General features: G+C 50.0%; 1 protein-coding gene across 3 annotated transcripts; it reads left to right on the top strand.

Annotated features, from left to right (window-relative positions):
- The first annotated feature begins 87350 nt into the window (after nucleotides 1-87350).
- Nucleotides 87351-210771, top strand: rassf6 (Ras association domain family member 6). Of its 3 annotated transcripts, none has more exons than XM_072516971.1 (11): nucleotides 87351-87526; nucleotides 145297-145387; nucleotides 147500-147578; nucleotides 162882-163021; nucleotides 176798-176901; nucleotides 177574-177752; nucleotides 196117-196218; nucleotides 200645-200696; nucleotides 207146-207264; nucleotides 207370-207467; nucleotides 209298-210771. In XM_072516971.1, exons 2-11 carry the CDS (start codon nucleotides 145329-145331, stop codon nucleotides 209371-209373), a joined length of 1008 nt encoding a protein of 335 aa, XP_072373072.1. In that variant the 5' UTR covers nucleotides 87351-87526; nucleotides 145297-145328; the 3' UTR covers nucleotides 209374-210771. The 3 variants fall into 3 exon arrangements, with proteins under 3 accessions (XP_072373072.1, XP_072373074.1, XP_072373073.1); XM_072516973.1 differs by lacking the exon at nucleotides 87351-87526 and adding an exon at nucleotides 115469-115488; XM_072516972.1 differs by lacking the exon at nucleotides 87351-87526 and adding an exon at nucleotides 132608-132732.
- The last annotated feature ends 546 nt before the right edge of the window (nucleotides 210772-211317 follow it).

The following is a 211317-nucleotide window of genomic DNA, read 5'->3' as shown; positions in this document are numbered from 1 at the left end:
CCCACCCCCCCCACCCCCCCACCCCCCCCACCACCCCCCCCCCCCCCACCCCCCCCCCCCCACCCACCCCCCCCCCCACACCCCCCACCCCCCCCCCACCCACCCCCCCCACCCCCCCCCCCCCCCACCCCCCCCCCCCCCCCCCCACCCCCCCCCCCCACCCCACCCCCCCCCCCCACCCCCCCCCCCCCCCCCCCCCCCCCACCCCCCCCCACACCCCCACCACCACCCCCACACCCCACCCCCCAACCCCCCCACACCCCCCCCCACCCCCACCACCCCCCCACCCCCACCCCCCCCCCCCCCCACCCCCCCCCACCCCCCCCCCCCACCCCCCCCACCCACCCCCCACCCCCCCCCCCCCCCCCCCACCCCCCCCACCCCACCCCCCCCCCACCCCCACCCCACCCCCCCCCCCCCCACCCCACCCACCCCCCCCCCCACCCCCCACCACCCCCACCCCCCACCCCCCCCCCCCCCCCCACCCCCCCACCCCCCCCCCCCCACCCCCCCCCCCACCCCCCCCCCCCACCCCCCACCCCCCCCACCCCCCACCCACCCCCCCCCCCACCCCCCCCCCCACCCCCCCCCCCACCCCCCCACCCCCCACCACCCCCCCCACCCCCACCCACCCACCCCCCACCACCCCCCCACCACCCACCCCCACCACCCCCCCCACCCACCCCCCCACCACCCCCCCCCACCACCCCCCCCCCACCACCCCCCCCCACCACCCCCCCCCCCACCCCCCCCCACCCCCCCCACCACCCCCCCCACCCCCCACCCCCCCCCCACCCACCCCCCCCCCACCACCCCCCCCACCACCACCCCCCCACCCACCCCACCCCCCCCCACACACCCCCCCCACCCCCCCCCCCACCCCCCCCCACCCCACCCCACCCCCCCCCCCCCCCACCCCACCCCCACCCCCCCCCACCCACCCCCACCCCACCCCACCCCCCCCCCCACCCACCCCCCACCCCCCCCCACCCCACCCCACCCCACCCCCCCCACCCCCCCCCACCCACCCCCCCCACCCCCCCACCCCCCCACCCCCCCCACCACCCCCCCCACCCACCCCACCCCCCACCCCCCCCCACCCCCACCCCCCCCCCACCCACCCACCCCCCCCCCCCACCCCACCCCCCCCCCCCCCCACCCACCACCCCCCCCCCCCCCCCCCCCCCACCCCCCCCCCCCCCACCCCACCCCCCCCCCCCCCCCCCCACCCCCCCCCCCCACCCCCCCCACCCCACCGGGAGGTTGCTGATGCAGAGGTCGGGGGCGTACTAGCGAGTGAGCCACCGACAGCCCGTCCCCATATCCCCCCTCCCCTATATCCCCCTCCCCGTATCACCTGATCACTGCCTGATGTCTAACCATGCATGCTTCATTCTGTATCGCAGGACCAAACGTCCAGGCACCCATCCCCGCAGATGCAGACCGCCCGCAGGATGCCCCTCGGAGACCACAGGAGACGGAGAGATCCGGACCCTCCAGCATGCGACGCACGCAGGATGCCCCTCGGAGACCACGGGAGACGGAGAGACCCGGACCCTCCAGCATGCGACGCCCGCAGGATGCCCCTCGGAGACCACGGGAGACGGAGAGACCCGGACCCTCCAGCATGCGACGCCCGCAGGATGCCCCTCGCACACCACGGGAGACGGAGAGACCTGGAGCAACAGGGGGACGACACCCCCGTCACGTGCGGGAGCGACCACCCAGCGACGAGGGGAGCAGCCACAGGCCCCCGTCACATCCGAGCCAGGACACCAGTACCCAGGACACCACTACCCGGGACACCACTACCCGGGACACCACTACCCGGGACACCACTACCCGGGACACCAGTACCCGGGACAGCACTGCCCAGGACACCACTACCCGGGACACCACTACCCGGGACACCACTACCCGGGACACCAGTACCCGGGACAGCACTGCCCAGGACACCCCTACCCGGGACAGCACTACCCAGGAAGACGAAATACCGGACAGTGACTCAGAGTGGATGGGTGGAGACGAACCCCCACCCCAAAGTGCCATGGACTCAGAGTGGGACGAAGAGCACGACACAACGCCACTGCTGTCACCAACACCCTCCACCATCACAGAAACACTCACCTCGGTTGGGCACTTTAGTGATGAGGCGTCTGGTACACTCACTGGTGCGCACAACACAGCCGTCCCGGTACAGCAGGTGGAGGTAGGAGCAGCAGAGGGGCCGGGCGGTCGGAGGGCAGCCCAGCCCAAGCGAACATCTGCCGCCCAGATAAATCCCGGGTTTCTGGAGTTACCACACCCACACATAGATCCGATGCAACCACCGACCCGGAGACGAGCGAAGAGGGTGACGGGCGGCTTGCGGCGGCTGCAGTCGCAGGTGGAGGAGTCCACCCGCGTCCAGGAGCTGGGAGTGGTGCCGGTCATGCGTGCCACCCAGGCTGACACCGCACGGGTGGCGTCCGCGGTGGAGGCAATGGGTGCGACGGTGTCAGACATGGGGAACGGTTTGCGAGGCCTGGGGCTTTCCGTGCAGGCGGCGTCTGTGGCCCAGGACATGGCTGCCCTCTCACAGGAGGCCATGAACCAGTGCCAGATGGCAGAGGCGCTCAACGCCATAGCCCAGTCTCTGCAGGCCGTGGCCCAGTCTCAGCAGGCCATGGCCCAGTCTCTGCAGGCCATCGCTGAGGGCATCGGCGCCAGTGGCCATGTGCGAGCCGGCATCGCACTGTCACAGACAGGGTTTGCCAACCCCCTGGGCTCCATGGCTGCAAACCTGCAGACTCCTGTCGATACCAGCATGGGCCTCCAGGACTGGCAGCGCCAGATGTCGGGGGGGGCGTCTGATGGCCAGTCCGTTCGCATCCCCCACCCATGTAGAGGCCTGGGGGCCATCGGGCACCCCGAGGGAGGAGGAGCTGGTGTGGTCCGTCCCGGCTCCCCCTGTAGGGGAGGTCCCGGTACACCGCGACACCTCGGACTCCCCCCCTTCCGTCCCAGGTGCATCGGGTGGGCAACGGGCAGGACAGGCTGGCAGCTCGCATTCAGACTGCGGCCACGCCATCGCCTGCCCAGAGCCAACCCCCCAGGCCGTCACTCACCTCCACACTGGTCGGCGTGAACCTGGAGCACAGGGTCACGCCGATGAAAAGGAGGTTTAATTTACGTCGAAGTGAACGGTCATCACGTCGACGGGACTTCGGCCCATCCGGAAGGGAGAATATCGGCAGGCCGAAAATCGGCTGCCTTGCGCAGACCCGTGCCATTCTCCGACGGCAGCGGCGACATTAACGCCCCGCCGACTTTTCTCCCTTCGGAGGCTTCGGCAACCGGCGGGGGAGGGATTCACGGCGGCCAACGGCCATTCTCCGACCCGCTGGGGGGTCGGAGAATGACGCCCCAGTTATCTCAGCAGGGTGCTCTGTTTAAATTTTTATTTTCAGTTTTAAAATGGTATTAAATGGTCATCAGTCTTTGCTGATCTAAATGGATAGCTGTTTGTTTTTTCAATATATTGATTAGTTGAAGGGATTTGCATTTTTTGAATAAAACCTAAAACGTTCCCTTCTGCATCATCTTTCCAACCATGCATTCATTACCTACTCTGAGATGCTCCAGCTCATGGAGCTTGGCCAAGAGGCAGAGAATACTATTGATGTTTCCATTTGTGTTCAGCATTACTGATTTATACTTAATAATCACACCAAGGTTTCCTATAGGTCATCATTGATTTCAACATGAGACAAGTCAAATAAACCTTTCATTGCCTACTGAGGATATCATATGGGCAGTACGGTAGCATTGTGGTTATCACTATGGATTCACAGCTCCAGGGTCCCAGGTTCGATTCCTGCTTGGGTCACTGGCTGTGCCTTGCCATAAATGCTTCTAACCAGAACCTTTTCCTTTAATATCCCTTCTGGACATCAAATATCTTTAACCCACAACATTAGGGATTGATTTACTCCTGTATCTCTTAAATTTCTAATATCTTCCATTCCATTTTGCAAACATGAAAAAAAACTTCCCCATCACATATAAATTCCTTAAACACATCTGCCTCTGTACAAGTTGTGCACACATTTTCACCCCTTCATTCACTCCTGTTGTTTGTTCTTCTGTATATAAACCCTGTCAGCTTCTCTTGTTCTTGAGTCTCTGATTTAATGTTTCCTTACTTAAGACTTATAACTGCAACTAGCTTGCCATTGAACCTCCAGCATGATTTAGTATGGCCCAATTTATTACCTTGAAAACATCTAACGTTCCTCATATCTCTCATTCCCTCACCATCTTCTTTTTTACTTTGAGGTAACGTCTTCCTGGAATTTTCAACAACTCCCTCTCTTGTTTGGCTGTCTTTTCTCGCACATTCCCATTTTCTATCTTTCTCAGATTCAAAAGTGTGTCAAATCAATGTTTTGCCTCAGTTTTCATGATGGAGAACACTCGTACCATCCCAATAGTAACAGTTAATTCAGAGGTAATAGAAAGGGAGGAACTTAGCACAATCAACATCAATAGGAACCCACCTGCGAGCGATCAATCAGGCGAAGGCTAAGACATCTGCCCCCGCACCTGTCTGGAACTCCGGCAGGTCTGACACCCCAAATGTGGCCGCTAGGAGACTGGGCTCCAAATCCATCTGTAAAATCTCCGACACGGTGCTGAAGAAGGAGACCCAAAACCTCACCAGCTCAGGACACGCGCAGTACATATGCACATGGTTTGCCCGACCCCTCCCACAGCGTTCACATGAATCTCCCACCTCCTCAAACAACGGACTCAATCTAGCCCTAATTAAGTGTGCCCGGTGTACCTCCTTCATCTGTTTCAACCCCAGTTGCATGCACGATGAAGTGCCGTTCACCCTACACAAGGCCTCACACTGTGTCCCCTCCTCTAATGCCACTCTCAACTCCTCCTCCCACTTGGCCTTAATCCCCACCAGGGACACATTATCCATTGCCATTATCCTCATGTAAATTCCCAAGGTACTCCCTTATTCCAGCCCAAAGAACGTCAGGACTAAATTCCGTCTGATGCTCCATCTACAGAACACCTACTGAATCCCCTCCACATGTCCAATCAGTCACTTCGTCAAAAAAGAAGACTCTCAATTAATCAAAATGGCCTTTAACAAATCGGCAGACAATACAATATATGACTTAAACATAAAAGTCATCCCTTGAAATCAGGTGCATCAAAAAGGTATGTAATGTGCCAAAAGGAATGAGAACTGATGTGAAAAGTCTGCCTGGACGGGGCGGCCCGACACCAGAGTGGTTCACGCCTTTGCGTCAGAGACTCCGCCGGTTTTTGAAGAATGTGGTTCTGGCACCCATGAGGGTGGGTGACAGTGTAAATTTGGTTATGACATTTCAACTTTCTACTGAAACTTTGTGAGCATCAGATTCCCACAGTGTGTGCCAATATTATGCAAATCAGGACACATGACTACGAAACGGCCTACTTTGAGAGCGCTGCCTCTCCCAATCCCAATCAGGATTACTAAAGCTTATTGCCTAATGCCCAGTTACTCTTGTGTGTTGTCTGCAGCATCTTACAGGTGGAGCAGTGGCTTTGCCAAAAGTGGCTGGCCCATATCCTGCCGTCAGCTCGAAGAACCAAAAGAATCCGTTTAGGAAGACCTCCACTCGCTTCATGTTCGAACACAAATAGCTGTCTGTACTTGCCATCAACGCATTTAGAAATGTCACAAAGTTTCTTGAAGTGATGAGTAAATTAACCAGTTGTGTTGAATAGTTAGCAAACATTTTTTCAATGTTTTTATTGGAGTTTTTCATTTATGACAGGTAAGTCTAAACATCGTACAGTTCAATCGTACAGTTGCATTGCTCTTAACAGAGATAAATAATTTACACTCTTTTTCTATATGTGGTCAAAATTTACATTAGTATTACCAAACAAAAACAGAGAGCAAAAAAGAAGAAAATATGACAAAAGAGGTAAGTGGTCTACTTACATTGCAGTGATCAGCATAGTATGGATATGGTCCCAGCTTCTCCTTTGTGGCCTGAGGCGGTGGATACCCAGCAACTACCGCATCCTAGGATGGAGCGAGACCAGAGATGAGCTCTGGCATGGCGGTTAAGCACTTTGTATGGCAGTGTTGTTGTGCTGCCGCGCATGGGCCCCCGCCCTCCTTGGTGTGTTGTGCAGCTTTCTCCTTCTCCGCGCTGTGGTGTGGGTGTTTCCCACTCACCACCCCTCCCCTCCCACCCCTCCCCCCCCCCCCCGCCCCCGCTGCCCGCCCCCACCCCACCCCCCCAGCTGCTGGTCACAAACAGCTCTTCAAAGAGGCTGGTGAATTGTTTTATCGCTTCATATATTTGGTGGAACCCTTCCTCTGATCCCCTGATGCCAAATTTTATTCTTTCTGATTTTAGAAACTCCACTTGGTTGAATAGCCAGTCTGAGGCCTTGGGTGGCGCTGCCGACCTCCATCCAAGCAGGAATCTCTGTCATGCAATCAGGGAGGTGAATGCCAGGGAGCTGGCCCCCTTCCCCACAAAGAGCTCTGCATGCTCCGATACCCTGAAGACCGCCACTAACGGTCATGCCTCTATCTTTACCCCAATCACTCTGGACATGGCCTCGAAGGAGGCGGTCCAGACTTGATGAGTTTGGGGCAGGACCAGAACATGTAGGTGTAGTTGGCTGGACCTCCTTGACACCACTCGCACTTGTCCTCCACCTCCGGGAAGAACCCGCTCAACTGTGTCCTGGTTAGGTGCGCCCTGTGCACCACCTTTAGCACATGAGTTGGAGTTTACCCTGTGCTTTGATCCAGAGTCCTCCCACCACCTCCACGTCCAGTTCCTCCCCCCATCTCTCTTGCATCTCTAGTGGGGCCCTAACCTCTTCGAACCTCGTCCATATATGTCACCGATTTACTTCCCTCTAGCAAGTCCAATGCTAGTGGTCTGTCCAGTAGAGTATGTCTGAGTATCTGGGGGAAGGTTGTGGTCTCTTTGCGGAGGAAGTCCCACACCTACAGGTACTAGAGCTCATTCCCTTTCGGGAGCTGGAGCTTCTCTGTTAGCTCTCCTAGACTTGCTACTCTGCCATCCATGTACAGATCTCTCACCGTCAGTACCCCGCCATCCTCTCTCCATCTTTTGAAGGTGGCGTCTATTTTGGCCAGGATACATTTGTGGTTCCTGCAGATGGGGGCCACAACAGACATGTCACCCAGTTTAAAGTGATGTCTGAGCTGGTCCCAGGTCCATAATATGGCTACTACTACTGGCTCCTCAAGGACTTGGCTGGGGGGAATAGGAGTGAGGTGGTGGTCAGTGCCTGGAGAGATGTCCCAGTCTAGGAGGCCTCCTCTATCTGCTCCCATTCCGCTTCCAGTTCTCTCAACCATCCCCGCACCCTCTTTCTGTGCTCGCTGCCCAGTGATAGAATAGGAGGTTCAGCAGAGCCAAGCCCCCCCATATGTTGCCCTCTTTGTAGGACGTTTTTTTGTATCCCGCCCAGACAAAGGCCATGATCAGTTTATTCACCCTGGTGAAGAAGGTTTTGGGGTTGAAGATCGGGAGAGATCTGAATAGGAAGAGGAACCGTGACAGCACATTCATTTTTACCATCTGCGCTCTTCCTGCCAGGGAGCGTGGCAGCGAGACCAATCTCCATAGTTACCCCTTCACCTCCTCCACCAACTGGACAAGTTCCACTTATGGAGCCGTATCCAGTCGTAGGCTAATTGTATCCACAGGTACCTAAACTTGGTTTGGGCCAGTTTGAACGGCAGTGTCTCCCGTGCTGCTCCTCCTCTAAACCGTTCAAGCACCTCCATGAGGCACCTCCATTCTACTCGATCAAAGGGCGTTCTCAGAGTCTAAGGAAATGATCACACCTGGTGTCCCGTCCCCTGGTGGGGTCATAGTCACATTCAACAGATGTCTGATGTTCACTGTTAGCTGTCTGCCCTTCACAAACCCCATCTGATCTTCCGCGATCACCTCTAGCAAACGGTTCTCCAGTCACCTCGCCGAAGCTTTCGCCAGGACTTGGTGTCAGTATTCAGGAGTGAAATGGGCCTGTACGGTCCGCAGTGCATCGGGTCTTTGACTTTTTGGGGGATCAGTGAGATTGAAGTCTGTGCCAGCATGGGAAGCAGGACCCATTTTGAGAGCGAGTCATTGAACATCCCATGCAAGGGCAGCACGGTAGCACAAGTGGATAGCACTGTGGCTTCACAGTGCCAGGGTACCAGGTTCAATTCCCTGCTGGGTCACTGTCTGTGCGGAGTCTGCACATTCTCCCCGTATGTGCGTGGGTTTTGTTCGGGTGCTCTGGTTTCCTCCCACAGCCCAAAGACGTGCAGGTTAGGTGGACTGGCAATGAAAAATTGCCCTTAGTGACCAAAAAGGTTAGGAGGGGTTATTGGGTTACGGGGATAGGGTGGAAATGAGGGATTAAGTGGGTCGGTGCAGACTCGATGGGCCGAATGGTCTCCTTCTGTACTGTATATTCTATGTCAATGTCTATCTACCACAGATGTGGAGATGCCAGCGTTGGACTGGGGTGGGCACAGTACAAAGTCTTACAACACCAGGTTAAAGTCCAACAGGCTTGTTTCAAACACTAGTTTTCGGAGCACTGCTCCTTCCTCAGGTGAATGAAGAGGTAACCCCTTTCATCCATAAAGGTGGTTAATTTTCGTGCCATTCTGATTTGGCTCCTGGTCTGGGGCTGGATCTGCCATATCCGTCTCTGTGAAAGCCACTTTTTTGTTAAACAGTATGACCATCCCTCCGCGCCCTTGAGTCAAAGCATGCCTAGATGTCTGTCCCACCCAGCTTTCTCTTACCCTCAGTCTATCCTTCTCTCGTAGGTGCGTCTCCTGTAAAAAGACTACGTCGACCCTCAGGCTCTTAACATAGGCGAAGACTCTAGATCTTTTCACTGATCCATTGAGTCCCCTCACGCTCCAGGTGACTATTCTGAGGGGGGTCTCTGTTTCCCACCCCCCTCCTATTGGGTCAGCCATACCTATCTTGTGGACATGCCCCTGCACCCAAAGGGTTTCCCTTTGTTTGTGGGCCATACACCATGGCCACTATCGCCTTCCTCTTTCCAGCTATCTCTACATGTGCCCTGTTGTCTCCAGAATTCTACCCTCTCCCCGTCCCTCCACCCCCCAGCCCCCCCACCTGGGCCCTTCTGCCCAAGTTGTCCCCTTTCCCCGCTCCCCCAATATTTCCCTCCCCTTGCCTTCTCCCGCCCTTCCCTTGCCTCTCGCCCCCTGTCCACCCTGAATTGTTGCGTAACCCCTACCCCTCCTGCATGGCACTCCCTCCCTCCTGGAAGGTGCGTCAAGGCTCCTCCCCTTCACTCCCGTGCACCAGCTTGCTCGCCAGTGTGATGGCTCCCCCTGGAAATGGTATATTTTGTATCCATTCCATCTGATTCCACCCCCCCCCCCACCCCCCAAACACAGTTACACCTTTCCCCCCTGGATTGTGAAAGTCCGCATTTAGATTGTTGTCCTTACTTCTTCTTCCTGAGCCCGTTCTGATGGATGAACATGTTTGCCTCCTCCGACGTGTCGAAGTAGTGTTCTTTGCCCCGGTATGTGACCCATAGTCTTGCCGGCTACAGCATGCCAAACTGCACCTTGCTTTTGCCCGGTTAAATTCTGCCCAGCGCTTGTCCAGGTTTGTTCCAATGTCCTGGTACAAGCGGATGGCGTGTCCTTCCCACTTGCATGACCGCGTGTTCTTTGCCCACTTCAGGATCGGTTCTTTGTCTTAGAATCTATGGAGCCTCACCATCATTGCCCATGGTGGTTCTCCTGACTTGGGTCTCTGTCGGAGTGACCTGTGTGCCCGTTCCACGTCTAGGGCCTTGGTGAAGCCCTCCTCCCTGACCAGCTTTCCGAGCATTGCTGCCACAAATTCTGTTAGGTTCCTCTCCACTATGCCCACTGGTAGACCAACTGGTAGGTTCTGCCAGCGGGACCTCTATTCCTGGTTGCCTATCTTTCCTTTCAATGTCTTCTGCATCACCACCAACCTTGCCACTTTGGCTATGAGCGAGGCAATCCAGTCCCCCAGTCTGTGGCTGTCTTTTCCAGGTCCTGCACCGTGCCTCTTGGGCCCCCAGTCTCCTCTCCACTCTGTCCATTGCCTCCTTTATGGGGCCAACGCGGCCTCTACTGATGACCTCACTGCCACCAGAAGGTCTTCTTTCAACCTTCTTTGTGCTTCTGGAGTTCCATTGTGATGAACACCATCAGCGTCTCCATCATTGGCCGGGCTGGCGTTGGCGAATCTGTTGGGTCCGGCATGCTTGGTTTGGGTCGTCCCGTGGGACTCCCTGCTCTGGGGTCGTGGTTTTCCTCTCCCTACTTTTGCTGTTTTTCGGCCTGTTTCTGGCTCGTCGGAGTCCTGGTTAGTTTCGTAGTAGACGGGGGTTAAGCTGGGAAACTTTTTGCACTTTTGGTGCCCGTTTGGAGGGATTTAAAGGTCTAAACCAAAGTTTCTAGAAGAGAGCCATCTTTCAAACAACCACCGAGCTCTTGGCTGCCACCAGGAGTCAGTTAGCAAATTAACAGGCGATAGTTATACAACATTAGCAACATGTTCACAGATCACAATCCTTTCACATGTCAAGCAGAATAAAATTCCATGGGTATGACATTACCTTTGTGTGCACTTAACCCACGACATTACCCCCAACCCCAAACAACTGATCCAGGGAGTAATGCAGAAGGACATAGTCCTCTTCTGTGACCCATGCACCTTACGAGTCTGCATCCATCACCAGTGGGACCCATATGTTGGCCCCTGCACACTGCACTCAGGAAATGAACCCCCATCAGCATGTTAGGTCCCCAATTCGAGCCAGGAGTAGGAATCACCAAATTAGGGTGTTCCTAGTTGTCTTTCCGGAAGTGCAGAATATTTTAGTTTAGATGGGCAGCATGGTCAGCGCAGGCTTGGAGGGCCGAAGGGCCTGTTCCTGTGCTGTACTTCTCTCTGTTCTTTGTCTTTGTTCTTTGTCCTGTTAGCTCTGCTCTAAGAGGCTGGCATAAATAACAGAAACCCAACATTTTCCAAATGTAAGCTCCCAAAATAGAAATGTACCTGCACTGGGCAGATTTGGGCAAATTGTTGACATACTATGTATGATTAAATTGTAATGAGTTAATATTGCATTCCCAACTGACAAGACTCCACCTGGGAAAATGCATTCAGAAGGTTAGCTGTACAGTCTTGGTGGATAATTCAATGTATTCCGAGAAGGAGCTGACCATAGCAGGTTGAGTTGCTGATAGGAATAGTTTTTTTAAAATCACTGGTTTGGTTGGCTGTTCCTTTAAATGAGTCACATGACATAAGGGCCCCAAATATCCATGGAGTCATTTACTCCACTACTGTGTTCCTGAGCTGTGACTGCTGCCACTACTGTGTTCCTGACTGCTGCCAATAGTCATCTACAGCATAGATCTCTCCATAGACCATTACAATGGGAAGATCTTTGCAAGGTTTTATTAGCCAGAAACGAACTGGACTAGCCATATAAACACTGTGGCTTGAAGAACTGTTCAGAGACTGGGAATTCTGCAGGGAGCAACTGATCTCCTGACTCCCCAAAATGTGTCCCCCATCCAAAGACTCAAGTCAGGAATGTGATGGAATACTCTCCACTTGCCTGGGTAAATGCAGCTCCAACAATATTCAAGAAGCTCAACATCATCCAGGACAAAGCAGCCCACTTGATTGGCAAACATCCACCAAATTAAACATTCAATCTGATGCACATTAGCAGCAGTGTGTACGATATACAAGATGCCCTACATCAAGTCCCCAAGGCTCCTTCGACAGCATCTTCCAAACCCGTCACCTCTACCACCTAGAAGGACAAATGTGAACACCACCACCTGCAGGTTCCCTCCAAGCCACAAGCCATCCTGGCTGGAACTATATTTTTCCTTTATTGTCACTGGGTCAACATCCAGGAACTCTCTTCTTAATAGCACTGTGGGTGTACTCGCTCCACACAGACTGCAGTGAATCATAGAATTAACAGTGCAGAAAGTGGCCATTCGGCCCGTCAGGTCTGCACTGGCTCTTGGAATGGGCACCCTACTTAAGCCCACACCTCCACCTATCCCCGTAACCCAGTAACCCCAGCTAACCTTTTTTGGACACTAAGGGCAAATTATCGTGGCCAATCCACCTAACCTACACATCTTTGGACTGTGGGTGGAAACCGGAGGAAACCCACGCAGACACGGGGAGAACATGCAGACTCCACACAGTGACCCAAGCCGGGAATCGAACCTGGGACCCTGGGAGCTGTGAAGCAATTGTGCTAACCACTGTGCTACTGCGCTAGTTCAACAAGGCAGCTCACCACCACTTTCTCAAGGGCAATTAGGGATGGGCAACAAATTTTGACCTTGCCAGTGATGCCCACATCACTAGAAAGAATTTTTTAAAATTGCAGCAGCAACTTTAAAAGATCCCGAATGGCTGACAATTGCAGCAGTGGGCTTGACTTTTTGGAGATCTTACAAAAGTTAACTTTTGTTGACAGTCGGGTAGCCGCACTGGGTGACTCATGTGAGGTCTATTAAAACTCTAAAAGAATGTTTGGCACTGAAGGAATGAGCAGAGGTCGACTGGGCAGAGCACTGGAGTAGAGTCAGAGAATAAAATGTTAATGAGGTCAACTGTCTGTGGTAGTCACCACTGTTGTATTATATTGTATATACTGCACTGCATACGAGGGTATTACGGTAAGACCCCTGTACAACAGGTACGGGGGTAGATCCCTGCCTGCTGGCTCCGCCCAGTAGGCGGAGTATAAACGTGTGTGCTCTCCGAACTGCAGCCATTTCAGCAGCAGCTGTAGGAGGCCACACAACTCTGTGTAATAAAGCCTCAATTACTCTCTACTCTCGTCTCGTCGTAATTGATAGTGCATCAATTTATTACACAGAGATTTTACAAAGATGGATCTCCTCATCAAGCCGGATCGCCTACAGCTGCATCCTCAAGAAGACAACGCCAAAAAGGACTTCGCACATTGGCTAGCTTGCTTTGAAGCATACATCGGATCTGCGACAGACCCAATCCCAGAAGCACAGAAGCTCCAGATTCTGTACACGCGGCTGAGCTCCGATGTCTTCCCCCTCATCCAGGACGCGCCTACCTACGCAGAGGCCATGGTGCTACTGAAGGAGAACTACGCTCAGCAGACCAACAAGATCTACGCCAGGCACCTCCTGTCCATGCGGCACCAACTTCCCGGTGAGTCGGTGGCAAATTTCTGGCGTGCCCTGCTTGCCCTGGTGAGAGACTGTGATTGCCAGGCCATTTTGGCCGCTGAACATTCTAACCTGCTAATGAGATACGCGTTCATTACAGGCATAGGGTCGGCCTACATCCGCCAGCGCCTCTTAGCAACCAAGGAACTCGCGCTCTCTCTCACGGTCACCTCACGCAACGTACAGGCTTATGCCCCCGACCGCACGGCCCACCCCTCCTGGGCGTCGTGGACCCCGCCAGCAGCCACCACATCGTGGACCCCATCATCGACCGCCCCCAGCCAACCCCACACCTGCGCCGCGCGGCAGCCAACCAACCCCGGGGTACCCAAGTGCTACTTCTGCGGACAGACAAAACACCCCCGGCAGCGCTGCCCGGCACGGAGCGCGCTCTGCAAGGCCTGTGGCAAGAAAGGACATTTCGCTGCAGTCTGCCAGGCCCGCTCAATCGCTGCTACTGTCCCTGCACCCACCGCATCGGCCAGTGGGCGCCACCATCTTCCTCGCCTCAGACCACGTGCGGCCCATGGGCGCCGCCATCTTGCTCCCCTCACAACACGTGCGGCCCGCGGGCGCTGCCATCTTGCTTGCCTCACAACCAATGGGCGGAGCCATCTTGCCTGCCCCAGGTCACGTGCGGACTGAGGGCGCCGCCTCTTCCCCGCCTCAGGACCCCTGCCCGTCAGGCACCTCATTGGGCCGCACATCGCCTGCAACCGCCGACGACCAGCCACGTCTCGCCTCCGTCATGATCAACCAGTCCCGCCCGCACAACCTCGCGACCGCGTCGCCAAAGGTTGTAGGTCGACGGACATGAGATATCCTGCTTTCTGGACTCTGGGAGCACGGAGTACTTCATCCACCCCGATACGGTAAGGCGCTGCTCCCTCGCGGTACACCCCATTAACCAACGAATCTCCCTGGCCTCCCGGAACCCACTCCGTGGTAATCCGGGGGTACTGCATCGCCACCCTCACCATCCAAGGCGCAGAGTTCAGCGGCTTCCGGCTCTACGAGTCCCCAACCTCCGCGCTGCCTTGCTACTCGGCCTGGACTTCCAATGCAACCTCCAGAGCCTAACCCTGAAATTCGGCGGGCCCCTACCGCCCCTTACTGTCTGCGGCCTCACGATCCTGAAGGTCGACCCGCCTTCTCTGTTTGTAAACCTCACCCCGGATTGCAAATCCATTGCCACCAGGAGCAGACGGTACAGCGCCCAGGACAGGACCTTCATCAGGTCTGAGGTCCAGCGGCTGCTGCGGGAAGGTATCATCGAGGCCAGCAACAGCCCCTGGAGAGCCCAAGTGGTAGTGGTGAAAACAGGGGAGAAAAACAGGATGGTCGTTGACTACAGTCAGACCATCAATCGGTACACGCAGCTCGACGCGTACCCACTCCCACGCATATCTGATATGGTCAATCAGATTGCACAGTACCGGGTCTTCTCGACAGTGGACCTGAAATCTGCCTACCACCAGCTCCCCATTCGCAAGGCGGACCGCCAGTACACCGCGTTTGAAGTGGGCGGCCGCCTTTACCATTTCCTTAGGGTTCCTTTTGGCGTCACTAACGGGGTCTCGGTCTTCCAACGGGAGATGGACCAAATGGTTGACTGGTACGGACTGCGGGCCACTTTCCCGTACCTGGATAACGTCACCATCTGCGGCCACGATCAACAGGACCACGACGCTAACCTTTCCAAATTTCTCCACACCGCCAAACTCCTCAACCTAACCTACAACAAGGAGAAGTGTGTGTTCACCACAAACTGATTAGCCATCCTCGGCTATGTGGTTCAGAGCTGCGTTCTAGGGCCCAACCCCGATCGCATGCGCCCCCTCATGGATCTCCCCCTTCACCACTGCCCCAAGGACCTCAAACGATGCCTGGGGTTCTTTTCGTACTACGCCCAGTGGGTCCCTAACTATGCGGACAAAACCCGCCCACTCATCCACTCCACAGGTTTCCCACTGACGGCCGAGGCTCACCAGGCCTTCAACCATAATCAAGGCCGACATCGCCAAGGCCACGATGCACGCGGTCGACGAGACGCTCCCCTTCCAAGTCGAGAGCGATGCATCAGACGTCGCTCTGGCCGCCACCCTCAACCAGGCAGGCAGGCCCGTGGCATACTTTTCCCGCACCCTCCATGTCTCTGAAATTCGGCACTCCTGTCAAAAAGGAGGCCCAAGCTATCGTGAAGCTCTGCGGCACTGGAGGCATTACTTGGCCGGCAGGAGATTCACTCTCCTCACAGACCAACGGTCGGTTGCCTTCATGTTTAACAACACACAGTGGGGTAAGATCAAAAATGATAAGATCTTGCGGTGGAGGATCGAGCTCTCCACCTTTAATTACGAGATTTTGTATCACCCCCAGTAAGCTCAACGAGCCCCCCGATGCCCTGTCCCGAGGTACATGTGCGAGCGCACAAGTGGACCGACTCCGGACCCTGCACGACGATCTCTGTCACCCGGGAGTCACCCGCTTTTATCACATCATTAAGGCCTGTAATCTGCCCTACTCCATCGAGGACGTCAGGGCTATCGCCAGAGACTGCCAGGTCTGCGCGGAGTGTAAACCGCACTTCTACTGGCCAGACTGTGCGCACCCGGTAAAGGACTCCCGCCCCTTTGAACGCCTCAGCATGGACTTAAAAAGGGCCCCCCCCCCTCCACCGACCGCAACATGTATTTTCTCAATGTGGTCGACGAATATTCTAGATTCCCCTTCGCCATCCCATGCCCCGATATGACGTCTGCCACCGTCATCAAAGCCCTCAACACCATATTCGCTCCGTTCGGTTTCCCCGCCTATGAGCGACCGGGGATCCTCATTTATGAGCGATGAGCTGCACCAGTACCTGCTCAACAGGGGCATTGCCTCGAGCAGGACGACCAGCTACAACTCCCGGGGAAACGGGCAGGTGGAGCGGGAGAATGGGGCGGTCTGGAAAGCCGTCCAGCTGGCCCTACGGTCCAGAAATCTCCTGGCCTCCTGCTGGCAGGAGGTCCTCCCCGACGCACTTCACTCCATTTGGTCGCTCCTGTGCACTGCGACTAACGTAACCCCCAATGAACACCTCTTTGCCTTCCCCAGGAAGTCCACCTCCGGGGCTTCGCTCCCAACGTCGCTGGCAGCTCCAGGACGCGTTCTCCTCCGCAAGTAAGTGCGGCTCCACAAGGCAGACTCGTTGGTTGAGATGGTACAGCTACTCCACGCAAACCCGCAGTACACCTATGTAGCGTGCCCCGACGGCCGCCAAGGCACAGTCTCCCTCAGGGACCTGGCACCAATTGGGTCCCACCCCCTCTGCCCCGCGCCACCCTTCCTTCCCCCAGCACACCCCACCACAGCCCCCGCTCCAGGACAATCCAACCTCCCCTTGGTCCCACCCGGGGATGAAGAGGATGTCGACACGCTCCCGGAGTCACCGACGACCGAGCCGACGCCTGACTCGCCACCAGCACTGCGGCGCTCTCAACGTCGGATCAAGGCACCCGACCGTCTAAATTTGTAACCTTCTCTGAAATTTTAATGGCAACCTGTATGTAAATAGATTTCCACCACCCCCGCTGGACTCATTTTTAACAGGGGGTGAATGTGGTAGTCACCACTGTTGTATTATATTGCATATACTGCACCGCATACGAGGGTATTACGGTAAGGCCCCTGTACTACAGGTACAGGGGTATATTCCTGCCTGCTGGCTCCAGCCAGTAGGCGGAGTACAAATGTATGTGCTCTCCGAACTGCAGCCATTTCAGCAGCAGCTTTAGGAGGCCACACATCTCTGTGTAACAAAGCCTCGATTACGCTCTACCCTCGTCTGGTCGTAATTGATAGTGCATTACTGTCTGACATGCATGGATGAAATACAACAGAGAAAGCAAAAGAGAAACAGAGACACAGACAGAGAGAGAAACAAAGGGAAAGAGAGACATTGAGAGCAACACGCACACGTAGATGAGATTGGGGGAGAGGGGGACACAGCAACACAGGGAGAAAGGTGATAGAGGGAGAGTGAGACAGAGACAGAAAGAGAGAAAGACACAGAGGGGGCAATCAAGACAGATATGAAGAGAAATTTAAGAGAGAGAGAGAGAGAGAGTCGCTGTGTAAGACCTTTCAGCCATAGTGAACTGAAGGGAGTGGAACTGTATAGAATCTCTGCGGTTTTGTGACTCACATTGAATGTGTACAGTGAATATTACATGTACCACATCTATCACAATTGTACTGAAGCACTTCAGTGCAACCTGATCTATGAGCCAATTTAAATATCTTTGAACCATTTTTTACGATCATTTTGAAATGTCTGTCATGTCTCTTTGACTGTATTGAACTACCTCAGAGAGCAACATGATGCCGGAAGTCTGCGGAGGGATTTGGATAGGTTAAGTGAATGGGCTAGGGTCTGGTAGATGGAATACAATGTTGACAAATGTGAGGTTATCCATTTTGGTAGGAATAACAGCAAAAGGGATTATTATTTAAATGATAAAATATTAAAACATGCTGCTGTGCAGAGAGACCTGGGTGTGCTAGTGCATGAGTCGCAAAAAGTTGGTTTACAGGTGCAACAGGTGATTAAGAAGGCAAATGGAATTTTGTCCTTCATTGCTAGAGGGATGGAGTTTAAGACTAGGGAGGTTATGCTGCAATTGTGTAAGGTGTTAGTGAGGCCACACCTGGAGTATTGTGTTCAATTTTGGTCTCCTTACCTGAGAAAGGACGTACTGGCGCTGGAGGGTGGGCAGAGGAGATTCACTAGGTTAATCCCAGATCTGAAGGGGTTGGATTATGAGGAGAGGTTGAGTAGACTGGGACTGTACTCGTTGGAATTTAGAAGGATGCGGGGGGGGGATCTTATTGAAACATATAAAATGATGAAGGGAATAGATAGGATAGATGCGGGCAGGTTGTTTCCACTGGCGGGTGAAAGCAGAACTAGGGGGCATATCCTCAAAATAAGGGGAAGTAGATTTAGGACTGAGGTTAGGAGGAACTTCTTCACCCAAAGGGTTGTGAATCTATGGAATTCCTTGCCCAGTGAAGCAGTTGGGGCTCCTTCATTAAATGTTTTTAAGATAAAGATAGATAGTTTTTTGAAGAATAAAGGGATTAAGGGTTATGGTGTTCGGGCCGGAAAGTGGAGCTGAGTCCACAAAAGATCAGCCATGATCTCATTGAATGGTGGAGCAGGCTCGAGGGGCCAGATGGCCTACTCCTGCTCCTAGTTCATATCTTCTTATGTTCTTATATAGCAAACCTGAATATTATTGCACTTTGTGTGATGCCATTTTGAAATGTTTGTAACGTTCTTTCAGATATTTTCTGAATAAAGTATATTTTTGCAAAAAAAAGAGACAGCAAGAGATAGAAAGAGAGAGACAGGCTGCAAGGATGGTTTCAGATAGCCAAGGCAGAAGCGCTTGTTGCCCTGAGGGACTGAGCCTGTCACTGTGATGGTACACGGGAGCCGGAAGCCTGACACCCATGAGGTGTTCCTGAAGGATGGCAGAAGGAGGCCACAGCATCATGCAGCAGGGGTATCTTACTCATCGTCAAACCCTTCTGCCTCCAACTCCTGCTATTCTCTTACATCCTGCTCCTCTCCTGATGAACTGTCCCCATCCAGAGCATCACCTTCCTCAAGGCCCACACCTCTCTATAGGGCCAGGTTACAAAGATCACCACAAAGGCTGAGATCCTTGCAGGATGGCATTGCAGGGCACCAGTCTGCCACTCCAGGCACTGGACCAGGTGCTCAGAGTTCATGATGCCCCATCAATTGTGATTCTGATTTGTTGTCCAGCATCACTAAAGAGGGCACCTGCCACCTGGGTGATGCACTGGTGTGTAGCTGTCCGCCTATCAAATGAGGCAGAGACCCACACAGGTCTGCCTAGATAATCAGATAATTCCTGATCCCAGGAATGGTAGGCCTAACATACGATGAACGTCTGAGGATCCTGGGATTATATTCATTGGAGTTTAGGAGGTTGAGGGGAGATCTAATAGAAACTTACAAGATAATGAATGGCTTAGATAGGGTGGATGTAGGGAAGTTGTTTCCATTAGCAGGGGAGACTAGGACCCGGGGGCACAGCCTTCGAATAAAAGGGAGTCACTTTAGAACAGAGATGAGGAGAAATTTCTTCAGCCAGAGAGTGGTGGGTCTGTGGAATTCATTGCCACAGAGGACGGTGGAGGCCGGGACGTTGAGTGTCTTTAAGACAGAAGTTGATAAATTCTTGATTTCTCAAGGAATTAAGGGCTATGGAGAGAGAGCGGGTAAATGGAGTTGAAATCAGCCATGATTGAATGGTGGAGTGGACTCGATGGGCCGAATGGCCTTACTTCCACTCCTATGTCTTATGGTCTTATAGTTCTCAGTCACCTATCTGTTTTTTTTACCTCTGCTTGCAAATATTGTGCTACGAAAGGTTCTCCTTCTTCATCATGCCCTTCATCCCTCTCCTCTCGTCTCTCGATGCCCACTGCCTTGCTCTTCCTGTGTAAGCTGCTGTTCCACTTCTCCAGTGTCCTTGATTTCGGAGGGTGCAGCACCCATTTCCAGCTGCACCCTTCCTTGTGCTCAGGTAGAGTCCAAATAAGCTTGCCAACTGCTCCAAGGGCCACGTCCTGCAAGGAGGGTGATGACAACGCTCTTAATGCTGGCTCCTCCCCTAACCCGGATGGACTGCTGCACCTTTAACTTCCAAGGGTTCAGCCGGTTAACCTTTCAAAAGCATTTTCACTCACCTTTTCGAACTCTTCTCACCTCTGCAACTTTCTCCAGGCATGGTTCAGCAGCTGCTGAATGGCAGCTTCCTCCAGGAATATACCAAAACTTGTCAGAGGTGGGCCTTTAATCAGCCCTTAGCAAGCATAATTGGCCTCATAATCAGAGGTCAAATTTGGGTCCTCAGCACCGCAGTCGCAGTGCTAACCACTGCGCTACCGTGCTGCCCTTCAATTGGTCAAATGTGAGGCCAGTGTTCTCCCCACCCTCGAGAAGACTGATGAAGCCGGAAACGGAGGTGAGGATCTTTCACCTGAACGGCTGTGCAGCTGTTCTTTCACCCTGACTGGACTCGGACTAGGAAATTCCAGCCTCAAGTGTCAACGTTTAAATTGGGGAAAGGCCCAATTTTACTAAGCTGAGGTGCAATTTGGCAAAAAATGACTGGAAACAGTTACTTCAAGGTAAATCAATGTCAGATCAGTTGGAGACACTGAAGGAGGAGATAGACTGGGCTCCCACTGAGCACAATCCAGAACCTACTGGATGCCAAGAAACCTCCAGAGCTGGAAAAGAGTGAGGAGAAACATATGTCATTCACCAAGAGCTCAACACTGCAGAAAGCCTTTAGGAGGATAAACGCACAGGGTTTGAATTAAAAAGGAAATTAGGAAAGCAAAAAGAAGGCATGTAAAAATATTGGCAAAGAAAACCAAGGAAAACCCAAAGAATATTTACAATTACATAATCAGCAAGAGGCCAATTAGAGTCCGAGGAGGTAACTTGCAGATGGAGCGAGAATTCAGCAGTATAGCTCTTAGTGAATATATTTGTGTTTGTCCTCACAAAAGAGGGACATAGCAGACATTATAGACAAGAAGGAGGAGTATGAAATATTGAGTAGGAAAAACATAGAAAGGGAGGAAATATTAAGGTGTTCAGCATCCTTGAAAGTAGATAAATTACCAGACAGACCCAGAAGAAATGTATTCCTGATGGCTAAGAGAAGCAAAGAACAAGATAACAGAGGGCCGTTTCCCCGGTCGTGCACGCCCAAGACCGGAAATTCCCATTCCAGGTCAATGGGTAACTTAAAATTTTTTATTTTTTTATTTTTTTAGAGTACCCAATTATTTTTTTTCCCAATTAAGGGGCAATTTAGCGTGGCCAATCCACCTAACCTGCACATCTTTGGGTTGTGGGGGTGAAACCCACGCAGACACGGGGAGAATGTGCAAACTCCACACGGACAGTGACCCAGGGCCGGGATTCGAATCCGGGTCCTCAGCACCGCAGTCGCAGTGCTAACCACTGCGCTACCGTGCTGCCCTTCAATGAGTCCCTTTAAGTGGTCCGTCCCTCCCACAACAATTCCCATAGCGGGCAAGACTGGAAAATCGACCCCCGAGTCTCCGATCATCATTTTCCCAATTCACCCTCTTGCAGGTGTGGTGCTAGAGGACCTGCTAACACTGTGTTGCCATTTAAAAAGGCAGACAGGGATAGATTGAATAACTACAGGTCAGTCACATCTAACCATGGTGCAAAATTACTGGAAAGAATTCATAGAAACTATGTCTGACGGAAGAGCAAACCGCCCCCAAATACATTTAATTTACTTTTTGCAATCCTTATCTGACCTTAATATCTCAAATAGCATCTTCAGGGATTCTGACTGAATTACCCATTTACTGTGGTGCAAAACATTATGGAGGGAAGCAAGTTCCAAAACAAACATGATGAAATTCCACTGAAGTACAGCTTTTTGTACCTGAATCTCAGTCCTTGGGCGAAATTCTCCCCAACGGCGCGATGTCCGCCGACTGGCGCCAAAAACGGCGCCAATCAGACGGGCATCGCGCCGGCCCAAAGGTGCGGAATGCTCCGCATCTTTGGGGGCCGAGCCCCAACATTGAGGGGCTAGGCCGACGCCGGAGGGATTTGCGCCCCGCCAGCTGGCGGAAATGGCGTTTGGTGCCCCGCCAGCTGGCGCGGAAATGCGGCGCATGCGCGGGAGCGTCAGCGGCCGCCGACAGTTTCCCGCGCATGCGCAATGGGGAGAGTCACTTCCTCCTCCACCATGGTGGAGACCGTGGCGGAGGCGGAAGGGAAAGAGTGCCCCCACGGCACAGGCCCGCCCGCGGATCGGTGGGCCCTGATCGCGGGCCAGGCCACCGTGGGGGCACCCCCCGGGGTCAGATCACCCCGCGACCCCCCCCCCAGGACCCCGGAGCCCGCCCACGCCGCCTGGTCCAGCCGGTAAATACCAGCTTTGATTTACGCCGGCGGGACAGGCAATTTCTGGGCGGGACTTCGGCCCATCCGGGCCGGAGAATTGAGCGGGGGGTCCCGCCAACCGGCGCGGCCCGATTCCCGCCCCTGCCCAATCTCCGGTACCTGAGATTTCGGCGGGGGCGGGATTCACGGCGGCCAACGGCCATTCTCCGACCCGGCGGGGGTTCGGAGAATGACGCCTAATGTCTTCCCAACTCTCAATAACAAAGTGGAATCAGAAAACTTTGGGTCCATGAGGCACGAGGCACGATTTGCACCTGTAGCATTCCAGTTCAGAAGCAATAAGGTCATCATCAGCCAAGCTGAAATGTATTAGCCATGGCTCACTGGGTAGTACTCCCACCTCTGAACCAGGTGCGTGTTGCTTCAAGATCCACACCAAAGATTTGAGTGCCCTATTCAAACTGACATTTTGGTACATTTTGCTGAAGGATCTCTGCAACATTGGAGATATATCATTTGAGACATAAAACCAAATATCTTCGGCGGAATTCTCCATTCCTGAGTCTAAGTGTTGACGCCGGGGAAAGTTCGTCAACTTCTACGACAGCAAAATGGGCACCGCACTGGACTGATTCTGCAAATGTTAAGGGGCTACCACCGGCGCCATGTGGAACACAATCGATTCCAATGGGAAACGGTGCGGAATTTGCCGGATTCGCGATTAAAACTCAGGAAGCTGACAAACTGCAGCGGTAAAAACACACTTCACTCCCCACACACACCATCCCAGCCAACAAGATGGCAGCAAGACGAGCAGCCCCACGATTCGCAGACGCCGGGTTTGAGACTCTCCTGGACCTCATGGAGGAGCTCCTGGACCCCCCTGTACCCCGTCCCGGGAAAGAGGCTGTCAGCCACGGCCGTTCACCATACCAGGGCGCAGGTGGCAGAGGCAGTCAGCACCACCAGCAACACCGTCCAGAACGGCCTGCAGTGCCGTAAAAGCTGTATGACTTCCTCAGGACGGCCAGGATGAGTCGGGAGCAGTGTGCCCCTGACATCAACCCCCGTCCCACACACTCATAATCCCAACCCCCTGCCCACACCAAGAGGGCGGCCAAGCCCCCACCCTGCACCACATGACAGCACCCATACCGGCCGCCATGGTCGGGTACTCTGGCCACTGAAGCTACCAGCTACCCACCCCCTGGGCTGCAGGCGTCGGACTGTCTAACACTGATTTCTGTTTCTTCCCCCACCCCACCCCGGGAAAAGGCTGCCCATAACCGCAGGGAGCAGGAGAAGATTGGAGGAGGCCGCCGGACCTGCGGCCCTCACGTAGCAGAGCAGCGGGCCCTGGACACGGTCGGCAGGCCTGAGTAATGGGCAGTCACCGGGGTAGAGATTGGCCTCGGCGAGGAAGTGAGACCCCGCTGAGTTGCAGTTCCCTGTGCCCCGAGGGTCAACTCCCCCCAAACAACATCCTCACCCCACACCAACCTCGCCCCCACACAAACTTCACCCTCACACCACCCTCACACCAGCCTCACCCCACCCCCCCCACCCCCACACAACCCTCACACCAGCCTCACCCCCACACCACGCTCACACCATCCTCACCCCGCACCACCCTCACTACCCTCACACCACCCTCACCCCACACCATGCACACACCATCCTCACCCCCACACCACCCTCACCCCCACACCATCCTCACCCCCACACAACCCTCACCCCCACACCACCCTCACCCCGCACCACCTTCACCCTCACGCCACCCTCACCCCCACACCACCCTCACCCCCACACCACCCTCACCCCGCATCACCTTCACCCTCACGCCACCCTCACCCCCACACCACCCTCACCCCCACACCACCCTCACCACCCTCACACCAGCCTCACCTCACACCCCCTCACCCCCACACCAGCCTCACCCCCACACCACCCTCACACCAGCCTCACCCCCACACCAGCCTCACCCCCACACCACCCTCACACCAGCCTCACCCCCACACCACCCCCACACCATCCTCACCCCCACACAACCCTCACCCCCACACAACCCTCACCCCCACACAACCCTCACCCCCACACAACCCTCACCCCCACACAACCCTCGCCCCCACACCACCCTCGCCCCCACACCACCCTCGCCCCCACACCACCCTTGCCCCCACACCACCCTTGCCCCCACACCACCCTTGCCCCCACACCACCCTTGCCCCCACACCACCCTTGCCCCCACACCACCCTCGCTCCACACCACCCTCGCTCCACACCACCCTCACCCCCACATCACCCTCACCCCCACATCACCCTCACCCCCACATCACCCTCACCCCCACATCGCCCTCACCCCCACATCGCCCTCACCCCCACACCACCCTTCAGGTGTCCTTCTGGTTTCCCCCACCCCCAGCCAGAACCCCAGGGGCCGAGCAGCGACAATGACATCAACACAGAGGGGACCCATATATCCAAAACCCTGGACACCCCAGAGCTCGAGTCTAATGTTGACACCAATTTCCCGTCACAGCTGTCTCCAACACCCTCACCATCCCAGTGACTCTCACTTGGGCACTTCAGTGAAGAGTCGTCGGGGGCACTATCTGGTGCGCACCACATACATGCACTGATACATCAGCTGGAGGTAGGAACTCCCGAGGGACGGACGGTCGAAGAGCGGGCTGACCCCAGGGACTAGCTGCCATCCAGATGAGTTTCAGGGTCTGGAACGGACAATCCCATCGATCGTAGAGATGCAGTCAGAGACCTAAGGACTACATGAGGGATTGTCGGCGAGCATCCAGCACCAGCAGGTGCAGGTGGAGGAGTCCAACCGCATGCAGGAGCAGGAGGTGGTGCCGGTATAGGACACTGGTGACGCCACACCTGGGGTATTACATGTAGTTTTGGTGTCCTTATCTGAGGAAGGATGTTCTTGCTATGGAGGGAGTGCAGCGAAGTCGGTTAGGATTATATTAGTTGGAGTTTAGAAGAGTGAGAGGGGATCTCATAGAAACGTACAAAAGTCTAACAGGAATAGACAGGGCAGATTCAGAAAGAATGTTCCCGATGGTGGGGGAGTCCTGAACTAGGGGTCATAGTTTGAGGATAAGGGGTAAAACTTTTAGGACTGAGGTGAGGAGAAGCTTCTTCACCCAGAGAGGGGTGACTCTGTGGAATTCACTACCACAGAAAGTAGTTGAGGCCAAAACGTTATGTCATTTCAAGAAGAAATTAGATATAACTCTTGGGGCTAAAGGGATCGAGGGATATGGGGGAAAGGTGGGATCAGGGTATTGAACTTGATGTTCAGCCATGATCACAATGAATGTCAGAGTAGGCTCGAAGGGCCGAATGGCCTCCTCCTGCTTCTATTTTCTATGTTTCTATGTATGTGGTCAGAGCCTAACGATTGGCATGATTGGGGATGACAGGGGAAGAGAAAATTCAGTTACATTGGCCCAAGCACTGCTAGTAGAGCATCTCACGTTGACTATCACATTTGAAATGTTTTTCCTTGCCGGTTAAATCATATTTTTGTGCTGCAAATTGACTCACAGATCACCGGATAACGGCAACTTTAACGGGGCATTCGGGACCTCATGAACGTGAGCTCCAGTGGTCTACCGGCTTAATCAAGGAGATTTACAGATACAGAAGGCACAGCGTGAATGAAAAAGCAGGAAATGGGATGAATTAAAGTTAAATAAGATAAAGAAAGAAAAATAAAGGGAAAAGGAGTGGATTAAAAGTGAGAAAAAAATAAATAGGGAAAAAAAATAAGTGAGGCATATTACAATTTAAATTTTAAAGAAGATACCACATTTTTATTTGTTCCCATTCTGTGCGTCTGAGATTGAGTTTGATGTCAGGACCATTTATCACATAATTTCCAAGGTTGCAACATGAATTACCGGCCTTAAATGCCTGTAGCAAGAGTCATTCATATTTACAGAGCAGACCTAACAATTCCTTAGCCATCATGCAAAGATGGGGATTTGTATGGAAACCGGAGCACCCGGAGGAAACCCACGCAGACACAGGGAGAACGTGAAGACTCCGCACAGACAGAGACCCAAGTGGGAATCAAACCTGGGATCCTGGCGCTGTGAAGCAACAGTGCTAACCACTGTGCTACCGTGCCGGCCATGTATAACATCCTGCATATTGGGCAGAATTATCCATTCTTTTGGCTAAGTGTGGCTTTGAGCGAGGAAAGCGGAGAGTAGTTCGCCAGCGGCATCAGAAAAATATCCAGCCTTATTATTAGGCACTTTGAATAAAACATTTTGTACGGGTTTCACCCACATCCGGGCTGACTCGGATTCACCCCCCCTCCCAGTATCAACTGAGCTTTTCAATCAGGTGGGTGCTCCATTTAAACACCTCCCCAGCACTTGTTCTAAGTCCATTTAGGAGGATGTCTGCTAGGAAGGCCGATCCGAGGTTTTCAGAGGGAGCATTCACCAGAATGCTGGATGGCGTGCAGCAGAGGCGGGACATCTTGTATCCTCAAGCAGGCAGAAGACCAACCAGCAAGGTCACCAACCCCACATGGGAGGTAGTGGCAGCATTGGTAAACACAAGCTCCATGCACAAGAGGATGACATCCAGTGCAGGAAAATGATGAATGACCTCCTCCATGCAGCCAGGGTAAGTTACTCTTTTCATTTCTCAACACTCACCCACTTGCACGCCCATCACACATCCACTGGGAACTCACTCACTGCCACCTCATGGGGCCCCACCACTCACCCTCCCACAGGCCTTCTCATCTCCCCTGCAGCTCCTCTCCTCATCACATCCCACCACCCAATCACCAACCACAATGCCATGCATCCTGACATTCTGACTGCGGTAGTACCAGGTATTGCGGTACCTAAGAGGCTGATGACCATTGGTTAGGCCCAGGTGTCTACCATTGGCTGTATTACGTAGCTCCGCCCTGAAGGCGGAGTATAAGAGATGGTGCCATCCCAGCAGCCTTCACTTTCTGTACCGAAGCTGCTGGGGAACAAGTTCTAGTAGATTAAAGCCTTCAGTTATGAAATCACTTTGTCTTCAGTGTAATTGATCGCGCATCACTGACCCAGCGCGCGTCCTGTTGAAACTCTCCCCGCGTGTCTCATTGCAGGACAACCTGGCCCACAATAAAAAGGAGAGAGAGCACAGCCAGGCAGAGAAATGCCCAAACTCAAAATCCTCACTCCATTCAAGGAGAGAGTCCTGTACATGTGTATCCAGCTCCTGGTCAGTACTTGCACAAAAGCTCCAAGGCCCGTCGGAAGTTGAAGTTCCCGACGTTTGCATTCCCCAACAAGATAAATTTGGATACCTTGGCCGAAATTCTCCACTTTGTAGACCGTGGGCAGGATTCTCCGTCGGCCGAGCTAGAATTGGGAAACGCGATTGAGCAGACAATCGGTTTTGACACCAAAGTCGTGGCAGCTGCCAGTTTCACACCAAATTGCAATTCTCCGGTGTCTCGACACTGGTGTCGATACATTCCATTCCACACGTACAGTAAACACCGTTGGCTTGTTACTCGCAGGCCCGACCTGCTATTCTCCGGGGCCTCCGCAATGCTCCATCTGCACTGGGGCGAATTCCCGACGGCAAGGTTTACTCGTGCTTTTTTTTGATAAACAATTTTATTAAGACATTTTGGCATAATAAACAACAACAATAAGGAACAGTGTGCTAAAAACCATCAATATAGTGCAAGAAAACCAGCTCCCCTCCTACAAGGACCAGCCTAACTACCCCCCTAATCTACGTTACCCAAACCCCCCCTCCCAAACCACCCCCCCTCCCTGCTGACGATTAATTTCCCATGAAGAAGTCGATAAATGGTTGCCACCTCCGGGCGAACCCTGCCAACGACCCTCTCAAAGCAAACTTAATTTTCTCCAGACCGAGAAAGCTCGCCATATCCGATAGCCAGGCCTCCGACTTTGGGCGTTTTGAGTCCCTCCATGCCAACAGAATTCGTCGCCGGGCTACCAGGGAAGCAAATGCCAAAATGTTGGCCTCTCTCTCCTCCTAGACTCCCGGATCCTCCGAAACCCCAAAAATAGCCACTTCTGGACTCATCAACACCCCTGTTTTCAGTACCCGGGACATAACGGGCGAGATTCTCCACTCCCGCGCCAGTTGGGAAAATCGCCTGGGCCGCCAAAATTTCCCGGGACGCCGGTCCGATGCCCTCCCGCGATCCTCCCAAGCGGCGGGAACGGCCCCGCCGAGTTCCGCGGGCCGCAGGCCGGAGAATCGCCGGAGACACCCAAAATGGGATTCTCCGGCACCCCCGCTATTCTGAGGGCCGAATGGGCTGAGCGGCCAGGCCAAAATGGCGGGTTCCCCCCGGCGCCGTCCACGCCTCGTCGCTGCCGTCGTGAACGGTGCGTGAACGCTGGGGGGGCGGCCTGCGGGGGGGCGAGGGGGGATCCTGCACCAGGGGCTACCTCAAATGTGGCATGGCCCACGATCGATGCCCACCGATCGTCGGGCTGTCCTCTCTGAAGGAGGACCTCCTTCCTTCCACGGGCCCGCAAGATCCGTCCGCCATCTTCTTGCGGGGCGGACTTAGAGAGGACGGCAACCACGCATGCGCAGGTTGGCCGCTTCGGCGCGGGAGTGGAGAATTCTGCCCAACATCTGCTTCTGCCAGGGCCAGGGGGAGTAGCGGGGATGGCCAGGAGGTGGGCTGTGGAGTCGGGATGGACAGGTACGGAGCACCATTGCCGCGGCCTGCAAGGCAGCCATGCAGCTGTGCTTGCCGCTTACTACCCACAGTGAACTTAGTGCCACCGGCCATATGTGTGCTGTCCCAGGGCACCCCCCTTTGTGCCCTCTGGCCCCAGCTGACTCAGCATCTGTACGGGCGCACTCCAACACAACCTGTGCCATCGTGTTGGCTGGGATGAGTGTGTGTGGGGAGTGTAGTGTGTATATGCAGCTTGTCAGCTTCCCGAGTGTCAATCATGGACCCGGCGAATCCCGCACCGTTTCTCATTGGAATCGGTTGTGTTCCACGTGGTACACGGTACTAGCCCCTCATAGGTTGCTGAATCGATCCAGTATTGCTGTCGTGGAGGTCCACAAATCCTGCCCCGGCGTCAACACTTAGTTACAGGAATGGGGAATCCCACCATCGATGAATCGGCTCTAATTTATGCACAGTGGGGATTGCGAGGGATTCTGTCACGAAGCCCGCTTTTGAGATACCTGCTCAAACTCCGCCTTGACCCTCCCCCCCCTATAAGAGAGACCCCTGATTGCAACCCCCCCGTCCCCCGTCCCCCGTCCCAATACAGAGACCCCTGCCTGGAAGCTGACCCCTTGCCTGGAAGCCCCCCTATTCCATAGACCCCTGCCTGGAAGACCCCACCCCCCTTACAGAATATCCTGTCTGGAAGCTAGAGAGCAGTCCAGGGGTTAGAGTGGGCAGGATTTGCATTGTCGGGGGAAAGGAGACTCTGATGAACTTTGGGGGCAACTTCCTAAAAGAGTTAATCACTTGGCCAACTGAGAGGTCCACCATGCCAGGGCAATATTGGGAAATACCTGCACCAATTCTCGCCCATGTGAATCTGGCCCAGAGGACTGGAGCTTCATGTGGGCTTGGAGAATCTGCAGCCGCAGCCTTTTACTCGGATACAAATGGTACAATTTGACCCACTGGCAAGGGTCACGAATCTTGATGCTGCTGCTAGTAGGGGACTAAATCATAAGAACGGTACTGATCCCATTTTTTGGCCGACTTGAATTCTCCGCTGCATCGGAACTCCGCTACTGGCGGCAGAGAATCCAATCTCATGACAGAAACAAAATCCAAACAGGAAATATGAGTCAACCGTGACTAACAAAAGAACTTAAAGGTTGCATTTGATCAAAGGAAGTGGTTTGTTATGTTTCCAGAAAAGCAATAAATCCAAAGACTCACCTTTAGAATCCAGTAAATATTGACAAAGAAAGTGAGAAAGAAAGGGGAAAGAGAATATGAATGCAAGCTAGCAAGAAACATAAAGACAGACAGTAAAATCTTCTTCTGTCTGTGAAAAAGGAAAAGATTAGCACAGACAGATGTGGGTTCATTACAGGCAGAGACATGAGGATGAATAACAGAGAACAAGAAAATGGTGTAGAAGTTGAACAATTACTGTGTCTATCTTTATGGTGGAAGATACAGAAAATGCCCCAGAAATACTAGTGAACCAATGGGCTTCTGAAGATGAGGGACTGAAAGAAATTAGTAATCATTGTTGCTCTATTTATTTATCTTGGTGAACCACAAGCCTTTCCCTTATATCAATCAAATGACCACACAACCAGTTAGTTAGTTCAGAAGATGGTTTATTTACATACACAAGAGTTATCTCAACATGCAAACAATATCTACTACGAGTTAAACTACACCTATCAGCTACAATAACCTATACTTAACTTCAGGGCGACCGGCACTGTGCAAATGGATAAAGGCCTTTATCTGGATTTCACTCGGCTGGTTCGAAGAAAGTGGCTCTGTCTCTGCTGGGCTCATACGCCAGGTAGCGATCGTTGGTCTTGAACTTAGCTGGCTGTTCCTGCAGCAATTGGGTGGCACAGGCCGGATCCAAGAGAGACAGAACACATGGCTGTGCTCTCTTATATCCCTCTGGGATTTCGTGCTCTTTGGGGCGGTCCTCAACCTTGGACCCAATAGTTCGACAGGGCTCTGATCACTCTCTTCGATTTCGGCCAATAAAGGGGCGGGTGCCTTGGTGGCTGGGTGGGTCCTTAGCGGTCATTGACCTTGGCAGTTGTGCTTTCTGAGTAAGGGGAGTGGCGCCGATCAGTCTGTGGCTGTACCGGTTGCTTGATTGGAGTTCTATTGTCCTGGGAAAATGGGCCATTAAAATGTAAACGAGCGGGGATTTCGGTCAGGGCTGGTTACCTGTGTTTTAGATACACATATACTGTGTATCTGGCTGAGTCCAGGGTTGGCCATAATTCCCATGATCCTTTGCAGGTGGCCATCTTAGAACATAGAACATTACAGTACAGGCCCTTCGGCTCTCGATGTTGTGCCGACCTGTGAAACTACTCTAAAGCCCATCTACACTATGGCTACATCATAATGTGGTCGCACTCAAAAAATTAATTGGAAGGTTGATAAATCCCCAGATGTAGGTGAGCTACATCCCAGAGTGTGGAAGGAGTTGGGGGATAGTGGACGCATTGCTGGTTATTTTTCCAAATTCTATAGATTCTGGAAAGGTTCCTGCAGACTGGCAAGTACCAAATGTAACGACACTATTTAAGAAGGGAGGGAGAGGAAATACGGACAACTGCAGAACTGTTGGTTTGACATCTGTAATAGCGTGCGGTATCACTGAGGCGGCTTCTTGTATAATCAGGAAGTTTATTGGAAACAACAAAAGGGTTTAACTATATACAGGCACAGCGGTATATCATATAGGTCTTTACTCCTTGACGCCTGGGTCCACGTTACACCGGCCCCTGCTCCCAGGGCCCCGCACGATTTATGATTGGCCAGGGCTTGCACGCTCCCACGTGATAGGCCGAGTGGATCACGTGGCCAGTGAAGGATCGCTCCATAGAGCGACCACCCTACCACAACTTCAATATCTGGGGAGGTGTTAGAATCTGTTATAAAGGATGGGCCAACTGAACAGTTAGAAAATAATTATTGGGCAAAGTCAACTTGGATTTATGAAGGGAAGTCATGTTTGACAAACCTATTGGAGTTCTTTTCAGAATGTAACTAGCCAAATAGATAAAGGTAAACCAATCAATGTGGTGGTATTCGGATTTTCAGAAGACTTTTGTTAAGGTCCCACACAGGGGGTTAGTAAACAACATGAGAGCACATGGGAGTGGGGAGAATATACTGGTATGGATTGAGAATTGCTTAACATACAGGAGCAGAGGGTAGGAATAAATGGGTCATTCCCAGGATGATAGGTTGTTATGAGTGGGTACAGACTCACAATCCTCCTACATCCCCCCCCCCGCTCACAGTCCCCTACTCCACCCACTCACAGTCCCCTTCCCCACCCCCCACTCACAGTCCCCTTCCCCACCCCCCCCCCCACTCACAGTCCCCTACTCCACCCACTCACAGCCCCTTCCCCTCGCCCCCTCAATCACAGTCCCCTTCCCCACCACCCAGTCACAGTTCCCTTCCCCACCCCCCTGTGGTGTTGGGTGCTCTGGTGCACAGATGAGCCAACACAGTTGTATGTGGTACAACTCTATTTTATTTTAACTCTTATAATACAGTTCGTTCTGGATACTCTGCACGTGCTGTCTCCCTGAGTGTGTTTGGCAATAGATGTGTCCTGGTCCTCCTCTCCAGCTAATACTGACCACCGGGGGTCGTGTCTGTGCTTTTATATCTTTCTGTCATTGGTTGTGGTGTTGTGTGTTCTGATTTGTCTGTTGGTGTGTCTATCATGATGTGTGTGTTTGAATATCATGACACCCCCCACGCACTGTCCCCTTCCCCACCCCCCACTCACAGTCCCCTTCTCCACCCCCCACTCACAGTCCCCTTCTCCACCCCCCTCACAGTCCCCTTCCCCACCCCCCACTCACAGTCCCCTTCCCCACCCCCCACTCACAGTCCCCTTCCCCATCCCCCACTCACAGTCCCCTTCCCCACCCCCCACTCACAGTCCCCTTCTCCACCCCCCACTCACAGTCCCCTTCCCCACCCCCCACTCACAGTCCCCTTCCCCACCCCCCACTCACAGTCCCCTTCTCCACCCCCCACTCACAGTCCCCTTCTCCACCCCCCACTCACAGTCCCCTTCTCCACCCCCCTCACAGTCCCCTTCCCCACCCCCCACTCACAGTCCCCTTCCCCTCACAAGTCCCCTTCCCCTCGCCTCCCCTCACAGTCCCCTTCCCCTCGCCCCCCCTCACAGTCCCCTTCCCCACACCCTTCATAGACCCCATCCCAACCCCCCCCACTCACAGTCCCTTCTCCACGCCCCCACTCACAGCCCCCTTCCCCTCCCCCTCCCCACTCACAGTCCCTTCTCCACCCCCCCCACTCACAGTCCCCTTCCCCTCACCCCCCCAATCACAGTCCCTTCTCCACCCCCCACTCACAGTCCCCTTCCCCACCACCACCCCCCCGCTCACAGTCCACTTTTTTCATCCCCCCCCCACTCACAGTCCCTTCCCCAACCCCCCACGCACAGTCCCCTTCCACCACCTCCCTTCACAGTTCCCTATTCTCCACCCCCCACTCACATGTGTTGTGTTCTGTGGCCTTGCCGTTGCAATGACATACACAGAATATGTGCTGACTTAACTAAAATGATGCTTTATTGATATACACGTGGGAAGATAATAAACAGAATACTGTACAGACTACATTACTATTTGTGTTCCGTGAACTCTCCTGGAACTACCCTATGTGCGACTGTCCTGTTGTACGTCTTACTGCCAACCAGAGAGTTTCTCACATTACGTGACCGATATCTGACACCACCAACTGGTTGGAGGTCGCATTGCTAACTTCTTTGTCCAATTTTTATTCACAGGCATACCAGCACAACATTCACCTTCTCCAATGCCCCCACTCACATTCCCCTTCTCGGCCCCCTCCACTCACATTCCCCTTTTCCAACCCCCTCGCTCACAGACCCTCTTCTCCAACCCCCCCCCCCCCACTCACTGTCCCCCTTCTCCAATCCTCCTCCACTCAGTCCCCTCCTCTAACCGCCCCCCACTCACAATTGCTCTCTGCCCCTACAGCCCTTGCTACGCTCCACGCTCCATTTTGCCATGGCACCTAACCAAGACCCCAGCGATATTTCATTCTTTCCCCCCACTCCGTTTTGACCTCCTCAGCCCCGTCCCATTGCTTTGTGCCTCTCCTCCCCTCCATGCACTCCATGTTCCCCACCCCACCACATCATTTACCCCAAACCGGTCACCACACATCATCCACCTGCTCAAGATATCCACCCCAGTAAGCCACAGCATCTGGAAGTCAGATTTGTCCAGTCGCGTTCTGGACCTGCGCGAATTCCCACTGTCAGGGTGGTCGCTTGGACAGAGGGGGACAATTCCAGCTGGGTGTTCATTTGAATTCCGACAATGAGATGCAAAGCAGCTTCCCAACGACCTTTGACAGGAATGACGACCCACCAAATGAACCTGCCATCAACACTGACTTTTACATGTGAAAGGAATTTCCACACGGGTCAAGGCTCTTCTGAATTATCTGATGCTATGTTGCCACCTGCTGGAAAGCTAAATAATCACACCCTGATTTATTAATGCCGCAACTTTTTAAAATTCTTTCACAACATGTGGAAGCCGCTGGCCAGGTCGCCATTTATCGCCCATCCCGAATTGCCTTGAGAAGGTAGTGGTGAGCTGCCTTCTTGAATCGCTGGAGCTCATGTGGTGTAGGTACACCCAAAGTGCTGGTAGGGATTCCAGGGTTTTAACCCAGCGATACCGAAGTAACTGTTGAAATATGTCGGACATTTTCACGGTGAAAAATCCTTCGCCAATTTTCACAGTTGGTCAACCTCACAAAGTAAAGCAGATTGTCCCCAGTCTTCATTCACTATTTTGTTTCACATAGCTCTACATCTCAGGACGATATGAAAAACTGTCCCCCATTACACCAGCTCCCACATTACAACTAGTCCCACAACAATTTCTACATTTTTTTGCTGTAAAGTTTTTTTCGCAGGAAAATATTTTGATTGAGTGAAGATTCAAAGATGGACCAGGCAGGGAAATGTTTTCTCCCCAGATTTATTCAATTTGTATAGTGAAAATATTCTCAGTAGGATTGACGACCCCTTCCTGGATTATTAGTTGAAATAGAAGATATGCAGATTACATTGTTCTTATTGCCAACACTGAAGAGAAACCACAAAATATTTTCAACAGGGTGAATGTGAGAAGAAAGGACTGAGCATAAATTGTAAGAAACCAAAATGTCTAGTAATGACCAAATGAAAATATTACCAGAATGGACGATGACAGTGGTGAATGAAAAAGTCACACAGGTAAACAAATTTTGTTTCATAGATCATAGAAATTACAGTGCAGAAGGAGGCCATTCAGCCCGCAAGTCGGTACCAGCCATTGGGAAGAGCTCCTTACTTAAGCCCACACCTCCACCCGATCCCCATAACCCAGTAACCCCACCTAACCTTTTTTTTTGACACTAAGGGCAATTTAGCATGACCAATCCATCTAACCTGCACATCTTTGGACAGTGGGAGGAAACCGGAGAGCCCGGAGGAACCCACGCAGACATGGGGAGAACGTGCAAATTCCTCATAGACAGTGACCCAAGCCGGGAATCGAACCTTGGACCCTGGAGCTGTGAAGCAACAGTTCTAACCACTGTGCTACCGTGCCACCCAAGGAAGGAAGCATTTTAACATCAGATGGTAAGAGCGACCAAGAAATAAAATGAAAGTTTGCAATGGCCAAAAATGTATTTCAAAAACTCAAAACAAATTGCAGTCAACTCAAAATTAGCCGTGAGGACAAAGCTGGGAATCCTGAAATACTACATCACGCCAGTTTTGACCTACAGAAACGAATGTTGGATGATCAGTGAAGCTATTCAGAGACAAATTGAAGCTGCAGAGTTGTGGGGCGGGATTCTCTGTTTGAGATACTAAGTGCTGGCGCAGGGACAGAATCGGTGGACTTCTACAACGGCAAAATTGGCGATGCTCTTGGAGCAATTCGGAAACCGTTAATAGGCTAGCATCGGCGCCACGTAGAACACAACCGATTCCACTGAGAAATGGCATTGGATTCGCCGGGTCGGCACTGGCACTCAAGAAGCTGACAATCTGCAGCCACATATTAGCACTCCACTCCCCATGCACACTCATCCCAGCCGATAGGATGGCATTGGTTGCACTGGAGCGCGTACATCCCATTGATCTGTTAGCTGGGACCAGAGGGTGCCTGGGGGCGGGGGGGGGGGGGGGAGGTGCATTCTGTTTCTCAGGTGTCCGAAGACTACACTGGCATAGGTGGTGTTTGATGAGGTGTCTGGGTTTTGCGCTCTCCTTCCACTGTTACGCTCAACCTCCGCATGTTCCACCCTACGATGCTCGAGGTGATTGGTGCCTCCGCGGATGCTTCTCCTTCAGTTCGAAGGCAAGCGATTCCCACGTGTCGATGGGTTTGTTGCATTTATTGCAGGAGGGTTTCAGAGTGTACTTGTAGCGTTTCCTCGCCCCCCCCCCCCCCGGGTGATCACTTGCTATTGCGGAGTAGAGCACTGTTTTGGGAGACTTGTGTCGGTCATGCGGGCAATGAGGCCTGCCCATTGAAGCTGGTTGAGTGTGACCAGTGCCTTGGTACTGGGGATATTGGCCTGGGAGAGGATGCTCATGTTGGTACATCTATCCTGCCAGTGGATTTGCAGGGTTTTGCAGAGGGAACTTTGGTGATATCTCTTCAGGGATGTGATACATTGCTGCACATTGTCCATGTTTCTGATGCATATAGGGGTGCGGGGTTCATAGCTGCTCTGTAAACCCCCCGCGGGGTCGGAAAATCCCTGGGTGGTGGCACGAATCCCGCCCCCCCCCCCCACCGACGCCGTCTGCCATATTCTCCGGCGCCGTTTTCCAGGAGGGGGCGGGATTCACACCACGCCGGTCGGGGGGGCGTTGGCAGCAGCCCCCCCCCTGGCAATTCTCCGGGCTACGATGGGCCAAGCGGCCATCCGTTTTTGGCCAGTCCCGCCGACGTGGGTTACGTATGGTCCCACACGGCGGGACCTGGCAGGTACGTCAGCAGGGGCGGTCCTTAGAGGGGCGCGGGGGGGATCCAACCCCGGGGAGGGCCCCCACGGTGGCCAGGCCCGCGATCGGGGCCCACCGATCTGCGGGCAGGCCTAATCCGAGGGGGCATTCCTTCCTTCCACGCCGGCCCCTGTCGGGCTCCGCCATGGCCAGTGCGGAGAAGAGAACACCCCGCGCATACGCCAAAAAAATGCCGGCCGGTCTGCGTATGCGTGAGATCACGCCGGCCCTTCAGCACCGGCTGGAGCGGTGCCAGCCACGTCGGCGTCCACCTGGCCCCCGAGACAGGTGAGATTTCCTCACCTTGGGGGCCCGTTGATGCCGGAGTCATTGGAGCCGGAATTCCCGCTGGTGTGGGGACTTAGTCCCGCTGCATGAGTTTGGTGCTGGATTTGGGATCTCGGTGTTCAAACATTCGGTTTCTCAGGTGTCCGAAGACGACACTGGCAGATAACTATGGTTAGGCTAAGGAGTTGTTAGGATTGGGCGGGGGAGTGGGCATAGGTGGAGTGCTGTGTCCGGTGGGCCAAATGGCCTCCTTCTGCAATGTAGGCATTCTATGATTCTATGATTCACTAATATACAGGATACAGTCTGACAGCAGGAGGTGGCTGGTTTGGGGGCGAGGAGCTGGTTAAAGGACTGGGGAGCATGCAGGCAGGGAAGGCCCCGGGACCGGATGGGTTCCCGGTGGAGTTCTATAGAAAGTATGTAGACCTGTTAGCCCCGTTGCTGGTAAGGATTTTCAATGAGGGAAGGGAGGGGGGACTCTGCCCCCGACAATGTCGGAGGCGACGATCTCTTTGATCTTGAAGCGGGATAAGGACCCACTGCAATGTGGGTCATATAGACCGATCTCGTTCCTCAACGTAGATGCTAAGTTGCTGGCAAAAGTGTTAGCTACGAGGATTGAGGACTGTGTCCCGGGGGTGATTCACGAGGACCAGACGGGATTTGTAAAGGGCAGGCAGCTAAATACAAATGTGCGGAGGCTCCTAAATGTGATAATGATGCCATCGGTGGAGGGAGAAGCGGAGATAGTGACAGCCATGGACGCGGAGAAAGCCTTTGATCGGGTAGAGTGGGAGTATCTCTGGGAAGTGTTGAGGAGGTTTGGGTTCGGGGGAGGGTTTATTAGTTGGGTTAAGCTCCTGTATAGAGCCCCGGTGGCGAGTGTGGTCACGAACCGGCGGAGGTCGGAGTATTTCCAGCTGTATCAAGGGACGAGGCAGGGGTGCCCCTGTCCCCTCTGCTGTTTGCATTAGCAATTGAACCTTTGGCCATGGCGTTAAGGGAGTCGGGGAAATGGAGGGGGGTGGTCAGAGGGGGAGAGGAGCATCGAGTGTCGCTGTATGCAGACGACCTGTTGCTGTATGTGGCGGATCCAGTGGAGGGGATGGTTGAGGTCATGCAGATCCTAAGGGAGTTTGGGGGCTTCTCGGGCTACAAGCTCAATGTGGGAAAGACTGAGCTCTTTGTGGTGCATCCGGGGGATCGGGAAAGAGGGATCGACGACCTACAATTGAGGAGGGCGGAAAGGAGCTTTCGATACTTGGTGATCCAGGTAGCTAGGAGCTGGGGGGCACTGCACAAACTTAATTTGACGCGGCTGGTGGAACAGATGGAGGAGGACTTTAAAAAGTGGGACATGTTGCCACTCTCACTAACGGGCAAGGTACAGTCGATTAAAATAGTGGCCCTCCCGAGGTTTCTTTTTGTATTCCAATGCCTCCCAATTGTGATTACCAAGGCCTTTTTAAGAGGGTAAGCAGGAGCATTATGGGATTTGTGTGGGCGAGCAAGACCCCGGGGGTAAGGAGGGGGTTCCTGGAGCGTAGTAGAGATAGAGGAGGGCTGGCGTTGCCGAATCTGGGTGGCTACTACTGGGCAGCCAATGTGGCGATGATCCGTAAGTGGGTGATGGAGGGAGAGGGGGCGGCATGGAAGAGGTTGGAGATGGCGTCCTGCAAAGGAACGAGCCTGGGGGCGCTGGTGACGGCACCGTTGCCACTCTCGCCGACAAGGTATGCCACGGGTCCGGTGGTGGACGGCAACGCTAAAGATCTGGGGGCAGTGGAGATGACATAGGGGCGCGATGGGAGTTGGTGTGGTCCCCGATCAGAGATAACCATCGGTTTGTTCCAGGAAGGATGGACGGGGGGTTTCAGAGCTGGTATCGGGCAGGGATTAGAAGAATGAGGGACCTGTTCATCGATGGGACGTTTGCGAGCTTAGGGGCGCTGGAGGTGAAATTTGGACTACCCCCGGGAAATGCCTTCAGGTACATGCCAGTGAGGGCGTTTGTGAGGCAGCAGGTGAGGGAATTCCCGCTGCTCCTGGCACAGGGGATTCAAGACAGGGTGATTTCGGGCATAGGGGTCGGAGAGGGGCAAGGTGTCGGCGATATACCAAGGCTTTGGTAGAGGAGCTGAAGGGTAAACGGGAAGAGGAGCTGGGGGAGGAGATTGAGGAGGGTCTATGGGCTGATGCCCTAAGTAGGGTTAATTCCTCTTCCTCGTGTGCCAGGCTTAGCCTGATACAATTTAAGGTTGTTCACAGAGCGCATATGACATGGGCGAGGCTGAGTAGGTTCTTTGGGGTGGAGGACAGATGTGGGAGATGCTCAGGAAGCCCGGCGAACCATGTCCATATGTTTTGGTCATGCCCGGCACTGGATGGGTTCTGGAGGGGAGTTGCGAGAACAGTATCTAAGGTGGTGAAAGTCCAGGTCAAGCCAAGCTGGGGGCTAGCACTATTTGGAGTAGCGGACGAGCCGGGAGCAGGAGGCGAAAGAGGCCGGCATTCTGGCCTTTGCGTCCCTGGTAGCCCGGCGAAGGATCTTGTTAGTGTGGAAAGATGCGAAGCCCCGCAGTGTGGAAGCCTGGATAAATGACATGGCAGGGTTTATCAGGTTGGAAAGGATAAAGTTTTCCATGAGAGGGTCTGTGCAGGGGTTCTCAGGCGGTGGCAACCATTCCTAGACTATCTCGCGGAGCGTTAGATGGAGTTCGGTCGACAGCAGCAGCAACCCGGGGTGGGGGGGGACACATCTCTTTCGGGGGGGGGGGGGGGGAAAGAGGGAGGGATAGGGAAGGGGGGGTTCTTCGGGGGGCATCTGAGCAAGAAAAACATAAACGATCCGGAAAACTGATATGTACGGGAGGAATCCAATGTACAAAGTTCTGTATCATATTGATTTGCCATGTTTATGTCTTGCTATGCGAGTTTTTTCTTCTTTTTGTTACGGGGGGGGGGGGGGGGGGGGGGGGTTGTTTATATGTTTGAAAATTCTGTAAGAATTCTTAATAAACATATATATATATATATATTTTTTTTTTTTTTAAAAAAGGTTACAGTCCTGACTCGGTGCCATCTTCATGCTGACTTCTACTAGACTTGCCACTAACGTCTACTACCCTGATGTGACAACATCATTTTTTTGGTAATAAATTTAGAGTACCCAATTTATTTTTTTCCAATTAAGGGGCAATTTAGCATGGCCAATCCACCTGCACATCTTTGGGTTGTGGGGGTGAAACCCACGCAGACATGGGAGAATGTGCAAACTCCACACGGACAGTGACCCAGAGCCGGGATCGAACCTGGGTCCTCAGCGCCATGAGGCAGCAGTGCTAGCCACTGTGCCACCGTGCTGCCCGACTCTACATCATGCTGTGGGCAGTACTGTTTCCCTAGTACCACAATAACCCTAACAGCCCAACACCTCATGCTACAGCTCCTCACAAGTCTGTACCCACATATATTTACAATAGTATTTATGTGTTACCCCTTCTTCCCCCAAGTCTCTGGTGTATGTCTCTTCCAAATCTCGTTCTTTTCAAGTTTGGAGGAGTGATTGTCTCAACTGCTTTGGCTGACTTGCTGGTCTGGTGTTGAAGTTTTAGTACTTTGTGTTTCTTGCGGTTGACCCCAAACCCAGGTGTGATTCTTCTTTAGCAGAAGGTGCAACGGGGCCAGTGTAGTTGCCAGATTGGGGAGGAACTTCCCGTAATAGTTTACGAGACCGAGAAAAGAATGAAGATGCGAAGAGTCAGTCGGGGCAGGGGCCTGTTGAATTGCGCGCACCTTCTCTGCGACGGCGTGCAAACCTTCGTGGTCCACCCGATAACCCAGGTGGACTACTTCCTTCGCCTGAAAGACGCACTTTGTGCGACGTAAACGGACTCCAGCCTCTGAAAAGCGTCTAAGGACAGCCTCCAAATTTTCCAAATGTTCATGCTCCGACGTCTCTGTAATTAAAACGTCGTCTAAGTAGACAGCGACACGCAGTAAACCTCTCAAAATGCCCTCCATGACGCGTTGAAAAATAGCGCAGGCAGAGGATACCCCATAGGGCAACCGTGTATATTCATACAGGTCCCGGTGTGTATTAATCTTTACATATGGCCGGAGGCAGGGTCCAGCTCCAACTGTAGGTAGGCGTGACCCATAATCTAATTTTGTGAACGAGAGTCCACCTGCAAGTTTCGCGTAGAGATCCTCTATGCGACGCATTGGATATCGGTCGAGCCGGGAAGCCATATTCACTGTAAGTTTATAGTCGCCGCACAAGCGAACTGTGGCACCTGGCTTCATTACAGGTACAATTGGTGCTGCCCAGTCAGCAAAACGGACGGGTCTGATAATACCCAAACTCTCCAAATGAGTGAGCTCCCCTTCTACCTTCTCGAGCAAGGCGTAAGGCACCGGCGCGCCCGGAAATAGCGCGGCGTGGCTCCTGGTTCCAACTGGATACGGGCTATTTTCCCCATCCGGGCTGGAATACATCTGGGTACCATCCTAGCACCTCAGCCAACCCGCCAGAAACTGTTTGGAGGATGTGCTGCCACTGCAGCCGCAAATGGTGCAACCAGTCCCGACTCAACAGGCTGGGCCCATGGCCGCTCACCACGATAAGTGGGAAACGCCGCTCCTGGCGTCCATAAATAACAGGGGTCATCGTAGTTCCTGCAATGTCCCTTGGTTCCCCCGTATAGGTGGCCCACCTGGCCTGTGAGTCGGTTAATGTAAGGGTCTATATACCCTGCTTGATGCGGTCGAATGTCCCCTGGGCGATCACGGAGACCGCTGCGCCAGTGTCCAACTCCATCTCAAGCGGGTGACCATTGACCCATACAGTCACCTTAATGGGGGCCACACGGGGAGCTGCCACACAATGCAGCTGCAGGCAGTCGTCCTCCATCTCCACGTCCTCGGGAGTAGTCGGCGCAGGTTCATCCAAATGGAAGGTACGGCCCCTGGGCTGGCCCCAGTTTTGGTCGGAACGGCGGCGCCTCTGGCGCCCCCAGGACCAGCATCCATGACGGGGTCAGCGCCTACAAGTCTGACACGGACATGGCTCCTCATCCATTGGTTCTGGAGAAGGCTCCCTTCGGGGAGAAATTCCGACAGACACTGGCGTCGATCCGGACGTCGCCTCGCCCAAGGTACTGCAGGGGGATGCTTTCGGAAGGAAGGGGTTGTGCCCCAAGGCATGCACTTCCATTCCCTGTAGCTCCTGCACTCCTCGTTCTGCGCTCTCTCGGGACAATACTATTTGAATGGCCTGTTGAAAAGTCAATGTTGGTTCAGCTAACAACTTTCTCTGGGTGGCCGCATTGTTAATACCGCAAACCAAACGGTCGCGTAACATTTCTGACATAGTCACAGTACTCCGCAATCCTGCATAGTCTGGACAGAAAATCGGCAAGGGATTCTCCTGGGGTCCTCTCAGCGGTATTAAACCGGTAACGCTGGACTATCGTGGATGGGGTTGGGTTAAAATGTTGCCCCACTAAGTTCACAAGTTCATCTAACGTTTTGGTGTCCGGCGCAGCTGGGTACGTAAGGCTCCTAATCACCCCAAACGAACGCGGGCCGCAGGCGGTGAGCAATATAACCACCTGGCGCTCGTTTTTGGTAATGTTGTTTGCCTGGAAATAGTAACGCATCCGTTGTGCGTACTGGTTCCAGCTTTCCAGCGCAGCATCAAAAACATCCAAACGTCCGTACAGAGGTATGGTATAATAGAAAACAACTTCCAACCTGTATCCAACAAAAGTCCAGGGAGGTGGCTTCAGCAGTGTAGACAGCTATTCACTTTAACCCTCTTTGCCAGTTTTGTGAGGGCCACAAAGAATCCAGCATGAGTTGAGGGATAGAAAGAAATAACATTTCTTTACAATAGTATATATATATATATATATATATATATATATACAACAGCAGCAGCAACTCCCTTGCTGCTCACTCTCCTCTAGCCACTTCCAAACTGGTCAGCTTTATTTCTGCAGGGAATCTGCTAATGATTTCTCTGCCCCCCTCATTGGGGAAGTTCATACTCCCAAAGGATTGTGGGATTGTCATTAGTCCCCAGCCAGTGGTAAGCAGGTAGGTTATAACACTGACTCCATGTTCAGTATGTCCCCAGAAGAAAAGTAAAAGGCAATTTTGTGGTTAATTGAGACTGCAGTTCACCTTGGCTTAGTTCAAATTTCAACAAATATTGGAATGATTCAAAAGTGCCTTTCTTCAGGACATTTGGTAATCGTTTGTGTGGTACCTCGAGACAAGACACTGGCGACTTACAGTAACAACAAAAGGGGGTTATTAACGAGAGGCAAAAGCAACTGTATAAAGGCACAGAGTAACAGTAGTCAGGTTTTAGCTCTCCGATTCCAGGGCCCACACTGCCTGAGCCCCAGCTCCCAGGGCTCTGCGTTTTCTCTGTATTGGCCAGAGTTCAAATGCTCCCGTGTGATTGGTCCCGAGCCGATCACGTGGACCGTCAAGCAGCCCCTTAAAGGGGCTGCGCTTTAACATCCCTCTCCTCTTAAGTCCCTTATTGCATTCACAAAGTCAGTTAGATGCAAGTGCGATATACAAGGCCAAGAGACAAGGGAAAAAGTTCATCAGAGAGTTAATCTGTCCAGGGATCTTCGAGTCCCCATGGACCTCCTCAGTCCCTCAGCTGGCTCCACCGCCTCTGAGGTAATCCTGTTGCTTGAAGAGGACAACCGTTCAGGAGATTCCACCTCCACTATAGGGCTGCTAACCATGCCGGCTTCCACCTGCCCTGCTGGCGGCTGACTCCAAATTTTCCGACTCCCTCTGTTCTGGGACAGCCAAGGGAGCACCAACGGTGATAGTTGGACTCGTCTGTTCTGGAATGGGGGCTGCCGACCCTCGACTCCTCAAGTGGTCTATGTGCTTCCGCACAGTCCTGCCATTTACATTTAATACGTACGAAACTGGTCCAAATTAGGATACAATCTGATTGGCTAACCAAAGTGGGCCAGAGGCAAAATTTCAAACAAGAAACAGGTCACCCAACTGGAATATCTATCACCCTTTTGTGAAGTTGAATTTTCTTATGCCCGCCCCCTACCTGCCAAATTTGTAAATATCATGTCCAAACAAGTTCTGAGGTGACGGCCCATCAGCAACTCGACCAGCCGGACCCCCATGTTGCCCTGGGGGGTTGTATTATAGGACAACAGAAAATTGGTGAGCCGATGAAGCAATGACCAGTCTGACTGCTTTCTCAAGGTGTTCTAAAGGCTTGGATGGCCCTTTCTGCCTGTCCGTTGGAAGCAGGGCGATATGGGACCATTGTGGTATGACATTTGCCATTTATCTGAACGAGGTGTTGGACGTCGTCCCCAGTAAAAGGGATTCCATTATAAGACACAATGGCCTCTAGTGGTCTGTGTATGGCGCCCACAGTAGCCACCAAGGTCGTGATCCCCATCTCCTGCATGGCCAAGAACATCCTGTCCAAAAAAGGGCCTGCATAGTTGATATGCACTCTGATCCATGGGCAGCCTAACCATTCCCAGGGGTAGCGATTGGCCGAAGAAGGTAACGGTTGCTGAGTCTGGCAGGGTTGCGTTACTGTACAACTTCTTCAATAACCTCATTGATTGCCAGCCACCAGATGTCACTGTGAACCAGCATCTTCATTTTTGGTTGCCTTGTGTGGGCACTGTGTAACTCTTGTAAGAGAAGTTCCCTCGCTGGTGGCAGAACAACAACTCTAAAGCCCCACAGGGTTACTCCACCCTCGCAGGCGAGTTTGTCCCTTCATATTAAATAGGGTCTTAGTTGCCAGCCCGCTGGATCCAATTTTGTATGTGGCCGGACAATATCGACAAAATATCCAAGAAGTTCAGTGCCAAGGCGATCTCTTGGGTATTGCCGATGATACCACATGCTTCGGCAAGGGGAGTTGATTCAAAGCGTCTGCATTGGAGATTTGGCTGCCTGCCTTTGGTGGAAAGTTTAGTTGTAGGCCGCTAGCAGCAAGTCCCAATGTTGCACCCTTGCGGAGGCAATTGGGGGTATTGCCTTATCCTCTCTCAGTAAGCCCAGAAGCAGCTTATGGTCTGTGATTATTATGAATTGCCGTCCATAGACGGATTGGTGAAACTCTTTCATGCCATAGATGACGGCAAGTCCCTCTTTTTCGATTTGAACGTAGTTTCGCTCAGCTTTTGAGAGAGTTCTTGAGGCAACGGCAATGGGCCGCTTGGATCCATCCTCCATCTTATGGGTTAGAACTGTCCCTATGTTCAAGAAGCCAACTCATCACCACCTTCTGAAGGGCAACTAATGATGGTCAATACATGCCGGCCTAACCAGCGATGCCCACAGCCCACAAAACAATGTTTTTTAAATGTTGTATGGTGACACATCAGATGTGAGGACAATCGACTTCCCTGGGTTGAAATGAACAGGAAGGTTCGAAGATTGCAGCGCTTGCTTTACCAAGTGGAAAGATTTTTCCTGTGGCTCCCTCCATTGCCAACGTTGGTGTTTCCTCAACAACTGCTGTAATAGTTCACATTCTCAGGAAGGATTTCCATTCAGTTATATTCCTGGGAGCTCTCGGTTGGCTTTGACTTTCCCTTCGACAGGATGAAGACCTGTTGCATCCACTTGGAACCTGTAATTGATAATATGGAAAGATGTGTCATTTGAAACATGGAAGTCTGGCAATATCTGGTCTGAGAGAAACATGATAGGATACAGGGAAAGATCCCACAAAGGGTTAACAGCAGCTGCCAGGGAAGGATTGTAAAATGCAGATATCCTTGGTCAAGCAGGCTTAGCAAACAAGACAAACAGGATTTTCAATGAAGCCAAAAACAATGGCTCACACCTTCATTGAAAGTAACTAACTTAGTAAGGATCTGGGAAAAAATGGATGAGGTTCTAGGTGTGAAAATTTGCTAATACCAGGTTTATCAGTCTAAGAGAAACTTAATTCAAAGCCAAAATCAAAGTCAAAATTGAGCTGAGGACACAATTGGAAAATAAAACTATAGAAATGACAGGAATTAAAAGTAACACCTATTGAAACCAAAGCATTTTGAACACCACAAAGGACACAATGTAATCAGATCTATGAGATGAAGTTATGTCAAAATGAATACTTCGTTGGATTAGACTGTTTTAGATCAAAGTTCCTTTTTACAATCAAAGAAAATAAGAGTTACTTTACAATAACATCAAAAACTTAATTGTTAGAAAGCAAATATAAACCTCGAGACCAGGGCAGGAACTATCAGAACCAGATCCACAACCAGAGCTCAGAGGGAGAGAGAGAGAAGCAGAGAAGGAACAAGCAGCTAGAGTCACAATCAGCTCGGCCATGGGAAATGGACAGGGCAGAGCAGCCGAGCTAAAATAGCGAATACATCTAAAGAAGACCAGATTTTAAAAAGAAGATTGATTGTCAAGTTGGGCCTGAAGGTCCCTTCAACCAACCAGAAGGATCCAGAAGCTTTTCTGTAAAGACAGTGATTGCATCTTTTAAAAAGAGAAAAAAATATTTAATAATAAAATAACTTAAAAATTTTAACCTGGAACAGTGGTTATTAGTCTACTTTACTTACTTAGCAATGCGGGACCCAGGATCGATGCTACTAAGTGGTAAGTAGATGAAATCTTCGGTGAAGGTATGGGTTATACCAGGGGATAACTTGAAAATATAGTTTGACCTGAATAGCACCCACTGAAGCTTGCATTGGAGTCGGGGAGTGAGAATCCCTGATCACCATTTAGAATGTCGGCCCTTTTTGGTATAGGGGGACTTCTAAGAATAGTGGTGAGTTTTCAAAAACAAACCCTAATACGTACCCTCTCAGGCCTGAAAACTACACTTTTCCAATTTAAGGCAGACTCCTGCAGCTCTGAACCTCTTTAGTACCTCTTCCAGGCTTGGCATGTGCTCTTGGTATATAGTCCCAGTGACTAAAACATAATCTAGGTAGACCATCACTTTTGGGATACCCTGATGCAGGTTTCTCATGGTATTTTGGAAAATAGCACAGGCCAAGGAAATGCAGAAAGACAACCTTGTGCACTTAAATAGCCCTTATGTGTATTGATTGTGGTGAACATTTGAGACTCTTCGTCTAACTCCAACTGCAGGTATGCGTGGCTAAGGTCAAACTTGGAGTAGGTAAGACCTCCCACCAACTTGGTGTCGAGGTTCTCGATCCATGGGATCTGGTACCTATCCATCTGAGCAGCTTGATTGCTGTTATAGTCCCGATATTCATATTGACCGGTCTGGGTTCAGGATTTAGACTGTGGCGGCAGCCCACTCGGAGAATTGTACTGGTATAATTATTTCCAATTCCTCAAATCGCTTTACCTCAGCTTCGACCTATTAATGTAAGCATAGGGCACTGGCCTGGCCCTAAAATGCATGGACATCGAGTCTGAATTTGCATAAACTTTGACCTTCACTCTTTGATCCAGCCCAACCCATTTTGCAACACATCCTTGTATCTTCACAGAGTGTCTTGGGGAAAGCTGTTTGAAATTTTAAAGATTTCCAACCAATTTAGTTTGTTTATCAGGCTTGGTCGGTGGCCTTCTGTAACAACCAAAGGCAGCTGCGTTTTTTGTTTTTTGTAAGCTACTGGCGTAAGGGTGGTCCTGAGGCACTTCAGGGTTTCCCCCATATAAGTAGAAAGCTTGGCCTTTGTGCTACTCAAATTCAGGGTCTGAGCCCTGTCGTGTTATTCACCCTGGGGTAACACGGACTGCAACGTGATGCAGTGAAATGATCAAGCATACACCAAACGTAGGCGTTGGTTCAATAAAATTTATTGAACTTCAGTAACGAAGCTCACAGCTGCCTGTGGGTTGACTCTTTACTACTCCAAGTAAACTAACATTAACTATCTAGACCAGGCTAGCTCTGATCCACGTGTAGAAGGTGTTGAATGATTGGTACACCCTGACTGTCACTACAGTTATCACCAGTGGAAAGAGGCAGAGTGCTGATGCCTTGTGTGTTTTATAGTTGGAAGCCCCCCTCTGGTGTTCTGTCTGGTGATTGGTCGTGTTCTGTTCTGTATGTTGATTGGCTCACCTGGGTGTCTGTCACTGCCTGCTTTTACCCCATGATGTGCATGGGTGCATATTATGACATCCCCCCTTTTTAAAAAAAAGTTGTTGGCTGCCTATAGCATATACAACATATTTACAAAAGTAACTATATTCAGCAATTGGTGAGTGAATGGATATGTACATGTAAGGTGTCTAGCGTGCAGAAACATAACAGTATATGTACAAAGGAACTATTTATAAGTCCAGTCGTTGGGGCTGTCGTCGGATTCTTGTGGACCGCCTGAGAGGTAGAGGCGGGAATGATGGTGTCTTGACAGGTTGGCATGAAGCCAGATTGGTGGCCTCGTGGAGCGAGGTTTGAGGATAAGGCATAACGACATCTGGGAACGTGAGATCCGGTGGTGGGCAGGCATGTTTGCGTAGTGCCCTTCTGTTGTGCTTGACAATAGATCCATCAGCCATGCGAACCACAAATGATCTGGGAGCAGCCTGTCGAACAACAACAGCTGGAGCTGACTAGCCTCCATCAGGCAACATGATGCGAACAGCGTCCTTCTGAAAGAGAGCAGGGGCAGGTCAGTAGCATGAGCATCATATGTTAGCTTTTGCCGGGTTCTGATCTGCTGCATCTTTTGCAGCACTGGAAGGTGATCCAGGTCAAGTACATGAATGGCCGGAACCATCGTCCGTAGGTTACGATTCATAAGGAGCTGTGCTGGAGACATACCATTGGACAGAGGAGTTGCCCTGTATACCAGAAGAGCAAGATTAAAGTCCGAAGCTGAGTCCGCAGCCTTACAGAGCATCTGCTTCACGATGTGGACCCCTTTTTCGACCTTCCCATTAGATTGCGGGTAATGTGGGCTCGAGGTGATGTGCTGGAAGTGGTATTGCTTTGAGAAGTTGGACCATTCTTGACTATAGAAACAGGGACCGTTGTCGCTCATAACCGTGAGCGGGATTCCATGCCTGGCAAATGCCTCTTTGCAAGCCTTTATGACAGTCCTGGATGTTATGTCAGACAGTTTCACTACCTTGGGGTAACTGGTGAAGTAATCAATTATCAGGACGTAGTCACGCCCGTTGGCGTGAAAAAGGTCCACTCCGACCTTAGACCACGGAGAGGTCACGATCTCATGCTGTTGGAGTGTTTCTTTGGGTTGAGCAGGCTGGAAGCACTGGCAGGTCGCGCAATTGAGGACCATGTTTGATATGTCCTCGTTCATGCTGGGCCAATAGACATCCTGCCGGGCCCTGCGCCTGCACTTCTCAATACCGAGGTGTCCCTTGTGTATCTGCGTGAGCACCAAGCTCTGGAGGTTGCGCGGAATGACGATGTGATCCAATTTCAGGAGGATCCCCTCGACAACAGTTAGGTCATCCTTTACATTACAGTATTGAGGGCATTGCCCTTTTTGCCAGCCATTTGTGAGGTGATGTATGACCTGCTGCAGAAGAGGGCCCTTGGCAGTCTCTTCTTGAATGATGATGAGGCATTCGTCTGATGTTGGGAGTGTGCTGGCACACAGTTGCACCTGTGCCTCAATGTCGTGTATGAAGTCTACCTGCTCACATGGCGAGGTGATGGCACGCGACAGGGCATCCGCAATGATTAGCTCCTTTCCAGGCGTATAAACCAGTTCAAAATCATACCTGCGGAGTCGAAGAAGAATGCGCTGGAGCCTGGGTGTCATGTCATTTAAGTCCTTGTGTATAATGTGCTCTAGGGGTCTGTGGTCCATCTCTACTGTAAAGGTCGGGAGACCATAGACATAATCATGGAATTTCACGATGCCAGTGAGAAGGCCCAGGCATTCTTTCTCTATTTGAGCATATCGTTGCTCAGTGGGGGTCATTGCCCTTGACGCGTAGGCCATTGGAGCCCAGGACGAGGTGTCATCCTTCTGGAGGAGCACCGCCCCAATGCCACCTTGGCTGGCGTCTGTGGAGATTTTAGTATCCCTCGCTGGGTCAAAAAAAGCTAGAACAGGAGCGGTGTTTAGCTTCGCTATCAACTCAAGCCACTCTGAAGGGTGCAGCGAGGACGGTGCCGAAGGTGGTAGGATCCAGGGTCAAACTGGGCTGGGGGCTCACAATATTTGGGGTTGCAGAGGAGCCGGGAGTGCAGGAGGTGAAAGAGGCCGGTATTCTGGCCTTTGCGCCCCCGGTAGCCCGGCGAAGGATGCGCAGCCCCCAAGCGTGGAATCCTGGATCAACGATATGGCGGGGTTTATTAAATTGGAGAGGGTGAAATTTGCCTTAAGGGGTTTGGTGCAAGGGTTCTTCAGGCGGTGGCAACCGTTTTTGGACTTCCTGGCAGAACAGTAGACAATGGTCAGCAGCAGCAGCAACCCGGGAAGGGGGGGGGAGGGGTTCTATTTTATTTGTGTTTGTCTATACTGGGGTATCTGAGGGGGTGTATATATTTGCTATGTTTGCTATGTGTTTCGGCGGGTGTTAATATATTATTTATGTATGGGGGGAGGGGGGCACTGGGTTGTTTTGTTTTGTTTTGTATTTAATTCTATTGGATACATTTTGTTGTTGATATTTTGTGAAAACTTTAATAAAAACATTTTTTTTAAACTCAAGCCACTCTGCTTGATGTGCGGGCAGCCACTGGAAAGTGGTGGACCTCTTCACCAGGTGCCTGAGGGCCGTGGTGTGTGACGCGAGGTTGGGAATGAACTTCCCCCAAAAATTTACCATCCCCAGGAAGCGGAGGACCGCCTTCTTGTCCTCTGGGGTCTTCATTGTGTTGATTGCCTGGACTTTGTCCGAGTCTGGTTGCATGCCCTGCTGGGAGAGCTGATCATCCAGAAACTTAATTGACGACATGCCAAAGGAGCATTTGGTTTTATTTAATTTCAGGCCATTGGCATGTATGCGCCTGAAGACTTGTTGCAGACGAGAAATATGTTCCTCCGGGGTCGTGGACCATATGATGACCTCGTCAACATAAACCCGCCCACGGTCAATGCCCTCTCGCATTTGCTCCATTATTCGATGAAAGATTTTGGAGGCCGAAACAATACCAAACGGCATGCGGTTGTAACAATATCTTCCGAAAGGTGTATTAAATGTGCAGAGCTTCCTGCTGGACTCGTCCAGTTGTATCTGCCAGAAGCCACAGATTTGTAAAGAATTTGGCATGTGCCATCTCACTCGTCAGCTCCTCCCGCTTCGGGATCGGGTAATTTTCCCTCATAATGTTGCGATTCAGATCCTTGGGATCGATACAAATGCCCGTTTCTCCAGAGGGCTTCTTGACACAGACCATCGAGCTGACCCAGCCAGTTGGTTCCGTCACCTTGGATATTATTCCCTGATCTTGGCGCTCCTGCAGCTGCGCCTTTAGATGGTCTTTTAGGGGCGCCGGCACCCGGCGTGGCGCATGGATGACAGGCGTGGCACAGGCCTGAGCAGAATTTTATAGTGGAAGGGCAGCGTACACATCGCACTGAACACATTTGGGTATTGCAATAGTAGCTCCTCAATGTCGGCCTGAAGAGTGCTGTTGGCAGAGGACATGGCATGTACACGCTGGACGAGATGGAGTAGCTTGCATGCATGGGCACCAAGCAGAGGAGCCTTGCCGGGCTTGACGATCTCAAACCGCAAAGTGGCCTTGATAGCCTTGTTGGATACATGCAGGTGACAGGACCCTAACGCAGTGATGGCATTTCCATTGTAGCCGAGCAACTGGCAGGCCGGCGGAAGAATTGTTGGCTGCCTTTGGATACGAGCAAGATCTGCTTGGGATATTAGATTGGCCGAAGCACCGGTGTCCAGCTTGAACCGGATGCTACAATCATTGACTTGTACTGCGGCACGCCATTCGTCCACAGAATCCACATTGAGGATGGGTGTGTGTGTTGCTGAATGCGAGGAGGCCTTGTCATGCATGGTGATGATGCCCACTCGATATGGGGACTCCGGGCAGTCGTCCTCTGGATCAGGTCCCAAATCCAGCAGCCCTTGCTGCACACTTCGAAGGCGTCTGTGTTGGAACTGGGATTGCTGGCCCTCTATCAGAGGTGCAGACCTGCATAAAGCTGCATAATGGCCAAGCTTCTTGCAGTTGAGACATCGCCTGCCTCTTGCAGGACATTGCCGCTTTAAATGGGCGCACCCCATTTGTGCATTGGTTCAATAAGATTTATTGAACTTCAGTAACGAAGCACACAGCTGCCTGTGGGTTGACTCTCTACTACTCTAAGTAAACTAGCATTAACTATCTAGACCAGGCTAGCTCTGATCCACGTGTAGAAGGTGTTGAATGATTGGTACACCCTGACTGTCACTACAGTTGTCACCAGTGGGAAGAGGCAGAGTGCTGATGCCTCGTGTGTTTTATAGTTGGAAGCCCCCCTCTGGTGTTCTGTCTGGTGATTGGTCGTGTTCTGTTCTGTATGTTGATTGACTCACCTGGGTGTCTGTCACTGCCTGCTTTTACCTCATGATGTGCATGGGTGCTTATTATGACAATCCCCTTCTTGAATGTAATCAAACGCCTGCTCTCCTATACTCGTAACCAAGGCCCCGTTGTCGACCTCCATTTTCAAGGGCCTTCCGTTCACTTGCAGAATTATTTCGATTGCGACTGTTTTTTTCACCTGGACAACACTTAGACGGTTCATTTCCTGCTCCTTCTCAGAGCTTAAAGTTTAAAACGATGCACAGATTTCACATGACTCGGGCTCGGATGAGTGGGTTCTTCCCTGTGATAGCGGATGTGGGCCAGGGCCTTGAATCATGTTCACATGTTTGAAGTCAGAGAGCTTCTGGGAAGCGATGTTTGGGACCTTATCGAGGTTAGTGGGAGCCGAGGTGAAGCTGAAACCCATGGTGGCGATCTTTGGGGTTTCGGGGACGCCGAAGCTGCTGGAGGGGAGGGGGGCCGATGTCATGGCCTTCGCCTCTCTGATTGCCCGGCGACGGATTCTTTTGAATTGGAGGTCAGATATGCCACCGGGGTTGCGGCCTGGCTGGGGAATGTGTACATGTTTCTCCAGCTGGAAAAGATTACATTTGCCTTAAGGGGTTCAGATGGGGGCTTTAAGGTACAGTGGAGGCTGTTCATTATGATATTTGAAGAGCTGATAGTCGTGGTGGGGGGACTAAAAGGGGAAATATGTACAAACTGTTAACTCTGCTTTGTTGAAGTATGTGTTATTGTTATTGTTTACATTTGGAAAAATATCTTTTTTTTAAATCTATGTCACACTGTGTCCATGTCTAACTGCTGATTTACTCTCAGATATGTACTCTCTGTTCTTCCTGTTCATCATTTCCCATATTAGCACCTTCCTCTCTTGCCTTGTCTTTATTTTTTGGTATACCACATCTTCCCAAATGTTATCCCTTGCCTCCAGTATTCAGTTTACAACTCTCTCTACGTCCCTAGTAATGCAGCTCACTAGAACATCAGCCCCAGGTTTCGGTGTAGATTGTCCCAAAGGTACATATCCCACTTCCCCCAGTTCTGGTATCAGTGCCTCATGAACTGAATCCCACTTCTCCCACACCAACCTTTGAGCCATGCATTCATTTCTACATTCCAATTTGTCCTATGTCAGTTTGCCTAACTCCCCATAATGACTGTGCAGGACCTTCTTCCTCACCCTGTCTATGTCGTTGGTACCCACATAGACCATAACCATTGGATCTTCCCCCTCCCACTGCAAGTTCCTCTTCAACCTGGAGCAGATGTCCAGAGCTCTGGCACTGGGTGGGTAATGCAGCCATCTGACTCTCGCTCCTTGCTACAGAGAACCGTATCAATTCCCCTCACTATAGTCTCCCCTACTACCACTGCATTCTTGTGTGCTCCCCGCACTTGAGTGGCTTCCTGTACCACTGCACCATTGTCAATCAGCTCACCCACTCTGCAACCCCACACTCATCCAAACAAGCTGAAAGAACCGCAAGCCTGTTGGACAGCAGCAGAGGCTGACACTCCTGCACTTCTGCCTTCTGGGTCCCCTTACCTGCATTGGCTGCAGTCAGACCCTCCTGATGCTGACCACTTTCCAAACCAGATGACCCTATCCTAAGAGGTGTTACCACTTCCTATAACAAAACCCCCAGGTAACTCTCACCTTCCCTGATATGTCGCAGTGTCTGCATATCAGCATCCAGCTCAAAGATTTTGAGCTGAAGCTTCTCAAGCCACAGACACTTACTGCAGTCATGCTTGCCCTGGATAACACTGGTATCCTTGAGGTCCCACATTCTGTAGCCTTGACACAGCACCTGCCGTGCCATAGATATGGGGTTGGATTCTCCATGGGCGGGTTCCTCCGTTTCGCCGGCAGCGCGCGCACGACTGTGGATTTCCCGACAGCGTGGGGGTGCCCACAATGGGATTGCTGGCCGGCTGCCAGCGGGGGCCGCACCAGAAAACATGTGCAGCGGGATGGAGAATCCCGCCCATGAGCTTTAATTAATTACTTTATTCAATTATTTATCTTCTTTTCAATATTTATTAATCTTATCACAAATTCTGGTACTATTTTAAACCTTAGGAAAATAGACCTTGACCACCTACTAGATACTCACCAACAGTCCGCTTCTGCCCCTGTAGTAGGGCAGAAACCAATTCCTGCAGGGTGAAAAGGTTAAAAAAGAGCAAAGGTGTACCTCCCTCCCATCCTCACCAAATCTCCTCAGCTCACCAAACTTCAACACTCTGTTTGAGGTCACACTCAGGCATGGAGGTATGGCAGCAAATGGGCCTTTTCATACTTAAATAGCTCAGTTGGTATTCTACCCTTTCCAGGTGCTTTCTTACTGCTACAGGGTCGATGACCTTTAAGACAACCTTAAATTTATTGTTAGCCAATCATCTAATCATACAAATGTGCAATGTGTTACATGCGTTTCGGTGCCAGTGTGATGTTAGGTACACCCGTCGTTTCATACAGTACGTCCCAGCGCTGTTCACAATGGGCAAAGTACGACAGTATATAACCAGCCCATGCTTGCAAAACTTAAAACACAGTGTGCAATGTTACATACATAGATACGTAGAAGATAGGAGCAGGAGGAGGCCTTTTGGCCCTTCGAGCCTGCTCCGCCATTCATCAGGATCATGGCTGATCATCCAACTCAATAGCCTAATCCTGCTTTCTCCCCATAGCCTTTGATCCCATTCTCCCCAAGTGCTATATCCAGCCGCCTCTTGAATATATTCAATGTTTTAGCCTCAACTACTTCCTGTGGTAATGAATTCCACAGGCTCACCACTCTTTGGGTGAAGAAATGTTTCCTCGTCTCTGTCCGAAATGGTTTACCCTGAATCCTCAGACTGTGACCCCTGGTTCTGGACACACCCATCATTGGGAACATCTTCCCTGCATCTACTCTGTCTAGTCCTGTTAGAATTTTATAAGTCTCTATGAGATCCTCCCTCATTCTTCTGAACTCCAGCGAGAGCAATCCTAACCTAGTCAATCTCTCCTCATATGACAGTCCCGCCATCACTGGAATCAGTCTGGTAAACCTTCATTGCACTCCCTCGAGAGCAAGAACATCCTTCCTCAGAAAAGGAGACCAAAACTGCACACAATATTCTAGGCGTGGCTGTCATAATATGCACTCATGCACATAATGAGGTAAAGACAAGCAATGACAGACACCCAGGTTAGCCAATCAACACACAGGACAGAACACAACCAATCACCAGAGAGAGTGTTTTGCGCAGGTCAAGGAGACACAGCCTGAGTGAGAGAGACACAGACCGAGTGAGAATTTGGTAATTTGGTGCAGTGAGGTAACCAGGAAAGCCGTTCGGAGGAGGAGGAGCAGTCTCTGTGAGTATAAAAACCTAACGGTAACTTCCTGTTTTCCAGTTTTCTTTCCAAAAGTGACGTCAGAGGGAAGCTGTGATCTGAGTGGTTGATAGCAAATCTGCCCCAAATTTTTTTAAAAAACGCAGCTAAACTCATAAACTTAAATTAAACGAATTAATTAATTAGTGATGGCTGGTCAGGTGATGTGCTGGAGCTGCTTGATGTGGGAGCTGGCAGATCCCATTGCGAGCTGCAGCGACCACATCGGCAGTAAGTGTTGGCTGCTCAAAGAGCTCCGGCTCAGAGTTGATGAGCTGGAGTCTGAGCTTCAAACACTGAGGCACATCCGGGAGGGGGAGACTTACCTGGACACTGTGTTCCAGGAGGCAGTCACACCTGTCAGAGTAAGTAGTTTAAATCCTGCCAGTGGCCAGGGACAGCAGGGTGTGACTGCAAGTCAGGCAGGTAAAGGGAACCAGCAGTCAGGAACTCAGGAGCCTCAGCCCTTGACTCTGTCCAACAGGTATGAGGCACTTGCTCCCTGTGTGGATGGCGAACAGGGCTGCAGGAAGGATGAGTCAGCTGACCAGGGCACCATGGTTCAGCAGGCCATTCAAGGGGAGGGAGTAAATAGGCAAGTTGTAGTTGTAGGGGATTCTATTATCAGGGGGATAGATAGTATCCTTTGTGAGCAGGATAAAGAGTCCCGCATGGTATGTTGCCTGCCCGATGCTAGGGTGCGGGACATCTCTGATCGGCTTGAAAGGATACTGGAGAGGGAGGGGGAGGATCCAGTTGTTGTGGTCCATGTCGGTACCAACAACATAGTCAAGTCTAGAAAAGAGGACCTGTTTAGTGATTATAAAGAGCTAGGATTCAAATTAAAAAACAGGTCCTCAAGGGTCATAATCTCCGGATTACTGCCCGAGCCACGTGCAAATTGGCATAGGGAGGCAAGAATCAGGGAAGTTAACACGTGGCTGAAAGAGTGGTGTGGGAAAGAGGGGTTCCTTTTCATGGGACACTGGCATCAGTTTTGGGACAGGGGGGACCTATACCGTTGGGATGGTCTCCACCTGAACCGAGCTGGGACCAGTGTTCTGGCGAAAAGAGTAAATAGGGTGGTCGATAGGACTTTAAACGAAAGATTGGGGGGGAAGGGAAAGTCAGGGAACCAAGAGATGAAGTAATCAGTGGGAAGCGTAGCTGCTTAGGAATACAATAAAGCACAAAAAGACAAAACTCAGGAGAGGTTACGATAGTCCCCATCCCACAAAATATGACACAGTGTATGGAAAGGCTCAGTAAACCAAGGTCCACCACACTAAGAAAACAAAAAGGGACGGTCAATAGAGAATTAAAGGTGCTATATTTAAATGCACGCAGTGTACGGAACAAGGTAGATGAGCTTGTGGCCCAGATTGTGACTGGCAGGTATGATGTGGTAGGCATCACAGAGACATGGTTGCCGGGGGTTCAGGACTGGCATTTAAACATCCAGGGATTCACAACCTATCGAAAAGACAGAGAGGTGGGCAGAGGGGGCGGGGTTGCCTTGTTAATTAGGAATGAAATTAAATCAATAGCACTAAACGACATAGGGTCAGATGATGTGGAGTCTGTGTGGGTAGAGTTGAGGAACCACAAAGGCAAAAAAACCATAATGGGAGTTGTGTACAGGCCTCCTAACAGTGGTCAGGACCGGGGGCACAAAATGCACTATGAAATAGAAAGTGCATGTCGGAAAGGCAAGGTCACAGTGATCATGGGGGACTTCAATATGCAGGTGGACTGGGTAAATAATGCTGCCAGTGGACCCAAGGAAAGGGAATTCATTGAATGTTTACAGGAGGGCTTTTTGGAACAGCTTGTGATGGAGCCCACGAGGGAACAGGCCATTCTGGACTTAGTGTTATGTAATGAGCCAGACTTGATTAAAGATCTTAAAGTAAGGGAGCACTTAGGAGGCAGTGATCATAATATGGTAGAATTCAATCTCCAATTTGAAAGAAAGAAGGTAGAATCAGATGTAAAGGTGTTACAGTTAAATAAAGGTAACTACAGGGGCATGAGGGAGGAACTGACAAAAATCGACTGGGAGCAGAGCCTAGTGGGAAAGACAGTAGAACAGCAATGGCAGGAGTTTCTGGGAGTAATTGAGGACACAGTACAGAGGTTCATCCCAAAGAAAAGAAAGGTTATCAGAGGGGGGATTAGGCAGCCATGGCTGACAAAGGAAGTTAGGGAATGCATCAAAGCAAAAGAGAAAGCCTATAATGTGGCAAAGAGTAGTGGGAAGTCAGAAGATTGGGAAGGCTACAAAAACAAACAGAGGATAACAATGAGAGAAATAAGGAAAGAGAGGATCAAATATGATGGTAGGCTAGCCAGTAACATTAGGAATGATAGTAAAAGTTTCTTTAAATACATTAAAAACAAACGGGAGGCAACAGTTGACATTGGGCCGCTCCAAAATGACGCTGGTAATTTTGTGATGGGAGACAAGGAAATAGCTGAGGAACTAAATAAGTACTTTGCGTCAGTCTTCACAGTAGAAGACATGAGTAATATCCCAACAATTCCGGAGAGTCAGGGGGCAGAGTTGAATATGGTAGCCATCACAAAGGAGCAGGTGCTTGAGAAACTATGAGGTCTAAAAATTGATAAATCTCCGGGCCCAGATGGGCTACATCCTAGAGTTCTAAAGGAGATAACTGAAGAAATAGTGGAGGCGTTAGTTATGATCTTTCAAAAGTCACTGGAGTCAGGGAAAGTCCCAGAGGATTGGAAAATCGCTGTTGTAACCCCCATGTTCAAGAAGGGAACAAGGAAAAAGATGGAAAATTATAGGCCAATTAGCCTAACCTCGGCTGTTGGCAAGATTCTAGAATCCATTGTTAAGGATGAGATTTCTAAATTCTTGGAAGTGCAGGGTCGGATTAGGACAAGTCAGCATGGATTTAGTAAGGGGAGTTTGTGCCTGACAAACCTGTTCGAGTTCTTTGAAGAGATAACAAATAGGTTAGAACAAGGAGAGCCAATGGATGTTATCTATCTTGACTTCCAAAAGGCCTTTGATAAGGTGCCTCACGGGAGACTGCTGAGTAAAATAAGGGCCCATGGTATTCAAGGCAAGGTACTAACATGGATTGACGATTGGCTGTCAGGCAGAAGGCAGAGAATTGGGATAAAAGGTTCTTTTTTGGAATGGCAACCGGTGACGAGTGGTGTCCCGCAGGGTTCAGTGTTGGGGCCACAGCTGTTCTCTTTATATATTAACAATCTAGATGACGGGACTGGGGGCATTCTGGCTAAGTTTGCCAATGATACAAAGATAGGTGGAGGGGCAGGTAGTATGGAGGAGGTGGGGAGGCTGCAGAAAGATTTAGACAGTTTAGGAGAGTGGTCCAAGAAATGGCTGATGAAATTCAACGTGGGCAAGTGCGAGGTCTTGCACTTTGGAAAAAAGAATAGAGGCATGGACTATTTTCTAAACGGTGACAAAATTCATAATGCTGAAGTGCAAAGGGACTTGGGAGTCCTAGTCCAGGATTCTCTAAAGGTAAACTTGCAGGTTGAGTCCGTAATTAAGAAAGCAAATGCAATGTTGTCATTCACCTCAAGAGGCTTGGAATATAAAAGCAGGGATGTACTTCTGAAGCTTTATAAAGCATTAGTTAGGCCCCATTTAGAATACTGTGAGCAATTTTGGGCCCCACACCTCAGGAAGGACAAACTGGCACTGGAGCGGGTCCAGCGGAGATTCACACGGATGATCCCAGGAATGGTAGGCCTAACATACGATGAACGTCTGAGAATCCTGGGATTATATTCATTGGAGTTTAGGAGGTTGAGGGGAGATCTAATAGAAACTTACAAGATAATGAATGGCTTAGATAGGGTGGATGTAGGGAAGTTGTTTCCATTAGCAGGGGAGATTAGGACCCGGGGGCACAGCCTTCGAATAAAAGGGAGTCACTTTAGAACAGAGATGAGAAATTTCTTCAGCCAGAGAGTGGCGGGTCTGTGGAATTCATTGCCACAGAGGGCGGTGGAGGCCGGGACGTTGAGTGTCTTTAAGACAGAAGTTGATAAATTCTTGATTTCTCAAGAATTAAGGGCTATGGAGGGAGAGCGGGTAAATGGAGTTGAAATCAGCCATGATTGAATGGTGGAGTGGACTCGATGGGCGGAATGGCCTTACTTCCACTCCTATGTCTTATGGTCTTATGGTCTAACACTAGAGGGGTGCTTCCTACTATAAAACATACGAGGCATCAGCACTTCGCCTTTTTTCCACTGGTGACAACTGTAGTGACAGTCAGGGTGTATATATCATTAAGCACCTTCTCCACATGGCTCAGAGCTAGTCTGGTATAGTTAGTTAGAGTTAGCACACTTAGGGCAGCACAGTGGCCTAGTGGTTATCCCACTAGATCCTAGGTTCGATCCCAGCTCTGGGTCACTGTCCGTGTGGAGTTTGCACATTCTCCCCATGTCTGCGTGGGTTTCGCCCCCACAACCCAAAAATGTGCAGAGTAGGTGGATTGGCCACACTAAATTGCCCCTTAATTGGAAAAAATAATTGGGTAATCTAAGTTTATTTAAAAAAAAGAAAAGAGTTAGCACACTTAGAGTAGTAGAGTGTCAACCCACAGAAAGCTCGTGTGTGCATTGTTACAGAAGTTCAATAAATTGTATTGAACCAACATCTACGTTTGGTGTCTGCTCTCCAGTACAACTGCATTCAGTTGCAGTCCGTGTTACCCCAGGGTGAATAACACGACAGTGGCCTCATCAAGGCCCTGTATAATTGCAGCAACACATCCCTGCTTCTGTACTCGAAACCTCTCGCAATGAAGGTCAAAATACCATTAGCCATTAGCCTTCTTACTGCCTGCTGCCCCTGCATGCTTACTTTCAGCGAATGGTGCACAAGAACACCCAGGTCCTGCTGCACACTCTCCTCTCCCAATTTACAACCATTCAGGAGTAATCTGCCTTACTGTCTTTGCTTCCGAAATGAATAACCTCACACTTATCCAAATTATACTGCATCTGCCATTGATTTGCCCACTCGCCCAACCTGTCCAGAGCATGCTGTAGAATCTCTGTATCTTCGTCACAGTTCACCCTCCCACCCAACTTGGCAACACCTGTAAACTTTGAGATGTTACATTTTGTTCCCTCACCCAAATCATTAATATATATTGTGAATAGCTGGAGTCCCAGCACTGATCCCTGTGGCACCCCACTCGTTACTGCCTGCCAATTTGAAAAGGACCCGTTAATTCATACTCTTTATTTCCTTGCTGTCAACCAGTTTTCTATCCACCTCAATACACTTCCCCCAATCCCATGCGCTTTAATTTTGCACAATACTCTCTTATGCGGGACTTTGTCAAATGCTTTCTGAAAGTCCAAATATACCACATCGACTGTCTCCCCCTTGTGAACTGTACTGGTTACATCTTCAAAGAATCCCAACAGATTTGTCAAGCGTGATTTCCCCTTCATAAATCCATGCTGACTCTGACTGATCCTGCCACTGCTTTCTAACTGTTCCGCTATAAAATCCTTGATCCGGATTTATGAATTTTCCCCACTACTGATGTTAGGCTTACTGGCCTATAATTCCCTGCTTTCTCTCTACCTCCCTTTTTGAATATTGGAGTGACATGAGCTACCCTCCAATCTGCAGGGACTGTTCCAGAGTCTATAGAATCCCGGAAGATGACCACCAATGTATCCACTATTTCTAGAGCCACCTCTGGGATGAAGATTCTCAGGCCCTGGGGATTTATCCATCTTCAATCCCACCAATTTTCCCAGCACCATTTCTCTACTAATGGTGATCTCCCTCAGTTCTTCCCTCTCACTAAACCTTTCATTCTCCAGCATTTCTGGGATCTGATTTGTGTCCACTTTTGTGAAGACATAACCAAAGAATGTATTCAATTGCTCAGCCATTTCTTTGTCCTTTATTATGCATTCCCCTGTTTCTGTCTGTAGGGGGCCTACATTTCTCTTTACCAATCTCTTTCTCTTCACATATCTATAGAAACTCTTAGTGTCAGTCTTTATGTTCCCTGCAAGCTTACTTTCGTACTGTTCTTTCTCCTTCTTAATCAATCCCTTTGTCCTTCTTTGCTGAATTCTAAAGTGCTCCCAATCCTCAGACCTATTATTTTTCTTGGCCAATCTGTATGCTTCTTTCTTGGCTCAGATACTATTTCCAATTATTTTGTAAGCCATGGATTGGCCCTCTTACCCATTTTGCTTTTGTGCCAGACAGGAATGAACAATTGCTGCAGTTCCCCCATGCATTCCTTGAATGTTTGCCATTGCCTATCCACTGATATCCCTTTAAGTAACTCTCCCCAAACTATCAAGGCCAACTCACGCCTCATATCATCATAGTTTTTCTTTATTAAGATTCAGCACCCTAGTCTCCGAATCAACTACTTCACTCTCCACCTTGATAAAAAATACTATCATGTTATGGTCGCTCATCCCCAAAGGGTCTCGCACAGCCAGATTGGCAATGATTCCCTTTGCATTACACAGTACCCAGTCTAAGATGGCCTGCTCTCTTCTTGTTCCTCCACATATTGGTCAAGAAAACCAACCCATATACACTCCAAGAATTCCTCCTCTACGGCATTGTGGCTAATTTGATTTGCCCAATCTATGTGAAGATTAAAATCACCCATGATCACCGATATTCCCTCATTACATGCATCTCTAATTTTGTGTTTAATGCAATTCCCAACATCACCACTGCAGTTTGGGGGTCTAAACCCACTAATGTTTTTTGCCCCTTGGTATTTCTTAACTCTACCCACACAGACTCCACATTGTCAGAGCTAATATCCTTTCTCACTATCGTATTAATTTCCTTTTTAACCAGCAGTGCCACAAAACCACATTTTCTTTTATGCCTCTCCTTTCTAAATACTGAAAACCCTGGGACATTCAGTTCCCATCCCTGGTCACCCTGCAGCCATGTCTCCGTAATCCTAATTATATCATACCCATTTACATCTATTTGCGCGATTAGTTCATCCACTATATTACAAATGCTCCGTGCATTGAGGCACAGAGCCTTTAAGCTTATCTTTTTCACATTGTTTGTCTTGCTCCCAATATTTTTCTCTTTTGCCCTGTTTGAATTTTGCCCTTGGTTTCTCCATCTATCACTTTTCTTATTCACTTTTCTACCTTTTGTTTTTGTCCTTGCTCCCTCTTTCTCTGACTCCTTGCATAGGTTCCCATCCCCCTGGCATATTAGTTTAAACCCTCCTCAACTGCTCGAGCAAATAGCCCCCGAGGACATCAGTCCCAGTCCTGCCCAGGTGTAACCCGTCCAGTTTGTACAGGTCCCACCTCCCCCAGAACCGGTCTCAATGCCCCACGAATCTGAAACCCTCCCCCTGACACCATCTCTTCAGCCACGTATTCATCCAATATATCCTGTCATTTCTACTCTGACTGGCACGTGGCACCGGTAGTAATCCTGAGATCAGTTAGATAAGATTGGACACAATCCTCAGTGTGCTAAGAATTGCCTGACACCCAATTTAAGATTGTCAGTTGGGCTCACAGTGTGATGCATTTGTGTGGGCACAGGGCCCTATTCCTTGCAGACAGAAATAACATATAGACACATTGTGTCTGTTTCAGCTCCGTTAAATAAATGACAGCAATTCGCTGATTCATTCTTAAGTTGCGTGGTTTAAAATTCAAACAATGGGACTTCCGGTGGCAGCTATGAATGAGTAGGTCGCACATTTGGTGGCTCCCGCTCGGGTCGGACCTTTGGACCATTTTCCCCGATTTTTTGTTGGATTTGATTCAGAAAATTGATGGTGGATGCAATTGCGAAGAGGAATCCTACATCAGTGCATGGAGGTGGGGACCAGAAGTGCTCACAAAGGAAGAAATAGGCAAATAAAGCAGGCTTGGGCTGAGGCTGCAACGGAAGAAAGCATGGCGTAGGACCGGAGTTCTGGATCGACGACCCAGCGGTCGATGGAGCAGTTGATGCAGTTCATACAGGAGGGTTTCGCCAAGCAGAAAAAGGAATGCTTGGACCCGATTAAGGAATCGATAGCGCGGCTGGAACTTAGACTGGATGCTCAAGGTCGTGTGATTCAGAAAGTGGAGAAGGCATTGACTGAGCAGTAGGAACACCAAGCTGCAGTGGAGTTGCAGGTGGGGATGTTGAGAGACGAACAGAAAAGACAGAAGGTGGAAGACCTAAGAATAGGCCCCGCCGGCAGAACTTGAGAATTTTTGGTCTCCCAGAGGAATCCGAAGGAATGGATGCAGGGGCATACATAGCGGACATGTTCGAGAAGCTAATGGGGGATGGGACATTCTCCCGACCCTTGGAGGTGGACAGGGCTCAAAGAGCACTCACAAGGAAGCCGCGTGTGGGGGACCCCTCGAGGGCAATAGGGGTGAGATTCCACAGGTACCTGGACAAGGAGTGTATTTTACGGTGGACCAGGCAGACACGGAGCTGTAAATGGGAGAACAGCACCCTGCGTATATACCAGGATCTGAGTGCGGACGTGGCCAGGAGAAGAGCAGGGTTCAATCAGATAAAGTCAATCCTTTTCAAGAAGAAGGTCAAGTTTGGGCTGCTGTATCCGGCCCGTCTTTGGGTCACTTATGAGGAGCAACATTTTTACTTTGAGTCGCCCAAGGAAGCGATGGACTTCGCTAGAAGGGGGGGAGGGGGGGGGGGCGGGGGACGATGACGACAATAGGTAGTAAAATGTCTGGCGCCATGGGCGGGGGCCACCAAGCCAGCTGGGCGGGCTAGCTCACGGAAGCACAGTGGAGGGTGGGCAGGTTTTATGCCTGTTGAAGGGGGTGGTTTGCATAGTGCTGTTACTGGGGAGGGGGAGGGGGGGAAATGTTCTGATGACGGGGGAGGGACATTTGCTGTGGGACAAAAAGGAGGTCGGGGATGGAGGCTGCCTGGGGGGGGTGCGTCTGCGGATGCGTGGGACGCGAGCTGGAGACTGGCCCAAGAAAGGTGGTGGCTGATTGACGGAGTGGGGGGGGGCAAGAAGCCCCCCAACCAGGCAATTCACATGGAACGTAAGAGGGCTAAATGGGCCGGTTAAGAGGGCACACGTCTTCGCGCATTTGAGGGGACTGAAGGCAGATGCGGTAATGTTACAGGAGACGCACCTTAGAGTAGATTAAGGAAGGGATGGATCGGACAGGTTTTCCACTCAGGGCTGGACTCTAAGACTAGAGGAGTCGCGATCCTGATTAACAAGCGAGTGTCATTCGAGGCGGGAAGAACAGTTGCGGATCTGGGAGGCCATTGCATTATGGTTAGTGGGAAGCTGGAAGGGCTACCACTGGTGCTCGTGAATGTGTACGCGCCAAATTAGGATGATGTGGAGTTCATAAGGAGGATGTTGGGGAAGATCCCGGACCTGGATTTGCATAAGTTGGTCATGGGGGGGGCCAACAACATATTCATTGACCCAGGGCTAGACCGGTCGAGCTCAAGGACAAGCAGGGTGCCAGCAATGGCAAAGGAGCTAAAGGGATTTATGGAGCAGATGGGGGGGTGGACCCATGGAGATTTGGGTGGCCAAGAGTGAAGGAGTTCTCCTTCTACTCACGCGTGCATAAAGTGTACTCCTGGATTGACTTTTTTATCCTGAACAGGGATTTACCAATGGGGGTAGTGGACACTGAGTATTCAGCGATCACGATCTCGGATCATGCGCACTGGGTTGACCTACAGGTGAGCAAGGAGGGTAGCCAGCGCCCGCACTGGAGGCTGGACGTAGGACTTTTAGCTGATGAGGATGTGTGTGGGCGGCTGAGGAAATGTGTCCAGAACTACCTGGAAGTTAATTACACAGGGGAAGTCTCGGCTGCAATGGTCTGGGAGGTGCTGAAGGTGGTGGTTAGAGGGGAGATGATCTCGATACGGGCCCACTGGGAGAAGACAGAGACAGAGCTGAGACCGACCGACTGACAAGTGAAATACTACAGGTCAACAGGAGGTATGCGGAGACCCCAGAGGCAGGGCTTCTAAGGGAATGACAGAGGCTAGAGGCAGAGTTCGGCTTGTTAACTACAGGGAAGGCGGTTGAGCAGCTGAGGAAGGCGAGGGGGGCGATTTATGAATATGGAGAGAAGGCCAGCAGAATGCTTGCGCAGCAGCTTAGAAAGAGGGAGGCAGCCAGGGTGATTGGGAAAGTAAGGGACAGTGCTGGGAACCTGGTCAGAGATTCAGCAGGGGTTAATAAGGCGTTCAAGGAGTTTTACAGCAGGCTGTATGAGTTGGAACCCCCAGCTGTATTGGAGGGGATGAGGCAATTCTTAGGGGGGCTGAGGTTCCCGAAGGTGGACGAAGGGTTGGTATAAGGGCTGGGGACCCCGATCGGGTTGGAAGAAATAGCAGAAGGGCTGAAGGCCATGCAGTCGGGTAAAGCCCCGGGACCAGACGGGTACCCAGTGGAGTTTTATAAAAAGTTCTCTGGGATACTGGGGTCACTGCTGATGAGGACATTTAATGAGGCAAGGGAGAGAGAGGGGCTTCCCCGACGATGTCACAGGCCACTATCTCATTGATCCTGAAGCGGGATAAGGACACGGAGCTATGCGAGTCCTACAGACCTATCTGTTGGCCAAAATCTTGTCCTCTAGGATTGAAGACTGCGTCCCGGACGTGATTGGGGAGGACCAGACGGGATTCGTTAGGCGTAGGCAGATGGCGGCCAATGTAAGAAGGTTGCTGAATGTGATTATGATGCCCCCAGAGGGTAGGGACGTGGAGGTAGTGGTCGCAATGGACACAGAGAAGGCATTTGCCCGGGTGGAATGGGATTATCTGTGGGAGGTACTGGGGCGGTTTGGATTTGGTCGGGGCTTCATCGACTGGGTTAGGCTGCTGTATCAGGTTCCGTGGCGAGTGTTCGGACGAACAGGTTGACATCGGGCTATTTTAGGCTGCACCGATGGACGAGGCAGGGATGCCCCCTCTCCCCACTGCTGTTTGCGCTGGCCATAGAGCCGCTGGAAATTGCGTTGAGAGCCTCAAGGGTCTGGTCTGGGGGTGGGGGGTGGGGGGGAGGTGGAACACAGAGTCTCGCTGAATGCAGATGACCTGCTCCTATATGTTTTGGACCCACTAGAAGGGATGGAAGAAATTATGAGGATTCTGGGGGAATTTGGCCGGTTTTCGGGTTATAAATTGAACATGGGGAATAGCGAGATGTTCGCGATCCAGGCAAGGGGACAGGAGAGGCAATTGGGGGAGCTGCCGTTTAGAGTGGTAGGGGGAAGCTTTCGGTACCTAGGCATCCAGGTGGCACAGGAATGGGAACGGCTACACAAGTTAAATCTGGCCCGACTAGTAGACCAAATGAAGGAAGATTTCCGGAGGTGGTACGTGCTCCCGTTGTCACTGGCTGGGAGGGTACAGACAGTGAAAATGACGGTCCTCCCGAGATTCCTGTTTGTGTTTCAGTGTCTCCCCATCTTTATTCCACGGTCCTTTTTTAAACGGATCAATAAGGTGATCTCTGGCTTTGTATGGGCGGGCAAGACCCCGCGAGTAAAAAAGGGGGATGTTGGAGTGCAGCCGGGGGAGGGCGGGCTGGCACTGCCGAACTTTAGTCATTATTATTGGGAGTGGGTGGTGGGGGGGTCATAGAATTATCATAGAATTTACAGTGCAGAAGGAGGCTATTCGGCCCATCGAGTCTGCACCGGCTCTTGGAAAGAGCACCCTACCCAAGGTCAACACCGCCACCCTATCCCCATAACCCAGTAACCCCACCCAACACTAAGGGCAATTTTGGACACTAAGGGCAATTTAGCATGGCCAATCCACCTAACCTGCACATCTTTGGACTGTGGGAGGAAACCGGAGCACCCGGAGGAAACCCACGCACACACGGGGAGGATGTGCAGACTCCGCACAGACAGTGACCCAAGCCGGAATCGAACCTGGGACCCTGGAGCTGTGAAGCAATTGTGCTATCCACAAGGCTACCGTGCTGCCCTAGGCTACCGTGCTGCCCTGAGCATGTGGGAGCGAGTAGAGGCGGCATCATGCAAGGGCACTAGTTTGGGGGCAATGGTAACGGCGCCTCTGCCGTTCCTACCGGCACGATACACCACCAGCCCCGTGGTGGTCACGGCCCTGAGAGTCTGGGGGCAATGGAGGAGACATGTGGGAGCAGGGGGAGAATCGGTCTGGTCTCCAATCTGCAATAATCACCGGTTTGCCCCGGGGAGGCTAGATGGAGGGTTCCGGAAATGGTAGAGAGCAGGGATCGAGAGGATGGGGGATATGTTTATAGAGGGAGCTTTCGCAACCTGAGGGACTTGGAGGAGAAATTTGAATTGACGGGAGGGAATGAGTTTAGGTACCTGCAGGCGCGGGACTTCCTACGCAGGCAGGTCTCAACCTTCCCGCTCCTACCACCAAGAGAGATACAGGACAGGGTAGTTTCTAGAGTGTGGGTGGGAGAAGGGAGGGTTTCAGACATTTTAAAGGAACTCATGGGGTCAGAGGAATCGCAGACTGAGGAGCTGAAACACAACTGGGAAGAGGAGTTAGGAGGAGAGATAGAGGATGGTCTCTGGGCGGATGCGTTGAGTAGAGTCAAAGCATCCACAACATGTGCCAGGCTCAGCCTGATACAGTTCAAGGTCAGTCACCGGGCCCACATGACAGTGGCCCGGATGAGCAGGTTCTTTGAGGTTGAAGACAGGTGCGCAGGGTGTGCGGGAGAACCAGCCAACCATGTCCATGTGTTCTGGGCATGCCCGAAGCTTAGGGGATTTTGGCAGGGGTTTGCGGATGTCAAGTCCAAGGTTTTAAAAACAAGGGTGGCACCGAGCCCAGAGGTGGCGATTTTCGGAGAGTCGGAAGACCTGGGAATCCAGGAGGAGACAGAGGCAGACGTTCTGGCCTTTGCCTGCCTTGTAGCCCGGAGACGGATAGTATTAACTTAGAGGGACCCGAAGTCGGAGACCTGGCTAACTGACATGGCTAGCTTTCTCTGTCTGAAGAAAATCAAGTTCGCCCCGAGAGGGTCACTGTTAGGATTTGACTAGAGATGGCAGCCGTTCGTCGACTTCTTTGGGGAAAATTAACCGTCAGCAGAAGGGTGGGCGGGGGGGGGGGGGGTTAGTTTTAGCTTAGAGTAGGGTGTTAGAAAGGATGGGACCTGTGAAGGAGGAAGGCCATTGTGAGGCTTTTGCACTATGTTTATATATGTATGTACACTGTTTCTTCTGCACCTCAATAAAATGTTTATATAAAAAGAAATTCAAACAATGCTTGACAGTTATCCGGCAATTACCATTAACTGGTGCATTATCTAGGGCAATGCCTCAACCAATCAAAGTCCACTTGCCAACCAATCAGTATTCTTATCCCATAGTGTACAAAGTGTTGTTTTCTCCTTATACTGCTATTCTTGGGAAGTGTTCTGGTGAATGCAAGAAAAAGGCTTCAATATGTCTCTTTTTTCAGCAATATACTGGCTCTCAATTGCTGTTTTGCACAGCAAAAAACACGCATTGTTTATATTTCACTTGCTATCCACTGTGGGTAAAATCTGGGCGTGGCATAATTGCGTTGGAAGTCCATCCACTCCATGAAATTCTTCGTCTCCCCCCCCCACACCTCCCCCCCTCCACGCCCCCCCCCCCCCTCCCCCACCAACCCCCAGATCATTGCCAAAGGAACTGTAAAGTTCCAGTCATCATCACTGAAAGGATGATTCTTTTGTGCATGTACTATCCTGCATCTACAATATGTGAAGTATGTTAATGATGAAGAGATATTTACTTTCAAGCACGCCGGCTCTTGTATTTATGGGCAGGAATGCCTTAATCACCCGAAGGAATTGTTCATTCCAGAAATGAACCTTTGAAAAAAGGTAGTTCATTGAATATGCCACACGTACATTAGCCAAAATGGTTTTATGCAGTGCTGTCAAAGGTCGCACACATTCTGTGACAAATTCTAACATGGGTGAGCACATGGGCTTTGGGAGCAGGTGGGGGGGCTGAAATCTTGGGAAAATGTGAGCGAGTCGGAAAAGCTGCTGTAGCTTCAGCATTCCCCTCCAGCCGGTAGGCTGCTTGTGAGGCAGGTTGCCAGTTTAAACTCGTTATTCCTTCAATTTGAGCAGTTTAGATGTGGGTTTTCTAATTTAACTTTGGACCCAAGGGTTTCCCTGGGCTCCTTGGACCAGAACAGTGAAAGTAAGTCAAGAACGCAGCAGCAACTGGAGAGGGTGAAGATGTATTACGATTCCCGACAAGACCCCAATAGTGGCTCAGATTCTGGATAGAAATCTTAGTACTTTAGTTTATTTCGTAAGACTGCGGAAAGAATACTTCGCTCCAGGAGTGATTGAATGAGGAAATAGGGATTTGGTATTAAAACTAAACTTTATTATTAACACAATATTAAACTCTTTAGCATCACACCTGAAAATAGCTTGCAATTACCACTTAATTACTATCACAATTCCCAATTGACAACAAGAAAGAAAATTAATATACAGCTCATAATCCAACCTAGATCCCAATGGCACAGAGCAATGTTTCTTTTCCAGAACATATTTTGCTCCTGTTAGAAATCCCTGCAGATTCTGGCTGGAAGACTTCAAAAAGCTGTTTCAACGGGTTTGTTTCAGCTTATTCCTTGTCCTCAGACAAGTCTGCACAGTTTAAATACTATTAATCTTTTTTGTTTACCATCCTACGGTTAGAGTAAAAGACCTTCAGCGGAATACTCCGGCAACGGGAGCCTCCGGTCCACTGAGTGCACCCATGTCCGCGGGCTTCCTGACGGCATGAGGTGGCCACAATGGGAAACCCCATTGGCCGGCTGTGGGAATGGAGAATCCCGCTGCCAGTGGGAGCAAGCCGCGTCAGAAAACGCAGCTGGCGGACCGGAGAATGCCACCCCATGAGCGGGGTTGTCCAGTCCGCCAGCTGTGTTTTCCTGGGTGGTGTGCCCACGGGGCAACGGAATTCACCATTCCCACCACCTACCAATGGGACTTTCCATTGTGGCCACCCCATGCTGCCGCTGGGAAACCCAGGGGCGTAGGTGCGCCGCCGGTGCAACGGGCAATCCTGCCGACGGTGAATCCCACTGCTGACTTGTAGTCTAAATCGGAGCCACATCTGAACTCAACTCAAAAGCTTTTCAAAATGTCTGAATACCATAGCTCCACCCAGCAATGGCATCATCTCCCCAAACTGAAAACAAATTAACTCCTCAGGCTGAAAACGCATTAACACCCCAGGGACTGCATTAGCCCAAGTGTTTCACTCTGGTCAATTTCACCTCTGGTTCCAAAAGACTTTCTGGGCTTGCAAAACCAGATTATTTTAAAACTTGACTACTGCAGTCAGACACACTGGAACCCAGGCTTTTAACCATTGAATTGTCAAATGTTTCGAACACAATACATCTAAAATTCTGCTATCATCACAGATGTGACCGCTCAATGTGCCAATACGTACTCAATACTCACAGCTAGTTTTATACCATCTTGTGGGACAGGGCTTGCCTAAAATATTTGACGCTGAGAAGTTACTTTGCACACTTTGGAAGTGCTATTTACAACACAGGGCCCTCAGCAGAACTCTGATACTCACCAAGGGTAGGCGACAAGGTTTTTCAAGGGAGAGACAAGCCAAAAATAAGCGGTTGGTGCGACAGACAAATCAGAATTGGAGTCTGCATAAATGACAAGAGGCCATGCCAATCAAAGGAACCATCCAACGAGAGTGCAAATCAGAACTGGGTTTGGTTTTAATTATGGGAGGAGAAAAATATTGATCCATGCGCAAGCATTTACAGTGTGTACAGGGAGGGGGTTTGAGCATTTTCAGTGTGTACAGGGGAGGGGGTTTGAGCATTTACAGTGTGTACAGGGGAGGGGGTTTGAGCATTTAAAGGGTGTACAGGGGAGGGGGTTTGAGCATTCTCAGTGTGTACAGGGGAGGGGGTTTGTGCATTGTCTGTGTGTACAGGGGAGGGGGTTTGAGCATTTACAGTGTGTACAGGGGAGGGGGTTTGAGCATTTTCAGTGTGTACAGGGGAGGGGGCTTGTGCATTGTCAGTGTGTACAGGGGAGGGGATTTGAGCATTGTCAGTGTGTACAGGGGAGGGGTTTTGAGCATTTTCAGTGTGTACAGGGGAGGGGGTTTGAGCATTTTCAGTGTGCACAGGGGAGGGGGTTTGTGCATTGTCAGTGTGTACAGGGGAGGGGGTTTGAGCATTGTCAGTGTGTACAGGGGAGGGTTTGAGCATTGTCAGTGTGTACAGGGGAGGGGGTTTGTGCATTGTCAGTGTGTACAGGGGAGGAGGTTTGAGCATTGTCAGTGTGTACAGGGGAGGGGGTTTGAGCACTGTCAGTGTTTAGGGGAGGGGGTTTGAGCATTGTCAGTGTGTACAGAGGAGGGGGTTTCAGCATTGTCAGTGTGTACAGGGGAGGGGGATTGAGCATTGTCAGTGTGTATAGGGGAGGGGGTTTGAGCATTGTCAGTGTGTACAGGGGATGGGGTTTGAGCATTGTCAGTGTGTACAGGGGAGGGGGTTTGTGCATTGTCTGTGCGTACAGGGGAGGGGGTTTGAGCATTGTCAGTGTGTACAGGGGAGGGGTTTGTGCATTGTCAGTGTGTACAGGGGAGGGGGTTTGTGCGTTATCATTGTGTACAGGGGAGGGGCTTTGTGCATTGTCAGTGTGTACAGGGGAGAGGGTTTGTGCGTTATCATTGTGTACAGGGGGGAGGGTTTGTGCATTATCAGTGTGTACAGGGGAAGGGTTTGAGCATTGTCACTGTGTACAGGGGAGGAGGTTTGAGCATTGTCAGTGTGTACAGGGGAGGGGGTTTGAGCATTGTCAGTGTGTACAGGGGAAGGGTTTGAGCATTGTCACTGTGTACAGGGGAGGAGGTTTGAGCATTGTCAGTGTGTACAGGGGAGGGGGTTTGAGCATTGTCAGTGTGTAATGGGGAGGGGGTTTAAGCATTGTCAGTGTGTACAGGGGAGGGGGTTTGAGCATTCTCAGTGTGTACAGGGGAGGGGGTTTGAGCACTGTCAGTGTGTACAGGGGAGGGGGTTTGAGCATTGTCAGTGTGTACAGGGGAGGGGGTTTGTGCATTGTCAGTGTGTACAGGGGAAGGGTTTGAGCATTGTCAGTGTGTACAAGGGAAAGGGTTTGAGCATTGTCAGTGTGTACAGAGGAGGGGGTTTGTGCATTGTCAGTGTGTACAGGGGAGGGGGTTTGAGCACTGTCAGTGTGTACAGGGGAGGGGGTTTGAGCATTGTCAGTGTGTACAGGGGAGAGGGTTTGAGCATTGTCAGTGTGTACAGGGGAGGGGGTTTGAGCATTTTCAGTGTGTACAGGGGAGAGGGTTTGAGCATTGTCAGTGTGTACAGGGGAGGGGGTTTCAGCATTGTCAGTGTGTACAGGGGAGAGGGTTTGAGCATTATCAGTGTGTACAGGGGAGGGGGTTTCAGCATTGTCAGTGTGTACAGGGGAGGGGGTTTGTGCATTGTCAGTGTGTACAGGGGAGGGGGTTTGAGCATTGTCAGTGTGTACAGGGGAGGGGGTTTGTGCATTGTCAGTGTGTACAGGGGAGGGGGTTTGAGCATTGTCAGTGTGTACAGCGGAGGGGGTTTGTGCATTGTCAGTGTGTACAGGGGAGGGGGTTTAAGCATTGTCAGTGTGTACAGGGAAGGGGGTTTGAGCATTGTCAGTGTGTACAGGGGAGGGGGTTCCAGCATTGTCAGTGTGTACAGGGGAGAGGGTTTGAGCATTGTCAGTGTGTACAGGGGAGGGGGTTTGTGCATTGTCACTGTGTACAGGGGAGGGGGTTTCAGCATCGTCAGTGTGTATAGGGGAGAGGGTTTGAGCATTGTCAGTGTGTACAGGGGAGGGGGTTTGAGCATTGTCAGTGTGTACAGGGGAGAGGGTTTGAGCATTGTCAGTGTGTACAGGGGAGGGGGTTTGTGCATTGTCAGTGTGTACAGGGGAGGGGGTTTCAGCATCGTCAGTGTGTATAGGGGAGGGGGTTTGAGCATTGTCAGTGTCTAAAGGGGTTGGGGTTTGAGCATTGTCAGTGTGTACAGGGGAGGGGGTTTGAGCACTGTCAGTGTGTACAGGGGAGGGGGTTTGTGCATTGTCAGTGTGTACAGGGGAGGGGGTTTGAGCATTGTCAGTGTGTACAGGGGAGGGGGTTTGAGCATTGTCAGTGTGTACAGGGGAGGGGGTTTGAGCATTGTCAGTGTGTACAGGGGAGGGGGTTTGAGCACTGTCAGTGTGTACAGGGGAGGGGGTTTGTGCATTGTCAGTGTGTACAGGAGAGGGGGTTTGTGCATTGTCAGTGTGTACAGGGGAGGGGGTTTGAGCATTGTCAGTGTGTACAGGGGAGGGGGTTTGAGCATTGTCAGTGTGTACAGGGGAGGGGGTTTGAGCATTGTCAGTGTGTACAGGGGAGGGGGTTTGAGCATTGTCTGTGTGTACAGGGGAGGGGGTTTCAGCATTTTCAGTGTGTACAGGGGAGGGGGGTTCTGCATTGTCAGTGTGTACAGGGGAGGGGTTTGAGCAATGTCTGTGTGTACAGAAAGGGGTTTTGAGCATTGTCAGTGTGTACAGGGGAGGGAGTTTGAGCATTTTCAGTGTGTACAGGGGAGGCGGTTTGAGCATTGTCAGTGTGTACAGGGGAGGGGGTTTGAGCATTTAAAGGGTGTACAGGGGAGGGGGTTTGAGCATTCTCAGTGTGTACAGGGGAGGGGGTTTGAGCATTGTCAGTGTGTACAGGGGAGAGGGTTTGTGCATTGTCAGTGTGTACAGGGGAGGGGGTTTGTGCATTGTCTGTGTGTACAGAGGAGGGGGTTTGAGCATTTACAGTGTGTACAGGGGAGGGGGTTTGAGCATTTTCAGTGTGTACAGGGGAGGGGGCTTGTGCATTGTCAGTGTGTACAGGGGAGGGGATTTGAGCATTGTCAGTGTGTACAGGGGAGGGGTTTTGAGCATTTTCAGTGTGTACAGGGGAGGGGGTGTGAGCATTTTCAGTGTGTACAGGGGAGGGGGTTTGTGCATTGTCAGTGTGTACAGGGGAGGGGGTTTGAGCATTGTCAGTGTGTACAGGGGAGGGGGTTTGAGCACTGTCAGTGTGTATAGGGGAGGGGGTTTGAGCATTGTCAGTGTGTACAGGGGAGGGGGTTTCAGCATTGTCAGTGTGTACAGGGGAGGGGGTTTGAGCATTGTCAGTGTGTATAGGGGAGGGGGTTTGAGCATTGTCAGTGTGTACAGGGGAGGGGGTTTGAGCATTGTCAGTGTGTACAGGGGAGGGGGTTTGTGCATTGTCTGTGTGTACAGGGGAGGGGGTTTGAGCATTGTCAGTGTGTACAGGGGAGGGGTTTGTGCATTGTCAGTGTGTACAGGGGAGGGGGTTTGTGCGTTATCATTGTGTACAGGGGAGGGGCTTTGTGCATTGTCAGTGTGTACAGGGGAGGGGGTTTGTGCGTTATCATTGTGTACAGGGGGGAGGGTTTGTGCATTATCAGTGTGTACAGGGGAAGGGTTTGAGCATTGTCACTGTGTACAGGGGAGGAGGTTTGAGCATTGTCAGTGTGTACAGGGGAGGGGGTTTGAGCATTGTCAGTGTGTAATGGGGAGGGGGTTTAAGCATTGTCAGTGAATACAGGGGAGGGGGTTTGAGCATTGTCAGTGTGTACAGGGGAGGGGGTTTGAGCACTGTCAGTGTGTACAGGGGAGGGGGTTTGAGCATTGTCAGTGTGTACAAGGGAGAGGGTTTGAGCATTGTCAGTGTGTACAGGGGAGGGGGTTTGTACATTGTCAGTGTGTACAGGGGAGGGGGTTTGAGCACTGTCAGTGTGTACAGGGGAGGGGGTTTGAGCATTGCCAGTGTGTACAGGGGAGAGGGTTTGAGCATTGGCAGTGTGTACAGGGGAGGGGGTTTGAGCATTTTATAAGTACAGTTGGAAAGTCCAGTGAAGAGTGGTGAAGTGGTAGTAGGAGTAATAGAGAAACTGTATTCCTGGATAAGATAGTTTATCTTGGGTAATGATATAGCTGGATCACAGGTGGGAGTGATGCCTACTGTGGTTGATAAGCCAGTGAAAAATCAGACAACTGAAGTATTGAAGGACGAATATCCTGGGATTTTTCCGGATTGTGTAGTAACAAGGTCGCAAAGTCACACGTTAAGACAAGAGGACAAATCAAAGAGTGAAGATGAAGTTGAAGTGCAATTATGAGAAACGATTTTTGATCAGATGGTTGAAAAAGAATAAGAACAGGTGAAGGATGAGGCGGATATTTTTAGTTCAGGAAATTGGCCTGGACTAAATAAAGATGTAGTTAAATTTTGTCAATCATGTCACACATGTCAAGTGATAGGGAAACCTCAAGCAGTGATAAAAACAGCGCCCTTAATACCCATTCCAGCATTTCAGGAACCTTTTACAAGGGTCCTAATTGATTACGTAGGACCGCTTCCTAAAACAAAAAGTGGGAATCAATATCTTTTGACTTTCATAGAATTTCATAGAATTTACAGTGCAGAAGGAGGCCATTCAGCCCATTGAGTCTGCACCGGCTCTTGGAAAGAGCACCCTACCCAAGGTCAACACCTCCACCCTATCCCCATAACCCAGTAACCCCACCCAACACTAAGGGCAATTTTGGACACTAAGGGCAATTTATCATGGCCAATCCACCTAACCTGCACATCTTTGGACTGTGGGAGGAAACCGGAGCACCCGGAGGAAACCCACGCACACACGGGGAGGATGTGCAGACTCCGCCACAGACAGTGACTCAAGCCGGAATTGAACCTGGGACCCTGGAGCTGTGAAGCAATTGTGCTATCCACAATGCTACCGTGCTGCCCTACTTATAATGGATGTGTCTACTAGGTTTTCAGAGGCCATTCCAGTACGCAATATTACAGCTAAAAAGATTGTGACGGAGTTACTTAAATTCTTTACTAGATATGGACTACCCACAGAAATACAATCAGATCAAGGATCAAATTTTACCTCAAGGTTATTCAAAGAAGTTATGGATAGCTCAGGAATAAAACAATTTAAATCAACTGCGTACCATCCAGAATCGCAGGGTGCGTTAGAAAGGTGGCATCAGACATTAAAGACAATGTTGCGGGTTTATTGTCAAGATTATCCAGAGGATTGGGATAAAGGAATTCCATTCGTACTGTTTGCAATTAGGGATGCACCTAATGAGTGAACCAAATTCAGTCCTTTTGAACTAATTTTTGGTCATGAGGTACGAGGACCACTTAAATTGATTAAAGAAAAATTGGTGAGTGAGAAATCGGAAGTTACATTATTGGATTATGTGTCAAATTTTAGGGAATGATTAAATAGAGCAGGTGAATTGGCGAGACAACATTTGAAAGTTGCACAAAATTTGATGAAACGGGTTGCGGACAAGAAATCCAAAGTTCGCAATTTTACCAGTGGAGATAAAGTTTTAGTGTTGTTACCAGTGGTAGGTGAGCCTTTAAAAGCTAGGTTTTGTGGACCGTATCAGATTGAAAGGAAATTAAGTGAGGTGAATTATGTGGTTAAAAACACCAGATAGAAGGAAGACTCACCGAGTGTGTCATGTGAATATGCTTAAAAGGTACTTTGAAAGGGAGGAGAGAAAAAGGAGGAGGTGTTAATGATTCTAACTCAAAGTGACGAACCAAATCCAGATGACTGTGACTTTGACATATCTCAAATTAAATTGGAAAACGAGGATGTTCTTAAAAATTGGGATAAATTGTTGAGTTACGTTCCAGAGGAAAAATGGACTGACCATAAAGAGTTATTGATATCACGTGGGCAAGTTTGTAGAGATAAAATATGGAAGTACTAAAATGGCTATACATGATGTAGATGTGGGAAATGCTGTTCCAATCAAACAACATCCATATAGACTTAACCCTTTAAAATTGGCACAGGTTGACAAAGAGATTGAGAGCATACTTAAAAATGATATAGGGTATCAGCCAATGGAGCTCACCCATAGTGATGGCACCAAAACCAGACGGTACCCAATGGTTGTGCGTGGACTATAGAAAGGTTAATGCAGTTACAAGAACGGACTCTTATCCTATCCCACGTTTAGAGGATTGCATTGAGAAAGTGGGACAATCAGCTTTTATTTCCAAACTGGATTTACTTAAAGGTTACTGGCAGATACCTTTATCCGAAATGGCAAAGGAGATTTCAGCTTTTGTGACTCCAGATGGTATATACCAATTCAAAGTTATGCCATTTGGCATGAAAAACGCCCCAGCCACATTTCAACGGTTAACTAACAAAGTTGTTTCAGGATTACCTGTGTGGTATACATTGCCGATCTGGTAATTTTCAGTCAGACATGGAAAGAACATTTAAAACATCTGATGGAGTTATTCGATCGACTTCAGGAGGCGGGTTTGGTGATAAACCTAGCCGAAAGTGAATTTGGAAAAACCCAAGTCACTTTCCTTGAGGAGTTTCCGATACCCTCGAGACGAAGGGAAATAATGCGATTTCCTGGCATGAGTGGGTTTGATCGAACATTGGTGAAAAACTTTTGTAGCGTGGTTGCTCCACTGATGGACGTGCTGACGAAACGTCGAAAGTTTCAGTGGTCAGCGGACTTTCAACAGGCATTTGGCTGCCTGAAAGCTGTGATAACCAATGCTCGTATGACAAAGAACAAAGAAATGTACAGCACAGGAACAGGCCCTTCGGCCCTCCAAGCCCGTGCCGACCATGCTGCCCGACTAAACGACAATCTTCTACACTTCCTGGGTCCGTATCCCTCTATTCCCATCCTATTCATGTATTTGTCAAGATGCCCCTTAAATGTCACTATCGTCCCTGCTTCCACCACCTCCTCCGGTAGCGAGTTTCAGGCACCCACTACCCTCTGTGTAAAAAACTTGCCTCATACATCTACTCTAAACCTTGCCCCTCTCACCTTAAACATATGCCCCCTAGTAATATGTTGGAGAATTACAAGGGACTCTGTGATCAGATTGAACTAAAGTAACTGACTTTAAAGAGAAATGCCGAGGCGTAGAGCAATGGACAGATCGTGCAGAGACCTTCTTGTTCAAAAAGACTGTCAATCGAGAAGGATTCCAGTTGGAGGAAAAAACAAAAAATGGACTATATTGTTGTACGTGTTTGCGTGTGCTTGTTTTTGAAACAAAAAAGTATATTTACTGTGTGCACTTCAAAGGATAGTGAAAAGGTGAAAAATGAAACCACCTTGAAGTTGATGGGTTTTTTTTTTTCTTGGGGGGTGGTGTCATGTGAGAGTATCTTTAAGAAATGGGTGTGTATATAAATATCTGTAGTGAGAGTACTTTTAAGAAATGGATGTTTATTACCACAGTGGTGCCAGAGAGTGTGTGGAGCTGGGCTATCTGTCAGCTTTTTGCTTTCGTTTTAGGCCATTTGCTGCAGGGTGTGTTTTAGTTTTGTTTTCAGAGCTGGATAGCTGCAGAGGCAGCCAGAAGGTGTATGAGTCTCTCTCTCTGTAATCTAAAAACTGTAAATCGATCCTTTGGTGATTTTAAAACTAACAACTGCTCTCAGTAGTGACTTTAACCTGATGTGCTTCTGTTTGAAGTTTTTTTTTAAATCTATGGATGTTAAAAGGACAGCTTAAGGATTACTTAGTGTTGTATTCTTTGGGTTTTTTTTTTTTATTAATGATTGCTAAGATGTTAACTGTATGTTTTAAAAAGGTTAACTTGAGTTCATAGAATAAACATTGTTTTGCTTTAAAAAATACTTTTCCATTTCTGCTGCACCACACCTGTAGAGTGGGCCGTGTGCTCCCCATACCACAATCTAGTAAAGGATGTGGGTCAGGTGAACTTCCTGATACACTTTGGGGTTCTTTAAACCCTGGCCCATAACAGTGTGTACAGGGGAGGGGGTTTGTGCATTGTCAGTGTGTACAGGGGAGGGGTACCCTAATTGTTACAATTTTTGATTTTGATGATGAGAGAGTTTGCCTCTGCCATCTTCGATCCCACCGATCTCCACACCTTTCTCAGCTCCTCCGAAGGGCTTCTGCTCACAGCTTCTTCCCAATATTCTTTCTTGTTCCAATTGATATTCTCTCACAAAAGGATCTCAAATGGGATGAGTCTGTCCACCACTTACCCCCGGGAATCAGGTGAAATGGACCAGGTGAAATGGACCAAAAACCAAGAGCTCTTTTGGGAGCTACCTTACGTGTGATCTCCTTCTACATGTCCCCACCAGATGTCGTAAAGACGCTATTTCAATCGTCAGTATTGCTGAACTTGTCAAATGTTCCTGACTCATTGTTCTTCTGTTGCTAAATGCTGCTATATTTATTTGGCTCTATATATGGCGGTCAATATGGTCGCCTTCCTTAATTCTAATTACGTTTTCTCTAGAGTCGCCAGGTATCTTTCGATACTGCCACAAGGTTCAAACCGAATACTGATCAAAGACTCTATACACCAGTTAGTTAGTTCAAAGTCAATGCTTATTTATTTACACACACAGTTAAATATACTCATGCACAAAACTTTATAGACTAAACTATCACTACTGCTAAAGCCTATACTTGAAAGGGGCTGGTTTAGCACACTGGGCTAAATCGCTGGCTTTTAAAGCAGACCAAGGCAGGCCAGCAGCACGGTTCGATTCCCGTACCAGCCTCCCCGAACAGGAGCCAGGATGTGGTGACTAGGGGCTTTTCACAGTAACTTCATTGAAGCCTACTCGTGACAATAAGCGATTTTCATTTTTTTCACTTAGCTTCGGGCGCCCACTCAGTCAGAGGAACAATGGCAGTTGTTCAGTTCTGAGGCTGCTGGAGTGGAACTGGTACGGGATAACAGCTAAGGTCATCTGTCTGGTAGCGTGCATTGACTTTGGACTTACTTGTTTCTGGTGCAGCTGTTGGACAGGTCTCTCCTCGGTGAGAGCTGGATGCAAGAGAACGATTCTCTCTTGGGGGCTCCTTCTTATACCCAAAGGGGCTTCGCGCTCTTTTGGGCGGGCCTTGAACTTGGCCCCAATCAATTGGGCCGTTTCTCGATTGTTCCTATCGATTTCATCCAATAAAGGGGTGGGTGCCCTGATGACTGGGCGTGTCCAGGGTGGCCGTTGGCTTGCTTTGTTCTGGTCTCCTCTGGTGCTGGGGTGTCTGCCTTAGTATCGGTTACTCAAATGTTACTCTTTTGTTCCCAGAGATGGACCATTAGTGTGCTAATGGGCCTACAGTTTTGGTCTTGACTGGGAGCTGCGGCTCCAATCCACAGACAAACCCTGAACCTGCTTGTTTTGTCAGTATTGTCCATTTTCCCTGCAATCTTTGCAAAGTGTCCATTTTGTAATCGGGAAATGGCCATCCCAGATGGCTACATGCCCTCCTTGTGATCCTCAATGCGAAGCGTGAAGGATCACATTACCGCGTCGTCTTCGTTCTCTGACCAAGTGGGGCACCCATAAGCACTTTGCGGGCTCTACACTGCCCTATCCAATGAATCGCAATTTTTTACCTAAAATCATTTTACATACATACATCATTATAAAACTCTATGGGGCGCTATGACATTCAGGCCTGCATTACAAAATAAAAAACTGGAACCTCTAACTATCCTCAATAAACTATCCTCACTCAAACAATCAAACAATAATCTACAACACTTTGAACTGTACAAATAGCAGCAACACAAGTTTCTCTGGCTTGGCAGTCAAGCACAGAGGTTTACATTTCTTTATTGAATGAACAAAATACACACAAAGAAAAACGGATGCGCTTTAATTCACTTAAAGGGTTGGGGGGTTTGGTGAAGTCCAAAGATAGGGGACCTAAACATGAAAACCGGGGTGCGAGAGCGGGAGGCTCTCCTTCGCCATTTCCTGAGTCTAAGTGTCTGCACGACACTGCAGAGTATCACCAGTACTAATAGTGCTTCCACAATGTAAGATAGTAAATACCAGGTGATAAACTTGTCACACCAGGTCGGGGTGTCGGTAACTGTCCCGGGGTTATCTATCTCGGGGTTAGCTATCTCGGGGTACAGTGTATGGCAGGGGTGGGAATCATTCACGGCCTGTGTGGTAGGGGTCAGGTGGATAGCGTCTATGCGCAACTGAAGGGATCCCGCTAAGATCCAGGTGAAAAGCATGAAGGTTGTCTTCATCTTTCCTTTTGTCGGTCTTCTTCTTTTTCGTCCTCTGGGGTTCCTGAGGTTCCGAAGTTCTATAGACACAAGCATAATATCTGCCTTTATCTTGCTTAAGATCTCGTATGTCTGTCTGTCTGTCCTTTGTTGCCAATTACCCATTATAATTGGTCACCATCTGTGACTCCCTCATTTAAAAAAAATTTTTGGAGTGAGCCTCCTCCTACATTCTGTGGGTCGGGAAGGGCTGCCACGACTGAAGGGTCGAGGCTTAATACTGTGAGCTTCACTTGCTCCTTTTCAACCAGGCTGTACATGGTAGCCTGCTGTTTAACTCAAGCAAAAAACTGGTGGGGGTCTAATGTGGGAAGGATTGGTGTACTTTTTCCACACGCATCCCGTAATTGGGTCACGGTTAACGGGGTTGTATATAGGAAATCTGCGTTTCCTTCTGCTGCGGCCCTGTGGTGTGTGGTTACAGGGTTCATGGGGGTGTGTTCTGCCTGTTCAGTCGGGGGTTGGGGTGCTTTCCTTTTCTGGGGTTTTTCTTGTGTACATGTCCCATGTACGTATCTGTGGGCAGTTTCATTTAACTCCTGCCAATCGGGGCCATTTTCCTGGTCAAACTCGGGTTCAAACGTACTTTGAAACCCATTCTGGACCGAAAGCAGAGATTGCAATTCTGCGATTCTGCAATTTGCTTCCGGCACTTCGCATGATCTACTGAGCTGTGCCTTTGTTCCGTCATGGAAGTGTGGAAGGCTCATAGGGCTGCTTTTAAATCATTGCACTGTTTCTGCAATTGCTCTACCTGTTGCTCAGTTTCTGTCTTACCAAGACCGCGCGTTGCGTGTCCTGGTAGGCCTTATCGTACTGGGTCTGAAAACTACTCAAATGGGTGAGACAAGACTGGTGTACCCACTTGGCATCATCCACCTCTCTGTCCCTCGCTGCTAACTGTTCTCTTAACTCCTTGTTCTCCTTCTCAAATTCGCTCACATCTCCCTCACTATTTCTGTCTCTCTCCTCAATCTCTCTACGGAGCATCCTAACGGCCTCCTCTGTGCCTCATGTCATGTGAGAGTACCTTTAAGACATGGATGTTTAAGCAATGTACCTTTAAGAAAATAGTGATGTCAGAGAGTGGGTGGAGCTGGGCTTTCGATCAGCCATTTTGCAGTTCAGTTTTGCAGTTTATAAAAGCAGCTTGTGTGTGTCTGTGTGTTTCCAGAGAGCTGCAGTTTGGAGGAAAAAAGCTTGGGGAGTGTCTGTGTTTGCAGTGAGCTGGATCTCTGCCATGAAAGACTATCTCTGGATCATTTGGGTGATTTAAACTCATAATAGTAAAGTCTGTAACCTGATGTGATTCTGTTTAAAGGTGTTCAGTCTCTTGGAAGTTTGAAGGAACATTTTTAGGAATTATTTACTGTTGTAATATTTTCTGAGTTATCTTTGAAGTAAGGGGTGTTAAGAGATCCAGTGTTTATTTCAGATGTTAGGTTGAGTTCATCGAATAAACATTGTTTTGTGTTTAAAAACCCACGTGTCCATAATTGTAAACCCACACCTAGGGAACAAGCCGTGTGCTAGGAAAAGCAACAAATACATTAAAGGGGGAGGTTGGTTGAACTCTATGATATATTTTGGGGTTCTGAAAATGCCTCGCCCATAACACTCGCAATTGTGCCAAGCAGGACACGATTGACATCGGCTTGCGAGCTTTCCCCAAGCTCTTCTTATGAATCTCTGACAGGTTCTCCCACCAAGTATGTCCTATACTCCTGGGACCTGTTTCGTCATTGGCGCAGAATTCACTCCAAAGGGGCCATCCTTTCCCTTTGAGATATTTTCTGATCTCTTCTTCCCATACGGGACACTGTCCTACTCTACTGGTCACTGCAACCTTGAATTCTTGGGGGTTCTTAAGGCGTTCCATTGCCTTCATTGCCGTTTTCTCTCTATCTCTGGGTTCTCTGCTGAATTTGGAACGGGGTGATAAAGTGGTGATGTAAACACGGGTACGGCTTACGCTATTTTCCGGCCTACAAGGTTCCTGACAGTTTTGCGCAACAAAACCTCTCAGGTTTACATTATATCCCTGTTAGTATGCATGCATTAACACACTTCTGAATCTCGGAGCTTTGATCAGTATCGTTCTCACACTTGTGGTTTTTCTGTTTCCAATTGGATTCCAATTCAAATTTGGGTTCTCTCGGAGTGACTAGGCCACTTCTAGTTCGAGTCCCGTCAGAGGTCGCCAGTAAATTTTGCTAAATGTTGCTATATTTATTTGGCTCTGAATATGGCGGTCAATATGGTCGCCTTCCTTAATTCTAATTACATTTGCTCTAGAGTCGCCAGGTATCTTTCGATACCACCACAAGGTTCAAACCAAATACTGATCAAAGACTCTATACACCAGTTAGTTAGTTCAAAGTCAATGCTTATTTATTTACACACACAGTTAAATATACTCATGCACAAAACTCTACAGACTAAACTATCACTACTGCTAAAGCCTATACTTAGCTTCGGGCGTCCACTCAGTCAGAGGAACAATGGCCGTTGTTCGGTTCTGAGGCTGCTGGGGTGGAACTGGTACGGGATAACAGCTAAGGTCGTCTGTCTGGTAGCGTGCGTTGACCTTAGACTTACTTGTTTCTGGTGCAGCTGTTGGACAGGTCTCTCCTCGGTGAGAGCCGGATCCAAGAGAACGATTCTCTCTTGGGGACTCCTTCTTATACCCAAAGGGGCTTTTGGGCGGGACTTGAACTTGGCACCAATCAATTGGGCCTTTTCTCGATCGTTCCTATCGATTTCATCCAATAAAGGGGTGGGTGCCCTGATGGCTGGGCGTGTCCTAGTTGGCCGTTGGCCTGCTTTGTTCTGGTCTCCTCTGGCGCCGGAGTGTCTGCCTTAGTATCGGTTACTCAAATGTTACTCTTTTGTTCCCAGAGATGGGCTATTAGTATGCTAATGGGCCTACATTTTTGGTCTTGTCTGGGAGCTGCGGCCCCAATCAACAGACAAACCCTGAACCTGCTTGTTTTCTCAGTATTGTCCATTTTCCCTGCAATATTTGCAAAGTGTCCATTTTGTAATCGGGAAATGGCCATCCCAGGTGGCTACACTTCACAAATAATTTTTAACTCTTTTTAATGTTAAAACAGATCATTCACCGGAAACATTTGTGACAGGTATTGTTCAAAATATCTTCAGAATGGTTTCCATATTTGGAAACGTTGCCTGCAAACCATCACGTACAAGTCTATAAGAATCAGCTGGTGGTCTCAAAGCAAAGAACTCATCATTCTCAATGAAATTAATGAATTATTTCACTTCCTTTTCAAAAAGATTTGTGTCTAATATCGTCCAGGTAGAATTCACTTAATTTCTTACTGCAGTGGCTTCTAGCATTCTCATCCGCACTTCTGTCTAAAAGAATGCAAAATAAATCCACAGTTTTCTTCAGAGATTCACTTCTACTCTGCAATTGCACCATTATTGTCTCACAAATAACATTGACAGCTCTTCTCTTTCCCTTTTACAATGATTTCATTGGTCGAAATTCTCCGATCATTGCAATTCACTTTTCCTACCAGCAGCACATCCCACCCATAGATTTCCCAGTGGCATGGGGTAGTTACAATGGGAAATCCCATTGACAAGTGGCAGAAAGATAAAATCCTGCTGCCAGCGAATGGCACTCCGTCGAGAAACATACAGCTTGGGGAACTGGAAAATCCTGCCCATTGTCTCTAGTTTCACTGAAAAATAACTTCCTGTGTCTCGTATCCTTCTCACCGTCCGAGTGACCTGTATTGTTTGTTAATGTTAAAGTTAGTGCCTCTGCTTCCACCGAGCTATAGTCATTATGAAATTCCGTGACAAAACTTTGAACTGAAGCTAAGAATTGTGCAGCATTCAATAAAGTTGTATCAACATTTTCCAGCGATTTGCTGATGGCAATAATGCTTTGAAGTAAATGGTTCCACAAAAGAGTAAAAACAGCTGTAATATTGCATCCAGTTCCGGTCACCGAACTTTAGGAAAGGTGTGATACATTAGAGAGGGTTCAGCAGATGTTCATGAGAATGATTCCAGGAGCGAGGACCTTCAGTTATGAAGATAGATTGGAGAATTTGGGACTGTTTTCTTTCGAGAAAAGAAAGCTGAGAGGAAATTTGATAGAGGCATTCAAAATCATGAGGGGTCTGGACAGAGTAGAGAGAAACTGTTCCCATTATTGAAAGGATCGAGACCGAGAGGACACAAATTTAAAATAATTAACAAAAGAAGCAAAAGCAGTATGAGGACAAACGTTTTCATGCAGCAAGTGGTTAGGGTCTGGAGTGCACTGCCCAAAAATGTGCTGCGAGGCACGGTAACAAAGTGATTAGCACTATCGCTTTGCGCCAGGATCCCAGGTTCAATTCCCGACATGGGTCACTGTCTCCGTGGAGTCTGCACATTCTTCCGTGTCTGCGTGGGTTTCCTCCGGTGCTCTGGTTTCCTCCCACAAGTCCCAAAAGATGGTGCTGTTTGGGAATTGGACATTCTGAATTCTCCCTCAGTGTACCCAAACAGGCAGTGTGGCGACTAGGGGATTTTCATAATAACTTCATTGCAGTGTTAATGCAAGCCTACTTGTGAGAATAGTAAAGGTTATTATTTTAATCTGCAGCAGGAAGATCCTCTACAGAAGCAATATATTATTTTAACACAGGTATGGAGTTGTCTCTCTAATAGCATTGCCAGTGTGGGTGTGTTTGTGTCAGCTGCTTATTATAACAACAAAGTAAACACTCCCAAAATGCACAGGGCAGCTGGTGGTGGGTGTGTCAAATTTCAAGCCCGGCAGTTTACCTTCCTTAATAATTAGCTTTTTCTTGAGGCTCTTCCATATTTTAGAGGTGAGCTGACAGGTAGTTCTGACATGTGTGTGAATGGACAATGTGAAGGGATCTGTGAGAGAGTACGTCACACTGATTTACACTTCAGGTTTCCTCAGGTAAGTGAAATTTAAGGATTAAGAATGCATGTTTATCACAATTCTTTTGATCTTTGCCGTGTTAATTTGGTCCACGAACGGGAAGGCCAGAACTCAGAGACTTATCAGTCAGTTTTGTGATTTCAAGATCAGTTGTGCAAAATCATTTGGAACAAGTGTTTGCACTAACCCTGAAACTAGCCTGACTGCTACAACTTGACCACTTGATACAGCTACAATCGTGGCACAAGACTGAAAGCCACTGTGACTCATGTACATTTTACAACCTTCGCTATGCAAACTGATATGGCACCATGTTAGTGAAATGAGAGCCCAAAGTGCAAATGTTGTAATGACACTTGATTTTGTGTATTCATTTGCTGCATTCCAAGGGTCATCACCAGGATTAAGTTCCTGCTGTGTTGTTTCTCAATATAGTTTATAAATCTGCCACGTTTACCCACCAGTCCAAAGCTTATGAAGGAGCATAACGCGTTGTAACTTGTGAATGAAATAGCATTCCTACAACTTAATCGGCTGATTTTATTTTTTACTAGTGTCTGAAATACTTCCCTGCAGGCGTATCTTGTAGCTCACCTGATTGCACCCTGTCTGAAACGTGGAAAGTTAACAAATAGTAAAACAAAGCAATCTAATAGAATTAAACCTTTCATCTTTTGGATGAGGCATTAAACAAAGACACCAAATTTACATCCCGTGATACAATGGCGGTATTTTGATGAAGAGCGGGGCAGGGGGCTGGTGGAGGGGGGGGGGGGGGGGGGGCTGTCATTGTTCTGGCCATGGCCAATCCCTTGAGCAATATTATGAAAATAGATGATGCAGGAATACACATCATTACTTGTTTGGAGGATCAAGTTTTTCTTTTGTCCACTTTTTCTTAATAATCAAGACAGATTGGAAAACACAAATTGGCCAGAGCTGAACACCTTACTACTCAAAACAACCAGGGTATCAACTGGTGCTTGAGGTGAGCCTTTGTTCATCTCTCCATCTCGGGCCCTTTGTTGATTTTTATCCACACTCTCCTCCTGTGTCTAATTCTTCGGGATCTGTTCTCCAACTGGCTGCGTGACTCCCACCCCCTCAAATGTGTGTATTACTCAGGGATTCATTTATTTGGAGTAAAGTTCAACACATGGTGACAAGTGAATTTAAGCAGATTGGAACAAAGCGTTGCTCAGGCAGATTTTAAATAGTTACCTCAGCTGCTATAGGAATTTGGGAAAACACAGGATTGGAGCAGACCACTTCCGTCCCAAACTTTGAGAAACAAATTACTGAATACATCACCTTTGCCACACTTTTAAAATGATAAAATAATCATTTTAAGATTGCTTTGGTGGACACAACTGTCGAAAGTGAAAGTAGAAACAAAACAAGGAACTGAGATTATTTAAAGGGGTGACATCATGTCGCTGAAATCTAGGATAGGACTGCCCACATCTTCAGGGATTCAAGCTGTCAAAGAGTCAATGGGAGTGAAACTGGTCTCCAGCAATAATGCTGAATGCCCGTTTTAGACCATGCATGAATTTCTTGTCCATTGACTTCAGAATTTTCTACCCAACTCAGAGCTGCCAATCAAACAGTTCCTTGGATAAGATTCCCACACAGGAAGGATGGTTAGATTGGATGCAGTGGTGAAACCAATTGTTCTGTTCCTGGTCAGGCTGCAACTGTGGAAATAAACACTGTTTCAGTCAACCACTGGGGACAATAGGGAGAAAGCAGTGCACTAAGCAGGCAATAGTAGGTTTCACAACCCTTTGTTCCACAGAAGCAGCTTGTCTTCAGCTCCCCAAAACAGCTGTATGCTGGGACTGGCAGGAATCTAATAAATAATACATCATAAACATCTTGCCCAATGTGCGTGAGAGTGCCAGCTTCCTGCCTCTGTCCTGGTTAAGTGCAGGGTGGGAAAACCTGTAGACTGACTTCCCACCCGCCGCCAATTGAGGCCCTTAAATGGGCAATTAATGCTCACTTAAAGGCCTAATCCCACTGCCACTGGTATTCAAACAGCGGTGGGCTGGACAGGAAAGTCGCCCACAAGCCTGGCATGTTTCCTTGTGGGCTCCGGTTGTAATAGGATAAGGGTCACTTGTTGCAGGTACTCAGTGCTTGATCAAGGGATCTGGCCTCAGGAAGGCTCACCGAGAGCCACCATCTTGCTCTTGTCTCTAGTTCTTTTGCCCTCCCCAAAACCCCAGCCCGCAATCCCCACCCTGTCCTCGTTCACTTGTGACCTATGTCCCGAACTGAGTCTCTTTTGGGCGCATTGCTGGTGGCTACCACTGTTACCTCAATAGCTGCCTGCCATGAAGAGCTAGCTGCATACCAGCGTCCGATTGGCAGCTTTCAGGGAATGGAATTTCAGGCCCCAGGCTCCTTGATCCCAAAAAAAGCCCGTCACTGGCCATTTAGTGCTTGACTGGTACTTAATGTGGTGGACCTTCCCCAAAGGAAGCGATGTAGATCCAGACCCTGCATTAAATTCTACCCTGTTTCTGTGAAGAGGTCGGATACATAGTTTGTAAAAAGACCGACGATATTAACTATTTGGAGGAAAACATCAAGGAGAAACTAATGTTTGGGTCTAAAAACCGTTCCACTAAAAAGATTCCGAGTAAAGGAATATTCTTCCTGGAATATTTCAGCTTCCACCACAGAATAATTTCATTTTAACCCTGGGAAAATTCAACTTTAACCTTGTGTTAAAATGTCTGTAGAAACCGATAACGTTCCGGTGACTAATTGGAAGGATTACTTGACAAGACTTTATGTTTTAAAGCTTTTACTGTAACAGCCAAACTCAAAACAGCATTGGCTAAACACTAGTTTTGTAGGCAACCTAAACTCCAGACCACAGAAAATTTCCCCATTTAACTGAAAATACCCCTTCACAGTTTTACATTACTCTGTCCCTTAAGTGGACACTTCATTCTCCAATACATGAACTCAATGCATTCTATGCTCGGTTCGAGCAGGATACTAACGATCCACTGTCGAGTGCCCCAGCAGCCCATAACACACCCACACCCACCATCACAGCTTCCGAAGTCAGATCAGCCTTCCTGAAAGTGAACCCTTGGAAGGCGACGGGTCCGGATGGGATCCCTGGTCATGCACTCAGAGCCTGCGCGGACCAGCTGGCAGATATCTTCGCGGACGTCTTTAACCTGTCCCTACTCCACTCTGAGGTCCCCACCTGCTTCAAGAAGACCACCATCATACCGGTGCCAAAGAAGCACCAGGCAATGTGCTTCAATGACTACCGTACAGTGGTCCTGACTTCAATCATAATGAAGTGCTGCAAGAGGTTGGTCATGGAGCGCATCACCTCCATACTCCCGGAACGCCTTGAACCTGCAATCCCAATACCGCCGCAACCGGTCCACAGCAGACACCATCTCCCTGGCCCTACACTCATCCCTAGAGCATCTCGACATCAAGGATTCCGACATCAGACTCCTATTTATTGACTACAACTCCGCCTTCAACACCATAATCCCAACCAAACACATATCAAAGCTCCAAAACCTAGGACTTGGCTCCCCACTCTGCAACTGGACCCTCGACTTTCTGACCCACAGACCACAATCAGTAAGAATAAACAACAACACCTCCTCCACAATAGTCCTTAATACTGGGGCCCCGCAAGTCCCTTTCTATACTCCCTGTACACACACGACTGCGTGGCAAAATTTGGTTCCAACTCCATCTACAAGTTTGCTGACGATACGACCATAGTGGGCCAGATATCGAATAACGATGAGTCATAATACAGGAGGGAGATAGAGAACCTAGTGGAGTGGTGCAGCGACAACAATCTATCCCTCAATGCCAGCAAAACTAAAGAGCTGGCCATTGACTTCAGGAAGCAAAGTACTGTACACACCCCTGTCAGCATCAACGGGGCCAAGGTGGGGGTGGTTCAAATTCCTAGGGGTACACATCTCCAAAAATCAGTCCTGGTCCACCCACGTCGATGCTACCACCAAGAAAGCACAACAGCGCCTATACTTCCTCACGAAACTAAGGAAATTCGGCATGTCCACATTAACTCTTACTAACTTTTACAGCTGCACCATAGAAAGCTTCCTATCTGGCTGCATCACAGCCTGGTATGGCAACTGCTCGGCCCAAGACCGCAAGAAACTTCAGAGAGTCGTGAACATAGCCCAGTCCATCACACAAACCTGCCTCCCATCCATTGACTCCATCTACACCTTGGCTGCCTGTGGAAAGCGGACAGCATAATCAAAGATCCCTCCCACCCAGCTTACTCACTCTTCCAGCTTCTTCCATTGGGCAGGAGATACAAAAGTCTGAGAACACACATGAACAGACTCTAAAACAGCTTTTTCCCGCTGTTACCAGACTCCTAAATGACCCTCTTATGGACTGATCTCATCAACATTGTACCTAGTTACATTGTGTACCTTGTGTTGCCCTATTATGTATTTTATTTTATTTTCATTTACTCAATGATCTGTTGAGCTTCTTGCAGAAAAATACTTTTCACTGTACCTCGGTACATATGACAATAAACAAATCCAATCCAGGAGCCAATCCAAAGCTATTCTCAGTTCCTGTTGGCTTGCTTCCTTTTCCCTTTCACAGCCTGATACCATCTAATCCACGAACTGGCATTCACAGTGAGATTCCCTCTGCTAGCCAAAGCTAGGTGACACTTGGTCACTTCACTTGGAGTGCCAGTGCCCACTGCATTGTGCGTGTTGAACAATAAATACTGACTGCGTCTATCTTTCTGCCTGTTCTCTCTCTCAGATTCTTACAGATTGTTTGTGTCTATGAGGTTCAAGTCTATCTTAGGAATGCCTGCAACCAGATCATAAATGGCTTCCATGAACTTTTCCTTGCCAAACCCCATCCCTGTGGCAACGTGAATCACATGGGCCTTGTATCCAGAGAGCAATGCTAATTATCTCATCTTTAGATCGCCAACTTCACTCTATCTTGAAATTAAATAGACAGTTAAAAATATAACCACTTGTTGAGCATTTTATTCTTCATACCTCTCTATGAGACTGAGGGCTTAATATTCTATTCACGAGGGGGGGGGGATATTCTATTTACCATCACAGATGCCCTTGCCATTGTCCACTTATGTGAACATCTTTCACTTTCATCCTAGTAAACCAATCTGGGCCTCACTGCGTCCATAGCAAACAAACCGCCCAGGTTAACTGTTGTCAAATAGGATTCGGAACAGGACACAAGGCCCCACTAATTACCCTATTTTATCTTAAATTAAACAGTGTCCCAAAACTTAACAATCTTCCAAACCTTTTAAGTGCAACACCTGTGATAATTCTACTTTAACCCTGGGACAATTCATCTTGACCTAGGGATATTTCAACTTTCACTATGTCCAAATGCCAGTTGCAAATTTAATACAGGCACAGCCAGCATTCTCTGATTTGCATATTTGTTTAACCACAATGCAAAATATCCGATCCCTGAAGTTCAGTCTTGCTCTGGGCCAGGCTTCACCGTGAGTCTAAGCTGGAGAAAGGATCATTTCCACACACTACTGATCAGAAGTAGCTGCCTGAGAGAGGAATCTAAGCTGCATGCAGAGAGCTTTGGATTTTAAAAAGGCACCGGTTGATGGACATTTAATTTGTTGGTGTTGTTTGCTCGTTTCCCTAGTGATTTCCCAACCTCCTCATGACATTGCTGAAATTATAAATAGTCTTCTTTTGATCTGACTTTGCAAGAGTATTCAACCTTTTGATCAACTTCCCGCTGAAGGTTCCCGTTTACGGAGCTCATGAACACAGACTCCGAGACAGCAGCACTGCTGAAACACAAGGCCTGTTTTGAATGTTGTGGTGTATTTTTACAGTTGCTAGACAGGTTCAGAAACAAAGGAATGAGCCCTTATCTCAGGTGCTTACATAGTCCAGTGTTCCTCATTGTTAATATACGAGTTGGCATAACAACGTGTAACTGGAGACAACTTTCAGAAGAACAGCTGTCTCAACACTGCCAGCAGTGCCACGGGACCAGTGAAGGTTCACCTGACTGGTCAAAAGGTGGTGAACACCCAGTTTATGTTGCACTAATTGTAGGTTATTTGTGGACAGGCTGATATTCTCATGAAAAAACTACTGGAATTAATCCTTTAATTGCAGCAGAAAGGTTAATTCCTCCAAACCTAGATAGCCAAATATATTAAAAATAAAAAATTGCTGGAAATAAAGGTAGCATAGTGGTTAGCACTATGGCTTCAATGTGCCAGGGTCCCAGGTTCGATTCCCGGCTTGGGTAACTGTCTTTGTGGAGTCTACACATTCTCACCGTGTCCCGGTTTCCTCCCACAAGGGGCTTTCTACAGTAACGTCATTGCAGTGTTAATGTAAACCTACTTGTGACAATAAAGATTATTATTGTATTAAATATTCAACAAGAGAATGAAAAATGAAAATGAAAATTGCTTATTGTCACAAGTAGGCTTCAAATGAAGTTACTGTCAAAAGCCCCTAGTCGCCACATTCCGGCGCCTGTTCGGGGAGGCTGGTACGGGAATTGAACCGTGCTGCTGGCCTGCCTTGGTCTGCTTTCAAAGCCAGCGATTTAGCACTGTGCTAACCCAGCCCCAAGTCAGGCAGAACCTGTGGAGAGAAACTGTGGCCTGAATTTTCAGGCTGGCAAGCACTAGCGCTATTGCAGGAATCGGAGCATTACCCAGCCTCGCCGACTCTGACAGGCCCACTGCCATTTCACACTCACTTGATCCGAATGGCCTTCTTCTGCACTGTAAATTCTATGATTCTAAATTCTATGATTTTGCAGTTCCCTCCTGGTTCTGACCAGTGCCCACCAGCCTACAAATTGAGGTTGAGTGGGAACAGGCCCTTAACTAGCCATAAAGTGGCTACTTCAGGGCCTTAATAGAGGAAACAGGGAGGTTTCCACCCGAGGCCTTGTCCACCTCACTGTGAAATTGTGTCTGATCAGAGTGAGTGGGATCCCAGAGCAAATCCTGTATTTTTAGACTCCCCCACCCTGCCTCAGAACCCACCTGGGGAGAACGTAAAATTCTGGCCTGTGTTGACGTTTCAGGTTGATAATCCTTCATTAGCTCTGACCTGAAATATTTGGATGGAATTAATGCAGCCTGTTGTCACGCGAAACCAGGCTGCCGGGTCCAGTCTCCCAGCAGCAGGAGAGCCGCATACAATGAATGGAGGTGGGAATGGGCCCACGGTAGAAACTCATCCACTTTCAGCGGGTTGTCAGTTCGGCTGATTATTGAGTTAATTGGCACCAATTATCCCTGAGCCCACTTTAGTGGAATTTAGTGGTGGCACAGGGATTGCATGCAAGTGGAAAGGCTTTCCCGTGCCTCCAGAAACCAGGAGAATCCCACAAATGCATATTTAAATTAACCTAATGAATCATTTAAATATCCTGATCCGGGTCACGCCCTATGAGGGCGAGATCGAGATCACAACATTTCGCAAAACTCCATTGAATCTCGTGAGGCATTTTTAAAAAACTTAAACAAAGCTCTAAATTTATTATCACTACTAATTTGGATTTGACATGTACTCCTAAATAATACACAGTTGATAATTAACAGATATTCTGTACTCATCTATAACTAATCTCTACACTGTACTTGATGCACGATCAATTGCACAAAGACTAAAGTTGGGTACAACTGTGGCTTTATTACAGTCAGATGCGTGGCCTCCTGCTGCAGCTGACGAAATGGCAGGGCACTGGAGGTCATGCATATTTATACAGTTCTCCCTGGGCGGAGTCAGCCGGTAGGAGCTACCGGCGAACCTGTAGTGCTGGTCCTACCTTACATCTCCTATTATAGTGGATCACCACATTCACCCCCTGTTAAAAATGAGTCAGGCAGGGTGACGTGAAACTATATACAATTAGTGCAATTATGTACAGTGGTAGGGAAAAAAAGTCCATGTTGACGTTCCGGAGTCCGTCAAAGGTTCAGCCTGTCCGGTGCTTTGGTGCTTCGTTGGGAGCGGCGTAACGGTGGCGGTGAAGTTGGTGCTGGCGGTGGTGGAGGTGGCAGCAATGGCGGTGCTGATGCTGGCCAGTCATCGGGGAACTCCGGGAGCGTGCAGAAGTCCTCTTCGTCCTCTTGTGCGGAAAAGGGGAGGGGGGGTGGTCTGGTGGAGTCAATATTGGCAGAGAGGTGGGGGGGGGGCACATTGGTGGGGGGGGGGGGGGGGGGGGGGAGGGGTGGAACCTGACGGTGCCAGGTCCCTGAGTGAGACAGTATCTTGGCGGCCATCGGGGAACTCAACGTAGGCATCTTGAGGGTTGGTGTGGAGCAGGTGAACCCTGTCCACCAAGGGGTCCGCCTTGTGGAGTCGGACGTGCCTACGGAGAAGGACCAGTCCTGCAGCAGCGAGCCAAGCCGGGAGCAACACCCCAGATGTGGACTTCCTGGGGAAGGTGAAAACATGTTCATAGGGTGTATTATTAGTGGCGGTGCACAATAGTGACCGGATGGAGTGTAGAGCGTCAGGGAGGATCTCTTGCCAGCGAGAGGCTGGGAGGTTCCTGGACCGTAGGGCCAGCTGGACGGCCCTCCAAACCGTCCCATTACCCCGTTCAACTTGCCCGTTTCCCCGGGGGTTGTAGCTGGTCGTCCTGCTGGAGGCTATACCCCTGCTGAGCAGGAACTGACGGAGATCATCGCTCATGAATGAGGATCCCCTGTCACTGTGGATGTAGGCGGGGAAACCGAACAGGGTGAAGGTGGTGCTGAGGGCCTTGATGACGGTGGCAGACGTCATATCGGGGTATGGGATGGCGAAGGGGAATCTGGAGTACTCGTCGACCACACTGGGAATGTACGTGTTACGGTCGGTGGAGGGGAGGGCCCTTTGAAATCCACGCTGAGGCGTTCAAAGGGGTGGGAAGCCTTCACCAGGCGCGCACGGTCTGGCCGGTAGAAGTGCAGCTTGCACTCCGCACAGACCTGGCAGTCCCTGGTGACTGTCCTTACTTCCTCGACGGAGTAGGGCAGATTGCGAGCTTTGACCAGATGGTTCAATCGAGTGACCCCTGGGTGACAAAGGCGGTCGTGTAGGGCCCGGCGTTGGTCCACTTGTGCGCTGGCACATGTACCTCGGGAGAGGGCGTCTGGGGGCTCGTTGAGTTTACCGTGCGATACAAGATCTCATAATTATAGGTGGAGAACTCGAAACCGCAAGGTTTTATCATTTTTGACCTTGCCCCGCTGTGTGTTATTGAACATGAAGGCTGCCGACCGTTGGTCCGAAAGGAGAGTGAATCTCTTACTGGCCAGGTAATGCCTCCAATGCCGCACAGCTTCAACGATAGCTTGGGCCTCCTTTCCGACAGATGAGTGTTGAATTTCAGAGGCACGAAGGGTGCGGGAAAAAAATGCCGCGGGTCTGCCTGCCTGGTTTAGAGTGGCGGCAAAGGTGACGTCTGAAGCGTCACTTTCTACTTGGAAAAACAGTGACTCGTCCACTGCGCGCATCCCAGCCTTGGCGATGTCTGCTCTGATGCGGGCGAAAGCATGTTGTGCCTCGGCCGCGAGGGTGACTGTACAAAAGCCTCAGATCAAGACGGAGTGGGATCTGGAGGCTAGAGAGATCCTTTGATTGGCAGGGTGGACCGTGAGGGAGCAGCGCCTTACCGTATCTGGGTGAACAAAGCTTTCGGTGCTCCCGGAGTCCAGCAGGCACGAGGTCGCATGGCTGTTGATTTTAACCGTCGTCGAAGCGGTGGCCAGGTTGTGCAGGTGAGATTGGTCCAGCGTCATCGAAGGGAGCTGCGGGTAGCCATTGGATGCTTCGGGTGGTGAGCATGTGCGGTTCCTATGTCGGGATGTCCGGGGACCCTGTGGGGAACAAGATGGCGGCTCCCATGGTGCGCACATTTTGGGGTCGGGACAAGATGGCGACGTCCATGGTGCGCACATTGCGAGGTCGGGACAAGATGGCGGCGCCCATGGGCCGCACGTGGCCGAAGGAGGACAAGATGGCGGCGCCCATTGGTCACACATCGACCCGGGAGGAGAAGATGGCGGCTCCCATTGTGCGTCTGGCATGGGGGAGGGGGCGATAGCAGGCGCGATCGTAGCGACTGCGTGGGCCTGGCACACAGCCGCGAAGTGGCCCGTTTTACTGCAGGCTTTACAAACTGCAGTGCGGGCCGGGCAGTGTTGGTGGGGATGCTTCTGCTGACCGCAGAAGTAGCAGCGGGGACCCCCGGGGTGCGCGGATCGGTGTGCGGCGCAGGCATATTGCGAAGGCAGGGCCCCGGCTGAGGAGGTCGTCGGCAGCGGGGTCCAAGAGGGGTAGGAAGGGGTAGAAGGGTGGGCAGCGCGGCAGGAGAGGTACGATTATATGTTCCGGGATGCGACCGTCATGGAGAGGGCCAAGGTTTTCGTCTCCGCCAGTTCGAGCGTGGCCCCTTCCAGCAATCGTTCTCGGATGCGGTCCGACGCAATCCCCGTCACAAAGGCATCGCGCATGAGGAGATTGCCGTGTTCGGCGGCCGTGACGGCCTGACAGTCACAGTCCCGGACAAGTGGAATTAGGGCCCGCCAGAATTCTTCGATGGACTCACCAGGTAGTTGCAAGCGGGTGGCAAGTACATGCCTGGCAAAGAGCATGTTCGCCTTCTGTGGATAGTGTTCTTTGAGGGGTTCCATTGCTTTTGTGTAAGTCGTGGGGTCTTGGATCAACGGGAACACGCTGGAGCTCAGTCTGGAGTACAGGACGTTTATCTTCTGAGCCTCCGTTGGCGTGGGGTCCGCCGCATTGATGTAGGCCTCGAAACATGCTAGCCAGTGAGTAAAGTCTTTCCTTGCGTCGGGCGAGTGAGGATCCAGCTGCAGGCGATCGGGCTTAATTCGGATATCCATTCTGTGGAAAATCTGACTGTAATAAATTGATGCACGATCAATTGCACAAAGACTAAAGTTGGGTACAACTGTGGCTTTATTACAGTCAGATGCGTGGCCTCCTGCTGCAGCTGGCGAAATGGCAGGGCACTGGAGGTCATGCATATTTATACAGTTCTCCCTGGGCGGAGCCAGCCGGCAGGAGCTACCGGCGAACCTGTAGTGCTGGTTCTACCTTACGTCACCTATTACAATGGATCATCACAGTACTAAACTAAGATCTGCTCTTACTTACACTATCTTTCCTTTGGCCTCCACCCTAGCTAACACCTTCACTTCTCTCTCCCCCGCAAGGCTTAGCATCAATATCTTATATACTTGTAACTCTAGCTCCCTCTAATGGCTGATCTAGACATTTCATTAACCCTTGCAGTTCTTATATTTATGATAATAACATATATGGGATGTGGACGTCGCTGGAAAAGCCAGAATTTTTTTTTTTTTTGAAAATCTTTTAATTGTCTTTTCTCATTTTTATAAACAGTTGTTGGGTTGCACAGTCCTTTGGTTCTTCATCTTTTTCTTTTCCCCGGCTTACTCGCCTTCCTCTGACCCTCGGATGGCGTACTTAATCTTCTCCAGTTGGAGAAATTCCAAGAGGTCAGCGAGCCAGTCTGCAGCTTTGGGTGGTGCTGCCGATCGGCAGCGAAGCAGGATTCTCCGGTACGCGCGATTAGGGAAGCAAAAGCGAGGGCGTTGGCCCCCTTCCCCATGTGTAACTCTGGCTGCTCCGATACCCCGAAGATTGTCACTATTGGGCATGGCTTCACCCTCACCCCCCACAACCTTGGACGTTGCCTCGGAGAAGGCTGTCCAGAACCCAGCAAGCTTGGGGCAAGCTCAAAACATGTGGGTGTGTCGTGAGACATTTTGAGCGTCGCAAATCTCACGCGAGGCCACTCACGAGATTCAATGGCCTTGTCCTGACACCAAGTTGAGCACGACGGAGCCGTTAAATCATGCCTTTGGTCTCAATTCAGTGTTAGCATGAGGAATTGAACTGCAGAACGTGCATCATCTCGCTCATGGTGAGCTGGTGGTGCACTCCTGTACACCACATCTTATTGCAATGGTGATTGCCCCATGACCACTTCCAGTAGCCAACTGCAGCACAATGCCAGGTGGCACCTCCCTGAGTGGAAGCTGCGGTCAATATAGGCTCACTCCTGAAGGAGCCTGGATGCAAGCTGGTCTACCACACATACACACTCTCTCACTCTCCCGCAATCTGCATTTTCCAACTAGTGGGAATGGAGAATGTGAGGGAGGGGCGGATGAAGTAGAGGGGGTTAAATGACTGTGACCCTGGTTCCCGCCACCTGTGGGTGGGATACACAGATGCGCACCTCTAATTCCAGTCCTGCCCACATGACAGCTGCTAGCGCTTGGGCTTTCTCAGATTCGAACTCCGATTACTGAGTTCCAACCGCTGCTGCACGTGGAAGAACTACAACTCCCATCAGGCACCATGGTTACGGGTTTCCCCAGATTCCACACTGACGCTCCTCAGGTGCTTGGCCACATGCAGCATGGGTAATGTAGTTCTGAACGTGTGCCTGTCTCCACAGCGCTGGCGTAGAGTCCAGAGTTGCAAAGGATCAGATAAGCCCTGGCCCCTTATCTGTGCCTAGTTGGGAATTGTGATTGACTTTTCAATTGTAAGCAGGGTTGCGATGCATGCCTCTACCTTATTGGTTGTGAAAAACATCAGTCGGCGATCCTGCATGTGTTTCATTGGAAATCTGATCTTTGATCAGCAATGATCCTATTGAATTGTGGAATAGGCCCGAGGGGTTGAATGGCCTACTCCTACTCCTATTTCTTTTATTTTTATTACCTTAGGTGTTTCAGGGGACCGTTGAAAACTCACTCACCCTCCTGAAAATCCAGTTTCAGCAATCAGCACAATGGTGCACCACCATTTAAAATGACCCACTCCCTTTCCCACACTGCGAAAATGGCCAGTGCCAGTGTGGGCGCAGAACCTCCAGCCACCATTTTCTTTTCCCATCCCACTCCACTCATTCCCATTTCAGGATCGCAAAATATGGCCCAAACTCTGCCAATTTTAAATTTTCTTAAAGTGTATTTCAGCGTTTATTCTGGTATGTTTGCTTGAATAAAGTTATTCCTGATGATTAATGTTAGGATTCCTTTCAGGGTGACAAGCATGACTGAAAGCAAACATTATTGGTTGGGTCTGGAAAAGCTCCCTGGAATGTAACCAATCCAAGATTTTAGAAAGAAAATTAAGAACATGAACTTGTATTCATGTGAATTTGGTGGCCTTGAACTAGCACTCATGAGCACTAACCCGACCATAATCTGCGGAGTCAGCCCATTTGAATATCTATTGGTGTCTCTGCAGCGCAAGTTCTGGGTGGAGTTTTCTCCCCCAAAATGGGGAAGTGTTAGTGAGGTACCCTCAATAATGATGCTTAGAGATTAAACTGTAAAGAAGGCTTTATTAGGCTAATAACTATGCTACAGATTTGGACGAGAGCTGACTGCTATACAGACCATGAGGCAGGCCTTTATGTATGGCTCCCAGATGGGCGGAGCCAGAGGCGGAGTCCCCAGGGTTCCAAGCCTGGTCTTAAAGGGGACATCACCTTACATGATGATAAGGCAGTAACCGTTCATCACATTCACCCCCTGTTTAAAAAGGAGTCCGGCGGGGGTGAAGTGCCATCATAGGTCCATCCGTCTCGGCGGCCGGATCGTCCTCCTCGATCTCCTCAGTTCGGGCGGTGGTGCGGCGGGCACGGACGTCCCGGTTGAGGGCAACTCCGGGAGCACAGCGGTCGGAGCTTCGGTCCAGGTCGGGGCAGAGGAACTAGGCAGGGCCGGGGGTAGCGGAGCCGGCGCCGGCGGGGTGTGTAAAGGGGGGGCGCACGGTAGGAGCTCACCAACGGGTGGTAGGGTCGGAAGGGGGTGTGTTGTAGGGGGCGACGGGTCCTGCAGGGGAGCGGCGCGGGAAGGGGCGTCTGTGGTAGAGGATCCAGCGGGCGCCAGATCCCGGAGGGAAACCGTATCTTGCCTGCCGTCGGAGTACTCCACGTAGGCGTAACTGGGGTTGGCGTGGAGCAGTCGGACCTTTTCAACTAGGGGGTCCGTTTTATGGCTCCTCGCGTGCCTTCGGAGAAGAATAGGTCCCGGAGCCGTCAGCCAAGGTGGAAGCGAGACCCCGGAGGTAGACTTCCTGGGGAAGAGAAACAATCGCTCATGAGGGGTCTCATTTGTGGCCGTGCAGAGGAGTGACCTAATGGAGTGTAGGGCATTGGGTAGGACCTCCTGCCAGCGGGTGGTTGGGAGATTTCTCGACCGCAGGGCCAGAAGGACAGCCTTCCACACGGTCGCGTTCTCCCTCTCCACCTGCCCGTTTCCCCGTGGGTTATAGCTGGTCGTTCTGCTCGAGGCAATGCCTTTGCTGAGCAGATACTGACGCAGTTCATCGCTCATGAACAATGTACCCCGGTCGCTGTGGATATAAGCAGGGAAACCGAACAGGGTGAAGATGCTGTGCAGTGCCTTAATCATCGTGGCTGAGGTCATGTCGGTGCAGGGAATGGCGAATGGGAAACGGGAGAACTCATCGATCATGGTGAGGAAATAGGCATAATGGTTGGTGGACGGGAGGGGCCCCTTGAAGTCCACGCTCAGTCGCTCAAAGGGGCCCGAGGCCTTCACGAGCCGAACCTTGTCTGGCCGATAGAAGTGCGGTTTGCACTCCGCACAGACCTGGCAGGCCCTGACCATGGCCTTGACCTCCTTGGTTGAGTAAGGTAGGTTGCGGGACTTGATGAAATGGACGAGCCGGGTAACCCCCGGGTGGCAGAGGTCATTGTGGATGGCTTGCAGGCGGTCCTCCTGCGCGTTGGCGCATGTGCCGCGGGACAGGGCATCTGGGGGCTCGTTGAGCTCCCCTGGACGATACTTGATATCGTACGAGTAGGTGGAGAGTTCGATCCTCCACCTCAAAATTTTATCGTTTTTTATTTTGCCCCATTGCGTGTTATCGAACATATAGGCGACCGACCGTTGGTCGGTGACGAGGGTAAACCTCCTACCGGCGAGGTAGTGTCTCCAGCACCGCACAGCCTCCACAATGGCTTGTGCCTCCTTTTCGACTGCAGAGTGTCGAATCTCGGAGGCGGTGAGGGTTCGGGAGAAGAACGCTACTGGTCTGCCTCCTTGATTGAGGGTAGCAGCCAGGGCGATGTCTGATGCATCGCTCTCTACCTGGAAAGGGATGGTTTCGTCCACCGTGTGCATGGCGGCCTTGATGATGTCGGCCTTGATGCGGTTGAAGGCCAATTGAGCCTCAGCCGAGAGGGGAAAAGTGGTGGTCTTTAGGAGTGGGCGGGCTTTGTCCGCATACTTGGGGACCCACTGGGCGTAATAGGAGAAAAGCCCCAAGCACCGTTTGAGGGCCTTGAGGCTGCGGGGGAGAGGGAGTTCCTTAAGGGGGCGCACGCGGTCGGGGTCGGGACCTAGGACCCCGCCTTCCACGACATAGCCGAGGATGGCCAGCCGGGTGGTGTGGAAAACGCATTTGCCCTCGTTATAGGTCAGGTTAAGGGCTCGGGCGGTCTGGAGGAACTTTTTGAGGTTAGCGTCATGGTCCTGCTGATCATGGCCGCAGATGGTGACCTTGTCCAAGTATGGGTATGTTGCCCGCAAACCGTACTGGTCCACCATTTGGTCCATCGCCCTTTGAAAGACGGAGACCCCATTTGTGACACCAAAGGGGACCCTGAGGAAGTGGAAGAGCTGGCCGGCTGCTTTGAAGGCAGTATAGGGGCGGTCTTTTGGTCGGATGGGGAGCTGGTGGTAGGCAGATTTGAGGTCGACCGTGGAAAAGACTCGGTATTGGGCGATCCGATTTACCATTTCCGCGATGCGAGGAAGGGGGTACGCATCAAGCTGCGTGAATCGGTTTATGGTCTGGCTATAATCCACGACCATCCGTTTCTTCTCCCCGGACCGGACTACCACCACTTGGGCTCTCCAAGGGCTGTTGCTAGCCTCGATGACCCCCTCTCCCAGTAAACGCTGGACCTCTGACTTGATAAAAGCCATATCTTGGGCACTGTAGCGCCGGCTCCTGGTGGCGACGGGCTTACAGTCGGGAGTGAGGTTAGCGAATAGCGAGGGGGGTGCGACTTTCAGTGTCGCAAGGCAGCACACCGTGAGGGGGGGGCAAGGGTCCGCCGAACTTCAGTGTCAGGCTTCGGTGGCTGCACTGGAAATCCAGTCCGAGCAGCAGGGGGGCACAGAGGTGAGGGAGGATATAAAATTTGAAACGGGTGTATTTGGCACCCTGGATCGAGAGATCCGCAATACAGTACCCCGTGATTTGTACCGAGTGGGACCCAGATGCGAGGGCTATGGTTTGGGATGTGGGATGGGTGCGTAGGGAGCAGCGCCTTACCGTTTCAGGGTGGATAAAGCTCTCCGTGCTCCCGGAGTCGAAGAGGCATGCAGTGTCGTGCCCGTTGACCTGGACCTCATGGAGTTCTGCAGGTGTTTTGGCCGAGTTTGATCGAGAGTGATCGCACCCAGTCGCGGGTAGTCGGAGTCGTAAAATGGCCGCTGCCGTTGGTCGCACGTGTCGGGTCGAGAAGATGGCCGCCGACCAGATGGCCGCTCCCATGATTCGCACGAGGCTGATGACGCGTCAGAAGAGGACGTGTCGGGTCGGTGCGCAGCAGCATTGCGAGGCCTGCGGGCCTGAGAGCCTGATTTTTGGGCCGGCTGTTCTTTGTTTTTCTGGCTCCTGGGTCTGGCCAGGCAGACCCTCGCAAAGTGCCCTTTCTTCCCGCAGTCGCTGCAGATCGCGGCGCGGGCTGGGCAGCGTGGGCGTGGGTGCTGGCCCTGCCCGCAGAAGTAGCAAGGTGTGCCCCCATGGTGAGCGGGTCGCCGCGTGGCGCAGGCCTGTAATACGGGCGAGTCTGAGGAAGTCCGGGGGGGGCTGGCAGAGTCCGCGGGGTACATACCCAAGTTATGTCGGGCCACCTCCAGCGAGGAGGCAAGCGTTAGCGTCTCCTGGAGGTCTTTTGCCCCGTTTTCAAGCAGTCGCTGCCGGATGTAGGTCGAGCGGATGCCGGACACGAAAGAATCTCTGATGTGCAAGTTCATATGGACTTCCCCTGTCACATCCTGATGGTCACAGTCCCTGGTCAGCACGGTGAGTTTCTCAACAAACTCGTCGAGCGAATCCCCCGAGCGCTGCCGGCAGGTAGAGAGCAGATGCCGGACGTGCACCTCATTGACGGGTTTGACAAACCACTTGCGGAGCAACTCAATCGCTTCCTCATAACTCGTCGCCTTTTCGAGCGTGGCGGAGATTCTGTGACTCACCCGGGCGTGGAGTAGACGCAGCTTGCGTGGCCCCAGGATGGGAGTCAATGGGCCGTCCTATATGCCTTGCCCCCTGCAGGCCTGCCCATCCAGGCCCCGCACTCTGGCAGTACCAACCTGGCCGTGCCAAGGGGAAGTGTATATCATGACCACCCGGGGACTACAATGGCCTCCGAGCCCCGCCACCCAACATGGTCTCCAAGCACACATCCCCCGCCATGGTCATCAGATCTGTCTCCATTTGTCACGTCACGCCGATGGGTGGGAACATTGCACATTCCCGGAAGATTCGGCGTTAAGTTGATTTTGAATATTAAAACTCATTTAAATGAATGGTAATCGGGTTCACACTCTTGCTGGATGTGAACCTGATTACTTCTGCTGGGAGGGTCCGGGAACATCGCAAACTGTTTGGTGCCTGTCGCAAATCCCATTTTGGGCCTCTTCTGGAATTTTCCCGACACAGGCCACCCTAAACTGGGTATTGTGCAATGAGTGAGGATTAATTGGCGAAGTTGTGGTGCGAGTTCCTTGAGGAAAGAGTGACCATAATATAGTAGAATTCTTTATTAAGATGGAGAGTGACACAGTTAAGTCTGAGACTAGGCTCCTGAACTCAAAGAAAGCTAATTTTGATTGTATGAGACATGCATTTGCTAGGATAAGCAGGCAAAGGATACTTAAGGGGTTGTTGGTGGATAGGCAATGACAGACCTTTAAAAACACATGGATGAACTTCAACAATTGTACATCCCTGTCTAGCGCAAGAGTAAGATGGAGACGATGACTCAACCATGGCTAACAAGGGAAATCAGGGATAGTGTTAAAGCTGAAGAGGAGGCATAGAAATTGGCCAGAAAATGCAGCAAGCCTGAGTACTGGGAGAAATTTAAAATTCAGCAGAGGAGGACTAAAGGTTTAATTCGGAAGGGAAAAATAGAATACGAGAGTAAGCTTGCAGAAAATATAAACACTGGCTTTAAAAACTTCTACAGATATGTGAAGACAAAAATAGGTCCCTTACAGTTAGAAACAGGTGAATTCATAATGGGTAACAAAGAGATGGCAGACTAGTTGAACAAATCCTTTGGATCTGTCTTCACTAAGGAGGACACAAATAACCTTCCGGAAATACTAGGGGACAGAAGGCCTAGAATGAAGGAGGAACTGAAGGAAATCCCTATTAGTCAGGAAATTGTATTGGGAAAATTGATGGGATTGAAACCCGATGAGTCCCCAGGGCCTGATGCTCAGCATCCCAGAGTACTTGAGGAAGTGGCTCTAGAAATAGTCGACACATTGGTGATCATTTTCCAGTATTCTAGACTCTGGAAGAGTTCCAATGGATTGTAGGGTAGCTAATGTAACCCCACTTTTTAAAAAAGGTGAGAGAGAAAATGGGGAATTATAGACCGGTTAGCCTGACATTGGTGGTGGTGAAAATGCTGGAGTCAATTTAAAAGGATGAAATACCTGAGCATTTGGAAAGCAGGGACAGGATCTGGCCAAGTCAGTATGGATTCACTAAAGGGAAATCATGCTTAACAAATCTTCTGGAATTTGTTGAGGATGTGGCCAGTAAAGTGGACAAGGGTGAGCCAGTGGATGTTGTGTATCTGGACTTTCAAAAGGCTTTTGGTCCCACACAAGAGATTAGTGAGCAAAATTAAAGCTCATGGTATTGGGGGTAATGTTTTGACATGGATAGAGAACTGATTGACAGACAGGAAGCAGAGAGTGGGAATAAACTGGTCCTTTTCAGAGGGGCAGGCAGTGAATAGTGGGGTACAGCAGGATTCAATGCTGGGACCCCAGCTGTTCACAATATACATTAATAATTTGGACGAAGAAATTGCATGCAATATCTACAAATTTGCAGACGACACTAAGCTGGGTGGCAGTGTGTGCTGTGGGGAGGATGCAAAGAGGCTGCAGGGTGACTTGGACAGGTTGACTGAGTGGGCAAATACTTGGCAAATGCAATATAATGTGGGTAAATGTGAGGTTATCCACTTTTGTGGCAAAAACAGGAAGGCAGATTATTAACACAATGGTGGCAGTTTAGTAAAAGGGGAAGTGCAACCTGACCTGGGTGTGATGGTGGAACAGTCGCTGAAGGTTGCCATGCAGGTACAGCAGGCGGTGAGGAAAGCTAACGGTATGCTGGCCTTCATAGCGAGAGGATTTGAATATAGGAGTAGGGATGCCTTGCTGCAATTATACAGGGCCTTGGTGAGGCCACACCTTGAGTATTGTGTGCAGTTTTGGTCTCCTAGTTTGAGGACGGACATTCTTGCTATTAAGGGTGTCCAGCGAAGGTTCACCAGACTAATTCCAGGATGGCAGGACTGACATATGAAGAAAGACTGGATCGACTGGGCTTGTACTCACTGGAGTTTAGAAAAATGAGAGGGGATGTCATTGAAACATATAAAATCCTGATGGGACTGGACAAGCTAGATGTGGGAAGAATACTTCCACTGTTGGAGACTTCCAGAACTAGGGCTCACAGCCTAAGAATAAGGAGTAAGCCGTTCAGGACTGAGATGAGGAAGAACTTCTCTCAGGGAGTTGTGAACATGTGGAATTCTCTACCACAGAAAGCGGTTGGGGCCAGTGATGCAGGATCAACTGCACAAAGACTTGAGTTGGGTACAACTGAGGCTTTATTGCTCTAAGATGTGTGGCCTCCCACAGCAGCTGGCGAAATGGCTGCAGCATGGAGGACACACATATTTATACTCTGCCTACTGGGCAGAGCCAGCAGGCAGGGACTACTAACGAACCTGTAGTACAGGTCCTACCATACATCACCTAATAGAGGTGCAACAGTGGTTTACCACATTCACTGTTAAAATTGAGTCCGGCGGGGGAGGTGGAGAACTATGTACAGCAAATGGTTTTCTTTTTACATTTACATTTACAATCCTTGACAGAGGGAGACAAAAAATGTCTTTTGCAGTCCAGTGGACCAGTTAGAGGTTTAACCGGTCCGGGGCCTTGATGTGCTGCAGGGAGCGACGTAATGGTGACGGCGATGCCGATGCTGGTCCGATGTCCGGTGCCTCCGGGAGCATGCCAAAATCCTCTTCCTCCTCGGGCGTGGGCAGGGGAAGGATGGATGGTCCCGGGGGGGGGGTTGCTGCTGGGAGCGCCGGGGGAGGGGAGGGTGGTGCCGGGCCGGGGGTGTGTGTGTGTGACCTGCTGGTGCCAGGTCCCTGAGGGAGACAGTATCCTGGCGGCCATCGGAGTACGCCACATAGGCATACTGGGGGTTGCGTGGAGCAATTGCACCCTTTCCACCAATGGGTCCGCCTTGTGGAATCACTCGTGCCTACGGAGAAGGACGGGTCCTGGAGCTGCGAGCCAAGTCGGGAACGACACCCCGGATGTGGACTTCCTGGGGAAGGCAAAAAGACGTTCATGGGGTGTGTTGTTAGTGGCGGTGCACAGCAGTGACCGAATGGAGTGGAGTGCATCAGGGAGGACCTCCTGCCAGCAGGAGGCCGGGAGGTTCCTGGACCGTAGGGCCAGTTGGACGGCCCTCCATACCATCCCGTTCTCCCTTTCTACCTGTCCGTTTCCCCGGGGGTTGTAGCTGGTCGTTCTGCTGGAGGTGATACCCCTGCTGAGCAGGAACTGACGCAGCTCATCACTCATAAAGGAGGATTCCCTGTCACTGTGGATGTAGGCAGGGAACCCGTTGGTGACGCCAAACGGAACCCTGAGGAAGTGATAGAGGCGGCCATCTGCCTCGAAGGCAGTGTATGGATGGTCCGATTTATGAATGGACAGCTGGTGGTAGGCGTATTTGAGGTCTACAGTTGGGAAGACCCGGTACTGTGCAATCTGATTGACCATATCAGATATGCGTGGGAGAGGGTACGCGTCGAGCTGAATATACCAATTGATGGTCTGACTGTAGTCCACGACCATTCTTGTTTCTCCCCAGTTTTAACTACTACCACTTGGGCTCTCCAGGGGCTGTTGCTGGCCTCGATGATGCCCTCCCGAAGCAGCCGCTGGACCTCAGACCTGATGAAGGTCTTGTCCTGGGTGCTGTACCATCTGCTCCTGGTGGCGACGGGTTTGCAATCCGAGGTTAGATTTGCGAAGAAGGAAGGTGGATCGACCTTTAGGATCGCGAGGCCGCACACAGTGAGGGATGGTAGGAGCCTGCCGAATTTCAGGGTTAGGCTTTGGAGGTTGCACTGGAAATCCAGGCCTAGCAGTAGGGCAGCGCAGAGGTTTGGGAGGATATTGAGGCGGAAGCAGCTAAATTCTACGCCCTGGACCATGAGTGTGACCGTACAGTACCCCCGGATCGCCACGGAATGGGATCCGGATGCCAGGGAGATTCTTTGATTGGTGGGGTGTACCGCGAGGGAGCAGCGCCTTACCGTATCCGGGTGGATGAAGCTCTCGGTGCTCCCGGAGTCCAGCAGGCAAGAGGTCACGTGTCCGTTGACTTTCACGCTGGTCGATGCGGTGGCCAGGTTGTGCGGACGAGACTAGTCGACGGTCACTGAGGCGAGTCATGGTCGGTCGTCGCTGGTGTCGGATGACGGGGAGCCCGGGGGGCCCTGGTCCTGGAACGCTGGTGGTGCCCATGTGCCGTAGAAGATGGCGGCGCCCGAAGATCCCGAGGAGGACAAAATGGCGGCTGAAGATCTAGAGGAGTACAAAATGGCGCGCCCATGGGCTGCACGTGGTGGGGGTTGAACAAGATGGCAGCGCCCATGGGCCGCACGTGTTGCTCGGGGGGAAGATGGCAGCGCCCACAGGCCGCGCTTGGTCTGAGGGAGATTAGATGGCGACGCCCATTGTCTGTAAACGAGGGGGGTGGGGGCGATAGTGGCAACTGCACAAGCCTGGCACACCGCGGCAAAGTGCCCCTTCTTGCCGCAAGCCTTACAAAGGGCAGCGCGGCCTGGCAGCATTGGCGGGGATAACATCGGGGACCCCCAGGGTTTGCTGGCTGGCGCGAGGCGCAGGCGTTTTGGCTGGGTAAGGCCCCCGCTGGGACGGCCGTCTGAGGGATCCACAATGCGTAGGAGGGGTGGGCCGCGCGGCTGGGGTTGTAGGCCTGAACGTTGCGCGAGGCAACCGTCATGGAGAGCGCTAGTTTCTTTGTCTCTGCTAGGTCGAGCGTGGCCTGCTCTAACAGTCGCTGGCGTATGAGGTCCGACCCAATCCCCGTAACAAGCATAAGGAAGTTTGAATGTTCAGTGGCCGTAACGACCTGACAGTCACAGTCCCGGACAAGTGGGATTAGGGCCCGCCAGAAGTCTTCTATGGACTCACCAGGGAGTTGAGAGCGAGTGGCGAGTACGTGCCTGGTGAAGAGCCTGTTCGTCTTCTGAGCGTAATTCTCTTTGAGAAGCATCATGGCTTCGGCGTAGTTCGGCGCGTCCTGTATTAGCAGAAACACGCTGGCGCTCAACCTCGAGTACAGTATCTGTATCTTCCGAGCCTCCGAGACAGGGGTGGACGCCAAGTTGATGTACACCTCGAAGCAAGCTAGCCAGTGTTGAAAGTCCTTTTTGGCGTCACTTGAATGCGGATCCAGCTGCAGGCGATCCGGTTGGGTACAACTGAGGCTTTATTGCTCGAAGATGTGTGGCCTCCCACAGCAGCTGGCAAAATGGCTGCAGCATGGAGGACACACATATTTATACTCTGCCTACTGGGCAGAGCCAGCAGGCAGGGACTACTAACGAACCTGTAGTACAGGTCCTACCATACATCACCTAATAGAGGTGCAACAGTGGTTTACCACATTCACTGTTAAAATTGAGTCCGGCGGGGGAGGTGGAGAACTATGTACAGCAAATGGTTTTCTTTTTACATTTACATTTACAATCCTTGACAGAGGGAGACAAAAAATGTCTTTTGCAGTCCAGTGGACCAGTTAGAGGTTTAACCGGTCCGGGGCCTTGATGTGCTGCAGGGAGCGACGTAATGGTGACGGCGATGCCGATGCTGGTCCGATGTCCGGTGCCTCCGGGAGCATGCCAAAATCCTCTTCCTCCTCGGGCGTGGGCAGGGGAAGGATGGATGGTCCCGGGGGGGGGGTTGCTGCTGGGAGCGCCGGGGGAGGGGAGGGTGGTGCCGGGCCGGGGGTGTGTGTGTGTGACCTGCTGGTGCCAGGTCCCTGAGGGAGACAGTATCCTGGCGGCCATCGGAGTACGCCACATAGGCATACTGGGGGTTGCGTGGAGCAATTGCACCCTTTCCACCAATGGGTCCGCCTTGTGGAATCACTCGTGCCTACGGAGAAGGACGGGTCCTGGAGCTGCGAGCCAAGTCGGGAACGACACCCCGGATGTGGACTTCCTGGGGAAGGCAAAAAGACGTTCATGGGGTGTGTTGTTAGTGGCGGTGCACAGCAGTGACCGAATGGAGTGGAGTGCATCAGGGAGGACCTCCTGCCAGCAGGAGGCCGGGAGGTTCCTGGACCGTAGGGCCAGTTGGACGGCCCTCCATACCATCCCGTTCTCCCTTTCTACCTGTCCGTTTCCCCGGGGGTTGTAGCTGGTCGTTCTGCTGGAGGTGATACCCCTGCTGAGCAGGAACTGACGCAGCTCATCACTCATAAAGGAGGATTCCCTGTCACTGTGGATGTAGGCAGGGAACCCGTTGGTGACGCCAAACGGAACCCTGAGGAAGTGATAGAGGCGGCCATCTGCCTCGAAGGCAGTGTATGGATGGTCCGATTTATGAATGGACAGCTGGTGGTAGGCGTATTTGAGGTCTACAGTTGGGAAGACCCGGTACTGTGCAATCTGATTGACCATATCAGATATGCGTGGGAGAGGGTACGCGTCGAGCTGAATATACCAATTGATGGTCTGACTGTAGTCCACGACCATTCTTGTTTCTCCCCAGTTTTAACTACTACCACTTGGGCTCTCCAGGGGCTGTTGCTGGCCTCGATGATGCCCTCCCGAAGCAGCCGCTGGACCTCAGACCTGATGAAGGTCTTGTCCTGGGTGCTGTACCATCTGCTCCTGGTGGCGACGGGTTTGCAATCCGAGGTTAGATTTGCGAAGAAGGAAGGTGGATCGACCTTTAGGATCGCGAGGCCGCACACAGTGAGGGATGGTAGGAGCCTGCCGAATTTCAGGGTTAGGCTTTGGAGGTTGCACTGGAAATCCAGGCCTAGCAGTAGGGCAGCGCAGAGGTTTGGGAGGATATTGAGGCGGAAGCAGCTAAATTCTACGCCCTGGACCATGAGTGTGACCGTACAGTACCCCCGGATCGCCACGGAATGGGATCCGGATGCCAGGGAGATTCTTTGATTGGTGGGGTGTACCGCGAGGGAGCAGCGCCTTACCGTATCCGGGTGGATGAAGCTCTCGGTGCTCCCGGAGTCCAGCAGGCAAGAGGTCACGTGTCCGTTGACTTTCACGCTGGTCGATGCGGTGGCCAGGTTGTGCGGACGAGACTAGTCGACGGTCACTGAGGCGAGTCATGGTCGGTCGTCGCTGGTGTCGGATGACGGGGAGCCCGGGGGGCCCTGGTCCTGGAACGCTGGTGGTGCCCATGTGCCGTAGAAGATGGCGGCGCCCGAAGATCCCGAGGAGGACAAAATGGCGGCTGAAGATCTAGAGGAGTACAAAATGGCGCGCCCATGGGCTGCACGTGGTGGGGGTTGAACAAGATGGCAGCGCCCATGGGCCGCACGTGTTGCTCGGGGGGAAGATGGCAGCGCCCACAGGCCGCGCTTGGTCTGAGGGAGATTAGATGGCGACGCCCATTGTCTGTAAACGAGGGGGGTGGGGGCGATAGTGGCAACTGCACAAGCCTGGCACACCGCGGCAAAGTGCCCCTTCTTGCCGCAAGCCTTACAAAGGGCAGCGCGGCCTGGCAGCATTGGCGGGGATAACATCGGGGACCCCCAGGGTTTGCTGGCTGGCGCGAGGCGCAGGCGTTTTGGCTGGGTAAGGCCCCCGCTGGGACGGCCGTCTGAGGGATCCACAATGCGTAGGAGGGGTGGGCCGCGCGGCTGGGGTTGTAGGCCTGAACGTTGCGCGAGGCAACCGTCATGGAGAGCGCTAGTTTCTTTGTCTCTGCTAGGTCGAGCGTGGCCTGCTCTAACAGTCGCTGGCGTATGAGGTCCGACCCAATCCCCGTAACAAGCATAAGGAAGTTTGAATGTTCAGTGGCCGTAACGACCTGACAGTCACAGTCCCGGACAAGTGGGATTAGGGCCCGCCAGAAGTCTTCTATGGACTCACCAGGGAGTTGAGAGCGAGTGGCGAGTACGTGCCTGGTGAAGAGCCTGTTCGTCTTCTGAGCGTAATTCTCTTTGAGAAGCATCATGGCTTCGGCGTAGTTCGGCGCGTCCTGTATTAGCAGAAACACGCTGGCGCTCAACCTCGAGTACAGTATCTGTATCTTCCGAGCCTCCGAGACAGGGGTGGACGCCAAGTTGATGTACACCTCGAAGCAAGCTAGCCAGTGTTGAAAGTCCTTTTTGGCGTCACTTGAATGCGGATCCAGCTGCAGGCGATCCGGTTGGGTACAACTGAGGCTTTATTGCTCGAAGATGTGTGGCCTCCCACAGCAGCTGGCAAAATGGCTGCAGCATGGAGGACACACATATTTATACTCTGCCTACTGGGCAGAGCCAGCAGGCAGAGACTACTAACGAACCTGTAGTCCAGGCCCTACCATACATCACCTAATAGAGGTGCAACAGTGGTTTACCACAGCCAGTTTGTTGGATATATTGAAGCGGGAGCTGGACGTGGCCCTTGTACAGCAGGCAGTGAGGAAAGGGATCAAGGGATATGGAGAGAATGTGGGAGTGGGATACTGAATTTGCATGATCAGCCATAATCATATGAAATGGCGGTGCAGGCTCGAAGGGCCGAATGGCCTGCTCCTGCACCTATTTTCTATGTTTCCATAGCAGGCTTTACACCAGAGAATCACCCCCTCTTTATAAAAATGGAGTCCTGGGGCTCTTTTGAAGAAAAATAAAGATGGACTTGCATTTACATAGCATCATTCGTGTCCTCTGAATGTCCCAAAGTGTTTCACAGCTCATTAAATACTTTTGAAATGAAGTCCCAGTTGTAACATTAGGAAACCAGTTTTGTTTTATTTTGATTTGTATTTTTTGCATTGAAAAAAAAAAAGCTATTGCAAAAAATACAGAGGCTGGGGATTGAGGGTGATTTAGAGATGTGGATCAGAAATTGGCTAGCTGAAAGAAGACAGAGGGTGGTGGTTGATGGGAAATGTTCAGAATGGAGTACAGTCACAAGTGGAGTACCACAAGGATCTGTTCTGGGGCCATTGCTGTTTGTCATTTTTATCAATGACCTAGAGGAAGGCGCAGAAGGGTGGGTGAGTAAATTTGCAGACGATACTAAAGTCGGTGGTGTTGTCGATAGTGTGGAAGGATGTAGCAGGTTACAGAGGGATATAGATAAGCTGCAGAGCTGGGCTGAGAGGTGGCAAATGGAGTTTAATGTAGAGAAGTGTGAGGTGATTCACTTTGGAAGGATTAACAGGAATGCGGAATATTTGGCTAATGGTAAAGTTCTTGAAAGTGTGGATGAGCAGAGGGATCTAGGTGTCCATGTACATAGATCCCTGTAAGTTGCCACCCAGGTTGATAGGGTTGTGAAGAAGGCCTATGGAGTGTTGGCCTTTATTGGTAGAGGGATTGAGTTCCGGAGTCGGGAGGTCATGTTGCAGCTGTACAGAACTCTGGTACGGCCGCATTTGGAGTATTGCGTACAGTTCTGGTCACCGCATTATAGGAAGGACGTGGAGGCTTTGGAGCGGGTGCAGAGGAGATTTACCAGGATGTTGCCTGGTATGGAGGGAAAATCTTATGAGGAAAGGCTGATGGACTTGAGGTTGTTTTCGTTGGAGAGAAGAAGGTTAAGAGGAGACTTAATAGAGGCATACAAAATGATCAGGGGGTTGGATAGGGTGGACAGTGAGAGCCTTCTCCCGTGGATGGATATGGCTGGCACGAGGGGACATAACTTTAAACTGAGGGGTAATAGATATAGGACAGAGGTCAGAGGTAGGTTCTTTACGCAAAGAGTCGTGAGGCCGTGGAATGCCCTACCTGCTACAGTAGTGAACTCGCCAACATTGAGGGCATTTAAAAGTTTATTGGATAAACATATGGATGATAATGGCATAGTGTAGGTTAGATGGCTTTTGTTTCGGTGCAACATCGTGGGCCGAAGGGCCTGTACTGCGCTGTATTGTTCTATGTTCTATGTTCTAAACATGGGGCGGGAGTTTATAGCCCTTTGACAGTGGGGGCAGGGCTGCAAAATGCTGTGTGCCGTTTAAATGTCCATTGACTTCAACGAGACCGTAAAAATCTGTCAGCATAAAATTAGGCCCATGGCAACTATTTCACACACAGCAAGATCCCCCAAACAGCAATGAGATAAGTGACCAGATAATCACTGGGAAGTTCCTCAGGGTTTTCCCTGGCAATTTTCAACTAATGTTGAGGCAGCCAATCAGAAAACCATGAGGAAACTCCAAGCCAATCAGGTGTCAGTGGCATTGGTTGAAGGAGATATATCGACGAGTAGAACGCCTCTCAAAATAAAGTACAACCTCTCAAATATCTGTTCTGGCTTCCAGCAGCAGCGAGTGAACACCGGTAAGCAACAAGTTGGTCTTTGTCAGCTGATTGTCAGGTAGCTGCACTCGATGGCTCATGTTTCATTTTGTTCCACTTTTAAAGAATGTCTGCACTGAGAATGTGGCAGAGACAGCAGGGCAGGGGTTGTCGAGGTTGGAAAGAACAGTGTGACTGGCATCAAATCCTGCTGCGTGTGAATCAGCAAATGAGGGAGGTAGAGACAACAAGAAAGAAAGAAAGTGAGAACGCCAAAGGAGGAGACAGAGAAGGGAAGAGATAGAGACAAACGGAAAGAGAGATAGAGAGAGAGAAAAATAAAAAGTGTGTGTGTGGGGGTGGGGGTGGGGGGGGTGACATACAGAGAAGCGAGGCAGAGAGGGGTGGAGAAAAAGAGAGAAAGCAACACAGATGGACGGAGAGGGGAAGAGGGGGAGCAGAGAAAAAAAGGGTGAGGGATGGAATTCTCAGTTCGTTCAGAGAAAGTCAAGAAAAGGGAGGTAGCACTGGTACTGAGCACTAACGCTCAACAGCCACAGAGTCACAAGTCAATTCAATGAGCTGACGAGTATGCACATGATAACATGCCTGAAATTCCTTCCTTATTTCTGTCGTGTTAGGCACACTGGTCTAACACTGGCTGCAGCTGGATGCAGCTTAGATCAGAAAGATACTCTAGACCTTGAAGTTAGTTCAATCAGGTTTATTGAACCAGTAGCACAGTTAGCACAGTTCTCTGTGAGTTCGACTCTCTGCTAACTTAAGTGTGGTTACTCTGTCTGACTGAACCAGACTAGCTCTTAGCCACGTGCTGTAGGTGTGAGATTGTAACAACACCCATGACTGGCTCTCTCGATGTTCATCAGTGGAAAGAGGCGGAGTGTGAGTGCCTCGTGTCTTTTATAGTCAGATCCCACCCCTGAGTGTCCTGCCTGCTTATTGGTCTTGTCCTGTTCTCTGTGTCCATTAGCTGTTTGTCTGTATATCATTATGTATGTGTCTGCATATCATGACATCTCCACTTTTTTAATGTTTGGATGACATATGTGAACGTATTTACAAAAATAGGCCAATATTAACATATATACATGCAGTGGATGAAACATATGTACATGTGAAAACAGCTGTCTAATGCGAGAACACAGAACATAGCAAACAGAACAAATGTTCATAAGTCCAGTCTCTGTGGCTTGCGTCTGATCCTGGTCGACCGCCGGAGAGGTGGTGGTGGGGACGACAGGGCCTTGATGGGCGGGATTGAAGCCTGACTGGTGGCCTTGTGAGTCGAGGTATCAGGAGGTGGCAAAACAACAGAAGGAAACGGAGAAGAATGTGGTTGCGGGCAGGCAACTTTGCTCAATGCCCGTCTGTTTCGTCACACAACAGAACCATCAGCCAGGCGCACAACGTACGAGGGGGGGGCAGCCTGTCGAACAACGACAGCTGGAGCTGACCAGGCTCCATCAGGGATCTTGACCCGAACAGTGTCTGACGGGGATAACACGGGAAAATTGGTGGCATGAACATCATAGCCCTGTTTTTGCCGGTCTCGGAGTTGGTGATCCAGGTTAGGCACGTGTATGGCTGGAAGTGTTGTTCACAGGTCCCTGTTCATCAGGAGTTGAGCCGGCGACATGCCAGTGGACAGTGGGGTTGCCCTGTACGCAAGCAGCGTAAGGTGAATGTCAGACACAGAATCCACGGCCTTGCAGATGAGCTGCTTCACTATGTGCACCCCTTTCTCAACTTTTCCGTTTGACTGCGGATAGTGTGGGCTGGAAGTGACGTGTTTGAACTGATACGACTGGGCAAACAGAGACCATTCATGGCTGCTGAAGCACGGGCCATTGTCACTCACGGCAGTGAGTGGGATACCATGCCTGGAGAACGTCTCCTTACAGGCCTTGATGACGGTCCGAGATGTGAGGCCTGAGAGCTTCACAACTTCAGGGTAATTGGAAAATTAATCAATGATTAACACGTAATCATGACCATTTGCATGAACGAGGTCGATGCCAACCTTGGACCACGGAAGTGTCTCCTTACTCTGCGCTGGCTGGAAGCGTTGACAGGTCGCACAGTTAAGGACCATGTTCACGATGTCCTGGACGATCCCGGGCCAGTAGACAGCCTGCCTGGCTCTGCGTCTGCACTTTTCCACACCCAGGTGGCCCTCATGGATTTCACAGAGCACCAAGCTCTGGAGACCGTGTGGAATTACAACCCGGTCCAGTTTGAGGAGGATACCATCAACCACCGTCAGGTCGTCCTTTACATTGAAAAACTGAGGGCACTGCCCTTTTTGCCAGCCATTGGCTAGGTGTTGCATAACACACTGCAAGAGGGGGTCTTTGGCTGTCTCCTCATGGATACGAATCACCTTCTCATCAGATGCCGGGAGGGTGCTAGCACACAGCTGCACCTGTGACTCAACCTGTGACTCAGTTTGCCGGATGACGTTCAGTGGTTCACTAGGCACGGTGATGGAGCGGGTCAGTGTATCGGCAATGATGAGCTTCTTGCCAGGCGTGTAGACCAGGTCAAAGTCGTACCTTCTGAGTTTGAGGAGGATGCGCTGCAACCGAGGTGTCATGTCATTAAGGTCCTTGTGGACAATGTGGACCAAGGGCCTGTGATCCGTCTCGACAGTGAATGTCGGCAGGCCGCAGACATAGTCGTGAAACTTGAGAATGCCAGTGAGAAGGCCCAGGCATTCCTTCTCGATTTGTGCATACCTTTGTTCAGTGGGCGTCATTGCCCTTGATGCGAGGGAACCGGTGCCCAGGATGATGTGTCTTCGCGTTGCAGCAGGACCGCACCGATGCCATCCTGGCTCGCATCTGTCGAGATTTTTGTTTCCCTGCCTGGGTCGACAAATGCCAATACTGGTGCATTGGTGAGCTTGGCTTTCAGCTCCAACCACTCTGCCTGATGGGCCGCCTTCCACTCGAAGGCAGTGCACCTCTTCACTAGGTTGCGTAGGGCCATGGTGTGTGAGGTCATGTTTGGGATGAACTTGCCCAGAAAATTGACCATGCCCAGGAAGCGCAATACCGCCTTCTTGTCTTGCGGGACCCTCATGGCCTTGACCTTGTCTGTGTCCGGGTGCACGCCCTGCTGAGAGATCTGGTCTCCTAGGAACTTGAGTGTCGACATGCCAAAGCAACATTTGGCCCTGTTCAGCTTCAGGCCATTGGCATGGACACGGCGGAATACCTGCTGGAGACGGGAAACATGCTCCTCAGGGGTCATAGACCATAGGATGATGTTTTCCACGTACACACGAACCCCTTTGGTGCCCTCCATCATCTGCTCCATGATGCGATGAAATATCGACGATGGCGAACGGCATACGGTTATAGCAGTACCTGCCAAACGGTGTGTTGAAGGTGCAGAGCCTTCTGCTGGACTCATCCAGCGGTATTTGCCAGAATCCATGTGACGCATCTAACTTCAAGAAAAACCGTGCATGTGCTATCTCACTGGTGACTTCTTCCCGCTTCGGGATGGGATAGTGTTCATGCATTATATTCTGGTTGAGATCCTGGGGATCAATGCAGATGCGCTGGTCTCCAGAGGGTTTTTTAACGACCACCATTGGGCTGACCCAGTCAGTCGGTTTGGTTACCCTGGAAATGATCCCCTGCTGTTGCAGCTCCTTGAGCTGTTCCTTCAGGCACTCCTTCAGCAGAGCCGGGACCTGGCGTGGTGCATGGACCACTGGCTTGGCATCAGGGCGCAGTAGGATCTTGTACCGATATGGCAAAGTGCCCATCCCATCAAACACATCTGTATACTGAGCGAGGATGTCGTCAATGCCAGCCTGAAGATCCACGTTGGAGGATATCGTTGAATAAACCCACTGCACCTGGTTTAGCTTTTTGCAGGCATACGCGCCCAGTAGGGATGTCCTGTCTGGCTTGACAATTTCAAAACGTTACCGTGCATGGGTACTCCGGTTGGAGATGAGTAGATAGCAGGACCCCAGTGCCGTGATGGCATTACCGTTATAGTCCAGGAGCCAGCAGGCTACTGGAAGGACCTTGGGGGCTTCTTGATGCGTTTGAAGTTTGCCTGTGAGAGGAGGTTGGCAGAAGCACTTGTGTCCAGCTTGAACTGGATGGAGCAGCGGTTGACCTGCATCACCGCACGCCATTCGTTCTCCGAATCCACAGCGGGGATGGACTGAATGCGAGATGAGTTAGGTGTGGCATGTTCACGTGTAGTAATGATGCCCACTCAGTAGGCGGACTCCAGACACTCGTCCTCTGGATCCGTTGTACTGCCAGGATCAGAATCCTGTAATCGTCGTTGCACATTCTGGACGCGCCATCGTCGAAATTGGGAGCACTGGCCTCTGACTGGTGGTGCAGACCTGCACAAGGCTGCATAGTGTCCAGGCTTCCCACAGTTTAAACATCGCCTGCCTCTTGCAGAGCAGTGTCCCTTTAAGTGGGCTGTCATAATATACACCAGTATATCATGGTGCAGACACACACACTGATGGACACACAGCAAGACCAATCAACACATACAACACCGCAGCCAATCACCAGTTAGAGCACACTCACTATAAAGACAGGGGGCATCAGAGTTCCCGCTCATTCAGGATGCAGCCTCCTAGAAGGACAGAGCTTACAGCTTACAGCACAGATCTTCACCATATGCTGAGTGCATAGACTGGTTAGGACAGGCATAGGTCTTTAGTTTAATCTAACATCGTGTTAACCCACAGTGAAAGTATGTTCAACAGTTTCTAACTTAATAAAATAGTGTTGTACTATTTTAAGTGTTGGTGGCCTGTATGTGTTCCACGGATCCAGAGCATCCAACACATCACGATACCAGTAGTTGAGGGATATTAGAACTTCTTAGACCTACCTGCAAGTGATCTGCCTTCCACCAGCATACAGCCATCCTGCAAAATGGACAGCGTCCGCCCGCCGCCGCCGCTCCGCATCACCGGTAACCTCGGGGCCAACTGGAAGATATTCAAACAACGCTTCCAGCTCTACCTTGAAGCCACAGACCGGGAAGATGCCTCAGACACCAGGAACATCGCTCTCTTCCTATCCACGGCCGGGGAACGTGCCATCCACATTTTCAATTCTCTCACCTTTGCTGATGATGAAGATAAATCAAAATTCAAGACGGTCCTCCTTAAGTTTGACAGTCACTGCGACATCGAGGTGAATGAAAGTTTCGAACGCTATGTATTCCAACAGTGTTTGCAGGGTAAGGATGAACCTTTCCAGTCCTTTCTCACCCACCTCCGCATCCTTGCGCAGTCCTGTAATTACCGGCCCACCTCCGACTCCATGATACGCGACCAGATCATTTTCGGTGTTCAGTCGGACCCCCTACGCCAGCAGCTCCTCGCGGTAAAGCAGCTCACCCTAGCGACCGCCATCGAGACATGCGTGCTACACGAACACGCCACTAGTCGGTATTCCCACATCCAAGCGGTTGAAACACGAGGCAGAACGGGTCCAAGCAATCGAGCAACTCCAGGGTCTCAGCCTGGATGAGGGCGGCCATTTCGCGCACCGAACGAGGGGACGGCGACGTCGACGAACGTACTGCGCAGGCGCGCACCACGTACGACCGCACCGTGCATGCGCGGTGCGCAGCGAACGTACTGACGCTACAACGTGCGGCAACTGTGGCTCCGCCCACTTAAAGCAGCAATGCCCTGCCAAATCCTGACGATGCCTGAGATGTGGCAAACTTGGCCACTATGCTGCTTTATGCAGATCAGCTCAGCCTGCCAACTCATATCACTCCAGCCAGCCTCGCAGGAATGTCCAGGCCATTCAACCCACGGTCACCGAGTCCGATGCGGACCTACTACCTGTTATTGACACCGAGGACCCGAAGGCGTCTTTTCGAGTCAGTATCGTTACAAAAAACAGGGTGTCCCCGAAGCAAAGGCAACAGCCTCTATCGGTATACAGCATCGATCCAGATGATGAGTGGTGTGCCACCCTGACGGTCAACCGGTCCCAAATACGATTCCGCCTGGACACTGGTGCCTCCGCCAATCTCATTGCGCGGTCTGACCTCCAAAGCCTTAGTGTCAAACCAGCCATCCTCCCATTGCTGCCAGCGGCTCATGCCAACTTGAAGTGATGCACAGGTCACGCAAAGCCATCCTTCCCTTTGAAATCGTGGGCTCCTCGAAAGCCTCCCTGCTTGGCGCACAGGCATGCAAGCTGTCGAACCTAGTTCAGAGAGTTCACTCTCTCTCTCCTGATGACACGTCTGCCTTTCAGGACACCGACTTCAGGGCGCAGCTCGATGCCATTATCAACCAGCACCACGACGTCTTCGAGGGCATGGGCACGCTCCTGTACACCTACAAGATTTTATTAAAACCGAATACCACGCCTGTGGTGCATGCACCTTGCAGGGTTCCAGCACCCCGTAAGGACCGCCTCAAGCAGCAGCTGCAGGACCTCCAGAACCAAGGAGTGATTTCCAAAGTCACGGAACCGACCGACTGGGTCAGTTCCATGGTATGTGTAAAAAGGCCTTCCGCGAATTGAGAATTTGCATTGATCCCAAAGATCTAAATTGCAATATCATGAGGGAGCATTATCCAATTCCCAAGCGCGAAGAGCTTACATGTGAGATGGCTCGCGCCAAGCTCTTCACCAAACTCAACGCCTCAAAAGGATTCTGGCAAATCCAGCTCGATAAATCCAGCAGGAAACTTTGCACATTTAATACCCCCTTTGGCAGGTATTGTTACAACAGGATGCCGTTTGGGATCATATATGCATCAGAAGTGTTCCATAGGATTATGGAACAAATAATGGAAGGTATTGAAGGTGTTCGCGTCTATGTCGATGACATAACTATTTGGTCCACGCAGGAGCATGTTAGTCGCCTCCAGCGCGTTTTCAGATGTATACATGAGCATGGCCTCCGCCTCAACAGGGCCAAATGCTCTTTTGGTCAGACGGAACTCAAGTTCCTCGGGGACCACATCTCCCGATTGGGTGTGCGGCCGGATGCGGGCAAGGTAGCTGCCATCGCAGCTATGAAAACACCAGCGGACAAGAAGGCGGTCCTCCGATTTCTGGGCATGGTCAATTTTTTAGGGAAATTTATCCCTAACCTCGCCTCTCATACCTCGGCTCTCAGGAACCTGGTCAGGAAGACGACAGTCTTCCAATGGCTTCCTGCCCACGAGCGTGAATGGAGAGAACTCAAAACCAAACTCACCACGGCCCCGGTCTTAGCTTTCTTTGATCCAGCAAAGGAGACCACAATTTCAACCGATGCCAGTCAATCCGGCATTGGGGCAGTGCTCCTTCAACGTGATGAGGCTTCATCATGTGCCCCCGTTGCGTATGCGTCACGTGCGATGACCCCCACGGAGCAGCGCTACACGCAGATAGAAAAGGAGTGCCTGGGCCTTCTGACCGGTGTGGTTAAGTTTCACGATTATGTCTACGGACTTCCTCAATTCACCGTCGAGACCGACCATCGCCCGCTGGTCAATATAATACAGAAAGACTTGAACGACATGACGCCTCGCCTCCAGCGTGTTCTTCTCAAGCTCCGGCGATATGACTTCCAGCTGGTATACACCCCAGGCAAAGACCTCATCATTGCTGACGCTCTCTCCAGGGCAGTCAACACTCCATGTGACCCAGCGGGATTTGTCTGCCAGGTTGACGCCCATGTGGCATTCGCGGCCTCCAATCTACCGGCCACGGATGAACGCCTCATCCAAATTCGCCGCGATACGGCGGCTGACCCCTTGCTACAGCGTGTCATGCGCCACCTAACAGACGGGTGGCTCAAGGGCCAAAGCCCTCAGTTCTATAATGTCAGAGATAATCTGGCGGTAGTAGACGGGGTTCTTTTGAAACTGGACCGCATTGTCATCCCGCACAGCATGCGCCAGCTCGTCTTGGAACAGCTACACGAGGGTCATCTTGGCGTGGAAAAGTGCCACCGACGGGCCCGAGAGGCAGTGTACTGGCCTGGCATTAATGAGGACATCGCCAACACAGTGCCCAACTGCCCCACCTGTCAGCACTTCCAGCCGGCACAACCACGTGAGACCCTGCAGCCCCATGATTTGGTCACGTCACCATGGACCAAGGTGGGCATCGACCTGTTCCACGCGTTGGGTAGAAACTATGTCCTGATCGTGGACTACTTTTCGAATTACCCGGAGGTAATACAGTTGCATGACATCACCTCGTCTGCAGTCATTCGTGCATGTAAAGAAACATTTGCTCGACACGGCATCCCGCTCACGGTTATGTCAGACAATGGCCCCTGCTTCGCCAGCCAGGAATGGTCCAACTTTGCCAGGCGGTACAATTTTGCCCATGTGACATCCAGTCCCCTGTACCCCCAATCCAACGGCAAAGCGGAGAAGGGAGTACATATAGTCAAACGGCTCCTATGCAAGGCTGCCGATGCTGGGTCCAAGTTCTACCTCGCCTTGCTGACCTATCGCCCCGCCCCACTGTCCACTGGCCTGTCGCCAGCCCAGTTACTCATGGGTGGCACCCTGAGGTCGACGGTGCCGTCCATCCATGTCCCAGACCTTGACCACGTTCCGGTCCTTCGCTGGATGCAGCTGTCTCGTGCACAGCACAAGACGGCTCATGACTCCTGTGCAGCTGATCTCCCTGCTCTGGCTCCAGATGACAACGTCCGCGTTCATCTTCCGATGGTGGCTGGTCTGCAACCGCTGTTGTTCATTCGGCAGGTGGCCCCCCCGCTCGTTCCTGGTTCGTCTACCGGATGGCTTTATTCTGCGCCGCAATCAACGCGCCCTTCGTCTCGTTCCACGCTCTCCACGTGATCCTCCACTGACGCCTCGCCCTCCTGCTGACCCTGCCACGGACTATGCAGAGCTCCCTGTCACTCTGCATCCCCCTGACTCTGACGCAGTCCAGCCCGCTCCTGAACCGGCGACTCTTGACCTACCCTTGAGGCGGTCAACCAGAATTAGTTGCCCACTTCAAAGACTTAATTTATTAACTTTGCGGACTTATAGACTCTCTGAATTGTTTTGTTGCTTTGTTTGATCGTTTCCCTGGTTTGTATATAGTGTTGATCTTGTTATTCTTGTTGCATACTGCTGCTCTGCACCAGGCACCTTCCCATGTAAATAGCTTAGTTCTCATGTACGTAGCCCTGTAAATATGTCTTCGCACCCCACACGTAGTTAGGAACATTCTCACCATACATTATTTATTGCCACACACATACATTCTTTTATAAAAGGGGGGATGTCATAATATACACCAGTATATCATGGTGCAGATACACACACACTGATGAACACACAGCAAGACCAATCAACACACACAACACCGCAGCCAATCACCAGTTAGAGCATACTCACTATAAAGACAGAGTTCCCGCTCATTCGGGATGCAGCCTCCTAGAAGGACAGAGCTTCCAGCTTACAGCACAGACCATCACCATGTGCTGAGTGCATAGACTGGTTAGGACAGGCATAGGTCTTTAGTTTAATCTAACATCGTGTTAACCCACAGTGAAAGTATGTTCAACAGTTTCTAACTTAATAAAATAGTGTTCCACTATTTTAAGTGTTGCTGGCCTGTATGTATTCCACGGATCCAGAGCACCCAACACATCATGGGCGTTGCCACAGTTCGGGCACATCACAACGTTGGCATCGTGACGCGGTGTACGTCATCGCACATGCGCAGTGCGGTCGGCCGACGTCTGCACCTGCGCAGTATGGTGTCGCCCACTTTGTTATCCCGTTCGCATCGCTCATGCGTGAGGCCCGGGAAAAGCGCGCGAGATGGCCGCTGTCTTCAATGCTGAGGCGCTGCACCCGGGAGATGGCCTGCACACTCAGTGCCTCGTGGGAGGCAAGTTTCTCATTTTCAGCCGATTTGTATTGGGAATACCGATTTTTTGCATGCTCATGCACAGTACATGTTTCAATCGCAACTGGCAGGGTCATATGCTTGATTTTTAAGAGCTGCTCTCTCAGAAGATCAGAGTGAACTCCAAACATGATTTGGTGTCTGATCATGGAGTCAGCAATATCACCAAAGTTGCAGGACAGCGCTAGCAGGCAGATGTTAGTTAATAAGGCACTGAAAGATTCATCTTTACCTTGAAGACGTTGTTTGAATATGTAGCGCTCGAAGATTTCATTGGTGTCCATTTCACAGTAACTATCGAACTTGTCCAGGATGGTCTGAAACTTTGTCTTGTCCTGGCCTTCGGTGAAATGAAAAGAGTTGAAGAGTTTGATGGCTTGATCTCCCGCTGTTGAGAGGAGAAGCACAATCTTTCTTGCATCAGACGCACCCTCGATGTCTGAAGCTTCGATGTACAGCAGAAACTTTTGCTTGAATATCCGCCAGTTGGCACTGAGATTGCCGGAGGTCCTGAGCTGATGAAGAGCCTGAATCTTCTCCATGGTGCCGGGACACATTTGCTGGTCGTCACGGAACGGACTGAGGTAAGCCACCTTAAATTAGTAGTCTCCTGGTATCATGTCGTGTTAGGTACACTGGTCTAACACTGGCTGCAACTGGATGCAGCTTAGATCAGAAAGATACTTCAGACCTTGAGGTTAGTTCCATCAGGTTTATTGAACTAATAGCACAGTTCTCTGTGAGTTCGACTCTCTGCTAACTTAAGTGTGGTTACTCTGTCTGACTGAACCAGACTAGCTCTTAGCCACGTGGTGGAGGTGTGAGATTGTAACAACACCCCTGACTGACTCTCTAGATGTTCATCAGTGGAACAAAGCGGAGTGTGAGTGCCCCATGTCTTTTATAGTCAGATCCCACTCTCGAGTTTCCTGCCTGCATATTGGTCATGTCCTGTTCTCTGTGTCTGTAGCCACCTAAACTGGCCAACTCCCGATTTAAAATGGCGAACGGCAAAGGCTGATGGGAAAATCATCCAACATAGACAGAAACCAGCAGCTGCAGGTTTGCTGTGTATTTACCTCTGCAAAGGCCAGACAACATCATACCAGCGACCATCAGCATAACAAAGTAGCAGCCATCTGCATACTGATGAGCAATCCCCGGGGACATTAAGTAACATTTTGGACACACAAAGCAAAGCCAGACTCCTCGGCGCCAGCAGGAGCCAACACAAAGGAGGTGAACGAGCACCTCAAGACTGCCCATCGATCAGGGAACCACTCCAGTATTGGAGAAAATCAAACCAAGCGATTGGGACAAAGTCCAATAACTTGGGACCAGGTACAGGGTCCCCTCCGAAAGGCGGGAAGCCCCTGGGGACTATAAGAGCTGAGCCCCAAGTTCAAATGGCTCTCTCTTCAGCTCTCTTCACCTTTGCGTCCTGCCCGGGTCACCCAGCAACACGAACCAACATTGACCGTGACCGGTGCAGTGATCGCCGAAAGCCTGTAAGTCTTAATTCAACGCTCGCTACGAGATAGGCGCTCCTAGCTACCAATCCGTACCAACTTCGAATCCCGCAGACTCAGAACCCGAACGAAAGGCCATTTGTTCCCCTGACCTGGTAGGCCTGTCCGAAGTTAAGTATAGGCCTGTTAGTTGTAGAAGTAGCTTAGACGTAGAATTTGTACATGAGTAGCGATTACTGTGTATAATAAATGTGCTTTGATTTGAATCTTACTAATCGGTGTATTGGGTTATTGATCATTACTCGGACTTGAACCTCGTGGCGGTATCATAAAGATACCTGGCGACTCGAGAGCAAAGGTTATAAAACAGAGCAATTGAACCAAGGAGAAAATCAGCAACATCATTAGCTGCTTGTCTGTATATCATTATGTGTGTGTCCGCATATCATGACAATTTCCTTGGGCACAAAGACTGCCGATTCCTTTTTTCCCCCCATATGTCACCTCAGATACTTTCACTGGAGGAAGTAGACCGTGTCAGTGATAATGTGGCACTGGGTGATTCATAGAGGATGAGAGAGCTGATTGAGTGGGGTGAGGGATGTCTTACCTTTCCTGAGGAGCCTCAGGTTGCTGCAACTTCTAAATCTTGGACCCAGAAAGTACTCACCTGAAAAGAAGGATGTTTGAGGAACAAATATGCTTCCTTGCACACTCTGAGGACAGTCCAAGGAGGTGCAACAACTGATAGATGTGCCTCTTGAGTCTACAGCTTATAATTTACATTAACATCAAGGATAATTTTCCCAAGACCCAGTGGCAGTGTCTATTAATCTTGTAGCAAAGCAAAGTGCTGCCGTGCTGATTGTAGGAGAAGGTTAAATTGCACCTTGCATATCAGCTGCTGGTGCAATTTAGGCCACTATGCTCCAGGGCTTTCTCGATCTGGGAGTTACCACTAAACCAGCCAGAACACTGATCAACGTGGACACAGTCCCAAAGGCCCAGTGACAGTAGCTGAAGTTGATATGCTGCATGCTGGTGCTTCCCAGGGAAAGCACAGTGTGAGGAAAGAGCAAGGTGACTTATGTTCACTTTGCAGTTTGTTGTATTAAATGTCAAGGTACACTGATAGCCAGCTTTGGTGTCAGCAGTGGTCCAGTGAAGGCATTCTCACCTCTCGAGGTTTCTGGATTCAAGCCAATTCCAAAGACTTGAGCACAAAATCCAGGCTGATACAAAATCTCATACAAAGAGAGTGTTGAAGAGGTGCTGAATTTAAGATGAGATATTAGGATGAGACTTTCAGATGAACTGAATATCACTGAAAAAACAGATTATTTGATTGTTTGCACATTGCCGCTCATAAAATCTTGCTGCAACGTGACTGCTGTGTTTCTTACGTCACAACAGTAACTACACATAATCTGATTGGTTTGTAAGGCATTTTGGAAAATACTGAGATCATGAAAGGCATTTTATAATTACCAGTTAAGTATATATTATAATTTTTATTCAAGGAAGGTAAGAGTCACACAGAAGAGGGGATGCTAATTACTCATTCATGATTATAATTGTTTCAGTCATCTATCGGCAGCACAGTGGTTAACACTGCTGCCTCACAACACCAGGGACCTGGGTTCGATTCCAGCCTTGGATGTTTGTGTGGAGTTTGCATGTTCTCTCCATGTCTGCTTGGGTATTCTCCGGGTTTCCTCCCAAAGTACAAAGATGTGCAGGTTAGGTAGGGTTACGGGAATGAGTGGGTGAGTGGGCCTAGGTAGGGTGCACTTTCAGCGGGTCGGTGTAGATTTGATGGGCTGAATGGCCTCCTTCTACACTGTAATGATTCTATGGAAATCTAGGGGCAAAGAGGTTTGATGTGATAAGAGTCATCATTGAATTTACAGTCCAGAAGGAGGTCATTCGGCCCATCAAGTCTGCACCGGCCCTTGTAAAGAGCACCCTACTTAAGCCCACAACTCCACCCTATCCCCGTAACCCAGTAACCCCACCTAATCTTTTTTGGACACGAAGGGCAATTTAGCATAGCTAATCCACCTAACCTGCACATCTTTGGACTGTGGGAGGAAACTGGAGCACCCGGAGAACGTGCAGACTCCGCACAGACAGTGACCCAAACCGGGAATCGAACCTGGGACCCAGGACCTGTGAAGCAACAGTGCTAGCCACTATGCTACCATGCTGCCCATACTTTAGGATTCTCAGTGAAGGATTTTCCCTCTAGTTAAAGGTGAGAGGGAAGGAATATGGGGGAGTTGTATTCTCCAGAAGAGAAGAGTTCATCTGTCTGCCAATACCCCATGCAATATTCAATGAGTTGTCCTGTGAGTGGCAGTTACCCTGATGTTCTTCTCTGTGTGCTTCTGTCTGCAAAGCACCTGACACCAACATTCCAAGAGTGTTCAAATCCATGCGCTGGATTCTCTGTTGACGCCGGGGCAGGATTCTTGGACAGCAAAACTGGTGCCACACCTGGACCGATTCAGCAACCATTGAGGGGCTAACTCCAGCGCCACATGGAACACAATTGATTCCAATGAAAAACGGTGCGGGATTCGCCGGGTCCATGATTAACACTCAGGAGGTTGACAATCTGCAGTCGCATATACACTTCACTCCCCACAGACACTCATCCCAGCCAACAAGATAGCACTGGTTGCGCTGGAGCGCACCCATCACATTGATGGGTCGGCTGGGGCCAGTGGGCACCTAGGGGCGGTGACCTGGAGGGGCAGTGGGCTATCAGCGGTGTGTTCCATGCCCATCCACCCCAATCCCACAGCCAACTCCTGGCCACCCCCCGCTAATCCTCCAGCCCTGGCAGAAGCCTGCCGGCCAGCGGCACAACTGTCAGCAGACTATGGCGATGTTGGACACTTTCCGTACGCCCTCTCTCTCCCTCAGCAGCCCCACGCCTGTTTCATGATTTCTGAAATCACAAGCGAACCTGGGCGTCGGGAATTCCCGGAGGCGGAGGATCATGGAGGCCTCGGTCAGGCTAGCTAATGACATGCGAACGGCGTTTACTGTACGTTGGAGTGGAATGCACAGACGATGCTGTTGAGGCACCCGATATTTGCGATTTGGCATGAACCTGGCAACGCAACGATTTTGGCGTCAAAACAGATTATGCGCCCAATCGCCGTTCCTGATTCAGCGTCAGCTGACGGCGAATCCCGCCCCATAACATTTGGAGGGCCAAATTCACAGCCACAAAGGGATTACTCCAAACTCAAACAAACCACACACAATGTGACTGATTGAGCAAGTGGGTCAGGTCATAACGATTGAGGCCTGAGAGCTCACAGCAATGTGCGTGCCATCTATTGTTCTATGCACTGTGGGATAGAGGCAACTTAATAAAATAGTCTCACTGCTGCCTAACTGTGATGTCAAACTGGTCAAATTCAGCTACCTCACATGATGCTTGCAACAGATGATCGTGGCTGCAGATCCTCATGCAAGAGGTTTGATGTGATACGTATTGCGTACTTGGTGGAACACGTTCTTCTATTACACATCTTCTCACAAGAGGGTCCCCAGAGTACTATTGTTGCTGTATAATTTAACAGGAAGGGGTAATATTTCATGGGGTCCGTCCTGCTTAAATGCAGTCTGACTCTCCGTTCTACCATCTCGAGCTCCTACGATGTGATAATGGTCAGTTGGGATTTACCTGTAGGCAATATGTCATACATGTGCCATGACAAAAATATCCTGGGGGTCTCAGTTCCACAAGCAGTGAGGAGCAAATCTACCATGGACAAGATGACGTAAACAAATTCCTGACAATTCCTTTCCTGCACCTTTCTGCATTCCCTCAACTCATCAATTCCTTAGGGTCATGTTTCTACATGATTAACTCTCGAAGAGTGGACTTTGGGTGGAATAAAATTAAATCTGAATGAACGCAAACGTAGGACGAGATTCTCTGGTCTCTCCGCGGCGTATGCCTCGGCGGCGGGTGGCAGCCCACTGTTGGCCGGCAGTGGGATCTTCTGGTCAATAGGATTTGCCACTGAATCCACCCCACACTGCCGGGAAACCTGGACAAGATCCCACCAGGATGAACAGCTGGAAGATCTCGCCCAGTACGAACTATTTTGGAGTGGAAAAGGATCCGTTTGTCCATCGGGCCAATCTCACACAATGATGAAGTTGTGAATAACAATATATACACTCTCTACCTCACCCCAAACCCATGGGCTGAATCATGTAAAACTCCCAGGGGAAGAAACCAGGACCAGCAGGGGAGGTGGGGCAAAGTATCAACCTCCCAATGGTGGGATGAAAATTGGGTATAAAGTTGTTAGATTGAGGGCAGGCTGATCATACTTCCTGATGGCAAGCAGTGGGATCCTATTTTTAAAATCTTCATCTTTTATGCATGCTCATTAAATTCTAACTTGGGAATTAAGTATTCAGTAAACAAGAAACACGTGCTTTCATATTCATGACTGGTTAAAGGCAGCTTGCAGAAGTTGAGGTAATCTTCCTGGTGGATTTGGATCGATTAGGAACTGTAATTCTTGTATTGGGAATCATGGGAAAGGAGGCATTGATGTATTGAGATTGGTTGGCAGCAGTGAAAGGGGTAGAGCTGACGGAGAGAGGGAGGAAGGGAGGTGGCTGTGAGAGGGGAATGGCTGACCGATGGAGGGAGTGAGGTCACTGTGAAAGGAGAACAGTGCATTACTGACCGGGGAGAGAGGGAGTCCCACGAAGGCTCGTGGGAGGACAAAGAAACAAATCTAGACCACACAGGGAAGGTCAATATCTACAAATAGGTAAGTCAAGCATAATTGTGGAGGGATCAAGGGTTATAGAGAGAAGGTCAATGTTGAGGTCTGAAAGTCAAGGGTAAAAGAGGTCGAGGATGATAGAATGAAGGTTGAGTATCATGGATGTTAAGTTGAGGGTAACAGGGAGGAAGGAGTTCCAATGTGGTAGGGGGGGCTGACCAATTGTGACGAGAGAACATCTGGCTTTATAGTTAGTCAAGAGTAATAGAGGGTCACCAAAGACAGGGCAAGAGCATTGGAGCAATGTTCTAGATGGCTTGTGACACGCTCTTCGCATCCAGTTCCCAATCAGAATGAGGTACCTTGCAAAATCTTTTGACCTGCAAATGCAAAGTCGTGCTTCTCACAAAGTGTCAGCAGAGTCCGGGATGGATTACAAACTCCTCACAAACAGCTAGGCTGAAGTTGCTAGATGGTAAGGAGTGGATGCCTGTCCAGGTACCATTCAAATATGGCGCCCAGACTTTCCCCCCCATGATGGTGGGTCCAGCCACTCCCAGCCAATTCCCACTACACGATTGGCTGGAGCCCAAGCCTCTAAATATCTAATTGGGTGACCGCCGCTTGATTGTGTGGCATCAGCCACTCCGTCTCTGAGAAAAAGTGCCGGGCATATCTGGTTCCACTGTCGGGGCCCTCGACATGGGAAGAAGATTTGGCCTCGTGTGATCTTCCGGTGGTGGGGGGAGAAAAAGATAAAAATCCCAGGCAAATTTAGGAACAAGCTCAGGAAAATTCCTCTTTGATCCATCCAACCCATCAAAACTAGTCCAGGACATCACTCTGGCTGTGAATTTTCTAAAATACCTACCTTACCTGAATGGACCTTTCTTTTAGAAAAGGAACACCCAGCCAGAACAAGGCCAACCTTCACTGGAAGGAATTCAGCAAATCGGCATCCTCTGCATGAACCAGCAACCTGTTCCAGTGGTTCACTATTGTCTGAGAAAAGAACAACCTTCTGACATCCAACCTAAGCCTGGACTTATACAACTTAAAATTGTTCCTCCATTGCTTTTTTAAGCGGAACAAACTCTCAACTCAAAAACAAATAACACAAAAGAATTTTAAGAATAGGTAAGTTGCCCCAATAAATGCTTTGCATCCAAGCGTCCGAGATTCTTCATATTGTTTCAAACGTCCTTCGCCTAAAGCGATCACTGCACACAAAACTATCCCTTGGCCTCAGCTTGGCATCACAGGTGCAATCTGTGTTCATACAGTGTGTCCAGTAACACAAATCCAGCACTAAACACCTGTCACCGCAGTGACCAGCAGTCGGTTCATAAAATAGAATCATAGAATCCCTACAGTGCAGAAGGAGGCCATTTGGCCCATCAAAGTTATACCGACCCTCAGAAAGAGCTTCCTACCTAAGTCTAATCCCCAGCCCTATCCCCGTGACCCCACCTAACATTTGGATACTTAGGGGCAATTTTAGAATAGCAAATCCACCTAACCTGCACATATTTGGACTGTGGGAGGAAACCGGAGCAGCCGGAGGAAACCTACACAAGCATGGGGTGAACTTGCAAACTCCGCACAGTCACCCGAGGTTGGAATCGAACCCGGGTCCCTGGTGCTGCGAGGCAGCAGTGCTAACCACTGTGCCACCCCCAGTTGAAGAAAGTCTCTGTTATGCATCTCCTTCTGCACCTGTAATTACTTTAGATTCAGTTTAAATTAATCTAAATTGAGTCCATTACAGAAGAGCGGGACACAGCTGTGTGGCATCAATTGACTGTTGGTCACAGGTGTAGTACCAAGGGGAAATCAAAGCGGTCAATTGAAACCACTTAGACAGGAAGATCATGAATACTGACTCAGACAGTAGAAGACTGGCTCAGTTCCTGCCAATTCCTCTCCCTGGTGATACTGGAAAATGCCCTGTTCCAATCACCAATCAATTCTGCTGGATTATGTTGCTTCATTGCACTGATTCACAGGATATTTTATGTTTGGCTTTTTTTTAAATAAATGTACGCAGAAACTTGAGCATAGGTTCATCAGCAAAACCAGCACAATGTCCAGCACATTCAGGTTCTGCGAGCTTTCACTGAGCTTATAATGGCTCCACATTACATTTCTCATTCTAACCTTCTGCTGGTGCATTGCGAATGTAAGTTCCAGCGCTTTGCAACACCACAGAACCTGCTATCATTTCAATTTGTTAACATTCGGCATGAGGGCACTTGATGGGTAGATTGCGGGAGAAGGGCATTCTCTTTGGCTTGACAAACCTGTAGAAATTATTTATGGCCCAAATTATCAGGCCCAATGTACCAGAAAACACTTTCCTGATTAGTATTCCAGAAACATTGTGGAATTTTCAGACCTAAATATTTTAGTATGAGTGTAAACCGATAACTGTGGGGGAACAAAATAATTTATTTTCACAACCCGAAGTGCTTTGCAGCCAGTGAAGTACCTTTGAAGTAACTTAGGAGGTCCTGATGATGTAAAATAACGAAGTAACATTAGAAACATGCATATGGCAAGATCCCTTGAACAGCAATGAGATAAATGACCAGATAATCTGTCTTTGATGGCATTGTTTGAAGGACGAATGTTGGCCAGGATACCCTGAGTATACTGTTACTGTACAAGAATGCCATGGGATGTTTTAAATCTACCTGAACAGGCTAACAGAGCCTCAGTTCAACATAATTTATGACAATGCAGCACTCCACCAGTATTGGATTGATGTGTTAGCATAGGTCATGTGCATAGGTCCTAACAAAATAAAATATCATAAGGCTCAAATTGTCTTTTTTTAATGAAAAACAGGGATATTTTCTGCTTTCTTCTTTAATTAATAACCCTTATTATTGGCAAAACAGCCAAATACACGAATTGGAAATGCAGTTTCTTCCATTTTTTGTTCAAAGTGGAATTGCATGTCCCCTCTTTCAAGATTGGCCCTTGACTTTGATATGAGCATCCTGTCACTTTAAAATGTCCGCAAGTTTCAGATCTGCTCAAATGCCACTGATACTGTGGAGAAAAGCCTACCAAGGTGGATGATAGCCATTCTGCAACGTGCCGGGGCTTACTGCTCTACAAAGTACCAGCTCAAATATCAAATAAAATACAGTGTTGTCTGACTACACACACCATAAATGGAATTAAACCTGCCCAAACTTATTCCATTGAGGATGATTCACCAGAACAGAAACAGCTCTTCATCAAACATGTATTTACTTTTGCTTTTCAGTTTTAAAGCTAGAGGTGACAGCATTTAAACTAATCACCAATTTACAAATATTGGTATTTTATTCGCAAAAATATAGGGGAAGATTTGGTGGGGAAATTGGACCATGTTTTCAGGCAGGAAACAGGAGGACAAAAAGGACCAATTCTGGGATGCATCATCTCACAGCCAATCATTGCTTGCCTTATAACCGGTGCCATATTGGTCTGTATAGCTTTGCAGAGGCAATGGGCAGTCACTCAAAACTGGCACTAGGTCCCTTGCACATGTTAATTAGAGTCTGAAAGCCTGTTTCAGGATCCCTCTGGGCAACTTGCTTCTGACAGGGGGAATAAGTGTCAGGCCTGTCCCATTCAGAATCCTCAAGTGCAGCACAAAAGTTGAGTGTCTATTCCTCTTGCTTACAAGGACCCCTTATACCAAACCTTACTGAAGATAAAGGGCATGAAACTGGGATTAAATGTGTGCCCACCCACATACTCAGGCGAGCCTATCCTTGGGGTTTGGGCTTGTCCAAGCCAGCAGAATGAGCGTATGGTTCCATCACTTTTCCTCTAACAGGGCAATCTTGCAGAATTCTTGGAGAATACATTGGTATGTCTCTATTTATTGGACATTGGTCACCGCTTGTTAAATTTGGATAGAGAAGAATGTCATCTAGATCCTATGTATCCCAAATCTTGGCTCAGCCATAGCCTATGTGAACCTATGGCAAAGTGTGTTGATGAGTACATCTTTTTTCATATAATCTCCACTGTGCTACCGTGCCGCTCATTCCATACATGAAAAACATAGGAATATGATAAATACACAATGTAAATACATAGACATCGGGTAAAGCATGCAGAGTATAGTGCAACAACAGTAGAGAAGATGCACTGAGAAATCAGTTCAGTCCATAAGTGGGTCATCCAGGAGCCTGGTAACAGCAGGAAAGAAGCTGTTTTTGAATTTGTTAGTGCATATCCTCAGATTTTTGTATCTTCTTTTTATTCATTCATGGGATGTGGGTATCGCAGGCTGCACCAGCATTTATTGCCCATCCCTTATTGCCCTTGGGTGGGCAGTTAAGAGTCACCCACATTGCTGTGGGTCTGGAGTCACATGTAGGCCAGACCAGGTAAGGATGGCAATGTTGGAAGAGAGAATAACCCAGATGGAAGGGGTCTTTGATTATGCTGCCAGCTTTCCCAAAGCAGCGGGAGGTGTAGACAGAGTCAATGGATGGGAAGCAGGTTCGTGTGATGGACTGGGCGGTGTTCATGACTCTCTGTAGTTTCTTACGGTCTTGGGCCGAGCAGTTGCCATACCAGGCTGTGATGCAGCCAGACAGGATGCTTGCTATGGTGCATTTGTCAAACTTGGTAAAACTCAATGTGGACACGCAGAATTTCCTTAGTTTCCTGAGGAAGTATAGGTGCTGTTGTGCTTTTTTGGTGGTAGTGTCGACGTGGGTGGACCAGGACAGATTGTTGGTGATGTGCACCCCTAGGAATTTTCAACTGCTAACCACCTCCACCTCGGCCCCGTTGATGCTGACAGGGGTGTGTACAGTACTTTGCTTCCTTAAGTCATTGGCCAGCTCTTTAGTTTTGCTAGCATTGAGGGATAAATTATTATCGCTGCACCACTCCACTAGGTTCTCTATCTCCCTCCTGGATTCTGACTCGTCGTTATTCGAGATCCGGCCCACTATGGTCGTATCGTCAGCAAACTTGTAGATGGAGTTGGAACCAAATTTTGCCTCGCAGTCGTGTGTGTACAGGGAGTAGAGTATGGGGCTAAGTACGCAGCCTTGCGGGGCCCCGATGTTGAGGACTATTGTGGAGGAGGTGTTGTTTATTCTTACTGATTGTGGTCTATGGGTCAGAAAATCGAAGATCCAGTTGCAGAGTGGGGAGCCAAATCCTAGGTTTGGCGCTTTGATATGAGCTTGGCTGGGATTATGGTGTTGAGGGTGGAGCTGTAGTCAATAAATAGGAGTCTGACATAGGAGTCCTTGTTGTCGAGATGCTCCAGGGATGTGTAGAGGGCTAGGGAGGTGGCGTCTGCTGTGGACCGGTTGTGGCGGTATGTGAATTGTAGTGGATCAAGGCGTTCTGGGAGCATGGAGGTGATGTGCTTCATGACCAACCTCTTGAAGCACTTCATTACGACTGAAGCCAGGGCCACCGGTCGGTAGTCATTGAGGCACATTGCCTGGTTTTTCTTTGGTACCGGTATGATGGTGGTCTTCTTGAAGCAGGTGGGGACCTCGGAACGGAGGTTAAAAATGTCCGTGAACACATCTGCCAGCTGGTCCGTGCAGGCTCTGAGTGCTCAACCAGGGATCCTGTCCGGGCCCGTCGCCTTCCGAGGGTTCACTTTCAGGAAGGCCGATCTGACTTTGGAAGCTGTGATGGTGGGTATGGGTGTGTTATGGGCTGCTGAGGCACTCAACAGCGGATCGTTGGTTTCCTGCTCGAACCGAGTATAGAATGCATTGAGTTCATCGGGGAGGGGTGTGTTGCTGCTGGAGACACTGCTCGGCTTCGCTTTTTAGCCCGTTATGTTGTTTAGGCCTTGCTCAGGACAGAACAAAGGCGTACACAGATCACCGCAGGCCACTGCGCGCGTTCGACCCAGGAGAGGCGGTACACGTCCGGAACATCTGGATACCGGTGGCATTTTGCCGAAAACGGATCCGGTTCGCTACCAAATATGGACACAGGGCCGCAAGTCTAATCGCCACATGGACCTTCCCTGAAGCCACGTGCTGGATACTCCAGCCGTACCGGCCATTGATTCAGGCGTCCCAGCTCTGCTGTCTTCACAGCTGCCCCTGCCATCCCCATTACCACCGCCACCTCCGGCCCTGCCGATTTTTGAGGATCCAGAGGTCATTTTTAAGGACACTGAATTGCCAGGCGAAGAACCACCTAGCTCTGACTCGTAAACTGAGGTGGACCTTCTGACACATCTGGAGGAGCCCATACTGGCTCTCGTGACCAGACCACTCCCCGGTCCAATATACGCCTTCTGACGCCATGAGGTTTGCACCTGAAAGCCGACCACAGGTGAAACTGTCGAAAGGCCCGGCGCACTTACCCATGATGTGGACGTTGCTCCAGAGTTAGGGGGAGAGGAGTGTTATAACCCCAAGTGAGGTCCGAGGATCAGACCATATGGATTCCCATGACCTCTCCAGAATATGAACTTCGCCTTCAAGGGGGCAGGATCTTTTCTCCAAGGGGCCGGGCTTCCCCTAAACAAAGAGAGCCCCAGCCGCATTAAAACCCTGGCCTGTTTGCAGGGCATGGAAGGAGGCTCTTAGGGGAGCGGAGGAGTATTTGAAATTGTATCGTAATGAACCATATTAGGTAATCTCTACTATTGTCTATGCGGCCTGCTTACCACAGATTCAAGAGGCGTATTGGAAGAATTTTCAAGTTGATAATCAACCTGTTTGGCTGCATTATGAATGCACCTTCCTTGTGGCATAAGAAAAGTGTGTTTATCAAATAGCTGCAGTGATGTCATTGTGTGGGTGGAGCTGAGCTGTGTTTCTGGCTTTTTACTTTCAGTTTGAGCTGGAAGCTGTTTTTTGGCTCTGGGTTTTGGTTTCATTTTCAGTTGGGGAGCTGCATTCAAAGCACAAAGGTGTATGATTCTCTCTCTCTGCATGCTCAAGAATGGCCAAATCGGCGCCAAAATGACGGGCATCGCGCCGGCCCAAAGGTACGGAATGCTCCGCATCTTTGGGGGCCGAGCCCCAACATTGAGGGGCTAGGCCGACGCCAGAGGGATTTCCGCCCCGCCAGCTGGCGGAAATGGCGTGTTGCCCCGCCAGCTGGAGCGGAAATGTGGCGCATGCGCGGGAGCGTCAGCGGCCACTGACAGTTTCCCGCGCATGCGCAGTGGGGAGAGTCACTTCCGCCTCCGCCATGGTGGAGGCCGTGGTGGAGGCGGAAGGGAAAGAGTGCCCCCACGGCACAGGCCCGCCCGCGGATCGGTGGGCCCCAATCGCGGGCCAGGCCACCGTGGGGGCACCCCCCGGGGTCAGATCGTCCCGCGCCCCCCCAGGACCCCGGAGCCCCCCCACAACGCCTGGTCCCGCCGGTAAATACCAGGTTTAATTTACGCCGGCGGGACAGGTAATTTCTGGACGGGACTTCGGCCCATCCGGGCCGGAGAATTGAGCGGGGGGTCCCGCCAACCGGCGCGGCCCGATTCCCGCCCCAGCCCAATCTCCGGTACTGGAGACTTCGGCGGGGGCGGGATTCACGGCGGCCAACGGCCATTCTCCGACCCGGCGGGGGGTCGGAGAATGACGCCCCAGATCCTTAACTGCCCTTCAAGGCAATTAGCATTGGGCAACAAGTGCTGACCTTGCCAGTGATGCTCGCATCCCATGAAAGAATAAGTCACAGATTAATTTGCAGGCTTTTGACTTAACCTGATCGTTTAAGACGACAAAAGTAAATACTACGGATGCTGGAACCTGAAACAAAACAGAAAATGCTAGACAATATCAGCAGGTCTGACAGCAGCTGTGGAGAGTCTTGATGACTCTTTGTCAAAGCTAGAGAGAACTGGAAATAGGATCAGATTTATACTATTGTGCGGGGATGGGGATGTGAAGCAGTGAGGCTGGATAGGGGGCCAACGATAGGTGGAGATTGACAAAGATGTCATGGACAAAAAGACAAAGGGAATGTAAATGGTGGTGATCATGGCTCAGAAGAGTGCTGATTGTGGCACAATAAGAGTTCAGAATGTGTTAATGGAAGGAAATGTGGCTCTGAAAGCGAGTTTTAATAAACACTTGTCAAAGATGATAAATGCTTTTGCTCTGCTGTGCTTTTCAACCAATCTCATACTTTGCTACTTATATTGTGAAGTTGAATACATAAGAGGAACAGTTTGTATGATCTTCCTCATTCTTTGCAATATCTGCATTTAGGGTTCCCAATCCTGTACAACTTTTCAGCTTAGAGTCATTTTGTACACTTGTATTGATGGTCCAGAATCTTGCTCAGCACTGTGCCTTCTGGTCAAACAACAACGGACATGATCCAGAAATTGGCTTGATTCACCACCAAGTGGGGGATGATGGCCTAACCTTACCACTGTCAGCTCTCACTCTTTTATCATGAGATTCACTGCTTTGATTAAAAAGTCCCTCCCATTATGAGGCATCTTAGATTGAAAATAAACACCACTTGATGTGAAAATAACTTTACAGTTCGTCACAAGTTTCACTCCAGGATTTTGGCATTGCTGGCAGGGCCAGCTTTTACTGCCCACTCCCAGTTGCCCTGAGAGAGGTTTGGCAAACCTGAATGTCCTGGTAGGCCACTTCAGAGGGCATTTATGAGTCAATCGTGTTGGTGTGGCATTGAGGAGTCACATATAGGTCCGACCAGGTAAGGAGGGGATCATAGAATCATAGAATTTACAGTGCGGAAGGAGGCCATTTGGCCCATCGAGTCTGCACCGGCTCTTGGAAAGAGCACCCACTTAAGCCCCACACCTCCACCCCTATCCCCGTAACCCAGTAACCTCACCTAATCTTTTTGGACACTAAGGGCAATTTAGCATGGCCAATCCACCTAACCTGCACATCTTTGGACTGTGGGAGGAAACCGGAGCACCCGGAGGAAACCCACGCAGACACGGGGAGAACGTGCAGACTCCTCACAGACAGTGACCCAAACCGGGGATCGAACCTGGGACCCGGGAGCTGTGATGCAACTGTGCTAACCACTGTGCTACCATGCCGCACCTTTCATTGAAAGGTGCTTGGCTCTACCACTGTAGTGCTGTATCCTGCAAGGTTATGGACTGGGTGCTGGAAGGCAGGATTAGAATGGGCAGCTAGATTTTTCTTTCAGCTGGGGAAGCAGTGGCACAGTGGTATTGCCATTGGGCTAGTAATCCGGGGGAACGCCCTGGGGACCTGGGTTCGAATACCACCATGGCAAAGGTGAATTTGAAATTAAAAGTCTAATGATGCTCATGAAACCATTATCATAAAAACCCATCCGGTTCACTGATGTCCTTTAGGGAAGGAAATTAGTGGACAGCACGGTAACATTGTGGATAGCACAATTGCTTCACAGCTCCACGGTCCCAGGTTTGATTCCGGCTTGGGTCACTGTGAATAGCTGAGGCCCTAGCACCGACCCCACTAGTTTACTGCCAGCTATACTTGTTTATTCCTACTCTTTGTTTCCTGTTTGCCAGACAGTTTTCTATCCATCTCAATACACTACCCCCAATCCCACACACACTTTAACTTTACACGCTAATCTCTTACATGGGGTATTGTCAAAAGCCCTCTGAAAGTCCAAATAAACCACATACACTGGCTCCGCTCATCAACACTACTAATTACATCCTTAAAGAATTCCACAGATTTGTCAAGCATGATTTCCCTTTCATAGATCCATGCTGACTCTGTCCATTTATACACTGTTTTCCAAGTGCTCTGCTGTAAAATCTTTTATAATGGACTCTAGAATTTTCCTCACTACCGCCATCAGCCTGACTGATCCATAATTCCCTGTTTTCTCTTTACTTCCCTTTTTAAACAGTGGAGTTACGTTAGCTACCCTCCAATCTGTAAGAACTATTCCAGAATCTATAGACTCTTAGTAGATTACCGCCAATGCATCCATTATTTCTAGGGCCACTTCCTTAAGTACTCTGGGATGCAGATTATCAGGCCTTGGGGATTTATCGGCCTTCAATCCCATCAATTTCCCCAACACCATTTCCCTACAAATACTGATTCCATTCAGTTTCTCCCTCTCACTAACCCTGTGTTCCGCAGCATTTCTGGTAGGTTATTTGTGTCCTCCTTTGTGAAGACAGAACCAAAGTATGTATTAAGTTGATCGCTGTTTCTTTATAAAATCCCCTGTTTCATGGACGGGGCTCCACAAAGTGGAACTTAACGAAGCTGGTGGATCAGACCAGGGAGGATCTTAAGAGGTGGGATACACTGCATTTAACGCTGGCCGGTAGGGTCCAACTGCTGAAAATGAATATTCTGCCGAGGTTTTTGTTTATCTTTCAAACTCTCCTGATTTTTATACCAAAGGCCTTTTTTCGGAAAGTGGACACGATCATTTCTGACTTTGTATCATAGAATCATAGAATTTACAGTGCAGAAGGAGGCCATTCGGCCCATCGAGTCTGCACCGGCTCTTGGAAAGAGCACCCTACCCAAGGCCAACACCGCCACCCTATCCCCATAGCCCAGTAATCCCACCCAACACTAAGGGCAATTTTGGACACTAAGGGCAATTTATCATGGCCAATCCACCTAACCTGCACATCTTTGTATGGGCGGAGACGGTGCCGAGGGTGGGGAGGACCCTGCTACAGAGGCAGCAGGGAGTGTTGGCATTGCCAAACTTGCTTCATTATTATTGGGCGGCGAATGTGGACAAGGTGCGCCGGTGGTGGGAAGGAGAAGGGGTAGAATGGGTTAGGATGGAGGAGGAATCTTGTAAGGGGTCTAGTTTGAGGGCTATGGTGATGGCAGCATTGCCAATGGCTCTGAGTAGGTATTCAAGGAGCCTGGTGGTGCAGTCCACGGTGAAGATATGTATTCAGTTGAGGAGGCATTTTAGGGTGGAAGGGATGTCGGTGCTAACGCCGCTGTGCGAGAATCATGGGTTTGAGCCGGGGGGGATGGATAGTGTATACGGGAGGTGGAGGGAAGTGAGGCTGGTCAAGGTGAGGGATCTGTATTTGGAGGAAGGGTTCGCCAGTCTGGAGGAGCTACGGAAGAGGGTAGAGCTGAGTGAGTTCAGGTATCTGCAGGTTAGGGAGTTTGCACGAAAGGTCTGGAGGGGGTTTCCTAGGTTGCCGGGATACACCCTGCTGGAGCGACTGCTGCTCCTGGATGTGGAAGGGGAGGGAAGAATTGGGGATATATACAAGTGGCTGGGGGAGTAGGGGAGGCGAGCGGGTGGTGAAGATCAAAGAGAAATGGGAAGCGAAGTTGGGAGGGGAGGTCAATTGGGGAGCATGGAGTGAGGCACTGCGAATGGTAAACGGGACCTCCCCTTGTGCAAGGATGAGCCCGATACAGTTTAAGGTGGTGCACAGGGTACATATGACTCGGGCGAGAATGAGTGGGTTCTTTCAGGGGGTAGCAGATGAGTGTGAGAGGTGTGGGCAGGGGCCAGTGAATCACGCGCACATGTTTTGGGGTTGCAAAAAATTGGGAAGATTCTAGGCGGGAGTGTTCGCGGTCTCAGCCAGGATAGTGGAGGAGGAGGTGGATCCGGACCCTTTGGTGGTGATATTTGGGGTCTCCGAGAAGCTGGAGCTCATGGAGAGGAGGAAGGCCGATGTCTTGGCCTTCGTCTCTCTGATTGCACGGCGGCGAATTTTGCTGGAGTGGCAGTCGGCATCGCCACCGGGGGTAGCGGCTTGGTTGGGTGACCTGTACGACTTCCTGTGATTAGAGAAGATTAAGTATGAGTTAAGGGGCTCTTCAGGAGGGTTTGCGGAAAGGTGAGGAATGTTTGTGACCGTGTTTGAGGGTCTGTTTGTCGCGGGGGAGGGGGGAGGGTGAAAAAGAGGAAAAATCTGCACAGACTGTACAGTCGATTGTAGGAAAGCATGTTTCCTGGGATGTTTGTTCGCTGTAACCGGTTTTGATACATGTTTGTAATAAAATACATTTTAAATATAAATAAATAAAATCCCCTGTTTTTGACTGTAAGGGACCTACATTTGTCTTCACCAATCTTTTTCTCTTCATGTACCTATAGAAACTTTTACAGTCAGTTTTTATGTTCCAGAAAGCTTACTATTGTACTCTATTTTCTCTTCTTAATCAATCCCTTGGTCCTCCTTTGTGGAATTCTAAACTGCTCTCAATCCTCAGTTCTGTTGTTTTTGGCCAGTTTGAATGCCTCTTCCTTGGATCTAATACTGTCGCTAATTTCTCTTGTAAGCCATGGTTTGGCCACCTTCCCAAATTTACTAATGTGCCAGACAGGGATAAAAAATTGTTGCAGTTCACCCATGTGGTCTTTGAATCTTTGCCATTGCTTATCCACCGTCCCAATCCATCATAACCATCTCGCGCCTCAGACCACCGTAGTTTCCTTTAAGATTCAGCACCCGAGTCTCAGAATCAACTACTTCACTCTCCATCTTGATGAAAAATTCTATCATATTATGGTTGCTCATCCCAAGGGGTCTCACACAACTAGATTGTCAATTATTCCTTTCTCATTACCCAGTCTTGGATGGCCTGTTCACTAGTTGGTTCCTCAACGTATTGATCCAGAAAACTATCCCATGTACACTCCTGGAATTCCTCCTCTATGGTATTGTGACTAATTTGATTTCCCCCAACCAAATGCAGATTAAAGTCACCCATAATTACAGATGTTCCTTTATTGCATGTGTCTTTAATTTCCTGTTTAATGCCATTCCCAACATCAAAACTACGGTATAAGACTACATATATAACCCCCATTAACGTTTTCTCCCTTTGGTATTTCTCAGCTCTACCCATACAGATTCCACATCAGAGCTAACATCTTTCCGCATTAATTTCCTCTTTAACCAGCAATGCAACTCCACTACCTTTCCCTTTTTTGTCTGTCCTTCCTGAATACTGAATACCCCTGAATGATCAATTCCTATCCCTGGTCACCCTGCAGCCATGCCTCCATAATCCCAATTATATCATGCCTGTTTATATTTATTTGTACGATTAATTCATCCGCTTTATTACAAATGCTCCGCGCATTGAGGCACAAAGCCTTAAGGCTTGTCTTTTTAATATTACTTATCCCATTCCTATTATTTTTCACTGTGGCCCTCAATTTCTCTGCTTATCATTTTTCTAATTTCTGTCTTTTGTTCTTGTCCTTGATTCCCCCTCCTCTGACTCCTTACATAGGTTCTCATCCCCCTGCCATTTTAGTTTAAACCCTCCCCAATCACTCTAGCAAATAGTCCTCCCCAGGACATCAGTCCCGGTCCTGCCCAAGTGTAACTTGTCCAGTTTGTACTCGTCCCACCTCTCCCAGAACTGGTTCCAATCTCCCAGGAATCTGAAATCCTCCCCCTCACATTATCCCTTCCGCCATGTATTCATCCGATATATCCCGCTATTTCTGCTCTGACTAGCACGTGGCACTGGTAGTAATCCTGAGATCACTACCTGTTGAAGTTCTACTTTTCAACTTACTTCCTGGCTCCCTATATTCTGCTTTTAGAATCTCATCCCTTTTTTCGCTGATGTCGTTTGTGTCTTGTTTTGTGTGATTTCCTCATTTGAGTACAGCCATGGGGGGCAAACCATGCACTAATAACCTTAATCTTCTTTATATTATCTAAAAAGCATATTGCAATAATCATTTCATCTGTTGGCAAGATAAAATAATATATGTTATATATTTATCTCATTTCAGGTTGCCCTCTTCTCTGAATAAATGTATTTGTCATGAACACTATCCATCTGCAGCCCGTTATCCAAGTTCGTAAAGACAAGTTTATTTCCAGGTACTGAGATTTTGTTCACAAAGAAGTTTCATCCCTTTCCCGTCACTACTTTCTTTTCAACAAGAATTTATTTCCTTCGTACTATGAATATGATGAATGAACAAAATGTATTAAAAAGGCTTAAACACAGTATCTTGATATATCAGGTATATAATAATGTTTATTTCAGAGAATATTTGTGATTAATAGCCATCAATAAAATAAAATCTATTTATCCAAGTCTTCAACAGCCATTCCCACTATACAACGTATAATAGTTCTGCATACAGATCGTTATTTTAGAATTTTATCACAATTATATATCCATTCATTTGATATGTGAAAGACATTGGGCTGAATTATTTTGAGTTCAACCAATTAAACTAAGGTCCTCCTCCTTCCTCGCTTCTCTCTGCAGCGGGTGCCTGTAGATCAGGAGCATGGGGCTGAAATGGAAACATAACTGTAACAAAAGGGTTTTCAAAAAACTAAAAAGGGGGTAGCAGTCCAAAACGACTTACATACACACGGTCCACGGGCTCCACAAGGCAGCAAATAAAGCAGGAATGTTGGGAGTCTGCGACCCGATTCAGTCTACTGTTCTATGGGACTGCTGTGTCAACACCCTCCATCCAGGTCACAAGTTTGACACTGGGCTGAATGTGGTGTGATTAAGGCATGAGTAGGTGAGAAAGCAGGTGAGAAAGTACGGACATTTGCGAGATCCCACACAGGTCCCCGCTCAAGCCCTGAAATGAGACAGAGGCATAAATGTTCAGGGCGACTGTCACCTTGATGGCCACATGGAGCGGGTGTCCTCCTCCACACCCCTGCGATGCCAGCTGTGCCACCATCTGGCACAGTGGCACACGGTTTCCTTGGCGAGCCAGAGTCATCGGCAGCACATGCGGTCCAGCAGGTCCTCAAAGGACAGGCGCCAACAGTATAAATGTGGCACTTCCTTCGCACTTCGTCCATGGCCTGATGGACAGCTGCCACTTGAGCCTCACTGGCTGGCCCCTGCTCTTCTGGGTAGGCTTTTCTCTGGCCACCCCCCCCCCCCCCCCCCCACCACCATCCCCCCAGCCCTTGCAGAATCCCCCCCGGCCCGCATCACGGATCCTGGCCCATGATGCCATTTTGGATGGGGCGGAGCATGGTTGACCAGTGTCCAACCAGCTCCGGCCCCGATTTCGGCATTGGAGCCCATTCTCCACCCAACTGACAAACACGATTTCGCCGTTGGGCAACGGAGAATCCCTCCCTTTGTTCGAGGGTGCAGAAGAGTACGTGAAAATGCAGTGATGTTTCACTCTACTGTCTGGACTGCTCAGCTTTCAGGCAGGCCACTTTGATTGGGAGGGATGTGCGGGGGTGACCTGTTATTCCCATGATGGGGAGGTTGGGGGGACAGGATTAGTAGTGTAGGCAGGGAGGGGGTCTGCTGCCAAACCTCGGGATCAGGCCCCCAGCTCAAAATGGCAACACGATACCGGGATTCCGACAGAATCCAGCGAGCTCGCCACCGTGCATATATATATATACACATGATAAAGGAGTGAGACTCGCACCTGGGCCCCGCCCTCAGCACCAGCAGAGACCAGTCCCAATTCTCCACTGGCGGGTGCACTTAGACTCCAGAACGGAGAATACTGGCCCTCTTGTTTCTGTGGCTGAAAGAGTCCTGAGTGGAGTAAGTTTGAGCATCCTTAGCCTGGTTCCCAGTTTGGGTGGGATCTGAATCTAATCTATATCCAGTTAAGTATGCCTCACAGACGCTAGATAAATAAATGTTTGATCGAATTTTCTGGCCAGGAGAGCCAGATTTAAGCTTTCAGATAATGAAATCCTCAAAGGTGGAATTTTAGAAAATAGCCTTCCCAGCACAGAGCTTTACACATTGAGAGCACGATTCAGGAATTCAGGCACAAAACACAGCTCACAAATCCTCAATCTGTACTCAAAAGGATTGTGTCGGGACCTAAGTTCAGGACAGGTGCTCTGAAATGTAAAGTTCTGCATTCATTTGCAAAATTAAAAACAATTTGTAAAACTGAACAACCCATTTCTCATCAGATAGATGGAATGTACACTTCAAACCTGTTTTAAAATTCCTATTCTTAATTTCTCCAGAGTTGAGTTTTTGTCATTGTTAAGAACATACAATTGCTTTTGTGAAGATAACAAGAATTTGCAACTGACCTATTCTGATGTGAGTATATCTTATAGACTATCCACATGTCTAGAAATTACTGTATCTTAATAGAAAGTATGGAAAAAGCTAAGCCCATTGAGATTGTCTACTTCATTGAGTTCACTGACCAGGTGCAATTTTCTCCCTCTTTAATATGGTTTGACTAGTTAAGCTCCAGGGAGATAATTCTCCAACATTTCTCACTAAGGGAATTTTATTTTTTATTTTTATTTTTTTAAATATTTTTATTCTCCTCCTTTTTCACATTTTCTCCCAAATTTACACCCACCAACAATAAACAATAATCATTAACGCATATGTCAATCCTCACATCAATAACAACGATCCCATCCTCCCACCAAACCCTAAACATTAGCCCGCATGAACACATAAACAAATGACAAAAAGGAATCAGGAATCACCCATAGTCACCATCAACATGCACAGTCCTTCTCCCCCCAACCCTCCCACCCACCCCCTGATGTGTTGGGTGTTCTGGATCACATACAGGTCACCAACACTTGAAGTAGTGCAACACTATTTTATTAATAGGTTAACTATTTAAACATACTTGAACTGTGGGTAAATACAATGCTAGCTTTAACTAAAGACCTTTGCCTTGTCCTAACCAGTCGATGCACTCAGCACATTGTAAATGTCTGTGTTACAGGCTGTGAACTCTGTGCTCCTAGCTAGCTGCTACTCGAATGAGTGGGAACTCTGATGTCCCCTGTCTTTATAGTGCGTGTGCTCTCACTGGTGATTGGCTGCGGCGTTGTATATGTTGATTGGTCCCACTGTGTGTCCATCAGTGTGTGTCTGCACCATGATATACTGGTGTATATTATGACCCCTCCCCCAACTAATGTTCGATGTAATTCAGTTCTTGAAAGTGCATAATGAATAATGTCCATGAATTGTAGAACCCCTTCATTCTTCCCCTCAGTTCAAACTTAACCTTCTCAAGAGTCAAGAATTCCAACAAGTCCCCCGCCACGCCAGTGCACAGGGTGGGGAGGTTGCTCTCCATCCCATCAGGATCCGCCTTCGGGCAATCAAAGATGCAAAGGCTGCAACATCTGCCTCCGCACCCGTTTCCAACCCCGGCTGGTCCGACACCCCGAATATGGCCTCCCGGGGGCTCCAGTTTCACGTGCACCACTTTAGAGATTACCCTAAAAACCTCCTTCCAGTAATCCTCTAGCTTTGGACAGGACCAAAACATATGAACATGATTAGCGGGCACCCCCCCGCAACGTTTACACACATCTTCTACTCCTTCAAATAATCGGCTCATCCTCGCCCTCGTGAGGTGTGCTCTGTATACCACCTTCAGCTGTATCAGCCCCAACCTCGCGCACGAGGTGGAGGCATTCACTCTCCGGAGCACCTCACACCAGAACCCTTCCTCCATATCCTCTCCCAACTCTTCCTCCCACTTTGCTTTGATCCCTTCCAGTGGTGCCTTCTCCTCTTCCAAATTAGCTCCGTAAACCGCCGACACTACCCCCTTCTCGAGTCCCCCTGTCGTCAGCACCTCCTCCAGCAATGTGGAGGCCGGCTCCACCGGGAAGCTCTGTATCTCCTTTCTGGCAAAATCTCGAACCTGCATGTATCTAAACATTTTCCCCTGCTCCAGTCCATACTTCGCTTCCAGCTCCATCAATCCTGCAAACCGACTCATAAGAAACAAATCTTGTAGTGTCCTAATCCCCTTTTCCTTCCATTTCCGAAAATTTCCATCCTACCTCCCTGGCTCAAATCTGTGGTTCCCCCAAATCGGCATTTCCCTTGACTCTGCTCCCCATCCGAATTGATGGCGAAACTGCCTCCAAATTCTCAATGAAGCTATTATTATCGGACTCCCTGAGTATTTCCCCGGGGCCATCGGGAGCGGCGCTGTTGCTAGTGCTTTCAATCTCGACCCCCTGCACAAACTCTCCTCCATTCTGACCCACTAGGAATCAACCCCTCTGACCCAGCTCCGCACCTTCTCCACGTTTGCCGCCCAGTAACAATACATCAGGTTCGGAATTCCCAAACCCCCTGCCTTCCCCTCTGTAGCAGCACCTTGCTAACTCTGGCCACCTTCCCTCCCCATATGAACAAAGTAATCCTTCCCTCAATCTCTCTGAAAAAAGCCTTTGGCAGGAAGATCGGCAGGCATTGAAAAATAAACAGAAATCGCGGCAACATGTTCATTTTAACCGCCTGTACCCGACCTGCCAGTGACAGAGGGAGACCATCCCACCTTGCCAGATCGGCTTTCACTCTCCCCACCAGACTAGAAATGTTGTACCTGCGGAGCACCCCCACTCCCGGGCAACCTGAACCCCCAGGTATCTAAAGTGAGTCCCTGCCCTAAGGAATGGCCCTACGAATGTTTCCTCCCCCCCCCCCCCCCCCCCCCCCCCCCGCTGGTGCCATAACGACGTTCAATACTCTCCTAATGTTTGAAAGGAGCTGCCTTCCTCTCACAAACCCCGTCTGATCTTCACCTATCACCTTCGTGAGGCACTCCTCCAGTCTACCCGCCAGTACCTTCGCCAATACTTTTGCGTCCACGTTTAAAAGTGATATGGGCCTATACGACCCACACTCCATCGGGTCCTTATTCTTTTTTAGCAGCAGGGAAATCGATGCCTGCCCCAAAGTTTATGGCAACACCCCCTTCCCTATCGCCTCCTCAAACATCCCCACCATCAGGGGCACCAGCTTATCCTTGAATTTTTTATAATATTCCACTGGAAACCCATCCGGCCCTGCCACCTTCCCCGACTTCATCCTCCCAATCGCATCTTTTATCTCCTGCTCCACTATTGCCCCCTCTAACGTAGCCCTGTCCCCCTCCCCTCACCTCAGGTACTCCAATCCATCAAGAAATTCCTGCATCTCACGGTCTCCCCCAGGTAGCTCTGACCTGCAAAACCTCTCATAAAACTCCTCAAAAACCTTGTTAATCAGATCCGGAGCCACCAACAACTTCCCTGCTCTGTCCCTCACCTGCACAATTTCCTTTACCGCTGCCTCACTCCGGAGCTGACCTGCTAACATACCTTATCTCCATACTCATAAACTGCACCCCTTGCTCCCCTCAGTTGGGGCACCGCCTTCCTGGTAGATAGTCGGTCAAAGCTCGCCTGTAGTTCCTTCCTCTTTTCCAACTTCGCTGGGTCCCCATCTTCTGCATAACTCCTATCTACCTCCAACATCTCATCTATTACCCTCTGCAGCTCCAACCTCTCCTCTTTGTCCACCCTGGCCTTAAGCGAGATCACCTCACCCCACCTTTGGAGCCTCCCAGACAACTAACTTCGACACCTCACCCGTACAGTTGAAACCTACATATTCCTCAATTACCTTTTCAATTTTGTCACGGAACCCTTGGTCCCCCAAAAGTCCCACATCCAATTTCCACCCCGGCCTCTGCGCTACCCCTTTCTCCAGTACTATATCCACCCAATGCGGAGCCTGATCTGAAACTGCAATTGCAGAGTATTCCGACCCCTTAACCCCAGCCAGCAAAGCCTTCCCCACCACAAAAAAGTCAATATACCTTATGGACTGCCGAGAAAAACGAGTACTCCCGTTCCCTCGGGTGCAGAAACCTCCAAGGGTCCACATCTCCCATTTCCACCATTAGCCCAGCCAACGCCTTCACCCCCCCGATGGGACCACCGAGTGCGGCTGTGACCTGTCGAACCTTGGCTCCTGCACCAAGTTCCAGCCCCCCCCCCCCCGCCACTATCAGTTTGTGTGTGTCCAAGTCGGGGGGATGGCTCCAAACACCTTCTTGGTGAATCCCACATTGTCCCATTTGGGACCGTATACACTTAACAGCGCCACTAACCTCCCCTCCAGCGCCCCTGTCACAATCACATATCTACCCCCCTGATCTGCAACCACATTCTCCATCTGGAAACGTACTCTTTTGCTGATCATTACCGCTACCCCTCGAGCCCTTCCGTCAAATCCAGAGTGAAACACCTGACTAACCCAGCCCTTTTTAAGTCTCACCTGGTCCTTCACCCTCAAGTGAGTCTCCTGCAGCATTGCTACATCAGCTTTCAAACTTTTAAGATGCGCAAGCATCCTTGACCTCTTGCCGGACCTCCTAACCCCCTCACGTTCCACGTGACTATCCTAACTGGGGGTCTCTCACCCCTCCCCACCCTTCTTATCCACCATTATCATACCACCGGGCCCTGCCATGAGCCTGACCCGCCCCTATCCATTATGAACATCAAAACCCTTCCCCCCCCCTCCCAAAATCCCCCCTTACATTTCCTCTCGAAAAAACATCTCCCAGCATCGACCCCTTCCCCCCCCACATGCTCGCCTTGTAGGCCCATCGAAATCTGCTAACCAAGCTCCAATGTCCGCAGCCCTCCTCTCACCTCACCTCCGTTCACTAGCCGACTTTAGTTAGCTAGCGCAGGTGGCTCTCCCCGCCAAGATATACCGTCCCCTCCCACCCAGTCCCAGAGAAAAAAACAAAAACAACAATCCAACCCATACAATTAGGGAATTTTATTTTTAAAGAGGAAATAACCTTAGGAACACGGACCATTGCCTTCAGGTATGTGTCTATGGAAGGTATTAAGGCTAGGTGGGTAGAAACCCATGGCCATATGGGACCATCTGATAGTTTGTCCAATGAAACTAACAGATAGTAAATCCAGCAGGTTGCCCATTACTGGATGTGCTGTCTACTCAATTTGCTTCTGTGTGCTGTGTCCTGAGACAAACCTTGATGCCAAGTCTAATGACCAAAATTACTCCCACAGTCCAAAGATGTGCAGGTTAGATGGATTGGTCATGATAAAATTGCCCTTCAGGGTGGAGTCGCAGGACTAGGGCAGGGAATTGGGCCTAGGTGTGGTGCTCTTTCAGAGAGTCGGTGCAGTCTCGATGAGTTGAATGGCCTCCTTCTGCACTGTCGGGATTTTATGATTCGATGATGCAATTTTGGACACCTGTCTTTAAAATGACATTGATGCCAAGGATTCAAGGAAAAGTAACTTAGTTAGCTCTGAGACATATGCTTGAAAGTTATGAATAAAAAGCGGAATTTATTTTCATTAGAGGAAAAAGATTGAAGGAAGGCATGACACTGGTCTTTAAAATATGATGTCAAGTCAAGTTGGTTGTTTTCCTTAGTCCACGAGCAAAGAGCTAAAGGTCATAAAAGGAACAAGCTTCATGCAAAATAGATAATATTATTCCCACTGAAAGGTCAATGTGTGGAATTGATGGAATTGTTGATGCTGCGTGATTCTTCCCATTAAAGGGAGCCAACTAAGTAGCTGGTTGGAAATAAGACTGAAAGTTCCAGGAAGAAATATGAACCAGAAATTAAAACACTTTGTGCGGGATTCTCCGATCCTGAGGTGACGTGTTGACGCCGTCGGAAACGCCGTCGCGTTTCTCGACGGCGTCAACACGGCCTCAGGATCAGCAATTCTGGCCCCTACAGGGGGCCAGCACGTCACTGGAGCGGCCCACACCGCTCCAGCTGCTGATCCTGCCGTGGACTGGGCGTCGTGGGGTCCGTGCACGCGCAGTGGGGCCGGCACCAACTCACACATGCGCAGTGTCTCCCTTCTCCTACGCAACATGGCGCAGGGCTACAGGGGCTGGCGCGGAAGAAAGGAGGCCCCCAGCCAGAGAGGCCGGCCCGCCGATCGGTGGGCCCCGATCACGGGCCAGGCCACATCGGATGTCCCCACTGGGGTCGAGCCCCCCCCCCCACAGGCCACCCCCCACAGGCCACCCCCCACCCTTCCACACCGAGTTCCCGCCGGCTGAGAGCAGGCGTGAACGGCACCGGCGGGTCTTGGGTTTTTTGACACGGCCGTTCGGCCCATCCTGTGCCGAGAATCGGCGGGGGGGCCCCGTAGCGCGGCTCCCGGCTGGCGCCGCTCTGTGGAGAATCGCGTACCGGTGTCGGGGCGGCGTGGAGATTCTCCGTTCCGGCCCTGGGCTGAATGAATCCCGCCCTTCATTTGCATCTGGTAAGGCTGGGGTAAGAAGTCATCTCATCTGGAGAGAGTAGTGAATTAGGGGTTAAGAAATGGAAAATTAGAAATTGGCTTTCAACCAAATTAAAAGGTTGCTTGAAATTTCCATCATCACAATCCTTCAGTCTCTTCAAAACAGAAATTGATTGATTCCCTTGGTGTCTAAAAATTATATGGATTATGGGAGGGCCAAGAAAACTGAGTTCATGTCAAAGTTCAGCCATGAAGTTATTGAATATCAGAGCTGGCTCAATTGGCCTGCTCATAATCCTATTTATTATGTCCTTATAATAATAATCTTTTCGGAAGGGGGTGAAATTCGGGATGCTGCAGCCGGCGCGACTGTGGGTCACGTTTAAGGACCGGCACCATTACTTTGAGACGCCGGAGGAGGCATGGCCCTTTATTCAGGCCGAAAAGTTGGACACGGACTGAGGGTCGGTTGTGAGGGGAGGTTGCGGGGGGCTACTGTGGTTACTGTGCTTTGGGGGATGTTAGGGGATGTTCTGTTCTGTTCTGTATTGTTTCCTTGGGTGCTGGGTGGGGTAGGGTGAATTGGTTCGAAGTGGGGTTTTTGTGAGAGTGTGGGCGTCGGTGGTTGGAAGGATGGGGCCCCGTTGGAGGGAGGGGAGATGGGAGGCCCGAGGTGGGGGAGCTGGGATTAGGCCGCAAAAGGGGACCTGCGCCAGAGAGGGCGGGGCTGGTTTGATGGAAAGCGCGGGTTTTTTCCCGCGCTAGGGAAGGAAGGGGGCGGGGGCGGGGGGAAGGGCAGTGTTGGAGAGGAGCGCCCGCTGAGGGACAGGAGGGGGGGGGAGACTACCACACTGAGGGGTCGATGGAGTGGTGGGAGTGGCCAGGGTCAGCAGGAGTCAGCTGACTTACGGGAGTGCTATGGGGGAGCAACGCAGCTAGGGGGGTCCTAGCTGGGGGGGGACTGGGTTGCTGCTGCATTGGCCAAAGGGGAGCTGGAGCTCGGAGAGAGAATCGGGGCGGGGGTCTGCCACTGGGGGGAATGGAGAGCGCGGGAGGAGCGGGCATGTGGCTGGCCTAGGAAAGGGGATGGCTAATCGGCAGGGGGGCGGGGGGGGGGCGGGAAGCCCCCTGATCCGGCTGATAACTTGGAATGTGAGAGGCCTGAATGGGCCGGTCAAGAGGGCCTGTGTGTTCGCGCACCTGAAGGGACGGAAGGCAGATGTGGTTATGCTCCAGGAGACGCATTTGAGGGTGGCAGATCAGGTTAGGCTGAGGAAGGGGTGGGTAGAGCAGGTTAGGCTGAGGAAGGGGTGGGTAGGGCAGGATTTCCACTCGGGGTTGGGTGCAAAGAATCGAGGGGTGGCGATTTTGGTGGGGAAGTGGGTGTCGTTTGAGGCACTGAACATCGTGGCAGACAATGGAGGTAGGTATGTGATGGTGAGTGGTAAGCTGCAGGGAGTGCGGGTGGTATTAGTGAATGTGTATGCCCCGAATTGGGACGATGCCGGATTTATGCGTCGCATGTTGGGCCAGATTCCGGACCTGGAGGCAGGGAGCTTGATAATAATGGGGGGGGGGGAACTTCAACACGGTACTGGATCCAGCATTGGACCGCTCCAGGTCCAGGGCGGGTAAGAGGCCGGCGGCGGCCATGGTGCTGAGGGTGTTTATGGACCAGATGGGAGGAGTGGACCCATGGAGGTTTGTCAGGCCGGGGGCCAGGGAATTTTTTTTTTTTTCCCACGTCCATAAAGCCTACTTCCGGATAGACTTCTTCGTTATGAGCAGGGCACTAATCGCGAGGGTGGAGGACACGGAGGATTCGGCCATAGCCATCTCAGACTTTGCCCCGAATTGGGTGGAGCTGGAGCTAGGGGAGGAGAGGGACCAGCGCCCGCTGTGGCGCCTGGATATGGGCTTGCTGGCGGATGAGGAGGTGAGCGGGCGGATCCGGGGGTGCATTGAAAGCTATCGAGAGGCTAACGATAATGGGAGGTGCAGGTGGGGTGTGGTCTGGGAGGCGCTGAAGGTGGTGATTAGGGGAGAGCTAATCTCCACTAGGGCCCACAAGGAGAAGAAGGAGAGGAGAGAGAGAGAGAGATTGGTGGGGGAGATTTTAAGGGTGGATAGGAGGTATGCAGAGGTCCCCGAGGAGGGATTACTCAATGAGCGACGAAGCCTCCAGACCGAGTTCGACCTGTTGACCACCAAGAAAGCAGAGCTGCAGTGGAGGAAAGCCCAAGGGGCGGTGTATGAATATGGGGAGAAGGCTAGCCGGATGTTGGCACACCAGCTTCGGAAGTGGGAGGCAGCGAGGGAGATTGGGGGAGTTAGGGATAAAGGGGGGAAATGGTGCGGAGTGCGGTGGGAATAAATGGGGTATTTAGAGACTTTTATGAGGGGCTGTATAGGTCTGAGCCCCCGACGGAGGAGGGGGGGGATGCGTCGATTTTTGGATCGGCTGAGGTTCCCCAGGGTGGAGGAGGAGCAGGTGGCTGGGCTTGGGGCACCGGTAGTTCTGGAGGGGGTGGGGAGTATGCAGGCGGGGAAGGCACCGGGGCCAGATGGGTTCCCGGTGGAATTGTACCGGAAGTACATGGACCTGCTGGGCCCTCTATTAGTGAGGACTTTCAATGAGGCGAGGGAGGGGGGGGGCCCTACCCCTGATGATGTCCAGGGTGCTGATCTCGCTGATCTTGAAGCGGGACAAGGACCCATTACAGTGTGGGTCGTATAGGCCAATCTCTCTCCTCAACGTGGACGCAAAGCTGTTAGCGAAGGTGTTGGCTACCAGAATTGAGGACTGTGTCCCGGGGGTGATTCATGAGGACTAGACGGGTTTTGTTAAGGGAAGGCAGCTGAATACCAATATGCGGAGGCTCCTTAACATAATCACGATACCTGCAGTGGAGGGGGAAGCAGAGATAGTGGTGGCGATGGACGCGGAGAAGGCCTTCGATAGGGTGGAGTGGGGGTACCTCTGGGAAGTGTTGAGGAGGTTTGGGTTCGGGGAGGAGTTCATTAGTTGGGTTAGGCTACTTTACGAAGCCCCGGTGGCGAGTGTGGCCACGAATCGGAGAAGGTCGGAATACTTTCGGCTGTACCGGGGGACAAGGCAAGGGTGCCCCCTATCCCCCTTGCTATTTGCATTGGCAATTGAGCCTTTGGCTATGTCTCTAAGGGAGTCCAGGAACTGGAGGGGGCTGGTCCGGGGGCGGGGAGGAACACCAGGTATCGTTGTATGCCGATGACCTGTTACTGTATGTGACGGACCCAGTGGGGGGGATGCCGGAGGTGATGCTGATCCTCAGGGAGTTTGGGGACTTTTCCGGGTATAAGCTCAACGTGGGGAAGAGTGAGCTCTTCGTGGTACACCCAGGGGACCAGGGAAGGGGGATAGACGAGCTTCCACTGAAGAGGGCGGAAAGGAATTTTCGGTACCTGGGGATCCAGGTGGCCAAGGAGCTGGGGGGCCCTACACAAGCTCAACTTGACGAGGCTGGTGGAGCAGATGGAGGAAGAGTTTAAAAGGTGGGATATGCTGCCACTCTCCCTGGCCGGTAGGGTACAGTCGGTGAAGATGACGGTGCTCCCAAGGTTCCTTTTTATATTCCAGTGCGGAGGACTGGAAATCCTGATCCCTAAGGCCTTTTTTAAGCGGGTCAGTAGGCGCATCATGGGATTCGTGTGGGCGAAAAAGACCCCGAGGGTGAGAAGGGTATTTCTGGAGCGGAGTAGGGATAGAGGAGGGTTAGTGTTACCTAATCTGTGTGGGTATTACTGGGCTGCCAATGTGGCGATGATACGCAAGTGGGTAATGGAGGGGGAGGGGGCGGCATGGAAGAGGCTGGAGATGGCGTCCTGTGTGGACACGAGTCTGGGCGCGCTGGTGACAGCACCGCTGACGCTCCCGCTGACTAGGTACACCACGAGTCCGGTGGTGGCGGCAACTTTGAAAATTTGGGGGCAGTGGAGACGCCACAGGGGTGAGGTAGAGGCTTTGGTTTGGTCCCCGATCCGGGAGAACCATCGGTTCGTCCCGGGGAGAATGGATGGAGGGTTCCTGAGCTGGCACAGGGCAGGAATTAGAAGGATGAGGGATCTGTTTTTAGCTGGGATGTTTGCGAGCCTTGGGGCGCTGGAGGAAAAATTTGGGCTTCCCCCCGGAAATACCTTCAGGTACATGCAGGTAAGGGCGTTTGTAAGATGGCAGGTGAGGGAGTTCCCGCTGCTTCCAGCACTCAGGATCCAGGATAGGGTGCTCGCGGGGGTGTGGGTTGGAGAGGGCAGGGTCTCAGCGATCTACCAGGAGATGCAGGAGGAGGAGGAGACCTTGGTGGAGGAGCTAAAGGGTAAATGGGAGGAGGAGCTTGGGGAGGAGAAAGACGAGGGTGTGTGGGCGGATGCCCTGGGTAGGGTTAATTCTTCCTCCTCTTGAGCCAGGCTTAGCCTGATACAATTTAAGGTTCTTCACAGAGCGCATATGACAGGGGCGAGGCTGAGCAGGTTCTTTGGGGTGGAAGACAGGTGTGGGAGGTGCTCGGGGAGCCCAGCAAATCACACCCACATGTTCTGGGTGTGCCCGGCGCTGGATGGGTTCTGGAGGGGTATTGCGAGGACGGTGTCTAAGGTGGTGAACACCCGGGTTAAGCCGAGCTGGGGGTTAGCACTATTTGGGGTATCGGACGAGCCAGGAGTGCAGGAGGCAAAAGAGGCCGGTATTCTGGCCTTTGCGTCCCTGGTAGCCCGGCGGAGGATTCTGCTACAGTGGAAGGAGGCGAGGCCCCCAAGCGTGGAAGTCTGGATCAGTGACATGGCAGGGTTCATTAAATTGGAGAGGGTAAAATTTGCCTTGAGAGGGTCTGTGCAAGGGTTCTTCAGGCGATGGCAACCGTTCCTAGACTTTCTAGCGGAGCGTTAGGAGGTGGTCAGCAGCAGCAGCAACCCAGAGGGGGGGAGAGGTGGGGGGGGGGGGGGGGGTGTACTTTGTGTTTTCTACTGTGTTTATTATTGCTTAATGGGGGGTTTGTATATTGGGGGAATTCGTGATGTAGTTGTAAGATGGTTATTTATGTGTTCTTTGTTTTTCTTTTTTCTGTAAGGGGGGGGTTTGTTGAAAATATGTAAACATTTGAATAAAAATATATATATTTTTTAAAATAATAATAATCTTTATTGTCACAAGTCGGCTTACATTAACACTGCAATGAAGTTACTGTGAAAAGCCCCTAGCCGCCACATTCCGGTGCCTGTTTGGATACATGGAGGGAGAATTCAGAATGTCCAAATTACCTAACAGCACATCTTTCGGGACTTGTGGAAGGAATTCGGAGCACCCGGAGGAAACCCAAGCAGACACCGGGAGAGTGTGCAGACTCCGCACAGACTGTGACCCAAGCCGGCATCAAACCTGGGACCCTGGCGCTGTGAAGCAATAGTACTAACCACTGTGCTATCGTGCCGCCCATGTGCTACCGTGCCGTCCATATGTTCATGTGTGAGCACAGCCATGTCATTGGGTAGGCGTGGACAGGTGGAAAATCAGAACAGAGTTCAACACAGGCCTCTAAAACCAGAGGTTAAAGAGTGACATTTCCAAGGCTTGGCAGTATGCCACCCTGCTGGTCACTGTGAGGACTGCAGCTAAAAAAAAGAAACAATTTTTAAAATCCATTCTTGAGATGTGGCCATTGCTGGCTGGGCCAGCATTTATTATCCGTCCCTAGTTGCACTTAAGAAAGTGGTAGTGAGCTGGCTTGTTAAATCATTGCAGTCCATGTGGTGTAGGTACACCCACAGTGCTGTTAGGAAGGGAGTTCCAGGCTTTTGACCCAACAACATTGAAGGAACAGTGATATATATCCAAGGCAGAATGGTGTGTGGCTTGTAAAGGAACTTCCAGGCGGTTGTGTTCCCATGTGTCTGCCATCCTTCTCCTTCTAGATGGTAGTGGCTGTGGGTTTGGAAGGTGGTGCCTAAGGAGCCTTGGTGAGTTCCCGCAGTGGTTATTGTAGATAATACTCGCTGCTGCGGTGTGTCGGTGGTGAAGGGAGTGAATGCGGGTGGTTGGCGTGCCAATAAAGCAGGCTGCTTTGTCCTGGATGGTGTCAAGCCTCTTGAGCGTTGGAGCTGCACTCATCCAAGCAAGTGGAGAGGTTCCATCGCACTCCTGACTTGTTCCTTTTAGATGGTGGACGGGCTTTGGGGGTGTTGGGGGGAGCGTAAGGAGGTGAGTTACTGTCCACAAGATTCCTAGCTTCTGATTTGCTCCTGTAGCCTCACTATTTATATCATAGAATGATAAAATTCCTACAGTGCAGATGAGGCCATTCGACCCATTGTGCCTGCACCGACCCTTTGAAAGAGAACTCTACCCATGTCCACTACCCGTCCACCAAACCCTATCCCTGTAACCCCATAACCTAACCTGAACATCCCTGCATCATTTAGCATGGCTAATCTAATTAACTGTACATATTTGGACTGTGGGAGGAAATCCAGGCAGACACGGGGAGAACTTGTAAACTCCACACAGATAGTCACTCTCAAAGTCAGAATCAAACCTGGGTCCTTGGCGCCATGAGGCAGCAGTAGTACAACTGTGCCACTGTGTCACGAATCCCCTTCAGTTCCTGGTCAATGGTAATCCCCAGGATGGTGATAGTAGGGATTCAGCAATGTTAATGCTATTGAATGTCATGGGGATGGTTAGATTCTCTCTTCTTGTAGATGGTCATTGCTGGCACTTGTGTTGCATGTATGTTCTTTGCTACTTGTCAGCCCAATCCTGGATATTGTCCAGGTACTTTCTACATTTGGACACGGACTGCCGCAGTATCTGAGGAGTCATGAATAATGCTGAACATTGTGCAACCATCAGCAAACATCCCATTCTGATCTTGTGGTAGAAAGAAGGTCATTGATGAAGCAGCTGAAGATGGCTGGGCCAAGGGTACCACCCTGGGGAAATCGTGCATGAACATCCTGGAGCTGAGATGATTGAACTCCAACAACCACATCTTTGTGCCAGGTATAATGCAAAATAGCAAAGAATCTCTCCCCGCTCCCCTAGAGTCTTATAGACTCCAGTTTTACGAGGGCTCCTTGATGCCACACTCAGTCAAATGGTGCCTTGATGTCAAGGGCAGTCATTCTTACCTCACCTCTGGAGTTCAGCTCTTTTTGTCCATGTTTTAATCAAGGTTGTAATGAGGTCAGGAGCTGGATGGCCCTGGCAGAACCCAAATTGAGTGTCAGTGAGCAGCTTATTGCTAAGCAAATTCTGCTTGATAGCACTATTGATGACCCTTCCTGACTTACACCTTGTAAATGGTGGGCAGGCTTTGGGGAGTCAGGAGGAGAGACACTTGCTGCAAGATTCCAGCTTCTGACTTGCTCTTGCAGCCACAGTATTTATGTGGCTAGTCTCATCCAGTTTCTGGTCAATGATAATCCCCAGGATAGTGGGGGATTCAGCATTGATAATACCATTGAATGTCAATGGCTGATGGTTAGATTCTCTCTTGCTGGAGATGGTCATTGTCAGGCACCTGTGTGGCACAACTGTTTCTTGCCACTTAGCCCAGGTCCAAAAGTTGTCCAGGTTTTTCTGCATATGGGCAAGAACAGCCTCCGTATCTTCGGAGTCGTGGACAGCATTGAACATCGTGCAGTCATCAGTGAACACCCCCACTTCTAACCTTATGATGGAGGGAAGGTCATCGATGAAGCAGCTGAAATGATTAAACCTAGGTTGCTTCCCTGAGGAACTCCTGCAGTGATGTCCTGGAGCTGAGATGATTGACCTCCAACCACCACAACCATCTTCCTTTGTGCGGGTATCACTCCAAGCAGTGGAACAGTTTCCTGAATCCCATTGACTCCAGTTTGGCTGAGGCTCCTTGATGTCAAGGGCAGTCACTTTCACCTCACCTCTGGAGTCCATCTCTTTTGTCCATGTTTGGACCAAGGCTACAATAAGGTTAACGGCTGAGTGGCCCTGGCGGAACCCAAGTGATCAGGTTATTGCCAAGCAAGTGCCGCTCGATAGTACTGTTGAAAACCCCTTCCGTTAGTTTTCTGAAGGAATAGACTGATGGGGCGGTAATTGGCCGGATTGGATTTGTGCTCTTTGTGGGCAGGACATACCTGGGCACCTTTCCACATTGCCAGATAGCTGCCAAAGTTGTAGCTATACTGGAAAAGCTTGGTTCAGGGAGCAACTAATTCTGGAGCCCCAAGTTTTCTGTACTATTGCTGGGTTGTTCTCAGGGTCTGTAGCCTTTTCAATATCCAGTGCCTTCAGTCTATTTGTCTTATCACTTGGGAGTGAGTTGAACTGGCTGATAACTGGTATCTGACCTCAGGAGGAGGCCAAGATCGATCATCCACACGATGTTTCTGTCTGAAGATGGTATCTTTTGCACTGGTGTGCTGGGCTCTCCCATCATTGAGATGGGGGTGTTCGTGGAGTCCCCTCCTCCTGTTAGTTGTTTAATCGTTCGCAACATTCATGACTGGATGTGGCAGGACTGCAGAGCTTTGATTAGAGCCATTTGTTGTGGAATAGCTTAGCTCTGTCCATCACGCATTGCTACCACTGTTTGGCATGGCTCTGTGTTGTAGCTTCACCTGGTTGACACCTCATTTTTAGGAATGCATGGTGCTGTTCTTAGCTGGTGGTAGTGCCACCGGACACGGTGAAGGGAATGCTCAGTTTGAAGGTAGAAATAATCATCACTTTACCAGAAACCTAACCAAATGATTCGCTGGACTTAATACCCAAGCACTGTTGAATCTTTTAAACAATATCATCATTTTCTCTATGTTGCATCACTATAACCAATCCCTAGTCTTCAAGACACAAGTAGGTTATAATGGGCAATGACTTGTGTGAACCGGTGGTTTCTGCCTGCTGCCCTATTTGTATGTGTTTACTTTTTCTGGGTTACAAAGCCAGGGCTCAGAGTGTGGACAGGGGCAAACCCCTAATCCAGCTCCTTGCCTGCTCCCAAAAACAATTCAGTTTCAAATTGAATCCAATCCATGGTCCCCACAAGAGAGACATACCAGATCTGAGCCAAAAGGCAGAGCAGATACTACACTTGAATTTAAACTGTTAGAAATGGTTAAAACCTATTTAAGTATGAGTAACCCTGAATAACACCCTCCACTGGTGAGATGCAAATGGTGCTGAATTGTATTTGTATCTGCCCAGCTCTGTGGCTCTTACTCATTTTACCAGAATTGTTACTTAAGTATTTTTATTTTCTATGTAACATTTTATGTTGAGGCTTCTCTTGTAATTTAAGCATCTCACTCTTTATAGAATAATGGAAATATCATCCTAGATGGAGTATTGGATATTTCGTGGGGCGTACACCAACCAATAAGATTACAGATTAATGATGAAAAATCTATACCATCACCAAAAGTCCTCCAGTCCCCAGATGTTATAACAAATAAAAGGTAAGTGTCAAAAGTGAAAATATGCAGCTACCTCACTTCTGTGTGCACACATGTGTGTATGCTCATATATTACAGGCAAACTGGGACTTCCCAGAAAGGAGTCTTGCTCTCTGGGAGTGCAGGATCGATATTTCTAAATACAACTGCCACTCTGCACCCCTCCCCTCCCCATAATATCTAACCTCTCAGAAACTGCCCTCTCAGATTCTATCCTTGCAGAGTTGACCTCCTCAGACACCCCCCTCTTGAGAGTTTCCCCTGCCATTGACAAGCCCCGCAGACTCCAGCTGATTCCTACCCTCCCCCACACATTCCACTCCAACCCTCCACACTTGCTCCCCTGTCTACTCCAATGTTAACTTTATCACATGACACTCAGGATGCTCTGTGGGTGGGCATGTGCACACGTCTTTGGGCAATGCAGAATATTGGAACCTGCAGAAGTAATTTTGCTAAATTGCTTTTGGAATGTCGGAGGCACTGCCATCACCTCGATTGTTGTCCTGTCATGGCCATCCCATGGGTCTGGATGCCTTCAAACATTGCTGTCCATGTAGTGCTCCCACAATGGTGTTATAGAATCATAGGATGGTTAGAGCACAGTAAGAGGCCATTTGGTGCATCCTGTTTGTGCTGACCCTCTGAAAATACAAATAATCTACTGCCACCCTCCTACCTTTTCAATTCATCTCTGAACCTTATATATTCACTCTGGTTCTCAATTGGATTATCCACTTGACATCTGCCATAAGCACACATTTTTGCTTCATTTTCATAGAGTTCATAGAATCACTGCAGAAGGAGGCCATTCAGTCCATCTAGTCTTCACTGACCCTCTGAAAGAGCACCCTGCCCTATCCCTGTAATCCCAGCTGACCTTCACATTTTTGGACTGTGGGAGGAAACTGCGGAGCACCCGGAGTAAACCCACGCAGACACGGGAGAAAGTGCTACCTCCACACAGTCAGCCAAGGCCGGAATTGAACCCTGGTCCCTGATGCTGTGGGGCAGCAGTGCTAACCACCTTAATCTCTAAACCTTTCACCATCCAGGGGGCTCTGGAATTTTCCCCTACCATTCCCTTTGTGGGAATATGTCTCGACTGTATTTGAACCACCGTTTCTTTAACCGCAGCCCATTGATCAGTTCCAGTTTTGCCTGCTAATCTTGGATTACAATTTATTCATGTCAGATCAATACTTAACCCACTGAAGAGGGTTTTCCCCCAGTTAATTATTCTCACTCCGGATTGCTCTTTGTCCTCTTCCAAGCCAACTCAATCCTTATTGTTATGATCCCAGTTGATGTTATAACTGGACGGGGAGATCCCATGGGCTCAAAAGACCATGGGCGGAATTCTTCATTCCTGAGGCTAAGCGCTGGCACCAACGGAGAATCCACGGGTGATTCACGACAGGAAGTCCGATGCGAACACCTCACCAATTCCGGTACCGGTGAGGGTCTAGCACCAGCATCGCGTAGAACACCCACAGACCACCCCCCACCACTCCCCCAGCCCTAGCAGCAGCCCCCAGCCAGCAGCATGGATCCCAGTCGAGTGTGGCGGCGCTGGACACTGTCCGCAGCCGGCATGCCAGATTTCCGACCACTGGGACCACACGTGGCCCGCGCCATCAGGAACTCGGCCCATCGGGGGCGGAGCATCGCGGCTGGGCCGGCTGATGATGCGCCAGCGGCCTTGTGACTGCGCGCAGCCTGTGTCCCGATGACGCAGATTTGGAGGGGGCGAAGGATCACAAACCAGCGTCAAACCGATGCCTGCCCCGAATCTGGCGTAAGAAGCCATTCTCTGCCCGATCGCCAATCCCAATGTTGGCATCAGGCTACAGAGAATCCCGCCCCATAACTTTTACTTTTTAAAAAAACGTTGAGGAACAGAGTCACGGGACTGTAATATTAGAAAAAAAGCATTTATTAAACATAATTTTTTTTAAAATTTTAATATGTTGATTCAAATTTTTCAACACATTTTCAACAAACCCCCGCCCCCCCCCAACAAAAAGAAAGAAACAAGAACACAACAATCAGAAATTATACATTGGATTTCCCCCATATACAATAAACCCCCATATAACATTTAAAAGCACAAATAGGGGGGGAAAAACACCTTCACCCAAACTCCACCCCAAAAGAACCCCCCCCCCCCCCCCCACCGCCCTTGGGCTGCTGCTGCTGCTGACCTCCTCCTAACGCTCCGCGAGATAGTTAGGAACGGTTGCCACTGCCTGAGCAACCCCTGCACAGCCCCTCGCAAGGCAAACTTTATCCTCTCCAGCTTGATGAACCCTGCCATGTCATTGATCCAAGCTTCCACACTAGGGGGCTTCGCATCTTTCCATAGTAGCAAAATCCTCCGCTGGGCTACCAGGGACGCAAAGGCCAGAATACCGGCCCCTTTCGCCTCCTGCACTCCCGGCTCGTCCGATACCCCAAATAATGCCAATCCCCAGCTCGGCTTGACCCGGGCGTTCACCACCTTGGACATAGTCCTCGCAAAACCCCTCCAAAACCCATCCAGCACCGGGCACGACCAGAACATATGGACGTGATTTGCCGGGCTCCACGAGCACCTCCCACATCTGTCCTCCACCCCAAAGAACCTACTCAATCTCGCCCCTGTCATATGTGCTCTGTGAGTAACTTTGAACTGTATTAGGCTGAGCCTGGCGCAAGAGGAGGAAGAATTAACCCTACTCACGGCATCAGCCCACAGACCCTCATCTATCTTCTCCCCAAGCTCCTCCTCCCAGTAGCCCTTTAACTCCTCCACCGGGGCCTCCTCCTCTTCCTTCAGCTCTTGGTAAATCACCAAAACCTTGCCTTCTCCAACCCATACACCCGAAATCACCCTGTCCTGAATACCACATGCCGGAAGCAGTGGGAATTCCCTCACCTGCCGACTCACAAACGCCCTCACTTGCATGTACCTGAAAGCGTTTCCCGGGGGTAGCCCAAACTTCTCCTCCAGCGCCCCTAGGCTCGCAAATGTCCCATCGATGAACAGGTCCCTCATTCTTCTAATCCCTGCCCGATGCCAGCTCCGAAACCCCCCATCCATCCTTCCCGGGAGAAACCGATGATTCTCCCGAATCGGTGACCAAACCGAGGCTCCCACCTCGCCCCTGTGTCGTCTCCACTGCCCCCAGATCTTTAGCGTCGCCGCCACCACCGGACTCTTGGTGTACCTTGTCGGCGAGAGCGGCAACGGTGCCGTCACCAGCGCCCTCAGGCTCGTGCCCACACAGGACGCCATCTCTAGCCTCATCCACGCCGCCCCCCTCCCTCCATTACCCCCTTACGGATTGTCGCCACATTGGCTGCCCAATAATAGCCACACAAATTTGGCAGCGCCAGCACCCCCTGTCCCTGCTCCGCTCCAGAAACACTCTCTTCACCCTCAGGGTCTTATTCGCCCACACAAATCCCATGATGCTCCTGCTTACCTGTTTGAAAAAGGCCTTGGGGATCATAATGGGAAGGCACTGGAACACAAAGAGAAACCTCGGGAGGACCGTCATTTTGACCGACTGCACCCTACCCGCTAGTGAGAGTGGCAGCATATCCCATCTTTTAAAATCCTCCTCCATCTGCTCCACCAACCGCGTCAAATTGAGCTTGTGCAGGGCCCCACAACTCCTAGCTACTTGGATCCCTAGGTACCGAAAGCTCCTTTCCGCCCTCTTCAGCGGTAGCTCATCTATCCCCCTTCCCTGGTCCCCTGAATGCACCACAAAGAGCTCACTCTTCCCCACGTTGAGTTTATACCCCGAAAAGTCCCCAAACTCCCTAAGGATCCGGATGACCTCCGCCATCCCCTCCACTGGATCCGCCACATACAACAACAGGTCGTCAGCATACAACGACACCCGGTGTTCCTCTCCCCCCCGGACCAGTCCCCTCCATTCCCTGGACTCCCTCGGTGCCATGGTCAGCGGCTTTATTGCCAGTGCAAACAACAAGGGGGATAAGGGGCACCGCTGCCTCGTCCCCCGGTACAGCCGAAAGTACTCCGACCTCCGTCGGTCCGTAGCCACACTCGCCACTGGGGCTCTATATAGCAGCCTGACCCAACTGATGAACCCCTCCCCGAACCCAAACCTCCGCAACAATTCACAAAGATACTCCCACTCCACCCGATCAAAGGCCTTCTCCGCGTCCATAGCTGCCACTACCTCCGCTTCCCCCTCCACCGAGGGCATCATAATCACATTGAGGAGCCTCCGCACATTTGTATTTAGCTGCCTACCCTTCACAAATCCCGTCTGGCCCTCATGAATCACTCACGGGACACAGTCCTCAATTCTCGTAGCCAGCACCTTCGCCAGCAACTTAGCGTCAACTTTGAGGAGTGAGATCGTCTATACGACTCACATTGCAATGGATCATTGTCCCGCTTCAAGATCAAAGAAATTAGCGCCCTGGACATTGTCGGGGGCAAGGTCCCCCCTCCCTCGCCTTATTAAATGCCCTCACTAGCAACGGGCCCAGCAGGTCCACGTATTTCCTGTAGAATTCAACCGGGAACCCATCCGGCCCCGGGGCCTACCCCGCCTGCATGCTCCCCAATCCTTTAAACAGCTCCTCCAGCCCAATCGGCGCCCCCAAACCAGCCACCTCCTCCTCCTCCACCCTTGGGAACCTCAGCTTATCTAGGAATCGTCGCATCCCCTCCTCCCCCTGTGGGGGCTCAGACCTGTACAGATCCCCATAGAAGTCCCTAAATACCTTGTTTATTCTCACCGCACTCCGCACCGTATTCCCCCCTCTATCCTTAACTCCACCAATCTCCCTCGCTGCCTCCCTCTTACAAAGCTGATGTGCCAGCATCCAACTCGCCTTCTCCCCATACTCATACATCGCCCCCTGCGCTTTCCTCCACTGTGCCTCTGCTTTCCCCGTGGTCAACAGGTTGAATTCCGTCTGGATGTTCCGTCGCTCCCTAAGTAGCCCCTCCTCGGGGGCCTCTGCATACCTCCTGTCCACACTTAAAATCTCCCCCACCAACCTCTCCCTCTCCCTCCCCTCTCTCTTCTCCCTATGGGCCCTAATGGAAATTAGCTCTCCCCTGACCACCGCTTTCAGCGCCTCCCAAACTACCCCCACCTGCACCTCCCCGTTGTTGTTGGCCTCCAAATATCTTTCTTTTTTAAAAAAAAATATTTTAATTCAAATTTTTCCAACAATTTTTAATAACAAACAAACCCCCCCTCCTAACAAAAGGAAGCAAGAACACAAACCCCACATTCAAAAATAATAAACTACATATACATTGGGTTTCTCCTACATATATTAACCCCTCCATATAACATTCAACAGTACCCTTGGGGAAACCCCCCCACCCCGCCCAAATACCCCCCCCCCCGAAAGAGACATCCCCCCCTCCCCCCCCCCCGGGTTGCTGCTGCTGCTGACCTCCTCCTAATGCTCCGCGAGATAGTCTAGGAACGGTTGCCACCGCCTGAAGAACCCCTGTACAGACCCTCGTAAGGCAAACTTTATCCTCTCCAGTTTAATGAACTCTGCCATGTCATTTATCCAGGCTTCCACACTGGGGGACTTTGCGTCCTTCCATAATAACAAGATCCTCCGCCGGGCTACCAGGGATGCAAAGGCCAGAATACCGGCCTCTTTCGCCTCCTGCACTCCCGGCTCCTCCGTTACCCCAAATAATGCCAACCCCCAACTCGGCTTGACCTGGACTTTCACCACCTTGGACATAGTCCTCGCAAGACCCCTCTAAAACCCCACCATTGCCGGGCACGACCAGAACATGTGGACGTGATTTGCCAGACTCCCCGAGCACCTCCCACACCTGTCCTCCACCCCAAAGAACCTACTCATCCTCGCCCCTGTCATATGCGCTCTGTGAACAACCTTGAATTGTATTAGGCTGAGCCTGGCGCAAGAGGAGGAAGAATTAACCCTACTCAGGGCATCAGCCCACAGACCCTCATCAATCTCTTCACCAAGCTCCTCCTCCCACTTGCCCTTTAGCTCCTCTACCGCGGCCTCCTCCTCTTCTTTCAACTCCTGGTAGATCGCCGAAACCTTGCCTTCTCCGACCCATACACCCAAAATCACCCTGTCCTGAATCCTCTGTGCCGGGAGCAACGGGAATTCCCTTACCTGCCGCCTCACAAACGCCCTCACTTGCATGTACCTGAACGCATTTCCCGAGGGTAACACAAACTTCTCCTCCAGCGCCCCTAGGCTCGCAGACGTACCGTCTATAAACAGGTCCCCCATTCTTCTGATCCCTGCCCTATGCCAGCTCCGAAACCCCCCATCCATCTTTCCAAATATCTTTCAATACACCCCCGCACCTGCCCGCACCCCCACTCATCCGCCAACAGTCCCACATCTAGACGCCACAGCGGGCGCTGGTCCCTCTCCTCCCCCAACTCCAGCTCCACACAATGCGGGGCGTGGTCTGAGATGGCTATGGCCGAATATTCTGTTCCCTCCACTTTCGGGATTAGCGCCCGACTCAAAATGAAAAAATCTATCCGGGAGTAGGCTCTATGGACGTGGGAAAAGAAGGAAAATTCCCTGGCCAGCGGCCTGGCAAACCTCCATGGATCCACTCCCCCCATCTGGTCCATAAATCCACTGAGCACCTTGGCCGCAGCCGGCCTCTTACCCATCCTGGACTTAGAACGGTCCAGTGTTGGGTCCAGCACCGTGTTGAAGTCCCCCCCCCCCCCATTATCAAGCTTCCTACCTCCAGATACGGAATCCGACCCAGCATGCGTTTAATAAATCCGGCACCATCCAAATTCGGGGCATATACGTTCACCAGTACCAACCGCACCCACCCCCTGCAACCTACCACTCACCATCACATATCAACCTCCATTCAGTGCCTCGAACGACACCCGCTTTCCCACCAGTATTGCAACCTCTCCGTTCCTCCCTCTTGACCGGCCCGTTCAGGCCCCTCACATTCCAAGTTATCAGCCGGATCGGGGGGCTACTCACCCCCCCCCATGACGACTACCCCCCCCCCCCCCCCGCTGACTAGCCATCTCCTTTTCTAGGCCAGCCACGTGTCCGCGCCTCCCGCACCCTCCAATCCCCCAGGCGGCGCCCCGACCCGACTACCTCTCCTACTTTCAGCTCCCCTTTGGCCAATGCAGCAGCAACCCAGTTCCCCCTCCTCCTCCACCCCCCACTCCCCCCGCTAGATCCACATCTACCCATTTTGCTCCCCCCATGTCACTCCTGTAAGTCAGCTGACTCCTGCTGACCCCGGCCTCTCCCACCATTCCATCGACCCCCCAGTGTGAGAATCCCGCCACCCCTGGGCAGTCAGTGTGCGCTCCTCTATAGCACCGCCCTTTCCTCCACGGCCCCGCCCCCATCCTTCCCTAACACGGGAAAAAGCCCGCGCTTTCCTGAGCCGGCCCCGCCCCCTCTGGCGCAGCTCCTTTTTGCGGCTTACCCCAACGCCCCATCCCCGGGCCTCCACCCCCCCTCTTCCTCCGTGGGGCCCTGCCCCTCCAATACCGACGCCCACACTCTCCCACATCCCCCATATCAAATCCATTCACCCATCCCCACCCAGCACTCAAACAAAAAGAACATTCCCCAAATGCAGTAAACACAGTAAACATCCCCCCACGACAAACCCTCAATTTGAGTCCAACTTTTCAGTCTGTATAAAGTTCCATGCCTCATCGGGCGTTTCAAAATAGTGGTGTCGATCTTGGAACGTGACCCACAATCGCGCTGGCTGCAACATTCCGAACTTCACCCCCTTCCGATGGAGCACCGCCTTAGCCCGGTTGAAACCAGCCCTCTTCTTAGCCACCTCCGCACTCCAGTCCTGGTAAATTCGGATCTCCGTGTTCTCCCACCTACTGCTCCTCTCTTTTTTGGCCCATCTCAGGACACACTCTCTGTCCATAAAGCGGTGGAACCTCACCACTACAACCCTTAGCAGCTCGTTGGCTTTGGGTCTCCTTGCCAGGACCCGATGAGCCCCATCCAGCTCCAGGGGCCTCGGGAAAGCTCCCGCGCCCATCAACAATTGAGCATTGCGCTCATATATGCCCCGGCATCGGGCCCCTCCACTCCTTCAGGGAGACCCAGAATCCGAAGATTCTTCCTCCTCGACCTATTCTCCAGGTCCTCGAATTTTTCCGCCCACCTCTTGTGCAGCGCCTCGTGCGCCTCCACCTTCACCGCCAGGCCCAAGATCTCGTCCTCGTTCTCCGAGGCTTTTAGCCGCACCTCCCGGATCACCGCCCCTTGGGCCTTCTGGGTCTCCACAAGGTTCTCAATCGCCGCCTTCATTGGCGCCAGCATTTCTGTCTTCAGCTCCTCAAAGCAGCGTTTAAGAAACTCCGCTGCTCCTGCGACCACTGCGCCCACGCTGCTTGGTCTCCACCCGCTGCCATCTTGCTTTTCCTCCCTCGCACTTTTCGCTGCACCAGGATCACTTTTTTAACTGCTCCACTCCTGGTCCAATCCATATAGTGTCGGGGGGACCTTGTTGTCACCTTCCCACACTGGAAGCCGTCGAACAATTGCCGTTGGGGCCCCTCTGAAGAGCCCAAAAGTCCGTTCCCGGCAGGTGCTGCCGAACGTGCAACCTACCTAGGCACAGCCGCAACCGGAAGTCACCGTGAAAAAATTATTATACAATACTCCTTTACTCTCCCTTTATCTTAACAATTACACACAGGTTTTTGGATTAACATGGATTACAAAGTATATCTTAAACTACAATGGTCTCATGAACACGCAAAGTCCCTTTTAAGCATACCCGATGACTCTGGACATGTACACTCTCCACTCTGAATGTCAAGTGAATGTTTGTGCATGTATCCTCAGAATCCCCCCCAGATTATTGTCACGTGAAAGTTTCCAAACTCCACTCCCAAAACATACTGTAACATCTTCTGTCACAATTATGCTTTCCCTCGCAGTTTGCATTCCGAAATCCAGAGCAGGTTTTCCTAATGATACTTTTAAACAATGCTTCCGCTCCACATGTAACAGTGAATCCTGTCCAGGATTTCACTCCAACCCCTTTAGAATTTATTTGTCTTGACTGCTGTGCAAACTGCCCACAGTTGCTTCAACTCTCGATTCTGCATTGAAATGGCATCAGACGTTCGTTTTACCTTTGAGGGCTGTTATCCCACTTTATATCTGGTTACTGCAATTGTCTCTTTAACTCAGAACACTTTGTTTACTCTTCCTTGAATTCTTCTGGACAAAACTTGGTCTCTGTTCACTTAACTCCAAACTTCTTGGACTCTTCTCTTCATTTCTTTAGTTTCCTTAACTAGCTGCTCTTCAGATCTTGGCAATTGTTTTCTTAAATATTACTCCATAGTAAGGCTTTTCTTCTTGCAAAGCTGGGAGAGGAGTTCCCTCTCTACTCTTCTAAACCAAATGCTATTGGCAGAGCTGTGAGAGCTGTCTTCGCTCTCATTACCCATCAGCAACTGGAATCAAATTAGCTAACTAAAACTTGAAAGTTTCTCTACCTTACTAGACCTCAGTTGCTAAGCAGCGCTCACATGTTTATGCCTTATATTTATTCTTCATGCCATAGCCCACTCTAAGCACAATAAAAACACAGCTGGAACTGAATCAACCCTCGCATATGCAAACACCTTTGTCCAGCATGAATCTAACAATAGGTTTTATCTTTCCCGGCACAGAAACATGAAAGCAAACCCATTTTAAACTATACCTTATTTCTAATGTTTACAATACAAATATAAATCCCTTTAAATTACCTTAGTTTTCCTAACATTATGAGACAATGATCACTGTCTCCTAAATGTCCCCACTGACACTTGACCCACCTCATTCCCAAGAACCAGTTATTTTTTCTTCTTGGACTGGAAACATACTGCTGCAGAAAATGTTCCTGAACACAGTCTAGGAACTCTGGCCCCTCCTCTTTGCACTACTACTATCCCATTCTATGTTTGGATAATTAAAGTCCCCCACTATAACTACTCTTGAATTCTTGCACTTCTCTGTAATTGCCTTGCAAATTTGTTCCTCTACATCTTTCCCACTAGTTGGTGGCCTATAAACTAGTTGAGTCTAGACTGAGCAATGCACCTGTTTTGTTCCTTAGCTCTAACCAAATAGATTCAGTCCTTTACCCCTCTGGGACCTCCTCCTTCTCCAGTGCTGCAATGTTTGACTTAATCAACACTGACACAATTTGTCCTTTCCTTGCTTGCTCATCTTTCCTGAATACCTAGTATCCATGGAACATTTAATATCCAATCCTGCCCTTCTTTAAGCCAGGTTGTTGCTATCGTTGCATCATATTTCCCATCACTATCTGTGTCTGCATCTCACCAATCCCATTTATCATACTCTGCACATTTACATACATGCACAGTAACCCTAATTTAAATGTAATTACTTCTTCTATGTTGAACCCACTTAATACCTCATTATTTCCTACTCTATTACTATCTGTCCCTCAGTATTGCTTGTACATTTGTATCCCTCTCTAGTATTGCCTCCTGGTTCCCATGCTCCTGACAATTTAGTTTACACCCTCCGCATTAGCAATAATAAATTACCCTGCAAGGAAATTGGTCCCAGCTCTTTTAGGTGCAACCTGTCCAGCTTGTATAAATCCCATCTCCCCCAGATCCAATCCCAATGACCCATGAATCAACACCCTCCCTCCTGCACCATCTTTCCAGCAACACATTAATCTGCTTCCTCATTCTATTTCTCTGGTCACTTGCATGTGGTATCAGGTGTAATCCGGGAATGATCACTTTTGAAGTCCTCCTTGTTAATTTCTTACCCAGTTCCCCAAATTCTCATTGGAAGACCACATCCTTCTTACTACCTATGTCATTGGTACCGATGTGTACCAGGCACACTGGCTGTTCATCCTCTCCCTCAGGGTGCTCCGGCTGGAGTTGCCTTGCCATTCCTCTATTTATTAGATAATAAAACTTCCTACTTAAAATAAAATAAAGATCCACCAGCTAGTCACTTTTCTTTCAGTGTCACTTAAACAGAGAGGTTAATTGAAATGCTTAACTCTTATCCAATAATTTTTTAATTTTCAATTTCCTAGCTCCTTACATTAACTCCTTAACTTTGCAGAAAGTGAAACAAAGCTACAATACTCACTAACCAATTAACTCAGTGGCCTTCCTGTGCTGTCAAAGTTTCATTTTTCTTTTCTCTCGCACTTCATTTATCCCAATATGCTTTCCATTCCATCCGGTCTGCTTTATACTCCCCACATGCCCCAACCCATCCACCCCCTTGGTCTCAATCACACCCCTCCCCCAGTCTTCTTCAGACTTCCTACACCCCCCCCCACCCATCCGCCGATCCTGCAGCTTCCATCACACTCCCAACAACACCCCCCCCCCTCCATCACATTCCCCCCTCCCTGTCTCCATCACACACCCTGCATCGCATCCATCACAGTCCCCTTCACCTCCGTCTCCATCACACTCCCACCCCTTCCCCATCTCCACCACACTCCACCCCCAGCTCCCCCCTCCACCTCCATCACATTCCCCCCTCCCTCGTCTTCATCACACTTCCAACGTAGTCTCTGTCATAGAATCTCTACAGTGCAGAAGGAGGCCATTCGGCCCATAAAATCTGCACCGACCCTTTGAAAGACCACCCTACCTAAACCCAATCTCCTGACCTATTCCTGCAACCCTACCCTAAGGGGCAATTTAGCATGGCCAGTCCACCTAATTTCACACCTTTGGACTGTGGGAAGAAACCCACACAGACATGGAGAGAAAGTGCAAACTCCACACAGTCACCCGAGACTGGAATTGAACCCGGGTCCCTGGAGCTGTTAGGCAGCAGTGCTAGCCACTGTGCCACCGTGCCACCCCAAATATGCCCCCATCTCCACAACACTGTCACTTCTGTCTCCATCATACAACCCCCCCCCCCCACTCTCTCTATCACATTCCCACCCCATCTCCATCACACTTCCCCACCCCCCCCCCCCATAAGACCATAAGACATAGAAGCAGAATTAGGCCACTCGGCCCATCAAGTCTGCTCCGCCATTCAATCATGGCTGATATTTTTCTCATTCCCATTCTCCTGCCTTCTCCCCATAACCCCTGATTCCCTTATTAATCAAGAACCTATCTATCTCTGTCTTAAAGACACTCAGTGATTTGGCCTCCACAGCCTTCTGCGGCAAAGAGTTCCACAGATTCGCCACCCTCTGGCTGAAGAAATTCCTCCTCATCTCTGTTTTAAAGGATCATCCCTTAAGCCTGAGATGCTGTCCTCTGGTTCTAGTTTTTCCTACAAGTGGAAACATCCTCCCCACATCCACTCTATCCAGGCCTCGCAGTATCCTGTAAGTTTCAATAAGATCCCCCCTCATCCTTCTAAACTCCAACGAGTACAGACCCAGAGTCCTCAACCATTCCTCATATGACGAGCTCTCCTTCCAGGGATCATTCTTGTGAATATTCTCTGCTCCCTTTCCAAGGCCAGCACATTCTTCCTGAGATACGGGGCGCAAAACCTCTCACAATACTCCAAATGGGGTCTGACCAGAGCCTTATATAGCCTCAGAAGTACATCCCTGCTCTTGTATTCTCGTCCTCTATGAATGCTACATTGCATTTGCCTTCCTAATTTCAAACTGAACCTGCACATTAACCTTAAGAGAATCGTGAACAAGGACTCCCAAGTCCCTTTGTGCTTCTGATTTCCTAAGCATGTCCCCATTTAGAAAATAGTCTATGCCTCCATTCCTCCTTCCAAAGTCCATAACCTTACACATTTCCACATTGTATTCCATCCGCCACTTCTTTGCCCACTCTCCTAGCCTGTCCAAGTCTTTCTGCAGCCCCCCTGCTTCCTCAATACTACCTGTCCCTCTACAGATCTTGGTCTCATCTGCAAACTTAGCAACACTGTCTTCAGTTCCTTCTTCCAGATCATTTATGTATATTGTGAAAAGTTGTGGTCCCAGCACAGACCCCTGAGGCACACCACTAGTCACCAGCTGCCATCCTGAAAAATACCCCTTTATCCCCACTCTCTGCCTTCTGCCAGTCAGCCAATCCTCTATCCATGCCAGGAACTCACCCTTAACACCAAGGGCTCTTAACTTATTTAACAGTCTCCTATGTGGCACCTTGTCAAAGGCCTTCTGGAAATCTAAATAAATCACGTCCACTGGTTCGCCTTTGTCTAACGACCTTGTTACCTTCTCAAAGAACTCTAAAAGATGTGTGAGACATGACCTCCCCGACCTCCGTTTCCATCACACTTCCCCCCCCCCCCAACTCTCTCCATCACATTCCCATCCCGTCTCATCACACTCCCGCCACACCTCCCCTCCCCCCCACACCCCCCCCCCCCCCCCCACCCCCCTCCCCACTCTCTCCATTACACTCCCACCCCGGTTTGCATCACACCCTCCCCCGGGCTGCTTCTCAGTGATTCTGACCTGCTTCACAATCCTCCCGGCCTGCTTCATGATCATCATAACCATGACGCTCTTACTCTTTTTCTTTACTTTCCCATTCCCTATTGCGGTGAACCATCGGCCCATTTGTCATTTAATCTCTTCCACCCTATCACACTTTTCCTGCCTTAATTTAAAATCTATCACATCTCAAACCTTTTGGCATCCTGATAAAAGGTTACCGACCTGGAACGTTAATTTTATTTCTTTCTCCACTGATGCTGCCAGTCCTGTTGAGTGCTTGCAGCAATTCCTATATTAGTGTATAAATTAACTTGTCTTTGCAGAGGAATGACACGGTGGGGAGAGTTTGACAATTTGTACAACATTGCTGAACTGGAGGAGGAAGCTGCACCAGAAGGCAAGCAACAGAGGACAATCCAGCAGCCAAGTAAGTTTCCAGGTGGTTGGGTGAGTGAATCAATAAATAATGATTTGTGGAATCTTTGATGGCTTTTGGAGAATACCATTGGTGAAATTATATGTTGTCAGGCAATCAGGATTTTTTTCCAAATTCAGATTAGTTTAGATTAAACCACACCTTGGGTTCTTTCTGAAACGAGAGATTTTTTTAGAAATCCAATACGTTTGATACTGAGTGAATAGGGAAGACAATTTCCTTTGATTTTGGGAGCAAGTGATGAGGGGGATCAAGTTCACACTGACAGTATTAGTGAGGAAAGCTGTTTGGAGAAATTTCCTTCCTCAGATATAAAATCCTTGAAAATCAAAGGCCTTACCACATCTACACTATGCATAGAACCCTGGTGTTCTGAGCATTTTCTGCCTTGTTGTTAATGAACGGGAGTGTTGTGTTTCCAAGTGCAGGAGCAGTGAAGGTGATACCATGATTTCGCCCAGCTCAGACCTTTGGGCAGCGAGCTGCAGATCCACAATATCCAAATTTCTACCCAGTTGTGAAATCAGTCTAATTATCTATGGTTCTGTTCTACAAAGAGTGAGAACAAATGTTCAGCCAGCTTGTTGCTAAGAGATGGGAAAAAACTGAATTGTATCCAAGGTAGATTTTAGTTTCTTACACTCTTCTCCTCCGACCTTATAGTCTTTGAGAGCAGTACATTAAAACCAAAACGCAATCGAGAGCCAGAAAGTGGCAACTTGATACGTACCAGGAGCGACGCGTCACTGGTGGAGATGAGGGTAAAGGATCAAGCAGCGACTGCAGCAAAGAAAGCCCAGCGCCATCGCTTTTCCATTAATGGTCACTTTTACAACTACAAGGTAAGAAGTAAGAATTCAATTCTTTTCTACAGAAATAAAATTAATGCAACCAGGGCCATAAAGTCCAATGTATGAATTACATCTGCTCAAGAGAAAAATTGCACTCAGTATGACCCGCATCCGATATGTTTCGCTTTGTACGAAATATTTGGATAAGAATTTAATGGCAGCAATACCTCAGTGATTTGAGTTCAATCTCCAGTCCAGGACTTCAGCACATAGTCTACTTTGACATTTCCAAGAGAGAGGGCAGCATTGTCAGAGGTACTATCTGTTCAAGTAGTAAAGATTCCATGGAACTATGTAAAGAAAAGTAAGGGGATTCCCCCAGTGTCCTGTTATCCCTCAATCAACACCACCAATAGCTGGTTAGCTCACTTCCCATTTGTGTGACCTTAGTGTGTATAAATTAACAGCGCTGTTTCCCACAGAGTGACTATGTTTCAAAAGTATTTTATTGGCTGTGAAGCATTTCGGCATGCCCTGAAGATGTAATAAAGGCAAATCTTCCTTTTTTAAAAATGTTTTTATTGAGGTTTTTACATTTTATACACTATACATTCGGTAAGGATAAATGTATTGGTTGCAATGTACAAGTCATTGTCCTTTGTGCCGATCCCCCCCAACTTGGTCACCTCCCACCCACTTCATTTGTTGTTTTGGGGTCCTTTCCGGGTCACTTACTGTACAATGGGCAGTTATCTGCTATTTACATGTGACTGGTGCCCTCCTCTTCCCTCTCCTCCCCCCCCCTTCCCCCAATTTTTGCCATTTGGCCTCTCCCCCTTTCTTATCCCCTCCCCCTATCTTGTTTCTGGCATTTCCTTGGGGGGTTCCTTTTTTGTGGACTTGTTCCACGCCCCCTAGCCTCTGTATCAGACGTTTTCCCCTCATTTTTCTCTAGCCACCCCCCCCCCCCTCCCTTTGCTGTCTGTTCCATGTGGCCCCTTGGCTCCCATGCATTCCAACCCCCCTGCCCCTGCTCTATTGGCTGTTGGCTTTGAACAGGTCCTGGAACAGGTTGGCGAACGGCCTCCACGTTTTGTGGAAGCCATCCTCTGACCCTCGGATGGTGAATTTGATCTTCTCCAGGTGGGGAAATTCCGACAGGTCTGCCAGCCAGTCTGCAGCTGTGGGTGGTGCTGCTGATCGCCAGCTGAGCAGGATTCTCTGGCGGGCAATTAGGGAAGCAAAGGCAAGGACATCGGCCCTCTTCCCCATGAATAGTTCTGGCTGATCCGATAAGGCAAATCTTTCTTTACAATCAGTGGGAAGTCATCAGAATCATGTTATGGGTCCGGACTGAAACCCCAATTTTGGTTAAGATCCCGGACTAGAACCAAACTATTTCCATTATAACTGTGATGAAATGTTACTGCACCACAGGAGTGATAATACTGACCAGTAGACAGCTTTTATGTTAGTAAACAAACTTTAATTTGTACACAGAATTTGTACACAGCATCTTGGCAACATAGAAATAGCTTTACAGTTAACAGTTACAACATCTTAACTTGATTCCTGAAACCTGCCTCTACATTCCAATTAAGAAAATCCATGCATTTCAAATATTACTTTTATGTATAAGGTTAGCAACCAGGTTTACTTGTTTATCCTGGTGTAGAGTCCATGGAGAGAGAAACCTTTTAGGACCAAGCTGAAAACCTTCTGCTTAGCTTAGATTTCTGGGGGGAAAACTCCTTTGTCCAGACAGACCTGGCCCCTCCCATTAGTTACATCAGCTGTACTCAAAGCACATAGCATTCTTTGGTCTTGTGTCACAAGGTGTGCCTTGATTTATTTAGCCAGTCTCAAACTGTTTCAACATTACATTAATGCTCTATCTGCAAACAGGCAAAATGGTTTTCAATATCTATGAGTAAAACACTTTGTGGTAGTATGTATTAGGGGTCATGTGGGACTGGAAGCCCTGATGTCATTGGCTGATAGATCCCGGGTCCTGGTTGGCCGTTGACCTCTAGCTCCGCCCTGAAGGCGGAGTATAAGAAGCCGGAGTCCTCCCCCGCAGGCCATTCTACTATCGAGCTGCGGGGGAACAGACACGCTTAATAAAGGGGTGGACAAAATGGCCGCCCCCATGCGTCGTAGAGGTTTCGGGTGGTCCAAGATGGCGGCGCCCTTCCTCCCCTCGTGGTGGCCGGGACCCAAAATGGCGGCGTCTGCAGGTCGCACATGGGGCGCTGGGGGGGTTGGGGAGCGTTCGGACCGCGCGGGGCTCCCTCATCTCCGGGGACAGCGGTGGTCGGGACCCAAGTTGGTAGCGCCGGCAGGTCAGATGTGGGGCGCGGGGGGGGGGTTAGGGCGGCGTTAGAGACGCCCAGAACTCCCTCTTCTCCGTGGGGAGTGGTGGTCGGGACCCAAAGTGGTAGCGCCGGTGGGTCATACATGGGGTGCGGGGGGGGGGGGGGTTGGGGAGCGTAAGCGGCGTGCAGGGCTCCCTGTTCTCCCGGAACCGCGGTGGTCGGGACCCAGAGCGGCTGCGCCTGCGGGTCGTACATGGGGCGCTGGGGGGGTTGGGGAGCGTAAACGGCTTGCAGGGCTCCCTGTTCTCCCGGGACAGCGGCGACCTCGCGGGACCGGCACACAACCGCGAAATGGCCCTTTTTCCCGCAGCTCTTGCAGATCGCTGCGCGGGCCGGGCAGCGCTGTCGGGGGTGTTTCGCCTGGCCGCAGAAATAGCAGCGGGCGCCCCCGGTGCGACTTGGCGTTTGGACCGCGCAAGCCTGTGGGGTGTCCGGGGGGGGGTGGGTTTGTCGCGACGGGTACGTACGGAGCCCAATAGGCTGCCGCGCGGTCGGGGCCGTAGGCGCCGGTATTACGTGCGGCCACGTCTAGGGAGGCTGCTAGGGCCGGGGCCTCTGAGAGTCCTAGCAACTCTCTTTCAAGAAGTCTTTGGCGGATTTGGGAGGAATTCATACCTGCCACAAAAGCATCGCGCATTAACATGTCCGTGTGTTCATTTGCGTTCACCGAAGGGCAGCTGCAGGCTCGTCCCAAAAACAGCAGCGCGGCATAGAATTCGTCCATCGATTCTCCGGGACATTGCCGTCTCGTCGCGAGCTGGTAGCGAGCGTAGATTTGGTTAACTGGGCGGACATAGAGACTTTCCAGTGCTGCGAACACCGTCTGGAAATCCTCCGAGTCTTCGATGAGGGAGAAGATCTCCGTGCTTACCCTCGAGTGCAGGACCTGTAGTTTTTGGTCTTCTGTGACCCGGCCGGTGGCCGTTCTGAGGTAGGCCTCGAAACAAGTCTGCCTGTGCTTGAAGGCTGCTGCCGCGTTCACTGCGTGGGGGCTGATCCTCAGGCATTCCGGAATGATCCTGAGCTCCATAGTCCTTTTTAGGCACGCTTAATAAATTGTAGCGCACAAAGACTCCGTGAGACGAATAGAGTGAAGTCGATGAGGCTTTATTAAGCGTGACTGTTCCCCCGCAGCTCGATAGTAGAATGGCCTGCGGGGGAGGACTCCGGCTTCTTATACTCCGCCTTCAAGGCGGAGCTAGAGGTCAATGGCCAACCAGGACCCGGGATCTGTCAGCCAATGACATTAGGGCTTCCAGTCCCACATGACCCCTAATACATACTACCACACACTTCCCCTGCAAAACTCACTGATTCCATCACTTTCAATCACATCTCTAGTAGACATACTGGGCGGGATTCTCCACTCCCGCGCCGAAGTGCCCACGCCGTCGTGAACGCCGTCAAGGTTCACGATGGCGCGAAATGGCCCTGATCCCGATCGATTCAGGCCCCGACAATGGGCTAGGATCGGGGCCGTGTCATCTACACGCGCCAGGCCTTGTCGCCGCATAAAGGCGGCGCCGCATAGATGACGCGGCCGGCGCCGCATAACTGGCGTCACCCGCACATGCGCGGGTTGGCCGGCGCCAACCCGTGCATGCGTGGTTTCCATCCTCTCTGAGTCCGCCCCGCAAGAAGATGGCGGACGGATCTTGCGGGGCCGCGGAAAGAAGGAGGTCCTGCTTCAGAGAGGACGGCCTGACGATCGGTGGGCACCAATCGCAGGCCATGCCACATTTGAGGTACCCCCCGGTGCAGGATCCCCCCCCCCCCACCCCCCCGCAGGCCGCCTCCCCAGCGTTCCCGCGCTGTTCCCGACGGCAGCGACCAGGTGTGGACGGCGCCGGGGGGAACCCGCCGTTTTGGCCTGGCCGATCGGCCCATCCGGGCCTGAGAATAGCGGGGTTGCCGGAGAATCGCCATTTTGGGTGTCTCCGGCGATTCTCCAGCCTGCGGCCCGCGGAACCCGATGGGACCGTTCCCGCCGCTTGGGAGGGTGTCGGACCGGCATCCTGGGAAATTTTGGCGGCCCAGGTGATTCTCCCAACCGGCGTGGGAGTGGAGAATCTCACCCACTGTCTGTCAACATTTTAACCCAGGTTTTAATATTACTGCAAAATTACAAAATATGACTTTCTTATATTCATCACAATCAAACCATATGTCTTAAATATACATACACCAGCCATACCTGTTAGAAATCAGCCACTATTTGTCTATACTTCACCCACAGCATGTCCTTATGATACACACCTAGCGGGCAAAGCTTCCTGGCAGCAGCTGACCAGTACACCAGAGGGCACTATCAGTGAGATTTGAAGAACTTATGAGTCACTGATACCAGCAGATAACAAACTGCAGTGAAGCACAATCAGTGGGCACGGAATGGGAGCAGAGATTGTACATCAATCCTGTTAGTCTGGGCAGGAGTTAGGATTTTAGATTGACACAGCAGTGATATGATCGAGGGAAAGTGAATGGCCCTCCAAAACCTGATAAAAATGGTGATAAACTCTGATAAATGGTGCAATTATTACAGAATCACAAAACTGTTACAGCACAGAAGAGGGCCATTTGGTCCATCAGGTCTGGGCTGGCCCTCTGAATACCTCAGCTTCAGCACAATTATATTTCTGTGAGCCTAGCAACACGCACATGATTGGAAATGTAGTGGTGATAGGAGGGGGGCACAGAATGGGGTGCATGAGATCGTGAGGAGGAACGGAAGAGTGGAGGCTGTGGAGTGAGGTGGAAGTCTGACGTTGGAGTGGTGAGATTAGAGGTTGCCTGGGGCTGGGGGCAGTGGAGGAGATTGGAAAGGTTACAGGGAACTTTGAAAGATCTGGCAAAGAAAAGAAGAACGATCAGAAAGGCCAGTGGGTGGGATTGGAAGGCTGAGAGGAGGAATTGGAAATGCCAAAGGGAAAGGTTGGAAAGACCAAGCAAGGAAAGATCAAAAAGGCCATGGATTGGATCGGAAAAGTTGGTGGTGGGGAGTGAGTGGAAGTATCTGGAGGAGAGATTGAGTGGATATCATGGCTGCTTGGTCAGGAAATATCTAATTGCAGTTTTGTTTTGGGGGATGGGGAATGGCTGACCGATTGCAGGAGTAGTTTACAGGTAGCCTAATTCCCTCTGGCCTACAACCAATGCTTTATTTACCTGCTGGATGAGCCAGTCCTCACCTCCCTTTACCTACCAGTTTTCCCATGGCCCAGGAAATCCAGCCAGCCTAGGTTAAGCCTTAAATGCAGAAAATGTGGCCACCCAGCCACATTGGAATATTTTATGGTGTAACCCACCTCTTGGGAACAGGTTGGTCATCCGCCAGGCCTTCAGTAAAACTGGATTTGGATAGCTTTGAAACATGCCTGAGCCAGCTTTAATATCCCACCCATTCCATCCCTGCCATTTTGGCAGATTTAAATTTCCCTCATTGTTGATAACATCTTTTATTATTAAAATGCAAAGTGTGGCAAGTGGGGAATATGACCGGTTTGCAAACCCCAAAATTTCTATTCCATTATAGATATAGGACCCGATCGAACGGCCTTGTCATGCCCTACTCGGAGATGCAACGCGGATGTTAAATCTCGTGTGAGGCCTCTCGCAAGGTTTATGACGCTCAGGACGCCTTGCGAGTTCTAACAAGATCTTGTGAGACATCGCAATCCGAATCCCCCCCTAACTGGGCGTGATCCATATTTGGAAGTTTAAGTGTGCAGTTAGATTCACTTAAATATGTCTATGCCAGAATCTCCCAAGGCCCGGTATCGAATGCCCGGTCCTGCAAAACCTCGCCATGATGTTGTTTAGCACTGGTTACCACAAACTTGAACCAGGTGTAACAGCATTTGGGGGGGGGGGAGGGGTCTCCCAGGCTTTCGGAGGCCCCCAGATGGTTGGGCTCTGGGCAGGGTGATAGCCTGGCACCCCTGATGCCAGCCTGGCACCTTAGCACCACTACCTGGGCACCAAGTTGGCAGAGGCACTGTTAGGGTGCCAGACTAGCAGTGCCAATGTGCCTGGGTGCCAGGTGGTCCATGCTGGGCATTGGGCCGGGGGTTCCCTTCCCTTATGAGATGGGTTGAGGGGTGCTCGTGAACCCCCTCAGTAAGTTGGGGGGGGGGGGGTGCAGAGGCCGCAATGGGGGGTCGGGAGATCGGGGTGGCATTTAAAAATGGCATCCCGATCGCTTCTTGCACGAACTAAAACTAAGTGCAGCTTCAGCAGGCATTCCTCGCACAGGCTGCCCCCAAAAAAAATCCCATTTGAAGCAGGGTTGTTCTCAGTGCTGCAGGCTATTAACACCCAATGTGGGATCCTTTTTTAAAATTAAATCACGCACATAGATGTATTTACATCAACTTGTCATTTCCCCAGGGCTTCCGGTGGCGTCCATGGAGGGGTAGGTCGCACATTTGTTAGCTCGTCCAGTAACGGACTTTTGGACCTTTTTCCCCCGGTTTTTTTCGGATTTTCTGGGATAAAGCAGTGAAGAGTGAGACAGTAAGGAGAAATCCCCCTCCGGTGTATGGAGAATTGGACCAGAAGTGGCCGTGTGAGACAATAAAGTCCTATAAGGGAGATGCAAGCAGAGCTGGTAACATGGGACAGCATTGCGGAGGGCAAGGGCCGCGGGGAGGTGGCACAGTGGTCGATGGAGCAGCTGGTGAAGTTGTTCGAGGATCGCTTCGTCAAGCTGAAGAAGGACGCGCTGGACCCAATTAAGGCTTTGATTGATCAAGTGGTTCAGAATCAGGAAACTCACGGGAGAGCGATCCAGGAGATCGAACAAAAGTTGTCCGAGCACGAGGAGTATATAACCGTGCTGGAAAGCAAGGTGGGGATGATGAACGACCGCCAGAAAAGAATGCAGGAGAAACTGGAGGACCTGGAGAATAGCTCCAGGAGGCAGAATCTCAGAATTGTTGGTCTCCCTGAAGGCAGTGAGGGATCGGATGCAAGGGCCTATGTGACGGATATGTTGGAGAAGTTGATGGGGGCTGGGACGTTCCCTCGGCCCCTGGAATTGGACAGAGTGCACAGAGACCTCGCAAGGAAGCCCAGAGCGAACGAACCACCGAGGGCCATGGTGGTACGTTTTCACCGTTTCATGGACAAGGAACACGTTTTGCGGTGGGCCAAGAAAGAACGGAGCAGCAAGTGGGAGAACTGTGAGCTGCGCATTTACCAGGACCTGGGAGCGGATTTGGCTGGGTTCAATCGGGCAAAAACAAACCTCTTTAAGAAGGGTGTGAAGTTCGGGATGCTGTACCCAGCCCGCCTGTGGGTCACACGTGAGGAACGGGACTTTTACTTTCGTACGCCAGACAAAGTATGGACCTTTATTAAAGAAAGGAAGCTGGAGGAGAAATAAAAGACACTTAAGCCTTGGAGAAGTACTGTGGCAGTGATTTGTGGTGCTGGATTGTAAAAGTTTAAGTAGCTCTATGTGAAAAAATGGGCTGTGTGGATGGTCAAAGGTTGATTTGTCTTGCAGGGACCTTGCTAGAGGGGGGGATGGGCTTTGAATTTAGTTCTGCTTTTTGGGTGACTATTTTTCTGAAGTGATTGCTTCTTCACAGTTTTTTTTTCTGTTGTTTGTTTACTGGGGAATGTGATGCTTTTAAAATGTTTATTCATGTGGGGGTGAGAGAGGAGAGTACAATAGGGAGACAGACTGCTTGGTGCCAGGGGCGGGAGCTATCGAGTCAGCATGGGTCAGCTGAATCTCGGCAGTGGGGGCTGGACAGGTGTTAAGCTGGAGCTTGACTTGGGGGATTCGGTTTTTAGAGTTGTTTCTAGAAGGGGAGGGATGGGGTGGTAGCTGTTTTGCTGACAGGGGAGGAACTGTTACTAGGCGACAAATGGGAGGTCGGGAACGGCGACAGCCCGAGTGAGGACTCAAGGAAGCGGAGGGCGCGAGCTCGAGGCTGGCCTAAAAAGGGTGATGGCTAGTCAGCAGGGGGAGGGGGGAGCGGGTTGGAAGCCCCCCGTCCAGGCTGATCACATGGAACGTGAGAGGATTGAATGGGCTGGTCAAGAGGGCTCGCGTGTTTGCGCATTTGAGGGAACTGAAGGCGGACGTGGCAATGCTACAAGGGACACACCTAAAGGTTACAGACCAGACGAGATTGAGGAAGGGGTGGGTTAGCCAAGTGTTCCACTCAGGACTGGACTCAAAGACCAGGGGAATAGCGATCTTGACCAGCAAACGAGTGGCAATTTGAGGCAGGGAGAATCGTGACAGACAAGTGGGGTAGTACCTCGGTGAGTGGGAAGCTGGAGGGGTGTGAGTAGTACTTGTGAACATATATGCTCCAAATTGGGACGACGTGGAATTAATGAGGCGGGTGTTAGGTAAGATCCCAGACTTAGAGTCATATAACCTGATCATGGGAGGGGACTTCAATACAGTCATTGATCCGGAAGTGGACCGGTCAAAATCCAAGACAGGGAGGAGGCCGACTGCGGCAAAGGAATTGAAGGGTTTTGTGGAACAATTGGGGGGAGTAGACCCATGGAGGTTTACACGGCCGAGGACGAAGGAGTTTTCCTTTTTTTCACATGTCCACAAGGTATACTCTCGTATCAACTTTTTTGTTCTGAGCAGGGCGCTCATACCGAAGGTGGTGGATACTGAGTACTCGGCAATCGCAGTGTCGGATCATGCCCCGCACTGGGTGGATCTACGGGTTAGTGTGGAGAGAGGGCAACGCCCGCTGTGGAGACTGGATGTGGGGTTGCCAGCGATCGAGGCGGGCTGTGGGCGGGTTAACAAGTCCATCCAGAACTACCTGGAAATAAATGATACGGGGGAGGTCTCTGCAGCGGGGGTTTGGGAAGTTTTGAAGGCAGTGGTCAGAGGGGAATTAATCGCGATACGGGCCCACAGAGAAAAGGTGGAACAGGCTGAGAGGGATAGATTAGTGGAGGAGATACTGCAGGTGGACAGGAGATACTCGGAGGCCCCGGACGTGAGGCTACTGAGGGAGCGGTGGAGGTTACAGGTGGAGTTTGGGCTGTTAACCACAGGGAAAGCAGTGGAACAGTTGAGGAAGGCAAGTGGGGCGATCTATCAGTACGGGGAAAAGGCAAGCAGAATGCTGGCGCACCAGCTCAGGAAAAGAGAGGCGGCCAGGGAGATGGGTAAAGTAAAGAGTAGAGGCGGGAATACTGTCCTGGACCCAGCGGGGGTGAACGAGGTGTTTAAGGACTTTTATTGTAAATTATATGAGTCGGAACCCCCGGCTGATAAAAGGGAATGAGGCAATTTCTGGATCAATTGAGGTTCCCGAGGGTGGAGGAGGACCTGGTGGAGGGGCTGGGAGCCCCAATTGAGATTGAGGAAATAATCAAGGGGCTGGAGGGCATGCAGTCGGGCAAGGCCCCGGGGCCTGATGGCTACCCGGTGGAATTCTATAAGACATTTCCAGAGATATTGAGCCCACTGCTGGTGAGGTCATTTAACGAAGCAAGAGAGACGGGAGTCCTCCCCCCAACAGTGTCGCAGGCCTCGATTTCATTGATCTTGAAACGGGAGAAGGATCCGGAGCAATGCGGGTCATACAGGCCGGTTTCTCGACTGAATGTGAATGCCAAACTGCTGACTAAGATACTGGCCACAAGGATAGAGGACTGTGTCCCAGGGGTAATAGGGGAGGACCAGATGGGATTTGTTAAGGGCAGGCAACTCAAGGCCAATATTCGAGGGCTTCTAAATGTTATTATGGTGTCCTCAGAAGGAGAGGAGGCGGAGGTGGTGGTAGCGATGGATGCGGAGAAGGCCTTTGATCGGGTGGAGTGGAATTACCTGTGGGAGGCGCTGGGAAGGTTTGTGTTTGGTGAGGGCTTTATTGACTGGGTGCGGTTGCTCTATCAGGCACAAGTAGCGAGTGCGTACGAACCGGCTGAGGTCGGGGTATTTTAAACTACATCGAGGGACGAGGCAAGGTTGACCCTCTCCCAGTTACTGTTTGCTCTGACCATAGAACCATTGGCCATGGCGTTAAGAGCCTCTAGGAACTGGAAAGGGCTGGTTTGGGGGGGGTGGGGGGGGGGGGGCGGGGGGGGGAGGTGGAGCACCGGGTCTCGCTCTACGCAGACCACCTGCTCATTTCGGACCCGTTGGATGGGATGGGGGAAGTAATGCGAACCTTGGGGGAATTTGGGAATTTTTCATGGTATAAATTGAACATGGGGATAAGCGAGATGTTTGCGATCCAGGCAAGAGGACAGGAGAAGAGACTGGGAAAGCTGCCGCTTAGAATGGTAGGGTAAAGCTTTCGATATCTGGGAATCCAGGTGGCCCGGAAATGGGAGGTACTGCACAAGTTAAACCTATCCCGCCTGGTAGAACAAATGGGAGGGGACTTTAAGAGATGGGACATACTCCCGCCATCAGCGGGTACAGACTGTGAAAATGACTGTCCTCCCCAGATTTTTGTTTGTCTTTCAGTGCCTCCCCACATTCATCCCTAAGGCCTTTTTCAAGCGGGTGAATAAGATTATTTTGGGCTTTGTGTGGGCGAGTAAAACCCCGCGAATGAAGGAATGTTGCTGGAGCGCAGGTTTGTACTGGGTAGGCTAGGTGGCGGGTTCCGGAGTTGGCAGAGGGCAGGAATTAGAAGGATGGGGGATCTATTTATAGACGGGAGCTTTCCCAGCTTGAAAGCTTTGGAGGATAAATTTAAATTGCCAGCAGGGAATGGTTTTAGGTAGTTGCAGGTGCGCGTCTTCCTGAGAAAACAGGTGCCAGCCTTTCCGCTGCTGCTGCCACGGGGGATACAGGATAGAGTAGTTTCCAGTACCTGGGTGGGAGAGGGGTAGGTATCGGATATTTACCAGGAGCTTTCGGAGGCGGAGGAAACTCCGGTGGAGGAGCTTAAGGGCAAGTGGGAGGACGAGCTAGGAGGAGAGATAGAGGCGGGGCTATGGGCGGATGTCCTAAGCAGGACAAATACCTCCTCATCGTGCAATAGGATTAGCCTGATACAATTTAAGGTAATCCACTGGGTACTCAGGACAGTGGCTAGGATGAGCAAGTTTTTCGGGGAAGAGGATAGGTGTGCGAGGTGCGCGGGAAGCCCAGCAAATCATGTCCACATGTTTTGGGCATGCCCGAAGCTCCGAGGGTTTTGCTGAGGCAATGTCCACGGTGCTAAAAACACGGGTGGTGCCGAGTCAGGAGGTAGCGATCTTTGGAGTATCGGAAAATCCGGGAGTTCAGGGGGCAAAAGAGGCCGACTTCCTGGCCTTTGCCTCCCTGGTAGCCCGGACACGGATCTTATTCAAGTGGAGGGACTCGAAGCCCCCGAGTGTGGAGACCTGGGTTAGTGACATGGCTGGGTTTCTCAGTCTTGAGAAAGTAAAGTTTGCCTTAAGAGGGTCAATGTTAGGGCTCTCCCGGAGGTGGCAGCCGTTCGTCGACTTTCTCGGAGAAAATTAAAAATGTCAGCAGATGCAGTATTCCAAGGGGGAGGGGGGGGGGGATTGTTGTTGTATGGTTGAGGTGTGTGAAGATTGGGCTGGGGGGGAAATGTTTATTTTACCATGTTGATGTCATTGTTTTTGTTACTGTTATAAAAATTTCAAATACCTTAAAAAAATATTTTTTTTAAAAAAACTTGCAGACATTTGTCAAAAACATTACTCCTAAATTTTCCTGATGTTGACAGCTGTACTAATATTTCATGGGAGCAAATATTCATTGCTGGCACCAGCTCTGATCATTGAACAGTGGAGGCTGGAATCCATTAGGTTTACTCCTGATGACTGAGGTGCACTTTGCAGTATTAAAACACCGACCAAGTATTACTGTTTATTTGGGTGGTGCTGTTTGTGGTGTTGGGTGCTCTGGTGCACAGATGAGCCAACACAGTTGTATGTGGTACAACTCTATTTTATTATAACTCTTATAATACAGTTCGTTCTGGATACTCTGCACGTGCTGTCTCCCTGAGTGTGTTTGGCAACAGATGTGTCCTGGTCCTCCTCTGCAGCTAATACTGACCACCGGGGGTCGTGTCTGTGCTTTTATATCTTTCTGTCATTGGTTGTGGTGTTGTGTGTTCTGATTTGTCTGTTGGTGTGTCTATCATGATGTGTGTGTTTGAATATCATGACATCCCCCCTTTTTACAAAGATATGTGCCTACGTGGTTATAAATATAATTGTGTCGTGAGTGCATCGAAGAGTGTGTGTGTGTGTTATGTACAGCGTGTGTATATGACGTAACTATTTACATGGGGCGATGTCGGGTGCGTCACACTAACAAGGTTGTACCATAACAAAACTTGGATGCGAGAGAAAAAAAAAAAACTTGAACATTGGTCTGGTCAGACGATATCTGGAACAATAAACAACAACAGGTTATAATACAGAAGTGTTTGACTTTTTGAACGTATGAACAGCGTTATAAGTCCAGCCTAATGGGTGACCGCCTCAAGAATGGGCTGGTCCTCAAGCCGGTTCAGCTGTGGAGATTTGGGGTCACACTGGTTCACCTTGGACTGTTGGAGGTGATGCTGTTGCCGAAGTCTCTACTTTACCATTTGTTGTACTTCGTGCAGTGCTTGGTTTGTTCATTCGTGCAAATATAACATTCAACATCTTTGTTAGTGGTGCCTTGGCTGTGGTTTGGTTCTGGTGGCGATGGAAGGGGCATGATCCGTGGCATCTCCACGAAGTCATCCTTGGGAACCAGTGGAGGATCCGGCGTGTGCGTACGGTTCAGTTGCGAGCGTGGAAGGCGGCGCAAAGCTCGCCGATTGCGCCTACGCACCAATCCATCCGCCCTGCATGCCAGGAACAAGGTGGAGTCTTTTTCTTTTTATGTTTGTGGTGGACGGCATCTTGTAGCCGATGGGTCGTTGCCATCGAAGTAGCACCATCACTAATATCATGCAAGGCGATGACTGTGCCAGATGTGGAAGTTGGCCGAGACCGTGTACGCTGGTTCCGGCCACCTGCTGTGCCGGAAGGGCGACTCCGCAGAGAAACGTCGAAGCATGTCGCCTTGGAGAGAGAATTGTTGCTCGCATCAACGTCTGGCGATGGCGCGAATTGGTGTGTCCATCTTGGACCGCCGGTGCTGGTTGCCACTGCCGACCCAGTGGGACTGCCACGCGATCCATTCCCTGTCGCCGTGGCATCCGCCGTCACCCTGAGCGTGCCATCACCGAGGCCGCGACACCGCCCGTCCGGAGCAAGGTCTGGCGTGCGCGAATCAGAGTCGGCGCTTGGCTGCTCCCCATCTGGAGTCCGGTCTGCCTTCCGTCGATGCCCCCCGTCCGGAGTCCCAACAGGTTCACTGGAGGCAGCCGAGATTCCCTGAAGCTGCACTTCTGGAGTCGGAACATGCAGGAATGCACCAACCAGTGGAGAGGGTCGAGCCATCGAGGGTGGAAGCGGTGCGCTGCCACCGCAGTCGTCAGTGGTCCCACCGTGATCGTCGAGTGCCTCGGTACGCACTAGGCGAGGTCTGTCACCTTGCACCTTTTGCATGGGAAGTGGGATGCTGTCGTCACTCGTCTCACATCCCGTGGATAGATCCTCATTAGCAGCTTGCTGTTCACTAGGGTTGGGTAAATTGTCAGAGTTTTCATCTGGTGGTGCACACCATGTCGGTGGACTGTCATTGTCTTGCCGTTGTCCTTCATTTGGGCTTTTCTTCTTTGAAATTTTAAATCTTCCCCCAGACATTGCAGAACCTTGTTTATTACCCCCAAATTCTCCCATAGGTATGGTCTCGAATATAGGATCCAATGTTTCTATCGACATTGTACCATTTTCCAAAGAACATTCCGTTTCACTTTTCTTCTCAGGTGCCTCATATGTATCTTTGTCTAATGTACATGCCTTCATGGTCTCTGGGTCTGATTTTGCTGGGACTGGCATGGTCACAATCTCTCTTTTACTGTTCTCAATTGCCCACATTATACTCCCCATACATAACTGCTTAATCACTGGGGTTAGTGTGGTACAATGGATAATCGGGTCGACCTTATCTGCATCTTCACCATTAGTGGAAAGCACACTTGGTTCACTTGAAACTGCTGTGGGTTTTAAATTCGTTATCTGGCTACTCGATGTCGGTGTCCTCAGGATTCTTGCTCCAATGTTCTGCTCAATAATCAGTGGAGCGTGTATAGGTTCAATGCAATTAATGTTCCCCTCAAGGTTTGAAGAGTCATTACTGACTAACTGCTGGTCTCCGAAGTTGGGATTTTGCGGTGTTGTGTTGAAGGGAGACATTTGACCCTGCTGTAGATATGATTCAGGTTGTGTTATTTCCATTACCTGAGGATCAATGTCTTGTCCATTTTTTCGATCCGTACTAAAACACTGGCAATTCTCAGTCTGCTCCTTGCAAGTTAAACATTCAATTAATTTCGTTAGCAAATCCTCAGCATCCTTCTGTGGCCGTGCAGCATTATTAATCTCTGTTCGGCTATAATGATCCTGAAGGTCAGCGCATAAACCTTTTTTCTTCGGGCTTGGACGAGGCGATTCCTTTGGCTTGTCTTCAGTTGGGCTTGAACAGTCTTCAGCGCTGTGCCCTTCATTGTAGCATGAGAGACCGTCATGTTCATGCTGCTGTGTAGTGGAGCATGGTAGGCTGTTATAGCCTTCTTGCTGTTCACGTGAGCATGGCAGACTTGCATCGTCTGCCGCTGGTTGGTCAGGAGAGGTTGCTAGACCCTCATGGTCTTGTTCCTGCAAGGACTGCGCTCTGGAGTCTTGCGTTCCTTCCATCGTGGAGTCCGTCCACGAGCTCTCTGTGGAGGCTTGTGACACTGGAGTCACTTCTTGTTCGTGCAAGGACTGCGCTCTGGAGTCTTGCGTTGCTTCTATCGTGGAGGCTGTCCACGAGCTCTCTGTGGAGGCTTGTGACACTGGAGTCACTTCCTGTTCGTGCAAGGACTGCGCTCTGGAGTCTTGCGTTGCTTCTATCGTGGAGGCTGTCCACGAGCTCTCTGTGGAGGCTTGTGACACTGGAGTCACTTCTTGTTCGTGCAAGGACTGCGCTCTGGAGTCTTGCATGTCTTCTTTCATAGAGTCGGGAACGTTGAGCGGGACGTGGACCACGCTCTGTGTGGCAGCAGGGCACTCTCCGTGTGCTTGCACCGCTCCCTGTCTGTTAATGTCAGGCTGCAGCATCATCCGGCACTGATAAGTTGGAACGTCATATCTGCTGGATTGAAGATCCTCAAATCCGAAAAATGAATCCGCATCTGCGTCGGATTCAATGTGGGGGCCGCCAATGTGCAACACGAAAGGTTCGTCCGAGTCATAGTCATATAGGACCACGGAGCTATCATTGGGCTCGCGAGGTCCGGAAACACTGTAAAGATCGTCATCGAAGTATTCAAGGTCGGAATCATCGGCTTGTGCGTAGGTAACTGCTTGTCGGAGGGTTCTTCGGAGGTCAAATTCATCTCCTGGGTCAATTTGCGGCACTGTGCTGTCATTCCAGGTGAGGGAAGGTTGTTTTACAGCTTTAACAGATTTTTGTTTTTTTGATTTGGGACGTTTCCCTTTTAAATTGGATTTGGGACGTTTCCCCTTTAAATTGGTGCAGTCTGGGGCCTCTGACATCCTGACGCTCGGTATGTAGCACGTAGGAAGCGACTGCGCATGCTCAAATCGCTGTTCCTTTACCGATGGCCGTTTTCTTGACTGCGCATGCGCATCATCTCGCGCATGCGCAAACGAAACTTCCGGTTCTGCGCACTGCTCGCGCAACTGTGCTAGCGTTATACCTTTAGCAAGATGGCCGCCGACCTCGACCCAGCCTTCTCTCAGGCCCGGGATTTTGGCTTCTGGGAATTCGGGCTCCGGGATCCCAGCCACGAGGTGAGTACTGCAGCTTTTCTTACCTTTATTTGCCGATTGGATTGCGTTTTCTTCACAGTACTTGGAGAATTTGTCCAGGACTGCCTGGTAATCGTACCTTTGCTGCCTCCTGAAGAACCTGAACCTTCTGAATATTTCTCTTGCCCTTGCACTGGCGATGGTGAGGAGAAATTCAATTTTTTCGCTATCATCCAGGTCTTGGAGTTCAGCTGCCACCAGGAACAATTCGAACATTTGCCGGAATCACCGCCAGTTTTCGCGGAGATCGCCGTAGCACTGGAGCGGCTGCGGAACCGGGAGCTCTATCATTTTGCCTGGGCACTGCTGGTTGTCTGTGTACACTGAGGTATGCCGGCAGGTATCGATCCACTCCTGTACCATGTGGTGTTGGGTGCTCTGGTGCACAGATGAGCCAACACAGTTGTATGTGGTACAACTCTATTTTATTATAACTCTTATAATACAGTTCGTTCTGGATACTCTGCACGTGCTGTCTCCCTGAGTGTGTTTGGCAACAGATGTGTCCTGGTCCTCCTCTGCAGCTAATACTGACCACCGGGGGTCGTGTCTGTGCTTTTATATCTTTCTGTCATTGGTTGTGGTGTTGTGTGTTCTGATTTGTCTGTTGGTGTGTCTATCATGATGTGTGTGTTTGAATATCATGACACTGTTTACAACACATATTGAGATAGGACTTTGTTCATCAAAATATAACTAAAACAAGCAGCATTAATCATCTTGCAGGTGTGTACATTTTAGCCAAAAGCTTGACTGAATTTAATATTATTTTTAGTGTTTGGGTGAATGTTTTTTGGGAGGTCGGTTTTAAAGTTCACAAAGGACCAGTTCTACACATACAAATTAAATGACCATGGTGCCTTAGGTTAAAAGATCATGGGATGGACAGATAGTCCCCCCCCCCCCCCCCCACTTTCACGGTTCCTGTTTATCTCAGACAGCTGCCTAAACTGGGCAAACAGAGCAAGCTATTTCCCATTGCCATAGGCATCAATTACGTAGGTGGCACTTAAATCTTCTTATGCAGGCGGGCTATTCTGGGCAGTTCAAACTGTGCCTCCTGAAACTCAACCTGCATTTACTGTACCTGCTCGAGTGGTGAGACTGAGTCAAAACTGACCAGGGTCAGCCCCATTCACCTCTCCATTGATGAGCCACGGGAGGAACTGCCATCTCACATAGCTTTTCCGAAGCCACAAATATTTTCCACAAATATTACTACAGGGAGCAATTAGCAATGTGCATGCCTTAAGAAGATCTTAAGATCACCAGTACCAAATTTCGACAGTGAATGAGAGAAAGGTGGAGAGACTGCTGGCAAATTAAGGCCCGCTTCATTACTTTTGAAACGATGTGGAGCTCTGAACTGAAATCCCAGAGCTGACAGTATGTAAACAACAGGCTATGTTTAGATTTCTGAAATAGTCAAACTTCTATTTAAAGTGATTTCATCTGACAGATGGGTGTTTGCACAAATGTGTCCAGTTTAAACGGTGAGGCTGTACCAGTTACGGACACACAATTCAGGAAGTACAGATTGACCTAGGGAGGGGTGCAATACAGGCAATGAGATCAGACTGACTGGGCTATAACTTTTCAATTCTTTCTTTTCAAATGAAACAGAGGGAAAGGGGCTCACGTACACACGCACGCACCTCTCCCCCCCCCCCCCCCCCCCCTTCCCCCACAAACCCTCTTGTTTCTAAACTGAAAGATGGAGATTAGTCCTCTGTAGAATCTATCTCGCCAGATATTGAAATTGAAATGCTCAACATTGTCACATAGTATTATTAAAAATGTAGTTCACAAGATAATTGGAGCATTTTAACTGGGAGCACATTCAGTGGCAGGAGACCAGGCATTTGTCAAATATATCTGACATCAACTTGGACTATTTAAATTATGATAGAACTGCCTAAAAAGACTCTGATATAGCTCAGTGGGCTAGACAGCTGGTTTGTGAAGTAGAACGAGGGCAGTAGAATGGGTTTAATTCCCGTACCAGCCTTACCCGAACAGGCGCTGGAATGTGGCGACTTGGGATTTTTCACAGTAACTTCAAACTTGTGACAATAAAAGGTTATTATTATTATTATATGTTGCTGTTTTATACAACACAATAAGTAAAATAACAGTTATGTTACCTTCATGTTCTGCAGACTTCCATTTTCACACCAATCAAAGGCTCTGTGACTAATGTGAGAATCAACAGCACACTGACAACTCAGGAGGTGATAGCATTACTGCTACAAAAATTTAAGGTATGTCTCCTAAATGGCTTTCCAGCCCTTTTGGGCAGCCCTGAGAGCTAATACCCCATATCTTCTCACTCCCAACACCCTCACTACCCCATATTCCCACTCTGTCCTCCACTCTCACTCTGCCACTCAAGTCACCCAAAGCCGCATTTTTCCCCATTTCATTCTCCCCCACTCCTTTCCTCTCCCTCTCCATCACCTTAATGCTCCCACTCCATCGCTGACGCGCAATCCCTCATTCTCCCACTCCTTCACACACACATAAGTGGGTTGTCAGGAGAGGTTGGGAAGCCCCACCAAGGTGAATGGCAATGCAGCTGATTTACTACCTGTATGATGGAGCAGAATAACTTCACTCAAAGAGAAAGTAAGGGGTTTTGTGGGGGAGAGAATTTACTTTCTGTATCACATTGTGACATAGACTTCTCTAACAGCAAGTACTGAGAGGCACTTGCTCTGGGAACTTGTTTAACGCCCCTCTGTATCTTGATATCAGGATCAACATTCCCATGTCTTCCCGGCAGCCATCCCCTCGACTGCCCTTGGAACAAGTGCTGGGGAGGCGTTTGAAAGAAGCATCCCACTGATTACAGAGATTAAATTTTCCCGGGTGAATGTACCAGAGGCAAACCACCACGAGTGTGGCGTGATTCACGGAGAGAAAAAAAAAATTGTTTAAAGAATTTTCCGCTGGCTTTCTCACCGGAACCGACACTCACCGGAACCGACACAAAATATGGTAAGGTTCCACCGTGTCTGTGGCATTTCACATCCAGTGTCACATTCCTGCCACACATCTTGTGTCAATGCAATCACCCACATTTCTATTAGAAAATCCCTTTTCTGACTGTGTCAATGGGTGTCCACAATTTTCTCAAAATGCTTAAATATATATAATTCACAATCATATTGTAAAATGTACCCACTGAATTTTGAAGCCTTATTTAAAACTTTACTTGAAGTTAAGCTTCTTCTTGGGGGTCAATAGTTTTAACTAGGGCTGGGATTTTCCAATTCAACCCTTGGCGAGACCTGTCGTGGGTGGGGTGGAAAATTTGGTGACCCAACAGAATGTCGATTGACCTTTGGCTGGAATTTCTGGTCCTGCCATGGGACCAGTGGGCTAAAGTTTTATTCCTTCTGTTCATTAGTTTAAAAATTACTTGAAAAAAATTTACCTCAGTTTTGGTAAAATTCTTATTTAATTTTAGCCCCACAGGTTGGGTGGACAATAAAGATGGGGAACGGTTAAAAATATGAAAACTGAAATGCAACCCACCTCCAATGTGTCCACTTCCATTCTTAATGTAGACAGATGTTGAGGAGTGGCGGGGTGGGGAGGGGGAGGCGTGGTAGTGTGATGGGTGTGTGTGTGACTAGACCATAAGAAATAGGAACAGGAGTAGGCAGCTCAGCTTCTCGAGCCTCCTCCACCATTCAATAGGATCATGGCTGATTCGACATTCTTCACATCCACTTCCGTGACCTTCCCCCATAACCCTTGATTCCCTCACTGATCAAGAATCTATCTCGGCCTTAAATATACACAAGGACTCTGCCCCCACAGCTCGCTGCAGCAAGGAGTTCCAAAGACCCACAACCCTCTGAGAAAGAAATTCCTTCTCATCTCAGTCTTAAATTGGCACCCCTTTATTCTGAGACTATGCTCTCAGGTCCTAGACTCTCCCATGAATGGAAACATACAGCATTCACCTGCTCTCTGAAAGAGGCAGCTTGCTTCAAACCTAGCCTTCGTTTGTCATTTTATCGCTCTGTCCACTCAGCAAATCACCATCATTCTCCTGCAGAATCCGGTCAGTCACTTTAGCGTCCTGTCCATGAATGGAGCAACCATGTCAATGACCTCCCACAGGCTCCACACTAGTGAGAAGAAGTGAGACCACATGTTGGGAGAGGTCTTCTCACCCTAGTTCTAAGTCAATGAGGGCTTCCCTAGTCCTGCACCCATCTGGGCCATCACCTGAGGGCCTTCCTCTTCCTTCTCCTCCTCAAGTTGCCTGGTGGCGCCTTCCTGGACGTCCTCCTCCATCCAAGTAGATGTGGTGCTTCACCATCCTCTCCTGGTCCAGATGCTCTCCCCACCGCAGTGCCAGGTTGTGAAGGGTGCAGCAGACCACTATGATGCAAGACACCCTCTGAGGGTATAATGGAGGGTCCCCCTAAACCGGTCCAGGCACTGAATCCACATCTTGAGCCGTCCTTTCGCCTGCTTGACTAGCACATGCATTGGCTCATAAGCCTCTTGGTAGCGAGACTCTGTAGGTGTTTATGGCCTCCGCACTGTCATCATCAGCCATCCCCTGAGTGCTTAACCTTTGTTCCAGAGGAGTCATTCCTCCAACCAGTGCTCTTTCTCAAAAATGGCTGGGATCTGCAAGCACGTCAAGATGTAACTATCATGGATGCTCCCCAGGAAATGGGCACACCCCTGCTGGTGCACATTGCATGGTCACAGACGAGCTGGACACTGAGGGAGTGATATCATTTGCAGTTCAAAAATGGCACCCATGCCACTATTGGGAACGCAGAGTTATGTGGGTGCAGTCGATCCTGGTAGAGCAACAGGCCTTGCCTCCCCTTCTGCAGGGCACTGGTCCTGGCCGCGTGCAGCGTCATGTCGATGTCGCTGCTACTTGTCGATTGTAATCGGAAGAATTGCCAGCTCGACTGGCTCAATGAATCTCCAGAATCAAAAACTGAAAGGAAGAGAACATAAAAGTGAGTGATGAAGAATCTGTACAATGTCCTGACCCTCAGCCCTCTCCGGATCTGGGACATGCTCGCATGTACATCCCCATATGCGGGTGAGTGCCTTTCCACTGAATCTCACTCTCTCCACTGTCATACAATAGCCAGTTCCCCACAGTTGCCTCTCTTAACTCCACCTGAATGAAGCACTTCGACCCTTGCGCCTCAGCGGTCCACGTGCATCCCCCACCCCCTGCTCATAGGTGAGGAGTGAGGGCAGTTGAGTGCATTAAATGGACCTGCATTCGAAACTTATGGGGAACAAGATTCTGCGCCCCCCTCCCCCCGTCATCCCTTGAATGGGGTGACTGATGAGGGAATTCACCATAACACCTTGCATAGGGGGCCACATCTGTGTCACCTCTCTGTAATATAGATGTGAGTATGAGCCTTGGAATCTAATGCTTGGGGGCTAAGCCTCCAAAAGGCTAAAAAAAATGGGCACCTATCAGTGGCACACTCAAGCATTGCAAAGCTGACTAAATTGGCACAATTCGCTCATCGCGGGTCAGGAACCGATTAGCCGTATGGCTTCCCATTGTGGCAGGTGAGGCACAACTGATCCATGCGAAGACTGCAATTTGCAGTCAACTTCATCCTTAGAGGGCACTTTTATTCCCCCAACTCTTTAAGGACTGTGGATTAAGCAAGCCTTCCAACTTGAACAGCCAGCCAACCATACACTAATCCCCGACAGCCTGGCCTCCATAGCCAGTGGCCTTGAACTTCCATGCACATGCCCTCTGGCTCCAAGTGCTGCCTGAGTGTGGAGGTTCATTCTTACTGCAGTCGTCCTCCCCCCATGTGAGAGTCTTCAGCCCCCATGAGGCTGGAAAACATCACTTGTCGGAGTCCCCAATTCTGCCCATGCAGCCGGGTAGCCTATGGGACCCCACCCATGAACCCTACACTCGTTCCTAGTGCTGGCCCTATGAATTCACCTGCTTCCACACACTTTCCAACTGCCTCTCTGGAAGGGCAATCCCTCAGCGATTATATCGCCATAAACCTGGCGAGGATGACACCGGAAGCGCTGCCTGCATACATCCAGCAAACCCGACTTAAACCTAAAGGTTTCCAGTCATGAAGGGCTGCTAACCCTACCCCCCAAGATGCTGATACTGAACCCCCTTCCCAAGCTGAACTTATCCAGGTCCCCCGCGACCTCTCCGCTGCCTCATCAGCGACTGGCACCCTGGAGGGTAATGGCGGCCTGAGTGCTCATCTTTGATATCCCCTTCGGCATCGAGGTTGGCAGGTACTCGTTTTTATACAGCGGTTGTAAATCGCGTTGGCATAACGCCACATCGGCGGCCAATGAACATTCAGCGAAGGGGGGAGAAGGGAAGTTCCTCAGGAGGAGTCGGTAATGATATTATAATGTATTTCGATTCCTGGCCTTCCGTGCCGGGATTCTCATTACATCACCGGTGAGGGGCCTGGAAAACAAAAAATCAGTAAACGCAATCTCGCTGGCAAGAATGTTTCCTGATTCTCAACCGTGTTTTCCACCCACATCCCCATTCTCGCTGACAGCTAACACGGGTTCAAAATTCCACCCAAAAAGTACTTGAAGGCATAAGATTTTTAATATATTATACTACTCTTATTTTCTACGTTTCTATGTCTTATGTTTTGACATATCTATATTCCACAACAGATAGAAAATGATCCGAATGATTTTGCGCTGTATGTTGTTCATGCAAGTGAAGGTAAGTTGTCTGCATAATTTCTCTTTCATTTTTGGATAGTTTTATCCTGATACCTGGATAAATAACCATCCCTCTGGGACCACAAGGACCAGCATTACTCTGCCTTACTAGTTATCTCTAAATCTGGTACCACACAATTGTACAAGTATTAAACATGCCTCAATCTCTTCTAGCAACCTCTATTTTGATTAGATTTTTAAAAATCTCTTTACCTTCTTTATTGAACATCCTCCTCTAATCAACAGTGCACTAGATGGGGGCGACAGTGGCCAGTGAAGGGCTGCTGGCTAACTTTTCTGCATCAGACAATGGTCTGGCACCAGTAAGGTTCAGGGTCAGGTGGGACCAAGGCCGAGGAGTGATTAGACAAGAGAGGTCAGGATGCCATGGGTGACGGATCTTTCAACAAGTTGCTGAAGGCTTACTTTCAGTGCTCAGTCCAGGCAGTGCTGTGCAGAAGGAGCCATATCATGTGTCAGTTGTTTAATTAGCACCAAGCCCAAAGTCTAATGATCCCAGCGCTGAACTTGTAGAAAGGCTTCTAGCTCCCTTAACAATTAATATTGTTATTATACCAAACAGATCTAACATGGTGTAAGCACCAAGTTCCTTTGCCCAGGGTTTCAAGAAATGGACCTGAAAAGCATATCAGAGGCAGCCATTGAATTATAGGAACATAGGAACAGGAGTGGGCTATTCAACCCCTCGAGCCTGTTCCGACCATTCAATGAGATTATGGTTGATCTGTGGCCTAACTCCATGTACCTGACTTTGACCCATATCTCTTAATATCTTTGCTTAACAAAGATATTTGCCCCAAAGGGTAATTACGCAGAACTATTCCATAACAGCTAAGGGGTGGGTTTCTCCGTCCCTCCACACCGGGCTGCCGGCGAAATGGAGAATCCCGACGGCGGAGAATTCAGCCGAAGAAGTCTGATCTGGTAAGGTTACAAAGCCAACTATATATTTTCTTTAATATGGAATCCCTCCTTTTTATGTTTTAATGGGCTGACCATAAAAACATGTCACTCGGCATTCTCCCAACTGAAGCATGTGAGCTTCAGCCAATGTGTTAATTACTTAATTACATAAACATAATCTTCATTGCCCTCACTCAGAGGGCAAATCTCACACCTCAGTGAAATAACTGGGTTCAGAGCCCATCCAAGGCACATATTGAACTGATGCTTCAGTACATTCCTGAGTCTGAGCAAATTTCTAGATGAGCTGATGTTAAAATTGACTTAGTTTAACTGAAGTGTCAGGTGTGGCTCAGTTGGTTGCATTCTTGCCTTGGAGTCAGAATGTTACATGTTCAAGTTCTACTTCAGGACTGGAGCTCAAAAATCAGGTCGACTCTCCAGTGCAGTACTGGGGAAAATATTGCACTGCCAGGGATGCTGTGCTAAATTCTTTGCCCCTCGACGCTGCAATCGCAAAACGTGACCGGGCGGAGAATTGGGCATCTGGCGGAAATCTAACTAAAGGGATTCCCCACAGGACCCCCTAACTAAAGGAACACCCCCTCCCCCCCAAAGAAACCCACTAATTAGGGAGACCCACACCAGGGACCCCGTACCTAGGGAAAGCCCCCACAGGGACCTCGTAACTAGGAAGACCCTGCCCTGGGACCCATGAATTGGCAAGTCATGTTGCAGCTGTATAGAACCTTAGTTAGGCCACACTTGGAGTATAGTGTTCAATTCTGGTCGCCACACTACCAGAAGGATGTGGAGGCTTTAGAGAGGGTGCAGAAGAGATTTACCAGAATGTTGCCTGGTATGGAGGGCATTAGCTATGAGGAGCGGTTGAATAAACTCTGTTTGTTCTCACTGGAACGAAGGAGGTTGAGGGGCGACCTGATAGAGGTATACAAAATTATGAGGGGCATAGACAGAGTGGATAGTCAGAGGCTTTTCCCCAGGGTTGAGGGGTCAATTACTAGGGGGCATAGGTTTAAGGTGAGAGGGGCAAGGTTTAGAGTAGATGTACGAGGCAAGTTTTTTACGCAGAGGGTAGTGGGTGCTTGGAACTCGCTACCGGAGGAGGTGGTGGAAGCAGGGACGATAGTGACATTTAAGGGGCATCTTGACAAATACATGAATAGGATGGGAATAGAAGGATACGGGCCCAGGAAGTGTAGAAGATTGTAGTTTAGTCGGGCAGCATGGTCGGCACGGGCTTGAAGGGCCGAAGGGCCTGTTCCTGTGCTGTACATTTCTTTGTTCTTTGTTCTTTGTTCTTTGGGACCCCTTAACTAAAGGAACCGCCCCCCCACAGAAACCCACTAATTAGGGAGACACACACCAGGGACCCCCTAACTAAAGGGTTCCCCGCCTCCCATAGGGACCCCCTAACAAAAGGAAACTCCTACAAAGGCCCCATAAATAATGGGAAGCTCCACAGGAAGCCCCTAAATAGGGAGACCCCACACGGTCCCCCTAAATAGAGGGACCCCCCCCCAGAAGCTAAAGAGCAGTCCAGGCAGGGGCAGTGAAAACAATTACAGTTATAACACTTACCTGGAAACACCACGTTCCCATCACTGGAAAGAGAACAGCTGTGACCTGTGTTTCAACTCCTGCAAGCCATTCATTCCTTGCTGGTAATGGGCTGTATTTGACAGCTTTCATAAACCAGCTGTGAGCCTTGTTTCATTCATCTTCTTCATGGATGAGTAAGTCCAAGTGCTGAAACCACAATGTTTACAAATCTTCATATTTCATAGAATTTACAGTGCAGAAGGAGGCCATTCGGCCCATCGGGTCTGCACCGGCTCTTTGAAAGAGCACCCTACCCAAGCCCACACCTCCACCCTATCCCCATAACCCAGTAACCCCACCCAACACTAAGGGCAATTTTGGACACTAAGGACAATTTAACATGGCCAATCCACTTAACCTGCACATCTTTGGACTGTGGGAAGAAACCGGAGCACCCGTAGGAAACCCACGCACACATGGGGAGGACGTGCAGACTCCGCACAGACAGTGACCCAAGCCGGGAATCGAACCTGGGACCCTGGAGCTGTGAAGCAATTGTGCTATCCACTATGCTACCGTGCTGCCCCTAACCGCCCCCCCCCCCCCCACAGAAACCCACTAATTAGGGAGACACACACCAGGGCCCCCCTAACTAAAGGGTTCCCCGCCTCCCATAGGGACCCCCTAACAAAAGGAAACTCCTACAAAGGCCCCATAAATAATGGGAAGCTCCACAGGAAGCCCCTAAATAGGGAGACCCCCACACAGTCCCCCTAAATAGAGGGACCCCCCCAGAAGCTAAAGAGCAGTCCAGGCAGGGGCAGTGAAAACAATTACAGTTATAACACTTACCTGGAAACACCACGTTCCCATCACTGGAAAGAGAACAGCTGTGACCTGTGTTTCCACCACATCAAAGAGAGTTAAGTGCATTCCAATCACACCCCTTCACACTTGAGTGATTTTGAAGTGCTGAGCTGGAAATTAAATGCACTTAACTCTCTTTGATGTCACCTATGTTTCCCTATTAAGGGGACCTCTTAATAGGGAGACCCCTGGGGGGTCTCAAAGAACAAGAACAAAGAACAAAAAAAATACAGCAAAGGAACAGGCCCTTCAGCCCTCCAAGCCTGTGCTTATCATGATAACCTAATGAAAAAAAAACCTTCTGCCCTTACTCGGTCCATATCCCTCTATTTCCTCCCTATTCATGTACCCATCCAGATTCCTCTTAAATTTTGCTAATGTTCTTGCTTCCATCACATCCTCTGGCTGCATGTTCCAGGCACCACCACTCTCTGCGTGAAAAACTTACTCCACGCATCTCCCTTAAACTTTCCCCCTCTCACCTTGAACCTGTGCCCCCTTGTAAATGACACTCCACCCTTGTAGAAAGCCTCTGACTATCCATCCTGTCTATGCCTCTCATAATTGTGTAGACCTCTATCAGGTCTCCCCTCAGCCTCCGTCTTTCCAGTGAAAACAATTCTAGTTTGTTCAACCTCTCCTCATAGCCTACACCCTCGAGACTAGGCAACATCCTGGTGAACCTTTTTTGCACTCTCTCCAAAGCTTCCACATCCCACTGATAATGTGGTGACCAGAACTGCACGCAAAGCTCCAAATGCGGTCTGACCAAGGTTATAGCTGCTACATGATTTCCCAACTCCTGTACTCAATGCCCCTGCTGATGAAGGCAATCACCTTGGCCACCTGTGTTGCCATGTTTAGGGAACTGTGGACCTGCACACCCAGACCCCTCTGTATGTTAATGTTCCTATGGGTTCTGCCATTTCCAGTATAATTCATAGCTAGATTTGATCCTTCAAAATGCATCACCTAGCATTTGTCCGGATTAAACTCCATCTACCATTTCTGTGCCCAAGTCTTCAATCTATCTATATCCTGTTGTATCCTCTGACAATTCTCGGCACTATCAGCAACTCTGCCAATCTTCGTGTCATCCGCAAACTTACTAATCAGACCACCCACTTTTTCCTCCAGATAATTTATATATACTACAAACGCAGAGATCCCAGGACTGATCCCTGCGGAACATCACCAGCTACAGATCTCCATTCTGAAAAACACCCTTCCACCGCTATTCTCTGTCTTCTATAACCAAGCCACTTCTGTGTCCATCTAGCCAGCCCACCCCGAATCCCATGTGATTTTAGTTTTTGTACCATTCTGCCATGTGGGGCCTTTTCAAGTGCCTTACTAAAGTCCATATAAACTGCATCCACAGCCCTTGCCACATCAACTTCCTTTGTTTCCTCTTCAAAAAACTCAATTAAGATGGTGAGACATAACCTTCCCTGTACAAAACCATGCTGTCTGTCACTAACTAATCCATTTTCCTCCCTAATTCGGGGGTCCCTGTGGGGATTTCCTTTAGTTGGGGGGGATCTCCCTATTTAGGGGGGCCCCGGGTGGGTAAGTCAGGTCAGCCCCACCCTTAGAAGTGGGGGATCCCAGAAATTCCAGGGGTGGGGGACTGCTTTGCAATGTGGGGAAGCTGACTTGCGGTGCGTGGGATTACCGGCCGCGGGACTTCGCTACCAGGCCGTCCTTTCAAAATGGCAGCCTGATAGTGGGATTCCCTGGAGAATAATGCATAAATCTTCATGGCAAGGGATATTGAATTGCCCAGTAATTTGCACCCCCGTCCCTTTGGTAAACACAAAAACGTTCTCTGTAGAGCCCAGGGGCATGATTTAATGCACAAAAAACAGAGCCCCATTTTGGGCGCCATAGCGGGGTGTTTCTTGGCACCTGTAGCATCAAGAATGACCCCGCTATCTGAAGGGACTCTGCCATTTTTCAAAGCCTCGGTCGGGAACACACAGCCAATGCCGCACTTAATAATAGTAATAATAATAATAATAATACTTTTTTATTGTCACAAGTATGAAGTAAAAGCCCCTAGTCGCCACATTCCGGCGCCTGTTCTGGTAAGCTGGTACGGGAATTGAACCCGCGCTGCTGGCCTTGTTCTGCATCACAAACCAGCTGTCTAGCCCACTGAGCTAAACCAGCCATTCCTAATTTCCTGCATTGACGAGCTGAGCTCAGTACAGGAAGATGACTCGCGGATCGGAGCACCATTTTTAAATGCCACCACGATCATTTGAGCCCCTCTCTGCTCCTCCAACGTGACCTCCGGACTTCCCCACTGCCCCAATTTACCTCTTAGGGATACCTCAAACCTCCCCCTCACCCCACCTCTTAAGGGCAGGGTGGCACTGCAATGGTGCCATTACCAGGGTGCCAGGCTGGCAGTGCCAAGGTACCCAGGTGCCAGCTGGAGCACCAGGGTACCACCCTGCCAAGAGCCCAATCACCTGGGGGTCTCCAATGGCCTGGGAGGTCCCCCCAGGTTCCGGTACGCCTGGTTCATATTTATGTGGACCAGTGCTAAACGGCGCCCTGGCGCTGTCGCCCAGGCGAGGCTATTAGTTCCCGGGCCTCAGGACAATCCAGCGTACACATATTCAAATGAGCCTAATGGGTCACTTAAATATGTTAATCTGGATCTCGCCCAGCAAGGGCTGTTACCCTGACTGTTGCTCATGCTGACCAGGGAAATAGGAGACTAAAACACCCAGATTTCCCCCACCATTTCCCAGTTGATCCCCTGGAGTTTCTGCCTCATGGGTCAGGCGTACTGATCTGGGATATTTGGTCCTTCATTTCTCTGCAAGCATATCACTGCTACCTTATTAAATGGACCCATGTCCTGCTATCAGACATGAATGGTCCCAAGACTTACAGCTTGCAGTGAAATAAATAATTAACAGGAATGACCATACTCTATTTGGAATTACAAATTTGTCTTAAGTAATTTGTTCTAGCCAACTTAATTGTCACATTTATAATAATAGAGATGATGAAGCCAGAGCATAATCTGGCAATTTGTCACATCTTGTCCTGCCTCTCATTAAACCACAAATCATTTTACAGAAAAGATAAAGCTTCAAAACACAGCATTCCCTTTGTGGGAAAGATTTCTTCATGGGCCGTCACGGAATATTGTGAAAATATTTTTAATGGACAAGGGTGCAGAAGAAATCAGCATTGATGTAAGTTAAAAAAAAATGTGGAAACAAGACCCAAGATTGTCCTCAGCATATCAGTGATTGCAACGGCTGCATTCAAACTCCGGTTCTCACTGTTCTTTCTCACAGGTGGCTCAGTATATCAAGTTTGAGCTTACTGTTTTAAAAGCAATTCTTCAGAAACTAACTGAGGAGGAGCAGAAACATATCGGAAACGCCCAGCTCCGGTAAGATTTTTATTATTCATCTTTACAAAATTGCAGTTACTCTGTAGTAGTCACCACATTGTTAGTACATTCCCTGAATTACACAAAGTACCAGTTATTGTAAATTATTCTATAACCACGTAGGGTGATTTCTGTTGCACCGTAGCCCTCTTTTCTAACATATTTAGGGGGATTATAGGGACAATAAACAGGGCTGATTACTGCCAATTTATGCAGAAGGTCCACCAATTCCTATTTTAACATGGACCACGAGGGGGTCAAGTGTTATTACCTGAATGCCAATCAACAATATGTCAATCTGCAAAGACATTGTGACTCCCTCGACTTGGCCATGAACCATGGGCAGTATGGACTGGGAGGGATAATCAGAGGAATCCTTACCTTCTCTACAAACGTATCTGAGACATTATTTTGGCAGCTTGAAATGGATTTTAGCAACTTGCTCAAATTTAAACTCTTCACAGCGGCTAACCTGCAGGAATCAGACAACACATTTTATTAAATGGCCAACTTTCCAGCAATTCCACTCTAGATAGAGAGAGCGAAGCAGCATCAACTTGTGGGAGGGTGACCGGTGAGTTGGAGACGAGCTTGCAGGAAGTGTGTAGTGTGGAGGCAAACATTGTCTGGCAGTAAGTGGGATTGAACGCTCTTTGATCTGAGGGACGTGGAGGGCATGTGAGTCAAGAGGAGGGTGAAAATTGCCCAGGGACGAGGAGAGAGGTGAGCATAGTCAGGGGCGGAGTAGCTGGTGCGGAGTGAATATTGTCGGTGCTGGAGCCTCAACCTTTTACAATTTACATCAATGATTTAGATGAGTAGAGAGAAAGCATGGTAGCTACATTTGTAGACAACACAGCGATAGGTAGGAAAGCATGTTGTGAAGAAGATAGAGCTTGCAGATGGATCTAGATGAGTTGAGTGAGTGGGCAGAAATCTGTCAAATGGAGTATAATGTGAGAAAGTGTGAAGTTATTCACTTTGGCAGGAAGAATAAAAAGGCAGAGTATTCCTTAAATGGAGAATGACTACAGAATGTTGAGGTGCAGCAGGATTTAGGTGGTCTAGTGCATGAGTCACAAAAGGTTATGGAGGTATAGCAGGAAGGTGAATGAAATGTTATCCTTTACCACAAGAGGAATTGAATAGAAAAGCAAGGATGTCATGCTTCAGTAATACGGGGCATTTGTGAGACTGCATCTCAAATACTGTGTGCAGTTTTGGTCTCCTTATTTAAAGGAAGGATGTAAATGTATTGGAGGCAGTTCAGAGGAGGTTTACTACACTAATACTTGGAATGAGCGGGTTGTCATATGAGGGTAGGTTGGAAAGGTTGGGCTTGTTTCCGCTGGAGTTTAGAAGAGTGAGGAGTGACTTGAATGAATACATAAGATTCTGAATGATATTGACAAGGTGGATGTGGAAAGCAGACATGGAAAGGCTGTTTCCTCTGGTTTAAAATTAGGGGTCGCCCCTATAGGACAGAGATGAGGAGAAGTGTTTCCAGAGGGTAGTGCGACTTTGGATTACTCTGCCTCAGAAGGCGCTGGCAGCAGGATCACTGAATATTTTAAAGGTGGATGCTTGTTGGGAAAGAGAATCAAAGGTTAAATCGGGGGTAGATTGGGAATGTGGAACCCAGCACAAACAGATCAACCATGATCTTATTGAAAAGCGGAGCAGGCTGGAGGGGCCGGACCTACCTCTGCTCGTTTTTCACATGTTTGTTTGTTAAAATTAGAATTTAGACAGGTATCAACTTGCTTCATCTATGAAACCCGCTTCAATACTGACAATTTAATGAAAAGTTCTCACTCTGCTCTGTTCCAGGTACAAAGTGGAGAAAAGATCTTTGATTCGGCAGCTGCAGAGACGGATGATGGTCAGGGCAGAAACTTCAGTTTAAGATACGGATCCATTACCGTGATACTGAACATGGGGGTGCGTTAGTGTGTAACCAGCATCAATCTTGGAATGCAGGAGTGCCCCATTTTAATGGTGATGTCTCAATTTCCATACTAGTTTTATTTTCCCTAACCATTGGGAAATTTCCTTGGGACTAGCACCATTGAACTGGTGACACCGACCACATAGAGACCTTTGAACCATGAAGAAGAACTTTGTGGAGTCACTTATGTCATATTTTCCTTGAACCTTTGCGCTACTCCACTGTGACCCTTACTGAAAATCAAGATGATCGTTATCATGGCTCTGCCCCATTGAAATCAACATCAGTCACCATTCGCCTGCATTTAAGTTACTTTTCTTACATACCACTATATATAGTCCGACAAATAAATGAGCTAATAGCTGAGCGCAATACTCACAATCAGATTTTGATTTTTAAATGGTGCTGGAAACACCTGAAACTGAAGCAAGATTTTTATTTGGATCCGCTTCCATGAATCACATTGAAGTATTTTTCTACCTTAAAAGGCACTATATAAATGCAGGTTGTCAGAACATTACAGCAGTGGCTATGCTTCACACGGACTAAATTGCTTTCTTTTACTTTTTTGACTTCCATAAAATAACATGAAGTTACCAATTGATGACCATTTATCAGCCCTCTGGGTTCAATATAAAACTAACTTGGAAAATATTCAATGGCCATTCTATGTAAGCTTGCCTTTTTTTTTAAACTGAGGTTTCCTACAGCTTGAGGTGAAATACACGACGAGTCAATTTCTTAAATAAGACCAAATAGATGGAATATAGCAAGACCAAGCCACAACATTCTGAATGTTACTTTCCTGACCATAGATAAAAATTGAAACAGCTCAAATGAAGATTACAATACAAAGTTGCACCTTTTTAAAATAAAAATTTGAACCATGGTGATCATTTAGTTTGACTTCCAATGTAAACCTGCAAATCCTGGTTGTGCTGAAATACAATTCCTGATTATTTTTTAAAATAAATCAAGTCAATGTGACGAAAAATGGAGATGAATGCCATCAATTCCCTGCTATAAAGTGAAACCCCTTTCTTGGTCACTGGCTGCACTGCGTCTGATTTACCAGCACCTTACTGTGGAGTTTCAAAATCAGTTTGCCAGTAAAATTTGGTGTCACTTTGCCACTGGAGGATTGAGGGTAACATTCTAATCTATGCTGTTTGCTGCCAAAGTTACTGACGCAGGAAAATCTGGGGCTATTTTACTTGCAATATTTTCATTTTTGTTGTATAATTTGATACACAGCCTGCTGTTATTTTATTTGAACCGTACGGTATAATGTAAATCTGTTCTCTGTACCGTTAATACAAACCTGCTGATATTAAACCAACCACTTATTTCATTGAATCACGCTCATGAAAATAGCTTGTAAATAGTCGATAACACCTGTTCTCTGTTAACTCCGATAAATGCATATTATACAGGCATGAAAATGAAAAATGAAAGGATCCAATGCTAGCTTTTACACTATTAAGGTTTATTTTCAAGCTTGCTGAGCAGAGAGACAATCTTTCCCAGCTCTTTCCGCTCCAGAAGATGTAGCAGCCAGTGCTCGCGGACTCATTATGATTGCGTATAATTACCAAATCAACGACTTGTACCTGTTCATTTTGTTACCTTCAAGTACTGGGTGTTTAACGTTCATTAAATAGAATCTATTAGATTTCCCTCTTTTAAAGTAAATTGGTATGCAAAAAAATGAAATTATGGGCGCAATTCAGCAGACTTGACATGCCCGACATGGTGTCAGGACAAGGCCGTAGGACTGCGCGAGAGGCCTCGCAAGGAGATTTGCAATTTTTGTTTTTGTAAATTTAGAGTACCCAATTCATTTTTACAATTAAGGGCCAATTTAGCATGGCCAATCCACCTAGCCTGCACATCTTTTGGGTT

Source organism: Scyliorhinus torazame, chromosome 9, assembly GCF_047496885.1.
Source record: "Scyliorhinus torazame isolate Kashiwa2021f chromosome 9, sScyTor2.1, whole genome shotgun sequence".
NCBI classification, from domain to species: domain Eukaryota; kingdom Metazoa; phylum Chordata; class Chondrichthyes; order Carcharhiniformes; family Scyliorhinidae; genus Scyliorhinus; species Scyliorhinus torazame.
This window is presented reverse-complemented; position numbering and strand designations above follow the sequence as displayed.

Coding starts and splice junctions, on each gene's coding strand:
- rassf6 (XM_072516971.1), top strand. CDS start 145,329: ATGAACACTATCCATCTGCAGCCCGTTATCCAAGTTCGTAAAGACAAG. Junction 163,022..176,797: donor GATGTTATAACAAATAAAAG/GTAAGTGTCAAA, acceptor TTGTCTTTGCAG/AGGAATGACACGGTGGGGAG. Junction 207,265..207,369: donor CAGAAGAAATCAGCATTGAT/GTAAGTTAAAAA, acceptor TCTTTCTCACAG/GTGGCTCAGTATATCAAGTT.